At 51.9% G+C, this 252,566-nt stretch overlaps 17 protein-coding genes and 1 non-coding gene across 46 annotated transcripts in view; 7 read left to right on the top strand and 11 right to left on the bottom strand.

Moving 5' to 3' along the window:
- Positions 1-8,100, bottom strand: part of Rab3d (RAB3D, member RAS oncogene family) — a 10,755-nt gene extending 2,655 nt beyond the window's left edge. Inside the window, exons 1-4 of one of the 4 annotated variants that reach the window (XM_028872501.2) lie at positions 7,963-8,100; positions 5,691-5,929; positions 4,795-4,913; positions 4,581-4,705 (exon numbers count right to left, since the gene is read on the bottom strand). In XM_028872501.2, the coding sequence (XP_028728334.1) occupies positions 4,581-4,705; positions 4,795-4,913; positions 5,691-5,918 (472 nt within the window). In that variant the 5' untranslated portion in view covers positions 5,919-5,929; positions 7,963-8,100. Of the gene's footprint in view, positions 1-4,580; positions 4,706-4,794; positions 4,914-5,690; positions 5,976-6,294; positions 6,318-7,962 lie in introns of those variants that run through there. The other 3 variants (XM_028872499.2, XM_028872500.2, XM_037207689.1) reach the window with 3 other exon arrangements.
- A 2,325-nt stretch (positions 8,101-10,425) lies between these two features.
- On the bottom strand, positions 10,426-16,231 carry Tmem205 (transmembrane protein 205). The gene is given in 5 exon segments (XM_028872504.2): positions 10,426-10,768; positions 14,679-14,842; positions 14,938-15,046; positions 16,023-16,112; positions 16,115-16,231. Coding segments are annotated over 5 exon segments (771 nt in total). The 5' UTR covers positions 16,217-16,231; the 3' UTR covers positions 10,426-10,462.
- Positions 16,232-16,271: 40 nt separating this feature from the next.
- Positions 16,272-24,108, top strand: Ccdc159 (coiled-coil domain containing 159). The gene is made up of 12 exons (XM_037207688.1): positions 16,272-16,425; positions 18,123-18,229; positions 18,338-18,564; positions 19,294-19,327; positions 19,730-19,818; positions 19,897-19,978; positions 21,209-21,404; positions 21,944-22,015; positions 22,093-22,165; positions 22,485-22,606; positions 22,824-22,906; positions 23,777-24,108. Exons 1-12 carry the CDS (start codon positions 16,415-16,417, stop codon positions 23,926-23,928), a joined length of 1,248 nt encoding a protein of 415 aa, XP_037063583.1. The 5' UTR covers positions 16,272-16,414; the 3' UTR covers positions 23,929-24,108.
- A 101-nt stretch (positions 24,109-24,209) lies between these two features.
- Positions 24,210-37,488, top strand: Plppr2 (phospholipid phosphatase related 2). Of its 7 annotated transcripts, none has more exons than XM_037207684.1 (10): positions 24,210-25,310; positions 26,597-26,766; positions 27,507-27,586; positions 28,963-29,076; positions 29,207-29,342; positions 32,130-32,401; positions 33,181-33,357; positions 35,586-35,708; positions 36,019-36,070; positions 36,197-37,488. In XM_037207684.1, exons 3-10 carry the CDS (start codon positions 27,521-27,523, stop codon positions 36,538-36,540), a joined length of 1,284 nt encoding a protein of 427 aa, XP_037063579.1. In that variant the 5' UTR covers positions 24,210-25,310; positions 26,597-26,766; positions 27,507-27,520; the 3' UTR covers positions 36,541-37,488. The 7 variants fall into 7 exon arrangements, with proteins under 7 accessions (XP_037063579.1, XP_037063578.1, XP_028728336.1 ...); XM_037207683.1 differs by having other exon boundaries at positions 29,195-29,342; XM_028872503.2 differs by having other exon boundaries at positions 28,888-29,076; positions 35,586-35,692.
- Positions 37,489-43,167: 5,679 nt separating this feature from the next.
- Positions 43,168-44,886, top strand: Swsap1 (SWIM-type zinc finger 7 associated protein 1). Of its 3 annotated transcripts, none has more exons than XM_037207681.1 (2): positions 43,168-43,412; positions 44,025-44,886. In XM_037207681.1, exons 1-2 carry the CDS (start codon positions 43,170-43,172, stop codon positions 44,613-44,615), a joined length of 834 nt encoding a protein of 277 aa, XP_037063576.1. In that variant the 5' UTR covers positions 43,168-43,169; the 3' UTR covers positions 44,616-44,886. The 3 variants fall into 3 exon arrangements, 2 of the variants coding, with proteins under 2 accessions (XP_037063576.1, XP_028728339.1); XM_028872506.2 differs by having other exon boundaries at positions 44,022-44,886; XR_005091990.1 differs by lacking the exon at positions 43,168-43,412 and adding an exon at positions 43,748-43,865 and having other exon boundaries at positions 44,022-44,113.
- Positions 44,887-48,537: 3,651 nt separating this feature from the next.
- On the bottom strand, positions 48,538-53,597 carry Epor (erythropoietin receptor). The gene is given in 9 exon segments (XM_028872507.2): positions 48,538-49,293; positions 49,296-49,413; positions 49,501-49,588; positions 50,293-50,380; positions 50,465-50,618; positions 51,435-51,592; positions 51,678-51,853; positions 52,190-52,322; positions 53,355-53,597. Coding segments are annotated over 9 exon segments (1,524 nt in total). The 5' UTR covers positions 53,470-53,597; the 3' UTR covers positions 48,538-48,799.
- Positions 53,598-57,141: 3,544 nt separating this feature from the next.
- Positions 57,142-76,227, bottom strand: Rgl3 (ral guanine nucleotide dissociation stimulator like 3). 5 transcript variants are annotated; one of them, XM_028872509.2, is made up of 19 exons: positions 76,157-76,227; positions 75,633-75,743; positions 74,457-74,680; positions 74,267-74,320; positions 73,914-74,128; positions 69,610-69,749; positions 69,307-69,522; positions 68,608-68,711; positions 68,198-68,282; positions 65,397-65,453; positions 65,205-65,291; positions 64,978-65,010; positions 64,773-64,894; positions 63,908-64,003; positions 63,748-63,816; positions 63,565-63,661; positions 61,863-62,003; positions 61,489-61,603; positions 57,142-57,803 (listed from the first exon to the last, which is right to left on the bottom strand). In XM_028872509.2, exons 1-19 carry the CDS (start codon positions 76,187-76,189, stop codon positions 57,694-57,696), a joined length of 2,109 nt encoding a protein of 702 aa, XP_028728342.1. In that variant the 5' UTR covers positions 76,190-76,227; the 3' UTR covers positions 57,142-57,693. The 5 variants fall into 5 exon arrangements, with proteins under 5 accessions (XP_028728342.1, XP_028728341.1, XP_028728344.1 ...); XM_028872508.2 differs by lacking the exons at positions 75,633-75,743; positions 76,157-76,227 and having other exon boundaries at positions 74,457-75,255; XM_028872511.2 differs by lacking the exons at positions 61,863-62,003; positions 75,633-75,743; positions 76,157-76,227 and having other exon boundaries at positions 74,457-75,257.
- A 454-nt stretch (positions 76,228-76,681) lies between these two features.
- On the bottom strand, positions 76,682-91,777 carry Odad3 (outer dynein arm docking complex subunit 3). Of its 2 annotated transcripts, none has more exons than XM_037207680.1 (13): positions 91,094-91,777; positions 86,187-86,308; positions 86,033-86,110; positions 81,569-81,739; positions 81,377-81,478; positions 81,162-81,287; positions 80,421-80,543; positions 79,771-79,926; positions 78,640-78,800; positions 78,400-78,556; positions 77,623-77,778; positions 77,185-77,269; positions 76,682-77,039 (listed from the first exon to the last, which is right to left on the bottom strand). In XM_037207680.1, the coding sequence occupies exons 1-13, from the start codon at positions 91,323-91,325 to the stop codon at positions 76,921-76,923; spliced, it is 1,788 nt and encodes a 595-aa protein (XP_037063575.1). In that variant the 5' UTR covers positions 91,326-91,777; the 3' UTR covers positions 76,682-76,920. The 2 variants fall into 2 exon arrangements, with proteins under 2 accessions (XP_037063575.1, XP_028728348.1); XM_028872515.2 differs by having other exon boundaries at positions 79,771-79,923.
- Positions 91,778-91,873: 96 nt separating this feature from the next.
- Positions 91,874-105,138, top strand: Prkcsh (protein kinase C substrate 80K-H). 2 transcript variants are annotated; one of them, XM_028872517.2, is made up of 18 exons: positions 91,874-91,973; positions 92,275-92,426; positions 92,579-92,695; positions 93,378-93,473; positions 93,608-93,665; positions 95,715-95,832; positions 98,255-98,384; positions 100,516-100,600; positions 100,970-101,048; positions 101,572-101,658; positions 101,835-101,975; positions 102,066-102,162; positions 102,569-102,638; positions 102,984-103,073; positions 103,344-103,418; positions 103,502-103,601; positions 103,825-103,975; positions 104,824-105,138. In XM_028872517.2, the coding sequence occupies exons 2-17, from the start codon at positions 92,351-92,353 to the stop codon at positions 103,969-103,971; spliced, it is 1,566 nt and encodes a 521-aa protein (XP_028728350.1). In that variant the 5' UTR covers positions 91,874-91,973; positions 92,275-92,350; the 3' UTR covers positions 103,972-103,975; positions 104,824-105,138. The 2 variants fall into 2 exon arrangements, with proteins under 2 accessions (XP_028728350.1, XP_028728349.1); XM_028872516.2 differs by having other exon boundaries at positions 101,835-101,996.
- Positions 105,139-105,724: 586 nt separating this feature from the next.
- Elavl3 (ELAV like RNA binding protein 3) lies at positions 105,725-142,006 on the bottom strand. 3 transcript variants are annotated; one of them, XM_028872518.2, is made up of 7 exons: positions 141,567-142,006; positions 127,684-127,903; positions 127,385-127,488; positions 116,872-117,025; positions 116,538-116,763; positions 115,009-115,047; positions 105,725-109,518 (listed from the first exon to the last, which is right to left on the bottom strand). In XM_028872518.2, the coding sequence occupies exons 1-7, from the start codon at positions 141,573-141,575 to the stop codon at positions 109,167-109,169; spliced, it is 1,104 nt and encodes a 367-aa protein (XP_028728351.1). In that variant the 5' UTR covers positions 141,576-142,006; the 3' UTR covers positions 105,725-109,166. The 3 variants fall into 3 exon arrangements, with proteins under 3 accessions (XP_028728351.1, XP_028728353.1, XP_028728352.1); XM_028872520.2 differs by having other exon boundaries at positions 108,326-109,497; positions 141,567-141,972; XM_028872519.2 differs by having other exon boundaries at positions 108,326-109,518; positions 127,684-127,900; positions 141,567-141,972.
- A 3,264-nt stretch (positions 142,007-145,270) lies between these two features.
- Positions 145,271-163,059, bottom strand: Znf653 (zinc finger protein 653). The gene is given in 10 exon segments (XM_028872522.2): positions 145,271-145,691; positions 145,791-145,890; positions 146,204-146,318; positions 147,083-147,194; positions 147,298-147,499; positions 147,601-148,041; positions 148,044-148,208; positions 156,971-157,186; positions 159,273-159,316; positions 162,345-163,059. Coding segments are annotated over 10 exon segments (1,866 nt in total). The 5' UTR covers positions 162,638-163,059; the 3' UTR covers positions 145,271-145,513.
- An 82-nt stretch (positions 163,060-163,141) lies between these two features.
- Ecsit (ECSIT signaling integrator) lies at positions 163,142-176,029 on the bottom strand. 5 transcript variants are annotated; one of them, XM_028872528.2, is made up of 8 exons: positions 175,934-176,029; positions 168,897-169,016; positions 167,264-167,681; positions 166,003-166,226; positions 165,146-165,200; positions 164,889-165,037; positions 164,433-164,538; positions 163,142-163,486 (listed from the first exon to the last, which is right to left on the bottom strand). In XM_028872528.2, the coding sequence occupies exons 2-8, from the start codon at positions 168,990-168,992 to the stop codon at positions 163,233-163,235; spliced, it is 1,302 nt and encodes a 433-aa protein (XP_028728361.1). In that variant the 5' UTR covers positions 168,993-169,016; positions 175,934-176,029; the 3' UTR covers positions 163,142-163,232. The 5 variants fall into 5 exon arrangements, with proteins under 5 accessions (XP_028728361.1, XP_028728360.1, XP_037063573.1 ...); XM_028872527.2 differs by having other exon boundaries at positions 175,926-176,028; XM_037207678.1 differs by having other exon boundaries at positions 163,403-163,486; positions 164,433-164,542; positions 175,926-176,028.
- Positions 176,030-187,909: 11,880 nt separating this feature from the next.
- On the top strand, positions 187,910-198,219 carry Cnn1 (calponin 1). 2 transcript variants are annotated; one of them, XM_028872540.2, is made up of 7 exons: positions 187,910-188,110; positions 189,854-189,975; positions 191,093-191,159; positions 192,471-192,608; positions 192,775-192,885; positions 197,233-197,379; positions 197,467-198,219. In XM_028872540.2, exons 1-7 carry the CDS (start codon positions 188,048-188,050, stop codon positions 197,710-197,712), a joined length of 894 nt encoding a protein of 297 aa, XP_028728373.1. In that variant the 5' UTR covers positions 187,910-188,047; the 3' UTR covers positions 197,713-198,219. The 2 variants fall into 2 exon arrangements, with proteins under 2 accessions (XP_028728373.1, XP_037063571.1); XM_037207676.1 differs by lacking the exon at positions 187,910-188,110 and adding an exon at positions 188,880-188,944.
- A 4,697-nt stretch (positions 198,220-202,916) lies between these two features.
- On the bottom strand, positions 202,917-208,058 carry Elof1 (elongation factor 1 homolog). Of its 4 annotated transcripts, none has more exons than XM_037207675.1 (5): positions 207,971-208,058; positions 204,371-204,505; positions 204,077-204,211; positions 203,873-203,943; positions 202,917-203,573 (listed from the first exon to the last, which is right to left on the bottom strand). In XM_037207675.1, the coding sequence occupies exons 3-5, from the start codon at positions 204,190-204,192 to the stop codon at positions 203,509-203,511; spliced, it is 252 nt and encodes an 83-aa protein (XP_037063570.1). In that variant the 5' UTR covers positions 204,193-204,211; positions 204,371-204,505; positions 207,971-208,058; the 3' UTR covers positions 202,917-203,508. The 4 variants fall into 4 exon arrangements, with proteins under 4 accessions (XP_037063570.1, XP_028728374.1, XP_028728375.1 ...); XM_028872541.2 differs by having other exon boundaries at positions 204,444-204,505; XM_028872542.2 differs by having other exon boundaries at positions 204,444-204,555; positions 207,971-208,008.
- On the top strand, positions 205,567-205,672 carry LOC114695313. Its single transcript, XR_003734832.1, has one exon. It is a non-coding gene; the product is annotated as a U6 spliceosomal RNA (small nuclear RNA).
- An 8,592-nt stretch (positions 208,059-216,650) lies between the features above and the next one.
- LOC114695289 (small EDRK-rich factor 1-like) lies at positions 216,651-217,248 on the bottom strand. The gene is made up of 2 exons (XM_037208221.1): positions 217,237-217,248; positions 216,651-217,093 (listed from the first exon to the last, which is right to left on the bottom strand). The coding sequence occupies exons 1-2, from the start codon at positions 217,246-217,248 to the stop codon at positions 216,875-216,877; spliced, it is 231 nt and encodes a 76-aa protein (XP_037064116.1). The 3' UTR covers positions 216,651-216,874.
- Positions 217,249-222,517: 5,269 nt separating this feature from the next.
- On the bottom strand, positions 222,518-227,719 carry Acp5 (acid phosphatase 5, tartrate resistant). Of its 2 annotated transcripts, XM_028872537.2 has the most exons (6): positions 227,424-227,719; positions 226,432-226,518; positions 225,744-226,010; positions 225,404-225,531; positions 223,374-223,719; positions 222,518-222,886 (listed from the first exon to the last, which is right to left on the bottom strand). In XM_028872537.2, exons 3-6 carry the CDS (start codon positions 226,008-226,010, stop codon positions 222,644-222,646), a joined length of 984 nt encoding a protein of 327 aa, XP_028728370.1. In that variant the 5' UTR covers positions 226,432-226,518; positions 227,424-227,719; the 3' UTR covers positions 222,518-222,643. The 2 variants fall into 2 exon arrangements, with proteins under 2 accessions (XP_028728370.1, XP_028728372.1); XM_028872539.2 differs by lacking the exons at positions 226,432-226,518; positions 227,424-227,719 and having other exon boundaries at positions 225,744-226,260.
- Positions 227,720-252,533: 24,814 nt separating this feature from the next.
- Pigy (phosphatidylinositol glycan anchor biosynthesis class Y) overlaps positions 252,534-252,566 on the top strand; it is a 1,651-nt gene continuing 1,618 nt past the window's right edge. Inside the window, exon 1 of the mRNA XM_028872535.2 lies at positions 252,534-252,566. This exon is cut by the window's right edge and continues 75 nt beyond it. The gene's annotated coding sequence lies outside the window, so the exon portion shown is untranslated.

Raw genomic sequence — 252,566 nt, 5'->3', positions numbered from 1 at the left:
GAAATAGTTCATAGAGCCTCTAACTCAGCAATTCTCCTGCCTCAGCAGTCAGACTGCAGTGATCACAGGCTGGACCACTATGCCTAACTAAGAGTCTTCAGGATGGCTTAGTGGTAAAGGTACTGGTTGCCAAGTCTGATGAGTTCAATCCCCAGAACATACAAGGCAAAGGACAGACTTTCACAGGTGTGTGTGAGTGTGTATGTGTGTGCCCACACACAGACACTAAATAATGGGGCTCTAGATGAGTTGGCCATTAAGAGCACTGGTTGTCCCTCCAGAGGACCTGGGTTCAATTCCCAGAACCCTCATAATAGCTCACAACTATCCATAACTCCAGTGCCAATGGATCTGATGCCCTCTTCTGACCTCTGCAGGTACTTCAGCACACGATGCACTAACATGCAGGCAAAGCACCCATGCACATTTAAAGAAGAGAAGCCAGGCAGCGGTGGCGCACACCTTTAATCCCAGTACTCGGAGGCAGAGTCAGGTGGATCTCTGAGTTTGAGGCCAGCCTGGGCTACAGAGCGAGTTCTGGGACAGCCAGAGCTACACAGAGAAACGCTGTCTCTAAACCTGCCACCCTCTAAAAGAAAATAAAAATAAAGCAGAGTAATGGGGACCACGGAGATGGCCCCGACGGAAAAGTGTTTGCCTTGCGAGAATGAGGACCCAGGCTCAGATTCCCAGCACCCCTTTTTTTTAAAGCTGGTAGAACATGCTAGTAATCCCAGTGCCGGGGAGGGGGAGGCACCGGAGTTTGCTGGCCAGCTAGCCTAGCCCACTTGTGGAGTTTCAGACCAGTGAGAGACCCTGTCCCAGAGCAAGGGTGGACGTTCCCTAAGGATGACACCTGATGTCCTCTGGCCTCCATGCACACATACAAATGTCATCAAATTAGGGCATAGCGCACACCCATAACCCTGGCACCAGAGAAGCCAAGCAGGAAGGCCATTGATTTCAGAGCTACACAGTTCGTTAGACCCTCTCTCAAAAGAAATTTTAAAAATGGAATGTGTAACATGCGTAAGGCCCTGGGTTTGAGCCCCAGCACTGTTAAAGAGAAGGAGAGAATCAGTGAGACGGCTCAGCCTCCGCAAGAACTTGCCATGCAAAGCCTGGCTAGCCTGAGTTCGGTCCCTGCAAGACACAGTGGGACGCAAAAACCTACTCCTCAAGTCGTCCTCTGACCTCCACACGTACACTGTGGCACGCACAGAAATAGTTTTTCAAGGGACATAACAAATAAGTTTGTTTCTTGCTCTGTAGACCAGGCAGGCCTTGAACTCACAGAGATCCTCCTGCCTCGGCCTCCTGAGTGCTGGGATTAAACAGCACTTTAAAACAGTGCTGGGGCTCAATTCCCACCACCTGGCAGGTAATTTTTTTTAATATGAGGGTTTTTGGTGTGTGTGTGTGTGTGTGTGTGTGTGTGTGAGAGTGTGAGAGAGAGAGAGAGAGAGAGAGAGAGAGAGAGCTAGGTGTAATGCCACACACTTGTAATCCTAGGACTCAGAAGGCTGGGGCAGGAGAATTGCAGAAAGCTCAAGGCCAGCTTGGGCTGCAAAGTGAAGCCTCTCTCAACCCCCAACTCAGAAAGGACACAATGGGAAGCTGGAGGGGGGGGGGGGGCGGGGCAGGGAGGGGGAGATGCTTAGCATGAGGAGACGGATCTGATTTCTAAAATTAAGTGTAATCCTCACTCCTCACTAGGTAAATGTACGATTTCCACTTCATACTCCTCTCTGCTACTAAATGGACCAGCCCAAGGAGGGCATGATTCTTCCCGTAGCTTTTGGTCCCTGATACAAAGCATATATGAGGAAGACATTGGGCTATTTTTCAGTGTAGGATTGGAAACCAGGGCAAGACAGGTGCTCTACCACTGAGTACCACTCTAAGCCGTCAGCCCCTCACTGGGGGAGTCTAGGCAGGGGCTCCACCACTGAGCCATGACCTCAGCCCCTCACTGGGGATTCTAGGCAGGGCTCTACCACTGACCCACACCCCAGCCCCTCACTGGGGGATTCTAGGCAGGGGCTCTACCACTGACCCACACCCCAGTACTTCACTGGGGGATTCTAGGCAGGGGCTCTCACTGAGCCACACCCCAGCCCCTCACTGGGGGATTCTAGGCAGGGGCTCTACCACTGAGCCACGCCCCAGCCCCTCACTGGGGATTCTAGGCAGGGAAACTACTGCTAAGCTACAGTCCAAGCCCTGAGTACATGCGTAGAAGCCACATGCTGAGTAACTCAATGGTGAATATGGTGGACTGCATGAATTCAGCTCTTTGGAGCCTGGTGAAATCCCTGCTGCTCTACTGTCTTCTTGGGCAAATCTGGTGTTTTATATCAATGTGTCAACCCCACCACCACCACCACCTTAATTCTTTATATTTCTGTTGTTGGTTTGGGCTCTTCTCTTTTTTTATTGTTTTGTGCTTTAGGTTTTTGTTTTGTTTGAGACAGACTCTCACTACGTAGCCTTGCTAGATCTAGAACTTGTTTTGCAGCCCAGGCCAGCCTTGAACCTCTGCCTTCTAAGTGTCTTTTCTTTGGTTCTAACAGGGTCTCATGGAGCCCAGGGTGGCGTGGAACTCACTATATAGCTGAGGCTGACTTTGAACTTCTGATTCTCCTGCCTCTGCCTCCTGAGTGCTGGAATGAGAGGTGTATGCCACAATATGTTGACGTATGTGGTACTGGGGACAGAATCGAAGGGTCTCATGCATACTTGGTGAGCCCTCTACCAACTGAGCGACGACCCTAGAACAGCTGGGGACTTTTTTATTATTTTAATTTTTACATTTTATTTTATGCATATGTACATGTACTTGGTGGTTTGTGTGTGTGTGTATTACACACACATATGCATATATGCAAATATATGTGCCACATAGGTGCTGGGAATCAAACCTGGGTTCTTTGCAAGAACAGAAAGTATTCTTAACTGTGGAGCCATGTCTCTAGCCCTTGTTTATTTATTTAAGATAGTGTCTTGTTATGTATCCCAGGCTGATCTTCACCTCATGACAATTCTCCTGTTGCCAGCTCCTATGTCCTGGGATTTAGGTGTGGCCCACTGCACTTGGATCTTTACAGGCAAATGTGGGTTACAGAATCTTCCCCACAGAATGAAACTCAATCCCTACAACAAATCAGTATTCTGAATGAAAAGGGAAGCCTGCAGTTCCAGCAACTTGGGAGGTTAAGTTCACGAGTTCAAGCTCAGCCTGTGCTACATAGTGAGACTTTCCAAAGAACACTAAAAAATGTAAAACCTAGGTTGGTGGTGTTGCTCAGTGGTAGGTGCCTACTTAATGTGCAGACAAGCCTTGGGTTCAGCTCCCAGCACCAAAAGACAAAAAAGCAAGGAAAAAAAACGGTGAGAGTCACTTCACTCAGGTTTCAGAATACAGGAAAGAAAAAATAGGTAGTAGATGCCGGATGTGTTAGCGCACAGCTCTATCTCAGCTCTTGGGAGGCAGAGACAGATGGATCTGTGTGAGTTTGAGGCTGTCCCGGTCTACTGCGTCCCATAGCTGAGTCCAGTGCCAGCCAGGATTACAGTGAAACCCTGTCTCAAAGCAACAACAAAATCTAGGTGGTGGGCTATGGTGTGTTAATACCTGATATGGAAATTTTTTAAAGAGAGTGAAGAGTGGACACCAGGGTCAGTCAACTGGGTTCCCGGGACAGGGGTGTATCCCCTGAAATGGGAGAACATGGCATATATATATGAGTTATCTCACTGTAAGTGTGTGGTATGTGTGTGCATCTGTGGGCAGCTGTATGAGTGTCTCCTGGAGGCAGAGGAGGACACCAGGGACCTGCTTTCTCAAGCCCACCTTATTCCCTTGAGACAGTGTCTCTCACTGAACCTATAGCTAGCCGGACAGCCAGCCAGCCCCAGGGATCCCGGTCTCAGCCCCACACAGTGCTGGGGTGGGTTACAGGCATGAAGGGGTGTGGGAGCCCGTTCTGGGGTTCCTCGTGGCTTTACCCAGCAGGTCCGAATAGAGGATGATCAGGACCACGGGCCTGAGTGCAGGTGTCTGAGATGGTCTGCACTTGGCTGTGCTGGGGGAGGAGGTCTTTTGCTCCACCCCTTGGCGTCTCTATAAAAACCCTGGGGCAGAGACAGTCGGGGCCGTTGGAATAGGTTCCAGGCCCTCTCGAGGCTATCCTTTATTTTCTGTTTATCTCCACAAGATTCTCCGCTATGAATCCTTCTATCTAATATTTCCTGCTGATCGCACTCAAGAAAACTCTGGGAAGCTGTGGGGGTGGTGGGTAAATGCCCCACAAAGGGGTGTGTGCATGTGCACATGTGTGGCCATGTCTGACCTTGGTGCAGCTGCTGTGACTCGAACTCAGAGCCTCACGTTTGTGCAATAAGCATTCTTACCCACTTACCCACCAAGCCCTCTATCTCCCCAGCCCCAACACACGCGTATTTTCCTTCTCTCCCCACCAGATCCTCAACTAACCACTGTGGAACTGACTGGAACTCAAGTGTGACGGCAAGGGTTTGGAGCGAGGAGACGCGACCTGCGGCTCAGGGTGGGCACTAACCAAGGTCATCAGCGAGCCTCCGGCCATCCTCAGCGGGTACGACGCGTTCGTCCTCCAGGTCACACTTGTTCCCCACAAGGATGACCTGGGCATTGTCCCAGGAGTAGGTCTTGATCTGTGTAGCCCTGTGGAGTCGTGGACATGGAGAGGGAGGTTACAGGTGGGGGAGGGGAGAACGAAGGCCTGTGGCACGCAGTGGTTGGCCAGCACTCACCAGTCCTGCACTGCGGTGAAGGACTCCTGGTTGGAGATGTCATACATGAGCAGGAAGCCCATGGCTCCGCGGTAGTAGGCCGTGGTGATGGTCCGGTAGCGCTCCTGGCCTGCTGTGTCCTAGGCAAACAGCGGTCAGTCAGCTGGGGGCCCCCTGCTCCCTCCCTGACTCTGCAAGGCCCTGCAAAGGGCACAGGTCTGCCCTTGTCCAATCTGGTGGGAGAAGAGGAGTGTTGCCTTCACACGCCCAACCTGATGGGGAGGCACGGGCCTGCCCTCACACGCAATCTAATCGAGGAATACCAGTCTGCCCTCATGGCCCAGTCTGATGAGGGAGGCATGACTCCGCCCTCACTGCCCATCCTAGTGTGAGCCATTACAGGGATGTATCACCAGGCCCACCCTGGTGGCATCTTGAGAGCTCTGTGAATGGACTCAGCTCTGCTCTGGATGGGCTCCAGTGTGCAGGGCCGTCTCCCATTTATGAGCATCCCTAACCTTGTTTCCAAGAGCCAATGTAATAGTCACAAAGAAGAGCCATCTGGACCTCAGGCCACCATCTTGATCTGCCACCTGGTCTCCTTGTTACCATGATGATATCAACAGCTGGACTGGGGACAGGGTTTAGCTCTGAATCTGGCAGCCTCTGTGGGAGTCCCCAAGATGGTCCCCAACTTCTTCCTCACTAGTCACTGGCACTTCCAACAGGCACCTTCTGTCCACCTTGTCCCTCCACAGGCCACCCAGAGCAGGGCACGTTCCCACATCCTGATGGATTTACCTCAGCCAAAAGACACCTCCCTGCCCTAAGCTCCTCTCTGTCTCCTGGGAACTCTCCTCGGGGTCTGATTCTCTGTTGGCTGCCCTCCCAATTCCCCATATGGCTCCTCAACCCACCCAAATCTGCAGCTTGATCCTCTTGTCGTGCCGATAGACTGTCTTGACCTTGAAGTCGATGCCCACTGTGCTCACGAAGGCAGGGGTGAAGGAATCATCGGCGTAGCGGAACAGGAAGGAGGTCTTGCCCACACTGCTATTCCCGATCAAGAGCAGTTTGAACATGTAGTCAAAGTTCTGGTCGGCTGCATCCCTCGGGCTGGCAGGGGACTCACTAGCGGATGCCATCGTGGTGGGATCTGCTTGGAGGGGAGGCCTGAAATCCTGATGAGGAAGAGTAGAATCCTGCAAGGGGGCAGGCACCAACCACTGAGCCTGCGAGTCTATTTGTCTCCCAACGTGTGGATCCGGGATCCAACTCAGTCACCAGGAGGGGCAGCAAGTGCCTCCACCTGCAGAGCCGCCCCCCGGCCCTAGTTTATTCCTGTCTGTCTTCAGGAGACAAGGTCTCACTCGAGCCTAGTCTGGCCTTGAACTCCCAGCCCTCCAGCCTCTGCAGCCAAGTGCATGTGGGGGACAGGCATGTCCCTCCACCTTGGGGCTGGAGTTCCAGGCGCTCCTGAGCTGACTGACCTATGCTTTAGGTCCTCTGAAAGAGCAATACCTGCTTCTCAACAGCTGGGCCACCTCTCCAGTCCTCGATCTTTTCTTCTTTTTAAAAAATTCTTTTAGGAAAAGTCTCATGTAGCTCAGGCTGGCCTCAAGCTCCCCACGTGGTGGATAATGACATCAAACTTCTGACCCCTGCCTCCGGAACTGCGATTACAGGTGTAATGCCCTTCCTGATGACTCTTGTTAGTACTCATCAACAAACCTCTGCCCGGTCCTTCTCTGCACCAGGCACTGGTCTCTGAAGAGACACAGCCGTGCATGAAGCAGAAAAACACTCACCTTTTATGGAAGACACAGTGGCAGGGCTATGGCTGCTGTTTAATCTTTATATAAAGGTGAAACTGAGGGCTGGGGGTGTGACTTAGCTGGGAGAGTGCTCACCTGAGGTTTCAGCTCAGCACCCAGTAAACCAGGTGTGATGTGCACACCTGTAATTCCACCACTAGGGAGGTAGAGACAGGAGGGTCTGCAGTTCAAGGTCATCCTGCGCTACACTGGACGTTTGATACCAAACTGTGCTACATGAGAACTTGTCTCAAAAAAAAAAAAAAAAAAAAAAAAAAAAGGCAAAAAGGAGCCTTTATGGTGGAAGCTCTGATTGCCTGCCCTGAGGTGCCGAAGTCAGGTAACAGTAAAAACTCAGGGCCGGTGGTGGTGGTGGGGAGGAAGTCGCACGGGCTGCAGACTGGACTTTGCCCAGTGTAAGCAGCTGGTATGGCCAGGTGTGAGCTGGAGGGGGGGTGACTGCCAACTAGACAGAGCCCCCTCCATCAGGGCCTGGATGTTGACTTAGCTGGTGCCTGCCACTGGGCTGCCTGTTCTTTCCCCTTTAGGTCCGCTTTGACCCTTCCCTGTCCCCCAAGGTAAGGGGAATTTCTATAAATACAGCATAGTTGAAAGCCCCAGTTAGGCTTCCAAGTGGGTACCTGCCATTTTATTTGTCAAAGGGGCCGGGCTTGGCTCCCTCTTGGCCAAAGCTGACTCACCCCAGCCATGGTCCACAGAGACAGGAATGAAAGTCATCAAATCCAAGGGAATTATCCTAGTCACTCAATGATCACAAAACCCACCACCACCACCACCCCATATCCTGCTCTTTATATCTGCCCACACTCCAGCATGCTGTCAAATCCTTCCAGTCTCTCGGGCTTCAGTTTCCCCAGCTGTCTAGAGTCGCTCTCGGAAGCCCAAGCAAAAGTATTTCTCAACGGCCTTCGGTGTTTTCTGTTTCTCTGCCCGGTGCATTTCCAAAGAGAACGCAGCCAACCCCACCCACCCTGTGTTCCGGGAGAACGGGTTTGAGGAGGGACCGCAAAGCGTCCGCCTGGCAGGGCCTTCAGGCTTGCCCCCGCCCCACCGCGGCTCCTCTTCCGGGCCGCCTAGGGGTCCCCCGGTCCTCAAGGCTGGCACCCGAGCTGTCACTTCACTGCGTGCACCAGCAGGTGCCTCCCCCATCACCATATGGCGCCCTCGCTCGCCCCCGGCTGGGCTCCTCGCCCACCTCGCCGCCGCTCGCGGAGCCAGCGGGGCGCGGGGAACCTCCAAGAGCCAGCAGCCCCGCTGGGGGCGCGGGACCCGGCCTCGTGCGGACCCCAGCCCAACCTGTCACAGCGCACGCGCGAACCCGCGGGCGGACTGGCGCCCTCGCCCCGGGACTCACCTCGGGTCACGCCTCGCGCACCGGGGTCCGCCCACGAAGTCGCTGCAGCCCGCACACGGCCGCGACCCCCGCCCCGCAGCCACCGCCGCCAGCACCGACACCCGGATCCCGCGCCGGCTCCGCCCAGGTGGAGGGGGCGAGGCCGCGGCAGGAGCAGGAGCGAGGCGTGGGTGGGGCTAGAGGGGGCGGGGCTGCCGTGAGAGTCGGCGTCTGGAGTGGGCGTGGCGTTCGCAAGGGGAGGAGCCAGGAGATGGGCGTGGCCCGCCGGGGACAGGGACCCTGCGAGGGTCCTAGCGGAGTGGGCGATGCCTTGCGGGCGGAGGCGGGTGTGGCCGGTGCGGGGCCGCCTCGAGGGGCGCTCACTGTGGGCGGGGAATTGAGGGCGTGGGCCTGGTAGTAGAGGGCCCACGGCGGGAGGCGGGACCGGAGTGGAGTGACGGGCAAGGCAGAGAAGTGGGCGGGGCATAACGTGTAGGGGCTGTCCCCGAAAGTTGAGCCGAGCAAGAGCCAATCAGATGAGAGCACGCGGTGTGCCGGCCCAAGAGGCAGGGGGTGAGAGCTGGATGTCAGGGACCTGACAGCAGTCAGGGAAAGGACATTAAGCCCCACCGTAGCCTCTCCTAGAAGTATACATCTCCTTTTCCCTAACTTCAAGTCGAAAATGTCTTCTATATACTCTGTGGTCAAGAGGAAAACCTCAGGAGCTGGGTTCTAGTCCCACCTCCACTTTCTAGGACGGTGACTCGGGATATATTTAACCTCTCCGAACCTCAATTTTCCCATCTGTCAAGTGTGTAGCCATGTTTTTGTTTTTAATTTTTTTAATTTTGGAGGCTGGAGAGATGAACCAACGGTTAAAAGCACTTGTTCTTGCGTCTGGGTTTGAGTCTCAGCACCCACATGGTGACTCACACATAACTCCAGTTCCAGGGGGCTCTGACCTCCACCCTTCTTATTTTATCAAGCAGCAAGAACCAACGTGGACAGAAATACATATAGGCAAAATACTCATGTAAAATAAAATTTAAAATCTAAAAAAAAAAAAAAATGTTATTTTATTTATTTTTTCAGACAAGGTCTCATTTAGTCCAAGCTTGCCTGGAATTCATTCTGTAGCCAAGAATAAATAAATAAACTGATGCTCCTGCCTCCACCTCTCAGGTCTGCGACTGCAGGTGTGCAAAACCATGCCTAGTTTAGGTGGTGCTGAGAATGAGCCTGAGCCTTCTTGTCTGCTAAGGAAGCACTCTCCACCCCCACCCCATTTCCTTTTCAATGCTGGCGATGAAGACCACATGGCCCTAAAGGTACTGAGTTACTCTGTTCAACGCTCTTAAGGGCTCCTGGAGTTAAAATATATTTTAGAAATAAGGAAATTAGGGCTGGAGAGATGGCTCTGAGGTTAAGAACACTGATTGCTCTTCTAGAGGTCCTGAGTTCAATTCCCAGCAACCACATGGTGGCTCACAAGTATCCATGAGATCTGGTGCCCTCTCCTGGCCTGAAGGCATACATGCAGACAGAACACTGTATAATAAATAAACCTTAAAAAAAAAAGAAAATTAAGGATCAAAGGAAGACAGATATTTGTCTGAGGCCAAATAATATTATATATTCAAAATAATATAGAGAGGCCATCAAAATGGATGAGTGGGCAAAGGCACTTGCCATTAGACCTGATGACCGGAGGATTCCAGGGACCCCAGGGGCCCAGAGAACTTGTCTCAAAACAAAAATATAGACTGATGTAGTGGCTCGCACCTGTAATCTTAGCACATAAGAGGCTGAGGCAGAAGGACTGTCATGAGTTTCAGGTCAATCTGGGCCACAGAGTTCCCTGGACACCCTGCCTCAAAACACACATAGGCACACACACACACACAACAACACACACACACACACACACAGCAACTTGAACTTCTCTGCTCACCCAGACACCTAAAGGGAACAGCTGTCTCCAAAGCTCCAATATATATGGACTGAGCTGGAGTGTGTTATCTAGGAAGAACCGAGTTATTCTCAGAAACAAGCAGCCCCCAGAGTCTCTGGGATACCACTCATCTAGGTTCCCATCTCAGGGTGGATGCTATGGACTAGGAAAGCTGAGCAAGCTCCATACTGTCTTGCAAACGCATGTCACTTCTGCTCACATCTCATCAGCCTGAACAAGTCACAATGTCACTTCCAGTGGCAGCAGGATATGGAATACGATTGTGCCCGAGAGGTGGGAACCTACAGTAACCATGGTCAGCACCATGACAGGCATACAGCAGGCACTCAATAAATGGTCATCATTAGAGGAGATATGCCAGAGCTGCGACAGCTCACACTCCAAAGCATCACGCTACAGGAACGGGGAAACATGAAACTGGGTGCTATCCCAGTGCATGTGCACACACACACACACACACACACACACACACACACAAACACACTCATCACCTGGACAAACAACCACAGCCATCTCCAAAGAAGCATTTATTGGCACACAGGGCCTGTGTTAGAGGCTCTGGAGCCCCAGAGCAAGGCCCGCAAGGCAGAGTCCGTTGCTCAGCAGGCAGCCCAGGTTGCAGAGGGAAGACAAGCCATGGTAGTGGAAGAACTTCTGGCGAAGGGCACTGTACTTGGGGTCCTTCTCCCGCAGCTGGCGGTAGGGGTCGGGGCCCTGGTGGCTGCCTGGCACCTCTGCCCCCAGGCCTCGATCTTTCTCCACGGTCTGCAGGGCCCACATGGCGGCCGTGGTACGGGCCTCCAGCCAGCGTGCGTTGATGGTGGCCAGTGTGAGGCTCAGGAGCAGCAGAGCGAGCTGAGGACAGTGACGGGGAGGCAGGGTGAGGGGGGCTGAGAGGGTGAGGGGGGCTGAGAGGGTGGGGGGGCCCGAGAGAGCGTGCCGGCATCCTCACAGCCCAGAGAGTTCCCCGCACCCAGACTGCGGACCCACCCTGACAGTAGCAGTCCTTAGGAAAGAATCCATGGCTTCTTCTCTTGCCTAGAAACACCTTGAACACCAAAACCTCTTCTTCAAAACAAGACGTGTTTTTGCAGTACTGAGACTCGATCTTTGGGTGTCAGTCACAGGTAAGTCCCACCCCTGAGCTACATCCCTCCTTTAACTTCCTTTGTGCATATGTGGTATATGTACTTGTTCATGCATGCGTGTGTGTGTGTGTGTGTGTGTGTGTGTGTGTGTGTGTGTGTGTGTTTCTCTGGAGGCTAGAGGTTGCCTTTGGGCTTTCCACCATTTTTTAGGTGGGGGTGGGAGTAGGGTTTTGAGACAGTGTTTCTCACCCTAGCTGTCCTGGCTGGACTCAAACTCACAGAGATCCACCTGCCTCTGCCTCCTAAGTGCTGGGGTTAAAGGTGTGCGCCACCACCACCTGGCCCTTTTTCATTAAAAAAAATTTTTTATTGCATTTACTTGGTGTGCGTGTGTGCATGTGTGTGTGTGTGTGTGTGTGTGTGTGTGTTTGTGTGTGTAATAACATGCCTTTGTGTGTGTGTGTGTGTGTGTGTGTGTGTGTGTGATACAACATGAGGGAGTCATTTCTCTTCTGCCTCCATGTAGACCCTCAGGGATCCAACTCAGATTGTCATCAGGCTTGGCAAGCAAGGGCCTTTGCTTGCTAAACCGTCCACCTTGGTTTCTGAGATGGTGTCTCTCCTTGATCCTGGAACTCCCTCATTCAGCTGGACTGACTGGTGGGCCAATGGGCTTCAGGGATCTGCCTGTCTCCACCCTTGACTCCGCCCCCTCCCCATGTTGGGTAACTCCTCTGTGTTTGCGGTTTGAATGGATGCTGAGGATTCGAACTCTGGTCCTCAGGTTTGTGCACAAGCACTTTTCTGCCCAAGTCATCCCCCAGCCTCCACTCTTTTCACTTTGAGGCAAGGTCTCACTATGTAGCCAAGGCTAGCCTTGAACTTGCAATCCTCCTGGCTAAGCCTCCCTAAGAGCTGGGATGATAGGAGGCCCATCTGCTCTCCCCAAAAGGAAGACAGATAACACATCATTCCTTCATTCTTTCTGCTCACAGCCTAAAATAGGGCCCATCTCAGACCCCAGAAACTGACACTGAACGAACAGGAACTCAATTAATCACCTGGGAAACACCAGTTACTCAGAACCCTCTCTGAGCTCTAAGAGACTATTCTTTTGTGGGGAGCGGGTTGAGACAGGATCTCAGTAGCTCAGGCTGGTCTCAGGCTCCCTGTGTGGCTGACACTGGCCTTGATCTCCTGATCCTCCCACCTCTGCCCCCAAGAGCTGGGATTACAAGTGTCACCACATGTCAGCCTTGGTTTTTAATTTAAATTGTTATTTTAGTTATTTTGGTGTGTTGAGACAGGGTTTCACTGTTTAACCCTGGCTGTCCTGGAACTGGATCTGTAGACCAGGCTGGCCTCAAACTCACAGATATCTGCCTGCCTCTGCCTCCTGGATGCTGGTATAAAAGGCGTGCACCACCACGACCTGGCCTAATTTTAATTAATTTTTTTTGAGACAGGGTCTCTCTCTCGGTGTAGTTCCGGCTGTCCTTGAACTCTCTATGTAGCCCAGGCTGGCCTGTGACTCACAGAGATTCTCCTGCCTCTGCCTCCAGATTGCTGAGAGTAAAGGTGCGCACCACCACACCTGGCTTGTTTGTTGTTATTTTTGAAACAGAGTCTTACTATGCAGCCCAGACTGGCCTAGAACTTGTGTAATCTCCCTGGTTCATCTTCCTACATCCTGGGGTGGTGTGTGTGTGTGTGTGTGTGTGTGTGTGTGTGTGTGTGTGTGTGCCGTGTGCACCACCACACCAGGCTGAGAGGTGACACACCCATCAAGTCTCACCTGCCCACATCTGAAACGTCAAGAGCAGAGGGAGGGAAGGGTGAGGAAACCTGAGCTGTAAGAATTGTTCCTTACGTTGTGGCTTAGGGAAAGCGTACATGGGAGTGGGGAAACCTAAATTCCCAGTCTGGCTGGTTTTCACACAATGGACTGAGGTCAGAACCTCAGCTCAGCTGAGTCACTGTAGTCTGGCAGGAGGCCCAGCTATCAGGCACAGAGGAGATGAGAGCCAATGGGGAAGATAAGGCTGGACATGGAGGGCTGCCGGGGTAGCCATGCCGGATGTGTGCACTGTTCAAGGCCCCCCAGTGACCAGCTCCGTCTTTACCAGGAGTAAGAGGCATTTCTTTCCCCCTTTCAAAACAATGTCACTTGAGCTGGTTGTGGTGGCCCACACCAGAAGGATATCCTGAAAAGTGGAAGCAGGAGAATGCACAAGTTTGAGGCCAGCCTGGGCTACGCCTCTGGGGATGTAGAGATGGCTGGCTCAGCAGTTACGAGAGCACACCTGCTTTTGCAGAGAACCGAGTCTGGTTGCCAGCACCCACTCTGAGCAGCTCACAGCTGCCTGTAATTATAGTTCTAGGGCGATTTGTCACCGCTAGCCTCTGAGGGTACCCACACATATATGCACATACCTACACACAGACAATAAACACATAAATGAAAATAATCAAAGCTGGGTGCACACCTCTGATCCCAGCACTGGAGAGGCAGGGGCCAGCCTGGTCTACAGAGTGAGTTCCAGGGCAGCCAGGGCTACAGAGATTAAACCCTGTCTCAAAATACCAAAAAGAAAATAATAAAAATAAATCTTTAGGGCTGGAGAGATGGCTCAGAGGTTAAGAGCACCGACTACTCTTCCAGAGGTCATGAGTTCAATTCCCAGCACCCACATGGTGGCTCACAACCATCTGTAATGAGATCTGGTGCCCTCTTCTGTATACATAATAAATAAATAAATCTTTAAAAAATAAATAAATAAATAAATAAATCTTTAATTTTTTTTTTTTCCACCGGAGGGTTGGTGATGTGGCTGAGTTAGCAGGGTTCCTGTCTGGCATACACAAAGCCTTGGGTTCAATTCCCAACACTTCATAAAATGATGGGTGGGAGAAGATGCCTTCGATTTCAGGAGGCAGGAGGACCAGAAGTTCAAACTCATCTTCCACATACTGCGTTCAAGACCCTGTCTCGGAATAACACCACCACTACCCATGTAGGTCAAGAAGATGTACCTGCAGAGTGCATGCCTAGCTAGTGCGGGGCTCTGGGTTTTATCCCCAGCACTATGAAAATAACATCAAAGGAGGAGCTGGGAGATGTGGTCCGTAGGTGTGTGCAATGCAAGCAGGAGGGCCTGAGTCCAGCCCCCAGCCCCGTTACAAAGCCTGGCACGGCGGCTCATGCCTGTAATCTCAGCTGGGGAGACGGAGGTGCGAGGATCCCTGGAGACTGCCAGTCAGCTTGTCTGACCAAATCAGTGAGCCTCAGGTTCAATGAGAGACCCTGTCTCAAAAAAATAAATAAGCCAAGTGGGGGTGGGGCACACCTTTAATCCCAGCACTCGGGAGGCAGGGAGACAGATCTCTGTGAGCTGGAGGCCAGCCTGGTCTGCAGAGTGAGTTCCAGGACAGCAGGGCTACACAGAGAAACCCTGTCTCAAAAGAACAAAAATAAGGTAGAGAGTTGGAGAGGAAGATACAACATCAAAACCTGGTCTCTACACGTGATTGTGCATATGAATGTGCACACACACACACATACACACACACACACACACACAAACACACACACATTAAAATAAAATGAAGTCTCTATAAGTGCTCACTGGAGTCCTGGGGACAGATCTGCAGAGAATGGTGCCCTCAAACCCTCATACCTGACTGGCCTCCCAGAGTGAGAGGTGGATCCAGGCCCGCTGCGGAGCCAAGATGCAGAGGTTGATGAGGGCACAGCCCAAGGAGATGTGAAAGTAGACGGGGAAGAGCTTGCTCTGCACTAGCCCGAAGGTATGCCGAGGAAGACTCCGGAAAAGCAGGAAGCCTGGGAGGGGGAGGGCCACAAACACCCATTAGGACCCTTCCAGGTTCCCCTCCCATTCAGTCCCCACCCCTAAGTAACAGGTTGGAGGTCCCTACCTGAGGCAAAGGTCACCCACATCTGCATGCCCCAGGCACCAGACAAGACCAGCAAGTGGACCACCTTAATCAGGCTTCCTGGATCCTCACCGTCCTCCATCCTGTGGCCCTGGGAAGGAGGCACCAGTGATTCAGCTTAACTGTCAACCTTTGCCCCCTAGCTTTGAGACCTGGCAGAGAATGCTTAGGGCCAGCCCCACACGGGTGCAGAGATGAGGGAAAAGTCTGGAAACGGCAGTGGGAAGACCCAAAGCAATCCCTGGACAGCCTCATGCCCAAACAGTCCATCTGAGCTCAGGCTTGGGGCTGGAATTGTGGCTTTGAGTTCAGAGACTTGGTTAGTGTTGGCCTCACAGTCCCTTCCCAACACTTGCAAAGTAATAGCAATAAGTAATAATAATAATAATAATAATAATAATAATAATAATAATAAATAAAACAATCTCAGTCCAGTGTGGAAGCTCACACTCGGGAGACTGACACAGGGGGATTGCCACTCCTCCATTCCAAAAAGCATTTAAAAACAGAGACTGGCCGTGTGACTCACACCTGTAATCCCAACATATGGATGATGCAGGAAAATCACTGAAAATCACAGCCTAAGATATAGTGAGACTGTCTTAAAACAAACAATAAATAGCTCAGGCTCCAGCCGGGAAAGTGGCTGAGCTGGCAGTGCTTGCCTCACGTGCAGGAAGCCCTGCGTTCCATCTCCAGCTCAGTGTAAGGCAAGCACTGGCTCTTTTCTGTCATTCCAGCAGTGAGGAGGTACAGACAGGAGGATCAGGAGCTGGAGTCCAATCTGAGATACATGAGGCCTTGTCTCAAAAACAAACAAAATTCTACAACAAAAGATCTCAGGCTTTCTCTAGACCCCAATATCAACTGCACCTTATAGAACCCCAAAAGCCAGAGTCCCAGCAGCTCAAGTTCGCATCCCTAGGTCTTCAGGGATCAACCCTGGCTCTGCAGAAAACCAAGAGCCCTCATCCAGAAACCTGAGACAACACAGAAACATTCCGAAGCACCCCCACGGTCCCCAAATGATCCCACCGTGGAGCACCCGAGGTCAGGCGTGCACGAACCGGGGCAGCTCCTATGCAGCTCCGGCTCGCCTGAGCCCTCCCGGGTTTTCTTCCGCACCGCAGGCCTCGCCCCACCTCCCAGCCAGCCAGAAGCCAATAATATCACATATCTGACAACTCTGGGCCCGCCCACTCAGCGATTGCCCAGTCAGCTCGCGGAAATCATCCTGCCGTCCCGCCTCTCCGGACTTCATCCAGTCACACCGAAGAGACTCAGGCGCCAATGAGCTCCGCGCCTGACCCGGAGTGAGCGGGCGGGGCTCAAGTGCAGACCACGCCCTTCTCTGTGACTCCACCTTCGGCCTTCGGCGTTTTCCAGCGAAGGTGTCCCCAAGGGATCAAAACTTCAGCGTCACAGCTGGGACTGGCTTCCTGGTCCCTGATGGGAGAGCATGAACAGGTGGTATGTGGTAGGTGAGGATGGCAAAGGGGATTGGGGGACTGGCGGGGTGCAAGGGCGGGGCCAGTATCAGTGGTCACGCCCCTTCTGAAGAAGACTCCGGAGAAGGGAACGTCGGATTAATTGAGGTGGGAGAGGCAGGCAGGGCTGGGCATCCACCTGCGGTGGAGCTCTGAAATGCCTCTTTCCTTTCCCCTTCTAACTCTTCTAGGGCATCCGTGGTCCTCAGGTGATATTCTAGAACAAATTCTCGTTTACCAAGCAGTGGACTAAATCTGTGTTACCAGGACAGCCCAGTAAAGTGGATATGATGATTTTTTTTTTTTTTTCCCAGACAGGTTCCCATTGTGTAGCCCTGGCTGGCTTGGAACTAGCTTTGTAGACCAGGCTGGCCTGGAACTCGGGGATCCCCCTGAGAGTTGAGATTAAAGGGGTGGACCACCACATCCGCCCCTTTATGTGGTTTTGTTGTTGTTGCTGTTTCAGATTTTTAAATGTTGTTTTATGTGTGTTAGTGTTTTGCTTGCATGCATGTCTGTGCACTGCTTTGGTGCCTGGTTCCTACGGAGGGTAGCAGAGATCATCAAATCCTCTGGGACTGGAGTTACAGGAGGTTGTGAGTCACCATGTGGGTGCTGGGAATTGAACCTGGGTCCTGGAAGAGCAGCTGTGCTCTTAACCGCTAAACCAGTTCTCAAGCCTTTTTTTTTTTTTTTTTTTTTTTTTTGACAGGGTCTCTCTAGGTAACTCTGACAGGCCTGGAACTCACTCTGTAGATCACACTGGCCTCGAACTCACACAGATCTGCCTCCCTCGGCTTCCTGAGTGCTGGGATTAAAGGCGTGTGGCTACTTTCTTTTAATTAATTTTTTTACGACCAGATCACAGTTTCCCCTCCCTCCCTCCTCTCTTCCAATCCCTCATGCCCCCCCCAACCTCCCCTACTTTTTCTTTCTTCTTTTTTCCTTTTATTTATTTTTTTATCCTGGCATGATAGGACTCCAGACAACCTGGGAATTGAACCCAGTTCCTCAGGAACATCAGTCAGTGCTCCTAACCACTGAGCCATCTCTCCTCTCTTGTTTCTTTCTTAATATAAAACTTTATTTCTTATTCTTAGGTGTGCATGATGTGTGTGTGAGTGTGCACATGTCATGGCATACATGTAGAGGTCAGAGGTCAAGCTTACGGCATTGGTTCTCTCCTTCCACTGTTCAGTTGGTTACTGGGGATCCAGTTTTGCAGGCAAGCACTTTCCTCGTGGGTTCTCTGACCAGCGCTTCAAGGCCTTAATGTCTTCGTGTGGGATGTCTGGGTTCTCATACCCCAACCCCACCTCTGTGATTGACCTTTCATCTGACTTGCACTTCTGTCAACACTGAGACATTTCTGGGCTGAAACATCTCTGAGGGGAGACTCTAGAGGGGTTAGGAGGCCGGGGGTTGAGGCTCAGTTGGTAGAGCACTTGCCTAACATGCTGGGTTCCGTCCCCAGCCTTGTATAAACTGAATGTAGTGACTCCTGTCATCCTAGAGCTAGGGAGGGTCAGCAGTTCAAGGTCATCTTTGGCTACATAATGAGTTGGAGGCCAGCCTGGGCTACACAAGACCCTGTCTCGAAAACAACAGTAAATTACTAAAAATGAAAGGATCACGAGTTAGAGACTGGTCTCAGAGCCCCTCCCATCCCCCTCTCTGCAGCGACCCTCTTTTGGCTGGCCTGCCCCGGGACCCTGACTACTGTGGATCTCATCTCGGCTCACCTCCTTCACTCTCCATCACATCTTGGCCTGCCAACCAGAAGAGGGGCAAGTACTGGAGTTCCTGGGGGGCCTGGTAGACAGCTAGAGGGCCGGACGGGGCTGACAATTGCAAGCTTGCTATCACGTGTTCCTGAAGGAAACCCTTTCCCCCAGGGTCCTCCTCAGACAGGGCTTTGGACTGTATGACCCGCTGGTCCAGGACCTTGGAGCCTGACATCGTCAACGCTACTTCAGAACAAACACCGAGGATTGTGGATTGGGGGCCGGAGTGGGACTCGGCATCTCAGCCTCATGAGGCTGCCTCCTATTCCAACTTAGACCTACACAAGGAACATTGTCATGACCAGGAGCTTGTGAAGAGGAACCACAGCCCAACCAAGGTCACACACTCCCCAAAGCCTCCTTAACCCAGGAATGTACTTGCAGTGTACCACTGTGGGGCCTAGGGAAGGGACTGCTGAGCAGCGACCTGCAGGGGTTTCAGCACCTAGAACAGCACCCTAGAGGGAAGAAGGAAGGACTAGAAGAAAACCTATTTGTGGCCAAGCTGGCCCTGAACTTGCTCTGTAGCCAAAGCTGGATTTGAACTCCTGTTTCTTCTGCATCCATCTCCCGAATGCTAGGATTATAGGAAGGAGACATTATGTCTGACTTTCATATTTTGAAGGGGTGTGTGTGGGCTTGTGTTTGTTTTTGTATCTATATGGTTTCTGATTGTGTGTGTGTGAGACTCACACTTGTGCCTGTAGCTGATTATGTTCAACAACAGCTTGTGGTGGTGTGTCACGTGCCGATGGTGTCCGCTGTGGACCCTGCTGTCAGTGATGTCTTGTACTCCTAAGGGACAGCTTGGCATCTGCTTCCTGCCAGGGTCAACCCAGGGGCTCATAAACACGTGAGATGAGACACACAAGTGCCCTTCTGAGCATGTGCAGATGATGACCTTGCGGGTAAGGGCAGTGGATGAATGCCCCCGGACACAGTTTTGCCTGAATTCCTGGTTAGGGATAACCAGAACTCGAGAGACCACTCTTATCCTTCCCTCCAAACTGCATCAAGGTAAGCAGTCTGGGAACTCATCACCGTTTTCCTCTTCTTCTCTTTCCCAGAAGTCCCCGGAGCCTGGCTCTTCTAAAGTAAAAGGTGAACGCCCTCTCCTGCTGAGACTGGAGGGAGGCAGTCGGGTTTCTAGCCCCACTCAAATTTTCCTTTACTTTGACTTATTTACCTCCTGTATTTGAGGATGCGTGTGCCATGGCACACATTTGAAGGTCAGAGGACAACTTACCAGTTGGTTCTCTCCTACCCTGCGGGTCCCTGGGTTCAAACTCAGGTCGTCTGTCTGAGTGGCAAGTCCCTTCACCCCCAAGCCATCTTGCAGGCCCCCTACGTCCACTTTCTTCTCCAGTACCAAGGCCCACGTTCATTAAATGCTTCAAGCCCCCCCCCCTGCTCTCTACATGCCCCTGTCTCTCCTCTGATCTACCCACCCATCTCTGCCCTGATCTACCTCAGCCATGGCTCCCCCTTGCTCTCTGCCCACAGTTAAGAACGCCATGCTAATCCCTGATGCTCAGAAGCTCTTGCGATGTGAACTAGAGTCTCTCAGGACCCAGTTGCAGGCTCAGACCAAGGTGAGCCCCCCCTCCTCTGTACCCCTGTTCTCGTCATGGTCCTTGCTCTAGAGCCTCACCTGTGCCCCCACCCCCCAGGCTTTTGAGTTCCTGAACCACTCTGTGACCATGCTGGAGAAGGAGAGCTGCCTACAGCAGATCAAAATCCAGCAGCTTGAAGGTAAGGACTAGATGGAGACCCAGGTCTGAGTAAGTTGGAAGTGAGTAGAAGTAAGTTCCACGTGAAGGTCAGAACAGGGTCAGGGAAAGCTGGAGTCAAGGCTGGTCCCAGGCCCACATCTGGTTCCCACTGTTTTGGGCTGGGCTGGGTCTCAGTTGGTAGAGCACTTGCCTAGCACGCATGAAGTCCTGGGTTCCACCTCCAGCATGGAATAAAACTGGACCTGGGGTGCATGCCAGCAATCCCAGCACTTAGGAGATGGAAGCAGGAGGATCAGGAGTTCAAGGTTACCCTCATCTAATTAGAGACTGAAAGTCAGACTGCAACAGAGATTTTTCTGGAAAATAAAAAATAAAAACAGAGCCCTGGGGCTGAGAGATGGCTTGTCAGTTAAGAGCACTGGCTGCGGCCACCTGCAGCGGTGGTGCATGCCTTTAATCCCAGCACTTGGAGGCAGAGCCAGGCAGATCTCTGTGAGTTCGAGGCCAGTCTGGTCTACAGAGCGAGTTCCAGGACAGGCACCAAAACTACACAGAGAAACCCTGTCTTGAAAAACCAAAAATAAATAAATAAATAAAATATAAAAATAAAAAATAATTAGCTCATGTAGACCTTGCAGCAAAATCAAGTAAAAAGAAAAAAATATATAAAAAAGCACTGGCTGCTTTTTCAAAAGACCCAGGTTGTGTTCCCAGCATCCACATGGTCACTCACAATCCTCTGTAGCATCAGTTCCAGGGGATAGGACACACTCTTCTGGCCTCCATGGGAACCAGGTAAAACACCTATGAAGCATAAACCACATAAAATAGAAATAAGTAATCTTAAAAAATACAGGACTGGGGAGGTGGCTGTTACTAAAATGCTTGTCGTCCAGGCATGAGGACCTGAGTTCATGTCCAGAATTCAGGCTAAAAAAAAAAAAGCTGGGCTTTGTGGCGTACACTCGTAATCCCAGTTCTGCAGAGGTGGAGAAAGGAGGAGCCCTGAGACTCCCTGGCCAGCAGGTCTACCCCAATCTTCGAGCTCCAGGTTCAGTGAGAGACCCTGTCTCAAAAGATAAGGTGGAGAAGAACTGAGAACACCCAGTATGACCTTGGACCTCCCTTCGCCCACACACATCCACGTGTCTGCGTACCTGTGCACACACCTGTGCACACACGTGAACATATAGGTACCTGTACACCCCCACACAAAAATAAAAGCAAGAGTGTCCCACCCTCTCTACAGAAGTGTTGAGCCCCACAAGCCGCCAAGGAGAGAAGGAAGGCCAGAAGTGGGGCACGGAGCAGAGTCGGCAGGAGCTGTATGGGGCCCTGGCCCAAGGTCTGCAGGGCTTGCAGAAGACTCTGAGGGACGGTGAGGAGATGCAACGGTCCCGGACGGCTCGCTGCCTACAGCTGCTGGCCCAGGAGATCCGGGACAGGTGGGTGTGCAGGAGGGCAGTGTGGAGGTTGTAAGAAAGCAAAGCGGGCGGCCATTGAGAGAACTTAATACAGCAGGGAGACGACGGAGGGCCAGGACGGGTCGCTGAGAGGACCTAGGTGGTTAGGGAGAGGTGTTGAGGAGCCTAACGGAGCTGGAAGGTGCTGGAGGTGGGTTGGGGAGGGAAGCAGGTCAGAGATGAGGCGGAGAGGCTGGAGAGTGGAAATCAGGAGGAGAGAACAGGACTGGGGAGATCCAGATAGGAAGGAGAAAGTGGATGGGAGGTGAGGGCTCGGACCCTAGGGCGGTGAAAGAAGGCGGGGCTGTGGGCGGGGTCTAGGGCTGGGTGGGTGGAGCCTGACGCTGCGGATCCGATTCTGAGGCCTCGGATGGTGTGGGTGGAGCCTGATACCGGGAAGGAGCTAGGGCGGTGGGAGGAGCCTGTGGCTGGAAGTGGGCTGGGCAGATGGGGACGTGGGAGGCCTAGGAGGCCTGGGGAAGGGGCTGGGAACGTGAGTCTAGGCTCATCTCTCCCCCCAGCAAGAAGTTCCTGTGGGAGGAGCTGGAGCTGGTGCGGGAAGAAGTGACTTTCATCTATCAGAAGCTCCGTGAGTGCCTGGAGGCTGTGGCCTGGAAGCGGTGGGGCTCCTCGGCTTCCTCTGTCCACTGAGCTCTCTCCCCAACAGAAGCCCAGAGGATGAGATCTCAGAGAACCTCTTGAATATCCAGAAGGTGCAGAAAACACAGGTGAAGTGCCGGAAGGTGAGCAGAGAAAATGAGAACGCGGGTCAGGTGGGAGCTCATGCTGAGTCTCAGAGGCAGAAACCAAACCCCAGCTCTGACATTTAATGCTATGTTATTATGGGCAAATCATTTTGTCTTTCTGGGCCTCCGTTTGCCTCTCCATATAATGGGTGTAATAGCCGCGCTCCCTCCCCGATCAGGAAGTGGTGTTCGTTGAGGGTTCCATGCTCTCAATACAGCCGGGAATAAAGCCGCCACCCCACGATTACCTCTCTCTGTGGTCGTCACTACTTGTGTGTCTGATTGCTTGTCCTCACAACCCCCTCCCGAACCTCAGGTTCTGACCAAGATGAAGCAGCAGGCATATGAGCCATCTTCATGGCCAGAGGCTGAGGAGGGCCCTTTGGAAAGCAGTGGCTGCTGGAAGGATGATTTACAGAAGGAGCTGAGTGACATATGGTGAGGCCAGCCTCCAGTCTGACCTCTGACCCCTAGCCCTCCTCTAACTTGCACCCCCCCCACACACACACAGCATCTGGAACACAAATGGTTCTAGTCCTTCCTACTTATCGTAGGAATCACCCTCTCCACAGCTTCCCTTGCCCTAGCTCTGATTCTGGGGTGTCTTGGATACCCCAGTGTCTCTTGGGGCCCCGTCTCTCTGTCCCCCCCACAGGTCTGCTGTCCACAGTCTGCAGAGCTCCATCGACTGTCTTGCCTTGTCCGTGGGCACCAAGCCCAGAGCCTCCAGTCTCAGGGGTGAGGGCCTGAGTTAGTAATGGGGGTGTCGGGGTGAGGTCATTCCCAGCTTCACGTATACGAGGCCACCTTCAGGGGTCTTCTGAGGGTCACATTGGGTGGGGTCCTGTCCTAAGGCTACATTGGGTAGCTGAGAGACTGGTTGAGATTTTGAAGGCCTATAATCCCAGACATTGGGAGGGGTGGTAAGTGAAAGAGAACCTCAAGTTCAAGGCCAGCCTGAGCTACATAGACCCTGGATGTTTCATGCAGGAGATGATTGGGGTCATATTTAGGATCTGTGAGATTTTTAGTCTCTTGGTTTTTTTTTTTGAGATATGGTCTTACATAGCTCAGACTAACTTAATTAAACTCACTATGTAGCCAAGGATGAACTTCTGATCTTCCTGCTTCCAGCTCCCCAGGGGTTACAGATATATGCCACTATTCCTGGCTCTATGGGAATTTTTTTAGATGTATTTTATTGTATTGTATGTATGTGGGCATTTTGCATATATATGTGTACCAACTGTGTACCTGGTGCCCTCAGAGGCCAGAAGAAGGTGTCAGATCCTCTGGAACTGTAGTTACAGAGGGTTATGAGCCACCATGTGGGTGCTGGGAATTGAACCTGTGTCCTCTGAAAGAGCAGCTAATAGTACTTTTTACCACTGAGCTGCCTCTCTGGTGCCCCTTATGGGATCTTTTAAAGGGAACATTTAAAGGGTCATTGATATAATTTAGTATTACTTTAAGTCACACAAGGAATGTGGGTGTCTAGATCATGGATCAGTGTGGTTTCATTTCGAGGGATGCAGAGTCCATATTCTGAAGTTGTTAGAGGGTCATGTTCAGGGTCTAAAGGGCCAGAATGGAATGTCTCTCCCACAGGCTCCAAGGAACACCGGTGCCTGAGTTCTCAGTATCCCTCCTGGGACTCCGATTCTGACTGGGAGAGACCTTTCAGCAAGAGTGGATCCTATCCTCCTGGTACAGACCCTCCTCAGCCTCTTACCATCCCTTACCATCTGGCCCCCTTGTGATTCCCACAGTTTAGGCCTTGAGGCTGGCACTCTGTCTGGGCATCTGGTCCTTGGCTGGGAACCCTGAGTTCTGGAGTTAAAGCTAGACCATGACCTACCTTCTCTCCCTATAGCTTGAGCAGCTGGGACTGCTTGCCCTGAAGACCCCTTCAGAGAGAAAATAAACTAGCTGAGACCCTCCTCCACCCTGGACTTTTTCATCTGCTGGTTCAAGAGTCTGGGTCCCTCCCCATGCCACCCCCAGCCAAGTCCTTGGTGTTTCAGAGGATGCAGAGACCAGGACACTTTTAAGGATGTTTGGGTCTAGTTAGGACAGTGGGAAAATAGTGTGTATCAGTTGAGCATACAGTCCAGCACCTGGGAGGTAGATGGAAGTAGGCACATCAGTTCAAAGTTAACACAGAAAGTATGAGACCAGCCTGGGCTAGAGGAGACCGTGTCTCAAAAACAGAAGTGGGCCAACCAAATGGCTTAATGGGGAAGGTACTTGCCACCAAGTCTGAAGACCTGAGTTTGATCTCAGGGACCCTCCCAATGGTAGGAAAGAACTAATTCTTGCAAGTTGTCGTCCAACCTCTAAATACACACAAAATGTGGCACACACCCCAATAAATATATGTAATTTTAAAAAAATGTAAAAAAACAAAATCAGGACAGTGCTTGCTTAGCATACAGGAAACCTGGGGTTCCAGCCCCAACATCATACAAACCAGATGTAGTGGAAACAGGCCTGAATTCTGGCACTCAAGGAAATGGAGTCAGGAGGATTCAAAGCTCAAGGCCAGCCTTAACTACAAAGAGAATTGGAGACCATCTAGGGCTGCATGAGACCGTCACAAACACAAAAATGGACCTGGTTATCCAGATAGTTTTTCTGGCTTTCGATGCCCAAATGAGGAGAGGCGTGGCATAGCGTGTCCTTTGAAGAGGCTGAACTCTTCTCTTCCCTCAGGCTACCCCACCCATCTCTCTTTCCATTCTTTTCCCTTCCAATCTCTGCCAACACATCCCGCCTGCTTCATTGAGGTATGCAAATGAGCGTTCTATAGCCCCGCCCCAATACGCTAACAACTCCCCGCCCACAGTGCCATGCAAATCAGGTTGCCAATGTCCACGCCCACCTGGCCAACACGACGCCGTGGGCCCGGCCCCATGGGTTATGCAAATGATATCCCGTTTCCCCACCCCACTGGATTATGCAAATAAGGCTCCTTGGCCCCGCCCCTGCCTCGGCCACGGAGTCTGCGCGGAGCTGCAAGCCCGGCGGTCCAGACTTCTCTATCTCCGTGTCCGCCTGCCTGACCAGCGGTCTGTCTGACTGTCCTGCAGCGCCGGGACCGTCTAGACGGAGAGGGGGCTCAGGCGGCGACGGCCTAGACAGGGTGAGGGAGGAGCGTGGGCGCCTCTTCTTTCCAGCCCCGAGGCTGCCCAGCCCGGACACGCAGGTCCAGACCGGGGACGTGGGTCCTTCCGATACGTTCCCTGCGGGTCCATTTTTGGGGGAGGGTAGCTAGGGGGTGGGGAGGCGGCGGTCTCGGGCTTTGGATGGGGTTGGGGGAGGGGAACCTGGAGAGGGAACCCCAGGGGCCTCAGGAGCCAGGTCACAGTGCTGCGAGGGTGGCTGTGGGTCAATGATGGTGTGGCTGCCCCGTGTTGGTGTGTGGTTGTGTAACTGGTTGTGTGGCTCTCTGGCTGTGCTGGGTTCGGGTGTGTCCGCCGGTGTGTGTGAGTGTGTGTGTGTGTGTGTGTGTGTGTGTGTGTGTGTGTGAGAGAGAGAGAGAGAGAGAGAGAGAGAGAGAGAGAGAGAGAGAGAGGAGAGAGAGAGAGAGGGAGAAGAGAGAGAGAACACGATCCATGAAGCGCGCTGGCTTCCTTAGGGTGTCCATGTGACTGCTTGTACTGTGTGTGTGTCTAGATGTCTAGTTGTGTGATCTGGCTGTCATTTTGTGGTTACTGTTGTGTTCTTTCTGATGGTGTGCGTGGCTGTTTTGCAATCTGCAGGTGTCTGATCTTACCTGCGGTGGCTGCAAGTCCATGTCACATATATCGTTGCCTGGCCATGTGGCTGAGGTTGTGGATGGCACACTGTCTCTCCTATGACTGGAGAGGGTGTTCATATGTGTGACTGTCATTGAGTGCCTTGTAACTGGGGGTGTGACACTGTGACCCATTCTGTGACTCTCATTGTGTGCAGTGACTCTGCTGTGACTCTAAATGTGTTGGCAACCTGGAGTCTGGTGATGACTGTATCTGGGTGAGGGTTTGTAGGGGGCTGGGACGTGTCTGACTGTGTGTTTCTCTGACTGTGTTTGAGGGGGTATGTTCCGTCTGTGTGGGTGTCTGTGACAGGCCATATGCAAACTCTGTGTGTGTGTGCGTGTGTGTGTGTGTGTGTGTGTGTGTGTGTGTGTGTGTGTGTGTTTAGGAGGACTGGGGACGTGTGTGAATTAGCAAACCTGGTTTGCTCAGCACGAAGCAGGCACCCCACACAGTGTGCTTGGATCTTGCTGTGGAATAGATGAATGCCGTATGTTGAGGTGCCCCTGTGTATAGAGTTTGGGATGGAAGCTGTGCCTGGTTTGTACCGTGTGAGAGTACCCACCTGAGTGACTCTGTACATCTGGAACCTATGGTGACCCTCACTCCAATGTGTCACTCTGTGGAGCAGGCCTCAATGGAGCCCTGGACACACAGTGCCTCCCCTCTCCTGCCTGGGCCTCAGTTCCCACATCCGTGCAATGGAGATGAGTGTCTTTGCCCTGCTGGCCTCCGGGAGCAGCTGTGAGTCGGTGGTGGTCGAGGTGGAGGCCTGTGGGAAGCCCTAGGGCGCTGGCACAGGTGAGAGCAAGTGTCACTGTGGGCATGAGCTGTATCGGCTACCGAACCCTTGAGGAGTGAAGTTAGATGTAGGGGGTTGGTGAGAGGAGATTGGGGGAGGCAGCTGGGCTGAGAAGATGGGGGGCGGAGGGAGAGGCAGCTGGGAGAGAGGGAGGGTCTGGCTATCAGCCCGCACCAGATACCACAGCCCATGGGGGTGGGGTGGGGGCCGGCATGTGGAGGCCATGATGGAAGGAATTAGGAAAAGGACCTACTGGGAGTAGGAGGGCAGGGAGCATGGGATCCCCTGGGAGAAGAAGATGAAAGTCCCTAAAATGTGATTAAGGCGGTACCAAAGAGAAGGGCACCCTCTCTAAAGCTGGAGGTGTCTCCTCTGAAGACTGATTAGAGGTCTCCCTAAAAGGCATGAGATCTGATTAGAATTTTGTAGAAAGTAGAGAAAAGAGACCACGATAGACTCTTTTGGGTCACATGAAAGGTTGCCCTCTGACCTCCACACAAAGAATGTGGCACACACACACACACACACACACACACACACACACACACAACAATAACTTGAAAAAAAAAGTCTTGGATCTCAGGTAGAAGTCAGGGCCTGGCGTTAGAAGAGGCAGGATGTCCAGTGGGCAGGGGCAGGGCCAGCAGGGTGGGAACCACGTTAAAGAGCAGACTCAGAACTCCACGAAGCCTCATGCACTCATGTGCCCCTGGAGTTTGAACTTCCTCCTCCTCCACAGGCCCAGCCTTCGCCATGGCTGGAGGGAGACCTCACCTGAAGCGAAGTTTCTCCATCATCCCCTGCTTCGTCTTCGTGGAGGTGAGGACCTCAGAGCCACTCTGAGAAAGGAACCTGATTCCTGTTTCATCCCGTTTATCCTTGGCCAGCCTGTTTCCCTGCCCCTGACCACCCCTTTCCCATACTCATTTTCCCACCTTCCTGGCTCCAGTCCAGTCCTTTCTCTCTCTCTCCCTCTCTCTCTCTCTCTCCTCTCTCTCTCCCTTTGACCTCTCACACCCCATTACCCTGGAACTTCAGCTGCTGCCCCCTTTCTCTTGAGATGTGGTGACAGGGTTGGACTCAGAAGCATTCCTCTCTGGATTCCAGCCCCATTCTGCCCTAATCCATTCATACTTTGGGACTTTACATGCCTGAGCCTCAGTTTCTTCATCTCTAAAATGATCATAATTAACAGGGCATGATGGCACATATGTGGCACATGTACCTCAGCATTTGGGAGGCTGAAGGAGAAGGATTTCAAGGAAGTCCAGGCAGCCTGGGCTACATGAGACTGTCTCAAAAAAAAAAAAAAAAAAAAAAAAGATAAAGACAGAAAGAGAAAAGAAATTGCAAGGTGCAGCCATTGTAAATGCATACTTGCAATCCTAACATCCAGGAGGCAGAAGCAGGAGGATGCCTACAACTTGAAGGCCATTTCATATACATGATAAGTTCCAGGCCAGGCAGGACTAAGGAGTGAGATCAAGCCAGGAGGCGATGGTGCACACCTTTAATCACAGCACTCAGGAGGCAGAGGCAGGTGGATCTCTGTGAGTTTGAGGTCAGCCTGGTCTACAGAGTGAGTTCCAGGACAGCCAGGGGTACATAGTAATACTCCGTCTAAAACAACAACAAAAGTGTATGATTTCCATGCCAGCCTGAGATACATAATGAGACCATCCCCCCCCCAAAAAAAACCAGTAAGTAAATAATAGATAAATAAAAAATGGGCTGAGGATATGGCTCAGTTCATAGAGACTTGCCTAACTTGACAAAGCCCTGGGCTCCATCCCTAGCACTGAGTAGACAAGGTGTACTGATCTACAACTATAACCCCAGTACTGGGGAGGTAGAAGCTGGAAGATCAGAAGTTATCCCCATAGTGAGTTTAAAGCCATCCTGGGTTACATGAGGCCTTGCCTCAAAACAAAACAACAAGATAAAACAAAACAAAACAAAAACAGAACCGTAGCTACAGCTGTTGGGAAGGTGAAAATGTATTCCTTCCTCCCCTCCCTCCTCTCCTCTTGCCTCCATTTCCCTGTCTCTCTCTCCATGGCCTCATGGCCTCTGACCTCCTCCTGTCTCTTTTTGCCTCTCTTGGCCCTGCCCGGTTGCAGTCTGTGTTGCTGGGCATTGTGGTCCTGCTGGCATACCGCCTGGAGTTCACGGACACCTTCCCTGTGCACACCCAGGGCTTCTTCTGCTATGACAGCGCTTATGCCAAGCCGTACCCCGGGCCTGAGGCTGCCAGCCGGGCCCCTCCCGCCCTCATCTATGCTCTGGTCACTGCTGGGCCTACCTTCACGGTGAGATGGTGTGGGTCACCCGGGGGGATGCCAGGGAGTACAGACTCGCAGAAGGCAGGAAGGCCAGGTTGGGGCTGGGGGAGCCCAGGCCTCGAAGGTCCCGAAGACCCCATCTTAGTCTCGTCCACAGATCCTGCTGGGGGAGCTGGCCCGCGCCTTCTTTCCTGCTCCGCCCTCCGCCAGTCCTGTCAGTGGGGAGAGCACCATCGTGTCTGGAGCCTGCTGCCGCTTCAGCCCCCCACTCCGGAGGCTGGTCCGTTTCCTGGGTGAGAGATGCAGCCTGGGGTTAGTCCAGTGGTCTTGGGGAGGGAGGTGAGTTCAGGGACAAAGGGACAATTCCACCTTATGGCTCAGTGGGTACAGGCGCTTACTACCAAGCTTGACTTGAGTTTGATTATCCAGACCCACGTGGTCAAAGGAGAGAGGTGATTCCTGAGTTGTCCTCTGACTATACTCAAGATGTGGCACACACACACAGCCACACACACACACACCACATAATGCAGGCACACACACACACACACATGATGCAGGCACACACACACACACACACACACACCACACACACACACACACATAATGCAGGCATACACACACCACACATGAGCAACAATGCAGGCATACACACACACACAACACAGCACACCACACACACACACATAATGCAGGCACACACACACACACACGTGCACGCATGCACGAAAGCACATAAATGCAGTCACATACACACATACACACATGCATGTACCGACACATAGATACAGGCATACATACACAGACATACATTACATATAGACAAAGGCATGCATACAAACACACACACACACACACACACACACACACACACACACACACACACACAATATTGGAGACAGGATTTCTCTGTGTAGTTCTGGCTGTCCTAAAACTCACTTTGTAGATCAGACTAGCCTCCAATTCACAGAGATCCACCTGCCTCTGCCTCCTGAGTGCTGGAACTACAGGCATGTTCCACTGCCCAGCTTATTTTTTTAATAATTTAATTATTTTTATTTTATGTACATTGGTGTTTTGCCTGCATGTATGTCTATATGAGGGTATCGGATCCCCAGGAACTGGAGTTACAGACAGGTATGAGTTGCCATGTGGGTGCTGGGAATTGAACCTGGGTCCTCTGGAAGAGCAGCCAGTGCTCTTAACTGCTGAGCCATCTCTCCAGCCCAAGAAAATCTTTCTAAAAGCCAGGGATGGCACATTTGTTGTCCAGAGACGGTAAGATGGGAGGTGGAGACAGGTGGATCCCTGGAAGCTTTGGGCCCCCCAGTCTGGCCTATTTGGCAAAGTTTTAAGCCTGTGAGAAGCACTGTTTCCAAATGTGACGGTGTTGGAGGAATGGACCTCTGACCTCCACAACAAACGTATGCACTTGCTCTCATGAAGAGTGTAAGTCTGTGTGGTGCTCACATCTGAAATCCTAGGACTTGGGAGGCTGTGTTAGGAAGATCTCAAGTCTGGAAGCTAGCCTGGGCTACAAAATGAGCCAATACCTTTAAAAAAAAAAAAAAAAAAAGCAAGCTGTGTAGGTTGGCATGTTTGTATAATCTGAACTGTCAACAGTTCTGGTCAGGGGCTGAGGACATGGCTTAGTGGTTGAGAGTGTTTGCTGCTCTGGCAGAAGACCAGGGTTCAGGTCCCAGCACCCCCATCAGGCTGCCCACAGCTGCCTGTGACTCTCATTCCAGGGACTCTGACACCCCCTGGCCTCCATGGGCACCTACATCCATGTGGTACACATAAACTCATGAAGGCACACACATACATACACATAAGTAAAAATAGTAAGTAAACCTTTTTTAAAGTTCAGGCTAGGCTGAAAGTTCCAAGCCAGCGTGGTCTATATATCAAGCTTAAGGCCAGTCAGGGTTACAAAGCTAGACTCTGCCTGGGTGGGGGTGGGGCATGCTGGTTGGAGGGTTCATGGGTAAAGGCACTGTGTAGGCTACCACACCTGACAACTTGAGTTCAGACCCTAAGACCTGTATGCTAGAAGGACAGACATAGGTCTGTCCCAAGTTATCCTCTGATGTCCTTGCACATAAGCACACACACACAAATTAATGCAACTTTTGAAAATTTTAAATTATTTATTTATTTTTTTGCCTGTGAGGCAAGAAAATGTCTGTGAGGGTGTTAGATCCCCTGGACCTGGAGTTACAGGCAGTTGTGATGTGGGTGCTGGGAACTGAACCTGGGTCCTCTGGAAGAGCAGCCGGTGCTCTTAAATGCTGGGCCATCTCTCCAGCCCCAAACAAATGTAATTCTTAACAAATATAACAGGAAGAGAAGGGTAAGGAGAGGAGGAGCCCCACAGTTTCAATAGGGTCTTCCTAGGAGGTCCCGAAGTCCTGATGCAGTGGTGTTGAGGGGCCGCGGTGGCTGTGATGGAGTCGGGGGTGGGGTGGGGGGTGGAGGGCTCGCCCCGACACAGTTTGTTTCTTAGAGACAGACTATAGGTAGATACACATTATAGTGAGGGACCCATGGTGGCACCAAAGGTAAGGGGACTTCAGCGCAGTTATCATGGGGTCCCAGCTTGACTACAGTGGCCTTCGCCCAAGAATAGCAAGACAGTTGAGACCAGAGATTGCCAGCAGGCAAAGGAGTTTGCTGCCAAGCCTGACAACCTGAGTTCCTATGTGGTAGAAGAAAAGAACTAAATACCTCAGGCTATCCTCTGACCTCCACATAAGCAGAACAGAGTCTGCACAACTAGATAAAACCCAAATAAATAAGTATAAGGTTTTTTTTTTTCGATTTTTTTTTTTTTTTTCAAAAGAGGATTTCTCTATGTAGCCCTGGCTGTCCTGGAACTCACTTTGTAGACCAGGCTGGCCTCGAACTCTGTAGACCAGGCCTGTCTCCACCTCAAAGAAAGATCCGCCTGCCTCTTCCTCTCCAGCGCTGGGATTAAAGGCGTGTGCCACTGCCTGGCGTAAAAAAATTAATTTTAGACATAGACAAGGGTGTGGGGCGCCCAGTTGAAGGGACATGACCTCTTTTCTCCCCGTCGCCAGGGGTGTACTCTTTCGGCCTCTTCACCACGACCATCTTTGCGAATGCGGGGCAGGTGGTGACCGGAAACCCCACGCCTCACTTCCTGTCTGTGTGTCGCCCCAACTACACGGCCCTGGGCTGCCCACCGCCGTCTCCTGACCGGCCTGGGCCTGACCGCTTCGTCACGGACCAGAGCGCCTGTGCAGGCAGCCCCAGCCTGGTGGCCGCCGCTCGCCGCGCCTTCCCCTGCAAGGACGCGGCCCTGTGCGCCTATGCGGTCACCTACACTGCGGTGAGGCCCTGGGGGAGATGCCAGGGGTCCGGAGGAGGTCGGGGGTGGGGGTGGGGGTGCCTGATGGAGGGGGAGGAGCTCTGGGAGTGCGGCCACGCCCACTGAGCTGGAGCTTCGTGAGGCCACACACCCTCGTGGTGCATCCCAGCCCTAGAGCCTGGACTACCCCCCAGTTGCCCTGGGCTCTCCGCCCCTCGCAGTTACACGAGGCTGCAGGCCCAGGATGATGGCCGGGAAGTAAGGTTGTGGGCTTTGACTCCGCCTCCTGGAGCGCTCGCCCCTCCCCTTTGTTGCTTTGGCCACGCCCCTAATTTTTCTGTAATTCTCTCCGTTGCCTTTCACTGTTCCCACGTTCTGTTGCTTTGATTTCTTCCCTCTTCTGGCCTCTGGAATGACTGATGTGTCCCCTCCTGGTCACTTCTGTGACCCCATGAGGCTCTGAGGCTACTTCCCGGAACAAGCCCCTTAGGCCCTGATTCTGTTCCTTGGTTCTGTGCGCCTGCTTTCATGCAGCGAGCATCTTTCCCCATCACGGGGAAGCCTGTTCCAGAGACCCTCACCTGTCCTTTTTGGCGCTCTGGCCACACCACCTTCATGCAGAACCCCTGGGACCCTTGGAGTTCCTCCCCTGCCACCCCAAATCCAGGCACCCCTTCTCTGTACGTGTGTGGTCACATCTCCACCTGCCCCATTCCTGGGGCCCCCGGCCACTCCCTCAAGCCTCCATTGCTCCGACCCGAAAAGCGTGGTTCATCCTCTGATCAGTTTGGGTCCCACAGATGTACGTGACCCTAGTGTTCCGGGTGAAGGGCTCCCGCCTGGTGAAACCGTCCCTCTGCCTGGCCCTGCTGTGCCCCGCCTTCCTGGTGGGCGTGGTCCGCGTGGCAGAGTATCGCAACCACTGGTCGGACGTGCTGGCTGGCTTTTTGACTGGGGCGGCCATCGCCACGTTTCTGGTGAGTCCCCCTCCCACCCGTCTCTGAATGGAAGACCTCTTATCAGGCCCCTGACCCAAGGGGCAGAATTGCTCGATGATGCCGAAGGGTGTATAAAGTCTGCGGGACCTGGGGAGGGCAGTCGTCCTTTCCTTTTGGACCCTGACTGCTTGCATGTTCTCATCTATGAAGTGGGTTGACAAGGTTATGCCATGGTGGGCAAATTTTAAAGGGATGCCACGACACTCTGCAACTGAAATAAATACTATTTTACGGGAGGGGGTGTGGCTCAGTTGGTGGAGCATGAGGATTTGAATTCAGATCTCTGGCACCCACGTAAAAGCCAGAAGTGGTATGCTTGCCAGCTCAGCACCAGGGAGGCAGACAGGATTGCTGGGGTTCACTGGCCAGCCAGTCTAGCCTGATCTGGGGGCTCCAGCCCATGAGCGGCTGTCTCAAAAAGCAAGGTGGACCACTCCTGAGGAATGACACCAGAGACTAGCCCTGCCTTCCACACACACCAGCCTGTGTCCCCACAGCAGAACACACCTTCATGTGCACACACATACACACCCACACACCCACAAACATGCACCTGCACATACACAAATATGTACACTCACCCATACATTAAAAAATATGCACATATTTTAAAGATTTATGTAGTTTTAATTTTGTGTGAGTGTTTTGCCTGCATTAAATGTGTGTGTGTGTGTGTGCGCGTGCGCGCGCGCGCGCGCGTGTACCAGCCATTTTCCTGAACCCCCAAATATATTTTTAAAGAATATTTTGACCAGGCAGTAATGGCACAAGTCTTTAATCCCAGCACTCAGGAGACAGAGGCAGGTGGATCTCTGTGAGTTCGAGGCCAGCCTGGGCTACAGAGTGAGTTCCAGGACAGCCAGGACTGTTTCACAGAGAAACCCTGTCTCAAAAAAACATATATATATATAATTTTGACCACGCATGGTGGCACATCCCTCTAATCCCAGCATTTGGGTAGCAAAAGCAGACAGATTTCTTGAGTTTGAGGCCAGCTTGGTCTACAAAGTGAGTTCCAGGCCCAGCCAGAGCTGCTGTATAGTGAATCAATGAAACACCCCCCCTTTTTTTCTATTCTTTCTTTTTTTTTTTTTAAAATTTTTTTGACAGGGTCTCATTATGCAACCCTGAATGGATTGAAATGCACTGTGTAGACCAGCTGGCCTTGAATTCACAGAACTCTGACTACTTCTGCCGCCCAAGTGCTGGGACTCAAATTGTGTGCCACCAACTCCTGGCCAAACATAACCTTGTACTTCTGATCCTCCTGCCTCATCTTCCTAGTGCTGGGATTCCATACACTACCCCACCAATGCCCTGTTTTTGTGGTGCTGGGAGTGAAACCCAGGGCTTCATGCATGCTAGGCAAGCATCATATGGAGTGACCCATAGCTCAGCCCTCCTTGAACATTTGGGGAAAGGCTGCTGAGAAAACTCCTTAGGTAAAGGCAGCTGTGTGACTGCCTAAGTGTGAATTCCATCCTGTGTCTCACCTGGCAAAAGGAACTAACTAACTCCCCAAAGTTTTCCCTTGAACTCCACAAAGGCAGTGTGCTGTGGGTGGATCCCCACAGAGTGAGTAGTTATAATAAAAAGTAATAATATTTTTGAAACACTGAAATATCTATATTCAGGGCTGGAGAGACAGCTCAGCATATTAGAGCACTGGCCCTCTTGCAGAGGACCTAGGTTCAGTTCCCAGCACCCACATGGTGGCTCACAACCATCTGTAACTCCAGTTCCACGGGATCCAGTGCCCTCTTCTGGCCTCCATGGGCACCAGGCATGCAAGTGGTACACAGACATACAGGCAAAGCACTCATAGACAGAAAATAAAAATAAATCTAAAAAAAATTAAAAACCAATATTCATGCCAAATAATTGCACAAAATACCAAATATCAAGCATATAAATGCAGCCAGGCATGGTGGTACGCTCCTGGTCCCAGCACTTGGGAGGAGATGCAGGTGGATCTCTGTTGAGTTCAAGGCCAGCCAGGTCTACACAGAGTTCCAGGACAGCCATAGAGAGATCCTTTCTTTAAAAAAAGAAAAGAAAATCAACCAATAAGTAAAAAGTAAATTGTAAAGAAAGGTTACATGTGTTTGGAAATCCTAGCCTCAGTTTCTATTTGAAACTGATGGTCTTTTCATAATTCTTGTGTTGTTGGTCTCAGGCCTCAACATGCTCCTATCTCTCTGGCCTAGGTCACCTGTGTTGTACACAATTTCCAGAGCCGACCCCCCTCTGGCCGAAGGCTCTCCCCCTGGGAGGACCTGAGCCAGGCCCCCACTATGGACAGCCCCCTCGAAAAGTTAAGTGTGGCCCAGGTAAGGGGGCCCGGGAGCTGCTCCGGGCTGGAGAGGGTGGTGGGTGGAGGAGGCCCAGGGAGGTAGGAAATCAGGCGGTGAGGGTCCTTGCCTCGCGGGGGAGGGTGGTGGGGAGCCAACCAGCTCTGGGGATGAAGTCCTAGGAAGAAACAAGCCTTAGTGAATGGAAGGCTACACTTCCCTCTCCCTCCCAAAGTTACGTCGTTAATCTGCGTCTTCCATGGGGGCGTCCGGCTGGTGAGCCCCTTTTGACGGTGAGTTGAGGGGTCCTGGGATCCTCTAGCCTCCTCCCTCTTCTTTTTTGTCTCAGGAACCCGAGACCTGCAGGCCGCATTCGACACCGGCACGGCTCACCCCATCCAGTGAGTGCTGAGGAAGTGGGGGGCTGAGCAGGGAGGGTCTCTTGCAGGTGGGCGGAGGTCCCCCCTGGGCTTCTCTGCCAACCTTCCGGTTCTGCTAACCCCTTCATCTCCGAATGTCATCTCTAGAGCCGCAGAACTGTGCCCGCCGTGGCCACCTGATTCCCAGCTGTGTGTCCTCCAGGGCCCCAGCCATGTGCTCCTCGCCCCGTGTGCCCCGCCCTCGACTGAGGTCTGAGCCGACACCCCTGCCGCTGCCGCTGCCCCTGCCCGCACCGACTCCCAGCCAGGGTCCCTCGCCTTCCTCCCCTGGACCCGGGGGCCCAGGCGGGGGAGGCGGCCGCGGCCGGAAGCTGCTGCTGCCCACGCCCCTGCTACGGGACCTGTACACCCTCAGTGGACTCCATCCCTCCCCCTTCCACCGCGACAACTTCAGCCCTTATCTGTTTGCCAGCCGCGACCACCTGCTGTGAGACCCACCACCTCAAATATGCCCAGTGTCCCCCCCGTTTCTTCCCTGCCACGCGTGCGTGTGCCACGCGAGTGCTAAAGGACCCTGGCCCTCCAAACCAGCCAGGCTCGGCATCAGAAGATGGCTGGAAGGACACTTGGGGTGGGGGCGTCTCTTGACTGCTCTTTGGCCTTCTGGGACATCTGGGTAAGCAAAAGTAACCAGGTGGGCCCATGTCCCTAGGACTGCCCTTTTAACGGCTGATGCTTGACCCAACTGACCATTGCCTATCCAGGGAGAGCTCCTAGTTCTCAGAATTCAGCCGAAAAGTTTACTCCAGCCAATAAGAACCTCTCACTTCTTAGCGCCCTCAAGCAAGGGGGCAACTCTGGCCAATGCTCAGTGTCTCAACAGCCAATAGGAGCCCTTGGTTTTCAGAATTGCCGAGAGTGGGTGGGAATGATTCCAGTCAATGGGGGACCACCCGTGTCAAAGCCAAGTCAAAGTCAAGGAGGGCTGTCCAGACTCTCCCTAGAATCACGGAGTCCAGCTGGAGGGTGGGGGGCAGGCTCCCCCATAGCAGGGTCCTGTGGGCATCCCTACCCTTCTAGCTCCTCCCCCAGGTGCATCATCTCACACCCTCCCACTCCCTACTTAGGTAGGGCTTGCCCCAGTTCACAGGTTTTGGAGTTCCGGGTGCTGTCTCCCCTTGGCTGTGCCCAGGGCACCCCCAAACCTTCTATTATTTATTAGGGCTGTGGAAAAATACTTTATTTTCTTGGGACCCACCCTTCTTCTTCATGCTGCTCCCTATGCCTCAGCCTCATGCAGATGTGCTATCTTGGGGGGCATGGGTGAAGCAGAAGGAGGTCCCCCTACCCCGAATAGCCAAAGGCAGTGGGCAGATGAAACACTGTCCCCCTTCCCTGCCTCCCTCCTCATCTTTAATAAAGACCTGTTTGTAACAGAAGTTTGGCGCGGTGCCTGCCTCCCCCGAGTGCTGGGGAGACTGGATCTAGATGGCTGTGAGCAGGGGTGTGGGTGAGCTGTCGCAGGGTATCTAAGGACAAACGTGGAGAGGCAGTGTGGCCGTGGGGCCAGTGACACCGGCCAGAATCCTGGATCGGGGCTAGGGATGTGGGGTGGTTGGAAGAGCGCTTGCCTGGGACACCCATCCTCAGCTTCTCACAAACTGGTGTAGTGGCATGTGCCTGTGGTCAAACACAGGGGAGGTGGAGGCACAGGGACCTGGAATTCAGGGTCATCTTTGGCTACGTAGCAAGCTGGAGAGCAGATTGGGTTGCCTGAGACCCTGTCACGCACATCCCCAAAGCCTCAAACATGAAACCGTATAGACAAACTCTAGGTTCAAGGATTTAAAAAAGGGCTTGAGATTTCTAGGGTCTCATGTAGCCCATGACCATCCTTCCTCAGCTTCCCGAGTGCTGGGATTACAGGTGTAGCCCAATACCAGGGCTTTAGGTCTCTGATATGTAGGTATTGATATCTGACCAGTAGAAAACTCAAGCCAGGGAAGATGATGTAAGAATTGTGGGGTGAGCCAGGCGGTGGCGGCGGCGGCGGCGGCGGCGGCGGCGGCGGCGGCGGCGGCGCACGCCTTTAATCCCAGCACTCAGGAGGCAGAGGCAGGCGGATCTCTGTGAGTTCGAGGCCAGCCTGGGCTACCAAGTGAGTTCCAGGAAAGGTGCAAAGCTACACAGAGAGACCCTGTCTCGGAAAAAAAAAAAAAAAAAAAAGAATTGTGGGGTGAGAGCCCGTGAGATAGCTGAGCGGGTGAAAGCCCTTCTCTTGGAGCCTGACAACCTGAGTTCCATTCCTAGAACCCAGGGTGTGAGGGAAGCACAAACTGTGGAGAGCTTCACATGTACAGCATGGCACATCCTCTCTGTCTCCCTCCATGACTCCCCAGTAATAATAATAACAATGGTAATGTTAAAAAGAAGGCCTGGAGACATGGCTGAGTGAAGGTCTGTTCCCAGTGCTCATGTAGGGGCGGTTAGTTCAGCTCCAAGGGGTCTGATGCTGTCTTTTGCCTCTGAGTGCACCCACACTCACATGGCGCGCACGCGCGCGCGCGCACGCACACACACACACACACACACACACACACGATTTAAAATGCTTTTTGTTGTTGTTTTTCGAGGCAGGGTTTCTCTGTGTCGTTTCGGTGCCTGTCCTGTATCTCACTCTGTAGCCCAGGCTGGCCTCAGAACTCAGAGATCCACCTGCCTCTGCCTCCCAAGTGCTGGGATCAAAGGTGTGTGCCACCACCAATTGGCTAAAATGCTTTTTTAAGTTAAGAAAATTGAGGGGCTGGAGAGATGGATCACTGGGTAAAGGTGCTTGCTGCCACACCTGAGTCTGTTGCTCAAGAACCACAGGACGGGAAGAGAATGACTCATACAACTGTCCTCTGTCCTCAGCACAATGTCACTTTCCTCGTACTAAATAAAGGTAATGAGACATTTCCAGAGAGGGTGAGTAGCTAATCATAGTGGCCCATGTCTGTGATCTCAGTACTTGGGAGGTGGAGGAGCAGGACGATGAGGAATCCATGGTCATCCTCAGCTACACAACAGGTTGGAATCCAGCCTGGGCTACATCAGCAGGAAGGGAGAAAGTGTGTGTGAGAGAGTTCTGGAATGGAGACAGATTCCATATTTAAAGAGTTTTCTGGGAGTCCGCTGAGAAGAAAACAGCATAGGTGAGCTGTGAGGAAAGAAAGGGAGTCACGTGAGCATCTGGAGAATGTGTGGATGTGTGGCAGTAAGAGAGTCACAGACATCGAGAGAGAGAGAGAAGAGAGGGGGGGGGAACCAGAGTATGTGGGGGGGGGCAGTAAGAATCCCAGGCTAAACAAGACAGCAGGTGCAAAGGTCCTGAGGTGAGCCCCATGCCTGACATATCCAAGAAAAAAAAACAAGGACGCCTGTGTTTGCTGGGACTCAGTGAATGAAGAGCAGAGAGAAGGAGGAGGCAGTCTGTGAGGTGGAGTGGCTGGTCACTGGTCACGGGGAGATCAGCCATGAGAATGCTCACTTGATCATAAAGCCTTTGTCTTGACTGACCAGAGCTGCTTGCAAAACTCACACACGTCATCCGTGGGGCCTGCGGGCCTTGAAACTTCCTGGCCTGTCAGGGAGGGAGCACAGTCTCAGGACCGCGGACAGCGCCTGGCTGACCTTGTCCTTGGTGCTGACTCAGAGGGCCGGCAATGGAGGGCCTTAAAGGTGGGAAGAGGGCCGTCCTGCAGGGACGCACATCACAAATGGACAACCTCAGGTAGAAGCGACAATTAACTTCTTCTGAGCTCTCCAGGGCTGGGAATTAATTGGTAGATCATTTGACTAGTGTGAGAGGCTGTGTTCCATCCCAGTGTATACTAATGTTTGTGGTCAGGCATGATGATGTATGCATGTAACCCAAACACCTGGGGGATGAAAGCAGCAGGATTCAACACTCAAGGCTGTTCTCGGCAACATAGTGAGTTGGAGGCCAGCCTGGGCCGCCTGAGCCAAGAAGACAAGACTGTGCGGGGGAGGGAGATGGCTCAGCGGCTCTCAGAGCTTCTTTGTGGCGAAGTCTGCTGACCTGTTTGCTCTCCAGAACCCAGGTAAAGGTGGAATGAGAGGCGGATAGACAAGTTGTTCTCTGACCTCCACATGCTTGCCATGGGATGACTCTCCAGTCATGCACTCACACGCACACAGATACACACACACAGATACTAATAACTGATGATGGTGAAAATTTAAAGATGTATTTATTTTATGAGTGCTCTGTCTGCATGTGCAACTTTATGCCAGAAGAGCACATCAGATCCCACTAGAGATGGTTGTGAGCCACCATGTGGTTGCTGGGAATTGAACTCAGGTCCTCTGGAAGAGCAGCCAGTGCTCTTAACCACTGAGCCATCTCTCCAGCCCGATGATGAAAATTTAAAAAGCTCTGGAGAGGCTGCTTTTCCGGAAGTCCTGGGTTTGATCCCCAGCACCTACAAAGTGGACTCACAACCATCTGTAAATCCATCCCAGGGGATTTGACGCCCTCTTCTGGCTTCTGGGGGCATCAGGCACATACATTGTGCACATACATGCAGGCAAAACTTACACACACACACTTACACTTTATGTATTTATTTATTTCCAGTCAGGGTCAGGGATGCATGTAGCTCAGTATTAGAATGTTTACTTGGCAAGTTGGGACCCTATGTTCAATCCCCAGTGCTGAGGGAAAGAGAGGAAGAAAAAGACGAAACCAACCAACCAACCAAAGACAGAGCTAGACAGAGTCCTTTGAGCCAACTCTTCTGGGCAAGGAGCAAGAAGAGCCTGTGCCTAGTGTGCTCCTGGGACCTGGGCTTCCGCACTTCGTGCTTTGCGCTGTCAGGCTGTGTGTCTGGGGCGGGGGTGGGAGGCTAAAGCAGCCTACTTCACAGAACAGTGTAACAGTGCTGAGGATGGATGGATGTTTGTGTGCGGAATGCCAATCACACAGCCATCTCAGTGTGTGTGTGTGTGTGTGTGTGTGTGTGTGTGTGTGTGTGTGTGTGTAAGGGACGGCATAGAGTGTGAAAATGGGGATACTGTATGGGATTTTTTGTGTCAGGGTTCAGCTGTGAGTGTGTGTATGGGGGGTAAATGAATGTCTGAAAAGGGAATATATGCAAAATGCCATGGTGGTGGTGGTGTGTGTGTGTGTGTATGTGCAGGGTGTAGGGGTGCCCAGCTGTGTGTGGGGGTGTACCGGGGGATGTTGTGGAGCTGTTTTCTGTCCCCAGAGGGAGAGAGTAAGCCGAGGAAATTGCGGTTCCGCCCTGTCCCTGGGTCTCCAGGCAACCGTACCACTTTGAAGTTACTAGGAGACAAGGTTTCCAGGGAAACAAAGGCTTGAGTGACAGCTCTAGAGCCAAGTCTGGGTGAAGAGACTGGCTGAGCAATCAGGATCTTGGTTCTCATTAATTCTTCCTTCCTTCATTCAGTGATTTAACAAGAATTGCAGTTCTCAGGACTAGGGAGATGGCTCAGTGGTTAAGAGCACTGACTGCTCTTCCAGGACCCAGGTTCAATTCCCAGCACCCACATGACAGCTCACACATGTCGGTGACTCCAAGATCTGACACCCTCACACAGACATGCATACAGGCAAAACACCAACACACATAAAATAAAAATAAATAATTAAAAAAGAATTTCAGTTCTCAGTGTGGTCAGCAGACTGTCATGAAGAAGCATCCAAGGCCCTCATTCTCTTAGCATAGCTTGTTCTCTCCACAGAAGCAATGTTCTCCCTCCCATCAACACAAGAAAGCACTAAGAAAGTCCCAGGCCAAGGAGGAAGTCAGATGGCAGGCCCCTTTAAGAACCCTCATAGAGGCAGCCTGGGAGAGGGCTCAGGATGTAAAGTCCTGGCTGTGCGGGCATTAACACCATGTAGACACAGTATCTGCATCCTGTGATGAGCTGGGGGTGGAGACAGGGTCCCCAGAAGCTCTGTCCTACACAACAGTGAACAACGTGAGTGAGGTGGAAGCTGGGGTTGGCCTGGTCCCACCTGCACACACCCACACACATAAAGATTGTAAAATAAAACAGAATCCGGGCCGGTGAGATGGCTGAGGTTCCTGCCACTAGTCCTGAAGATCTTTCATCCTGGGAAGCCACACGGTGAAAGAGAACTGCATCCCATCCCACAAGTTGTCCTCTGCACACATGCACACTGTGTCACTGGAGTACACACACACACCCCAACTAAATAAACGTAATAAACCCCTCATTGAGGGCTAGGGACGTGGCAGTTTGTAGCATGCTTGCTTAACATGTACAAAACCCTGAGTTTGAGCCACAGCCCTGCATTAACTTGGCATGCTAGCATAAGCCATCCTCAGAGTTCCAGACAAGTGTAAAATGTCCGGGGCCCTATTAAAAAAAAAAAAAAAATCTGAGTTCCGAGTCTGTAGCCCATATATAACACATTTCCATACTCAAGCATGCAGAGACAAACAGATGTCCCTTTCCATCTGTGAACTGTCCTTTGGTGACATCAGCGAATGATCACACCAACACATTGCAATGATCACAAGGACTCATAATACTCGTTTTGCAGGTGGGCAAGCTGAGGTTAGGAGTCTGGTTTTTATTATTATTTATTTTAAGGCAGGTGCTCACGTAGCTCAGGATGGCCGAAAACTTCAATATGTAGCTAAGGATGACCCACACACAGTATTTTTTTTTAAGATTTACTTTTACGTGTGCGCGCGCGCGTGCACGGCGGCGGCGCATGCATATATGCGTGCCTCGTGCCCGCGGAGGCCAGGAGAGGGCGTCGGATTCGCTGAGTCGGGAGTTAGGGACGGCTGTCAGTCACCTTGTGGGTGGTGGGAACTGAACCCGGGTCTTTCGGAATAACGGCTGAGCCACCCTCTCCAGCTCCGACCTGGAGGCCGGGCGCCTCTGGGGAGCGCGTTCGCACCCGCGACCTTCCTTTGACTCTGACCACGCGGCTTCCGGCAGCAGATGCCACGTTCCGTGCGTGGCCGAGAGTGAAGCTGTGAACTACAGCCAATGAGGCGCCGGTGGGGGCGGGCCCGGCGTGAGAACGCACCCCTGATTGGCCAGCGGGGCTCGGCAAATGGCGGAGGTGCTGAGGCGGGTGCTGGATGCAGGCCGCGCGGCCGGGCCCGGGGCGGATGGAGCGGCCGGGCCGCCTTTGCTGCTGCTAGGCGCTCCGCGCTCCGCGCAGACGTCGCTGCTGTTTGCGGCGGCCCTTGAGGCGGCGGGGGAAGGCCGCGGGCCTGTGCTCTTCCTGACGCGGAGGCCGCTTCAGAGCCTGCCGCTCAACACACCCGCGGCGCGGGACCACTGGCGGCTGCAGGTAAGCGGAGCGCTGGGTGTCGCCCAATGGCGGGATGGGTTGCGCATGAGTGACAGGTCGGCCGGCCAATGGCACATCACAGAGCCAATGTGGCCGCGGTGGATGGAGGAGGCGGAGTAGTTAGGTGGGGCGGGGCGGGGCGGGTCTAGTTAAGATTGAATGAAAGACCGTCCTGTGATCGGTCGGCGTTGGCCAGCGTGGGCGCCCAGGAGGCGGGGTCAGGGCAGAAACCCGGGTCTACAGTGCAGTTGGTTTCTTGTGGGAGCACGCACGCAGGCACGCACGCAGGCTCCCCCTTTTCCTCTCCCTCTCTCTCCCTCCCCCTCCCTTCTCTCTCTCCCTCCCTCCCTCTCTCTAATGACTTTTCCTGGGTTACATGAGACCCTGTATCAAAGAAAAAAAGAATCTTTCCTTAAATAACCTTGGGCAGTGATACATGCTGCAGGAGGGCAGGTGAGAAAGACGGGCAGAGAACATGTGAGCCCGCGCTGCACCCTGGAACTTTGTGGGGCATGAGAGCCTGGGCTGGGAAAGTATGCTGGAGTCATGGCCCCCATAGTGGGGAGCATTGGCCCCCTATATCAAATCTTGCCTTCTCCTGTCTTCTAGAAGATTCGATTCCAGTACCCATCCTCAGTTCCAGAGCTTCTCCAGCTGCTGGCCTCTGCCCACGAGGCCCCCGGGCCTGCGCCATCCCTTCTGCTGCTGGACGGCCTGGAAGAATACCTGGCAGAGGATTCGGGGGCCCAGGAGGCCGCCTACGTGGCTGCATTGCTTCTGGATACTGCTGCCTACTTTAGCGGCCGTCTGGGAGCCAGTGGCAGCTGTGGGCTTGTGGTGGCCCTTGAGACCCCAAAAGAAGGAGACGATGATGCCCCACATCTGACGTTGCTTCAGCGGTATTTCCCTGCACGGTGCTGGCTGCAGCCAGATGCCCTAGGCTTGGGACGGCAGCACTGCCTTCGAGCCAGCCTGGAGTCGGGCCAGCTGAGCCCCAGGATGGAGTGGTCAGTGACCTTCTTACCCAATGGAGAGATGACAGTCACCCCCTGGCCTCCACAGGCGTCAAAGCCCAGCCCAGATAAAACAAGTCCAAGTGCTGGAAGCCAGTCATTAACTTTGGTGTGCGACAGCCTCTCTGGTCCTCAGTTTCCCTTAGATAGCATACTTACTTCAGAGACAGGCGCTGATTCAAAGACCTGAAAAGTGTAGGTTTTTTTCTTTGTAAACTAGGTTGTTGGGGGCTGGCAAGGTGACTGGGTAGTTAAGGGGCCTTGCCAACAAGCATGATGGCCTGGCTTTGATTCCTGGGACCCACATGGTAGAAATCTTGACCTGACTCCTGCAGGTTGTCCTCTGACCTCCACATTTGGGTAGAGGCACACACCTGCCCTCCATGCTAATAATAATAAATAATAAAGGGCTGGAGACATGGCTTAGAGGTTAAGAGCACTGACTACTCTTCCAGAGGTCCTGAGTTCAATTCCCAGCACCCACATGGTGGCTCACAACCATCTGTAACGAGATCTGGTGCCCTCTTCTGACCTGCAGTCATACATGCTGTATATATAATAAATAAATAAATAAATTTTTAAAAAAAATAATAAATAATAAAACCTTTAAAATAAGTAAATATCGTTATCGGAGGCTTCCTTTGCCCACTGGCCATGAGATTCTGCCGTGTTTCCTGGCTCATTTCTTTTTACCTGTTTCATTCTTTGCCCAGATAAGGTCTCGTGTAATTCAGGTTAGTCTCAGACTAAATACCTAGCTGAGGCTGTCCTTGAACTCCTAATATCTTTTTTTTTAAACATTTATTTATTTTATGTAGATGACTGCTCTGTCTGCATATACAACTTTATGCTGGAAGAGGGCATCAGATTCTACTAGAGAAGGTTGTGAGCCACCATGTGGGTGCTGGGAATTGAACTCAGGACCTCTGGAAGAGCAGCCAGTGCTCTTAACCGCTGAGCCATCTCTCCAGCCTGAACTCCTGATATCTTGAGGGCAGGGCTTGTGGAGTGTGCTCCCATACTTGGTTCCTCTTGTATATCCATGGGGGGCTGTATCCCAGTTACCTCAGCTTGTATACTGTTAGGGACCTAGTCCTAGGCATGACCTTACACATGCATTTAGGGTATACAGTTGGGAGTGGAATGACTCTGTATAGAGTTTGCATGCATTTAGCTTTCTTTTTTTTTTTTTTTTTTTGGTTTTTCGAGACAGGGTTTCTCTGTGTAGCTTTGCACCTTTTCCTGGGACTCACTTGGTAGCCCAGACTGGCCTCGAACTCACAGAGATCCGCCTGCCTCTGCCTCCCGAGTGCTGGGATTAAAGGCGTGCGCCACCACCGCCCGGCGCATTTAGCTTTCTTAAGACATACATTTTAAAGTCACTAAACTGAATTTGAGCATGGTGGTATGGTAAGCCCAGCTTTGGGGCGTAGAGGTAGGCGGTCACAGTGCAAGGTTGTCCTTGGCTACAGAAGGTGTTGGAAGCCACTCTGGCCTACACTAGACCCTGTATCAAAAAACCAAAGTGGGTCAGGCCTTTAATCCTAGCACAGGAGCAGGCAGATCTGTCTGTATGTGTTTTAAGAACAGCCTGGTCTTTATGGAATGTTCCAGGCCAACCAGGACTACATAGTGATGCTCTCTTTCTTTTTCTTTTTCCTCTCCTTTTTTTTCTTTTCTTTTCTCTTTCTTTTTCCATTTTTTTTCTCCTTTTTTCTTCTTTTTTCTTTTTCTCCTATTCGTCTTTTTCTTTTTTTTCCTTCGTTTCCTTCCTCTTTCTTTTCATCATCACTCTCCTCGTCTCACTCTATTCTTCATCTTCTTTTTTTTCTTCTTTTGATTTATTTCTTTTTTTTTTCTTTCCTTTCCTCCTTATCTCTCTCTTTTCTTTTCCTTTTTTTTTTCTTTCTTCTTTTCTCATTCTCATTACTCATCTCTTTTTTTTCTTTTTCCTTTTCTCTTCTCTGCTCTTCAGTATTTCCTCTTTTCTTTTCCTTTCTTCTTTCTCTTCATTTATTCTCTTTTTTCTTCACTCCTCTTCTTCCTATTTTCTTCTTCATTCTTTCTATTTATCCTTTCATCTATCTCTTTTTTCCTTATCCTATTCCTCTTCTCTTTTTCTTCTTCTTGTTCTTTTTTAACTTCCTTTTAGTTCATGACCTTATCTCATGGATTCTATATACCTAGCTTGGGGCTGTCCTTTTTGACTCCTTATCTTTTTTTTTTTTTTTTTTTCATTTTTTTTTTTTATGTAGTTTGCATCTTTGCTTTTTTTTTTTTTTTTTTTCTTCTGCTTCTTTTCCTGGACAGGCTCATTTCTCTGTGTTATTGCTTTGCCACCATTTTCCTGGGATTAACTCGACCTCTGGTAGACCAGCCATGCCTCTTAACTCCTGAGCCATCTCCCGCCTGACCTCTGATAATCCTTCGCGCAGGCTTTGAGTGATTCCCATAATTTTGGTTCCTCTTTATTTCCTGCTACTATCACCTGTTCACCTCCGCTTGCTATCTTTTCTTTCTTCCTACATGACCTTACCACATCATTTTATACAGTTCTAGCTTAACTGACTCTTTGAGCCTTTTGCTATGCATTTAGCCTTTCTTTTTTTTTTTTTTTTTGCTCTTTTCCAAGTGCACAGGTTTCTCTTGTAAGCTTTACACATATTTTCCTGGACTCCACTTCTTGGTACCTCATGACCCCTTGCTACTCACAGAGATCCACCCCCCTCCTACTGCCTCACCTTTCCTATCTAAGGCGTGCGCACCATCTTGCCCTCCTGTATTTGCTTCTTTAAACATCATTATTAGGGAGCTGGAGAGAAGGCTCCGTGGCTAAGCATTCTCCCTCAGGACCAGGGCTCAGTTCCCAGCATCCATGCCAGACACAACCATTAGCAACTACAGCTCTAGGGGATTCGATGCCCTCCTTTCAGCCTCTTTGGGCACTAGACATGAAGTGAACACGTGTGAGCAGAACACTCTTACACATGAAATAAAAGTCCATAAATTTTTTTTTTTGTTTTTTGTTTTTTTCAAGACAGAGTTTCTCTGTGTAGTTTTGGTGCCTGTCCTGGATCTCACTCTGTAGACCAGGCTGGCCTTGAACTCACAGAGATCTGCCTGGCTCTGCCTCCCCAGTGCTGGGATTAAAGGCATGTGCCACCACTGCCCGGCCTAGGTACATAAATCTTAAAAAAAAAAAAAAAAAAAAAAAAAAAAATCTTGGAGGTAAGCTCAAGCCCCAGGGTGTAGTAAATAATTCACTCTGCAATGGAAGCTCCTTAAGCTCAGAAGTCAACATCTCAGAGGCTTCAGGAAGTCCCTGAAACGCTCAGACAAGCTGAGCTACTTGGAAAGGACGCTCTCCATGTGCAGCTGTCTGCAGGCTGTGCAGCATGCTCAGGTTCCCAGCTTTGGGAGATGTCGCCATGCTGGTGATGCAGCTGAGTCATTTCCACTCCTGCAAGTAACCCCTCACCCATATTCCTGTGCATAGCTCCAGTAAAACCCATCGGTTCGCCAAACTGGACTTTGGTGGCGTGTGTACTTTGATCTGTCATAGGTTTTCTATCTGGGGTGAGTAGACATTGATTCCTGTCCCCAGGAGCAGCGTCACAGAAGTGGACGAGGCACTGAGTTTCAGGCGGCTCGTGTTGGCAGCTAGCAAAACGTACCCTGACTGTCATGGTCCCTCTTCACGTCGCCAGATCCGAAATCTCAATCTTAGCTCAAAGACTTCAGCTGTTTTCCCATGGTCTAGATCCAGGGAAAGGTGGGATTTGAGGGTGTTTACGGAGGCCGTGGCAGAGGGCAGAGGGCATGCCTGCCGTGTATGAAGCTCAAGTTCAGTCCGCAGCACCACATTAACTCCACATGGTGGGACAAGCCTGCAGTCCAAGCACTTGTGAGGTAGAGGCTGGAGCATCACGAGTTCCAGGTCACCTTCAGCTACCATGTCTCAAACGACTAAAATAAGGGCTAGCCAGAGAACTCTGAGAGTAAAAGCACTTCCCATGCAAGCCTGGAACTCGTAAGAAATGAACAAAAAACCAGGTTGTGGTGTGAGGTCTGATCCAGCAATCCAGAGGCAGAGATCAGAGAAGCAACCAGAAGCATAGGCACCCCACCTCAAGGTGCAGGGCAGAGTCATGCACCCACACATACATACGCACACAAATAAGGCAAAGTCGTGGTAGAAAAAACGCTATGTATATATTTCTGTACACGGATAACTGTCCATCTTAACAGTGCAAGGCTGTCGCTTCCTGGGCAGGATTGGGCTGGGCAGAGGGCCAAGGTCAGCTGTGACTTTAAGTATGTCCTCACCAACCTTGTTCAAGAAGTTGCGGGGTTGGGATCTTGTAGGCTGGCATCCTAGGAGCAGGCCACGTAGCTGGGGTGCCGAGGCTCTGGGTCCGGGACAAGGCTATTCTCATAGGGGTGGGAGTAGGGGCCATCAGATGAGTCTCCGTGAACTCCCTGGGAGCTCCCCGAACTGTAATCTGTTGAGATGCCCGAATCGGACACCACAAGGTACAGGTACTTCAGGTGAGGTGGCGTGGGAGGCAGCTCGGGAGGCAGCGCCCGAGGGCACAGGCGCTGAGAGCTGGGGTCCAGGATGGTGTACTCAAAGCTGGAAGGTGAGGTGCCCTCTGGCCTGGGCTTTGAGGCCAAGTCAGAGGGGCAGGAAGATGCTTCTGAGCCTTCATCCATAGTCACCGGGTCCACACTGTCCCCAGGTCCCGAGAGGTCCTCACTGCATGGGCTTCGGGGCAGCAACCATTCATCCAATACCAGGTAGGTGTCCTGGGCATGCTCGCTGCCCACTGGCTCCAGCAAGGGCCCCTTGTCATCTGCCCCTGGTTCCCCGCCTGTGTCACCCCCCAGCAGCGCTCTGAGAGGACTTCCAGGTGGGCAGGCGGGTCCTCTGGGAAGAAGGAGCTGCTTGGGTTCCACCACAGACAGCCATCATGCTGGAGCAGCCACAGCTGGGAAGAGAGCACCCTCCTGCTCAGAGACCTGGGCTTCAGCACGCAGGCAGCCCCAGAAGCAGCGTGGACCAACAGCTCACCTACCTGGAAGTTACCCTTGTGGGTGGTGAAGAGACCCTCGAACTCACTCTCTGGGCTTGGGATGCCAGGCCAGATCTTCTGCTTCAGAGTCCTGTTAACGTTGTTAGAAACAAGTCCATGGATGTGTGACCCTGGACACTCCCCCGTGCCCTCTCAGACCCCCACCACAGTGACGCCAGCATTCCTGCGGGAGTGGGAAACAGCCTGTGGAAGAGGCATCAGTGAGGCCCTACAAAGGGCAGCTGGGGTAGTTCTGAAGGATGCATAGGAGTTCAGTTTATGCGGCATCCCACTCTTCACTCCTTTCCATGGGCTGGGGGTGGGATCCCCAGAACCACCAAAGTGTGTGTGTGTGTGTGTGTGTGTGTGTGTGTGTGTGTGTGTGTGTGTGTGTTTTCCAACGAAGTGAATAAACAGGGCCCCGAAAGGCAAACAGGATGTGTACTTTTGGAAAAGTGGGAAGGGCAAAGCTTTGAGCCCACTGGGAATTATATATACCTCAGCATGGCTGGTCAGATCATTAAAGCCACTGGGCTTAAATCCCTTCCACAACCTATCTGGTTGATTTGACAAAGTTGGCTACACTGGGAAATGGAGCCTGCAAAGGAATGCAGGAAGGAGCCTTTGCGAGGTCAAGGGAACGCCAGCAGGCACAAAGAATTCCAGAGTCTGGGCGTGGTCTGGCTCGCATTCCGTCACCGACAGTTGTTTGACTCCGGGCGAGCGCTCACCCCTCTGCCTGGCTTTCCCTAGAGGGAGATCTGAGGTAGACTTTAGCTCGGGCTGGGGGCTCACCGGCGGTGGGAGAGCAGGACCAGCACGGCCAGCAGCAGCGAGATGAGAACGAGGATGAGAGACAGCGTCAGGATGAGAGGGTCCAGGTCTGGGGGACAGGAAGGAGGAGGTCAGGGAGGTGTGCCGAGTGTGGGACCCACCTCATCCCTCACTCCGAGGAACTGGGGCTCACCGCTAGCCGTCAGCAGCGACGCCGGCTCAGACCAGGCGCTCCAGAAGCCGCTGAAGCTCGGCTCGGCCATGCGCGCTCGAACAGCGAAGGTGTAGCGCGTCCCGCCCCGCAGGTTGCTCAGGACGCACTCGGTGCGTCCTTCCAGGACCTCCACCTAGGGGCGAGTGGAGCCAGGAGAGATCTAACCCACTAGCACCCAACGAGAAGAGGATACGGCAGCTTGCACGGAGGCGTCTGGTCAGCACCCTAATAATGGGAAGGGTACTTGGGGGCGCTCAAGTAACGGTGTCAACTGGACAGGCGGGTGTTTGGCTCAAGGCCAATCAGAGCGAGGACTCCCCCACCCGCACCCCCAAGTCAAGAGCTGGCTCTGGGTCATATAAAGGCAGAGCCAGACACCTCCCAGAGAGCGCCTCCTTGAGAGCTGAGGTGATGAACCAAGTTGTGAGAGGGGGCTGAGGCTCTGATGGGTTGCCAGAGAAACCCGAGCCAAGCAGGGGTGGGGGGAAGTGGGCGTGAGCTAACGTGGGCGCCGATGGTAAGGTGCGGCGAGCCGGCTCAGTGGACCCAAGTGGTGGAAGAAGACTCACGAAAGTTGTTCTCTGACCTCCACAAGTGCACAGTGGCAAATACACAAATAAATAAACGTAACTTTAAAAATATCTAAATATCGGGAAAGAGAGCAATTAAAAAAGCAGCAATGGAGCCGGGCGGTGGTGACGCATGCCTGTAATCCCAGCACTCGGGAGGCAGAGGCAGGCGGATCTCTGTGAGTTCGAGGCCAGCTTGGTCTACAGAACTAGTCCAGGACAGGCTCCAAAGCGACAGTGAAACCCTGTCTCGAAACCCCCCCCCCCCAAAAAAAAAAAACAGCAATGGGATGTTGGGCACTGGGGGAGGGGCCTGAAGGAGTGGGACTTTGGGTCGGGACTCGGGGAGGTTGGGTGGGGCTGTCCTCTGGGACTCTCACCCTTTGGGTCCCCCCTGCCCGGTTGCCTGCCCACACGTCCACCTCGTAGCGGATGTGAGTGGTCATAGGTGCCCCAGGAGGCGGCAGCCAGCGCAGCACCACGTGGCTGCCCTCCTCGGCCCGGCGCGCCAGCAGCCCCGCGGGGGCGTCCAGGAGCACTGCGGAAAGCCAAGTGGATCGGGTCGGCGGGGACCCAGCCGGGTCTCCACCCCGACGACGTCGCTCCCGTCCCCTCCCACCTACCAACTTCATTGATATGGATGACGCGGTGGTAGCGAGGAGATCCGGAGGCCGCCGTCACGCGCAGCTCGAGCGGCACGAAGCTCGACGTGTCCGCGGTCGGCAGTGAACACCAGAAACGCACCGAGCCGCGGACTGTGGGCGCCTGGTGCAGGCGACAGGACTTTCGTGACTCACCCCTGTGAGACCGGGGGAACCGAGAAGAAAAGGCTGAATAAGCGGGGAGGGTAGGAGGTGACTGGAGAGCTTCTGATCTCTTTCGCTCAGATCGTGGAGACCAGAGCATTTTGACCACCACCATCACGGAGGGCCCCAACTCCAACGTGACATCCGAGCCCACTGGTGGAGAATTACTCCAGCCCCACCACCAGGGGGCGACTCCCACCCATCCCCACCCCCGAGCTTGCCACCCTTAACCATGACTCCAGACCCGGGGAGACATTCCAGGCGATGACATCCCGGAAGCTCTGCTGCCCCCACCCCCGCCTTAGGTCACCCAGTCCTGGGGGACTCACTCGAGCTGGTAAGAGAAGCTGTAGTTGAAGCCCATCCCGGAGCTCGCCGCTTCCTCCCAGAAACACACCAGGTCCTCCAACCGCTGGGTGAAGCACAGGAGTTCTTCGGTGCCCCGGGATGCCAGCAGGGCCGCTAGGGAGGGGGTTGCCATGGAGCGGGGAGGTGGGTGGTGGTCAGAGAAGTCGAGGCCTGTCCTCCACGGTCCCCTTACCCCCCCTCCTGTGGCCTGTGCAGACCCGATAATTTTAGTGCCCCGCCCTCTTCTCTAGGAGGGCCTTGGAGGGGTCTTGCAGAAGTGGCACCTCTGGACCTCCCAGGAGTGGCGACCTCGCCTGCCTTGTCCCCCGCCCCCCATGCACACGCCCACTCACCCTGCAAGTTGAGCGGTGCTGGCCCCGCCCTGCCCTGGCGTTTGTGTGTGCAGAGGACTGGCCTCCTATCGGGCCTCGCAGGCACCCGGCTGCCCCCCGATAGCGCCAACCGTGTCCCCCGCCCCCTTCCTCCTCCTAGCAAGAGATCTAGCTAGCACCATCCGCCCGCCAAACCGTGTTTACAGTCGCCCGCAGATGGGTCCGGTTCTCCCACTGCCTGGCCCTCTTCACAGGACCACCGTGAGCTCGATCACCTCCCAACAGGCGCTCGGACCTACCCTGCCCTTGCGATTTCTACCATGTCCCAGACGCCTTCAAAACACGAAACAGAGCCAAATGTGTTGTTGGCTAATACCCGTCACCCCAGCTATTGGGAGGTGGAGGCAGGAGGATCAGGAGTTCAAGCCCACCTCAGTTACCTAGTGAGTTTGAGGGCAGCCTGAGCTACATGATACTGCCTCAAAACAAAACAAAACAAAACAAAACAAAACAAAACAAAACAGTTCAGGCATGGTGACACTTGCCTTTAATCCTAGCAGTTCAAGGCCAGCCTTGAACTACCTAGAGATCCTGTTTCAAACAAACATTCTTCAGCCCTCCTAAGACTTCTCCCAGTGGGCATAACTCCAGGGTCAGATACTGACATGCCTCATCAGGTTCAGACACCACTTTGGCCCCCAGAACTCCCTCTGGAGGTTCAGAGAACGTTAGCCCCTGGGACCCAAGCTGGGAATTCAGGCCTTCGCATTGTCCTCTAGGACTTATTGAGGAGGTACCCATGTACAGCTCTTACCTTTGCTCTCAAACTTGGGGTCCGGGAGGCTGGGTGAGGGAGCCCAGGCTGCCCCAGCAAGAAGCAGACAGAGGGGGCCAACCCGAGGCCAGAGGGGCGCCCTGAGGTGGTCCATGATGCAGCTCCAGCTTCAGGAAGCCCAGGGCGCCAGCCCCTCCGTGTCCCCCCGCCTCCCCTCCCCTTTCCTCTTTCCCCCAGTCCACAGCTGGGTCAGCAGCAGCTGCCGGACACAGCTGACCAGGAGCTTCCAAGTGGCAGCTCCCTCCAGGGGGCGGGGCCAGCCTGCAGTCGGGGACAGATAAGCCTCGGAGGGAACAGAGGCCCTCTTGGGCACGGCTGCCGCCGCCGTAACCAGGCTAGGGGGTGGGGCAGGCAGCAGGGTTTTGTTGGCGGCGGGGGAGGGGGGTGCGGGGGGGGGGTTGCTAATGTGGTCATGGACAGGTGACTTACCTTCTTCCCGTCTAGTCAGGACGTCTGTAAATCTAGCCTGCTACGCTGCGGGCGGGACAGATGGAAGCTTTCTACCGCTCCAGGTAGTATCTCTTGCTGAGCCCGGTTTGAAGTAAGAATCCTAAGGACCACTACCAACGGGGTGTGTGAGAAGGACCAGGCCGTGCGGTTTGACAAGCAACGGGCTATGGTGTTTTCTGTTTGTGGAGTGCACAGATTTGGGAATACATCATTTATGATTTTAAGGATCGTAAACATTTATTTATTGTGTGTGTGCGCATGTGCGTGTGCATGTGTGTGTATGCCCATATGCAGCAGGGCACAGGACAACCTTAGGGGTCAGCCCTCTCCTACCACGTGGTTCCCGGCATTGAGCTCAGGTCTGCAAGCTCAGCAGAAAGGACTTTTACCTACCGAGCATCTCACCGACCCCGGTTTCTCTTTTCTTTTTTTGAGACAGGGTCTCATTGTTTCCCAAGCTGACCTCAGATTCACTGTCTAGCCAAGGATGATCGTGACTTTCTGCCCTCCGGCCCCGCTCCCCGTGTGTTGGGATGGCGGGCGTACACCACCATCTCCGGTCTGTGTGGTGCTGGTAACGGGTCCCAGAGCCTCCAGCATGCTGGGCAACTGAGCTACAGTCCCAGGACTGCTTTGTTTTGTTTGACACAGGGTGTCACTAAATAGCCCAGACTGTCCTGGAATTGTGGCAATCCTCCTGTCTCAGGCTCCTGAACGCTGGGATCACAGACCTGTGCCACCACACCTAGCTTCCTGTACTTTACAAATAAAAAGTTGAAGGGGGTGTAGCTCAGTGATTCGGCACTTGTCTAGCATGTGGAGAGCCTTGGGTTCATCCCCAGCACCACCAAGATGGACAGAGAGATAGGTGGATACATACACACGTACATGGATAGATACATGTGTGGACACATACATACATGGATACGCACATACATGAATACAAACACATACACAAAGATACATGTATGGATGTGTATATACATATATGGATAGATACATATACATGGATAGATAGGTAGACAGATAGATAAACACGTACAAACATACATGACATAATAATGACAGAAACAAACACAAAGCAAGACAGCCAAGAAGGTCCTTTTGTTCTTTTGTTTTGCATTTAGAGACAGAGTCTCTCTGTGTAACAGCCCTGGGTGTTCTAGAACTCTCCCTGTAGACCAGGCTGGTCTCAAACTCAGAAATTCACCTCCTCTGCCTTAGTTCTGAGATTAAAGGTGTGCACCACCCTCTAGCAAAAGAATGTTCTTTTGGCTATTATGACAAAACTAAGGGATAGCAGGAAGAGATAGCAATTTATTTCTGGCAGTACTCTCCAGGTGACAGCAATCTACGCAGCAGCATTCGGCTCAGGGGCCAGGTGACTTCCCACTTGTTGCTCAGTTATTCAGAGGATGTGACCACGGTCACCTCACATCTTCATTCTAAGCAGCAGAAAGCAGGAAATGTGGAAAGGGAAAACTGGCCCCTCCCATCTGGGTGCCCTTGGAATTGGCCAACTTCCCTTCACTGTATCCCTCATTGGCCAAGAATTAATCATGTGACATATTTGCTTCAGGAGACTTAGGCCAAGAAGCTTTTTTCTTTTTGTTGTAGCTCAGTGGTAAAGCACTTGCCAACCATAGATAAGGCCCTGGGTTTGATCCCTAACCCAGGAAAAGTGCTCCTGTTTGGACACAGGCTCTTATGTAACTCGGGGTGGCCTTAAACCCATCTCCCTTCAGCTTTGGCTTTCTGAGTGACGAGTGCATTTGTGGCTTTTACTTGGAGTGGCTGAAGATCAGTGATTCTGTCTCCATAGGAGGTGAGTAAATCTGTGGGAGAACAGACGATCTCATTCTCACCAGTCAAAAAGCAACAAAATCCTGATGATGTCATTCGAGTCTCTGGAGCGGGCTGTACCTAAAGCCAGATTTACTGGACTTTCAGATGTGATCAGGCATATGGCTGTAGACTTTATTGGACTTTTCTCTTTTTTAAATATTTTTTTAAAGATTTGCTTTATTATTTTGTGTGTGTGTGTGTGTGTGTGTGTGTGTGTGTGTGTGTGTGTGCACCATATCTGTGCCCAATGCTGAGGAGTGGTTAGCCTCCATATGGGTGCTGGGAATAGAACCCAGATCCTTTGCAAAAAGAACAAGTACTCTTAACCACTGAGCCAAGTCTCCGCCCCTTATTGGACTTTTCTTTCTCTTTTCTTCCTCTCTCTCTGTTGTTGTTTTTTCTGAGACAGGGTTTCTCTGTGTATCCTGGCTGTCCTGGAATTCGCTCTGTAGACCAGGCTGACCTGGTCTCGAACTCAGAGATCCGCCTGCCTCTGCCTCCCATGTGCCGCCACTGCGCGGCCCTTATTGGACTTTTCAATACAGGAGATGTCAATTGCTTGGCAAGTGCCTATTTCCAGAGGGTTTGTGTGTGTTTATGTGCACATGTGTGCTCACTCTTGCACACTCACAGAGGCCAGAGGTTGACGTCAGGTGTCTGTCACTCTCCACCTTACTTATTTTGTGTGTATATGAGATGTGTGTTGGGAGACATGCCTTGGTGCACACATGTAGGTCGGAAGACACCTTTGTGGAGTCAGTTTTTGCCTTCCACCTTTACGGGTCCTGGGGTTGAACTCAGATCACCAGGCTTGTCTAGCAAGCACCTTTACTCACTGGCCACCTCGATGGCCTCTCAACATTATTGAGACAGGGTCTCACGCTGAACTGACTGGCTAGTGAACCCCTGGGACCTGTCTCTCTCCACCTCCTAGAGTTGGGATTATAGATCTACCCCGGCATGCCCTGCTGTTTATGTGGGTGCTGGGGATCTGAACTGAGGCTTCCCTACTAAGCCATTGTACAAGCCCCTTGAAACTGAAAGAACTCAGTGAGCCTCGAACCCTGTTGAGGTCTAGTTCATAGCAGAAGCCCAGAAGCCAGCATGCTGCTGGTGCCGTGGTTACCATTTTGAAGTTACCTCCAAGCTCACTCATCTGCGCTGTCTCTCTTTGCTTATTCGAGACAGGGAATGATGTCCCAGGCTGGCCTGGAACTCACACTACAGCTGAAAATAACCTTGAACTCAAGCTCCTGCCGCCTCCACCTCCAGGGCTAGGGTGATAGGCATTTATCACCATGCCCAGTTTCCCACTGCCTGTGTGTGCAAGAGACCACTAACCTCTTCCCTCCCCCATTTCTTCACGCATGCGTCAGAAGAGCAGGACGGCACCTTCTGAAGCTGAGGGGAGAAACCCCTGAACTCTGGTTATGATTGTTTCAACCCTTTCTTAGTGTTGTTTTTTTTTTTTTTTTTTTCCTTTTTGAATGAGGTTTCATGATGTCGCCCAGATTTACCTTCAACTCACTACGCATCCCAGAACGACAAACTCCTGATCCTCCGGCCTGAACCTCCCAAGCACTGGGATTATGGGTGTGTGCCAACATGCTGGACATACTCAGTGCTGGGTCTCAAAGCCCTGCTTGCCACATGTTAGGATCCAATTGAACTACATCCTACAGTCCAAAACCCCTGAGGACTTTTATTTTGGGGGGTGGTGAAAACCATCCTGGGTCTAGGGCATGCTGGGCAAGTGCTCTGCCACTAAGCTCAGCTCTCAGCTCTTAAGGCTCTTGATTTTTCTGAGTTTTCTCACACAGTCATGGTTTTGGAATAACAGTGAAGTGCCCAGGGAGTTGGGGGTCCGATGGGCTAACGCTGGCGAGTCCCCAGGATATAGAGAAAAATAGCTTCCACTGAGGACGGAGGCTCTTCAGGAAAGGGCCCCCTACTTCGATGGTGGTAGAAGCCAGGTCCCAAGCTGTCCATGGTGCCTGTGCCCCAGAGCGAGGCGAGCGCTGCCTCAGGTCGGGGAGGCTGAAGGCGTCCCCTGTTTCCGGCGCAGCAGGAAGTCGCCAGGGGCAGCAGGGCTCATAGCATAGAAGACATTGGCACCGTCCGGAATCAGGAGCTCTGCATGGAAATGGGGACCACGATGGGCGGCCTGCAAAGTCTGGGCGCTCCTTGGGCAACCTTCTACCATTCAGATGGCTTCCCCCACACCCCAGCCTCTCCCAAACCACTTCCCAGGCAAGCTTGGTCTACGGTGACAATGAACTCAGATGACTCCAGCCACCCTTCCTCTGCAGACTGTTAAGCTAAGGGCTTTCACACTCAACGCTTGAACGACTCTTTGTGCGTGTGGGGGGTGGTGGGGGTGGTTGGAACTGGGATGTCCCTCATAGTCCTGGGTATTTGCATACTTGGTCCCCAGTTGGTGGCATTGTTTGGAGAGGCTTAGGGGGTGTGGCTTTGTGGGAAGAAGTACATCATGGGGTGTGTGGGGGGGTGGGCTTTGAGAGTTTAAAGGTGAGTCATTTCCAGTTCAGACCCCCTGCTTTGAGCTTGCCTTTCATGACGTGAGCCATCAGCTTTAGCTCTCAGCATCCTGCCATGGACTCTCACCCCCTGGAACCACGAACCCAAAGAAACTCCCTTCTGTAAACTGCCTTTATCACGGAAGTTATCACAGCAACAGAAAAGTATCTGATACATGTATGTATATATGTATGAATAATTAGATGCATAATATCACACACACACACACACACACACACACACACACACACCGGCACTGGGCTTTGAACCCAGCCTCACACATCCTAGGTAAGTACTCTACCACTGAACTACGTCCCCAGCCCTTTCTCCGAGGTACTGGCCTTGACTATGTAAAGTAAGAAGTCTATCACTGAGCTACATCCCCAGCCAGCATTTTTCTTGTGACTTTTGTTATTATAGTTTGTTTGTTTTTTTTTTTTTTTTTTTTTTTCGAACAGGTTTCTCTGTGTAGCTTTGCGCCTTTCCTGGAGCTCATTGGTAGCCAGCTGGCTCGAACTCACAGAGATCGCCTGCTCTGCTCCGAGTGCTGGATTAAAGCATGCGCCACCAACGCCCGGCAGTATTTTTTTTTTTTTTTGTTTTAGATTTATTTATTTATTATATATTCAGTGTTCTGCTTGCATGTATTCCTGCAAGCCAGAAGAGGGCACCAGATCTCATTATGGATTGTTGTGAAACACCATATGGTTGCTGGGAAATGAACCCGGGTCCTCTAGAAGAACAGCCAGTGCCCTTAACTGCTGAGCCGTCTCTCCAGCCCGTTGTTATAGTTTTTGTGACAGGGACTTATATAGCTTAGGCAGGCTTCCTACACTCTATGTAGGTGAGGATGACCTTGAACTCCTGATTCTCATGCCTCTACCTCCTGAGGGCTGGAGTTACAGGTGTCACCAACATGCTTGGTTTATATGCTGTGCTGGGACCAAGTCCAGGACCCCAGGATGTTAGCTGGGCTCTCTAGCAGCTGAGCCACATTCCAGAGCTCTTTATTTTCTTTTGAAGTTCCAGACTGATCTAGAACTTACTTTGCATTGCAGGATGGCCTCTGACTCCTTCTGCCTCATTCTCCAGATGCTGGGATTACAGGTGTGAGCCACCACATCTGGTTCTAGGTAGGCTTTGAACTTGGATCTTCTTGTCAGCTTCTTCAATAGTTAGGATCACAGCCCACGTCTCCACTCCCAACTTCCTCCAGCTCTTTCTTTCTCTTTAAGACAATGTCTCACTAAACTGTTCAGACTAGCCTTGAGTTCACTCTTTAGCCCAGCCTGACCTTGGCCTCCTAAACACTGGGATTACAGGTCTGCACATCCATGCTCAACCTCTCACATGCTCTCCTGTGTGTGCCTGTGAATGTGAGTGCTCATGCATCTTTGGAGACATACAGTTCCAGAGGACAGTCTTAGGTGTTGTCCTCAGGAGCCTGTGACTGTTGTTGTTGTTTTTGAGACAGGGTCCCTTACTGGCCCGAAACTCATCAAGTAGATTAGCTGGCTGGTGAACCCCAGGGAGCCTCCCCTCTCTGTCTTGCCAGCATCAGGATCACTGGTGAACAACACCATGCTCAGCTTTCCGACACAGACTCTAGGGGATCCAGTTTGGGTCCTTGTGCTTCCACGGCAGACACTACCGAGTGGCCGTGGCCCCAGACTTTTACTATTCATTGTTATGTGTATGGGTGTTCTGTCTGCGGGAATGAATGTCTGTGTACCGTGGGCATGCCTGGTGTTCAGAGGCCAGAAAAGGGCCCTGGATCCTCAGGAATTGGAGTTCTGATGGCTGTGAGCTGCCAGGTGGGGGCTGGGAATCAAACCTGGGTCCTTTGAACGAGCAGCCAGTGCTTCTACCAGCGGAACCGTCTCTCCAGCTCCAATTTTAATATTTTAATTGTGTGTGTGTGCATGTGACTGCAGATGCCCACAGAGGTCAGAGGTGTTAGTTTCCCTGGAGCTAGAGTGACAGGTGGTCATCAGTTACCTGATGTGGGTGCCGGGAACCAAACTTGGTCCTCCGCTACAGAGTGTGTGCTCTTACCCACTGAGGCGTCTCTCCAGTCCTCACACATTCTTTGCTGATGACCATCTCACTTTATACCATGATTTATAACACAAACTCTTACCTTTCTGTCCAAGCCTGATCAGCTTCATACTCCTGAATCCAAGGTTACTGGGCCCTGTCCTAACCCAAGTTTCACACAACTCCAGGGTCCTCACGGTGAGCCAAAGAGACTCATTCCCTCTTCCAACCCCTTCAGTCTCCTGCTCCACCAGGCTGAACCTGAACAACCTCAAATCCTACAAGCTTTCTACATCTCCTTTTTCCAGCTGACCCCAACAACACCAATGTCACATGACTCCGATAAAGACTACCCTGAGCTGGGACCACCTCTTGACCTCACAGAAGGAAGGCACAGACATTTTACACACTCATGGTGTCTCAGGTGTCCAACACTCTGCCGAATCGACTTGTGATCCTGCTAGCCTGGGTCAAGCTGAGCTCTGTGATGGTCAGTGCCACTTGTAACGTGACGAGCACTAAAATGGCATCAGAGGCAAGCCTGGGCCGATGACCTGGATCAGGTTAGCTGAGGCGAAGGACCTGCCTGAATGTGGTGTACTACCTGATGGGCTGAGGTCCTGCACTGTTAACAACACAGAACGGATCTATGAGAAGACTCGGTGGGTAAAAGCACCGGCTGCCAAGCCTGGCAACCTGAATTTGGTCTCTGGAGCCCACGCGGTAGGAGAGAATGAACGCCCTCAAGCTGTGGCTGACTTCCTCATATGTACTATGGCATGGACATTCCCTACCCGAAAAATGGGGCGGGGCCTTTGCTTGTTTTTTGAGACAAAGTTTGTGTATCAGCCCTGACTGTCCTGGAACCCACTCTGTAGACCACACTGACTTCGAACTCAGCTATCTGCCTGCCTCTGCCTCCTGAGTTCTGGGATTAAACATATGCACCACCACTGCCCAGCCCCACCCAAAAAATAATAAAAATTTTAAAAAGTTTTTAAAGGAGGAAGCAAGCTGAGCAGCAGCCCCCACCGCCCTGTTTCCTGACTGCAGGTGTGGTGTGACCAGTGGCCTCGAGCTTCTCCGAGGTCCGTGAGCTCTCCCTGCCGTAATGGACTGTAGCTCACAAACTGTGAGCCAAGCTAAACCCCCTCTCTTCGGCTGCTCATTAGGAGTTTGTCACAGTCGTGACTGCTGCCCACCTCACTGGCCCCAGCTTAGACTGCAAGCTGTCCCTGCTTACCTCTGTCCCCAGGCAGGACCTGGAAGAGCTGGTAGTCATGGGCCCAGGGCTGGGGCACATTGTGCTTCTCCAGGGCTCTTTGCACCACACTGGGGACTTTGTCCTGACAAGTGAGCTGGAGAAGGACAGGGAAGGACCAGTGGAATGGTTCAGCAGATAAGGCTTGCTCCAAGCAACAATCCGAGCTCAGTCCCTGGTACCCGCATGGTGGAAGGAAAGAACCAGTTCTTCCAAGTTGTGAACACACACACACACACACACACACACACACACACACACACACAAACGCAATTAAAACTTTTAGAAGAGGGACAGGTGGTAAGGGGACAGGGTCCCAGAGCTAAGGACAAGGCTGTCCCCTCCCAGCCCCTCACCAAGATGCTCCGATACAGGTTCCCATGGTTATTGTCGATGCTGACTCGGATGACACGGGCCTCTGAGGTCTGCTGCCCGAGGAGGGGGATTCGAGAGCTGCTCAGGGTCAAGGTCATATGGGGGTCCATGTTCAGAGACAGCTGTAGGCAGTGTGGGGTGGTGGAGGCTGTGGCCTTGCTCATCTGTGTGACGGAGGCCGCGAGGCTCCTCCCCCACTGTCTTCACTCAGCTGATGAACACAGACACACTCACCCAGACTCCTCACACCCCCTTTCTCACACACGAAAGACTCGGGACCACACAGTTAGGGCACACTCACAAGACCGAGCATATGTCATCCATCACACATGGACTCCACTTCCCTGTTACAGAAACAAATGGACACATGACCCATATTCACACAGAGCCAAGTGCACAGCAGGCTCCCGAGCAGACAGCACATGTGTGTGCTCACAGCTGGAAAGCCACAGTATTCATCAGTGAGCAGCCTCATGCACAGTCCTGCGGATGTTGGGCCCATTTCCCGCCCTGTACGCAGACTTTTAGGGACTTGTACGTCCTGGAAGAGGTGAGTGAGACAGCTGGAGCTGGTGGCACAGAACTGTTATCTCCGCTACTGGAGAGGCTAAGGTAGGAGGATCACAAGTTCAAGGCTAGCCTGGGCAACCTAGTAAGACCTGTCTCAAGACAAAAAGTATCAAAAGTGCTGGGAGCATGGAAATTGGTCACTGATCAGTGAGGGGCTAGGGTGTGGCTCAGTGGTAGAGCCCTGCCTAGAATCCCCAGTGAGGGGCTGGGGTGTGGCTCAGTGGTAGAGCCCCTGCTAGAATCCCCAGTGAGGGCTGGGGTGTGGCTCAGTGGTGGAGCCCCTGACTAGAATCCCCCAGTGAGGGGCTGGGGTGTGGCTCAGTGGTAGAGCCCCTGCCTAGAATCCCCAGTGAGGGGCTGGGGTGGCTCAGGGGAGCCCTGCCTAGAATCCCCAGTGAGGGGCTGGGGTGTGACTCAGTGGTAGAGCCCCTGCCTAGCACCCCCCAGTGAGGGGCTGGGGCGTGCTCAGTGGCAGAGCACTTGTGAGGTTCTAGGTTTGATCCCAGTATTTATTTATTTATTTATTTATTTATTTATTTATTTATTTATTTATGTATTGCCATCGTTATTGTGGACACATGATGTCATGGGGCTCAGGATCATTATGTAGACAAGGATGGCTTTGAACTTCCGGTCCTTTTGCCTCCATCTCCCAAGTGCTGGGGGATGACGGGCCTGCACCACCACACCTGACTGGAGTATTGCTTATTAGGAAAAGAGTAGTGGGGATCACACCTGGTGTGTGCTATAGATCGGTGGAAACCCAGGTTAGACTGAGAAGAAGCCGGAAGGTAGGTGATGGCTTGGATGGCCATGGAGGTGTGCAGTCCTGCAGTGCTGTGCACGCACGCACGCACGCACGCACGCACACACACACACACACACACACACACACTGCAGTGCACGCACGCACGCACGCACGCCCACGTGCACACACACACACACACATACACGCACGCACGCGCACACACACTGCAGTGCACGCACGCACGCACATGCACACACACACACACACTGCAGTGCACGCACGCACGCACGCACGCCCACGTGCACACACAGATACTGAACCCTGGGCTTCCCAGGCCTCAGCACCACCACAGATTATCATGGTACCTTGTTGCTGGAGCCCTGGGGCCCTGGGGAGGCTGGAGGACTGCCAGGAGGAGGGTCTCCACTTCTAGGACTGGATGGGGGAGACCCTGGAGACACACTGGCGAAAACACAGAACTCAGGGTCGGCTGGCTGGCCGGACTTTTGGTCTCGATGTCTCTAGTCCCTTTTGCCCTGGTTATTCACCTGGAGGTTGGTGAGGATGGATCCCCGGGACTCCCACCAGGGGAAGAGTTCTTCTCCCGGGACAGCTTCCTAGGGCGAGGACAAGGGATGGCTTAGCTCTGGGAGTGGATCCCCCCAGTCTCTACCCACATGACTCCCCCACACACATGCCCACACTCACGCACTGAGACGCTTTGTGAGGCTGATTCGACGCCGAATACGGGGGGAGCTGGGGCAGGACGCAGCTGGTGGCTCAATGACCCGGGAGACTCGGTAGCTGGGGGTTCGGCATTGTGAGAAGTGTGGGCGCAGGAAGCATAGCGAGGGATGAGGAGGGGAGAGCTGGCATGAGGTGTGAATCAAGTATGGAGTCATGGAGTCGGGGGGGGGGGGAGAGGGGTTAGGTACCCGGGTCACGATAGGAATGGGAATCACTGGGGTATCAGGGTGCATTACAGATGAGACGATCTGTCTGGTTAGTGGGGTGCACAGCACTTACGGGGATATTAGCTAGGGGTGTGGCTCAAACATAGAGTGCTTGCCTAGAATCCCCCAGGGGGGGCTGGGGCGTGGCTTAGGGGGTAGGGTATAGACTTAGAACGCGTGAGGCACCAGCACAAACCAGAAACTGCAGGGTGAGATCACAGAGTTGAACTGGGCCAATTTCAAAGTTCAGGGCCAGGTAATTCAGGGGATCAACAGTAAAAGTCATGGTTGGATAGAGTGAAAGGAAAAAATAGGGCTACTGGAGTTGGTGGCCAAATGAACATTAAAGCTGGCATCAGCCAGGAACTGATGATCAGGGCCACAGATCTGGATGGTGGGGTCAGAGGTCCACAGGGGGATGGGTGGGACACTCAAGTTGAGTGACGAGCTGGACAAGAAGGGTTGAAATCAAGAGTAGAGGATGGGGTCAACTTTTGGTTTGGAGGCGGGTGGTGGCCTTCAGACAGGAGAAAAGAAAGGTTACAGGATGGGGTCTGGGAAGCTCCTGGAAGGGAGGGGAGGGTGGGCTGTGTGTGATCTGGACTTGGTCGAGTGGTCACCTCTGTTCCTCACTGAGCTGGCGCTGGGCTCGGAGGGCAGCCAGGATTGGTGGGCGCGGGCTCAGGCTGTAGAGCCGGCAACGATGCTGTAGCTGCTGGATTCGGGCCAGGATCTCCCATTCCTGAGGGGGTGTCTACTGAGACCCTGCCCCAGCCCGCCTCCCACCCTTGGGCATCCCACCCACCCAAGCACCCCCCTACTCACCTTCCTCCTCTTCTCAAAGTTGATGAGATTTCCCTGAGGGGGCAAAGCCGGTCTGAGCTACAGCATCCAGGGTCAAGGGTCAAAGGCCAGTTCAAGAGCAAGATGGTGTGAGCCACCATGGTGTGTGTGTGGGGGGGGTGCAAGGCAGGACCACAGGTGGATACCTGGAGGGCCGATGTGTGGGGGTAACAGAGCAGGGGTCAGGAGTCAAGGGTAAGGGGTCAAACCTTCAGCGTATCCGGTAAGGCTGTGTCCAGCATAACCAAGTCTGTGAGGAAGGTGCCAAGGTAGGGCACAGGCCCCGGGGGCAGCTTCTGGAACCCCAAAGCTCCGGTCACTCCCTGGTCTCACTGGCTCCTCGCCCCTCTCCAAGAGTCCCCCCTGCCATCCCCGTCCCCATCCTGAACCCTATCACTTACCGATGGCCGACTTCCGGGGAGGCAGTCATCATCGTGGGGTCCCTCGGAGGCCTCCTCCTGAGAAGAAGGGAGAGGCTAAAGGAACCCGAGGCCCACTTTGAAACTTCTCACAGAGACCACTTTGAGGCCCCCACATGTACCCATGTTGATTTCAAAACCACAAGCTGGGGGCTGGTGAGATGGCTCAGTAGGGAAGGAGACCTGCCGCCAAGTCTGACAAGCTGCGTGGGAACTCCAGGACCTGCCCTCCCACACACATACAGAGAAGTAAGTGTAATTTAATTTGTTGTTGTTGTTAATCACAAGCCGGAGGCTGGGGCTGGTTCTTGGTGCGGTCAGGACAATGCCTAGCACACAGTAGGTTTGCTGGTTCTTGGTGGGTCAGGACAATGCCTAGCACACAGTAGGTTTGCTGGTTCTTGGTGGGTCAGGACAGTGCCTAGCACACAGTAGGTGTGCTTTTTGTCCCCTTAGGCCTCCTCCTTTGAGATACATCTTCACTGGGAAGGTTTTTGGTTTTGTTTGTTTGTGTGTATGAGGATGGGTATGTGTGGGTGTGTGTGCAGTACCTCAGGCGGCCAGAAGAGGGCATAGGATCCCTTGGAGTTGCGTGAGTGGAACACTGGAACCAAACTCAGGTCCTCTCAAGAGCGCAAGTGCTCTGGACCACTGACCATCTCTCTGGCTCCCCATGTCTGTTTGTTTGTTTTGAGATAAGGTCTTTACTGTAGCCCAGGCTGTTTGCAAACTTGTGTGATCCTCCTGTCTCATTCCTGAGTTCTATCCTTCAGGTGTGACTGAAGCCACCTGCCTTGCTACCCATTAACAAGGTATTTTTCTCTTCTCTTCTTTCATTCATTTTTTTTTTTTTTTTTTTTTTTTTTTTTTTTTTTTTTTTTTTTGACAGGGTCTTACGAAGCCCAGGCTGGCCTCAAATTCTCTTTGCAGCATAGAGTGACTTTGAGCTCCTGCTCTTCCTGCCTCCTGAGTGCTGGGATGACAGGTGTGTACAACCTCACCTGTTTTACACAGTGCTGGAGATGGAACTCGGGGTGTCATCATGCGATGTAAGCCGCAACCAACCCAACCCAGCTCCAGCCCCACGGCATCTACTGAACATCTCCTGGCTGTCACATGCTGTGCTGTGTGATGACTAGCCGGGGGTGACCAATGATCAAAATGTCTGGCCATTCGTGAAGGAAAGATGGGACAGCCAAGATAACCCGAGGATCAAGGGCCATTAGGTGGGTAAGGGAGGGGAGTGTGGAGTGTGGAGATGACCGGGAAGGGGCCTCCTGAAGGTGGAGAGATTTGGAAGAGACCTGCAGGAGGTGAGTGGGCATGGCACCCACCTATCTTGAGGGGTATAGAATGTTCCAGACCCAGGAATCAGGCTCCATGCTCATCTACACAGAATTCGCACTGAGGACAAGTACCCGATTCTAACCAGAACCTTACACTCCTGCTGCAATAAGTCAGACGTACTGGCTCACATTTGAAAATCCTGCTTATCAAGGTAAATTCCTAGAACACGGCTCCTTCCCTGCCCCCCTTGGCTATGACTCTGGCCTTAAGTAACCCTTTCCTCTGACCTTCTTGCATTTTGCTGAATGAATAAACAAGGCTGATGTTGATATGAGTGAAAGAGAAAGCAAGCCGGAAAAGGAAGTGTTGGCCAGCTTTGCACAAGATCACTGAAGGAAAGGATGTTTCGAGAATATGATGCTTTCCTGGGATGGACTCCAAGTCCCCTTAACCCTCACTGTCCTGGAACGTGCAATGTAGACCAGACTGGCCTTGAATTCACAGATCCATCTGCCTCTGTCTCCCAAGTGCTGGGATTAAAGTGTGTGCATCCAGGCCCTGGTTTTTTGTTTTTTGTTTTTTTTTTAATTTTGTTTCCTTTTTGTTTTGCTTTGAGACAAGGTCTCTTGGAGTTCAGGATAGCCTTGAACTCACTTTGTAGCCAAAGATGTCCTTGAACAACCTGTCCTCCACCTCTCAAGTGCTGGGATGAAAGGCTACCCCACCATGCCTGACTTACATGGGCTTCATGCATGTGACTAAGCCAGGTTCCTAGCCCCTTTTTGGGGTTTCTGTGTGTGTGTAAATATGTTTATGAGTGTGTGTGTGTGTGTGTGTGTGTTAGGCCAGAGGTCAACACCAATTATCCTGGGACTGGAGAGATGGCTCAGTGGTTATGAGCACTTGTTTTCAAAGACGACTGGGTTTGATTTCCAGCATCTACATTCACGACCATTTATAGCTCCAGTTCTAGGGGATCTAATGCACTCTTTTGATCTCTGTAGCTACCATGCATGTACACAGTACGCACATATACACAGAGGCAAACATACACATATCAAGTATTTCCTATATTGATCTCTGTATTTTTTTTTTTTCCGAGACAGGGTTTCTCTGTGTAGCTTTGCACCTTTCCTGGAACTCACTTGGTAGCCCAGGCTGGCCTCGAACTCACAGAGATCCGCCTGCCTCTGCCTCCTGAGTGCTGAGATTACAGCGCTCTCCATTAGGCATTTATGTGGCTGCTCAGAGACTTCTGAGCGCAGAGGCTCCCGCCTGTGCAGAAAGGCTGAGCCATCTCCACAATTTTTGGATATTTTGAGACAGACTCTCACACAGGTCAGGCTGGTCTTGTTATGTAGCCCTGGCTAGCCTGTAACTTGCTGTGTAGATCAGGCTGGCCTCTAACTCACCAGTGTTTCTCCTGCCTCAGCCTTCCAAGTTTTGGGTTATAAGCATGAACCACCATACTTTCTTGAATTTGGGGTACCCAATACCTGGGAAAGAATTGCTCGGCAGCTGAGATGATTATTCTCATCGGAAAAAATCTGCGACAGCTTCCTGAAAGTGGACAGTGGTTCCCTGTGGGGGTGAGAGAGGCGTGACCAGGGTCAGCAGAGGGCACAATCAGAGTCGGGATGGGCTTTACAGCGGGGGGCATGGAGGGCACGGAGGGCACGGAGAGCGCGGAGGGAGGGCGCGGAGGGTGCGGAGGGCACGGAGGGAGGGGCGCGGGGAGCACGGAGGGGGGGGGGGGGGGGGGGGGGGGGGGGAGGGAGGGCGCGGGGGGGGGGCGGGGGGGCGCGGAGGGCGGGCACGGAGGGCGCGGAGGGCGGGCACGGAGGGCGCGGAGGGCGCGGAGGGCGCGGAGGGCACGGAGGGAGGGCGCGGAGGGCGCGGAACTCACCGGCTCACGGCTCCCCAGCTGCGCTTGAGCCTGTAGATGGGGTTAGACTGCAGGGCAGACAGGATAGCTCGCAAAGAAGAGAAATTGCGAAGTTCCCTGCAGCGCTGGGAGTGAGGGGGTGGCTGGGTCAGGGGGTGGCGTCTGTCTGTCTCGCAGGCACAGCTCCTCTGGTAACCGTGTCTCGGTGTTTTCGTTTTGTTTGTAAAGACAAGGACTCCTTACAGAGCTGAGGCTGATCTTTCTGCCTCCACCTCCCTCGGGCTGGGATTACAGGCATGTGCCAGTACACCGGCTTGAGGGTGGGTTTTCTGATACCAGGTCAGACTCCAGAGAGTGACCAAGCTCCCCTTTCTTAAGGAATCTCTTGTTCCCTCCTTCAGCTCTCAACCCCTCCTGGCGGAGCTGGCTCTTCCATCCTTCTCTCTAGCTTCTGAGTTCTCCTACACGTGCCCACAGCTCCCTTCGCAAGTCCTCCAGGATCACCTTTTCCCCTCCCCCCTCCCCCACGCACCCCAGACTCCTGATCTGCTTTTTCCTCTTTTCCCATCCCCCACTGCAACGCTATTCTTTCATTACATCCACTTCCAGGCTCCAATCCTGAACCTCACCAAGCTGGTTTCCCGCAATTCCAGGCTACTCTCCTGGTCTCACCCTAGGCCGGCTGCTGGACCCCGCCCGAGCCCCGTCCCCAGGGCACACCTGGGCGATGCGGATCCACTTTTCGATGCGCTGTGCCCTCTGCGAGGCCGCCAGGCCGGGCGCTGCGAGCACCGAGCCCAGCACGCAGCCCGTAACCGCGTTGAACTGGGCCACGGTGGCGCGCACTGTCGGGGAAATGCCTGCAGCTCCCGGCCGGTCGCGCTGGGACCACATGGAACCCAGGCACTCGCAGGTCCGCACGCGCAGGAAGAGCTCCTGCGTGGAGGAGAGGAGGGTGAGATGCGAGCTCATCCTGCAGCCCTCCCCCTGCCCCACCACCCTGCCGCTGGCTGGGGTCCCCACCACGTCCATCAGGGTCAGCTGCTCCGCCACCTCATCCACGCTGAAGTCCAGAAGCTCGGGGCCTTCTGAACAGGGGCCCTCCTCTTCCTCGAAGTCCTCTGCAAACTCTGATCTGGGGGACTGGGCAGCCCTGGGCGGGCCTGGGGAATAGATACAGTGTTTAAAACTCACTTTTGGGCTGAAAGGATGGCTCCGCAGTTCAGAGCACTTTCTGCTCTTCCAAAAGACAGGGGTTGGATTCCCAGCGCCCACATGGTAGCTAAAACTGTCTGTACCTCCAGTCTCAGGGGACCTACTGAATCTACAGGGTGCCTCTGCGGCCATCATACACACATGGGATGCACTAACGTAAGTGCACGCAAAACACCCAGATACATACACACATAAAATAAAAGAAGAGACAGAGACAGAGAGAGACAAAGAGAGAGAGAGAGACAGACACACAGAGAGAGGGAGAGAGAAGGTGTAAGAATGTGGAGGGAAAGAAGTCTCAAATTTGACCAGGCCTGCTGCAGCCAGCCTTTGATCCTAGCACTTGGGAACAAAGGCAAGTGGAGCTCTTGTGAGTTCAAGGACACCCAGGGCTATATGGTAAGACATTGTCTCAAAACAAAACAAAGAAACCACCCCAACACACACACACACACACACACACACACACACACACACACACAGACATGATGTGCTTCATACATGAAAATAAATGAATAAATGTTAAAATAAAATAAAAAAAAATAGAGGGCTGGAGAGACGGCTCAGATGTTAAGAACATAGCTGGCGTTTAGTTCCAAACACCCATGACAAACAGCTCACAACTGCTTACAACTTCAGCTCCAAGGGATCCAAAGTTTCTGGCCTCCACAGGCACCTACACTTGTGTGTGTCATCCCCCATATACAGATAATTTAAAATAAACCTTAAAAAATAAAATAAAAACGCAGCCTCTAATTCTATCTAAATGTGGTGGTGAAGACCTGTTACCCCAGGGGAGCAAGACTGGGAATCTGAGGTCAGCGGAAAGTCTGTAGTGGCTTCAGACATGCACAGCTATACCCTACCTCAATAAAACAAAAGACAAACCCCAGAAAGCCAAGCCCCAACCCCAAATTCTTGCTTGGCTGAATGGCAGAAGGCAGGTGTGAGGCCCTAGGTCAATCCCGAGCCACACACAAACAAAGAAAAGTTCTTATCAGGGACTGGAGAGGTCACTCACCTGGTGAAAGACCCACAAGGCAGAGGGTGAGAACCTCTCTCACCCCACACCACTCCATCACAGAACAAAAAAGAGAAATGCCATAAAAGATATAAAACTTGAAAGTGGAAAGGAAACTTCTCGGTAGTCAGTTAAGTGGAGAGAACATGTTGTCAGTAGGCATCGCCAAGTAGCTGCTACTCTGTAGAGCAGCTGGGATTCCCGTAGAGAGTGGCCTGTCAGCTCAGGGTTTGAGGGATTAAAGCATGAGGATTAGGGACACAGAATCAGATCGCAGGAGATCAACAGGAGATGATTCCATGTAAGCAGAGCGCAATTATTCATTAGCTAATCCGAATTGTCCCTGTTTGTGGGGACAAAGCCATCAGGAGCTTTGCTCCTGCACTCACAGGATGCAGGAAGCCCAGGCATCAGTCACAAGTGTCATGCAGAAAAATAAGGCAGCCTCAGCGGCGTAGGGCAGGAGAGTCACTCTGAAGAGAAGTGATATTTCTTCCTGTCAGATTTGGCGCCTTTCATCCCAGCATTCAGGAGGAGAGGCAGGACGCTCTCTATGAATTCAAGACCAGCTTGGGCTACATATCAAGTTTCAGGCAGCCTGGGCTACACAGGAGACACTCTCTCAAAAAACCCAAACAACAAAACTCAAAATTTCATTTAGATTCATTGAGAAGGCTGATTGCACATGTGGGCCATGGTGTGCCCCACCACCAATAAATAAATAAGCTGCAAATAAATAAATGAACACGTAAGTAAATAAAACGCGCTCATCTACTGTGTGTGTGCAGTTCTCGGGAGCCTGTTCTCTCCTTTCTTAAGTGAGTCTCAGAGAGCAAACTCAGGCTGCCAGGACTGTCTGCTGGCCCCTTTGTCTGCTGAGGCCTCTCACAGCCCCAGAAGTGACATTTCAACAAGTGACATTTAACCTGAGTGAGATTTGTAATTTTCCTCTCTATCCTCAACTTTGTTTTCAGACAGGGTCTCACCACGTACCCCTGGGTGGCCTGGAGCTCACTGTGTAGCACAGGCTAGCTTCCAGGCTAGCTCACAAATTTGTCTGTAGTGTTTGCTGGTACCTAGGTACTCATAATAAGGTGTCTATATGGTGTTTGGGCATACACTCCACTGTACTGGCAGATATCGGAAAAGTCAGATGCAGTGGGAAAATTGCTTCAGTTGCATAGGACTTAGGTTCCATTCCCCAGCACCACAAATAAGTGAATAAATAAATAAAGATTAAAAATAAGCAAAACAAACAAAGAAACATCTGGGCAGCGGTGGTGCATGCCTTTAATCCCAGCACAGAGGCAGGTGGATCTCTGTGAGTTTGAGGCCAGCCTGGTCTACAGAGTGAGTTCCAGGACAGCCAGGGCTACACAGAGAAACTCTGTTTCAAAAAAACAAACAAACACCAAAACCAGGAAACAAACAATATCACTAGGTAGGCTGGTGGCACACCTGCAATTCCAGCACGACCAGAGAAGGACTGGCAGTGAAGCTCAGTGGGTGGAGTAGAGCCCAGCATCGAGGAGGCCCTGAGCTCAGTGCCCTGCTGTATAAACCACACATCTGTTCAAGGTCATTCTCTGCTACTTAGAGATGTGCTCAGCACGGGGGATATAGCAAGAGCCTGTCTCAAAAAGTAAAACAAGATTATGGCCATAGCTGTAACTCCAGTTCTGGGGATCAGATGTCCTCTTCTGACTCACACTGGCTGGCACCGCATGCACATGGTGCACTTAATGCAGAAAAAGCACTCAAACACATAAAGCTGTAACAAACAAATTAGTTAAAAAATAAAACAAAAAGACTACAATAGTAACAAAAATAATACCAGGTATAGTGGCACATACTTGTAATCCCAGCACTGGGGAGTTGGGGCAGGAAGATCAGGAGTTAAAGGTTATCCTTGGCTACATATTGAGGCTAGCCTGGGCTACCCGAGATCCTGTCGAAAATTAAAAACAACACACAGTAATAATATGTCTGGTCAAATGGCCCAGCCATTAAAAACAACAGAACCCATATAATGGTAGAAAGAGAGAACAACTCCAAAGGAGTGATGTACTCTGTGGCATGCAGGAATCCAGATACATGTGTCACACACACACAATAACAATAAACACAAATCAGACAAAACACAAAGACACATGGCCAACCATTACTGCTTACTGATTTTCTGTGTGTTGGATGTCCTTCCCAGGAGGGTGAGAACCCTAGTCCACCATTATGTGACCAGAGCTAGTGTCTCAACACGTGCTAAATAGAAAATTCCATGGAGCAATCATAGTTATCATTCCCATTTTGCATGTAAGGAAATCGAGTCTCAGAGAGGAGAAGAGACCTAACCAAGGTCACACAATCAGCAAATGGCAGGCCTGGGATTTGAACCCAGGTTGCTGCTCTTGGCTGGGCAAGCACTTAGCCACTAAGTGACATCCCAAGCCAGAGAACAGAGGATCTTGGGGTGCAGGGGGACACTAGGCAAGTGCTAATAGTGTTGATAAGGACTTGTGATCAGGTGGAGAAAATAAGACTCGTTAGTCAAAGTCTTGCCTATGGGACTGGCGAGGAATGGTTCTGAGGTAACATGTTTGCCATGCAAGTGTGAGGAGCTGAGGTCAGACCTCCAGCACCCACAAACTGCCAGGCACAGTAGTGCAAGCCCAGCCCTGGGGAAGCAGAGACAGGAGGAACCTTGGGCAAGGGCCAGCCAGCAGCCAAATGGGTGAGCTCCAGGTTCAGTAAGTAAGAGACCCTGTTTCAAAACGAGGTCGACAGCAACACAGGGAAGCCAGCTAGTGCTGTCCTCTGACACATGAATACACACACACACACACACACACACACACGCACGCACGCACACGCACACGCACGAACGCACGCACCCACGCACACGCGCGCGCTAAGGAAGGAAAAAGGAAAGGCAGCTTTTCCGAGGACTGGGGGTGTGGCTCAGTGGTGGTGTTCGCCTAGTATGCAAAAACGTCTGAGTTCATTTCCAAGCACTAAAATAAAATGTGTTCAGGGTCTGTCCTTTTGAGAGGGGTGGCACAGTCTCGGGATTTCACCAGCACTGAATGTCCCTTACCTGCCCAAGCCAGTCGCTGATCCTCCCCTGCCTGCTCTCCCTTAGCCTCCTCCAAGAAATCTTGCAGAAGTTTCTCTGCTTCTCTAGCTTCTGCCCCTCCTGGGGAGGCCCAGTCCAGAAAGATTCGGACATTGCCCAGGTTCTGATGGGCAGGGGGATCCCGGAAGTCCTGAGGATGGTCTCGCAGCCAAGAACCGAGTACCGAAATCACAGCCCTGCACAGAGAAGGGTGTGTGACTCAAAACTAAGTCCAAGATCTAGTCCTTCCCAACCTTGCAGCGGTCAGGCCTGACCTTGAGCTCCCCTCCCCCACTCTCCCTTGGGTCCGGGATGGATGGGGGGTGGAAACCAACCTCAGGTTCTTGCTGAAGCTCGGATCCTGCCCCTCTGCCATCTTGCTGTCTACCCTGGGAAGAAAGCCTCTATCAGATGGGAACGGAGCTACAGAGCTTTAAGACCTGTGCTCTGGGGTTCTAAATCTGAGGGATGGGGGCAGAGGGGTTCTGGGGATAGGGACCCGAGAGTCTCCTGAGAATGACTGACCCAGGAGGTGGTGGTGGCGGGGGCGGGGGCAGCAGAAAGCCCAGAACGCGGGCTGTGGGCACAAAGGCCCGGTGGGTGGCCAGGAAGGCGGGCACGAAGCCAGGATCCTGCTCACGGTCTCCGGACACCAACTCATGCACCAGCCGCTCCAGTCGGGCGGCCCTCAGCGCCCGCACCTTGCTGGTGCGGTACTGGAGGAAGGAGTCGGCAGCCGGGTTGGGAGCCTGCGGAGGGGATGGGGAGAGGTGGGACGGTGGATGAAATAACCCGAGGGGCCTCCCAAGCCCCTTGTTTCCCACCACACCCGTCTCTGGCACCTCTTTTTTTTGCTTCTGATCGTGTTCATTTTTGAAAAATCGAGACTCCCTAAACAGATGTCCAATCATCAAATGCCCACATCAACCCTGTAGACCACCCCATTGCTCTAAGCTCTGCCCTCCTGTTCCCTCCTCACCGGCCACCCCAGGCTTCAGTCAGCCTTGCAGTCTCGCTCCACTGGCCAAGCCTCGGTCCCACCTACCCCCACCTGGCCGCTCCTCCTTTCAGATTTCCTGCACCCTGCCGGTCAGTTTCACCTCTTGGGGACGCGCGATCGCTTGGCCCCACCCCATTTCCTGGATGTACACCCAGTCACCTGGCAGCCCCCGGGCCCTTTCCACTCACCTGGTCGCCTCTGAGCTCCGCCCTTCCTCCTGGCCCCGCTGCTCTTGGGAGGCTCACCCTCGGCTCTCCAGCTTTTCCCTCTCCTCCGCACGCCCAGGCCGCTGAGCCGAGGCCGCCCTCACCTGCTCACCTCCAGCCCCTTCCTCACCTGCTCGCCTCCAGCCCCTTCCTCACCTGCTCGTCTCCAGCCCTTCCTCACCTTCTCAGCCCCTTCCTCACCTCCAGCCCCTTCCTCACCTCCAGCCCCTTCCTCACCTCCTCGTCTCCAGCCCCTTCCTCACCTGCTCGCCTCCAGCCCCTTCCTCACCTGCTCGCCTCCAGCCCCTTCCTCACCTCCAGCCCCTTCCTCACCTCCAGCCCCTTCCTCACCTCCTCGTCTCCAGCCCCTTCCTCACCTCCTCGCCTCCAGCCCTTCCTCACCCCTCCAGCCCCTTCCTCACCTCCAGCCCCTTCCTCACTCTCCAGCCCCTTCCTCACCTCCAGCCCCTTCCTCACCTCCAGCCCCTTCCTCACCTGCTCGCCTCCAGCCCCCTCTGGGGTCGAGCGCCGGCTGCGCTGCCGCCGCAGGGAGACGCTGTACACGGCGCCGTCCTCGGTCTCCTCGCCCCAGTCCTGCAGCGGCGCCTGGATGGGAGGCGGGCTCAGGGCAGGGCCCCCGCCTCTGCCCCCCGCCTTTCTGCTTGGCCCACTTTCCCGAGCAGAGTCCGCGAGACGCTGGGTGGGAGCCCAGGTGGGTCCCGCTGCGCCACGGATACCCCCCTCCCAGGTCTTGAGGGGATGAAGTAGCGTTTGGGGACACTCCATAGTCCAATGCCGCAAAGGATCTGTTGCTTCCTCCCGAGATGCGCTCAGACCCCGGTCCCCACCCCACAGACCAGCCGCTTCGCGGGTCAGGAACTCTGAACCCCCAAGTGGACTCCGGGGCACATCCATTTTGCGGGAAGAAGATTAGAAAACGAGGGCTGGATACCTGGAGTTTCTGAATCTGGGGGTAGACCCGGGGCGTGGGGTCCGAGGGTTCCCCAGCTCCCTCTTACCAGGGCGAGCTCTTTGCCCGCTGTCCTCTCCATGGCCCCGATGCCCGATGCCCGTCCTGCTCCCTGGCGCCGCGGCGAGAGGCGGAAGGGCCAGCGGGAGCGGGCAGCGGGGCGGGGCGGAGTCGCGGGGCGGGGCTGGGCAAGGCGGGCGGGCGCACGGCTCCAGAGGTCCCCAGCCGGACCCCGGCACCCGGGCCAACCCACAAGTCCGGGTCCTCCCCAGAGGTGTGTCAATCTGTCACCCGGACCATAAGTCTCCCTGACTCCAGATACGGGTGTAGGGGGGGCGACCACGGGTCTGTGTCCCCGGGCGGGAAGGTCTCTGTGCTCAGTTGGGGTGGATCGGTCCCAGGTGTGGGGGTGCCCCCTACGTCTGGAGGGGAGGAGGGCGCGCTGAATTTGTATCAGAGGTGATGAGAGCCGTATCATGTCAGGCTGGAAGCTGCCGAGTGTCTGCGGCCCTGCGTTGTGTGGGGTCAGCCATTTGGGGGCGGTGCGGGGTCAAGAAGAGGTGAATGCCCAGGGGGTTGGTCGGTGACCTTTATTGCGCGATTCTGAGGCGGGCTCTAACCCGACTTGAGAGATTTACTGTGGGAACTTAGGGCTCAGCCTTTCCTCTCCTCCGGGCGCCGCTGGCCAGCGGTGCTCCCTGCTCCAGCCTCCTTCAGCCCCTGAAGGAGCCTCACGGGCTCCCCCACACCGGTAAGTGGGCCCAGAGGATCGGAGGGCTCCCTGGAGGCGTCCGATGGGACGTGACTGCGAGTCTAGGACCTGCGCGACCTACTGCGCTTCTTGCTGCGGGCTTCGATTAACTTCTGGGAACGGAGCTTGAAGGCAGTGCGGGTCACCACGTCACGGTCGTCGTCCTCACTCTCCTCTTCGTCTGCACAGAGGCAGGACGGGCGGGGAGCGTAAGAGAGCGCTTCGGGTCCCCTTCCCAGACTTGACCACACCATGCACCTCCTCCTTGGCCTTGACCTAGGGCCACCTCGTGCCTTCCCGTCCATCCCCCTTTGGCGTGCACTGACCGAAGAACTTGTCCTTGGGGGTGGAGACGGGCAGGACGATGCGGGTGTTGTAGAGGGGCAGTCTTCCTTCCAACGTGCTCAGGAACTACAAGAGGCCGCAGAGGAGAGAGGTGTGCGGACTGCAGTGAAGCGCTCTTCCTCCTTCTCCCGCTCACCGCAAGATAGTTCTAGGAGACCACTGTCCACTCTGCTGCATACGCTTTCCCAGCAGGCCTACACTGTCACGCAAGCCTGCTGCCCACAGGCCTCTCCAGAGTCACCCCAGGCTCTCCAGGCCTGCCATCTGGGTCCACCTGGTCCCCACCCCTCTCTCTCTCTCTCTCTCTCTCTCTCTCTCTCTCTCTCTCTTGATATGAAGCTCACCCCTCAGTCCCCACTTGTCGTTCAGCCTGCCCTCTGGTGTCCCCCCCCTCCCCCAGCCTGGATCCCTGCCGGCACCTCGCGTTCTGCGATGTGGCGCAGCATCTCCGGCACGTCGTGGGTCTCTAGCTGCCCCTGCAGTTTCAGCATCTTTTCCTCGAAAACGACCAGCAGATTGGACACGTAGTCCTCTGCATCCGGGTCTAACTTCTTTCCTGCCAAAAGGCTATCATCCTGCAGTGGGGACCGGCCAAGTGAGCTGAGATGCGGGGTTCCTGGGAAGGGACAGGCTTCACCCACGACTGGGGCTTTTCCCAGGGAGGGGAGAGCTTTGAGACAGAGTCCACCCACAGGCGGGTCCTCTAAAATTAAAGCCTTGCCTTGAAGGCGGAGCCTTTGGACTTGAGCTATACAAAGGACACGAACTAGGCCATCGTGAGGATGGCTTTCTAAAGAAATGGCGCTCTTGCAGACAGGGTGGGACTTTCTTCGCCAGGGGCTGCACCACCCCTGGAGGGCTGCTCAAGTTTTGGGTTGTTGGAGACGGTTGCTTTTGCTCATGGAGTCAGTTTGAGGCTGATCGAAAGAGGACTTCCCAAGGAATGAGGGACTCGGACAGTGCTGCGTGGCGTGGAACTTTCTTCCTTAAACGGGGCCTCGCGTTCTGGGAAGGAGACAGGGCTGGGATCCTATGACTCGTGTGGCACCTTTACTCCAACGCTCCGAAGCTCCGGGAGGGCGAGGGCAGGGCTCACCAGGACGGGGTGGGGCTTTCTGCGGTGGAACCTCCTAGGGATGGTGGCCATTAGGGGCGGGGCATCACTAGGGGGAGACCTGTACCAGGGCGGGGCCTACCATTGTCACGTGGCTCAGTTTGTTGGTCAGATGCTCCAAGCTGTCCTTGGCCAACTCGAGGGTTCGCAAGGTGCGATCCAGCTGCTCCTGGGTGTTGTTGCGCCGCTGCTCCTCCTTCTTGAGAGTCTCCTGCATCTGGTCGCGATGCTTCTGCTGGCTGCCGGGAGCCGGGAGGTTCAGTAGCTACAGGCGGCTGACTCCAGCGTCCCCCGGGGCCTCCCTCAGCCACTGAGGCCTCACCTAACCAGTGTGGCGTCCCCTGAGTACTTGAGGTTCTCCAGCTCGCTCTGGAGCCGCTCCTTCTCCTCCTTCAACTTCACCAACGTCTGCTCGTTGTCCCTCTTGAGATTCTCCAACTGCGTAAAGGTCTCGTCCTGTGCCAGGAACCTGCGCACCACCGCCTGCGGGCCACCCATCCCTGGTCAGAGCCTGGGTCAAGGGAGACTCAGGGCAGTCTGACTCTGCCTGTGTCACACGGCCGTGTGTGAGGATCGTGCGGGTCAGTCTCCTGGCCGTTTCAAGGCTGTCCTTTTCCCCACGTCCTTTCCTGCCTACATTTGACTCAGCTAAAATCGGCATGCGGGAGGCAGCAGAGTGGTGAAGACAACTGCTTTCAAAACCACTGTGCCAGCAAGTTCTGGGTATCTGGCTCCAAAGCACAAAGACCCTGTGCTTCTGGGGTGCGATCAGCCTTCCTGGCTGCTGGTGTGTGCATGTGCTGCAGCACTCACGTGGATGTCAGACTGGGAAGAGTCTGCTGTCACTGTCCACTACACGGGGCCCAAGTTGTCAGGCTTGGGAGCGATCATCTTTACACAGGGAGCCACCTCACCAGCCTGGGACCCACTTCTGCGGGGGGCCTCGACCTGGTGAATGGGTCTGCAGCGGACCTCACAGGTCAGAGCCAGGATAGCCTGGGGATTAACCCCTTCTGAGGAGTGGCGGGGTGCAGAGAACCCAAACTGGAGAAACTGACGTGTGTGTGTGTGTGTGTGTGTGTGTGTGTGTGTGTGTGTGTGTCTCGCAGCTGCGGTCAGTGTTCTAAAGCAGGATCAGGCACCGGGAGGGAGACACACAGGGTCTTGGAAGACAGCATGGCTCCTAACAAAGGACGCACAGAGCAGGGCCCGGATTCCACGGTTGGGCGATACTGGGCGGTCTACCGTATCCTAGATCATTCCACACAGTGATGATCTGAGAAGCAGAACCTGACAGATAAAACCCCAGAACTGACACACCAAAGAAGTCAGCAGAAGGGAAGGAAGTGAGGGCTGGTGTGGACAGCTCTGCCGGAGGTGGAGCGGGCAGGAGAGGACGCCTTTAAGGGAAGAGGAACCTTCTCTGGCTCATGTGCTGGCCCGAGGCACTCACGTGTGATTCAGCCACTCCGGTGGCATCCTTGATCTTGCCAAACATCACTTCCATCTGGTACATGCCCCAGCGCTGCTTCAGCTCCTCCTCCTTGTGGCGCTGGTAGTCCTGGATGGTGTCTTCCGACTGCAGCAGTATGTGCTCTCGCTGCGTCTGCTTGAGGGTGGGGGACAGTCAAGGCCACCATCAAAGTCAGCTCCGGATAAGGGCTTAGGGCAGAGGTCAGGAGAGGATCCGGTTTAGCATGAATTGTGGGGGGCAGGACAAAGTCTTGGGACTAGGTACGGTTTTCCCTGTAGAAGTCAAAGAGGTGGTCTCTGTACCAGGGCAAGGAGGCGGGGTCATAGAAGGAGGGGCCTCCAAAAAGGGGAGGGCTGGAGCCCCAGTCAGATTTCGAACACAGGGGTCTAAATTGAATGGGGAAGGATGAATCAGACAACCAGGGTAAGACTGCAGGCCATGACCTCTCCCAGGAAAGGAGGCTGAGAGGTGAGATGGTGCGAGGAACCGACTGCATCAGGAGGGGGCGGGGCTTGGACGAATGTGAGGCGCAGGGAAGGCTCTAGGTCAGGATGTGGGTGCCGAGCCGAGGAGGCTTGAGACCCGTCGGGTTTGAGCTGGCGAAGCCCTGCACCTTCAGGTGTGCCCACCTTGCGCTCCATGCGCTCCGTCTGAAGCTTCTTCTCTTCCACCCGCTTCTTGCAGTCGGTTATGTAGTATTCGCGCTTCTTGCGGTCTCGGATCGCAGTCTCCTCCAGATACTGCAGCTGGTTCTAGAGGGAGGGCAGGGGGCATCAGGCATCGATCCAGGATAGAAGTGGAGCAGCGGACCCCGGGCGACACAGCAGCAGTACCGACGCTGGGAAAGACTTAAAGACCACTCAGTTCTGTCTAGAATTCCCTGAGCCTTTGGTGTTGCGGGGCTGCTTTCTTTGAATTGAAACACGCCCTCCTAGAGGAAGAGGGAGGCTCAAGACTCAGGAAGTGCATGAAACTTACAAGGCTCAAGAAACGAGATTCACAAGGTTACACTGGCTGGGTGAGGAGACTTATGAGTGGAACTCTGGAGACAGACACAGCTTTCACATCAGTAACCCCTCACCCATGCTCTGTAAGGAAGCCCAATAAACTCATTTTTCTCCAAGTTGGACTTGGGTGGATGTTCTGTCATTGTTTAACTGTGTAGCCCTGACTGTCCTGGAACTCTCTATGTAGCCCAGGCTGGCCTTGAACTCACAGAGATCTGCCTGCCTCTGCCTCCGAGCACTGGTATTTAAGGCGTGCATCAATGCACCTGGCTGGTTAGTACCACCTCCCCAGGAAGAGTCCCATCGCAGTGGCGGCCCTGCAGGACCCCGCCCCTACTCCATCCTGGGCAGGTAGACTGGCACCTTGGCGAGGTCCCGAGCGTTCAGGGCCTCCTGATTCACCACCTTCAGCTCTACCACCTCATTCTTGGTCTTCACCACCTCGGCCTCCATGGAGTCCAGCCGGTTCTCCAGGTTGAGACTCTCCTCCTGGCACATGGAGAGAGGGAAAGCGCGTGACTGCTGCCCCTGGCCAGGTCCGCCCTCCTCACCTACCTCTGTCTCCCAAGCATCCCTACCTGGAGGTAAGACTTGAGCTGCAGGTACACGTTGGTAATGTGCTCTGCTTCCTCTGCCTTCATCCGGGCCTTCTCCAGCCGGTTCTCCAGATTGCGCATGGTCTAGGGGGAGAGCAGGCTGGGCCGGGGTCCCTCCCGCAGCGCGCGCGCACACGCGCCCCCAGGACCCCCGCAGCCCCCAGCAGGCCCCACCTTGGCCGCCTCTGTGTTGCTGTCCTGTGCCTCCGCCATCTCCAGCTGGCGCAGACTGTGCTGAAGCCTCAGCTCCTCCAGCTGCTTCTGCCGCAGTGTCACCTGGTGTCGCAAGGCGTTCAGCTGGTTCATCTTCTCCCTCAGCTGGTGCTCCAGGTGCTCCAGGGCCTGCTGCGGGGAGGCCAGAGAGCAGAACTCAGCTTGCCCACACCAAACCCTTGAGTCCTGGTTCTCTCTGGTCTCCTAGCTGGCTTCCAAGACCCTTGACAGCCATTTTTTTCTGTCCGTGTGTGTGTGTGTGTGTGTGTGTGTGTGTGTGTGTGCGCGCGCGCGCACACATAGGCAGAGTTGGGCCTTGCACAGATGGACAGTGGCTATACCTGTGAGCTACAGTCCCAGGTCTCTTTTACATTTATTTTATTTTTGTTTTTTCGAGACAGGGTTTCTCTGTGTAGCTTTGGAGCCTGTCCTGGAACTTGCTCTGTAGACCAGGCTGGCCTCGAACTCACAGAGACCCACCTGCCTCTGTCTCCTGAGTGCTGGGGTTAAAGGTGTGTGCCACCACCGGCTTCCTTTTTTTTTTTTTCTCCAGATTTTTTTTTTAAGATTTATTTATTTATTTATTATGTACACAAAAGAGGGTGCCAGATCTCATTGCAGATGGTTGTGAGCCACCATGTGGGTGCTGGGAATTGAACTCAGGACCTCTGGAAGAGCAGTCGGTGCTCTTAACCTCTGAGCCATCTCTCCAGCCCCCCCCTTTTTTTTAAAGACATGGTTTTATGTAGTCTGAGATGGCTTCAAATTCTGTATCCAGCCAGAGATGAACCTGGACTTCTGATCTTTCTGCCTCCACCTCCCGAATGTTGGGATCATATTGGTGTACCATTGCACCCCATTTAATGAGGCCCTGGGGATTAACTGGGGGCTTTGGCTTCATGTATGCTAGGGAAGCAGTCTGCCTACACCTCCAGCTCCTCCGTGTGTGTGTGTGTGTGTGTGTGTGTATGTGTGTATATGTATGTGTGTGTGTGTATATGTGTGTATGTATGTATGTATGTGTGTGTGTGCGCCTGTGCACAGAGGCCAGAGATCCATGTCCGGTATCCTTTTCTACTGTTTTCCAACTTTCTGACTGAGACTGGTCTCTCACTGAACTTAAAGCTAGCTGCTCATAGACTTCGAAGCTCTGAGGGGCGTCTTCTCTTCAGTTCCCTAGTCACTGCTGGGATAACAAGGTGCATGCAACCACACATGGCCCCCATCGTTTTTTATTTCCTTTTCCGTGTGTGTGGGTGCACATGTCCACATTAGAGGACCACTTGTTGGCGGTAACTGACTCTTCCCTGTACCATTTGGGCTCAGCGATCAAACTCAGTCACCAGGCTCGGCAATAAGCATTTTCGCATGGTGGCCGTCTTGCCAGTCCACGCTCCGATTTTTAGATGGGTTCTGGGAATAGGACTTACGCCAACACAGCAAGCTTACCACACCGACCGAGCCACCTTCCCAGGTTCCTAGTTCATCTCCCATCAATTTCACATTGTAAAATTTATTCCATTTTTAAGTGTAATGGTGTGTTGTCTGCATGTATTTCTGTGCATCATTTGTGTCTGATGCCCTAGGATGCCAGAAGAGGGCACTGGATCCCTTGCAGCTGGAGTTACAGACAGTTGTGAGCAGCCATGTGGTGCTGGGAACTGCACCCGGGTGTTCTGTGCTCTAAACACTGAGCCATTGCTTCAGCTCCAGTGCCTAGAGTTTTAAAGATTTAAGGATCTCTTTTCTTCCCCCACCCAACTGTAAAGCTGAGCACACACAGCACTGGGACTGGCATGCAGTCAGGTGGGTGACCCCACAGAGCCTCACATGGGAAGAGGATGAGGAAGGGGATCACTAAAGACAAGAGCCCTGTGGCCTCAGACAGGGGCAAGACCCAAAATGGCACAGGAGAAGAGCTGCTCCATGAAAGACAGGTTCCTGGCATCACCAATCATCAAGCTGCCAAACACCATTCCAGTGCCAGACTCTGCTCTGGCCACACCAGCTGTGGTGGCCTCAAAACCAATAAACTTAGCTGCAGTGTCAGCGTCCAGGGAGACAACACTAGAACGTCTGTCTGGGCACGTGGAAAGGGGGGCAGCTGCAGGGAGGCTGTGCAGTGGGAAGGGAGGCTGTGCCAGTGGGAAGGGAGGCTGTGCAGTGGGAAGGGAGGCTGTCCAGTGGGAAGGGAGGCTGTCCAGTGGGAAGAGAGGCTGACCAGTGGGAAGGGAGGCTGACCAGTGGGAAGAGGAGGCTGTCCAGTGGGAAGGGAGGCTGTCCAGTGGGGAGGCTGTCCAGTGGGAAGGGAGGCTGTCCAGTGGGAAGGGAGGCTGTCCAGTGGGAAGGGAGGCTGTCCAGTGGGAAGGGAGGCTGTCCAGTGGGAAGGGAGGCTGTCCAGTGGGAAGGGAGGCTGTGCAGTGGGAAGGGAGGCTGTCCAGTGGGAAGGGAGGCTGTCCAGTGGGAAGGGAGGCTGTCCAGTGGGAAGGGAGGCTGTCCAGTGGGAAGGGAGGCTGTGCAGTGGGAAGGGAGGCTGTCCAGTGGGGAGGCTGTCCAGTGGGAAGGGAGGCTGTCCAGTGGGAAGGGAGGCTGTCCAGTGGGAAGGGAGGCTGTGCAGTGGGAAGGGAGGTTGTGCAGTGGGAAGGGAGGTGTGCAGTGGGAAGGGAGGCTGTCCAGTGGGAAGGAGAGGCTGTCCAGTGGGAAGGGAGGGCTGTCCAGTGGGAAGGAAGGCTGTCCAGTGGGAAGGGAGGCTGTCCAGTGGGAAGGAGGTGATGGAAGAGGCTGTCCAGTGGGAAGGGAGGCTGTGCAGTGGGAAGGGAGGCTGTGCAGTGGGAAGGGAGGCTGTCCAGTGGGAAGGGAGGCTGTGCAGTGGGAAGGGAGGTTGTGCAGTGGGAAGGGAGGCTGTGCAGTGGGAAGGGAGGCTGTCCAGTGGGAAGGGAGGCTGTCCAGTGGGAAGGGAGGGGGGGCTGTCCAGTGGGAAGGGAGGGGCTGTCCAGTGGGAAGGGAGGCTGTCCAGTGGGAAGAGGAGGCTGTCCAGTGGGAAGGGAGGCTGTCCAGTGGGAAGGGAGGCTGTCCAGTGGGAAGGCTGTGCAGTGGGAAGGGAGGCTGTCCAGTGGGAAGAGGGACTGTCCAGTGGGAAGGGAGGCTGACCAGTGGGAAGAGGGGCTGTCCAGTGGGAAGGGAGGCTGTGCAGTGGGAAGGGAGGCTGTCCAGTGGGAAGGGAGGCTGTCCAGTGGGAAGGGAGGCTGTCCAGTGGGAAGGGAGGCTGTCCAGTGGGAAGGGAGGCTGTCCAGTGGGAAGGGAGGCTGTCCAGTGGGAAGGGAGGCTGTGCAGTGGGAAGGGAGGCTGTCCAGTGGGAGGGAGGCTGTCCAGGTGGGGCCTCTGGTCTTCTCAGGAGGGAGGCAGACAGAAGCCCAATCAGACCCCTGATATAAGGGCTGATCAGAACGGGAGAAACAAGCAGTGCCTTGGTAGTTCACATCTTTTTCAGTCTCCCAGTTTTAGCCCTTGGTCTCAGCACTCAGCTTCTCTACCCCTTTTTCTTTCTGTCTTTTTTCCCCACCCTGAGACAGGGTTTCTCTGTGTAACAGTCCTGATTGTCCTGGAACTCCCTATGTAGACCAGGCTGGCCTGGAACTCAGAGATCCACCTGCCTCTGCCTCCAGAGTGCTGGGATTAAAGATGTGTGCCTACAGTGCCCAACTTCCTCTTTCTTTTTTAAAGATATATTTCATATTTAATTATGTGTATGAATGTGGATATATGCAAATGTGTGCAGTGCCCTCAGAGGCCAAAGACATGAGATTAGGTGCCAGAGTCACAGCCAGTTGTGAGCAGCCTCAAGTGGGTCCTTGAAACCCAGCTCGGCTCCTCGGCAAGAGCAGTATGTTCTATTAACTGCTGAGTCCTCTCCAGAAACCTACTGCCGTAACCCAGGATTTCAGGTCTCACTCTGCAGCCCAGGCTGGTCTTGAACTCTTGCTCCTCTTTCCTCAGCCTCTCTGAGCTCAGAATGGAGGCACGCTCAACACCTGTCAGTCCTCCACCAGGACACACCTTCTTGGAAGGACTCGCTTTGCCTAATCACCGAATGCCACCAACAGTAACCCTGGGTCAAAACAATAGGTGTCATAAGATCAAAGACCAGCAAGATGGCTCAGTGGTAAAAGCGCAGAGTGCTGCCTGGTGGTCTGAGTTCCCTCACTGAAACCCACATGGTAGGAGAGAATTGACTCCCAAAAGTTGCTTCTGGCCTCCATACCCGTGTTGAGGCCCCTGAGACTGCACAAACACAAAAAGAGGTGTTAATTTTTCCCATTGAGTGAATAAATGATCGGCAGCTGGTCTGGAGAAAGCCTGGAGAGGAAGCACCTGGGACAGGAAGCTGGTGTGGAGGAAGTGAAGGGGATAGGGTTGGGGGCTGACCTCACAAGTCCTGTTCTTCAGGTACGGCTTCTCTGACTTCCACTCCTGAATGATTGCCTGGACCACTTTAGAATCTCCCTGGCAAGGAGAGGAGCCTAGTCATTTCCTCAGGTCCCTTGTTTTCCCCCCAAGCCCTCCACTCACCCACCCTCACCTGAAGCATGTCTTTTAGCTGCATGCGGAGAGCCTTGGTCTCCTCTTGGAGCTGGTTGATGGTGTCTTGGTTCTTCTTCATGTTCCATTGGGAGCTCTCGTAAAAGGCCTTCCGGTCACCCTCTGGGGCAGACAGGGGTCACTGTCACTGGGTAGGTGAATGGCACTTCCCAGAGAAAAGACCTATTTGGTGGTGGTGGTGGTGGTGGTGTTTGTTTTGTTTTTGTTTTTAGATAGGGTTCCTTGTAACCCAAGCTGGCTACAAACTCATCATAAAGCCAAGGCTGGCCTTGAGTTCTTGCTTCTCTTCCCTCCGGCTCCCAAGCTGGGATTGCAGATGTGCGGTCCTGTCCCACTCAGCCTGTGCAGACGCTGTGGCGCTAGAAACATTGCCTAGGCAAGATTACCTTCCCCAGCTGTGGCTGCTGCCAGCGCCTCCAGAACTCCTTACTTAAGAAGAGGAAGAAGTGCACATGCTTGTGTGAGTATATCCACACATGTGTGTGGGGAGGTGCATGCGCCTATGCACTTGGAGGCCAGAAAGGCATCGGGTGTCTCCACATCACCCTCGGCGCATTCCTTTCTCTTTTTAAATGATTTTATTTTGGAGGCTGGGGAGAGATGGCTCAGCAGGTTAAGGTCCAGTACTCTTCTTGCAGAGGACCCAGGTTCAGTTCCAGCACCCACATGGTAGCTCATAACTGCCTGTACTCTAGTTCCAGAGGGTTCAAAATTCCTCTTCTGGCCTCCTTGGGCACCTGCACTTGTGTGTACAGACCCCCTCACACACAGACAAATACATATTCATTATTAAAAAAATTCTTAAAAACATTTTAAGTGTGTGTGTGTGTGCGTGTGTGCGTGTGTGTGTGTGTGTGTGTGTGTGTGTGTGTGCATGTGCGCATTGTCTGCAGAGGCCAGAAGGTGGCATTGGGTCCCCTGGAGCTGGTGCAGTTAGAAGTGGTAGGGAGCTGCAGGAGTGGGTGCTGGGAACTGAACTTGGGTCCTCTGTGAGAACATTATGTAGACTTAACTGCTGAGGCAGCTCGCTAGTCCTCTACCCATTCCTTTCGGAGGCAGAGTCTCTGTGAACGTTGGGGCTGGAGTCTGGGAGGCTCCATTTTTCACCCAACTGGGAGCTGAAGTTATGGCCATTTACAGGATCACCAGCTTTTTATGTGGCCCTAGAACTGAAACTCTGCTCTTGAGGATTCTGAAGCAAGCACGTTCAACTTCTCAGGCATCTCTCACCACCATCACCCGCTTTGGTCTTGTTTTTCTCAGAGAAAGTCTCTTATAGCCCAGGCTGCTTTGGAACTCACTATTTAGCCAAGGGTAGCCTTGAACTCCTGATCTTCCTGTCTCCAAGCCCCAAGTTTTGAGATGATAGGTGTGTCCCATCATTCCTGGCACTCAAGACTTTTGCAAACCATTTTTTGTTTGATCTCTTTAAATAGGGTCTTAGTATGTAGCTCAGGCTAGACCGGATCCTCCTGCCTCAGCCTCCTGGTATGCACCATCAAGCCCAGTCAACAGTATTATGGTGGCTGGTGGTGGAGAGAGGACATTTAACTGAGTGCAGCGGATCAATTCTAATGCCCTAAGGTACAGTAGAGTAGTAACAGTATAAAACATCTCATGTGTTGCCAAATAGCTACACAAAGGATTACATGCCCTTTACAATAACATCAGCAATTTCTGATGATGGAAATGCCAAATAACATAATCTAGTTATGATACAATGTACTAAGATAACACTCTGTATCCCATAAACATGTAGAAGTATTCCTTACCAGTCAAAATCATATGAACTAAATAGGTATGGTGGTGCACTTAGGAGGCAAAGGCAGGCAGAGCTCTGTGAGTTAGAGGCTAGCCAGGGTAAGATCCTGTTTCAAAAAAACAAAACAAAGCTGGAAGGCGGTGGCGCACGCCTTTAATCCCAGCACTCGGGAGTCAGAGGCAGGCGGATCTTTATGAGTTCGAGGCCAGCCTGGGCTACAGAACGAGTTCCAGGACAGCCAGAGCTGTTACACAGAGAAACCCTGTCTTGAAACAAACAACTCAACCAAACAAAAAGCAAAACCGGAGGCTGGAGAGACGGCCCTGTGGTTAAAAGGGCAGCTCCACGAGAGGTGTGATCCCAGCTCCCACACGGCAGCCCCCATAGCCTGTAACTTCAGTTCCCGGGGATCTGATGCCCTCTTCAGACCTCCAAAGGCACCAGGCACACACACGGTGCACAGACACAGTTAGGTAAAACACTCATATGCACAAAATTTTAAAAGTTAATTAAAAAAAAAAACAAAACCCATATGCCTGTGGCTGTGGCTGGTGCCTAGCCTGGCCTTCATGAGGCACTGGGTCTGATCTCAAGAAGCACAAAAAAAAAAGAATAAACAAACTGGTGTGCTGGCACACTGCTTTAATCTCAACTGCAGGAGACCTCGGCAGGCAGATTCTGACTTCAAGGCCAGCCAAGTCTACAGTGCAAGTTCCAAGGCAGCTAAGGCTACACTGAGAGACCTTGTCTTGAACCAAACCAAACCAACCAAACAAAAAACCCCAAAACTTTCTCTCTCTTTTATTACAGATGACAGTATCAATCCCTAGCACCCTATAAAACAGGTGGTGTGCTGGTGCGTTCCTTTATTCTCTTAGTGGTACATGGCTTTAATCCCAAGACAGAGGCAGGTAGATCTGTGAATTTGAGTTCAGTCTGGTCTACATATGGAGTTCCAGGCCAGCATATGTGATGTGTGTGTGTATTCAAAGCCAGACAAGGTAGTATACACCTACAATTTGGGAGGCAGGAGGATTAGGAGTGCAAGGTCATCCTTGGGTATGCAGCAAGTCCAAACCCAGCAGAGGCAGGAGGATCAGAAAGTCAAGGTCCCAGAGAACAAACTCAGGTTGTCAGGCTTCGAAGCAAGCATCCTTATCTGTTGAGACATCTTGCTGACCTACATTTCCTTGGTCTTTCTCTTTCTCTCTTTCTTTAGACAGGGTCTTACTCTGTAGCCCAGGTTAGCTTTTAACTCACTAGATACCCCATAATATCCTCAAAATTGTGACAATCATCTAGCCTCAGCCTTCCAAGTGCTGCAGCTAGAGGTTCGTGCTACCACACCTGGCTACCACACCTGTCGTCCGTTACAATATTCTTAAACTAATAGCATATTAAGCTCAGTGAGGCTCAGATACGTGCTACAGTGCTTGTCTAGCCCATGTAGGGCCTAAGACAGAGTCTCAGCCCAGGCTGGGTTTGGACTTGCTGCATACCCAAGGACGACCTTGCACTCCTAATCCCCCTGCCTCCCAAATTATAGGTGTATGCTACCTTGTCTGGCTTTGAATACACACACACATCACATATGCTGGCCTGGAACTCCATATGTAGACCAGACTGAACTCAAATTCACAGATCTACCTGCCTCTGTCTTGGGATTAAAGCCATGTACCACTACACCCAGCCTATAAAATTAACTCCTTTGGGGGGGTGCTGGGGGGGGGTTGAGACAGGTTTCTCTGTGTAGCCCTAGCTATCCTGGATTTCACTTTGTAGACCAGGCTGGCCTTGAACTCATAGAGATCTGTCTGCCTCTGCCTCCAGAACGCTGGGATTAAAGGCATGGGACACCACAGCACAGTTTTAAGATTACATCTTAACAATAAGAGTAACAGTATACAAGGGTTTTCCAAATGCTGGCATAATCAATATTTGGTCTTGATAGTTATTTGCTGTGGGGCTGTATTAGGCCTTATAACATGTAAAGCTTCCTCCTGGCCTCTGCTTAAAAAACCAAGTAGTAGTCTCCCATACTCAGCAATATGACAGCCAAAAAAGTCTGCAGACTTTGGTCAGTGGTCTCTGGAAAGGGCAGGATTATCTCCCTCAATGGAAGCCACTGGTTTTCACTTTCTACTTTGTAACAATGTGCACTATTTTGAGCATTTTATGGATTTCAAGTACTACATTGTGGGGTTACTATGCCCATTTTATAGATGGGAAAAATGAACACAATTAGATTACTCCTAGTTCTCCAAGAGCTAACAACTACTATGCAGAGCTAAGATTCAAACTCAAGAGAAACAAACTCCCCTGGAGCTGGAGATACAACTCAGTAAAGTGCTTGAGTAGCGTGCATGAAGCCCTGGGTCCCAGCCTCAGTACCTCATAATCCAGGCATGGTGGCACAAGTCTATAACTCAAGAGGTGGAGTTGGGTCCCCTTAGAGTTCAAGTCAGTCTGGGCCACATGAGACCAAGTCTCAAAAATAATAATTTAATAAATAAATAAAAATTGGGCTGCAGAAGCTGGGCATAGTGGCCCATACCTTAAATCCCAACCATCGAAGTCGGAGGCAGGCAGATCTCTGAGTTCAAGGCCAGCCTGGTCTACAGAGCAAGTTTCAGGACAGCCAGGGATACACAGAGAAACCCGGTTTCAAAATAACCAAAAACCAATAAAATAAAATAAAATTTCACTGGAGAGATGGCTCAGTGGTTAAGGGCATTTGCTGGCCCTCCAGAGGGCCTAAGGTCAGTCTCCAGCTCCCACACTGGGAGCTGTAACACCTGGAAGTACAGCTCCAAGAGATCCACTGCTGTCTCCTGGTTTCTGAGAGTACTTCACTCGGTCCTCAGACACTCAAAACAAAATAATAAATAAATAAGAAAAACGAACTCTAGAACCTGTGCTTTTCACCCACACATACGCACATCAGAAGAGGTAAAGTTACCATGAAATGACCATGTGAGAGACAGGTAAGAAGCACAAACAAATTTGAGGGTTTGCACCTACAGGTTAGTCCCCTAGGTTGGCGCTGGTAAAACGCCTGTCACTTGGTGACTACTCAGAAGGCTGCGTGGACACTCTGGACGCGTGATTCCTCTGTGGCATCTTACCTAACAGTTGGATTTTCCTTTGTAACTCAAGCACCTGAGCGTGCACAGAAGACTTCCCCGAATAGTAGGAGGTTCCCGCCTTGTTTCGTTGTGCAGGCCAGGCCTGTACCCGGCCCAAAGCCTTGCCTCTGTGGCCCTGAACCTTACTGCCCTTGCCTTTGGAAGAGGGCGCTGAAACTTGCTCCTGGCTAGTCACCACAGTCGCGGCTGCCCAGCACAGGGGAGATGTCATGGTGATCGGGTTGAGGTCAGGAAGCCTCTAAAGCGTAGGGGAGTAACTACAAGTTGGCCTCTTCGGTTCGGGTTCCTCAACACTGGTTCCCTGAGCTCTGGCAATGCACTTTTGCTAACTGCTTGGCTGGGGGCCTCTTAGCATCTCCCGGTTGCTGAGCAACGCCCTCCCCCCGCCCGCGTTCCCAAGGAAACCACTGGCGTTGCACTCCACGGCTCTCACTGGCCAGCGCGGTTCCGAGGGGCGGTCCCGCAGGGAGGCTCAGCAGAAGAGGGGCTGCGCACGTCAGCGGTCACGGGCGCACGTCTCCCCTCCCACACCCCCTTCTCCCTGCGCGTTCGCCGGCTCTGGCCAGAAACCCGCCACTCCCAAGATGGAGGCACATTGCGCCGCCATTAAGCGCTAGACCTCCGATCCGTTCTCTCTAAGGCCGGCTTCATGTTCCTACTCAAGATGGCCGCCCCAGCGGCCGCACCCGCGCTCTTGCCACTCCCAACATGGCGTCCCCGAGTTGCCGTTCTCCAAGCGTGGCGAGCAAAACGGAAGTGACGCATCCTAGAGCGTTCCGTTTTCTTTCTGCTGCAGGAACCGCGGCTGCTGAGCCAAGCTGGTGCTGGGGCTATTGACCTTTGTCTCGGCCTCGTGGAGGTGATGAAGTAGCGATGGGAGGAAGGCACCCTAGTTTCTTAGAGGTTGCATTAGGGAGGGTGGTGTGGAGGGATTGTAATTCCTTTGGGCCCGTTGGCGGGAGTTGCCCGCTTCACCCGAATACAGAGACCTAAGGTTTTGAGTTCCCTTTGAGGCTTTCACTGGCTCGGGTTGGGGAGACCCCCTGGCCCTGCTGCACCTCCAACTCCGCAGCCAATTGAGCCCTCATTTTCCGGCAGTAGTGGTGAGTCCAGTTTGGGCAAAGCTCTCTCAATGACCGGTGCTTCATTCTTTCCTGCAGAGAGAGAACACATAGCACATCTTCCTACGGCCTGCTTCCTGTTGCAGAACACACTTCCGGTCTCGACCCGGACGGAATGCTGCTGCTGCTGCTGCTGCTACCCCTCTGCTGGGCCGTAGAGGTTAAGAGACCCCGGGGCGTTTCCCTCAGCAGTGAGTCCTTTTTGTGCATAGCCTGGTGGTCGGGAGGGGCATTTCCCGCCTTTTGCCTCAGTTTCCCCGTAGCATTCTGGTGAATGGGTAGGACAGAGGTATGTTTATTTACTTGAGAAGATCTGGGCCGAACCTCTTGTTTTCTTCCCCAGACCATCACTTCTATGACGAATCTAAGCCTTTCACATGTTTGGATGGCACAGCCACCATCCCGTTCGATCAGGTGAACGATGATTACTGTGACTGCAAGGATGGCTCCGATGAGCCTGGTGAGCTGCTTCTGCGTCTCCTTACTGCCCGTTAGATGAGCTTGCCCGGAGCAGATGCCCCATGAAGACCAGGGCCCCATCTTTCCATTGCTCGCTGCTCAGTGAGCAGGACGAGCACAGAAATGAGATCCCTGTTACAGGCTTGGGTTGGCTCAGTGGTAGAATTTGTAGGTTTCAGCCCCTGGTTTCCATTCCCAAGTAAAAGAATTATGACCAAGTCGGCAACCAGAGAGGAACCAGGAATGGCTTCCAGGAGGAGGTGAGGTTTCTGGCCAGGAAGAGCCAGCATGAGCACCTCTCAGAGGTGGGAGGGGGAGTGAGGCGAAATGGCATTCTAGGGCCTGGTGAAGGCAGAGGAGGCAGGGGGCGGGTTGCCAGCCTAGGCCAAGCTGGAGAAGACTGGAGGGCTCCGTTGCAGGCCCCTGAAAATGCCCTTTCTCCTCTTGGTTGTTCCTTGGTTTATTTGTGTTTTTCAGACACTTCCTGTAGCCCAGGCTGGCCTTGAACACACAGTGTAGCTGAGAGTGATCCTGCCCTATTGATCCTGCTTTTACCTCCCAGGTGCTGGGATTACAGACATTGACCACCACACCGAATTTACGCCTCTTTTTCTGGTGCTTTCCGTGACTAGATGAGACAGGTCTGGCTTGGCGCCCATTCAACAGGCTTTCTTTTTCTGCAGGCACAGCTGCTTGTCCCAACGGCAGCTTCCACTGCACCAACACTGGGTACAAGCCCCTGTACATCCTCTCTAGCCGGGTTAACGATGGGATATGTGGTAAGTGGCAATACTCTGGGGATTTGGGGGAGGAGGCGGGGCCAGCGGGGGTGGGGTGGGGTGGGGTGGGGGGGTGGGGGGTGGGGGTGGGTAGGAGCTGCCCTCTTTGATCTTGGCCCTCACCTCTGCCTCAGATTGCTGTGACGGGACAGATGAGTACAACAGCGGCAGCGTCTGTGAGAACACCTGCAGGTGGGTGGGCAGCAGTGGGGTACCCTGGGTACCCTGCTACCTTGCCAAGCTCTACTTGGAGGTCAGGCCGCTTCCTTGTCTGTTTTTTTTTTCCCTTTGCTTTTTAAGGTTAATTTTCATTTGCTGAGTATGATGGTTCACACCTCCAATCCTAGCACTTGGGAGGCAGGTTTATTTTTATGTTTTGTGTGTGTGAGTGTGTGTGTATGTGTGTGTGTGTGTGTGTGTGTGTGTGTGTGTGTGTGAGAGAGAGAGAGAGAGAGAGAGAGAGAGAGAGAATATGCCACCCACATGCATGTCTACTGCCCAGGCCAGAAGAGAGTGTCTGGTCCCCTGGAGTTGGAGTTACAGGTTGAATTCAGGTCCTCCAGAAGAACAGCAAGTGAAGTCTCTCCAGCCCCTCTTGTTTTTTAGAACTAGGCTCTCCCTGGCCTCACGAGTCTCCTCCCTTAACCTCCTGAGTGCTAGGATTACAAGTCTACACCGCTGTGGCGCCTTTTGTCCTTTCGTGAATCCAGTGGCCGTGCCCCTTGGGAACTCCACATTACCAGCATGCCCTCCAGCCCTGTAGCAGTTGAGACTGTTTACCTGTTCAAAAAAAACAAAACAGGAGCTGGTGGGACAGGCCTGGAGTCACAGCACTTGGGAGGTGGCAGTAGGAGGTTCTAGATCATCTTTGGCTCCACTGAGTCTGAAGCATGGGCTGCCAGAGACCCTGTTTCAAAAAACAAAAAGCTGGAGAAACTCAGTGCAGGAGAGAAATGACGTGGCTTGTGCTTGGTGGCCTGACACAACTGAACTTGACTCTAACTGGGTTAACGCTCTCGATACTTGGTTTTATTTTTTCCCACCCCGCCCCCACATGCTTTTCTTTTTTTTTTTTTTTTTTTTTAATCTCTCTTTTGAAGCAGAGTTTCTCTGTGTAGCTCTGGCTGTCTTAGAACTCACTCTGTAGACCAGGCTGTCTTCAAAGTCACAGAGATCCACCTGCCTCCGAACCCCAAGCTCTGGGACTAAAGGCGTGCGCCATCATGCCTGGCTTTTCGATCTGTTTTTGTGTGTTTGTGTGGTATGTGTGTAAGGTATGAGAACACATGTGTGCAGATATGTGCATGAGGAAGCTAAGAGGGCACGTGGGCTTCTTGCTCTTACACTCTGTTGTAAGCCTTGAGACAGTGTCTCTCACTGGTGGCCAGCAAGTCCTGGCAATCCCCCTGTCTCCACCCAGGTGTGCGTGGCCACAATTGGCTTTTTTGGTAGGTGCTAGGGACTTAAACTCAGGCCCTCATGCTTACATAACACATGCGCGCGCGCCATCTCCCAAGCCCCTGTTTAACTTTTTGAGACAGGGTCTTAAGCTTATCTTGGGTGACCTGGACTTTGGGAGATAATTCTTCTCCCTCTGTCTTCTAGTTGTTGGGATTACAACTGTGTCTGCCACTTTGGGGTTTGTTTTAGTTTTTGAGACTCCGTAGTCCAGGCTAGCCTCAGGCTTGGCTGGCTGGGCAGTCATGACCTTGAGCTGCTGTGCCTCCTGCCTGTACAGCCTGGTGCTGAGTTTCGGGTGTCGTCACCACACCTGACAAACCTACAGCTCTTGGTTTGGGTTTTGGTGTTTTGTGAGGAGCCAGGGTCTTATCGTGGGGCCTTGGCTGGGTTGGTGCTCACTATGTAGACCAGGCTGCCTCAGCCTCCCCGAGTGCTGGGATTCAAGGTGTTACCACAACTGGCCTGAGCCTGGGTTCTTACTCTTCCTCCTCTGTCAGTTTGGGGGCTCCCTTCCGACCCCATTCCTCACACTTCCTAGTCTGTTCTGTAATCCCAAGGAGAGGCAGGCTGTGCACACTGTCCGTCTTCTCAAGGACAGAACGGAGGCCTCTGGTCAGAAGAACCTGGAGGGGCAGTTTGAAGAGGGTTCTGGGTCTTGCCTTTCTCAGCATTTTCGTGGAGGGTGTGGCTGGAGCTTGCAGGTCACTCAGACCCTTCTGGAACAGCCAAACCTGCTGGGTCCTGAGTGTCTTTAGTGGTACTTGTGTGTGTCTGCTCCAGAGAGAAGGGTCGTAAGGAAAAAGAGTCCCTGCAGCAGCTGGCTGAGGTCACCCGGGAGGGCTTCCGCCTCAAGAAGATGCTCATTGAGGAGTGGAAGACAGCCCGGGAAGAGAAGCAGGTGAGGGACCCAGAGAGATGCACTGTAGGACCTGGGGTCCTTGAGTGATGGTTGGGTAAATGCGTGTGGGGTGGTGTGCACTTGACTCTGGGCTGTGATGAGCCTGTGTCTGTCCCCGTCCCCCCTCCCCCCCTCCCCGGGTTTCTCTGTGTAGTTTTGGTGCCTGTCCTGGATCTCGCACTGTAGCCCAGGCTGGCTTTGAACTCACAGAGATCCGCCTGGCTCTGCCTCCCCAGTGCTGGGATTAAAGGCGTGCGCCACCACTGCCCGGCACCTGTGTCTGTCTTTATGAGTGGTTGACCAAGCACTTCCCAAGTAAGAGGCTATCAGCTTACAAGGCAGGGTGTTAACTCCTGCAGACAGGAAGAACATCTCTTGGTCCCCACCCCACTGTCTGTAACCGAGGCTGGTGGTTGGCGACACTAGTTCTGTGGAAATCTCTCAGCTTAACGGCAGTAGAAACCGCTACACTGAATGAGCGCGGTGGGTGCCTGAGGACTCAGTCTCAGGCTGTGTGTCTCCCTTCCTTGCCCCCTTGGCTCATCCATGCTTCAGCAGCAGCACTGCGTGGGAGGTCCTCCCCAGGGCACTGAGGTGGGGCTGTCCAAGGGAGAGTCCAGGCCCCTCTCTCCCACCCCCGAGGCTGGAGAATCTCTCCGAATTGAGGAGCCGGAAGGCCCTGCTTCATTCAGTGGGCAGTGATTGCCCTTTCAAATTCAGGGGATCTGGGGAAGCCAAGTGGTGAGGTCAGTTCGTGTAACCTCTGCCTTCCAGGGGAGGTGAGAAGGTCCTGGTGCGGGGCCTGAGGCTGGCAGATAGGCAGGCGTCCTACCTTACACTTCATGGGAGCCCTGTCTGCCTCCAGACCAGAGCTTGCCTGGGGTGCTTTTTGTTGTCGCCGCCCCACCCCACCCCCACCCCTTTGAAATTCATTGATTCATTGATTCATTTATTTATTTTGAGACAGGGTCTGTGTAGCCCTGGCCTGCCTGGAGTTTCCTATGTAGCCCAGGCTGACCTCAGACTCACAGAGCTTCACCTGTCTCTGCCGACTGAGTTCTGGGATTAAAAGCGTGCCCCACCATGCCCACACCTTCCTTACTTTTACTACTGTGCTGGAGCTGGAACCCAAGGCTTTGTGTGAGCCAGGCAGGCACTCTGTACTGAGCCACACTGCCAAGGCTGTCAGACAGTTCCACCCCTGCTGAGCCACGCCCCAGCCCTCACTGGGGGATTCTAGGCAGGCTCTACCACTGAGCCACACCCCAGCCCCTCACTGGGGGGTTCTAGGCAGGTGCTCTACCACTGAGCCACACCCAGCCCTCACTGGGGGATTCTAGGCAGGCTCTACCACTGAGCCACACCCCAGCCCCTCACTGGGGGGTTCTAGGCAGGGGTTCACCCCATCTGTACTCCCAGCCCTGCTGCTTCTCAGAACATGTATGGATGCCCAGGGTATACCTGGTGCTGTGCAGGCACCTGCCTTGGGAATGCTAGATAGTTAGAAAGTTATATCCTTGCTGTTGGGTAGAGATGTTCAAGGACCTCAGGACATCAAGAGCTTTCTTGCATGGTTACCCTCACCCATCCTGGGGACAGGAAATGAAGATGATTTCCTGGAGGAGGGGCTATCTTAATGGAAATCTGTAGGGTAATTCAAGTCAGCCATGGAAAGTGTTGTGGGCTGAAAGCCGCAGGAAGAACTGGAAGCAGAGAGCCGGGAGGTCTGAATGTTACCCTGGAGTTTCAGGATAGGGGTGGCAGTGGGTGCCGGTGAGGTGCTCAGTGGGGAAAATACTGGACACCAAGCCTTGTGAGCGGAGTTTGAGCCCCAGGGGAGAACTGAGTCCTGAGCTGTCATCTCCCTGCCACATGTGTCCCTCCTCAGTTTAAATGGTGGACATGTGACAGGTGGGACTGGGGAAGGGCCTGACGTCACACACAGCGTCATGGGCTGTGTGAAGCTTCTGGGCTCCAAAGAGCCTCAGGGAACCAGAATAAAGTGGGGGTACCCTGTGGTGCGGGGGTGTCCTGTGGTGCGGGGTGTCCTGTGGTGCGGGGGTGTCCTGTGGTGCGGGGGTAGCCTGTGGTGCGGGGGTGCCCTGTGGTGCGGGGTGTGTCCTGTGGTGCGGGTGTGTGTCCTGTGGTGCGGGGGTGTGTCCTGTGGTGCGGGGTGTGTCCTGTGGTGCGGGTGTGTGTCCTGTGGTGCGGGGGTGTCCTGTGGTGCGGGGTGTGTCCTGTGGTGCGGGGTGTCCTGTGGTGCGGGTGTGTGTCCTGTGGTGCGGGGGTGTCCTGTGGTGCGGGGTGTGTCCTGTGGTGCGGGGTGTGTCCTGTGGTGCGGGTGTTTTGGAGAGGTCTTGGGGAACAGAGGCACACGACAAAGAGGACCAGGCTGAAACAGAGCTGGTGTCTCTCCCTCCAGAGTAAGCTGCTTGAGCTTCAGGCCGGAAAGAAGTCTCTGGAAGACCAGGTAGAGATGCTGCGGACAGTGAAGGAAGAAGCGGAGAAGCCGGAGAAGGAGGCCAAAGACCAGCACCGGAAGCTGTGGGAAGGTATGCTGTGGGTGGCGCTTCAGCTCTGACCAGGGAGGAACCCAGGCTGGGAGCTCCAATTCCTGAGGAGTTCTGTTGTGGGGTTCTCTGCCCCCGGTGCAGGGCCTTACACATGCTGGCCAAGTGCTCTACCGCTCAGCTACACCCCATCCCATCTTTGTTTTTGAGGTAGGGTCTCATGTGACCCAGGCTGCCTTAATTTCCTGTGTAGACGAGGAAGACCTAGAACTCTTAATTCTCCTGTCTCTGTATGCTGGATGTTCGGATAACAGCATGTACTACTATGCCTGGGTTATTTATGTTTTGTTTTTGTTTGTTGGTATGTTTTGAGACGTGGTCTGGAACTCAGAGGTCTACCTGCCTCTGCCCCTCAAGTGCTAGAATTTTATTTAGAGGTGTGCCCCACCACGTTCTGGACTCTTTTTTTTTTTTTTTTTTTTTTTTTTTAATTATCACGATTGCTCATTTCTTTGTGTGCCTAGTTAACTTTGCATTGGCCATCAAGTGTGGAAACTATAGGAATGATTTGTAGCCTTGGATGCATGATCCTTTTCTACAGACGTGTGTTTTCATTTTGTCTGGTGCCTAGAACCGTCTCTCCAGGAATCTCAAGCCCAAGTCAAAGACCTTTGACCTCTCAGCGTGTGCAGCTCACTTCCCCGGGCCTTCCACATGCTTGGCCAGTCCTTGCTCCCCGGGTGTCACTCCAGCCCCTCGCTGGGGGTTCTAGGCCGGGCTCTGCCCCTGTGCTGAGCCTTCAGCCTACACAGGGTGTGAGTTTAGATGCGTGCGTCTCCTGACCTCACCTGTCTCTGAGGAGACGCCATCCTGTCGGTCAGTTGCCCCCACCTTGACCTTTGACCGGTTCTGCTTGTCCCATTGGTCACAATACCTGTCATCCCAGCTCTTGGGAGGTTAAGGCAGGAGGATTACAAATACCAGACAAACTTGGCCTACAGAGTGAGACTCTGTCTCTAATAAATGAAATAAAACATAAAGAAGGGGGCTGGAGAGATGGCTCAGAGGTTAAGAGCATCGGCTGCTCTTCCAGAGGTCCTGGGTTCAATTCCCAGCACCACATGGTGGCTCACAACCATCTGTAGTGAGATCTGGTGCCCTCTTCTCTCTGATGCTCTCTTCAGTCATGCAGGTATACATGCAAATTACATAAAGTACATGAATAAATTTAAAAAAAAGAAGGAGCCAGGCCTTGGGGGACTTGTTCCAGACCTTAGGAGATGGATTAAGAATTCAAGGCCAGCCAAGTGGTATATGCCTTGAATCCCAGCACTCCGGTGGGATTAATCCCAGCACAGAGGCAGCTGGATCTCTGAGTTCGAGGCCAACCTGGTCTACAGCCAGAGCTACCTAGTGAGACCCTGTCTCAAAAAAACCAAAAAATAAATAAACAAAAACAAGGCCAGCCCTGGTTTCATACTGAGTTGGCAGCCTGGGGTACAGTAGACTCCTAGTCAGCAAAGAAAGGGCCAGGTAACTGGTGAAGAGTGATGGAGAGGGAGGGTGAGGACAGGCTCCTGCTGCCACAGATCGCCGGGGCCTTGCAGGGCCTGGAGGGCTCTGAGCAGAGAGCGGTGGTGCTGGTCACTGTGAGGGGAGACACTGCTGGTCACTGTGAGGGGAGACACTGCTGGTCACTGTGAGGGGAGACACTGCTGGTCTGCCGCTGCATAGAGCTCTTGGCAGGCGTCTGTCCCCGCAGGGCTCTGGTCACACCTGCAGGTTCTGTTGTCCCATCTTTCACAGCCCAGGCCCCCTACTCACCTTTTTCCCAGCTCCCCGACTCTGAGGCTTCCCCTGCTCCTCGGCGATGGGAATGTGTGTGCCTGCAGGGTTGGTCCTCCTCTTCCATCATGTGGGGCTCAGGGACCGAACTCGGCTTGTCAGGCTTGGCGGCAAGCCTGCCAAACCATCTCGGTGGTCCCTGCCCTTACTTATCTTGTTCCCGAATCCGTCCTCCCTCCCAGAGGACACGGACCTTCGTTAAATCCGGCGCTCAGTGTGAGACTGCTCTCACGGTGGGACGCCATGTGCGGTGAGGGCAGGTTTGGGGGTGTTTGGATCTGACCACTTGTGGCACAGCATGACAGGATGCCCGCCCCCTCCTCCACAGAGCAGCAAGCTGCTGCCAAGGCCCGGCGGGAACAGGAGCTGGCGGCCAGTGCCTTCCAGGAACTCGATGACGACAAGGATGGGATGTAAGTGTGGCTGCTCTGCCCACTGAGCCCCTCGTCCCCGGCTAGCTAACCTGGCCTTGAACTCGTCAAGGAGCCAGGCTGGTCTCAGACGTACAGTCTTCCTGTGTGAGCCTTGAGCCATGGGGGGGGGCAGGTGAGAGCTTCACTGCCATGGGCATTGGGTGGTTTTGAGGTGCTGGCCTGTGGGGCAGAAGCGGATGGAGGCTGGTGGGTCAGGAAGAGGGTTTGGGGATGTAGGGTGCGGGTGTGACTCCCCAGCTCTGCCTTGAGTCGAGTGGGAAGTGAGGGGGCCTGCCCCTCGCACCCCAGCCCTCACACTCACGTGTCGCGGTCCCAAGGCCTCACCCTTCCTTGTCTCTCTCCCCTCAGGGTTTCGGTGGCTGAGCTACAGACTCACCCGGAGCTAGACACAGATGGAGATGCAGTGCTCTCCGAGGAGGAGGCCCAGGTACCCACCCCGGCCTAGCCTTGGCCTAGAGTGAGTTCAGGGTGAGGGGGTCCCCGCCGGCCTGAGGTGAGGCCGTTCCCTGTCCGTGTGAGACCGTAAGTTGCTGGCCGCCTGGTAGGACCCTGGACGAGTACCAGGGCGCATGGGCCTGTTCCCCGTGCTTGTCCGCCCCTCACCTCTGCTCGCTGCCTCAGGAGTCCTGTCCCTGCTGTCCCTAGGCCGCCAGCTCTCTTCCTACCTGCCACCCTGGCTCTGCCCCTCTACCCTCTACTGCAAACTGGGTCCTTCTCTGCCCCTTCTGGACCATTGCTTAGGGCATGGCAGCCTCTGGAAACATTGCATCTGTGCCTAGTCCTGATGTCCCCTTACTTCCCAGCCCCCGGGCCTCCTTTAGGCCTCTGCTGTCCTTCCTGGTCATAGTACCTGGCCCATCTGCTATGGCCTGGTCCCTAGTTGTGAGTGCCTGGGGCAGGGTGGGTGAGCTTCTGAAGGCCTAACCCTGACCCCACCCCAACGCACACAGGCCCTTCTCAGTGGGGACACACAGACTGACACTGCCTCCTTCTATGACCGCGTCTGGGCCGGCATCAGGGACAAGTACCGCTCTGAGGTCTGTGGGGAAAGGAGGGGAAGTGGTCCTGCCCCCCAGCCCCTCACAAAAATACCTCCTGGGCTGGCACCTGGTTCGCCATGGAGGCCAAGATGCGTGAACCAGTGTTCCCCAGCCTTGAGATGAGGTCATCCCCAAGTCCTCAGCATTGGCCTCCACAATCCCGGGTCTGCCAGGTGCTGCCCACTGAGATGCCTGCCCCTTCTGCTCCGGATGTCACTGAGCCCAAAGAGGAGCAGCCACCAGTGTTGCCACCCACAGAGGAGGAGGAGGAGGAGGAAGAAGAGGAGGAGGAGGAGGAAGAGGAAGAAGAGGAGGTGCAGGGGGAGAAACCCAAGGTGTGTGTTGGGAGAATGGTGGGCAGATGGGTGGGAGGGACTGCCTGCTGACGCCTGCCCTCTCCCCAGGAGGCGCCAGCCCCTCTCCAGCCGCCACAGCCTGCCAGCCCCACTGAGGATGAAAAGATGCCACCCTACGATGAGGAGACGCAGGCTGTCATCGATGGTGAGTGGGGACCTGCTGGGAAGGGGTCCAGCTTCCCTCTCCAGCAGCCAGGCCCTACCTACCATGAGCAGGTGTGCCCTTACATGGAGGTGCTCCCTGGTCCTGCAATGCCCAGGTTGCTTGGGAATTGCTGTACCTATCCCCAAGAGTCTCCCCTCCTCATGGGCTGTGCTTGTTTGTAACACACATAACAGGCCAGGAACCAGCCGGGCCCCAGGAGCCCTGGCCCTGCACTCTAGAGAGATGCGGCAGAGGAGACTCACTCTGCAGCTGGTCAGGCCTAGAGGGCCATCGTTGTCGGGGACAAACCCCAGAGCATAAGCGGCAGCTGTCACATCCTCCGTGGGGCCCCGTTCTGTGTCTTCTCTCGTGGAACTGGGGCCCCCTCTGATCTCCCGTCCCTCAGCTGCACAGGAGGCCCGGAATAAGTTTGAGGAAGCAGAGCGGTCCTTGAAAGAGATGGAGGAGTCCATCAGGTATGGGGACCAAGGCTGCCTCCTGCCCAGTTACAGTGGTACCCCCAGCTCCCCTCGGAGGGGTGCCAGCCTGGCTCTTGCAAGGCCCCAGGCACAGCCTGTGTCTGCCCACCGTGCAGCTGGGCCCTTCTGTGTGGGGCTCTCGGGTCCGTGCTCCCCTTCCCCTGGGCCCTGCTGTGTGGGGCTCCCGGGTCCATGCTCCCCTCCCGGCCCTCTGTGTGGGCTCCGGGTCCTGCTCCCTTCCCCTGGGCCCTGCTGTGTGGGGCTCTCGGGTCCACACTCCTTTCCCCTGGGCCCTGCTGTGTGGGGCTCTCGCGCCCTTCACCATTGGACCTGCTTTTCCAGGAGTTTGGAACAAGAGATCTCCTTTGACTTCGGTCCCCATGGGGAGTTCGCGTACCTCTACAGCCAGTGCTACGAGCTCACCACCAACGAGTACATCCTGGGGGGGGGTGCAAGGGAGGGTACTGGGCGTACAAGAAGTTAGGGTTCGTATCTCTGATCTCATCACTGGGGGGGCTGAGGCAGGAGGACCTCAAGTTGAGTCTGGGTTCTGTCACCTCATGAAACTGAGCATAGTGGTACATATGTATTTGAGGGGTGCAAGGAGGGTCCTAAGTTCAGGGCCAACCTCAGTTACTTCAGCATGATTGAGGTCGGCCTAGGGTCCCCGTCTTCTCACTCGACTCTTCTCCCGGCCCTTAGGTACATCTACCGGCTTTGCCCCTTCAAACTGGTCTCCCAGAAACCCAAACATGGGGGCTCCCCGACCAACCTTGGGTGAGTGGGCTGAGGTTTGTTGCCTTGACCCTGCCCCAGCCACCCACTGGCCCAGTGCTCAGCACCCCTGCTCTCTCCCATAGCACGTGGGGCTCGTGGGCTGGCCCCGATCACGACAAGTTCAGCGCCATGAAGTACGAGCAGGGTACCGGCTGCTGGCAGGGCCCCAACCGTTCCACCACAGTGAGTGCTGTGGGGACCCAGGCCGGGGCTGTGGGGACCCAGGCCGGGGCTGTGGGGACCCAGGCCCGGGGCTGTGGGGACCCAGGCCGGGGGCTGTGGGGAATCAGGCCGGGGGCTGTGGGGACCCAGGCCCGGGGCTGTGGGGACCCAGGCCCGGGGCTGTGGGGACCCAGGCCCGGGCCAGCCCCGCCCAGCCCCGTTCCTGCTCTGTTCCCATCCCCAGGTGCGCCTGCTGTGTGGCAAAGAGACTGTGGTGACCAGTACCACGGAGCCTAGTCGCTGTGAGTACCTCATGGAGCTGACGACACCCGCGGCCTGCCCAGAGCCGCCACCAGAAGCGCCCGCTGACGGAGACCATGATGAGCTGTAGCCTGGTAAGGAGGCAGGTCTCCGTTACAGTGTGCGGACTGGGCTACTCTCCTAACCTGTGGCCCTGACTTTATATCTTACTATTTATTTGTCTGTGAGACAGGGCCTCACTGTGTAGTCTTGGCTGTCCTGGAACTTATTAGGTAGACCAGACTGGCCTTGAACTCGGTGATCCACCTGCCTCTGCCTTCCAAGTGCTGGGATGAAAGGCGTAAACCATGTGCCTGTGTGTGCGCGCGCGCGTGCGCGCGCATGAGGTCAGAGGTCAGCTTGGAGGTTGGTTCTCTTCTGTACCACGTGGGCCCCAGGCCCAGAACTTAGGCCAGCACCTTACCCTTACCTTGGCAGGCCCATGTTTTCTTAGACAGGCTGGCCTCAAACTCACAGAGATCTGCCTACCTCTGCTTTCCAAGTGTTTCAAGACAGTTTTATTGCCAGGTAGTGGTGGCGCACGCCTTTAATCCCAACACTCAAGAGGCAGAGGCAGGGAGATCTCTGAGTTTGAGGCCAGCCTGGGCTGCACAGAGAAACCCTGTATCAAAAACAAAGACAGTTTTGTCAGATAGTCCAGACTGGCCTTGAAAGTTTGTCAGTCCTGCCTCCACTGGGCCACCCGCCTCCACTGGGCCACCCGCCTCCACTGGGCCACCCGCCACGCCCCCTGTACGAGGTACTGGTGGCTGAACCCAGGGCTTCCTGTGCTAGGCAAACAGTCTGCCAGCTCAGCCACATCTTTCAAAACAATTGGTTAGTTCTCCAGTGCTGGCTGGGATCCAGGGCTTCCTCCATGCTGCTTCTGCTACCAACCCATGTCCCAACCCTCTGTCTTTTCTAATTCTGTCTTCCATCCTAGGACCTCAAGGCCTGAAACCAGTCTACTGATCCTGCAGTCTGTGGACCAAGGCCTGCCCACCCCGGGGTTCCTGGCCATCCTCCTGGTAGCAGGAACCCCATGTGGCTCGAAGCCCTACTTCTGGCCCAGGCTAGCCAAGCCATCTGCATTCCCGAGGCCCCAGCGGCCTCCAGAGATGGATAGAGGAGCTCACTCTCCTTGGATTTCTGGGTGGGAGTTTTTCCCTGCCCACCTCACCCCTTCCTCCCCAGCTGGTGGGAGATGAGTGGATGACTTGACATGTGACCTCAGAACAATAAATGTGACTCGCCCACATTGGCTGTGTGTGTGCTGTTACTTCCCTGTTGGTCTATGTAGCTCAGGCTAGCCTCAGAGTATCTCCTGCCTCAGGCTCCCAAAGCATGGGCCAGTAGGCCTGGCTAGGTCTGCCTTCATTTCGGGGTGTAGAACAGGGCAAGTGTGAGCAGACAGCAAATGTGGAGTGTGCTGGTTACTGCTGTCCAACGTGACAGGATCTAGAGCTGCCTAGGAGACAGGCCTCTGGCTGCAGTCCCAGGGAGGGAGCTGAGGGCAGGCCTGGTGGCCTCTACCCTAACCCCTGCGGTCATCTGCTTCCTGACGGCAGTGCCCACAGCCCCAAGCTCCTGCTGCAGGCCTGCCACGGGGACTGGAGTGTCCCAGCTACAGACCTGGCACTCGGGGAGCAGCTGTGTGCAGAGCCTTGCGGCCCTACAGATCGACCGACGGGAGACAGCCAGCGCCTGGTGATGGTAGACTGTAGGCTATTGAGCTATTGAGATGCGCCTGCCATCTTTAGAGACCCCAGCCCAGGGGGGTGGTGTCCTTCCTGGGCTTCCGTCCCACCACCCCTGCCCAGAGCCGTGCACAAATCACCTGAGACTTAAGATTCTGAACTTTTTATTTTCTGGCATGAAAAGTACAAATAATTAAACAATTCCATGTAAAAGTCAGTTACCGCGGCCAGGCCTGGAATCTCAGTAATAAATAGTCTAAACGCAACTTGAAGTGTTCGTGGGTTTGGGTTGAGGTTTGGTTTTTTTGTTTTTTTCTACAGTTCTTTTTATCACCTCCAACATGGACTCTGTCATGGTTTGAAACTTTCCCAATAAACAGGATGAAGGGAGGGTTGGAGGGGCTGAGCCCCCTCCCTACTGGCCCTGCCCCTGGCCCCCAGGGACTTTGGAAGACCCAAGGGCCCCTCTCCCTGGGAGCCCTTGGCCTGGCCCTCTTGGGGGACTGGCCTCCAGGGAGGGGGCCTGGCTGGGCTAAGCTTGTGTCTTAGAAAAAAGTCCCCTCCTCCCAGTCTTGGGGGCAGCAGGGACCTAGGCCTTGGTGGGAGGGGGTGGGGGGAGGAGCCCCCTCTTCAGAGCCCGCCCTCCCCCCAGGGTGGGGGACAAACCCAGCCCTTATTGCTCGGATGCCTCCAGCATGTGCGGAGGGCAGGGGGAGACCCCAGAAACAGCAGGGAAAGAAGGGGTCGGACCCTCCTGAAGGCGGGGAGTCCCTGTCCTGCTGGGAGGGGGGTTAGGGCAGACTTAGAAACCACCAGAATAAATAGGTTTGGTGTATCGTGAGCAAGCTAGAGTTCACCAGCTAAATAGACAAAAAACTTCTCAAGACAATAGCAAAACAATCCCGTTGAGAGACCCTGGGCACCGACAGCTGTGGGGACCCCAGCCCTCGGAGCCCACGGCACCCCCGGGGGGCACTCCGCTACCATTACTGTTATTAATAATTATTACTTTAATGACTCCACTTCCCCTTTTTATAAATAAATTAGGCATAACCACATCTCAGCAAAACTGAAAGAAAAGGGACCCCTTCCTTCACCTTGCAAAGCAATGAGAACAGAAATATACACAAAGGTCCTTAACAGGCCAACAAGGATAATAAATAGTTAACATAGCAATAAGTTAAAACTACATGAAGCTAAATTCAGCAAAAAAGTACAAGAAAGTTAACTGGTGACAGTTTATCTTTTTTTTTTCCTTTTTTTGTTTTTAAATCGTCTTTGTGTGTGTTTTTGTCTTTTTTTTTCTTTCTTTCCTGTTGCTATATTTCATCTTCTGAGTTTTCTTTCTTTTCTTTTTTTTTTTTTTCGTTTTTTATTTTTTGGTCTTTTTTTAATTTTTTTTTTCTTTTTGTTCCTTGCAGCAGAAACTCCACAGACGGTTAAGAACAACACCAGGAGGGGTGGGGAGAGAGAGTTGGACGCTCAAATGGGACCGTGGCCAGACACCAAACGCAGAGGACACCGGAAGAAAGCAACCAGAACCAGTGGGCGGGGCTTCACGACTCTCGGGTGTGACTGGGCCCACTGAGGGGTGGGTTGAAGGGTTTGGGGCTCCCAGGGGCTCCAGCCTGTGGCTTCTGTTGGAACTTGCATAAAAGAATAAAAAGTCAAAGTGTGGAGTTATGGATGCAAAATCCAGTCAGAAGCCAGGGCTGGGGCTCATGAAGGCTACATCCATGGTTCCCCACAGTCCGGAAAGACGAAAAACCCAACAATCAAAAGAGGGCGACACGTGGGTGGGAAGGAATGTGGGGGACACCTTGGGCCCATCCACCCCTGCATCTGGGGGGGGGGTGCTGGGTGCTTGCTGCGGTGGGGAGCACGCTGGCCCTAGATGAGGGAGGAGACTGCAGACCTCCCCCTGGACCCAGGGAGGCTGAGCCCCAGGGGCACGGGGTCCTTTGGCCTCAGTGTTGTGGGGAGCCCCCTCCAGCCCACGGTGATGCCAAAGTGGAACGAGGTATTGTGTGTTTGGATGCATGGACGCCATGTGTGTACGCCTGTGTGGTGGGCAGCAGGAGGCCCCTGGTGGGCTAAGGAGTCTGTGCAGAGAACCTGGGGCTGGGGCTTACTGGGGCCCAGGGAGAAGCGGCTGGTCAGCCTGGCTAGAGGAAGTACCTGGATCAGGGTCTCCAGTGGGAACGTCTTGTCTGGGCCTGTAGGATGCTGTGAACATGGGTGTATGTCCCTAGGTGTTGTATGTTTCTAGGTGACCTATTGGTTTTTGTTTTTGTGTTTTGAGACAGGGTCTTATGTAGCCCAGGCTGACCTCATACTCACTATGTAGCCAAGGCTAGTCTTGACCTGTTCTTCTGCCTCTGCCTCTCAAGTGCTAGGATGAGTGAGGACTGTACACCCCACACCAGGTTTATGCATTGCTGGGGATGAACCCAGGCTTCGTGGACACTGTACAAGCACTCCGCCAACCCAGTGACATCCCAGGCTCTCTTTGGAAACTTGTGTCCGATTCCTACATCCCAATGGATCTGTCACAGTGGCTTGCACACATCACGTGGTTTTGTAGACAAGCAGCCAATGCTGTGTCGATGCAGCCCCAAGGTCTGTGTGTCTCCGTCCTCTGGTGTGGGTTTGGTCAGCCTTCCTCAATGTATCCTGAAATGTTTCTGTATGTGTTGTGTATGTGTTTCCAAGGTCCAAGTGTATGTCCCTCCTGGCTTCTTGTGGCTCTGTGTGTGTGTGTGTGTGTGTGTGTGTGTGTGTGTGTGTGTGTGTATACTGGCGGCCCTGTGGACTTCCAACCCCTCAGCCCTGCTCCCTGTGCCCTCTGCCCCAGTTAGTTGGTAAACATAACTTGCCAAAATAGTTTCTTTTTTTTTTTTTTGTCTTTTTTTTTGTGATTTTTTTTTTCAAGTTCAAGAATCCCCAGTAAAAATTCTCCACGAGGTCTTTTTCCCTTTTTACAAAAATAGAGATTTTCTTCCCCTCCCACCCCACCCCACCCCCTTTTTTTTTTCATTTTGTTTCTGCTTCCTGCCCTGCCCCAACCCTGCTCCCTGTTTTCTGCCCAGGGGACTGGGGCGGGGGATGGGGATGCCCACACCCCTCTTTCATGTTTTTTTTTTGCTGTTTTGGGGATTTTTAAACCTGCTCCCTCCCCTTTCTTGCGGTATAGGACAGGCCTGGGCTAGGGAGGCCTGGATGGGGCACTGCTGTGTCCCCTGAGCCAACCCATGCAGGGTGGTGAGGGGGAGGTGGGATGGGGGGTCTCCTCTCTGCTTTCTTCTTTTTATTTTTAGCCAAAAAAAGAAACAAAAGCCATCACCATGAACCAAACCAAGACGAGAGAGTGAACAGGCCCCTGGGTGGGGAAAGCAGGGAGGACAGGGTGGGGGTCCCTCCCCCTCATCCCTGCAGACCCTCCCCATCCCGATGCTCACCCTGTGGTGTATTTGCAGGTGTGTGGGTCTGCCTGCTCTTCAATCACGTGCTCTCTCTCTCTCTCCCTCTCTCTCTCTCTTTCCCTCTCTCTCTCTCTCTCTGCTGCCCGGGGAGGGAGGGCGGCGACCTCTCAGGCCTTATGTTGCTTGCTGGTCTTGAAGGACACCTGCAGCACGCGCTCACCCAGGCGGTAGCCGTTCAGGCTGGCGATGGCCATGGCTGCCTCATCGTAGTTGGTCATAGTGACAAAGCCGAAGCCCTTGCACTTGTTGGTGGTGAAATCTCGGATGACCTTGACATTGGTGACTGCCCCAAAGGGTCCGAAAAGCTGCCACAGCACACTCTCATCGGCTTCCGGGGACAGGTTGTACACGAAGATGCACCAGCCGGCACCCGCAGCGCCTCCAGACAAGCCCACACCGGCCAGGCCGCTCATGCCGTCGATGGCGATTGGGGAAAACCTGGCGATGAGCGACAGGGGACTACTTTGGGGGTCACGCGGGCTCTGCCCTGATCCCCAGCATGCCTCCGAGCCCCCCATGGGGAGGACCCTATACGGTCCTAACCTAGCTGTGACCCCATTACCTGTTTCTGACCTCACTGAGACACCAGCCCCTCACCTGCAAACTGTCCTCCAGAGCTCTCCAAATATCACCTATGACCCTGTCCTAAAGTACCATCTTTATCCTGATCTCATGACCTTTGACCCTACCCAGTCCTGAGACCTGTTGCTCTTCACCCTTCTCTAGTGACCTCTAAGTCAACTTCTCTTCTGGTGGCCCAGGTGGCTTTGAACTCACTATGTAGCCAAGGGGGCTTCTTGGTTTTGCTTTTGTTCCTCTTTGCCTACTGATCTTGAACTCCCGCTTCCCGTCTCTACCTCCCAAAGGCTGGCACTGCACACCTGGCCTCCGCGTGCTGGGGTAGAACCCAAGGCTTTGTGCACACCAGAAGTGCTCTTCCAATTCAGCTGCATCCCCAGTCTCCACCCCTTCAAAACTAACTCGTGTGTGTGTGTGTGTGTGTGTGTGTGTGTGTGTGTGTGTGTGTGTGAGAGAGAGAGAGAGAGAGAGAGAGAGAGAGAGAGAGAGAGAGAGAGAGAGAGAGAGAGAGAACAGAGGGAGCCAGGCAGACTGACTGCACCCCACCCATGCTGACCTCGAACCGAATTGCAGTTCTTGCCTCAGCCTCCATGGAGGCGCTGGGTAAGGAGCCCAGCGCTTTGTACATACAGCACAGGCACCGACTGAGCCCCAGCTCCTAGCTCTGTCCTGGTCCTAATCTGCCCTGACATCTCTGACTCCATTTTGAATCCCCGTGTGAACACTGGCCCGGCAGGAGCAGCACAGGTGTTTTACGTGGCCCAGGGCTCTAGCACCTTCCTCTGACGCCATGAAGTGGCCCCGTCTATCTGCCTTTCTGGTCTTTTTCCTACCCAAATCATAAGCAGCAACCCCCTGACTCAAAGTTTTTCTTTCTCTGGTTTCAATTACCTGTAGTTGCCTTTGGTTTGAACATTTTAAGCAGAAATTTCCAAAAATTCAGACTGGCTTTTGGGGGTTTTTGTTTGTTTTGTTTTGGCTTTTTAAAAAATATTTTTAGTTTTTGCCTGGACTACCAAGCGAGTTCCAGGAAAGGTACAAAGCTACACAGAGAAACCCTGTCTCAAAAAACCAAAAAAAAAAAAAAAATATATATATATATATATATATATATGTATATATATATATATATATTTAGTTTTTCCAGGCAGGGCTCCTCTGCGTAGCTCTAGCTGTCCTGGAACTTACTATGTAGACCAGTCTGGCCTTCAGAGATCTTCCCTAGTGCTGGGATTAGAGGCCTGTGTTGTTATGTTCAGTGTGGACTTACATCATTTTTATGTGTGCCTGCCTGCATGTATGTATATGAAGCACATGGATATCTGATACCCACAGAAGCTAGTGGAGGGCATCAGAACCCCTGGAACTGGAGTTACAGGTGTGTGAGCCACCATGTGGGTGCTGGGAACTGACCCTGGGTCCTCTGCAAGAGCAACAAGTGCTTTAGCTCCTGGGTCATTGCTCCAGCCCATGTTTTGGCTTTTTGAGACTGGGTCTCACTGCATAGCCCAGGCTAGCCTCTAACTTGTGATCTTCCTGAATTTGCCTTCTGAACCATGAAGATTAGAAGGTATACAACCATACATTTTTTTATTTTTGTTTTTTTCAAGACAGGGTTTCTCTGTGAACAGTCCTGGCTGTCCTGGAACTCCCTCTGTAGACCAGGCTGGCCTCAAACTCACAGAGATCCACCTGCCTCTGCCTCCCGAGTGCTGGGATTATAGGCGTGTGCTACCACCACCCGGCAAGAATTTTTGATATAATTTTATTGAATTTCTTATTATTATTTTGTGTGTGTGAGTGTGTGAGTAGTGTGTGTGTATGTGTGAGTGTGTGTGTGTGTGAGTCTGTGTATGTGTGTGTGTGAGTCTGTGTGTATGTGTGTGTGAGTGTGTGTGTGTATGTGTGAGTGTGTGTGTGAGTCTGTGTGTATGTGTGTGTGAGTGTGTGTGTGTATGTGTGAGTGTGTGTGTGAGTCTGTGTATGTGTGAGTGTGTGTATGTGTGTATGTGTGAGTGTGTGTATGTGTGTGAGTGTGAGTGTGTGTGTATGTGAGTGTATGTGAGTGTGTGTGTGTGTGGAGGGAGTACACATGTGTGACACATGGAGGTCAGAGGACAAGTCTGTGGAGTTGCTCTTCTCCTCCCACCTTTATGTGGGTCCTGGGGACTGAACTCAGGCTGTCAGGCTTGTGCGGCAAGCCCCTTTACCCTCTGAACCATCTTGTCAGTCCACAGTCACAAGTTTTAAATTGCACACTGAATATGGTAAAGCGGTTCAGGACTATAATCCTAGCTTTCGGAAGGCTGAGGTCACATAGCAAAATCTTGTTTCAAAAGAAACATTTTGACTCTTGGGTCCGTCCCAGCTTTAACACATTTCCATTCTCAAGAGTGCCTTTCTTGTTAAATCGGTCTCTCTGTCTCTCTCCCTCTCGGATCCTCCTGTCTCGGCTCTCCAGCACTGGGTTAGAAATGTCCACTGCCACTCCAGGGTTTTTACGGACGCTGAGATCTGAAGTCAGGTCCTATGCCTGTGTCACACGGAGCCGTCTCGCCAGCCCCAAACCACCCTGTCCCGGCCTACTTCACAAACAGCCAAGTACGATGGATGGCTGTGTGTGTCCTCCTGCACCAGGCAGTGGAGACGGGAGGATGGGGGTTCAGGACCCTCTTCATCTATGTCTCAAGCTTGAAGTCAGCCTGGGATACATGGGGTGCCATCTTAAAATAAACCCCCAAACCAAACAAGAAAGAAGCAAAAATCCTTGTGTGTGGCACATGCCTTTCATCCAACACTCCAGAGGCAGAGACAGGGAGATTTCTGTGAGTTCAAGGCCAGCCAGCTACACAGTAAGGCTGTCTAGAAGAGAATGAAGGGGAGAAAAGGAGAGGGGAGGAAGAGGAAGAAGAGGAAGAAATAAGAAGAGGTTAAGTAAGGAGAAAAGACTGTACGCTGTTCTGAGTAGCATGATGAGATGTCACGATGTTTGGCCAGTGTGTCCATGCAGTAAATGCCACCCTCCTATTAGCCACTTAGCGGTCTTATTGTCAGACTGACTGTCTAAAATCATAGTTTCTTTTCTTTTTTTTTTGAACATAAAAACAGGTTATAATTTGAAAGTCCAGGGTTATTTTAAACAGTAAAATATTTTCTCTGTAGAAAATAGTAAAAATGATAACATTTCCCATGAGCCCTTTTAAGCCAAATGATAGCTGAATTATACATATAAATATTGATTGGATTCTGGGATACAGAAGAACCCTATCTTCATCTGTTCAGAGAGCTGTGTTTTACTTAAGTTGTGTAAGTGAAATTCCTATTCATCTTCCCCTTCACTGTTTGATTTACAGCAGACATTTTTCTATAGGCTAATCCATAATCTAAAAGGATTTTAGCCTCCCCTCCTGAAAGTACGGCCAGCATATTCTTTCATCAGCTTAATATGGTACAAATTCTTATCCTAATAGTGAAATGTTTTGCTAAAACTTGCCAAGTGATTAGGTAAAACTAAAACTTTTTATAAGCCACAGTCCTAGGGTCCCCCCTGCTAGGTAGCTTCCCTGGATCTGTGGATTGCTATCTGTAAAATCATAGTTTCTGTGCTAAGGAACCCTTATTTTAATTGGTTAATGGTTAAAGCTGTTTATTAGAAATACCTGAAAGAAACTGATAAAAATGTTTCCTTTAAGGGAAAAGGTGAAAGTTCTTCACATATGGAAAAGAGAGGTCACTAATAAGGTCACTAATATCTAAGGAAAGGACAAATCTATCTGGGAAATTATGAAGAAGGAGCTGGCCTGGTGATGAGGCTTGCCATTCTAGGATGCTGAGGCAGGAGAGTCACAAGCTCAAAATACAAAGTAAGAAGACAAACTGAACCTACCTGCAACCCCATGTTCAGGAGGGAGGGGCAGAAGGAGCAGGGTTCAGGGACAAGCTCGGGCAGCGTGGCCGACCTGCCTGTGCTACATGAAACCCTGTGTCGAGAAACACAGAGGGCTGGGTGTGGCACTCAGTGTCCAGTGCTTGTTCACAAGGCCTGGAGTTTCCTCTCCAGGACAAAATTATAGTAATAAACTGGGGCCAGTGGCACATATCCTTAATCCCAGCACTCAGGAGGCAGAAGCCGGCAAATCTCTGTGAGTTTGAGGACAGCCTGGTCTACAGAGTGAGTTCCAGGATACCAGACTACACAGAGAAACCCTGCCTCATAAACAAACAAACAATCACATAAACAAAGAAGTAGAAATGTAAGTAAATAAGACATATAGAGGTGTTCATGTCAATCTCTGAGTCAGGCATCCACCAGGAGTCTTGGGATGTGTCCCTGATGGGTAAGGAGGACAACTGTCTCATGTCACCACCATGTTCCTGATGTTTCCTGGATGGCTCACCTCTCAGGTAACACTTAGTAGGTTGCTTGTTGACTAAATTAATTAAAGGATAGAAAGCCACATTCCCGCTGGCTTCCTCAGCCTCAGGATTAAATCACTCAACTTGGGGAGAAGACTCTGAAAGTCTGAACCCCTTAACCTTGATCACTTCCTCCTCTGAGCCTCTGTACCAGCTGTCCCTGATGCCCAGTTCCTTTTCTGGTCACCATCACATGACCCAGTGCTGCCCCTGCACTGCCCTGCCCACCCCTCACTCACACATCTCCTCCCCGGGGGCCTGAGAACATGAACATCAGCGACAGTGTTCAGACATGGCCACCTTTTATTATGTACCAGGCACTGTATTCTGTCTCGAATTCATGTCCAAGAGAGAGCAAGTCCTGCCTGGGCCATGCTCCATCCTTGGCCTCAAGCCCGGCTTTCAATAGTCAACATGTTCCCAACAGCTTGTGACACAGAGAACATGGAGACGCTCACAAGAGCAGGGATGTGGATGAAGCTAGGATGCCTTCAAGGTTTAGAGCAACTGCGGGAGGGAAGGGAGCCAACGGTGGCCGCTGAAGGATGGGGCTCAGGAATGGCTTGGCTATAGAGCCCCTGCCTTGAATCCCCGTGAGGGCCTGGGGGCATGGCTCAGTGCGAGCCTGGCATGCAGAAGTCCCAGAGTCCCACTCCTAACACACAAAACAACAGTCGTTAGTGGCTCTCAGAGGGTTAATGTGGGAGCTGGGGGCACAAGTGCATCCTGCTTTTGCTGAGACGATAACAAGAAATGTCTGAAAGCCACAGGCCGCTCTCCATGCGCCACCCGCTGCCCTGCGAGACATCTGCCCTGCTCATAGGCCATCATCTCCTAGACACAGGCAGAGAGAGTTCCCCAGTGGTCCCCGGGACAAGGGGCATGCAGGGGTTAGAGGCGGCCATCAAGGTAAGGGGCTGGGCGGGGGGGGGAGTGGGGCAGGAGCACTGTTACCTTTTGACTCCATAGGCCATGTTGAGCAAATTGTCCAGCCTGTGGAGGCAGAAGCAGCTGTCAGCGTGGCCTGTGACCCACCCCTGTGATGTGACAGCCAGCCCTCCCCACCCCCACAGCCTTCGGCAGCCCCCCTCCCCCCTCCCCCGCGCCGCTCCCAGCCCGGCTGGACACCGCCTGGCACGGAACCTCACTCACTCGGGACTGCTTCTCAGCAGCCCGGCTGCTGCCCAGCCTGAATGGTCCTGTCCTGCTCCCCCGAGGCCTCTGTGGGCCCTGCCAGGAGGACCCAGGGGCTGAGATCTCTGGCTTAAGAGGAGGTGCTCATAAAGGTGGCAGTGCAGCCTCGGGGTTTTCTCCTGAGCCCACGGGAGGACGTGCAGCTCACACAGCCACCCCCAGAGCTACAAGGAGCTCCCTTTGACCTCCCGCTTGGGAGCAGCCAGGATCCCGGGTTCGAGTCTTCTTTTGGGCTTGTCCACTCTCTGTCTCAGGTGAAGAAATCTCGGTAAATGCCATGGTACAAGCTCTGTTCTACCCAGTTATCATGCAGGAAATGTGATCATGGCCAGCACACAGAAATGAGAGGAAATGTCTGGTGGTGGTGTTATCCACAAGGAGACTGAGGCACAGCGGGACCTATGTGTGTGTGTGGGAGAGAGAGACAGAGGAGAGAGAGAGAGACAAAGAGAGACAAGAAGAGAAAGACACAGTACACAGAGAGAGAGACAGATACGGAGATAAAGACAGACCGAGAGACGGAAGAGGACATACGGACAGACTAACTGGCACAGAGAAAGGTAAGGGAGAAAGGACAGACAGACACACACAGAAAAAAACAAACAGGGAGAAAATGGGAGACAGGATGTCCAGGTTGTTTTCTCATTTTTTGGGGGGGTTGGGGGCTGTTTTTTTTTTTTTTTTTGGTCAGTTTGACACAAACTAGGGTCAGCTAGGAAGAGGAACTTCAATTGAGAAAACGCTTCCATCACATTGGCCAGTGGGCAATTCTGTGGGGCATTTTCTTGACTGATGCCCACTGTGGGCGGTGCCACCTCTACGCAGGTGGGCCTGGGCTGTGAGGGAGAGCAGACTGAGCCATACGGGCAGTGAGCCAGTAAACGGTGCTCCTCCATGGTCTCGGCTTCAGTTCCTGCCTACGGGTTCCTGATTTCCCCTCACGGTGGACTGTTAGCTGTAAGATGAAATTAACCCCTTTCTCCTCACACTGTTGTAATCATGGCGCTTTTTACCACAGCAATAGAAACCATGACCAAGACACATGGGGGGTGGGGTGGGGAGGAAGAGACAGAGAGACAGAGACAGAGACAGAGAGCCACAGCTGGACTTCACTTGGCTGCCAACAGTAGTGGCCAGCATACCCTGAGCCCCTGTTCTCTGGACTGGGCACATGCCCTGACTTGTTCTGCTGGCAGGGTGTCCCTGGGTCCCCAGTCTGAGAAATAGGCTCAGGGAAATCGGCTGCAGGCTTGGGGCGCCTGGCCTGGGGTCCGGGGACTCTGGCTCACCGGAAGCGCTGTGTCTGATGATGCAGGGGCCCCGCGTAGCGCCGGGCAGAGGACTGGTACAGGTGGGTGAGCAGGGCCTGTCCCGTCTTCTGACTCGGGTTGTTGGCGAACTTGACGGTGATTGGCTCGGCTGCGCCCAGTGGTTTCTGTCCATTCAGTCCCTTGATGGCTTCCTCCGCCTCGATCCTCTTGTCAAAGCGGATGAATCCCACACCCCGAGAGACACCTGGCAGGGTGTGAGGGCATCGGACTCAGGTACTCTGTACCTTCTCGGGTGACTCTCCCTCCCCGGGACACCCTGGCCCAGGGCACCCTCTCTTCCTGGCGTTCTGACCTGTGGCCTGGTCCAGCAGGATTCTGGAAGTGATGATCCGACCATACTGGGAGAAGAGTTGTTCCATCTCCTTCTGGCTCATGGTCTTGGGGAGGCCGCTGACGTACAGGTTAGCATCCCGGATAGAGGCGGAACTGGGGCGCGCATAGGACACCTGGGCCGGGGATCAGAGGACAGTGAGGTTCAGAAAGGCCCCCCACCCCCACGAGTTCACTTAACAAGCCGCCCGGGGCTGGGGCTGGGTGGGTGGAGCGTGTCTTACAAGCAAGAAGCCTGGGTTCCATCCCCAGCACCACGCAGACAAGGTAATTCACACCTGTCATCCCAAGACCTGGCGGATGGAGGCGGAGGAGCCCAAGTTAAAAGCCATCTCTACTACACATTAAGTTCAAGTCTGGCCTGGGCCACGTGCTACCCCGTCTCAAAGAGCAAAGCAGGAGATGGAGGGGTGGTTCCAAAGGACTTGCTGCACAAGACTGAGTCCCCGAGCTAGACCTCCAGCACCCGCCTAAGAAAACACAACAAAGCCAAAACCAGCCAGGCAGGCCATGGCGATGTGCCTGCGTGGAAGCAGGAGAGAGTTTTCGACCTCGAACCAACGGTGGAAGAAGAAAACCGACTCCCAAAGCATCTTCTGACCCCACTCCCACATGGCAGCATGCGTGTGCCCCCCCATACAACTAGTAATAATTCTTTCTTTCTTTCTTTCTTTCTTTCTTTCTTTCTTTCTTTCTTTCTTTCTTTCTTTCTTTATTTATTTATTTTTGGTTTTTCGAGACAGGGTTTCTCTGTGTAGTTTTGGTGCCCGTCCTGGATCTTGCTCTGTAGCCCAGGCTGGCCTTGAACTCACAGAGATCTGCCTGGCTCTGCCTCCCAAATGCTGGGATTAAAGGTGTGTGCCACCACCGCCGGCAATAATTCATTTTTTATCTAAAACAAATGAGCTCCATGTTCTAGTGCACACCTGTCACCCCAGCTCCGGGAGGGGCTGCAGGGTAGTCCCTGGCTTCATGGCCAGCAAGTCTGAACTTATGGACCATGCCCAGTTCTGGGTCTCAAGAAAAGAAAAGGTTTGGGAGAGCCAGGAGTGATGTCACAGGCCTTTAATCCCAGAACTGGGGAGGCAGAGGTAAGTAGACCTCTGTGAGTCTGAGGCCAGCCTGGTCTACAGAGTGAGTCTGAGGATAGCCAGGGTTGTGTAGTTGAGACCTGGTGTCAGACAAAAACATATAAAACAAATAAACCAACACAGGCGGGGGCTGGGAAACGTCCTTTCTGCAAAGGACCCGCGTCGGCTCCCCAGACCCCGGTGCACAATTATCACCCCCTGAGCCCAAAGTGTTGTAGATACAAGGTTGTGCATGCCTTTTAGGGGTGGGGTGGGATGAGGTGGGTAGGAATTATCACCCCCTGGAAACTGTAACAAACTTACTTTTTTTAATCTTCGCAAACTGAAACCAAAGGGATCTGACTAGCACTAATGTTTTACAACTCTACATTTGTATTAAAAATAATAAAAACAAAAAATGCAGGGCCCACAAGAGGGCTCAGCAGGCAAAGGGGCTTGCGGCCAAACCTGTCCACCTGAGTTCAATCCTTGGGTCACACATGGCAGGAGGAGAGGACCAACTCCTGCAAGTTGTCCTCTGACCTCCGCATTCTCGTGCCTTAAGAGCTCACTCCCTGACCTGTGTGTCATACACACATATACATGTCAAATAAAATTTTAAATGTAATTAAAACAAAAGAAAAGCAGGGTGGGTGACAATTGAATATTTCAGACAAAAAAAATCAAAATGAAGAGACTGGCGCTCCCTGACCGGGCCTGCAGTTCAACACTTCCTCCTCCTTCCGAGCCTCGGCTACTGACCACACAGCTCCCGCGCTCACACTCCGTTCCACACGGCACCCAAAGGCGCCCTGAACACTAAAGCCAGTTTCTTGCCCCACAGAATTCTCCGTGGCTCCCTCCTTCCTTCCTCTGCCTTAAAGCTAAAGTCCTTTTAAGAAAAAAATGTCACCGTGTGGTGACCCAGTGTCAGCTCCAGCACTCGAGAAGCAGAACAGGTGAGTTTGAAGCCAGGACAGCCAGGGCTACATAGAGACCCTGTCCAATTTTTTTTTTTCTTTTTTTGGAGACAGGGTTTCTCTGTGTATCCCTGGCTGTCCTGGATCTCGCTCTGTAGCCCAGGCTGGCCTTGAATTCACACAGAGATCCACCTGCCTCTGCCTTCCCAGTGCTGGGATTAAAGGTGTGCGCCACCACCACCACCACCGCCTGGTGTTTACTTTTATTTTATGTGTATGAATGTTCTGCCTGCAGGTATGGGTGTGCATTGGGTGCATGTAGTACCCGCAGGGCCCAGAAAAGAGCACCAGCTTCCCTGGAACCGGAGTCACAGACAGTTATGACAGGCTCGGTGGGTGCTGGGAATTGAACCTTGGCTTCCTGGCAGATCAGCCAGTGCTCTTAACTGCTAAGCCATCTCTCGAGTTCCAAAAAATGAAAACAGCTCCAAATTACATTTGAGTGTGCACGTGTGTGTGCATGTGCCACGCTTAATTGCAGAGGACAGACAGCAGCTTAGGAAGGTAATTCTTGGCACCTTTCCCCATAAGCCACCTACCCAGCTACCCAGCCCAAGTGTGTGTGTGTGTGTGTGTGTGTGTGTGTGTGTGTGTGTGCGTGTGTGTGTGTGTGGTTTGAGGACTGACCCCAGGGACTTGCTCTACCACTAAACTACAGCTCCATCCTCCAGACTCCGTGCCCACAAGGCCTTGCATTCGGTCAGGTCTCCTCTCTGCTCTCACCCCCTCACTTCCCCATCATCACATCCTTTCTTTTACCCAAATGCACCAGGCCTGTCCAGCCTCAGGACTTGTGCACCTGCTGTTTTTGGTGCTGGAAAGTCTGTTCGTGCTGGCCTGGGCGGCTCGTGTCTGTAATAGCAACACTCTGGAGGATTCCATGGGATGACCGTCTGGGGCTCAAGGCCAGCTGAGTCACAGAACGAGATGGAGGCCCTGTCTCAACCCGCCCCACAGAAACGCTCTCTCCTTTTTCTGACAGTTCGAAGTTTGAAATGTCCTCTCCACCCTCCCCGATTCTCAGCTTTTTGTTTTTTTACATTAATTTATTTTTAGGGTTTGTGTGTGTGTGTGTGTGTGTGTGTGTGTGTGTGTGTGTGTGTGTGTTCTGCCTGTACCATGTGATCACATTTCAGTGATCCAACTCAGGGAATCAGGTTTGGCAGCAACCCACCGGACCCTCACTGGCCCTGCTGTGACCCCATCTCAAGGTGCTTGTCTGTGGCTTGTGGGCTGTGGCCATTTGGTGAGGCCATTCCATTTGTGTCATTGTAAGAACACATCTCAGCAACTCTGCAGCTGCTCACAAGTCCGCCGACTCAGCCATTCACAGCACGAGACACTGGCCGGTATTGTCAAGTGGGGGAAGAAAGTCTGTTTACAGAGTAGTATGGAACCCCGGCTCATTGTGTCTTCATCAATGTCCTGGAGACGCGGTGCAGAGGCCCCGCCCACAAGTGTCAATGGGGTGACCAGTCTCTGTGGTGGGAGGGTCGCGAGCACCCCTCCCCCTCCCTTCTGCTGTTTCTATTCAAACCTCTAAATCTGATGTAGACAGGGGCCATTGTAACGGGTCTGGCATTTGTTTGGGGAGATGCCTTGTGGAGCTGTATTGCTTCCTTACAAATAACTAATTAGGGGCCGCTGAGATGGGTGAGCAGGTAAAGGCGCTTGCCACCAAGCCTGATGACCTGAATTGGATCTCTCAGACTCACAGGGTGAAGGAGAGAACAGACTCCCAAAGCTGTCCTCTGGCTTACACACACACACACACACACACACACACACACTGAGTAAATGTAGTGAAATTCTTAAAAAGAAGTAACAATTAGGGCCGGGGCTGTCACTCAGGGAGCAAGTGAAGGCTACCTCCATCTTTCCCTGTGTGAGCGGGTGTGGTGGCGCACTGGAGGCGGAGGCAGGCACACCTCCCTGTGAGTTCCAGACCTGCTTGGTCTACACAGCATGCTTCCGGCCACCTGGAGCTATATAGTGAGAGCCTGTCTCAAAAATATTTCTTTACACACACACACACACACACACACAAATTTAAAAATTGCAACCGAGTGTTTGAGGTTTCCTAACTCTATCATGGCACCGTGAGAGTTTAGATGGTTTGTTTGTCGTCGTGGTTACTGTTTTTGAGACAGGGTCTCACTATACAGCCCTGGGGTGTCTGGAGCATCTGTGTACACTGGGCTGGCCTCCTGCTCACAGAGACCCAGAGTTCGGGGATTACAGGTGTGCAATACCACACCCAGCTCGGAACAGTGCGCTTTGGTCTCTCTATGGAGTTCTAGACAGCCTGGGAGTCACAGCAACCCTGCTGCCTCAGCCTTGAGTGATGAAATTACAGGCATGGGCCACTACACCCAGCCAGGGTAGCATCTTAGGTCTCAGGTCACGGAAGGTGCAGGGTAGATCTCCCCATCTTTCTTCTGTGTGTGTGGAGGTCGGAACCCACAATGCTACAGTGAGTAAGAGGAAGGGCAGCCAGTGTTGGTCTTCACTTTCTTCACCATGGACACTAGCACACCCGGCCTGGAAGCTTCCAGAGAGTCTCCTGTGTCCACTTCCCGCCTACAGTGCCCACAGCCGAGTCTGTGGTCACATGAGTTCCGGGATTTGAATTTAGGTCCTCACACTTTAACAGCAAGCACCTGACACACCTGTGCAACAGTTTCCTCCAAGACGGAAACATTCCAAAGCTCCTTAAGCAGGAAGGTTAGAAACTCAAACCAACTTCAGGAAGTCCCTGAAACCGACCAGATTCAGCAGGCCCCTCCCTGCTCGAGTAAGCAGTAAGAGCTGCGAGTCCCTCTGAGGCTTGCAGAAGGGATCGGCAAAGACGACTCTGAGGTTGAGGCCACCTGAGGCACCTGGGAAGGACGCTCTCCAACCTGTGCAGCTGCCTGCAGGCTGTGCAGTGTGCTCAGGTCCCCAGCTTTGTGAGATGTCACCCACGCTGGGGTGGGCCTTGGTGATGCCGCTGTCTTAGAGTCGTTTCTGCTCCTGTGAGTAACCCCTCACCCACACGCCTGTAAGTAACCCCAATAACACTCACTGGTTCACCAACTTGGACTTTGGTGGTGTCTGTACTTGGTCTGTCGTGGGCTCCCTATCTGGGGGGAGCAGACATGTGTGCTGTGTCTCCTCAGGACAAGTTTTGTCCCTCACCCTCACGGCCTCCAGAACAGGGACACAACCGAAGCAAAGATGAGCTGGGCCTGAGTGAGAGCGCAGTCCTGGCTATGGGCCGCAAGGCGGGCTGCAAGCTGAGAGGCCTGAGGGGAAGCTTCCAGGGAGGGAATCCCGGCAGAGCTGCCTTCTCCTGTGTGCTGTTGTGAGTGTGTGTCTGTGCTAAGACAGCAGTTACATGGTTCTCGCTCTGGTAGTGAGACATGCAAACAAGGCTGAGCCATCAGGATTAGCGTGTGTGTGGGAGGAATCCCAGGAGGGCAGGCTTCATCTGGAGGGATGCCTGCTTGATAAGGCGGAGGGCACTACAGGAATGTGTGGAGATCCCCTGAAAACAGTTAAAAGTTAGAGGAAAATCTGCAGTCTTTAAGATGAGTGCAGAGGAGCTAAGAGTGTCCGGCAGCCCAGCAGAGTTAGCCACTGTTGTGTGTAGTTCAAAATACACCTGAGCCTGAGATGGGGGCCTAGCAGGCGCTCGTCTGTGTAGAAAAGCCATCGCAACAAGGAAGGGAGGAGATGGCAGCATCCTCCGTGTTAGCCTTGGATCTGGCAAGTAAATTAGATAAAGGGGGATGAGAGAGAGGAGGTAAAAGTGATAGACGACACCCTGCAAGTCCAACCTTTAGTAGGAATGGGAAATCTGTGATCTGATGTCCAGATGGGGCCTTCAGTGATCCACTGTGAGAAATTAGTGTGACTGGACCACTCGGCGTTGGAACGTCTGACGTCAGGGAGAACAGAAGTGGTGGAGAACCTGGCTTTGTGAGGCTGTGGGACGCGGGAGTGGATGGGATCAGTCGGACTGCTGTGGAGGCAGAAGACTGAGTAATGCAGCTCCCCACCGCTCCTTTAGGCAGAGGCTGCACACCCTGACACAGTGTAAACAATCTCTGTCCAGGTCATCATAAACATCCGGGAATGGCGGGTAAGAGAGGAGGAAAGCCACTCCCGAGGAAGGAGTAAGAGAGCTGTGTGGGAACCCCAGTTCACTGGGTCAGATCGAAGTGTGATCACAGAAGAGGAAGGGAAACGTTGATCCTCGAGGCCGGCGTGGAGCTTTAGTGGCCTTGCTGAGCCCTTTGGCGGGGTAAGAGCTGGATAAAGTAGGAAAGGCTTTGGCAGATCTCAGTGACTTAGACCAGCATGTAAAGGAAGTTCATAAAGTAAAAACAACCACGAGGAGACAGTCAAAACGTAGAGCCGAGGAAGAGGTCTGTCTGGGTTACTCAGAGACACGTGGCAAGATTGTGGCCAGCTGAAGCTCCTGAGCAAAAGACTGACAGAAAGCCAAATCGTGTGCTGAGGAGCTTCCGGAAGTCTGTAAAGCCTGAGGAGCAGTTCACACAAGACAACCATGATGGAACACCACAGGTGAAGACGGCCAAGCCTGTCCTGGGGTGGGTAATTATCCCCCCCAGTGAACAGCCAGGTGTGGTGAATGGGGAGGCAACAGCCGCCCGGCCAACCCAGGGCCTGTCTGACCCAGGGAGCCTGTGGGTGCCTCGGGAAAGCTGGGCCACATTCACCTTTGGCCCTGAGTAGGTGTGAGCAGACTGAGGCAGGCCCGCTGACTTGGTCAGGGTGGAGAGATGTAGGGAGGCTCGTGAAGAGCTCTGGGATATGGAAACGTAATGGCTCAGAGAGAATGACTGGGGGTGACAGAGAGCTAATTAAGTTAGCGTCTCCTATCCATGCTGTGTGCCCAACCTTGATCTGTGGAGGAAGCAGCTGACAAATGGATGGAACCTTCTGGTGCTGCATGAGACCTTGATTGTGTTGACTTCACTATCTTCCTAGGTGTGAACTTCTGAGATCACCTGACACTTGGTGAGAACACACTCATGTTTCACCAAGGTTGTCTTTGTCACCCCACTGTTATGGGATGGGGGTTCGGGATGTTGCCTTGTCCTGCGTGGTTTCTGGAAAAGGCTTTGTTATACAGGTGGCATGGTGCCAACCTCTGAGGGCTTTGCAGATTTGGAAAGGTATCAGACAGACAGACAGACAGGTGCAATGGCCACTTACCTCACAACCCTATGGGGCTGGGTGAATTGAAAGGAAAAAAGAATCCTGAAGGACGCTCCCAGAGGCCATAGGTCACTGATGAAGCCTCAGTGCCAGGGGTGGGCTCTACCCCCCTGTAGTTGTTGGCCAGTGAGGTCCCACAAATGGTGAAGCCTTTGCTCCGTGTCGGTTGTAGGCCAGGACTAAAGGGTGACGCCCTGTTGCTGAAGACACCGCATGCGCATGCTCTGACTGTAGGACATGGAGACGCTAACTGGGACTGAACTGGAAACTCCCATCCTGCTCTCTGGCTTTTATAGGGTCAGGGGGGTCATGCAGGCTGCTGTCCCCAACATTCCTGCGTGGATGTGGACCCTGTGGGCTGAAATACTGACATGCCAGGCAGGATGTGCCTGATTGTGCAATAGTTGCTCAGCCATTATGGGTAAGACCAATTCAACTGGATTTAAGGTCCACTCCACAAGACAGAGTTCACATCTGGTACTGTAAACCGGACAAAACCCGGTGGCTGCTACGGAGGTCCTAGGTCCCAGTGGGGAATGACTTGTATGGTTTTTCTAGGTGGATGTCACGTGCCTGTCACACGCCTTCTAAACACGTGTCCTTACACCCACAGATCACTGCTGTCACCCTCAACTCATAACGACAAGCGACGGTTACAGTGGCAGGCGTGGTGGCCTGTTTCTTGACCACAGATGGACACCTACAGTCACCCCCACCAAGACTCAGAGATCACTGGGGAAGAGGGAACAGAAAGGCTGGAAGAGCTGGAGGAAGAGGTAGAGTACTTTGTAACAGTTTCTTCGGAGATTGAAATAGTCCATCCTACGATCCTACGGAAGCTCTTTAAGCAGGAAGGTAAATAACTCAAACTAGCATCAGGAAGTTCCTGAAACTGACCAGATTCAGCAGGCCCTTCCTGCTAGAGTAAGCAATAAGAGCTGAGAGATCCTCTGAGATTTTCAGAACAGAGCTGCAAAGAAGACCCTGGGGCCAGACCAGCTGCCTGGGAGAAGCAGAAACCAGGCGAGCTGCCTGGAAGAGGCTTAGACCAACTGAGGCACCTGGAAAGGACACTCTCCAAACAGGCCATGCTCATAATATCGGGCCCTCCAGAACAACAGTAAGAAAAGCGTCAGGTGCTAACCATGCACCAACCCCACAGCACAGCCCACAAACCTGGCACAGGCCGGACACACACACACACACACACACACACACACACACACACACACACACACCACACAAACATCTTGTTGCAACAGACTCATCCCGAGTGCACCCTGGAAGCCACAACAGGAATCGCAGTGTCACAAAGTGTCACAAAGCACATGTCACACTGACACCAGGTTCTACACACTCAAGAGTCATTTTGTCTGTTGCTGTTTGTCTTTGGAGACGGTCTCGTGGAGCCCAGGCCGTGAAACCAGCAATTCTCCTGAACTCCTGATCTTCTTGCTGCCAAGTCCAGAATGCCGGGATCCCAGGCTTCCTCCACCAGGCCCAGTGTGTGTGGTGCTGGAGAACCAACCAAGCAGGGCCTCCATGCATGCAGGGTGGGTGACACTTGCAGAAACTGAGCCCTCAATCTTATGCATGAGTATGTGTGCCTGTGTGGGCCAGGGGTCAACCTTAAGAGTCATTAGGAGGGAGCTGGAGAGATGGCTCAGCGGTTAAGAGCACTGGCTACTCTTCCAGAGGTCCTGAGTTCAATTCCCATCACCCACATGGTGACTCACAACCATCTGAAATGAGATCTGGTGTTCACTTCTGGTGGGCAGGCAGAACACTGTATACATAATAAATACATACATCTTTAAAAAAAGAGTCATTAGGAGCTGTCCACTTTTGAGATAGAGTGCCAGGGGCCTCACTGCCTCGCTCCAGCACTGGGGTTACCGGCAAAGGTCACCAAACCTGCCTTTATTTTTCTTTTCTTTTTTGACAGGGTCTTACTGTATAGCTCTGGTTGAGCTGGAACTTGCTATATAGTCCAGGCTGGCCCCAACTCACAAAGATCTGCCTGCTTCTACCTCCTGAGTCCTGGGATTAAAGTTATGAGCCACTATGCCTGGCTTGCTTATTAGGGTTCTGGGGATCAAACTTAGGTCTTCAAAGCAGTAAGAACAACTGAGCTATCTCTCCAGGCTCCGCCCCCAATCGTTTCTTCATGTCTGTGCTGCAGCTGGAACTCTACAGGCTGGGCAAGCAAGCACTCTACCACTGAGCCACACTGCCAGCCCCACACCTCAAACCTCAATTATCCAGACCCATCTCACAACAGTCACCTGCACAGGCACTGTGTCCCACACTAGGGTCACTTATTCACTGCCTGGCACACCCCTGCAGATCTACTGACAGTCACTGGGGCCACCCCCATGCCCCTGGGGCCTCTGGATCAAGCTGACCACAGAAAGACTCATCCAGTGGCACCATTTCCCTCCCCCACTCTGGGGAGAGGAAAAGATTCCTATACTTCTTTTCCCATGATACATTGGGGGCCAGATGGGCACCCTCAGCCTGGCCTCCCCAGGGGTCCTGGAGCAGATTTGAAGGGAGGAGTCCAAACACCCCCAGGCCAACTCAGAGAGGGGGGTTTCCATGGTGATTCTTCCCAAGGGAACTTGGGCTCACATGGTCCCAGCTGCAGCTGCTGAGAAGGGAGGCCATGGGGGAGGGGCAATGCAGGAAGGTGGGGGAGGGGCCGCTGCACCCCCCCCTCCCCAGTCCCTAATTAGATTCCAGATGGCAGATGGGCCCCACCCCCTCTTCCAGGACAAAGACAGGGAGGGGGTCTGCCCGTGGGGTCCTGGTCACTCTGTCCTATCTCCTGGGCCTGGCAGATTCCCTAAGTCTTCCAAAGAACATGGTAAGGACTTAATGTTGGCAGTACGTCCCCATCCAGGAGGAATGGTTCAGCTGGTAGAGGCAGTTGGTGCCAAGGCTGACCATCTGATCTGGATCCCTGGGACCCACATGGTGATTCCCACACTTTTCTCTAGTCTTCACACACACAGTGGCACACGTGTGCCCATGCACACATATGCACAGAATAGTAAAATAAAAATACAGGAATCTCTCACATTGATGGGTGAGGGAAGAGGCTCAGAGAAATAAAGCCACGTGACCAGTAAGGAAAAGAGGAGATGCGGGCAGGGCTCACGACACACACACACACACACACACACACACACACACTCACCTTGATGGTCTTTGTCTGCAGTTTGAGGCCGTTGAGGGTGTTGATGGCTTTGTCCGCATCATTGGGGTCAGAATAGTTCACAAACCCGTACCCCAGGCTCTGCCCTGTGGGAGGACCAGAAGAGTGACTTCCCTAGTCTGCCCGGGGTCCCCAACACACTTGCCACGCTCCAGCTTTGTCCCCATGCCAGTGTGTTCCCCAGAGAGCCACTTGGCGCCATCCATCCCGAGGTACCCCACCCAGGTCACACTTGTTTTTCCACGGCACTTCCTCCCTGCTTGCCACCCGAGGCCACGCACCTGTGATCTTGTCCCGGACCAACTTGCAGGATTCGATGTCCCCGATGCTGCCGAAGAGACTCTTGAACTCATCCTGGGTCATGTTCTGGGGTAGGTAGTTGACGATGAGGTTGGTCTTGCTGTCGTCAGTGGCTCCGTTTGTCCCAAGGAGTGGCCCGTTGGGCAGGGCCGGGCCAGCCGGCCCCCCCCCAACCTGAGACTCCATGGCCCCCAGTATCTGCTGGAGAAAACAGGTCGCACCCGCTCACCGCCCAGTTCCCATCACTGGAAAGAGGGGTTTGGGGATGAATTAGTCATGTCTAACATGGACTGAGTCAAGGGAGAGGGTAGTAATGGTTTTCATCGGGTTTTGTTTGTCTGTTGGTCTTTTTTTTCCCTTTCCTTTCTTTCTTGAGACAGGGTTTGTCTGTGTAGCCCTGGCTGTCCTAGAACTCACTCTGTAGCCCAGGCTGGCCTCGAACTCACAGAGATCCACCTGCCTCTGCCTCCCGAGTGCCAGCTGTATCCATCGTTGTCTTCTTTTAATGATCGACGGGAAGACAGCAGGTGAAGCTGTCACAGCAGGTCTGAAGACTGAGCTGTCTCCAGAACCGACGACGACTACATAAAGTTGTCCTGTGACCTGTGCACTACACGTGCACATAAAGCAAAATTTTAAAATGTAATCCGTTTTAAATTAAAAAAAAAAAAAAAAAGGGCTGGGCGGTGGTGGCGCACGCCTTTAATCCCAACACTGGGAGGCAGAGGCAGGCGGATCTCTGAGTTCCAGGTCAGCCTGGTCTACAGAACTAGCTCTAGGACTTCCATGGCTACACAGAGAAATCCTGTCTCAAAAACCCAAAATAAATAAAATAAAATAAAGTAAATGCTTTATGTGGCTAAGTACAAATGCTTTATAAGGCTAAGTACCTTACCTGTGTATAATGCCAGCACTGAAGAGGCCTGGGCTAAACAGTGGGACCTTGGCCCCCCCCCCTTTTTTTTTTTGACAGGGTTTCATGTAACCCAGGCTGGTCTCAAAACTTGCTATGTAGCCAAGGTCAACTTTGAACTCCTGAGTTTCCTGCCTCTACCTCCCAGGTGCTGGGATTACAGGCGTATGCCATCACACCCCAAAGCCTGTCTTAAAACCAAATCAAAAAAGGGTAGAAGGGCAGGGGATGTGCCTCGGTGGTGGGGCACTTGCCTAAGATGGGTGAGGATCTAAGTCACTCTCTAGCCCGGCCAACAAGCACGGTAAATTATGGTTTGGATAGGCTAGGGTGTACCCACAGAGATGTGTGTGCTGGGGCCTGGAGTGGCCGGGGTGGGAAGCGGTAGAACCTTGAAGAAGATCGGCCTAGGGGAGGTAATTAGGTCCCTGGCAGGGAGGTTTCCCTTGGAAGGGATTGACTGATGCTCTCCAGGGGCCCTGGCCGCTTCTCTCAAGACTGGGCTGTTTGGGACTGGGAAGTGATGCTCAGCAGGTAAGGGTTTGATTTCTTGCAGAGGACCAGTCTGTCAGGCGGCTCACAGCCACCTGTGACTCCAGTTTCAGGGAACCTGATGCCCTCTCTGGCTTCCAGAGGCACCAACGCTCACCTATGCATACACATGGACTACATAAAATAAAATCTTCAATAAATAGAGACACAGAGAGAGAGACAGAGAGATAGAGAGACTAGGTTCTTTTAGGGGACAGTGCTGGGTGGAGCCCAGGCCTAGGTGGGGCAGGGTGTCTTACAGAGCCACCCCAGCCCCTTTAGGTCTGTGCGGAAAGACCATCATCCCTGGGCCTGGCCTTTTGAGCACTGCAGTGCCCGCCCTTTCTTTCCTCCCCTTCAGAAGAAGGGGGTCAGCACATGCCACCAGGTCCTCCATTCCCACTTCTCTGCCACCCTGGGACCCAACCCAAGGGCCTCCCAGAGGGTGAACAGATGGGACCACCTGCTCTGGGGCTTCCAACCTCCAAAGCAAAGCTAAGACAACCTCTTTTGTAGCCCAACATGGTCGCTAGCCCATGTCTGTAGCACTGGGGAGGCTGACACAGGACAGTTGAGGTAGCTTTGTGGTCAGCTCAGGCTGCAGTGAGGCCTAACAAAAACAAGAGCGTCCTCCAGACACTTCCTTTCTGTCTAAACTTCAAGTCTTTACATTTAGTTGTTTAGTGCGTGCGTGTGTGTGTGTGTGTGTGTGTGTGTGTGTGTGTGTGTGTGCGCGCGCACACGCACGTATGCGTAGTGCACGTGCCACGGCACACACCTGGAGGTCGGAAGACAACTTGGGAGAGTCTGTTCTCTTTTTCAACAGGTGGGAGCCAGGGGTCAAACTCAGGTAGTTCGGGATTGGCAGCAAGCTCCTCCACCTGCAGAACCAGCTCGCGGGTCCCGCCTCTCTCTCTCTTTTACATTTAATTTTTTATTTGTTTTAATTTTATGTGCATTGGTGTTTGCCTGTGTGTACATCTGTGTGAGGGTGTCAGGATCCTCTGAAACTGGAGTCACAGACAGTTGTGGGCTACCATGTGGTGCTGGGAATTGAACCCGGGTCCTCTGGAAGAGCAGCCAGTGCCCTTAACCACCGAGTCATCTCTCCAGCCCCTCTCTTCTCTTTATAAACATTCAGCTTCAGGTATTTTGTTACAGCAAGAGAAAATAAGCAGTTACTTCAGATAAATAAGCGAATACCTAAAATCAGTCTGGGAATTTTCAGGATAAAAAAGGAACACTTTTCTTCATAAAAAAAGAAGTAGTCACAGCCTTCCTGGTGGTGTACATTTTTAATCCCAGAACTTAGGAGGCTAGCCTGGTCTACATATCAACTTCTAGGTTAGCCAGAGCTACACTGTGAGACCCTGTTTCAAAGACAGAGGGAAGAAAAGAAATCAAAATCAAACAAAAACAAAAAGTGGAAATTAACGATTTTAGTAGCTTTAAAGCCACAATCAGGCCCTTCTCTGATGTGATTTATTTTTCTTCTCCCACCAGAGATAACTCCCATCTCAAGGGTGTCGATATTTTTTCCTTCCTACATAATTTTCCTATTAGCCATTTAACCCTATAATCGCCCTGTGAGCTATTTTGGTTTGACTTTCTTTCTTCTCTTTCTTTTTTTTTTTTAAAATAAAACATAAAACATCTGCAAAGAATATGACATTTTAATTTCTTAATTTATAGACTGTATCTGTCACTTCTTTTGGTGGAGACTGGGAGCTCACTGCAAGGGTCCTTATTCCTGGTGTTAAAGAAATGCTCCAGCCTGGGCTACCAAGTGAGTTCCAGGAAAGGTGCAAAGCTACACAGAGAAACCCTGTCTCGGAAAACCAAAAAAAAAAAAAAAAAAAAAAAAAAGAGAAATGCTCAAAACCAAAAAGCTATGCAGGCTGTGGCGCTGGCGCCCACCTCTAATCCCAGCACTGGGAAGGCAGAGGCAGGAGGATCTCTGTGAGTTCAGTGTCGTTCTGGATGCCAGGGCTACGTAGTGAGACTCTGACTCCCAGAGTAAAGAGGAGGAAGCTGGTGAGAATGGCACACACAGACGTGTTGAATCCCGGCACCCAGGAGACTGAGGCAGGACGACCCATTAACTCAAGGCCAATTTGAGCTCCCCGGACCCTGTATCAAAAAGCCAAAACCAGGGAGCTGGAGAGACGGCTCAGGGGCTAAGAGCACTGGCTGCTCTGCAAAGACCCAGGTTCAATTCCCAGCACCCACAAGGCAGCTCACAACTATCTGCCACTCCAGCTCCAAGGAATCCGACACCCTCTTTGGGCTTCTAGGGACTCCTGCACATTTGGGTGCACCTAAACTCACACAGACGCACACACATACACATGAGTACAGAATACATACATGTTTTTAAAAGCTCCAAACAAACAGACAAATAATTAATGCTCCATAATAAATAACAGCTCCATAATCATCGTAGCGACAGATATTCTTCCCCTAGGGCTGGCAAGACATCTCAGCAGACAGAGGTGCTTGGCACCAAGCCTAAGAGCCTGACTTCAGTCCCCCAGGACTCACATGGTAGAAAGAAAAACCATTCCTGCAATTTGCCTTTTACCTCCTCCACATGTACACCGTGACACACACGTGCTCACACATACAATAAATAAATACTAGACAACTTAAAAATGCAATTGAGAGATTTTTTTTTTCTACATGAGCTTTACCCAGCTAAGGTTATTTTGTATGTGGTGGTGGCGGCAGTGGTGGCGCACGCCTTTAATCTCAGCACTCAGGGGGCAGAGGCAGGCGGATCTCTGTGAGTTCGAGGCCAGCCTGGTCTACAGAGGGCGTTCCAGGACAGCCAGGGCTACACAGAAAAACCCTGTCTCAGAACAAAACAATTATTTTGTATGGAATTTGGAGGTGGGTGTGATGTAGACACTAGTAGACACTCTAGCCCAAAAGTTCTCAGCCTGAGTTTGACCCTCAGATCCCACACTGGAAGCAGAGAATCAAGTCCTAAAAGACGCCCTATGACCCACCCCACCCCCCAACACACACACACACACACACACACACACACACACACACACACACACACTAGTAAATTTTAAACAAAGAAAAGAGAAACCCAGAACATTTTCTTCGGGAGCTGGAGCTGTGACTGTGACTCTGGAGCAGAGTGCTTGTCTGGCGTGAGCCACCTCTCAGTCTGGTCTCTAGCAGTTAAAAAAACAAAAGCAAAAAAAAAAAAAGCCGTGTTTGATTTTGATCTAGATTTGTCCTTTCAGCAGGGAGTGGACCTGAGTTCTCATACATCCTGGATGAGTACACCACACTGTTATTTCTCTAGCTGTTGTATTTTCTTTTGAGCCACGGTTTCCTATAGCCCAAAGCAGCCCAGGATGACCTTGAACTTGTGAAGCTCTGAGTGCCGGGACTTGGGGCTGACATCACACACCCACCGGGTTTACATGTATAATGCAATAATGGTGTTTTGTGCACACTAGGCAAGCACTCTGAAGCTGTGTCCAAACCTTCCCCCAGCTCGAGATGGTCTTGTTAAGATGCTCAGGTTATCCTTCAGCTTGCAAACCCAGAACTCTCAAGCAGCTGGGATCATAACTATGCTCTACAGTGCCTGTTCTATAAGGTTTGTAAATGTTGGATTTTATGGAAATATTTTCTCTATCTATTAAAGTAACTTTTGGGGGGAAGGTGGCTTTTTGAGATAGTGCTTTTCTGTGTAGCCCTTAATGGTCTGGAACTGTTTAGATTTATTTTTACTGTTTTTAGTTATGTGTCTGTGTGTGGGTATGTGAGTGCAGATGCCAGCAGGGTCAGAGGCATCAGATCTCCTGGAGTGAGAAGCAGGTGTGAGACATGGGTGCTGGGAATGCAGGTCCCCTGCAAACAGTAAGTGCTTTTAACCTACAGGCACTGCACCATCCCCTTCCCGGTCTGTCTCTCTGTGTCCATCTGTCTGTCTCTGTCTCTCTCTTTTCCAGACAGGGTCTCACTGTGTATCTCTGATCAGTAATCAGCCTGGAACTCTACTTAGAGTAGACCAGGCTGGCCTCAAACTCACAGAGATCTATCTGCTTCTGCCTCCACAAGCGGTGAGATTAAAGGTGTGCAGCAAGCTGGGCGTGGTGTGCCTTTAAACCCAACATTTGAGAAGCAGAGGCAGACAGATCCCTGGGTTCTCGACCAGCCTGTTAAAGAGTTCCAGGACAGCCAGGGCTACACAGAGAAACCCTGTCTCAAAAAACAAAAACAAACCAAAAACCAAACCAACCAACCAAACAAACAAACCAAAAAAGGTATGCGCTCCCATGTGGACCTAGATCTTCTTCTGTGCTGGTGACAGGATTTTAGGGAGCCTAGACTGGCCCGGAGCTCAGTATAAAGCCAAGGATGACCTTGAACTCCTGATGTTGATGCCTCCATCTCCTGAGTGCAGGGGTAACAATGAACTTGTGATCTTCCTGCTTTGGTTCCCTTGTGTTGTGATTCTAAGCCTGGGCCACCATGCCCAACATAAGGAATGACTTTTATATTTAATACATTATTGCTACGGATTATGTTAATTGATTTTTCCAGTATTAAACCAAGCATCCTAGGCAAACAAACCTGGCTATGCAGACTTTTAAACATGTATTTTATGAAATTTTGGACTGAGTATGGTGGTGCAAACGTTTAACTCCAGAATTCAGGAGGCAGAGGCAGATGGAACTCTGTGAGTTCTGGGTCAGCCTGGTCTACAAAGGGAGTTCCAAGGTAGCCAGGGTTAAATAGTAAGACCCTATCTCAAAATTCTCTTAACTATGTTATATTTATTGATTTTTAATTTTATTTACTGACTTGTATATATGTGTGAGTGCCTGTACGCCATAACTTACGTGGCAGTCAGAGGACCACTTGTGGGAGCTGGTTCTTCCCTTCACCATGTGGGTCTTGGGGACTGAACTCAGGTTGTCAGGCTTGGCTGCAGGGACCTGCTGAGCCACCTCACCGGCCTGGTCATGCATATTTTAATTGCATTTGTTTGCATTGCTTAATTTAGTTGGCTGATTTTTTTCTGTTCCCTGGGATCTGGGAATTGAACCCAGAGCCTTACTCTGCCAGGCAAGTGTTGCCTCCTCAGCTCCCCATCTGCTCAGCAATTCTTACATTTATGTTCAAGAGTATAATTCAGCTTGATGTTAACTGGTGTGTCCAAGCTTTTGACACTGGGACACGATGTTGTTGTCTACAAAGTTCACACTGGAGAACCACACAATTTTTAACAAAATATGTCCCCCCAAATTCCATGCTTATTTGGAGGCAGGATCTCAAAAACGATGACCAGGACACTCTTGAACTCAGAGATCCACCTGTCTCTGCCTCCTGAGTTCTGGGATTAATGGTGTGTGCTACATGTTAGGCAAAACTTCCTGTTTTAAATAGGGTTATGATTTTGTGTTGGGCCAACTTCCCAGCTCCTGTGGCCACCCCACCGGCTGCAAATGGATAAATGTGGAAGGCAGGAGCTAATTCTGCTAGGCTAGGTGAGCCACTAAGGCGCAGAGACCATAAGGAATGTGCTGAGTCACACCCACCACACGTCAGTGTGCGCAGTAGACGTCAGATGCACGCCTCTCCTCACTGAAGAACACATTAGCATTCTCTAGGAGAGATGTCAGGCACTCAGGCTGCATGGGCTTTGGCATGCTGGTGTCTTTGAATATACCCCTTGTATCCTCGAGACTCTGTTTTGCCTGGTAGTTGAGGCTGGGGAGATGGCTCAACAGTTACGATGGCTGCTCTTCCACAGGACCTGGGTTCGATTCCCAGCACCCACATGGTGTCTCACAACCATCTGTAACTCTAGTCCTGGGGATCTGACACCTTCTTCAGGCTTCTAGGCACTGAACTCACATGATGCAAAACACCCATACGGTAAAAAAGAAAAGAAAAAAACCAAAGCAGGTGGCGATGGCTCTGGAGGGAGGGCTGCGTCAAGGACCTTGGAAAGCCAGGGCTCAGTTCAGCTGGCAGAGCGCTGGGATCTATTGGTCATGTCTGCCACGCTCCCCGAAGGCGAAGAACCAGCACTGCCTCCAGCCCTTTGGTGCAGCGGTGGCAAGATGCTTCAGGAGGTAAAGGTGCTTGCTGCCAAGCCTGGCAACCTGAGTTCAATCCCCAGAGCCCACAAGATACGAGAGAACTAACTCCTGGAAGCTGACCTCTGACCTTTTCACACTCACACTAATGCACACCTATACCAAGTAAATGTTAAAAAAAAAAAAAGAAAAGAAAAGAAAAGAAAAGAAGGAAGGAAGAAAGGGAGAGCCATGTGTGTGTTTAAAAATTACCAAAGCTTGACTGGGGATATAGTTCAGGGTACAGTGCTTGCCTACCATGTGAGGCAGTGGGTTCAGTACCTAGGACTGAAAAAAAGGAGGGGGATTTTTGAAATAATGTTCTGGTGTGTTGGCTTATGCCTGTAATTCCTGTAGCCTTGTACTGAGGAAGCTAGGCAAAGATCACCACTACAGCTCAGGCCAGCCTGGGTTAGAGTGAGTTGTGTATCAAAAACCACAGAGATTGGAGGATGGTGGCACATGCCTGTTATCGAAGCACTGGAGACAGAGGATCAGAAGTTCAAGGTCATCCTCAGCAGCGTAAACCAATTCAAGACCAGCCTGGATTAAGAGAGCCTGTCTCAAAAAAATAAAATAAATTGGGCGGTGGTGGCGCACACCTTTAATCCCAGCACTTGGGAGGCAGAGGCAGGTGGATCTCTGTGAGTTTGAGGCCAGCCTGGTCTATAGAGCAAGTTCCAGGATAGCCAAGGCTGTTTAATGAAACCTTGTTGTAAAAAACAAACAAACAAACAAACAAAATACCTAAAACTGAGGACCAGCAAGACACCTTGGAGCAGCGATCCCTGAGGGCTCTGTGACTTCAAGTCAGCACAGTGATCCAGGCCCCAGTGGATATATGCTTGCTAGCCAGAGGCTCACACTCAGTGTGGGCAGTTATAAAGGAAACTGGGGCTTCCTTTTTATTTTGAGGTAAGGACACCTTCCACGAGCCTGAAAACCTGAGTTCCTTCCCTGGGACCTTCACAGAGGAAGAACCAACTGTTTCAAGCTGTCCTCTGACATGCTCCACATGTGTACTGTGGCAGCCATTTGGGGGGTGCATGCAAACACCCCCCAACTCCCCTCACATTAGATAAATAGAAATGAAATAGAAATGCATACCTGAGCTATGCATAGTGGCTCACACTTGTAAACCTCGCACAAGAGAGACTGAGGCAGGAGAGTGAAAGTCTGAGGTCAGCTTGGGCTACATCATGACTTAGAGCCAGTGCGGCAGACACAGCAAAGCCCTACCACCCCACCCCACCCCCAAAAACATGCTGGGCATGGTGGCGGCATACACCTTTAACTCCAGAAGTAGGCAAGCAGAAGCAGGTGAATCTCTGTGAGCTTGAGGCCAGCCTGATCTACATGCCAAATTCCAGGCCAGCCAATACTGTGAAGTGAAACCTTGTCTACAAAAATAAAGCCCATATCGGGCCGCATAAAGATGGAGGCTGAAGGGCTGGAGAGGCTGCTCAGCTGTTCGTTTGGTTCCACAAGACAGCTCACAACTGGAGCTCTCCTTTCTGTTATCCGCTGCCTTCTTCTGGCCTCTGGACCCCCACCAAGCTCCAGGTATGAACACAAACATGCGTACAGTCAAGCATGCGCGCGCGCGCGCACACACACGCGCGTACACACACACACACACACACACACAGACACAGACACTATAAATAAATCTGTAAAACTGTTTGATGGAGGTGTCGAGGTCTCAGGACCAGAGTTTAACCCAGGCATTCATGTAAAGGTGAAAGAACAGATCCACAAAGTTGTTCTCTTATCTTCACACACATTTGCTGCAGCACGTGCATGCCCATCTCACACACACACACACACACACACACACACGAAGTTAATTTTTTAAGAGTGGTGGGTGAGGGAGTTGCTGATCTCTGCCAACCACGCATGACTGGTTCCAGCTCACACTGCCCAACTGTGCATTCTCAGATGCGCTACCTGAAGTCCACACTGCCGAACCTCAGATTAGGGTCCAGCAGCCTGAGGGAGAATGGAAAGCCCCGTGTTGGGCAGCTGGAAAGCGTTCTGAGGGCAGTAAAGTCTGCGGTGGGCTTAGTTGTAAGAAGTGGAAGGAGGTCTGTAAGGTCCATGCCCCTGCCTCAGCAGTGTTATTTACAAGCATCCTGCCTCAGTGAGTACTGACTCCACACAACTTTTAAGGACTGGTTCTCTCCTTTCGCCGTGAGGGTCCCAGGTCTTGAACTTAGGTTGTCGGGCTTGATGGTAAGTGCCTCCCTCTACCTGCCGAGCTTTCTCCTGGTCCCTGACCTTGAACCCCTGAGTCTCCACCCTTCACAAGCTGGGTTTACAGGCCTGTGTTAGCGTGCCGGTTTGAGTGGAGCTGGGAGTCCAGTCCAGGCTTTGTCGCATGCCAAGAAGCATTCTCCCAGCTGAGCCACATACCCTGCCCTTGGGGTGGCTCCCGAGTTCTTGGCTTACAAGGTCTTTGGTCACCTCCCCTGTAGCTGGGGAGGCAGCTGAGCACCGTCTAAAAGGTTGACACCGCTGGGTGTAGCTTGCCTCAAGCCGGCAAGGCCCCGGGCATCTTGAGTACAGTAGGGTGAGGGAAGGGTGCCTCAGAGGGTCTCCTCTGACCGCCAGTCAGCTGAGAGTAGCTGCCTAGTCATGTGCTCCATAGACACATCCGGTCTCTAAAGGAACACGCCCTGCACTGACTAAATCCTGGGCTTATTAGCAATGTCTGTCATGGGCACAGCTGAATGAACACTGCAAGGTCTACATTTAGGTTCCCTAATATTCTCTTTCCCTCCTCCCTCCCTTCCTTCCTTTTCTTTCTTTCTGGCCTTGGGCTCAGAGATGAGCCTGCCTCTGCCTCCCGAGTTCCAGGATTAAAGGCGTCGTGCGCCGCCGCGCCCGATTCAGGTTCCCTAATATTAACACTATGTTGATATCACAGCCTGTGTTTTGAGAGCTTGCCATCCTATTCTTTTGTTTTGCCTTTTTAGTCCTGGAACTGAACTCAGGCCTCTTTCACACTAGACAGGCACCCTGCCGCCAAGCCTATCCCCAGCTTCCTCATGAGAAACAAACCCAGAGCTCAGCGGGTAAAGACGCATGCAACCGCGCCTGAGTGTGAGCCCTGGCATCCACGTGGTGGAAGGACAGAGCCAAATCCTGCAAGTGGTCCTCTGACCGCCACACACATAAACAAACCAATTTACAAGTGTAATGAAAAACTCACATCTAGGAGCAAAGAATGAATGGCCAATGGTAATAACAACAGCCACAGCGGCATAACTGTATGGCAAGCCCTCGCTTAGCATGTACAAGGCCCTGGGTTCCAGCCCCGGCACTACAAAAACAAACACCACAAAACAAAACTAAACTAGCAAACCAGGACTGGCCTGCCAGCCCAAGCTGTAATTCCTGGACCTCGGAGCTTGATGCGGAATCAAACCTGTCTTAGAAACAACACTGAATGAAAAGACAACCAAACATCCAAAGAGCAAAGTAATGCCTTGTGCCGACTGTTCACTACACTCCAGATATTACTTTGGAACGTAAGACATTGCACGTGCTAGGCACTCACATCCTAGTTTTTGGAGCCCCCTGTGTATCAGGCACTGAGCACGTGGAGTCTGGATTTTTGTTTCGTTTGTTTTGAGACAGGGTCTCATCATGTAGCCCCATTGTCCTGGATACACTACATACCTCAGGCTGGCCTTGAACTCACAGAGATCCACATGCCTTGGCCTCCATGCCACCATGCCCAGCTACATGTTTGTAGACTTCCAGCACTATTCAGAAAACTGGAAACCATTTGCTCCATTTCTCAGATGGAGAGACCAAGGCCAGAGGTAATGGTTTAGCGTTTGCTATGGAGCCTATCTTAGATAGGCCTGTGTGTGTGTGTGTGTGTGTGTGTGTGTGTGTGTGTGTGTGTGTGTTCCTGTGTGTGCGCGCTCCTGTGGGCCACTGCACCTGTGTGGGGGTCAGAAGACAACTTTGAGGCGTTGGTTCTTGCCTTCCTCCACGTGTGTCCTGGGGACAGACTCAGGTTGGCACAAACGATGGCAATCCCCGGCTCAGCCAGTGCCAGCTCCATGCCCAGCTTCAGTCAGCAACTGCCCCCTGATTTACTGGCCCCGGAGTCTGCGGAGTTACCTACCAGCTGCCCTGCCATCAGTCAGGGGGTACCAGGGCGAGCTGGTTCTGGGGAGTTTGCTGCCAGCCTCTCATCTCCCAGTCTCCCCCCTGCTTCGGCTTAGCTGGGCAGGGCCTGGAGTCCCTTTCACAGCTGAACCTGCTGAGCCGCCTAAGCCGATAATGGGGATCGGATTGGCAGAAGCCACACCCGGCCTGTCCGGTGGTCACTGCGTAGCCTGGGTTGGCGGCACCGCAGCGATCGGAAGGACCGTGAGGACGGGCCCAGAACTGACTGAGCGGGACCTCTCTCCCTCCCTGGCTCCTCCTGTGGGTCTGTTTCTCACTCTTGGCTTCTTCCCACTCTCGATCTCTACCACTGCACGCCTCACCCCATCACACACAGCCGAGGAAGGATTTGTCAAGAACACACCTAAAGCCACTTGCTCCAAAGACCCCCGTGGCCTCCAGCTGGGCCTCTGGGCCCCAGTCACGGTGACAGATGCCTGGTGACAATAGCCACTGAGTGGCTGGCTATCTACTATGCAGGCAAGTCGGGGCCACCACGTGGTGCAGACTGAGCTCCAATTCCTGAACCCTTTTCCTCTACTTCTGCTAGGGGCCCTCACTGTCTCCATCCCCCTCACTTCCTCCTTCTAGAGTGTCCCCCACCACCACCCATGGCAATTCCAGGTCGCCCCCGGGGCTCCGGGCCCTGCTGTAACCTCTGACCACACCCTCTTCTCTTTTGCGCATTCTTTTCAAGCAGAACAACAGAGGAGGGGAAGTCTAGGGGGTGCTATATTGTTATGGGGTTTCTGAGAGTCCCCAGGAGGCCACACTCCTGTTCTCAGACCTGAATGAGCACCTTGAGGCCCAGAGATGGTAAGGAACCAGCCTGAGGTCACACAGCACGAAGAGCCGGTCTTGGGAAGGCGTCGGGGAGGAGATGGTCCTTTCTTAGAGCCAGGTGGGCTGGTCCGGGCCCAAGAGAGAGAAGGCCCAGAATAGACTACTGAGCTTCCCGTCCCCCACTGTACTAGCTACGACTCGAAAAAGAGGCCGGGAACAACACTTGGTGTGCAGAGACACACACGGAGAGATCTCCGAAGAGCAGAAAAGGTAGGCTGGGCGCGGGGACCAGACAAAGGACGCGCGGCGGCGCGGGGAGCTAGTCGCTCAGGGAGGCGGGGGTGGAGCCAGGGTGCGGTGAGCACTGGCCAGCCCCGCCCCGGGACACGCCCGGGTTGCCGGGTGGAGGTCCGAGGGCTCGCTCCAGGCCAGGTCCTGGGGGCCTCGGGGCGGGGCCTGGATGGGCGTGGCACGGCAGGGCGTGGCACACCGGGCGGGGCCGTGAGTTCGGGAGCTGACCAGCTCCGAGGCTGCTGAAAGCGAACGCGCGCCGGCCGAGCGGCGAGAGTTGCAGGCGCGTTCAAGGTCACCCCGAGGCCCGGAGCCCTGGCCCGGGGAGGGCGCGTGCAGAAGGCCCGATGGGATGCTGCTGCAGCCCCTCACCCCCTCACCTGGAGGCAACGGCTGGGGAAACGAGAAACCCCCCTCTCGTCCCCCCCCCCCCTCCGGCAGCCCAAGGCCCCGCGCGAGGCCACGGCCCGCGAAGAAGGGCGGAGAGACAAAGGGACCACGGCGGTGGCAGCGAGGCCTCGGGGCGCCCCCTCCTCTCCCCTCCCCGCTTGCCGCAAGGTCGACGGGGCTCGAGGACGAAGATGTTCGCCTCTCGGGCGCGGCCGGGGCCCGGGGTAGCGCGATCCGATGCCACCCCGCCTCTCCATCCCCCACAAAAAGCTCTCAGAGAATGCCCTGTGGCCTCTGCCCGGACCAACAGAAGGCCATCGCGGCCCGCGTCCTCCCGGGCGGCCTGCGGGTCTGGGCCTGGGATGCTGGAAACATCCTCCGCCGCCGCGGCCCCTCCCCCACAGCCTTCCAGAGAGGGGCCATCCAGACCCCGGGGTGGCCGAGGGCACCCCGCACACAGCCCGGCTGGCCAGTCCTCTCAGACCAGGCTCTGCTCCCCAGAACTCCGGATGCGGCTGTACCCACTCTCAGGCCCGAGGCGCGGTCCTACCCCCCCACCCAGGCCTAGCTAGGCCTGGTCCTACCCCCCCCCACCGCGTCTCCGTGGAGCCAGACTCAGCCCCTCCCTCCCGCGTTCGTCTCGCAGCGACAAGGGAGTACCTACAGTGACCATTCTTGTGTGCCCGGTGGGCGCGGTCCGTATCGAGGGCGGCTCCGGGGGTCGTGCACTCCTGGGGGGGCGCCCGGTGCTCACGCCGGGGTCCCGCCCGGGCGTCTGCGGCTGCGGACGCTGCAGAGGCGGAGATGGAGGCGGCGGCGCCCTCGAGGGCCGGGAACGGACCCGAGCCTGGGGATGCGCGCGCCGACGGCCGGGTCCCCGGCGGCAGGTGGATGGAGGGAGCGGGCGCGCGGTGGAGGACGCCCAGTGCGCGGCCCCGCGGGGCCCGGAGAGGTCGCCCTTCCCTACTAAGATCTCGGCAGCTCTGCCTTCTGCGGTGGGCCCTCGGTCCGGCCTGTCCGCTGCCGGGTGCCGGGTGCCGAGTGTCGGGTCCTTGCCTCTCGCCCGCCCTCCCTCCCTCCCTCCGGCCCGCGCTGCGCGCTCCGCGCTCTGGGTCGCACCGCCGCCGCCCCCAGCCCTTTATAGCGGCAGCTGCCAGCGCCGGCGTCGCTCATTGGCTGGGTCGGCGGGTCCCCGCCTCCTCCCGGCTCCCGACGGCGCGGCAGGTGGAAGCGAGTGCGTGCCGGCAGACTCGGAATGCCGAGAATGAATATGCTGAGGCCTCGGATTCTGGCTCCCTGGTGCCTGTGGACCCTGAGTCCTGTCTTGACACCGCTCTGGTTCCCTCTTCGGTCCAGGACCTAACTCGGAAGGGGTGAAGACAGCTTTCTATGGCCCAAACACAATCAGAAGGTTGTTAAGGGACAAAGACCCAGACCCGTGCTGCTAGGTCCGAGGTGAATAGGTTTCATCCACATGACCTCTGCTGATATTAGAAATAATACTGGGTGGTGAGCCAGGAGGATCCTTGGTAGTTTGAGGGTAGCATGGGCTACGCAAGACTCTAAGCTGATCTGGGTTACGTAGCAAGCTCCAGGCTGTTGTGTACCTCTTAGGAAGATCTTGTCTTTTTCAAAAGTGAAGGAAAAAGACAAGAAAACAGAAAGAAAAAAAATAAAGTGGGCACAATGGCACATGGTTGTAAGACCAGCTTTGGGCGATGGAGAGTCAGGGGGATCAGGAGCTCAAGGCCAGCCTGGGGTACATGAGACTCTTTCTCAACAAAACAAAACAAAATAAACCAAAACAAAAGGACAGATAGCTCAGCAGGAAGAGACTTGCTCGAACTCAGGGTGGCCTTGAACTCAGAGGTCCATCTGCTTCTCCCAAGTGCCGGGATTAAAACCATTGCCACTATGCTGGACGGCAACCTGAGTTTGATCCCTAGAACTTATATAAAGGTGGAAGGGGAGAGCCAACTCCACAAAGTTGTCCTCTGACCTCCACACACACACACACACACACACACACACACACACACCCGTGGTATGCACACACATACATATACACACACACACTAATAGTAATAATTATTAAATAACATTAATTTATTTAATAATATTATTAAAAATGGGCTGGGGATATGGTTCAGTTATTAGAATGCATGAAGCCTGGGGTCCATCCCTCGCACCACATAAACTTGGCATGATGCTGAAAGCCTGTAATCCCAACACTTGAGATGCTGAGGTCATAAATTCAAGGTCATCATCAGCTACATACTGAATTCCAGGCCAGCCTGAGATTTTCCTTAAAAATGAACAACAACAACTGAATAAGAACAGCAACAGGAAAAAGAAAGGAAGGAAGGAAAGAAGGAAAAGTGGAAGTGATCTAGCAGTTAGGGTGGTCTTAACTATATCGACTGTGGAGGAAACTAGACCGTGTGGGTTTTGAGTGCACCAAGCACTCTAGGGTCCAGAACGTGGGCACTGGTACCCTCCTTGGCAGGGCTACGCCTCGCTGCTCCGAAGCAGGTGAAGAGGTTTGTGCTAAGGGTTCTACACGGTCCCTATTAGAGTCACGCAGCCTGAGAGACCATAGATAAGGTCTCCAAACTTGGACCAGCAAGGCTTGGCAGGCCTGCGGCTAACTCTGGCTTTCTGGAAGTGTGGCTGGTCTTGTGGAAGCACGCCCCCTTTTTAGGATACTGGAGGGCTACGCCTCCTTACTGCATTTCCTGGGGCAGGATTGGGGCTTGAGCAAGGCTTCAGCACTACAGACAGCGGTCCGACAAGGTGAAAAACACCGCTGGCGGCAGCCCAGATCCTCCAACCCAGATCCTCCAACCCAGATCCTCCAGCCCAGATCCTCCAGCCCGGATCCTCCAGCCCAGATCCTCCAACCCAGATCCTCCAGCCCAGATCCTCCAGCCCAGATCCTCCAACCCAGATCCTCCAGCCCGGATCCTCCAGCCCAGATCCTCCAACCCAGATCCTCCAACCCAGATCCTCCAACCCGAGTCTCTGTCCCCAGCCTAGCCTCATCCTTTTGTTTTTTAAACAAATTTAGCAGTGTGTGTGTGTGTGTGTGTGTGTGTGTGTGTGTAGTGAGTGTGTGTGTGTGTGTAGGTCAGAGGACAACTTTCAGGATTCAGGGCTCATCTTCCACCATGTGGATCCCAGGAATCGAACTCAGGTCGCCAGTCTTGAGAGGCAGACGCCTTTACCCATGAGCCATCTCCACCACAGCCCTGGTCTTATTCTTGTGCACCCCTTCACGACCCGGCTTGTGAAGAGTGCGAATCAGCCTGATTTAACCAATCAGGAATGGCTCTCGAGAGACCCAATTGCAAGATGCCCTGGAGATTGAGCCAATGAGAGAGCACACGCCGAAGGTGCTGCCGTGCTGGAGAGGGCAGGCCAATCAGAGTGGCCCACACAGAAGGGGCGGTGGCAGAGCAGGTTCCCAAGTGGCTCCTCTGGGGTTTGTGGAGCAACTCGGCTGCCGACGCAGGACCCCCAACCCAGACGATGGCCCACAACCGCCCGCCCTGCCCCCCGCGTTCCCTTCGGCTGGGAGTCAGTGTCTGCCGCCAAGCTACTTCCTGGGGCAAAGGCCCCACCGCGGTTCCCATGGAAACTGCTGGCTCCTATTGGGCGAGTAAAGAGAAGGGCTCTTGGAGCGCTTAGGCCAGCCCCGCAATTCTACCCCACGCTGATGTAGCCCCGAGTCCCAGGCGGAAATTGAGTCTTGTTGCCACCCCATCGGGACCAATCTGCTCGTGGTGCTGCAGGGCTCCCAGGGGCACGTGCCAGAGCTCGCGCCGTGCTCCCTTGGGTCACGTGGTGGCAACCACCCCGGGTCCGTCCACAGGGCTGGCGCACCACCTGGTGGTGGCGCCTTCTTCCCCAGGATCTCCCTGCACTCAGTGGGCCAGGTCCTGTTCCAGGCAGGACACACCTAGCCATCCTCCCACACAGGAATCGATTCTCTTTGTCACTTTGGCACAAGAGCAAAAGCCACTTCTTCAGGGAAGCCCCCTACCCCCTTAACCCAACCCTCACTCCATCCTCTGCCCAGCGCTTGTCCCAGTGTAGATGTCTCATTTGGGTGTCCCCAAGTGTGTGATAACTGTTTAGTTCCTCCCACGGTCCTCTGGGCCAGCAATCAATATTCTGAGATATGGGAGGTGTGGGCATCGGGATTCTGGTTCCCCACCCACCCTGTGGGAGCAGAGGCTAACAGGAAAGGTCCCTGTGTGCTACCCAAGGGCAGCCACCTCCAATCTAGCCTTGGTCAGGATGGGAACAGGTTAACTGGTCATAAAGGGGTGCCCAGCCCCCACAATTACTCAGGCCTGGGGAAGGACATCTCCTTCTTCACTTTAATCTCACTCTGTGCTCTTGACACAGTTCAGCAGTGCAGTCCCAGGTGCCAGCTCCGGGTGGGATGTGAGGGGGCAGGGTGGGGCACCTGCCCAGGGCGAGCGGGGAACGCCTCCTTCCGGCCTGCGGTTGGGGCAGCCCCAGTGGCTGTCTTGGGCTCTGACAGGCCTGGGCATGATGTCCAAGAGTACAAATAAATAGAGGCTGAGGTCCGTGGGCGCGGGCAGGTCAGGTGGGCTTGTGGTCCGGGTGGCTTTTGAGTGTGTGGAACTTGACGCTGTCCAGCTTCTCGAAGCGCTTGCCGCAGCGCTCACACGTGAAGTTGTACTGCACCTCTGCTGTGTGCTTCTTCATGTGCCAGTTGAGCGATGCCCGCTGCCGGCACTGGTACCCGCAAATTTCGCACCTGTGTGGCGGGAGGACGGCCCAGGGGCAGGTCACCACCGGCTGAGACTCCCCTGCAAGCCGCTCAGGTCCCCTCCCTCCCGAGCACCCCGACACTCACTGCAGGGGCGTCTCTCCAGTGTGGGTGCGCCGGTGTACCTCCAGATGGTTCTTCCTCTTGAAAGACTTGCCGCAGGTCTCACAAGTGAACTCTCGGACGCCTGGGGGTGGCAGCAGCCTCAGGACACTGCCCAGTAGAGGTGGCTGCAAGGAGCACGCTCCCCCCACCCCCCCACCCCTGAACTGTTGTCCGCTGGAATCATAGCAGGTAAGAGGGTTGTGGTTCCTGACCCAAGGTGCCGACTGCTAAGCTAAGCTGACCTGGAATGTGACCCATGTTGGGACTTGGGGCAAATGCACATGAAAACCAGTACGGGGTATAGGGATGTGGGGTTTCATGGTGCAGCCCAGGCCTCCTGAGCGTGGGATTTACACATGTGCATCACAGCTGGCCTGCGGGGGCCAGGGCCTGACCTGAGTGGATGATCATGTGGCGCCGCAGGTGGTTGGACAAATAGAACTTCTTGCCACAGCCAGGGTGAGGGCACACTTTGGTCTTTCCTTTTCGGTGCACCAGGTTGACGTGGTTCTAGGGGTGAGAGGGGCAGCAGTGGGTACCACGGGCCCACCTGGGGGCTCTTAAGATGGGAAGGCATGCAGGTAGCCGGGACAGTAGCCAGTCTGTCTAGACTGGAAAGTGGAAGGGGCACTCCAGTGTCCAGCTTGGACGGGAGCACTGGGCTCAAAGAGCAGCTTTACCAGTCCCAGCTCTGGGATCCAGTTAACCTTGGTAGGCTCCTGCTGCTAGCCCACGACACAGAGGAGGAAACTGAGGCTCAGAGGCAGAGTGGTTGGCTGCTGCCTCACAGATGCTGCACTGCCTGGGGGACTGGATTCATTTTGTTTCTTGTAATTTCATTCTTTAACCCATGACAACAGCCTGGGTGCTTACATGCTCAGCAGTTCAACGGTCTGCTGGTGCTGCCTTCTGTGTGGAGGATGAGGAAACCCTTGTCTGCCCCGGGGTATATCATCCACACCACAGAAGGCCAACTACAGGAAGATTTCTAGTTGTGTACGGATTTTGGGCTTCCATGCATGGCTGGCCCCTGGGACTTGGGTGGTCTTCCTGTGAAGACCGAGAGGGTGGTCTGGGGAGGCTGGTCAGGCCAGGTGGTTGTGTCTGCATGGGGAGGTGTGTGTGGGGGGGGGCTGAGGAAGCCAGATGTCCAGCAAGGCCAGCTAGGATGAAATGGGTTCATGGACGCAGGCCCTGCACCACTGACTTCCAGTAGGGCCCCCATGCAGCCACGTGGTCCAGGCCAGCTGGACCTAGCAACAGGGTGGCCTCACCTGGAAGCTGCTGAGAGCCACATACACTTGGCTGCAGCCCTCGTAGGGACAGTGGAACATCTCCAGCAGGCCATCAGCATCCATCACCCGTGACCGCTTACTCCGCCGTCTCCTGGAGAGGAAGGAGCCTGTGGCATCAGGGTGCCAGTCCCCGGTGGGCTATAAGCCTGCAGCTGCTCCTTACCCTGGTCCCACCCACCCATCCCAGCACCCACTTCTCTGGCTCCTTGGGGATCTCATAGATGATAGCTGACATGTCACTGCCATCCAGTTCTTCTCCATCCACATCTGCTTCTGCCTCTGCATTCTCGGGCATGGTGGCTGCCAGCTCTACCAGCTCTGGGGCTACTGAATCCTCTTTCTCCTCCTTGAGCGTATACAGGTCCTCCTTCTCTACGGGGGGACACGGGGCGGTGTCTGTGGGGATAAGGCTGTCAAGGAGCTCACTTTGAGGGCCACTCCTTCCCCTCTGCCATCCCTCCCAACCCCTTCCAGAGGCCACAGTGGCACCCCCAGACCTTTTTTGGTCTCAATGCTGGCTATGGAGGTCGTGTCCATGGTGCTGTGCTGGGTACCCTCGGGTTCCGTCTGTGTATAGGCTGCCACACCTTCCATCATGGCACAGGGTACCTCCTCACCCAGGCCACTGCTGGGAGTGCCACTGCCAGCAGTCACGTTGAGATGGATGCCCTCGGCTGTGAGGGTGTCATAGCCAGGACCAGCAATGATGATCACCTGGGAGCCAGGTACCATGCCTGACACTGGGCAGCTGGCCACCACCTCACCCAGTGCCTCCTGGGGCATGTTCTCAAAGAGGGTGCCAGGGCCGGTGCCCATTTGCATGGGCACAGGCACACACACCACCGTCTCCAGGGCCTCAGGCCCACTGCTCGCGGGGTTCTGGCCCAGAGGGGTGCCCTGCTCAGCCAGGCTCTCCACGTGGTGGACATCAAAGGGATGTGGACTCCTTCCTGAGTGATCAGCCCACTGCTGCCGGGGGGGCTGGCAGGGGTGACTGCAGCAGCAGCTGAGGCTTTGGCCGGTTGGGCCTCAGGCGGCTCATCCGAGTCAGAGCTGGAGCTAGAGCTGGAGGAGTCAGAGCTGCCAGCCACCAGGCCATTGCCCACTGCAGAGAGAGGGAAAGGGACAGTTATTAGTTGGGGAGATGGCTCGGACTCAAGTGCTTGTTTTACAAAAACAAGGACCCCAGTTCTATCCCCAGAATCCATGTATGGGAGCTAGAAAGATGGCTCAGTGCTTAAGAGTCCTTACTTGGAGAGGACCAGGGTTCAGTTTCCAGCACCCATGTGGTGGCTAATTCAGTCTCTAATACCAGTTGAAGGAGATTTGACACCCTCGCCTGGCCTCCATGAGTACTGCACACATGTGGTGTATTTACATACATGCAGGCTAAACACTCATACACATAAAATAAAAACAAATCTTTACATTTCTGTGTGTGGACTGTTGGGGTGCTTTGGTGGTTAAAGGCACGTGCCTGCAAGCCTGCCTACCCGAGTCTGGTTCCTGGAACCCCGTGCGGTGGTATGAATGAGAAATGCTCCCACAGGCTCGGGCATTTGAACACTTGGTTCCCAGTTGGTGGCGCTGTTTGGGGGGCGGTTAAGTTGTGTAGCTTTGCTGAAGGAAGTGCATCACTAGGGGCAGGATTTGAGGTTACGCAGCCTCCCTTGTTTTCAATTTGCCCTCTCTGCTTGTGTTTGTAGTTGGGTATATGAGCCCAGCCCCCTGCTCGGCTGCCATGCCTCCTTCCCACCAGATGGACTCTTACACCTCTGGAACTATAAGCCACAATAAATTCTTTCCTTTGGTCATGGCGTTTTATCACAGCAACAGAACAGTAACTAATACACTACAAAGGTGGAGAGAGAAAATCAACCCCACAAAGTTGTCCTCTGACCTCCACACATGCTCTGTGGCTGCATGTCTCCCCATGAGCCACAGACACCACACACACATGCTACATACACATGTGACTAATAACAAGTGAAACAATTTTAAAATGTCAGGTCAAGCTTGGTGGGACACAGGTGTAGGCTCCCCACCCCTGGCACTGGCGAGGCAGAGATACAAGGACCCCTGGGGTTCACTGATCAGACAGTCTAGCCTAATTGGTGAGCTCCAGGCCAGTGAGAAAGCCTGTCTCAAAGAGGAAGATGACACTTTTGAGGATGACACCCAAGGTTATCCACCGGCCTCCACCCACACATACAGGTGAACACACACACACACACACACACACACACACACACACACACACACACACCTGGGGGCGTGCAGTTAGTGGTGGTGGCAGTAGCAGCAGCTGGAATCTATGTCACCAGGAACTAGGAACTGTGACTTTCAGGTCCCTGTGCCACCTGACCTGGCGGGCTGGGTCAATCACTGGTCTCTTTTCCAGCTCTCACACTGCTCTCCCTTGGTCTCTCTGGCTTGTTTTATGTTGTTTTGAGATAGGGTCTTACTATGTATCCCTTGCTGGAAATACAGATGGAGACCAGGCTGGCCTCAAACTCACTGAGATCCGCCTGCAGCCTCTGCCTCCTGAGTGCTGGGATCAAAGGCGTCATCACCACCCAGCATCAGCACTCTGATTCTTACACTAGTTAGAGTCATGTCAAATGCTCAGGTCCTCTGCAAGAGCATTTCAACTAATTCCATAGGATTCCGAGACAATCCACCTGGGGCAAGCTTCTAATCCATTAAGTCAAGGCTCTGTCACCAGACTGTCTACTCTGATGCCCATGGAAAGTCCTGGACCACCCTGGGTGTCTTTCTGTCCAGATATCAGTTGGGTGTTCCATGATGCCACTCTCAGGTGCCATGGCTTGCTGGGATGATTCATGGAACTCTAGAAGTTCTCCCTTTTGTCTGCTTATGATCACAACTTTATTATGAGGTTATAATTATCAATGATCAGGAGAAAGCAACTCTGGAGTCACAGCACCCAGTTCCTGGTGACAGATTTCAGCTTCTGTACATCTCCGAGAGAGCTTCCATCTCAGCACCATGCCACCAGGGGCCTTCTGCTCAAGAGCCATGTGTGCCTGTGTGTGTGTGTGTGTGCGCGTGTGTGGAGGCCAGAGGTGGACGTCTGGTGTCTTCTTCAATCTCTCCTCCTTATTATTTTGTATTTCTCACATTTATTTATTTGCATATGGTGTCTGTGTGGAGGCCAGGGGATTACTTGCAGGAGTTGGCTCTTTCCCCCCACCATGTGGCTCCTGAGGATAGAACTCTGATCATCTGGTTTGGCAACAAGCACCTTTACCTGCCGAGCCATCTCACTGGCTGGCACTCAGCTTTTCTGGGGGTGCTGGGGACCCACACTCATGTTCATGCTCCTGTATAGCAAGCATTTGATTGACTGAGCTATCTCCCCAGCCTCAGAAGAGCTCTGACCAAATGTTCAGCCCCTCCCCGATGGGTGGGTGTTTGGCTTACATCTTACCTCCAGTCCTGTGTTTGGGCTTTTAGATGTCTAGTCCCCATCCAGCAACTATGTAGGTGTGGGACCCAGAACCACCTAACTGGCAGAGATTGAGCGGTATTCCAAAGAGCTCCTTGTTAAAGTGGCTCCATATGAATTACAAAAACCACTGCTATCAGGGCTGCAGAGATGGCCCGGCTTAAGGTTAAAGAGCACTTGCTGTTCTTCCAGAGGACCCCAGTTTCATCCCCAGGAAGCTCTCAACAGCCCTAGGAGATCTGATGCCCTCTTCTGGCACATGCACACACACGTAGGTGTGCATATATACATACATACCGATGAAGTAAAAATAATCAAGAAACTACTCATTGTGTTAGTTTACAAACACTGCAAAACCTTCCTCCATTGAGGAAATTCTAAAGATTTTAGAAGTTTGTTCAAAGGGGATTGCTTCTAGAACTCCAAGCTGACATTGAAATTTTCAGAAGCTCAAATCCCGTATATGAAATGCAGTATTTGGGGGCTGGAGAGATGGCCCAGTGGCTAAGAACACTGGCTGCTCTTGCAGAGGACCTGAGTGCAGTACTCAGTACCCGTGTGGTGTGCACAATTGCCTATATAGATCTGAGACCTTCTGGCCTTTCCAGGTACTGGACACCCATGTGGTGCACATATGTATGCCGGCAAACACTCACACTCATACTGTTCGTTTTTAGACAGAGTTTTTCCTAAGTAGCCCTGGCTGTTCTGAAAGTCACTCTAGAGACCAGGCTGCCCTCGGTCCTGCAGAGATCTACCTCTGTCTCCCAAGTGTAGGGATGTGCATCACCATGCCTAACTTACATAACCTTTTAAATGTAGTATTTGCTGTAGATGTTGCTCGGGTGGTACAGTGCTTGCCTAGCACACACACACACACAAAGTTCTGGGTTCCATCTCAAGCACTGCATAAACAGGGTATGGTGCTGTAATTCCAGCGGTTGGGTGGTGAGGCTAGACTATCAGAAGTTCAAGATCATCCCTGGCTATATAGTGAATTCAAGGCCAGTCTGGCATACATAAGAACCTGTCTCAAAAAATAAGCAGGGCCAACAAGATTGCCCAGTGAGTAAAACCACTTGCCGCCACGCCAGGACTGAGGATCTGAGTTTGATCCCCAGGACCCCATGGTGGAAGGGTGAGCACCAACCCCCATGAAGTTGTCCTCTGATATTCACATAAGTGCCACGCCACACGGTCCTTCCAACAAATAAATGTAATAAAAATTAAACAAATAAAACAAACCTTCACAGAGCCTATACACACTCTTCATTTGCCTTAAATAATTGATAACACCTGACACAATACAAATTACTCTTTCTATACTGTATTGTCTCAGAAGCAAACAAACAAAAGGAAACGGAAGGAAGCAAGGATTTAGCATCTCAAGAAACCAGAAAGGAAAAGGCACCCAAAATAAAAGAGGCCTGTACTGTAGTGTGTGGGGAGTGAGCTCACGTATGTGGACCTTGCCCCATGTGCATTGAGTATGGAACCACAGGTTTGTGTATATGTGTGTTTGTGTGTCTGCATATGTGTGCACATGTGTACAGATACATGTGGAGGTCAGAAGCTAAGTTTGGGTACCTTCCTCAGTCACTCTCTACCTACCTTATTCATAGATTTTAACTTTACTTTGAATCAAGAGTCTCAGTATGTAGTCCTCGCTGGCCTAGAACTTACTATGTAGACCAGGTTGGCCTTGAACTCACAGCGATCCCGAGTGCTGGAATTAAAGATGTGTGCTATCATATCTGGTTCCACTTTTTTTTTTTTTTTTTTTTTTTTTTTTGTTTTTTGAGACAGGGTTTCTCTGTGTAGCTTTGCGCCTTTCCTGGAACTCACTTGGTAGCCCAGGCTGGCCTCGAACTCACAGAGATCCGCCTGCCTCTGCCTCCCGAGTGCTGGGATTAAAGGTGTGCGCTACCACCGCCTGGCTTCCACCTTATTTTTGGAGACAGAGTCTCTCCTTCAATTTGGAGTTCCATTTTGGCTAGGCTGGCTGGTCCGTGAGCCGTGGGGAGTCTCCTGTCTGATCTCCCCCCACTAGGATTACAGAGCACGCCATGACACCTGTTTGGTTTGATGTGGTGCTGGGAACTGAACTCATGTCCCCTGCCTGCACAGCCAGTACTTCCCCAGCTCAGCCACCACCCTAGCCCCTGAACTGTATCGGCTTCTATGACACCATAGGCTATACCAGTGGCCTGGTGACCCTATGCATTCATGGGGAGCTGGGCCTCCCTACTGAGCCCCAAGATCTTGGTACTGCACCCTCTGCCCCCCCATCTCCGAATCCACCCAGGGACACTGGGTCCTGCCCACTAGCCTTCCTCCCAGCAGAACTATGCTGCTCACAGGTGGTCCTGCCTCACAGGGTGGCAGTTCTGTCCTTCCTGTGGCTCAAGCCAACGTCCTGGGGCTATCCTTGACTTTCTCTCACACCCACTTCCAATCTGTCAGCAAAACCTGCTGGGACTGCATCCAAAATCCATCCACCCACAGCCCCAACTGCCCCTCCTCAATCCCTACAGATGCTGGTCATGGCATCAGCATCCCTGCAACAGGAGCAGCTTCGTCCCCCAGTTCCTAATCTGCTCATCACTTCCTGCCAAGACAGGCCAGCTCTTCCTCCTGTACACACATACCCTGCTGGTCGCATCTCCTATGATATGGCCCAGCTCCGGTTCCAGCCAATGGAGCAGCAGATATGGTTTCCCTTGGGCCTACCTACCCCACCCCCACCCCCACGCCCTACCATCCATCCAGGCAGGCCCAGGAGGAGGCTAGAGCCACAGGACCAAAGAACCTGACTCCTGAGGTACAAGATGGCAAGTGGGTTAGGAGTGTGTCAGCTCATCGACTTTCCCAGGGAGGCACCCTGATCACCTGTCTCAAGCCCCCTTCCAGAACATTTGATGATGTACTTGCTTATTTTGTTTATTGTCTGCTTCTGCTCTAGAAGAGAAATGCCACAGAGGGGCCAGAGAGATGGCCCAGCAGTTAAAAGCATATACTGCTGTTGCAGACGTTCAGTCCCAACACCCATGTCTGAAAGTTTACCACCTGTAACTCTAGCTCCAGGGGATCAAAGATCTGTAGCCTCCTTGAGCGCCTGCACTCATATGCACACACACATGTTCACACACCAAGGAGGCCCATGGGCAGAGCACCCCTCCCACTCCCAGGCCACTAAGCCAAGGCCCGGCATCTCAGTCGGGTATTTGCTACTAAATTCCACACACAAAGACTGAAGGGATGGGAGCCAGGAGTGACTGGGACTTTGACTATGCTCGTAACACAACTGAGGCATGCCACGGCTCCAGAGCTTGGACTGGTACCTGCCTGCAGTTGTGTGCATGGCCTGCCTTCACAGCACCACTCTGGGCCCCAGAATCACTCTGGTGCCAGCCCAACTGGCACTGGAGCTGTTTACTAAGAACACAGACCCAAAGGGTAGAGGAAGCTTTGTTTTGTTTTTAGCTTCTTAGTGGCCCTTGAGGTATGGTTATGGTTGGCTAAGTGTTCCCCAAAGGCTCCTGTTCTAAAGACATGCTTCCCAAAATGGCACCATTAGAAAGTGGTGGAGCCTTTAACAGGCAGCTGAGCCTGAGGACTCAGGTCACAGGGGGCCCTAAAGGAAACGGTGGGACCTCCGCCCCTCTGGCTTTCTCTGGCAGAGGCTGTGGTGCGTGGCTCTTTCCTGCAGGCATGGCCGCTGCTGCTATCCCTGAGCATCAGGTCCCAACAGTGCCAGAACTCTGGAACCTAGGTAAGCCTTCTCTTTTTCTACGTGGGTTGTTCTGGGCATTCAGTATAGTGACAGAAAGCTGACTCACACAGGCATGCAGACACCATCCTGGTTCGAGGGCCACAGGGTAGCTGGGAAGAGGAACAGGCCTTCCTGCCACCTACGACATCTTAGCTCCCAGCAAGTCCCTGAAGGATTTGTAATCACACCAGGCCTGGGGCACCAGTCCCTGACCCCAGCTTCTAAGGAGACGAGGCAGAAAGATCGCTACTGCAAGGCCTACTGGCATTAGAGAGTGAATTCAAATTGTGTGGGTAACTTGGTGCTCCATCCCTGGCTCCCAAAAGGCTCAAGGGCAGAATGCTTGCCTATCACCTGTGAGGCTCTGGGTTCCACCCCAAGCACCAAACATGAAAACCAACATCTGTGTGCAGCTGGACTTCACAGCTCCAGCAGAAGGTTCTCAGGCTGACTCTTGAGAGGTGGCAAGACCACCCCAGGCATGGCCAAGGTAGGGAGAGGTGCTTGGTGGGGAGGCCAGGGCAGGAGCAAAGACGCTTCCTTACCCCTGCCTGGGCAGACATGGCTAATGAACCACAGGACCCGTTCCCAACAGTCCAATTGTGGAGGTCAGTGTTGGCCCTGGGATGACACCATCATAGCCTAAGAAGGTACCAGATAGACCAGCCCCGTCCTCCTGGGCTTCCTCAAGGGCTCCAGAGCAGGACAAATGACAGGGTTATGGGGAGGAGTCAGATGGCCCAGGTAGGGCCTCCAGTGGCCCACACTGAGGGGACAGGTGCTAATCACAAAGCACAGGGCGCCTGCTCTAGTAGACTGAATGTAACTGGCCTCATCAGCTCATAGGGAGGGGCACTATTAGGAGGTGTGGCTTCGTTGGAGTGGGTGTGGCCTTGTGTCACTGTGGGGATGGGCTTTGAGGTCTCATATATGCTCAAGCCACGCCCAGTGTCTCGGTCTACTTCCTGTTGCCTTGGATCAAGATGTAGAACTCTCAGCTCCTTCTCCAGTACCACGTCTGCCTGCACACCACCATGTCCCACCATGGCAATAGTGGACTAAACCTCTGAATTGTAAGCAACCCCAATTAAATGCTTTCCTTTATAAGAGTTACCGTGGCCATGTTGTCTCTTCACAGCAAGAGAACCCTAACTAAGACACCTGCCCTCTGGAGACTAGCCGAGGCCCAGCAGGGTGGCTGTGGGTGTGGGGCCCACCAGGAGTACTTCTCATCTCAGCTTCCCCTCAGCCAGCTGGGATGCCACCTGCTTGGTGATGCCTGCCAGCACAGACTTAGCGCGATGACTGACCCCACCCTCAGGCCTGCCGCAGCACTTGGCAACTGGCCCTAGAGCCCTGGTCAGTCATGCCAAGTCCTGAGGCAGCTAGCATGCAGCGTCCTCACTGCCCACACCAGGATGTTCCTGGGCATTCCTGAGGGTCCCTTTCAGCCTCCATGGGCAGCTAGCCCAGTGTGACTTGTGTGGGACAGGAGAGGGAGGGAGGGGATAGAAGATGCGACAGATCCAGGGACGACAGTGGGAAGGAAACAGAAGATCACAGACAGGAAAGAAGCTTGAGTGTGGCCCAGGTCTGTAATCCTAGCTACACGGGATGCTGGGAAGGATTTCAAGTTCAAATTCAAGGTTTACTTGAGCTACAGAGAGTTCAAAGTCAGCTTGGGTAACTTGGTGAGACCTTATCTCAAAACTAAAAAGAGGGCTGGAAGGGGCCAGAGGGATGGCTCAGAGGTTAAGAGTACTGATTGCTCTTCTAGGGGACCAGGGTTCAATTTCCAGCACCCATATAGTAGCTCCCAACCTCCTGTAACTCCAGTCCCAGGGAATATAAAACCACTTCTGGCCTCTAAAGGCACTGTGATACACAGACACACACAAGCAAAAACAATACACATAAAAGAAAAAGTGGGAAAACATTTGAAGGGCTGGAAAAAGGGAGTGGGGCTGAGGATGTGTGGCTCAGTGGAAGAGCATGGGCCTAGGGTCTTTCAGGGCATACCCAAGTGGCAGAACACCTGCCTAGAATATACCAGTGAGGGGTTAGGTTTGTGTGCACATCTGTAATCCTAGTACTTGGTACGCTGAGGTAGAAGGAATGTCTGAAACTCCAGACCAGCCTGGGCTACAGAGAGACACCCTGACTTAAGAAAAGCCAACAGGACTGAGTGTGGGGGGCATACCTTAATTCCAGCACTCAAGACGCAGAGGCAGGCAGATTCGTGAGCTCAAAGCCAGCATGGTCTAAAATAGCAAGTTCCAGGCCAGCCAAGAACAAATGAAAAAAATGCATAAAATATTTAAAACAAAACCAAAACTAGTAACCCAGCTAATGAGAACAAAGGGGGGTGAGAAGAAGGGCGAGGTGGGAAGAGAGCTGAGAGAGACGAGGAAATGAAAAGGTTGTTAGTACACAGGAGGACAGCAACAGCATTCTGCTCAGCTTGGCAGGGACTCACAGACTGCAAGTCTGCAAAGGGCCAGGCCAGGCCAGGCTGACTGGACTCTGCCGGCTCCGAGGCTGAGGGCAGTCAGGGCTGCTCCACCCGGGAGAGTGCAGAGGCGCATGCCCGCCTGCTACTTCCCGTGTCCCTGCCCTGAAGACTCACCTTTGTCACTGTCGGGCTCTGAGTCGCTGAGGGGCTTGAGCGGAGAGTGCAGGTCCTGGAAGTAGCGGTGGCCAGCTTCACACTGCCACACGGCCGTCGTGTAGAGGCCGAAGGTAGGGTCGAGCTCAGCCAGGTGGGGCTCATACGGGCACCGGTGTCTGTGGTCCTCATACCAGATCACCACGTTCTTCAGGCAGTTCACGTTGCGCCTCCGCCCTGTGGACACAGGGTCCAGGTGGACGTGAGGACAGGTGCTCCATCCCCCGGGGCCAACAGTCCCCACAGTCCGAGACAGCCTCTTGACTCCCACTCCCACTTAGCAGAAGAGGAAACTGAGGCTTGGAGAGGTGACACAACCTAGAGACAACTGGGACCCAGAGAGCCAGCTCCTGTCCTGGCCGAGTGACGTCACACAGAAAGTGGAGACTGGCACATGCTAGAGGCAAAATAGTTGTTAGCTGGTTCTTTTCCCTTTAAAAAAACAGAGCTTCATTATGTAGCCCAAGATAGCTTTGAACTCCGAGATCCGCCTGCTCCTGTCTCCCCAGTGCTGGGATTAAAGGTGTGCGCCACTGCTCAGCTTTTATCTGTTTCTTTTGGGATTCAAGATGTGTGCCCTCACACTGCCATCTACAGCCACAAGGGGGAGCCAGGAGAGCAGGGCATGGCCCCTCTCAGCTCAGAATCCACTGGCTACCACCTCAAAAGGGGAAGGAGAGAAGGCCAAGGCGGCTAGCAAGGCTATACAGTGTGTCAGGTCCCATGCCCTCCCTCTCTCTCTCTCTCCCTCCCTCCCTCCCTCCCTCCCTCCCTCCCTCCCTCCCTCCCATCCTCCTCTTCTCTTTACTCCCTCCAGCACATGGCCCCCTAGCTGTCCTTCAAATGAGCTGGGTTCGGTCCTGTCTCAGCCTTTGCACAGGCTGTACCCTAATCCTGCAGTAACAGCCTTGCTCAGGGCCTTCATTCAGAGATCGCTCCACATGTACCCTCCACTCAGAAACCATGCTCTCCAGAGTCTCTCAGCTAACTTTGGTTTGTTTCTAACAGCACAAAGAGGCTGCCTGTGGCTGTCTCCTCAGATGCCTCTTGTCTGTCTCCCCCACTAGACTGACAGCCCCACGAAGGCAGAGACGTCACAGTTTTGCTTCCCTGGGGCTAGTTAGGGTAAGAACTCACCAGACATGGTGAGGGTGCTGGAGGGTGGCAAGAGAGGAGCCAAACAGCCTGCATCAGATCTTGGCTTGGTCACAGTCTGGCTGGGCAGCTCTAAGTGAGTGGCCAGGGCAGAACCAGGATTCCACCTGTGGCAACTGCCACAGGGGCAGGAGGGGCAAAGAGGTCACGAGGGCACACAGCAAGGTTAGGGCCTGTGAGAGGATGATGGGGCAAGGCTGGAAGGGAGAGGCGTTCGGGCCGAGGGAGTGTGCCCATGAGAACCACGTCAGTGACATGGACTTCAACAGCGGCTCCACTGCCAGCCTGCACTCCCTAGCCCTGGGTGGTTGCACAGTTAAGACCGTTCACTTGCCTCTGCCTCCAAGAGCTCATGTGCCAGAGCTGCGAACGGGAATGGCTACGCATGCCTGTAATCCCATGAGACAGGGTGACTTTGACTTTTGAGGCTAGCTGGGTTACACAGTAAAACTGGCCAGAAAAAAAGATAGTTCGGTGGTAAGTGACTTGCTACCAAGCCTGACCCACCTGAGTTAGATACTCAGGACCTATGTGGTAGAAAGCAAGAACCAACTCCCATAAGGTGTTCCGACTTCACCCCTGCGATGTGCACACATGTGCATGCGCACACCCAAAAGAATAAACAAATGGAAAGGAATGTTTTCATTAGGAGCTGGGGATGTGGCTTAGTTGTACGGCACAAAACTGGGGGTTCATCACTGGCACCACGTGAACTGTACTTGTGGCACACCCAATCAGCCTAGCATTTGTGGGATAAAGGCCAGCCTCTGCTGTAGAATGAGTTTGAGGTTAACCTGAGCTACACTGAAACCCATGTATCAAAAAGGAAGCAGAGCAGGACTCATTGCGACCAGGTGGTTCCCTCTTGGACCACCTGGCTGGGCATGCTAGAGATCGGCAGCCTAAAGATTTGGCAAGGCACTGAGGTCACGCTGGCTGGGGCCTGTTCAGGGTCAACCCATCTGGCACCTAACACACTCTGCCTCGAGCAGGCAGGGCAGGGGCTGGCTCTTCACCCGTGCAGCAAAGGGACAAGGATGGCGACTTGTAGGCTATGGTCTGTGTATGCTCCCCCCTGCCCCCTGCCCCCCACTGCAGCTCCACTTACTTTTCTTCCGCTTTGGCTTTTTGGGGACTTGCTCCCAAGGCTTCCTGCAACACAGAGAGGTGGTGAGGGTGAATTTGGGGCTCAAGTCCTGGCCTGGTAGAAACGACAGCAGTTCATCTGCTCTGGGATGGAGTCTGAACTTCTGCTGTCCTGTTCCCGTTCCAGCAGTTCTTGGTTGGGTACCTGCCCCTGCCAGGAGCCCTGAATGGAGGCTTCTTACCATTACTTAACTCAGAGAACACTAGCACTCAGAAGGTCCCTGGCAGATGGGATGTAGAAGAGTTGGGGGAAGGCTAGGAGGGCCCCCTGGTTCCTACCCCGTGGGAGCACATGCCCTGTATTCAGAGTCAGCCTCTGTACCCACAAACTTCACCAACCATCAGTTGACAATATCAGTCAGAAGCGGTAGTGCACACCTGTCTCCCCAGCACTTAGAGAGCAGGCGTGGGAGGATCATGAACTTGAGGCCAGTCTGGACTATATCAAGAAGTCAAGGCCAGCTTAGGTTGTAGGTAGAGGGAAACCCTGTTTCAAAAAGCAAGATAAAGAAAAAATAATAGGAAGAAAATATTGGAGCACATGCCTAGCATGCACAAAGCCCAGGGTTCCTTTCCCTGAACTAAATAAACCCTGTGGTAGCTCATGCCTATAATTCTAGCACTCAAGAGGTAGAGGCAGGAGGATTATTACAAGTTCCTCCTTCCTGGCCTCCCTGTGCCTGCTCTCACTCTTCATGCTTCAGTGTAAGATCTTGATCTTCAAAATAATGTGTTACACTCACTTATTTACAGAGGTAGGGAATGCATAGTGCTTGTGCATGGAGGAGAGGAGGACTCGCAGGAGTCAGTTTTCTTCTGCCACATGTGTCCTGGGATCAACTAAGGTCATGCGGCTTGGGAGCAAATGCCTTCCTCTGAAGGGCTGTGATTACAAACACGCAATGAATCTGGAGCGTCATGCATGGAAGGCGAGATGCTGACGTGTGCGTGTATGTACGTGTGTAAGCGCCCTCGTGTGTGTGTGTGTGTGTGTGTGTGTGTGTGTGTATATGTGTGTGTGTGTGTGTGTGTGTGTGTGTGTGTGCTTGAAAGGCTGGGGTGGGACCCCGAGCTTTTCACATATTAGGTACTCCACCCCTTGCTCCTGGTTGATCACTGCCCACAGAATCAAAGTGGGTTTTTTTGTCTGTTTTGTTTTTTCTTTTTGAGACAAGGTCTCTCTGTGTGACCCTGGCTATATCCTGGAACTCAATATGTAGACCAGGCTGGCCTCAAACTTAGAGAGCTCTATCTGCATCTGCCTCCAAAGTGCTGGGATTAAAGGCGTGTGGCACTATGGCTGGCTAACTTTTTAAATGATTTTATCATTTCATGTGCATAATTTTTTGCCTGCATTTATCTCTGTACCATGCATATGCCTGGTGCCCATGGAGGTAAGAAGAGGCACTGCATCCCTTGGACTGGAGTTCTAGATGGCTGCAAACCACAATGTGGGTACTTGGAACCAAACCCAGTTCCGACAAGTGCTCTTAGCCACTGAGGCACCCTCTGCAGCACCCAGAGTCAGACAGATGAGTGCAAACAAGAGTAGAACAAGACACACTGTGAATCGAACCCTTTCTAAGCTCTGCATTTTTATTTTGTATTTTATTTGAGACAGGGTTATCATGACAAAGCCCTGACTGGCTAGAGCTGTCTGTGCAGACCAGTAGAGTTAATATCAAAGAATCAGGTATTCACAGCGCGTCAGCTGACTGGGGAGGTTGAGGCATCAGCTGGAGTTCCAGGCTGAGCTTTCTCCCCATGGCTATGGACAAGCAGTAGGAAGCTCTGTGGGAAGCACTCCCCCTTCCCGCTATTCTTAAGGGCTTTTTCACTCTTGGGCAGCTCTGCCATTTTCTTCTCTTCCTGTGTCTGATTAGAGGGCCCACCCTACCCCAGACAAAGGGTGTTGGAGGGCACTGAGACAAGCAGGCCTGGGTCTCAAATATGAGGGGGGCATCCATACTTCCAGAGCCAGCTTCTCAGTATGGGCAAGCAGCACATGTCCATTTACCAACATATGAACAACTACGGTGTGGTGAAACATTTATGCTCCGAGTTGGATCCCTAGAACACACATGGTAGGAGAGGACCAGCTCCACACGGCTGTTCTCTCATCTCCACCTGTGGGGCTACATACATCACACACACACACACACACACACACACACACACACACACACACACAATATTACAATCTTAAAAGAACCCTCATGCCAAGCCTGGTGCATGCCTTTAGTCCCCGCATGAAGGATGCTGAGACGGGCAGATCTTTGAACTCGAGGCCAGCCTGGTCTACAGAGCGAGTGCCAGGACACCCAGGGCTACACAGAGAAACCCTGTCTCGAAAAACCAACCAATAAACAATTAATTAAGCCCGTAAGCCCCTTGGCTCCTGGGGAGCAACTCTGCCCAGGGAAAGTCGGACAAAAAAGAAGTTCCGAGTTAACTGTCCTTTTCAAAGTCTTCAGGGTGAGAAGGAGCAGGATAGGTGGAGTTTTCCCTACTGACACTGTAGGTAGCTCCTGACAAGACAGTTGAAACAAAAGGCTGGCTGGAGAGAGAGCTCAGTGGTTAGGACCGCTTTCTGCACCGGTTTGGTTCCCAGCACCCACAGGGTGGTTCCCAACCACCCGTAACTACAGTTCCAGGGCATCTGACACCCGCTTCTGACCTCCGCAGGCAGCACGTGGTACACATGCACACATGCAGGCAAGGTGTCCACACACACACACCAGGGTGCCCAGCGCCTTTGCAGACACACACCTCTGAGAGGCCCCCGCCGAGGCCAGCGAGGGCGGGGCCGACCCCAGGATGGACCAGTCAGCGCTCCGGGGGCGGGCAGAGGGGCGGGGCAAGGCTTGCATTGGCTAGTCAGCAGGCGGGGGCGGTGCGCGAGGGGTCCGGGCCGCCGGAGCGGGAGACCCGGGCCTGCTTGGCGGCCGGGGGCGGGGCCTCGAGCTCGGGGGCGGGGCCGCGCTCTCCCCGCCTCCCCTCCTACCCTCCCTCTCCCGGCCCCGCGCCCCCTCACCCGTGGCGGCCGCTACGCTGGCCGCGCTCCAGCGAAATGAGGTAGGCAGCGAGTTTGGCGTCGCTCCAGCCGCTGCGCCGTCTCAGGTCCACCCAGGGGCCGTGCGCCTCGCCCAGGTACACGCGCCGCACGTCGTACTTCTTCCGGGACTCGAGCCGCCTCCGGGCCCGGTCCGACTCTGTGAGCCGCGGCCGGCCCCGCGCCTTTCGGCCCGCCGCGCCCTCTTCTGCCGCCGCCTCCCCGCCTGCGCCCGCCTCCGCCTCCGCCCCGGGCTCTGGAGCCCGCTCCGCCATCCCCCCCACCCTGGTTACCGGCCTCCCCCGTTGTTAGGAGCCCCGACCGGAAGTGGCGCGCCTAGTCCGCGCCGCCGGGAGATTTCTCACAGGTTCTTCACTGCCCGCGGCGCCAAACGGGGACAGCTAGCCGGAGCTGCGCATGCGCGGGCCAGAGGTACACTCCAGTTACCCTGCTCCTTGGGAAGTGGAGGCTGCAGGATCCGGGAGCTCAAGGTTATCCTCCGCTGTCTCCTGAATTCTAGAGCATTACCCTATCTTAAAGGTTTTTTATAAAAGGCCAGTAAGATGATCGCGGGTAAGAGCGATTGCCGCCAAACCCGACAATCCCAGTTCCATTTGCGGGACTCAAAAGGGTGGAAAGCCAGAACCAACTCCAGCAAGTAGTCTTATGACCGCCACACACCCCTCCCACACATAAATACATAAACGGAATTTTTAAAGAGAGAAATAAAAAAGGAGGGTCCCAGGACGGTCAAGCCAGACGAGCTCATGCATAACATCTTAAGGGAAGCCACATGGCCAGGGAAGAGGTTTTTATTTTGTCCATATTATTTTGTACCAGTTCAGTCTCTTGCTTTATGCCAGCTCAGACTCAACCCTGACCCTGCTGCTGCTGTGCCTGAGGGGCCTCATCTTCCTCCTGGCCCTTGGGAGGACCGTGGGGAGGGGATTGTTCCTCCAGCCTTGAGGTTGTCATCAGCTCCCCCGTGGACCTGGCCAGGCGAAATACCACAGGGACCTGTGCCAGCGCTGGGTTGGTCTCCTGCAGGCCCTGGATCCACTTGGCCAGTGTTGCCTGGTCATGGGCGCCAGCCATGCACATGGCGAAGACGGGGCCTTCTGTAACTGTCAGGAGAGAGGGTTGGTGCCTCACCACCTTGAGGTTCCCTGACCTCCCGTTGATGAGCATCTCCACGCATTCACAGAGCAGCAGCTCTATACAGGTTCTACATTTTACCTGGGCCATGCCACCTGCTTCTTCAGATAGTATCAGGAAGCTGACCTTGACCCCAAACCTGGAGACTGCCATGTACCTCCCCTCAACTCCCCCTGTTGCTCGAAACTTAAATAGTCTTTCAATAAAAAGCTCAGAACCAGATATTGGGGTAAATGCTGAAAGATCAGAGAGACCAAGGAACAAGCCACTGCCATGTCTCACCTCGCCAGCTCCATGAATCCTCTGCTGAAATCCTGAGTCCTCACCTGAAAGGCTCCAGCTGAACAAGCCTCTAGCTGAAAGGGACACTTCTGCCGAAAAGCCTTTAGTTTTTGTCTCCTCACACTTTACCAGCCATCAACTCCTGGGATGAAAGGCATGTGTGCTTCCCAGTACTGGCATTAAAGGTGTGTGCCACCACTGCCTGGCTCTGTTTCTCTCCTAGACTGAGTCAATCTCATGTAATCCAGGGTGGCTTTGAACTTGCAGAGATCCAGACGGATCTCTGCCTCCTGAGTGCTAGGATTAAAGGTGTGTGCTACCACTGCCTGGCTTCTCTGTTTAATCTAGTGGTTTGTTCTGTTCTCTGATCTTCAGGTAAATTTTATTGGGGTGCACAGTATGCCACCACACCCCCAAATGTAACTTGGCTGTTCCCTACTGACCCGAGGCTTACATCTGTCCCGACTATGTCACTAGTCAGTACAGAATGCTCCATAAAAGATATCGGGCGGGGCCAAGGAGGACAGGTCCCCCGGGGCACCTGACTGACTGGAGACAGGGAAATGGCAGAGTGTCCCAGCCCAAGGTCCTGTGGCCACTGAACAGGCTGTGCTGTGTTGAGTCCTGCTTTACCTTCATCCACGTCAAACTCGTAGTTGTCCCAACCGCTCCTTGAATACTCCAGGTCCAGCTGCATTGGGTAGTAGAGATTCCACTCTTCTGGGATTTCTTCTTCTTTCTGCCTCAGGCAAGAGAGAGCAAGCAGGATCAGAGGCCAGAACACAGAACCCCAGTTCCTCATCTGAGCCTTCAGGACAGTGCTAGCCTGCCTCTCCCCCTCCCCCCTTTCTGAGACAGAATCTCTAATCCTGGCTAATCTGAAACTCACTCTGTAGACCAGGCTGGCCTTGAACTCACAGAGACCTGCCTGCCTCTGCCTCCAGAGTGCTGGAATTAAAGATATGTGCCACTATGTCTTTCTTATTTTTTTAAATTAACATTTATTTATGCACACCCTTGTGTAACTCAGGACAACTTGCAGGAGTCAGTTCTTTCCTTCCGCCATGTGGGTTCTGGGATGGGACTCACCTCTTCCTCAGCGGGTGGCAGATCAGCTCTCAGGATGTGATAATAGACACACTTATGGTGCAGCCAGAGAGGGAAGGGGCCCTCCACAAAAACAGGCTTGGATGGGTTGTGGCGGGCCAGGGCAGCTTGCTGATCAGGACTCTGGATTCCTGGTGTGGAGATGAGAACCTATTGATGTCTTAGCAGCAAAAGGCCCAGGGAGTCATTCAACTGGCCCAGAGGAATCTGGCAGAGACTGGGACAGGCTGGGGCCTTACCTACAATGTGGGGCTGGATGGGATCTGTGCCTGTCGAGTCACTGGGCAAAGACATCTGCAAAGAACAGCAGGGGTGCAAGATTGTGACTCCCCAGCATCTACAGGGGAGCCAGAGAAAGCAAAGGGAAAGAAGATGCCAGCAAATTCTGAACAGTTGTGCCAGATCCCCTACATGTTCCTCTTTTTTTGTAGCCAGTTTGGTCAGAGCTGCCAACACTGAGCCCATCCTGAAGGGGCCTTGGAGCCATCCAGCTATGTTCAGCCTGCAGTGACCTCACCCAAGTCACTGTACCTTTGTAGCTCAGTTTACTCATGTGCAAAAGTGACAGTAACCATTCTTCAGATGGCACCAAGACCTTGGAACCTGGCTGGGACTTAGCTCAGTTGGTGAGTGCTTGCCTAGCATAATGCATCAAGACAAGTTTCTCTTTTTTGTCACAGTACTAGGAAAGGAACTCAAGCCTTGAACAAGGAAGGCAGGTGCCCTACCCACAAGCCCTGCCCTCACTAGGGGATGAGGCAGAGGCTCTTTTGTGTAGCCCTGGCTGACATAGAACTCACTATGTAGCCCAGGCTGGCCTTGAATTCAGAACGATCCACTTGCCTCTACTTCCCAAGTGCTGGGATTACACCTGGCATCTCTTTTCTTTATAAAGTACCCAGCCTCCAGTATTTTGTTAGAGAAACAAGAGGGGACTAATATGCCCCACACAGGATATTTTGTGATGGCTAAACAGACTAAGACAGGTCCAACCAAGTGTGATAATGCAGAAGGCTTGAGCATTGTCAGAACACCAGGTGAGTGAAGGAGAGCCCAGCCAGGGTTGGCAGCTGCAGGACCCAACAAGAATGCATACCTGGTAGACAGTGACCTTGGCACTGAGGTCAGGCTCCATATGTCGCAGGCCTAGCTTGGCCAGGTCCAAAGGGTCCTGGGGCAGATCTCGGGGCACAGGGTAGGGGTTGATATTCTTGAATCGGGTGAGCCACAGCTTCATCCGCAGGAACTTGAGCATGGGGTAACTTTTGCGTCCAAATATCTGAGTCAGCAGGAACTCTGTCTCTGCATTGGGCATGACTCCTGTGCTGGGCAGAGCCAGATAGAGCCTCAGAGTGAAGTCAGGAGAGACAGCAGGAAAGAGAAGAGAATTAAAGGGAATTCATTTTTCATATTTTTTTTCTTATTTTGAGACAGGATCTGACTATCTGTGCGGCCCTGGCTGGCCTGGAACTCTGTATGTAGAACAGAGATCGCCTATCTCTGCCTTCCAGAGCCGGGATTAAAGGTGTGCGCCACCACACCCAGCCCATCAGGGTTGGTTTTATTTGAGCAGGGGCTGGGGTTAGGGTGCAGCCAAGTAGAGTGGTGGTCTGGCATACACAGCTCCAGGCTTGATCTTACCATATAAAAGAGCACAGTGGCACATGCCTATAATTGTACTCAGAACGTGAGGCAAAAGTCAGGAGTACAGCAAATTCAAGGTCAGCCTGGGCTACATGAGACCATGTTTTACATGTTACATGTGTTGGGGAAAGAGGGCTGGAGAAAAAATAGCAGTTAGGACCATAAACTGCATCACCTTTAACTCCAGGTCCAGGGTACCCAACACTGTCTTCAGACTTCTGTGGGCATGTGCACTCACACACTCACTGATACGCAGCATACATATGACTAAAAATAAATCTCAGAAAAAACCCACAAAATAAAAAGCAAAGCAGCTGGGCACGGCAGCACATGCCCCTAGTCCTAACGCTTCGTTTGAGGCCAGCCTGGTCTACAGAGAGTTCCAAGACAGCCACAAACAAACAAACAAAAAACCCAGACAAACAAAACCAAAACCAAAAGAAAAATCAAAGCGAAACTTATGTAGTGGAGGACAAGCGTGAATGCCTATGTTCACCGCCTCCCCCCACGACCCCCAAGAGCTGGGATGACAGGCGTGCCCCTGAGGTTGTCGGAAACTGGGGACCAGCCTTGGAGCACCCCAGTAAGTCCCCCTCCAACTCCGCTACAGCCCTAGGCCCAGTAATTCTAAGAAGAGCCTGGGAGAGGTAGAGAGGAGGGGGAGAGACCGAGAAAGAAGGGGAGTGGGGGGCGGGCTGGGCCCATGCTCTCACCGTGCCGCTCCATCTGCTCTAGGACGGCAATCCCACACTCCTGCTGCCGTGGATAGTGGACGAAGATGCGCTGGATGACGTTGCGGGGCCGGAAGACCTCCTTGGGGAAGACATCCAGCAGCAAGTTGTACACTGACAGGTCCCGCTCCACTCCAAACTCGGGCATCTTGCGCAACGCTAGGTAGATGAAGTCCACGTGGCCACGCTTGCGCACGCTGTGCTCTCCAAAGCTGCGTACTGCACGTACGAAGCTTGCCTTGTTCTGCTCGCCATATGACGATGGCTTGAACAGTTCTTCATGGCCAGCTGGGACCTTGACAGGCTTCCTCTGGGGCTCGGGAGGTTGAGGAACCAACCACGTCTCATCCTTGTGCGTTACTGCGCTGCAGTGGAGGCCTCGGGGGGCCTGGAGGGACACCTGGGAGGGTATGGAGGGACACTTCAGCTTTTCTGGCAGAGGTGCCCGGGATATCATGGAGGGCCTCTGACGAGCTTTGATACCATGGCTGCTAACCCTAGCTTAGGTACCATGACAAAGTACAGTGCCACATGGTGGCACACACCTGAAATTCCAACCCCCAGGAGGCTATGGCAGGAGAATTGAGATCTCAAGGCTTGCTTTGAAAGACCCTAACCCTTCAGGCTTACACCCCTCAAGCCCCGGGAAATAAGGAACTAAAAAGAAAACTAGTTCCAAGGGCAACCTGACTCAGCCATTACTCAACAATGTTACTGTAACAATGTAACAATGTAAAGAGATCTCTGTTAAGAGATGTGCTCAACTGTCACTGGGATAGTTGCAGGTGTTCCAGGAAGGACCACTGTGACCTTTGTGTAAACTCCACTCCCGCCCTGATACCCACCTTGAGGTTTCAGGAAGAATGTGCATGTGGACATGACTGTACCCACTCTGTATCAGACCATGATCTTGTGAAACAAAATTGTATGGGAATTGTAATCTTATGGCTTTTGTGGGTTTTTCCTTTAAAAGCCCCCATGGGGCTGCAGTAAGATGCGACTCTTGCTCTCTGGAGCTGAGTTTGCCTGACTGTACAGCCGCATTAATAAACACCTCGTGCTGTTGCATCAACTGGACTGGAGTCTGGGTTCTTGGGGCGCCCACTTGAGACCCTAGACTTTGGGGTCTAACAGCTTGAACCACACATCATATTCTAAGGCCATTTGGTATTCCATATGGCTCTCTCTCTCTCTCTAAAAAAATACACCCTCTGTTGTGGTTTGAATGACTTTTGATTATGAATCCTTTGGGATTTGGAGTCTTGCTGGAGGAAGTGTGTCCCTGGAGGTGGCTTTGAAGATTTATAGCTTCAACCAATTTTCAGTTCACTCTCTGCTTCCTATGTGTGCTTGAGATGTAACCTCAGCAACCTGCTCTGGCCACCGGCTGCCAGGCCTCCCGTCATGGACTCACCCTCTGTGACTTAAGCCCAAATACCTTTAAGTTGCTTTTGGTCACTGCACTGTAGGACAGCAATGCAGAATAACTAATGGGGGTCGTCACCAGGACAGGCAGGCCAAGGACCACCAGAACTCCCGTGGCCTGATCCTGAGAGGGTGAGTGTAAAGCCCAGGCCTTCCCCCCTCTACTCATGAATGCCTAGCCTCTGGTTACCTGAGCAAAGGGAGCTCCTGAGAGGGCAGTCCTGCAGATGCCTCCCCAGCCCCTAGAGAGGCCTCGAGCCAGCAGGCTGGCCTGGACCCAGCTCATGCCTCTGCAAATTCAGCCACCAACCTAGTTAAGAGAAGTTGAGACAGCATTAGCCCGGCCACACACCTATAAGACAGGGCATCAGTGTGATAAAGAGCACAATTCAGTCTGAAGAGCCTAGTCTATCAAGCCCCACGTGTTTATTTTTGTTTGATTTTGTTGTTTTTGAGATAAGAGTATCATATAGCCCAGGCTTGCTTCCGATTTACTATGTAGCCAAGGATGGCCTTAAACTCCTCCTCCACTTTCCAAGTGCTGAGACTTCAGGTGTGAGCCCCCAAGCCTGATAGTTTTTTAAATTATATTTATTGAGTGTGTGTGTGTGTGTGTGTGCCTGCCTGCCTCATGCAGACACTGTACGTGCTCTTGTGTGGAGGTTAGGGGATAGCATGGAGAGTTGGTTCTCTCTCACACCATGTGGTCTTAGGGTTGAACTCAGGTTTCCAGGCTTGGCAAGCACCTTTATACAATTGAGTCATCTCACTGGCTCATACCTGGCAGTTTTTCTTTTTCCTTTATTTATTTAGATTTATTTATTTATTTTTATTTATCTTATTTATTTATTTATTTATTTATTTATTTATTTATTTATTTATTCCGAGACAGGGTTTCTCTGTATAGACCAGGCTGGCCTCGAACTCATGGGGACCACCTGCTTCTGCCTCCCAAGTGCTGGGACTAAAGGTGTATGCCACCCCCACCCTACACTCTCCTTCATTATTTTTCTAAAGATTTGTCTATTTATTTTGTGTGTATCTGTACAAAGGTGTAGAGGCCACATTACTTTTGTGGAGGCCAGAGGACAACTTTTCAGTAGTCTCCTACTGTATGAATGCCAAGAATCTCACGTTTTAAAAAATTTTAATTACTTTTATTTTTAATTTATGTGTATGGGTGTTTTGCCTGCATGTATGTCTAGTGCCTGTGGAGGCCAGAAGAGGGTGCTGGATCCCTGGAATTAGAGTTTGAAATGGTTGTGAGCTACCACGTGAGTGCTGGGAATCAAACCCTGGAAAAGCTCTTAATGGCTGAGCTATTTCTCCACTCTCCAGGCCCCCCACCCCCTTTTTGAGACAGGGTCTTACTAGGTGGCCCTGGCTAGCCACGATGCTCTCCAGACTAGGCTGGTCTCAAACCTCACAGAGCTCCCTCATCTCTGCCTCTCAAGGATTGGAATTAACAGCATGCAGCACCAGTTTTTCAGACAGTCTTTCACTAAACTGGGAGCTCACCAGCTCAGCTAGAGCTCACCAGGGCTGACCAGTGAGCCCAAGGACCCCTCTTTCTCTGCCTCCTCCACCTTTAAAAGGAAAAGAAAAAAGGCTTGCACACAACAGTTAAGAGAGGGGCTCAGAAGAAAGTAGGGTCCATCTGACCTTTTAAAAAAACCTTATTTGTGCATTCCTGAGCGTGTGTGTATACAGATGTGCCTGACACCAGCACAGAGGACAACTTGCAGAATTCAGGTTTCTCCTTATACCATGTGGGTCCTGGGGACTGAACTCAGGTCCTTAGGCTTAGTAGTAAGCATCTTTACCTACTGAGCCATCTCAGTGCGCCCCCGCCCTGGTTTTCTGGCACAGGGTTTCACTGTGTAGCCCTGGCTGTCCTTGAACTCCCTCTGTAGACCATGCTGGCCTTGAGCTCATGGGCCTGCCTTTGCCTTCTGAGTGCTGGGCTTAAAAGGCTAGCTGCCTGGCATCTTTTTTTTGTTTTGTTTTTAGCTTAAAAACAAAACAAAACAATTTTTTTTGGATATGTATGAATATTTTGCCTGTATGTATGTATGTATGTATGTATGTATGTATGTATATGCATCACATTAGTGCCTGGTGCCTGCAGAAGTCAGAGAGGGCTTTGGAGCCTCTGGAACTGGAGTTACAGATGGTTGTGAGCCACCATGTGCCGGGGATTGAGCTCCGGTTTGGAGCTTAGACTTGGCAGCAAGCACTTTTACCCAGTGAGCCGGCCCACCAGCCCCATCTCTTCTCACCCTGTGTCCTTGAGACAGAACTCAGGTGGTCAGGCAAGTACTTTATCGACTGAGCTGTCTCCATGGCTACTGCTGGAAGCTCTGGTACAACACTGAGAAGTGGCCAGACTGCACACCCTTGTCTGGATCCTGAACTCTGGCAAAAGAATCTAGTCTCTCACTGGGCGTGGGGGCGCATGTCTTTAATCCCAGCACTCAGGAGGCAGAGGCAGGCAGATCTCTGAGTTCGAGGCCAGCTGTGGAGGGCACAGAGTGGATGTGTTAACACCTGGTAATATTTGCTAGTCTGTAAAGCCAGCCCTCGTGGAATCCCCCAATCCTGAGCATTGTCTCTCAGTCAACAGAGCCCATCCATCCTCCTGAAGGAGGTGCTGTGTACTCTGCAAAAGAGTTTGCAATTATGCTTATTCTTCCCTGGCCCCGGACTCCTTCCTAAGTTCTGTTTCTTAGTCAATAGAACCCACCCTTCTGCTTATTACGAACCCTTCCTCCCTAGGCCCTTGTCCTGAGCCCTGCTCTCAGTCAATAGAACCCATTTTTGTGGGAAAGGTCACAGGGGCTTTGCTATAGAGATGCACTTTGCAAGGGAGCTTCTTTTTGTGTAGTTATGCCTAAAGATTTGTTGTGGTAATTGTCACATGACATGCTAACTTTTCCCCAAAGTTTTACTATGTTTAAATGTACAAGCAATGAACCACTTGGCATTAGACTCCAGAAGTTCGGACCCAGCACCAGCTAGGTTGTGCTGACCTAAGTTTCATTCTCAACCTCATCCAAATCATCCTGCTCTTGGTTGTGACACTTGCAGGGCCCCCCACTGCCAGCCTGTTCTACACAGTGAGACCCTGTCTCAAACAAATAAAAAAAGTAAGTGTTGGGTTTTATAATATAATAAATTTATAAATAACCATGTAATTTTGGGGTTTTGTTCTATTAGTGTATTACATTATTTTTCAGATACTAAACTACCCTTGCATTTTGGAGATAAATTCTCTTAGCCACGATATAGACTCCTCTTTGTATGTTTGCAAACCCATTGCAAGAGAACTTTACAGCTGTATTCAGGAGGCACTGGTCTGCAGTTTTCTTAGGACACTGTGGGGTTTTGGTGTCAGGGTATCCAGGCCTCAGGGAACATGTTAGGAAGAGTTTAGGTCATCCTTGCCACACTCAAACTGGATACATAGCAAGTATGAAGCCAGCCTGGGCTACATGAGAACCTGCCTCAAAAAAACAGGGAAAGAAAACCAAAAACCCAGGAAACTGTAACAAAACAAAAACCACCTTGGGAGCTAACAGTGTGGCCCAGCAGGTAAAGGTTGTTGCTGCCAGGTCTGAGAGCTGGAGTTCCACCCCTGGAATCCGGGGGGGGGGGGGGGGGGGGGACACGACTGACTCCCTCCAGTTGTCCTCTGACCTCCACTGGCACACGTGCACACACACACACACACACACACACACACACACACACACACACACACACACACACTTGGTCTAGTTGAGCCAGGCATGGTAATGCTCTTTTAATCCCTAACATTCAGGAGGCAGATCTCAGTGAGTTCCAGGCCAACTAGGGCTACATAGTGAGAACTTAAGAAAATAACAACCCTTTCTCAGGTATCTCCCATCAGTACCCAAGATCTCCTTCCAGCTTCCTGCTCTTTTATCACTAAAGCTACACCTAAGCCATGTCTACACACTGACTCCTTCCTCACCGACTTGATGACTGCCCTAGTCATGTAAGTAACACCAGTCCAAACTGGTGTGTTCAACACCTTGAAGAAGCCACACCATGACTTCAATGTCAATTTCTGCTAAGTAGGGTGTTGACTTGCTTGATTTTTCCTAAGTAGCGGATAGTGAAGTCCCCTCCCCCACAGCCCTTTGTTAACATCCTTGTTTTCTTCCTGGCATCCAGGCCTGTTGCTCAGCCAATCAACGAGACCTCTCAATGTCTGCAGTGTGCAAAGCTGAAGGTGCACACAGATGCTCTGGGAGCACAAGACATGCAGATTCAGACTTAGCGGTGGAAACGTGTTTGCACATCTGACAAACTTCGGGGTGAGAGCTCAGCTAGCGGTCTGAGGAAATGTAACTGGACTAGACTTGGGCAGTGATTCCAGTACAGATCACTGGACTACAGATCCAGTACAGATCACTAGACTATAGATCCAGTACAGATCACTGGACTATAGATCCAGTACAGATCACTGGACTATAGATCCAGTACAGATCACTGGACTATAGATCCAGTACAGATCACTGGACTATAGATCCAGTACAGATCACTGGGCTATAGATCCAGTACAGATCACTGGACTAGATCCAGTACAGATCACTGGACTATAGATCCAGTACAGATCACTGGACTATAGATCCAGTACAGATCACTGGACTATAGATCCAGTACAGATCACTGGGCTATAGATCCAGTACAGATCACTGGACTAGATCCAGTACAGATCACTGGACTATAGATCCAGTACAGATCACTGGACTATAGATCTAGTACAGATCTGGACTAGACTAGTACAGATCTGGCCTACTCCAGTGAGCTGCTGAGGGCATGGTTCAGAGGTAAGTACCTGTCTAGACTCCCCCAGTGAGGGGCTGGGTGTGGCTCAGTGGTAGAGACCCTGCCTAGAATCCCCCAGTGAGGGGCTGGAGTGTGGTTCAGTGGTAGAGCCCCTGCCTAGAATCCCCACTGAGGGGCTGGGGTGTGGCTCAGCGAGAGGACACTTGCTTGGCATACAGTTAGATAAGAAGAATCGAAACCTTGGCTTTGCAAATTGTGTTCCAGGACCTGTAAAGCGCGGATTCTAACTCAACCTGCTTTGTGAGAATCTGCATCGTAAAGGCCACAGGTGGCTCCTACATGGAAGAGTAGTGACTACTTACACTCATGGTTCCCTAAAGCTTTCACCTCCATATCTAATATAACATTTGGTACAAACCAGCCGTCTCAAACTCCATTCATGGGACGCCAACTGACAATACCTTTGCGTAGTGTGCTTCTCTGGAGGTCAGCCAGGGGCACCACACTTCCTAGTTATTCAAGCCACACAGTAGGAGTCGTTTAGAGTCTGCCATGGCTCCATCAGTCTGTCAGATAGTCCTGGAGACGGTTTCCCAAGTCTCCCCCTTCGGCACACCAGTCCACACTAGGCTTTCCTGCACACCAGTCCACACTAGGCTTTCCCGCACACCAGTCCACACTAGGCTATCCCGCACACCAGTCCACACTAGGCTATCCCACACACCAGTCCACACTAGGCTATCCTGCACACCAGTCCATGCTAGGCTTTCCTGCACACCAGTCCGCTCTCTCCTGGCCCGCAGGCTTCTTCCCTCCTCCACTGCAGAAGAGAGCTCTAACTCTGTAAACCAGGTGGGCAGAAAGATGGCCGTTGATAACATGCGCTCCCTGAAAATATGGGGACCTGAGTTTGACCCCCAGCGCCCACATAAAAAGCCAGGTGAGGTGACACACACTTGCAGTCCCAACACTGGAGAAGCAGAAACAGGCAGCTCCCTAGCTGGCTGGCCAGCCTCGTCAGCGAGCTACAGTGAAGACCTTGTCTCAAAGCACAAGGTGGACAGCTACTGAGGAGCAACATCTACGGTTGACATTTGCCTGCACACGTGTGCATACGTGTACATGCACTAACATACATCCATGCACCCACACATGAACACACAAACATGCTGGATGTGGTGGCACATGCCTGTAATCCCAGCGCTTGGGAGACACAGGCAGGCAGATCTCTGAGTTTGAGGCCAGCCTGATCTACACACACAGGGCAAGTTCCAGACCAGCCAGGGCTGCGTAGTCAGACTCTGCCTAATAAATAAATAAACTAATTAATAAAATCAGACTCAAGACAAGCATTCTGGCTGTAAAGTCAGCACTGTGGAGTCTGAGGCAGGAGGGTTGCGTCCAGTATCAGACCAGCTGGTCGTAATTAGTGAGGTCCATGGCAGTCTTGAGCTACAGTAAGGTCCTGTCTAAAATATACATAAATAAGAGCCGGGAGAGATGATTCAGCTGAGAAGGCACTTGCCACTGGAACAATGCAAGCCGAAAGACCTGAGTTCAATCCCCGGAACCGGCATAAAATGTATAGATAAAACTCCATAGCTGTTCTCTGACCTCCACCATGCACCATGGCAAACCGCCCCCATAACGAGAATAAAAACTTCACAGTAAATAAAGATCAGAATGGAGTCTACCCTGAACTCACCCTATCGCTTCCAGCTCCAGCCACATTGTTTCTGGAACAAGACAAGTTTATTGGTTCCACAGGGTTTGAACTTGTTTTACCCTCTGCCTACTGCTTACTATCTCGGTGCATGCCTGTAACCAGAAAGCTGAAGCAGGAAGATCACGAGTTCGAGGCCAGCTTGGGATACATAAAGTCTTGTTTCAGGGAAAAATACACTGCTTGCAACAATCACTATTTGAAATCTCGAGATGCCCTGTTCCGTTTGTGATTTGTTCAATAACTGGCTGTTTTAGATAATAATTTTTTAAAAAATCTGTTTTTCTCATTGCTATGTCTCCATCAGTGGGACAGTGGCTGGTACATGGTAAGTGTCCAACACCGACCAACTGAGTGCGGATAAGCAGATAAATCTGAACAGCGAGGAGCGTGAATGTGCGTGTGTATGCGGGCTGCCACGGCTGCAGGTCTCGGAGAGACGGGAAGCAGCAGCTTCCGATGCCTGTCTCCCCGCCGACGTGCTGAGTGGCCCAAGCCGGCTGCGGTCGGTCGCACCTGCGAAACCGGGGCGCCGGGCAGCCCCTCCTCGCACGTCGCCAAGCCTGCACCCCAAAGGTCACCCTGAGGCCGAGGAGAAGGCCGTCCTCCCAGCTCTACCAGGCCTGGACGTGGACGCCCCGAACCCCAGACTGTCCCATCGTCCTCCCACGCGCTACCCACCTACTCACGCGGCCTGCCGCGGAACCCAGCCGGCTCGGAGGCACCGCTGGGGGCCGTCAGGGTGAGCCAAGGAGCTTCCGGTTTCGGGCCGAAGGCGACAGCCAATCAGAAAAGCCTGTGGCGATAGGTCCCGCCCTCAGGAAGAGACTCGCCAATGGGAAGGAGGGAGGACACCGATCCCGCCGCTGGGGAGCAGGCCCTGTCCCCCACCGACTGCCCGAGCCTGGAGGCCTGGGGTCCCTGCGGCGGCGGAGGCGCTGGACCTGGGGGCCTCGGAGTCATGCCATCCAGTTTTCTCACCTGAGGTGTGATGGTAAATTGTTGTTACGGACAAAATATTGTTAGGGACTGAAGCACCACGTGTTCCGACAGACCTTGAGCTCACTTCCGCTTCCCAAGTGCTGGGATTAACGGCACGTGCCAATGAACCTGGCCACTAGATTATTTTTAGGACAAGGTCTTATGTAGCCCAGGTTAGCCTCAAACTGGATATGTAGCTAAGAAATGGAAGGAGGAAGGAAGGGAAAGGAATGAGCAAGCCCAGCATATGCCTGCCATCCCAGAGGTGGAGGCAGGAGAATCAGCAGTTCACAGTCATCCTTAACACTCTGTCTCCATAAAAAAGGGCAGAAACTTAGTCCGAGTACGGAGTTTTGAGGTGATACCTTCGAGAGGTGATTAGAACTACAGCTTGGTCCACCTATCCGTGTCCAGTCCAGCTAGGGCTACAGAATGAGAAAGCCTGTGTCAAACTGTGTGTGTCGGGAGGGCCCAGAGGACAGGTCCGCGGTGCCTGTCTCTTGTCATGTGATGCTGCGTACTTACCGTGCACTCTGCCAGCATCACGGCATCAGCCAGTGTGGAGCCTCTGAACCTCCAGAACTGTCCACTAAGCTGAATGAACCCTTCTTTATAACGCCACCCACCCTCAGGCATTTCATCACAGTAGCATAAAACAGCAATACACCCAGCCAAGGCAGAGGTAGACCTGGGGCCTTGAGTTCTCGGTGCCCACCCCTTAATGCCTAGTTTTGTTTCTGTGACCCTTGGGACTATGGTTTCTGCCTTACTTACTGCATAAGTAGGTGGGCTCTGGCTGGATGACACCAGGGGTCAGCTTCAGTCACTCCTACTTTGTCTTTGCCTTCGATGGTTAAGTTCTTAAAAGATTTATTATGCTTGACTATGAATTCCTGACTGGCCTGGAACTCACTATGTAGACCAAGCTGGCCTTGAACTCACTGAGATTCACCTACCTCCAGAGTGCTCTAACTAAAGGCCTGTGCCACCATGCCCAGCTAGTTTTATTATTTTTGTTTATGTGCTTGTGTGTGTGTGTGTGTGTCTGAGTGTGGGTATGTGCACTGTGTGCAGTGCCTGCAATGGCCAGAAGAGGGCATCAGATCTGAAACTGGAGTTACAGGTGGGTGTGAGCTGCCTGCCACATGGGTTCTGGGAACTAAACTTGCTTTTGCTGCCACTGAAGACACATGCTACATGTAAATGCAGACAAAACATTCATACACATAAAATTTTAAGGCGGGCCGTGGTGGCACACGCCTTTAATCCCAGCACTTGGGAGGCAGAGCCAGGTAGATCTCCGTGAGTTGGAGGCCAGCCTGGTCTACAGAGCGAGATCCAGGACAGGCACCAAACTACACAGAGAAACCCTGTCTTGAAAACAAACAAACAAACAAAAAAATTTTAAAATGAGTAAAGGCTTTAAAAAGAAAAAGTACCACAGGCTTAAGATGTAGTTCAGTGGTAGAGTGCTTACTTAGCAAACACAAGTCCCTCAGTTCTCATTACCACCATTAAAAAAAAAGTCCTGGGGCCGGGCGTTGGTGGCGCACGCCTTTAATCCCAGCACTCGGGAGGCAGAGCCAGGCGGATCTCTGTGAGTTCGAGGCCAGCCTGGGCTACCAAGTGAGCTCCAGGAAAGGCGCAAAGCTACACAGAGAAACCCTGTCTCGAAAAACCAAAAAAAAAAAGTCCTGGGGCTGGAGAGTTGGCTCAGAAGTTAAGAGCACTGACTGCTCTTCCAGAGGTCCTGAGTTCAATTCCCAGCAACCACATGGTGGCTCACAGCCATCTGTAATGAGATCTGGCGCCCTCTTCTGTGTATATAATAAATAAATAAATCTTAAAAAAAAACAAGTCCCAGATCACTGATGTGGTGATTTGCATTTTTTGTCATCTGCAACGGAGCCACCCCCTCCACACCCCAGACCTGAGTCTCCTTCCTGGAGCCCAAACACTGGAAGGGGATATCAGCCTCCCACATGTGTGTCCTGGCTTGTGCTTGGGTGCACACGCAGTAAATAAATGTAATAAAAAATTTAAGAACAAACAAAAAGGGCCAGGGAATGAGCCCTGAGCAGTTGATTTAAACAAGTGCCTTCACTAGGCACCTGTCTCCTCTGTGTCAATCGGGTGTGGTGCAGTATGTGTGAGTGTCCCTCTTTGTAATTGCAGTCCTTGGATTAACGCTAGAAAAACAGTGGAGAGTGTTGGCAGACCTCCTGGCAGCCAGAGGACCACGGTTCACATCACGAGCCATGAGTCATAGTGACATCACATGCCCTGGGTATGACGCACACAGAAGGCACACTGTCACCTCTCTGGTATCCTTCCCAAAAAGCTTCAGTTGGATCAGGGCCAAATTATGAGACCATCTAAATTCAAAGTCACTGCTGAGGAGTTGGCACAGGGGTCAGGCTCACAAATGACTGAAGGCAGCAGCTACTGGAGACTCTAAAGAGGTGTGGAACTAATGCAAGGATCTCGGCTCCTGAACTAGACAAAGGACATGAGCAAACAACCCCGAACTCTGAAGCAGTCCTCATGAAGCCTCTAGCTCAGCAGATAGATAAGCTTTTCTGAGCTGGGCATGGTGGTGCACACCTGTAATCCCCAGAGTTAGGACGCTGAGGCAGGAGGTTTGTGAGTTTGAGGCCAGCCTGGACTACATAATGAGATCCTCAACCAACTAAGTAAACAAATAAACCAAAAAGTTTATTTATTTATTTATTTATTTATTTTGGTTTTTTGAGACAGGGTTTCTCTGTGTAGCTTTGCACCTTTCCTGGATCTCGCTCAGTAGACCAGGCTGGCCTTGAACTCACAGAGATCCACCTGTCTCTGCCTCCCGAGTGCTAGGATTAAAGGCATGTGCCATATGCCCAGCTGCCATACTTAGTTTTGACATGGGTTCTGGGGAGTCAGTTCAGCTCCTCATCCTTGTATAAGTGCCTTTACTCACTAAGCCAGCTGAGAAGATAAAGGCACTTGCCACCAAGCCTGATGACCCAAGTTCCATTCCTAGGACCCCATGATGGAAGGAGAGAAGCAGACTTCTGAGAGCAGTCTTCTGCTTTCACGTATTGGCAGTCATGTGTGCACACACATAAACAAACAAACGTTTTTTTTTTTTTTTTTAAATTAAAACAAGCAGACCCGGGAAGAACGATGTCTGCGCCCACCCCAGCAGGCAGGCAAGGTGCAGAAAGTATCTGGAGTCAGGCGTGACATTGATGTGCAGTGCCGTCACTCGGAAGCCTAAAGCAGAAGGACCAAAAGTTCATCCTTAGCTACACACTGAGTTCTTCTTAAAAAATGTCTGGGCTTGTTTATTTATTTGGGTGAGGTCCCTCGTGCCTTGGTGTGCATGTGAAGGTCAGAGGACCCTGCGCACGTCTGTCCTCTCCTGTTGGTTCTCAGGCTTTTACCACTGAGTTCTCAAGAACCTTTTACCACTGAGCCATGTGAATGCCCCCCGCCCCCATATTGAGTTCTTGATCAGCTTGGGCTACCTGAAACCTGTATTTAAAAAAAAATCATGCCGGCGGTGGTGGCGCACGTCTTTAACCCCAGCACTCGGGAGGCAGAGCCAGGTGGATCTCTGTGAGTTCGAGGCCAGCCTGGTCTACAGAGTGAGATCCAGGACAGGTACCAAAACTACACAGAGAAACCCTGTCTTGAAAAACCAAACAAACAAACAACCCCCCCCCAAAAAAAAGGGAAAAAAATCAAACCATGGGAGCTGGAGAGATGGCTCAGCAGTTAAGAGCACTGACTGCTCTTCCAGAGGTCCTGAGTTCAATTCCCAGCACCACATGGTGGCTCACAGCCATCTGTAATGAGATCTGGTGCCCTCTTAGGGTGTGCAGACATACATGCAAATAGAGCACTCATATACATAAAATACATTTTAAAAAATCAAACCAGAATAAAACCAACCTGTGTAAGGCTCTGCAGTCCGGAAGCACTGGTGTATACCTGTCTTAGTGTTCTGTTGCTGGGAAAATACACCACGCCCAAGGCAACTTATAATGGAAAGTGGGGGCTCACAGTTTCAGAGGGTGAGTCCATGACCATCATTGCTGCCAGCCGCAGGAAAATGTAATGGAATCCAGCTACTATCACAAAAGGTACTACTTGGAAAAGTCAAGGAATACTCCAAAGGTCAAGCTGTGGCTTAAGAAGTCTTGGTGATATTTTAGCATTATATATGTTAGCTGGTTCCTAAAATGATTTTCTTGCATGCTTCCAAGAACTCCTAACAGTGTATTTATCTAAATGCCTATCAAGCATCCAAGGCCATATGAAACACCTGTCTCCTAGGTCAGGAGGATAGCTTTATTTCTTGTGCAATTTGGGTGAGACCCTCCTTTCTTATACAACCTTACTAACTTTATAGACCCCTACCTTCTTACCTAACCACTTCCCAGAATGTAGACTGAGCACATGGATCCCCCTTTTCATACACTAACCGGGCATTAGCACTCAGGTGACCTCCTCCTTACCACTCCCATTTTCAGGTCATAAAAGAAAGCCTGGTGGTCACTGCCTGAGGAAAATTCCTACCTGCCTTTATGACCCCATAGAATGCAAGCCTGGTGACCTCGCTTGACCAGGGGATTGCTATTGCTTGGGTTTATCACTGGGACTCCTGAGAGACTTGGGTAGAACTTAAGAGACAAGAACGGAGAGGGATAAAGAGGATTTTGACCAGAGAGAACGTGTGAACGAGATGGAAGATGAGGAAGAGTCAGATGGGGAAGTACTAGATGGGTAAGAACAAGATGAAAAGGACCTAGATTAGGCAGAATTAAGACGAGAGAATTAAGATAGAACTTAGAGGGAGCAGTAGATAAATAGAGAAATCGGGCATGAAAGGAGCCAGACATGAGATCAGAACTGAAGCTGTGTAGATAGGATGTTATCCCAGAAGAATTAAAGTGAATGGACTAAAGAGCTGGGTGTGCTGAGATTCTATTTCCTGAAAATAGTCCTCGCCATTAGTAGTTCTCTCTCCTGAGCCCCTGGGATGTATAATATTAAGGCTGGTCCCTCCAATATCATACAAGACATCGCGGCAGGGAGCGTGACTGCAGGCAGGCTGGCATGGTGCTGGAGCAGTAGCTGAGAGCAGACATCTGAACGTTGGAGTTGGAGGACCATAGTCTTGGTCTAACAACGGACTTTGGAAACCTCAAAGCCCACCTGTAGTGACACTCCTCCTCTAACAAGGCCACATCTCCAATCATTCCTAAACAGTCCACCAACTGGGGACAAGCTCTCAAACACGTGAGCCTTTGGGGCCGTTCTCATTCACACCACCACAGCTCCCCAGAGGGCAGAAAGAGTTTCGCGTTTGCCACTGCACTGAGGCACCTCCGTCTGGCTGCAGCTGAGTGCCTGCTGGGCCCACGTTTGTCTCCGTGTTCCCAGCCGATGGGTCCTAGGGTGGCATGACCACAGCAGTAAAGGTCCCTGCATCAGCTGTCACTCTTCACACCTTCCCTGGGCACGACTGAGAAGGAAGACAGCCTGGGTCTGAAGCTGAGGAGTTTTATCATGAAATCTCTGAAAATTGCTCACTCCGGTCAACAGCGGCATCGTCTCTCTCCTCCGTGTTGTTCGTTGTCAGAATCTCACTTTTTTTTTTGTTTGTTTTTCGAGACAGGGTTTCTCTGTGTAGCTTTGCGCCTTTCCTGAAACTCACTTGGTAGCCCAGGCTGGCCTCGAACTCACAGAGATCCGCCTGGCTCTGCCTCCCAAGTGCTGGGATTAAAGGCATGCGCCACCACCACCCGGCCAGAATCTCACTTTGTCAGTCTGATAGTCACGGGTGTGATAGCTTGGCTACACAGAGTTCAAAACCAGCCCAAGCTACGTGAGATCCCATCTTTAAAAAAAATAAAATAATAAATGCCAGCAAGCAGTTCTGATGATCTGTGTTTGATCCCTCCCTAGACATCACAACAGGAGAGAACTGACTCCCACAAGTTGTTCCCTGACTCATTGTGTGTTATATAAAATAATTGTAACTAAAAATTAAAATACAGGCAGGTGTGCAATCCCAGCCCTCAAGAGATAAATGCAGGAGGATCAGAAGTTCAAGGTTATCCTCAGCTTCATAGAAAGTTGAAGGCCAGTCTGGGCTATAGGAGACTATCTCAGAAATTAAAATGAAACTAAATACAATTAACTTTCTCTGCTCTTTTAGACAGGGTCTCACAGTAGCCCTACCTGGCCTGTAACTCACTATGGAGACCAAATTGGTCTTGAACTCACAGAGATCCACCTGCCTCTGCCTCTTAAACAGGTACTTGCTTTCTCCCAATAATTTCCCGGAAAACCTCACTGCTGCCCATGAGACTAACAGATACAGGATGCTCTAGAAAAAGGGCAGCCAGAGGTCGTGACCCAGTCCCTTTGGGTGTTCCCCCAGGAGCTCTTCCAGGGAGGGCGGAATGGGGACACACAAGGGACTCTCACTGTGCGATCCTGAAGGCACTGGGGAGATGCACCCTCACTTGGTGTGTGGTTAAGCACCCCCATGTCAAAAGGGGGTGAGTGTGAGACCCAGATCTTCCACTTTTCCTGCATTTAGGCATTCAACCTACGACGTTACACACGCTCTACAAGTACCCACCACTGATCTGCAGCCCCAGTCAGCCTTCCTTATTTATGTATTTTTGTTTGTTTGTTTGTTTGAGACAGAGTTTGACGTAGTGCGTACTGGCTTAGAGCACTGAACTACTGATCCTCCTGCCTCCACCTCCCAAGAGCTGGATGGGGTTCCAGGCCTTGGAGAGGGCACCTCGCTTGTTCAGAGCTGGGGATGGAACCCAAAACCCCACGCCGACTTAGCAAGCCCCTGTGAACAGCACAGAACCTGACATAAATCTGTCGAAGGGATGGAATGGGACCTCCCGCATGCTAGCACACCTCTGAGCTGCTTCCTGGAGAGAAAGCCAGGACAACCGGGGTCTGCAAGAGAGGGACCACCAAGAGCAACTGGTGTAGCGAAGGTGGTCAGTCACTCTCCGCAACACACGGGGACCCAAATGTGTTGGAATGTGTGGGCAAGTGCTTTGTTTTAGGGAGTCCCCTAAAGCTTAGGGAAGACACTTTTCTTTCCCGTCTTTCCCTTTTATTTACTATTTATTTATTTTTGTTTTGTTTTTTGTTTTTGTTTTTGTTTTTCGGAGACAGGGTCTCTCGGTGTAGCCCTGGCTGTCCTGGAACTCGCTCTGTAGACCAGGCTGGCCTTGAACTCAAAGATCCACCTGCCTCTGCCTCCAGAGTGCTGGGATTAAAGGCGTGCGCTACCACTGCCCTGCATATTTAAGTTAAAAAAACATTTTTTTTTTTTTTGAAACAGGTTCTCATGTTGCCCAGGCTAGCCTGGAACTCACTGTGTAGCCCACGCTGACCTTGAACTCCTGATGCTCCTGCCTCCACCTCCTGAGTGCTGGCATCACAGCTGTATATCAGCAAAGTCTGCTCCTTGAAAGATCTCGTGCTTTTCCTAGGAATGGGGAACTGAGGCGCAGCGCGGGCCAGTGCTTGGATGGTCAGGGACAGGGATGGGACCAGCTCCAGGATCAGGACGACAAGGCAGGCCCCCGGAGCACCGCCCCCGGGGTACCCGGGCTCCCCACCCGCCGCCGCCTCCCTCCGCTCCCTCCGCCGCCGTGCCAGCGCTCTGACTTCAGAGCCCGCGGGGATTCTATAAATGGCCAAGCCGCGGCGGACCCGGGAGCCCCGGCGGTGAGTCAGCGCTGACGTCAGCCCCCACCCCCGCCCGGTGCCCGGGCCGCCAGGGGGCACCAGACCTTGCGTGCTGTGGAGATCGCTGCCCTGGAGATCGCTGCCCTCTCGTGGAAGTGGCTTCTGGCTGTGAATTAAGTCAAATTCCACTGTGCTGCCTTCAGGGTATGTGACCCGGATAACTGACTGCGCTTCTCTGTTCATCCTGCAGGACCCTCCTTAGAGGGCTGCTGTGAGGCATGGGTTGCGATCTTATTTGATGTATTTCTTAGCCCACTGGTTCTCTGTTTCTGTCTCTCTCCTTCTCCCCTTCCTCTGTCCCTCTCTCCCACCTGATCAGGGTTTCACTATGTAGCCCTGGCTGGCCTTAAACTCAGAGACCCACCCGAGTCTGCCTCCTGCGTGCTGAGACTTAAATTGTGCGCCCCCATGACCAATCATTTCCCTTTTACTTATTTTTTCTCGTTCTCTCTCTTTTTAATCATATTTATTATTATTTTTTTTTTGAGACAGGATCTCTCTCATGTAGCCTCTCAAACTCTGTATGTAAATTCAACATGGCTTTGAACTTCTGATCCTCGAGCTACCGCCCTCCAATCACTGATTAGAGACACACCACTGAGCCCCGCTTACCGGCTGGGGAGAGAACCCAAGCATTTCAGTTTGAGACAGGTCCCCATGCATGGCAGGCAAGTGCTCTACCAACTGAACCACACCCCCAGCACCTCATTTTATTTTGTCTGTTTTCTGAGACAAGCTGGGTCAGATTCACTATGTAGCTGAGGAGGACCTTGAACTCTTGATCTTCCCACTTGCATCTCCCAAATGATGGCAGGCATGCCTCACTAGGTTGTCAAATGGGAACAATCTGGAACAGCCCCCTCCATTCTCAAGGTCCATTTGACAACGTCTGCACAATTTCTGTTTGTCAAGGGGAAACTAGGCCTGCTGGTGCATGCCTGTGACTCGGGCATCAGGATGCCAGCCTGGGCTACATCACAAAAGCCTGTCTAAAAGACAGGGGGGCAGGTGCTGGCAACTGGCCCCTCGTAAAGGCTTGGGATGCTGTTAAAGCCACCGTGCCCAGGGCAGGACCCCACCGCAAAGAATTATCCAGCTCCAGCCATCATGTGAAGGCTGAGACACGGTCTGAACCTCACAGGAAAGGGACAGAGGCTGAGTTTGAATTCTGCTGTGACACTGACAAAACTGTGACCCATTCCTAGGGAGGGGACCCCACACTCCTGCCTGCCGCTGTTTCTCCATCTGTAAAGCACCCGTAATAAGAACCCTACTGCAGGGGGCTGTGAGTATTGAGTGGGTTAGACGGCCACAGTTTGGACAGGGCTTGACAGAAAAGCTGTTGGCAGTCAGGTGGGGCGATGCATGCCTGTAATTCCAGCTGCATAGGAGGTGGAGGGAGCAAATTCCAAGTTCAGTTCCCGCCTGGGAATGTAGTGAGACCTTCTCTCAAACAAGCTTTTCTTTTTTCTACATCTGTGTCTGTGTATGCAGGGCCCTTGAAGGCCAGGCCAGGGCGTCAGATACCCTGGAACTGGAGTTACAGGAGGCTGTGGACCACCAGATTTGGGCACTAGAGCCTGAATTCAGGTCCTCTGCGAGAACTGTGTGTGCCCTTAGCACTGAGCCATCTCTCCAGGCCGAGAAGGTTTGGCGGATGGTTTGTTTCACAATATACATGACATGAAAGCAAAAAAAGGGACCATTTGGGAAGAGGGGGGAGACCAGATGTAAAGAGCAGGGACAGGAAGGGGAGTGTGGGAGAACTATGATACTGTGCCTGGGCATGGTTGTGAATGAATAACTTCAGTGCTGTGGATAGAGGAAGGAGAATCAGGAGTTCAAGGTCATCCTCGGCTACACTTGATACTAGCCTGGGCCACATGAGACTCTGTCTCCCTCCCTCCCAAAAACGTTATAATAAACATTTAGTGTGTGTGTGTGTGTGTGTGTGTGTGTGTGTGTGTGTGTGTGTGTGGTTGGTCACATGGAGCCCCCCCTTGCATGTGGAGGTCAGAGAACAACTTTCAGATTTCTCCTTCCACCATGGAAGTCCCAGAAATTAAGCCCGGGTTCTCAGGCTTGGTGGCAAGTGCCTTTCCTTGCTGGTCCATCTTGTCTGCTCTCCATTGCTCTTCTCTACAGCAGCTGGAATCGTTTCCAGTCTCCTTTCCTCTCACTGTGCTGGCAATTATACTCAAAGTCTTCCCCATGCTGGGTAAGGGATTTGCCACTGGTGTGCCCCCAGCCCCGTCTCAAAGTCAAGTTTTATTATTATTATTTGTTGCGGTTATTGTTATTTTAAGTCGGGTCTCTATGCAGCTTTGGCTGGTCTGGAACTTCCTCTGATCCTCCTGCCTCTGTCTCCTGAGTGGTGAGATCAAAGGTGTGGACCTCCATGCCCGCCAGATGTGTCCTTTACACATGAGCAGCAAATTGCGGGTCCTTAAAGTATCCTTGATGCACAGAGATTGCTGTCATGGAAATGTCACTATCTTGCCCTTGACCTGATGTAGGTGGAGCATCCAACCCCACGGGCCAGATTACAGCTCTCCTAGATAGGGATGCTTACAAGTGTCCATCCAGAGCAGCCCGAGTTGGACAGAAGACAGACGAGTGCTCATGACCCAAGACCAGCTAACACAGGCCCTGGTCGCCCAGGTGGTCAAGGGATGGATAGTGGGAGTAGGTCCAGGGTCTTTATTTTTCATCTCAAGGAGCCCAGGCTGGCCTTGAATTCAGTAGGTAGCCAAGGATGACCTTGTACTTCTGAACATCCTGTGTCTACCTCCTGGGTGCTGGGATTACACACATGCATTACCAGGCTTGGTCTACGTGCTCTTGGGGATCGAACCCAGGGTTCTGTGCATGCTAGGCAAACATCTACTAACAGATCTATGTCCTAGCCTCCCCACTTTAACATTTTCCCATTACATTCATGTGTGTGTGTGTGTGTGTGTGTGTGTGTGTGTGTGTGTGTGTGTTTGCACACGATAGAGGTCAGAGGATAACTTGTAGGAGTTTGTTCTCTCGTTCCACCATGTGAATCCTGGGGTTCAAACTCTGGTCACCAAGTTTGTTGGTAAACATCTTAATTCATGGAACCATCTTGCCAGCATCTCCCCACCCCACCCCTTTTAAACTAACGTGTGTGTGTGTGTGTGTATGAGAGAGAGACAGGGTCTCACTCTATAGCCCAGGCTGTGCTGGAATTCTCTATGTAGCCCAGGCTGGCCTCAAACTCTCGGGAGTTCTTCGGCCTCAAGTCCTCAAGTGCTGACATCGCAGGCGTGGGGACATCGTACAGCTCTGCTCTCCGTCCTTTGCTGCCCCGAGTCCTCATGAGGGACCAGAGAGGACAGAACAGGGCACCGGATTCTTAGTGGAAACAAAGCTTCGCTGAGGTTCTCCCGTGTGCCAGGTACGGCACTGGGCACCCTGGAGGTGACATTTTTTCCTGATCTTTATAACACTCATGAGGCAAGCTCTGTCATTAGCTCTTCTACAGATATGCGATAGAGACCTAGAGAGAAGGTTATGTGTAGAGGCCCGATGTGTGGAGATCGGTCAGACTGTCTTGTTAACTACGGGGTGGGATGGGGGTTGGGGGCGACAGGGCAGTGGACACAGTCCTGGGACTGAAGAGGGACAGAGACCAGTGGCCTTTGAGATAAGGAGATTCAGAGATGGACAGAGACAGCTGGCGTGGGGAGCCCGGTAGAAGAGGGGTGGCCTGGGTGAGCGAACCCCCTTCCCAGAATCAGGCAAGCAGCCCCCTAGGTGGAAACAATGACACAATCAGCTCCCAATACCAAGGCCCTGACATCACGAGGTGGGCGTGGCCAGAGTGAGTGTGTGTGGTGCCACGCCCCTTGGCAAGGCCGTGGCCAATGGGACCGGCTTGGAAGAGCCCGGGGCTGGCCTCTGGAGCTTCAAAAACGTGTGAGGAGGGAAGAGGGTGTGCAGACCCAGGCTCAGCCGTCTTGTCGCACTTGTCTGTGTCCCGGCCACCTCCGCTTTACCAGAGCCCCCCGGCCAGCATGTCCTCCGCGCATTTTAACCGAGGTCCCGCCTATGGCCTGTCCGCTGAAGTCAAGAACAAGGTAAGGCTGGAGGGGACTGCCTAGCCTGGCCCCTGACCCCCTGCCAGGGCAGAACCCGCTCCCAGAACTCCCTCCTACCTGTGTCACGTGACCCGAGACCTGAGGCGAGGAGGAGGAAGATAACAGGTACGGGCTGCTTTCTGTCCTTGGGACATCCCAGAGCCCTCAGTGACTTGAGGGGTGAAGTGAGGGAACCCCGATATCGTAAATAGAGGTAATCAGAGTGCTGCAAAGATTCCCCACCTGCTCAGAGTCCTTGTCAACCTTCTTGTTCCCGGGAGGGATGTAGGGGAAGGGACAGAACCCTACCTTTAAAAAAAAATCAACTCTGCACTTTGCAGAGCTAGAAGACATTGAGAGACAGCATTTTCCTGCCATGGATGGGTAAACTGAGGCTTAGAAAGGATCAGCAAGGAGCTAGGGCGCCAGATAAGGCAAGTGCAGAGCCAAACCCCTCTCCACACCGGGATAGGTCGGTTTCCCGGACAGGGGACTGCACAGAGGAGAGGCAGTCCCATTTGACAGAAGGGAACACTGAGGCTCTTTCTCTCCAGGGTCCCACAGCAGGAGTTGAGGGGAGCGAGGAGCAGGGACTAGGACCTGCATCAGGTTGGGGTGTCCTAGGGGCTTGAGTTGGGGGAGCGTAGGGGGCGGGTGCTCCGCGGGAGCCTGGTGGCAGCGCCGCCCCCTCCCCCCAGCGCCGGCCCCAGAGTCGCAGAAGAGCCGCCGCGCCTTATAAGGCGGCCTTGGGCAGCCTGGGCCCGCGCTATATAAGGGCCGGTTTGCTTTATAAAGCCGGGCTGATGAGGAGGGGGGCGGCAGGGCTGGGGCCAGGTAAGGGGCTGCATCCCTCCTCCCCTCCTCTCTCCATTCAGTAGGAGCGAGGCATCCCCCCATCTCACCACCACCAGGGGCTGGGAGGCCAGCATGCAGGAGGATTGCTTAAATTACGCGGAGCGGCCTCGCAGACAGACTGCAGGGCCAGCCGGGAGGGAGATGAGAGCTAAGAGGTGGTAAAGGGAGCCGGCCGACTCTCACCCCTACCCGGGATCAGAGGGGGAGCTGCAAGAGCCATGAGCCCTACAGCTGGCTGGACAGCATTGTCTTCAGAGATGGGGACCCCGAGACTGCGTCAAGGATGATGTACAGAGTTGGGGGACAATGAGAGAGACGGGCTGAGGACAGACTTCAGAAACACACTCAAGGAGGAGAGGGGAACAAGATAACCCTCCCTTCTGACCAGGGACTCTCTGTGTGTGATGGCGGGGTCTACACTGAGATAGCTCTAAGCAGCGTCCCAGCACCCAGGGGCTCCTTCTTAGGGTTCATCCCCACCCCCACTTTAAGGCATCTTCTCTTCCAACTGGAGAGTGGAGGGGGGGGGTGGGTCAGGAGAAGCTAAGCCCCAAGTTTGGCTTGAAGGGGAAACCAAGGAGCCAAGCGCCGCCCCCCAGCTTCAAGGATCTGGCTCTCCAGCCCCCTCTTGTCTATTCATTGGTGCCAAACCTCAGAATGCCCGGAATGGCCCCCTGGGCAGGTGCCACCTCAATCCTGGCCCTCGGCCTCCTCCAAGTCCTGCCCCCACACCACCACCGTGGACACTAACACAGGATTGCCTTAGTTGGGATGGGATGAAGTAGGAGATCGGGCCTGTCTGGGCTGAGATGGGACCCAGAAAGCCAAAGCTACTCTCTATTGCCTGCATCCTCATCACCTGCCCCTCATCCCCCATCTCCACCTCAGCTGGCCCAGAAATATGACCATCAGCGCGAGCAGGAGCTGAGAGAGTGGATTGAGGGGGTGACAGGTCGCCGCATCGGGAACAACTTCATGGATGGCCTCAAAGATGGGATCATTCTTTGCGAGTGAGTAAGGTTCTTAGGGTACAGACCTTGCCCCGAACCAGGCACCCCACTCCATATCGGCCCTCAACCTCACCCAATGATCCCAAACCTGGAGCTGGAGTTAGACACTGATATTTGAAGCCACCTACGCTTGAAAGGCCACAAAGACTCACTTGTGTCTGATTCACAGGCAGAGGCGACTGAGTCCTTCAGGTTTAAAAGCCCTGAGGTGTCCCAGGCCATTACTTAGCTAGCACATGCTACAGGGTGAGGCCTATCTATAGATCCCAGTAGGCAACAATGGCTGTTTCGAGACAGTTTTAGTGCATTATGGTGGTGTCACAGTAATTTATGTAGAGCCTGGCTTCCCACGGCTCCTCGTCACAGGAGCAGCTAGCTCACCATGGCTCGTCACACACCTGGGATCCCCAGCACAGGGCCGAGGTACAGTTCAGGGCAGAACGTATAAGCAAGGCCGACTGAGTTCCAGCCTCAGCATTTACACCGCCACCCGGCCAAACAGTCATTTACTTATCGTCCATGCAATGAGCATTTATAGAGTTCCTGATACACACAGGCCTTTGCTCGAGGCATATGGACAGAGAACCCGACTCCATGCGGAGCCTCGAGGGAGAAATTGCGCTGGTTCCATATCCAGCAATATTATCACCAAGAAAAGAAAAGATAGCCAAATAACCAACCAGATAGTCACACTCTGGCCAGTAGGAGGAAAATACCGTGAAGAAAGTCCAACGGGCTGATGATTGGGTCAGTGGGTACTTGTCACCAAGACTGATGACCTGAGCTCAGTTCCCAGGACCCACATGTTGGAAGGAGGGAACAGACTCCTGAAAGCTGTTCACTGACTTCTACACACAAAGCATTCCACATGCATGTGCACGTGCCATGCACACTCATGGGCATGTATACACACACAGATGAAAACCACAACAGCCAACAGTGCCATGTGAACACAGGAAAGCCAGGACATTCAGCCCGACTCAAGGACTTGCTGGCTGTCCCACACCCACCATAAGCGTGGCCTAGGTAGCATCCTCTTCCAACTGTCACCTCCTCGCCCTGCCTGGATTCTGAAGCGGCTGGGACTCACTTTCCCACTCCCCCTTCTCTTCCTTAGATTCATCAACAAGCTCCAGCCCGGTTCTGTGAAGAAGGTGAACGAGTCGACCCAGAACTGGCACCAGGTAAGTCCAGACACAGTCACCAGTTCGTTTCCTATCTTAGTAATGAGGGCTGAACCCATTGGGGGTGCTAGGCTGTGCCTGGTCACGCCCAGCCCCTCCCTGGGGGGTTCTAGGCAGGGGCTCTACCACTGAGCCACACCCCAGCCCTCACTGGGGGATTCTAGGCAGGTGCTCTACCCCTGAGCCACACCCCAGCCCCTCACTGGGGGTTCTAAGCAGGGGCTCTACCACTGAGCCACACCCCAGCCTCTCACTGGGGGATTCTAGGCAGGGCTCTACCACTGGAGCCCTCACGGGATCCTGGGGCTCTCACTGAGCCACACCCCAGCCCCTCACTGGGGGATTCTAGGCAGGGCTCTACCACTGAGTCACATCCCAGCCCCTCACTGGGGGATTCTAGGCAGGGCTCTACCACTGAGCCACCCCCCAGCCCCTCACTGGGGATTCTAGGCAGGGGCTCTACCGCTGAGCCACCCCCAGCCCCTCACTGGGGGATTCTAGGCAGGGGCTCTACCGCTGAGCCACACCCCAGCCCCTCACTGGGGGATTCTAGGCAGGGGCTCTACCACTGAGTCACGGCCCAGCCCCTCACTGGGGGATTCTAGGCAGGGCTCTACCACTGAGCCACACCCCCAGCCCCTCACTGGGGGGTTCTAGGCAGGGGCTCTAGGTTAGAACCATGCCCAACCATGGGCTCTGTTGTTGGCTTTGCCAAAGGCTCCTCTCACAGTCAGAGGACAACTCCGGTCTTGGTCCTCTCCTACCTTCTGTGAGACAGATTTCCATCTCTGTTGTTTTCTACTGGGTGCACCAGGCTTGCTGTTTCCTGAACTTGTGAGGATTGCATCTCTACTTCCTGTCTCTCCTTACAGGAGTCCTAGGTTACAGACATTTATGCCGCATGTCTGACTTTTACTCAGTTTCTAGAGATTCAAACTCAGGTCCTGATGCTTGGGCAGGAAGGTGTGGCTTTTTTTTTTTTTTTTTTTTTTTTTTTTGTCTTACCAAAAACATCTCCCTGGCTCCTACTTTTTATTTTGAGACAATGTCTCATTAAGTTGCCCAGACAGGCCTGGATTTGCAATCTTGCCTCAGCCTCCTGAGAGGATGGAATGGCAGGTTACTAACTTGTTTAAGTTTGTTTATTTGTGTGTGTGTGTGTGTACACTTGTGTGGGCAAGTGTGCACAGAGGCCAGAAGGAGGCAATGAAACCCTTGGAGCTGGAGTTATAGGAGTTTCATCCAGTCCCTTATCCACCAGCCCCTCAGCCCTCCGACCTCCCATCCCTGACCTAGCCTCTTCCCTTACAGCTGGAGAACATAGGTAATTTCATTAAAGCCATTACCAAATATGGGGTGAAACCCCACGACATCTTTGAGGCCAACGACCTATTTGAGAACACCAACCATACACAGGTTCAGTCTACTCTCCTGGCTCTGGCCAGCATGGTGAGTGTACGAGCAGAGTGGGCACGGGACGGGGCTGGGGTCAGATGCCCATAGGGACACTTGGGCCACTGAGCCTCGCTGAGAGCGCGGGCAGGTGTTGGTGAGTGAGGGGCATGAGGCCTCCTGGAGGCTCATCTGTGGTTCGCGTCCTCCTTTGCCCTTGCAGGCCAAGACGAAAGGAAACAAGGTCAATGTGGGGGTCAAATATGCAGAGAAACAAGAGCGGAGATTCGAGCCTGAGAAGCTGAGAGAAGGTCGGAACATCATTGGGCTGCAGGTACGGCCGCTGCATCACACCGCTGCTCTGGGCTGAGGGGATGGAGGCCAGACCCTGGAGGCTCCGGGGCTCAGAATATCTGTACGCACTGGCTGCGAACACTGTCAGTGTTTTCTCCTTACTAACTTGCTCCCTCTGCCCGTACACAAGTAGTTCCTGTTTTTAACAGACCTTAAAATTATTTTATTTATTTATCTTTATGTGTATGAATGTTTTGCCTGCATGTGTGCCTATGATGTGCATAGTGCACATGGAGGCCAGAAGAGGGCAATGGACCCCCTGGAACTGGAGTCACAGACGGTTGTAAGCATCCATGCAGTTGCTGGGAATTGAACCCAGGACCTCTGAAAGAGCAGCCAGTGCTCTTAACCACTGAGCCACCTCTCCAGCCTCTAGATCCCTTTAAAAATTATTCTTATATTTGCTGCATGTGTATCATGTGCGTGTGGTACCCATACAGATAACAAGAGGGCATCGGATCCCCTGGAACTGGAGTTAAGGATGGTTGTGGGTGCTGGGAATTGAACCCAGGTCCTCTGGAAGGGCAGCCAGTGCTCTTAACCCCTGAGCCATCTCCCCAGCCCCTTTATACAGAGAAACTAAGGTTTGCAGAAGGAGCACACTATTTTTTTTCTTCGGTGTTGGGGATGCAGTCCAGGGCCTCATGGATGCTAGGCAAGCACTGGACCTTATATATCTATGGATGTGGTGTGCACATCCAGGTCAGAGGTCAGCCACTATTGTCACCCCTCAGGAGCCATCCACCTTGGTTTGTTTTGCTGTTTGTTTCTTTGTTTTGAGACAGGCTTTCTCTGTGTGGCCCTGGCTGTCCTGGAGCTCACTCTGTAGACCAGGCTGGCCTCAAATTCAGAGAGCTGCACTTACCTCTGCTTCCAAGTGCTGGAATTAAGGGTGTGCCCTACCACACCAAGACACCTTGCTTTTTTGTTTTGTTTTGTTTTGGTTTGGTTTTTTGAGACAGGGTTTCTCCATGTAGCTTTGGGCCTGTCTTGGATCTTGCTCTGTAGACTATGCTGGCCTCGAACTCACAGAGATCCACCTGTCTCTGCCTCCCGAGTGCTGGGATTAAAGGCATGCGCCACCACCGCCCAGCCGCACCTTGCTTTTTGAGACAGGGTCTCTCACTGGGTTTCTTAGTTTGCACTCTGATACTATGATAAAACACTAACCTAAGCTTTAGAAGGAAGGAGTTTATTTGGCCTCCATTTTCACATCCCAGTATATCATGGAGAGAAGTCAGGGCAGGAATTCAAGCAGGAACCTGTAGTCAGGGACTGAAACAGAGACTATGAAGAAACGTTGCTTATTGCCTTGCTTTCCATGGCTTGCTCAATTTTCTTATACAACCCAGGACCACCTGCCTAGGGATGGTGCCACCCACAGTGGGCTGCATCTTCTCATATCAATCAATAATCAAGAAAATGGCCCACAGTCTTGCCCACAAACTAATCTGATGGAGACAGTTCCTCAACTGATGTTCCCTTCCCAGGTGACTCTAGTTTGCGTCAAGTTGACCAAAACTACCCAGCACAGCTGACCTCTTATTAACTTGACACACACATCACTATTAAAGCACACCCTTTCCTTCCCTGTTATTTCCAAAGCCCTCCTCTACTGCAGACCACCCTGAATGCACCCGATCTTGTTAATATCACAATATAAAACTGTAACTTTAAAAAAAAAAAAAAAAAAAAAAAAAAAAAAAAAAAAAAAAAAAAAAAAAAAACAAAAAAAAAAACTATAACTTTAAATGTCTTATAGTCTTTAGAAAATTCAAACACTTTAAAAGTTCAAAGTCTCTTTAAAATATCCAAAGTCTTTTAATGCGGGCTTCTATAAAGATATTTTTAGAAAGTAAACATTTTCCTACTCCAAAAGGAAAGAACAAAGGCATAAAATACTTATACAAAATTAAAGTCCATCCATGTAGCTCCAAATCTTGTAGCTCAGTGTTTAACATTTGGGACTCAAGATCCTCTCTCTGGGCTCCAAGGGCTTGGGCAGCTGGACTCTGGCTCTGCCAACTGTAAGACAGGCTTGTCTCGAGGCTCAGGGAGGTTCTACACCACACCTGCTGTCCTTAGAGGTCATCTCACAGTCTATCTTCAATATGCTAGAGATCACCATTGCAACCAAGTGCATCTTCACCAGTGGCCTCCTGACCTCTTATCTGGGACTCTGACCCTAACTCATGGTACACATCCTCAGTGTCTGTCATAACCCCCTTCAGTCCTGGGGTTTCCACTGCAGCTGAGGCTGCATTTCCTGGCCTCTCACTGCTAAGTCTCAGTTGATCTCCGTGAGCCTTTTAATCTTGCAGCTTTAATGATATAAAAAGCAAAACAAAACACAAAAACAAAACTGTACCACTGGGGAGACTCTCACACATTACCAAGTTCAGCTGCCAGCTTAAGATGGAGTCTTGGCCCTTCTGGACGATGGTGTCTTTGTGCCAACCCTGAGAAATACTCCCAGATTTCACCTCCATGACGCTGGTTTCTTCTTAATCTCTGCTCATTTCTCAGCCTCCACAAACCAGCATCAATTGATCAAGTGTCCCAGTAAAGCAAAAGTTTCACATCAGTGATGCTGGTAACTCCTCCTCCTCTCCTCCTCCTCCTCCCCCTTCTTTTGAATTACTTCACGAGCACAAGTGTCTGATTAGCACGTATGTATGTGCACCGTGTGAGCGCAGTGTCTGAGGAGGTTCGAAGAGGACAGTGGGTGTCTGTGAGCCACTGGATAGGTGCTGGGTCCTCAATGAGAGCAGCAAGTGCAGTAACCACTGAGCCGTCTCTCCAGCGCCCTGGTTTCTTGTCAATCAGAGCTGATTCTTAAGCCCCAGCTGACAGACATCATAGACTCATATTTGCTATTTATGTGTGTGGGTGTTTTGCCTGCATGGATGTATGTGCACCATGTGTCTGCTACCAGTGAAGTCCAGAAGAGGGCATCAGATCCCTTGAAAATGTAATTACAGGTGGTTTTGAATCCTGTGCCTGCTGGGAATAGAACCTGTGTCCTCTGGAAGGGCAGCCAGTGTTCTTAACTGCTGAGTCATCTCTCCAGCACCAGATTCTAAATTCAAAAGCTGTGTAAATGGCAACTTTCACACTTCCCTCTGAAACATCACAAGCCAGGCCTCTGGCATCTGTGTTTTCTTTCAGCATTCTTTTTTTTTTTTTTTTTTTTTTTGGTTTTTTTCGAGACAGGGTTTCTCTGTGTAGCTTTGCGCCTTTCCTGGAACTCACTTGGTAGCCCAGGCTGGCCTCGAACTCACAGAGATCCGCCTGCCTCTGCCTCCCGAGTGCTGGGATTAAAGGCGTGCGCCACCACCGCCTGGCTTCTTCCAGCATTCTTATCTTCCAAGTTTCCACAGAATTTCTCAGTAAGCTCTAGCATTTGATGGCTTTTCTAGCCCCAGGCTCCACAATCTCCATATTAGGGCTCTCCCATTTGGCTAGACTAGCTGGCCAGAAAGCCCAGGGAATCTGTCTCTGCCTCCTCAGTCCTGGGATTATGAACACATGCCACCATGTCCAGTTCCCTTAGGTGATGCTGGGCACTGATAGGTCCTGGTGCTTGGAAGGCAAGCACTACTTGAGACAGGTCTCCTATAGCCCAGGTTAGCCCTGGATTCACTACTCAACCAAAGCTAGCCTTGAGCTTCTCTTCTGATCCTCCTGCCTCCACCTCCCTCATAGTTTTTATCCTGACACAGTCTTACTAAGTTGCTCGGGCTGGCGGCCGGTTTGTGCTGTAGGCAAGGCAGCCTTTAACTCGCCGTCCTCTTTCCTTAGCCTCCCATCGTCGTCGGGTAGCTAGGACTACAGACCTGTGCTAGCAGTCCCAGCTTGAATCGACCTCCTTTTCTCCTTTTGTTTATCTTGTTGTTTGAGACAAGATCTCCCTGTGTGTCTGTGGCTGACCTGGAACCCACTCTGTAGACCAGGCTGGCTTCAAACTCAGAGCTCCACCTGCCTCTGCCTCCTTAGGTTATTTCCTTTCACTATGTGGGTCCCACGGCTCAACCCAGGCCATTGGGCTTGGAGGCAAGAACCTCTACCCACCAAGGCATCTGTCTCTCAGGCCCTGGACTTAAACTTCTGATCCTCTCGGGACTACAGTTGTGGCCACTACACACGGCCGTAGTTCCCCTGAGCCAGCATTCCAATTGACAAGAGGGGGACCACGCCTTGACCCTGAGTCTGGTCACGCAATATCCCCACTCTGAGTGTTTCTGGCCTCCTGCTTTGCCATCGAATTTCTCTTGTGGGTCACAGGGACACTCTGCAATCCTTATTGATTAATTAATCTCTTTCCCAGATGGGCACCAACAAGTTTGCCAGTCAGCAGGGCATGACAGCCTATGGTACTCGGCGTCACCTCTACGACCCCAAACTGGGTACAGATCAGCCCCTGGACCAGGCCACCATCAGCCTGCAGATGGGCACCAACAAGGGCGCTAGCCAGGTTTGTGTGGTCAGTGGGACCCCTGGTGAGATGGGGCCGCGGAGGGGGGCTGCTCCCCCTGTGCCCTGACCTCTGTTCCCTCCTTAGGCCGGCATGACGGCGCCAGGCACCAAGCGGCAGATCTTCGAGCCAGGTCTGGGAATGGAACACTGTGACACGCTCAACGTCAGCCTGCAGATGGGCAGCAACAAGGGGGCCTCGCAGAGGGGCATGACCGTGTACGGGCTGCCCCGGCAGGTGTACGATCCCAAGTACTGCCTGACTCCGGAATACCCAGAGCTGGGCGAGCCCACCCACAATCACCACCCACACAACTACTATAACTCCGCCTAGGGGCCCCCAGGGGGCTGGCTGCTGCTCTTGGCTGGACCCAGCGGGCCCAGCCAACCCCATCTCCTGCATGGCGTCCCCCAGCCCCCTGGCATCTGTCTATAGGGTTACAGTTTGGGGAGATCAGGCCGAAGGGGGCGGTGGGAAGAAGGGGGCCCCTCATCCCTGTAGCTCTCGAAGGGCCCAACACAGAATCGGGTGTCCCCAACAGCATCCAAAGGACGCATTGAGTAAAGGTATTTCAGCTGCCCCCTTGTACTCCCTCGCAAGTGAGTACCTCCCGGAACCAGAAACCCTCCAAGCGAAGCCCCCAGAACCCAGGCTTGGCCTGACCCCTGCCCCGTTCCTGCAGCGGGAGCAGAATGCATGCCCGAAACGCAGCGGACACACACAGTTTGGTTTTGCAGTGACTGGCGTTTGTGGATGTGACAGCAGCGTTTGTAACTCGAGCACTTTCTTTTTCTATTTCACTGGAGCACAATAAATGGCTGTGACATCACCGGAGCCTCAGAGCTGGCTGTTCAGGAGTGTTGCCCGGAGTCTCCATCATTCTCCCATACACATACCCTGGGGCCAGGGAGATGGCTCCGAGCTAGGCCAGGCACTCGACCCCGAGCTCCACGAGCTGAGTTCAGTCTTTGAGACCCACATGGGAGAGGAGAATCAGTTCCTGCAACATCCTCTGACCTCTGTACACAAGCCATGTGATACACACACCCTTCCCTAAATAAGTATGTAATTAAAAAAATTAAATGGATACACCTACAGACCTTACATCACTATAGAGGGTGGGCACATTGCCAATGCCACATACACTTAGACCAGATGATGAGAGGGTCCCGGAGGGGCTCCCAGGCTGTGTGTAAGTGGCATGGTCTGGTACTCCTGGGCTGGGGTAATGGGTCCTAATGTTGGCAGAGCAGCTGAGTTAACCTCGGGGCATGGCTTCCTCTGTACGCCTGTCTTGTGCTCAGCGGTCTATCTTCTTAAAACTGAATCCCATGGGCTGGTGAGATGTCTCAGCTGGTAAAGGGGTTTGCTCCCAAGCCTGACAACCTGAGTTCATCCCCCAGGTCCTACACGATGGAAGGAGAGAACCAACTCTTGGTAAACTGTCCTCTGCCTCTTGCCACAGCACACACATACCCACCTACACAAATAAATGTCTTTAAAAACAACAACAACAAGAAACAAAAAACAAAACCTGAGCCCCAGAAGTGCCTACACTCCTGAAAGTCGAGACGGGACTCTGACCTCCCCTTGCCTCAGCAAGGACCCTGTTTTCTTGAAGAAGGCCCTAGATATTCTGCCCGAGAGCCTCTGTCAGCTGATCAGGGCTCTGAGGAGAGAATGCAGGAAAATAGGAGTCCGGAGTGCCCCTTCCCCACTCCATCACTCCCAGGACAGAGGTTGAAGCCGTAACCCCTGGAGACACCAGAGATCAGCATGCACAGACACACAGACACCCCGGCCTCCCAAACCGGATTCCAGGTGTCTTGGCCCCCCCATGTTCTGGGGAGGCTGTGCTGAGGCTCTGCCTGTCAGATGAGGTGGTGACGACAGAGGGCGCTGTTGTCAACACCGGGTACCCCTTCTGCTGAACCCCACGGACAGCACTCCAGAAGCCTATCCGCTGCTGTTGCCTGGGGACTCCAGCTCCTGCCTAGCCTAACGGACCTTGGTGTACCAAGGGGCATATCACTGGAGGGTGGGGCTCGGCGATAAGATCTGGCAGTCCAGCCGAGTAGCCACCACTTCTGGGCCAGCTCACTACCTTTCTTGGCTGTTCACCTGTTCTGCGGTGGCCGCAGAACCACTTGATGCCAGGTTCTGCTACCCGCTCATTCAGCACGGCTCCAGCTCTCTTCTCTACAGAGACAGGATCTGTGTAGCCCTGGCTGCCCTCTGTAGTAATATTGTGCTCCCCAATATATTGTGCACCCTAATAAACTGATCTGGGGTCAGAGAACAGAACAGCCACTAGATATAGAGGCCAAAAAATGGTGGCACACATGCCTTTAATCCTAGCATTCCAAAGGCAGAGGTCTGTCTGAATCTGTGAGTTCAAAGCCATACTGGAAACAGCCAGGCATGGTGACTCACGCCTTTAATCCCAGGAAGTGATGGCAGGAAGCAGAAAGGTATATAAGGCACAAGGACCAGGAACTAGAGCTGGTTAAGCTTTTAGGCTTTTGAGCAGCAGTTCAGCTGAGATTCAATCTGGATGAGGACTCAGGCTTCCAGTCTGAGGAAACAAGATCAGCTGAGGAATTGGCAAGGTGAGGCTGTGGCTTGTTCTGCTTCTCTGATCTTCTAGCATTCACCCCATACCTGGCTTCAGGTTTATTTTTAATAAGACCTTCTAACAATTCATGCTACAGTCCTCGAACTCACAGAGATCTGCGTGCCTCTGCCTCCTGCGTGCTGGGATTAAAGGCGTGCGCCACCATGCCCAGCACCAGCAGTTTCTTGTGTGTGGTATGCACAACTGTTTGTGTGGGCTTGTGCACGGTGAACATGAGGGCAGAGGCTGGCGTCCCATCATCCTTGGTGAGATCTCCCTGAATCCAGAGCTCACTCATGTGGTTAGGCTGGCTGGCCAGAGCTCCAGAGATCTGCCTGTCTCTACCACCCTAGTGCTGGGGCTGGACACGCTTTCACAAGGAGCTAGGGACCTGAACTCGGGTCAACACTGACAGCCATCTCCTGAGCTCTCTACAAGTCTCTTGTACCATTGAGGAGCTCTACACCACAGGTTGCTGCCCAGGCTCATGAGGCCAAGTTCAAGAGTTGAGTCCAGGTCCTTGGTTCAGGTGTCCTGTTGCCTTTGAGAATCTAAGGGCACATGGCGATCTCAGGATGCCCATCCTGTCACCCCCTCCAGCCTTCCAAGAGTCCTCACAACCCTTAGATAAGGTCCCTTCCCTGACCCTTGCACTTTCCCAGTGGTCCAAAGCACCCAGGACAGCTGAGACCTCAGCCCAGAACTTGGACTTGCAGGAATTAAACTGGTGGGTTGTGAAGCAAGCTTCCTGGGCCCAAGTCTTCCTGTGCATTTAAGGCTGCAGGAATTGGGCATCAGCTTCCCCTCTCCGGTCTGTTGGTCTTTGAATCGGAAGTTGGGCAGCCACCTTCTTTACAGGGTACCCACCTTCCAGGTCACCTCCTTTTGGTCACCTGTTTAGAAGCCTTGTGCTTATGTGAGTCTACACATGTGGCAGAGGTCAGCCAGAGGTCAACCTCAGATGGTGTTCCTCAGTTGCTATCCACCTTTTCTACTTTCATTTGGGGTGGAATATAAAAATGGCTGGGGGGGGGGGGGGGGGGGGTGGCGGCGGCGCAGCAGGCGCACGCCTTTAATCCCAGCACTCCGGGAGGCAGAGGCAGGAGGATATCTGTGAGTTCGAGGCCAGCCTGGGCTACAGAGCAAGATCCAGGAAAGACGCAAAGCTACACAGAGAAATCTTGTCTCAGGGAAAAAAACAAAAACAAACTTAAAACATGTATTTAGCATGTGGGTGCTACAGAGCTGGTATGGTCGTCAGAGGACACTAGGGAGCTGATGTCTTCTTCCTACCACAGGGTAGAACTTAAATTGTCATGCTTACCCAGCAAACACTTTGCCCCCTGAACAGCTTGTCAGTTTCTGTACTGTATAACAATTTTATACTACTGTGTGTGTGATGTGTGGGGTTGTGCTAAGGGTACATGTGGAGGTCAGAACCACCAGGAGTCAGTTCTCTCCCCCTGCCATGTGGGTCCTGGGGATTGACTCAGGGCATCAGGCCTGTGAGCTGAGACATCTGACTTTTTTGTTGTTGTTGGTTGAGACTGGTTCTTACTATGTAGCCTTGGCTGGCCCAGAACTCAGAGACCTTCCTACCTCTCCCTCCTGAGTGCCAAGACATGGCTCAGAGGTTAAGAGCACTTGCTGTTCTTGCAGAGGACCTGAGTTCAGTTCTTAGTCCTCACACCAGGTCACTCAGACTCCTCTAATTCCCAGCTCCAGGAGAACCAATGCCTCTCTTCTCCAGGCCCTCGCTCACACACAAGCCCACAAGCAGACACACCCACCCATATGTAATTAAAAAACCAATCTTTAAAAGCTTGTGCTACCATGCCCAGCCCAATCATGCTTTTGAGACAGGGTCTCTCACTGGCCTGGAACTAGCCAAAGGCTAGGCTGTCTGGTGGCAAGCCCAGGATCTGCTTGTATCTGACTGAACTATCTCCCCAGCCATCTCTATGGTTTTCACTGACTGCTGCAAACACAAAGCCAGGTGTCTGTCTGGTCCACTGATGTGCCGTGCACCCAGAACCGTCCAATTATGCAATATTATTATTGTTATTATTTGTTTTCTGAGGGAGGGTTTCTTTGTATATCTTTGGCTGTCTTGGAACTCGCTCTGTAGAACAGGCTGGACTTGAACTCAGAGATTAGCCTGCCTCTGCCTCCCAAGTGCTGGATTAAAGGTGTGCACAGGCATGCACCACCGCCGCCCGGCCAATTATGTTTTAGCCTCTGTAATTCTGCCACTTAGAAGGCTGGGGCAGAAGGATGGATTTGAGAGGTTCCTGAGCTGTACGGTTTGTCTCAAACACCACCACTGGTTGGGTGGGATGGTGTGCGCGCGTGCGCGCAGCGCGCGCACACACACACACACACACACACATCCTAGCACTTGGGGCAGAGACAAGCAGTCTCCAAGCATGAGGCCAGCCTGGTTCACACAGTAAAATCCTGCGTTAACATCCATGCTCCGGAAACACACACACACACACACACACAAAACAAATAAAAACAACAACACAAACAAAAACAAAGGCAAAAAACAAAACAAAAAACCAACCACCTACGACCAAGAACTGAGAATGTACCTCAGTTGGTAGAGTATTTTGTCTAATACGCACAAAGCCCTGGGTCTGATCCCCAGAACCAAATGAACGAGGTGTGGTAGTTCTTAGTCCTGGGACACAAAGGCAGGGGATCAGGAATTCAAGGCCACTCTCAGATTCATAGCAAGTTCAAGGTCAGCCTGGTATATGAGACCCACCACTCCCAATCACTACTAACCCTGCCCTCACAAAGAAAACAGAAGAACAGTTTGAAAAACTGACTAGGATCTTTTCTGAGTGCCTTAGCCCCAAATCCCACTTCTCTTTCTGGCACTGGGACCTCATAACCCAAGAAAGCACAGAGCCAGGGATCCACACGGGCTGCTTTATTGACAGGCTTGTGAGTGACAGCTGTCCCAGAACCAGCCCCTACCTTTTCTACAAGAGCAAATGAGCAGGCAAACGGGCTCCCCGGCAAAGCCCAGCCGAAGGACCTGGTTGGTCTGTAGCCTTGACTCCCAGGCCACAGGCTGGGAAGGATGGGAAGAAGTCCAGTTCCCCTGGGCAAGGCGCTGGTGAGGTGGCTGAGGAGACTGGAGGTCCCACAGCTATTCCTTGCCTGAGATGTCAGGAAACTGTCACCAGAGGAGCCAGGAACCTAAAGCTTGGGGCCGGGGTGTGGGCTGAAGGGCTGAGTCATTTGAGGCACAGGTTCTCAAGTTTGAGGCCACCCTGGGCAGCATGGTGAGACAGACCAGCAACCCCTCACCTCCACCCAACCTACAAGCAGTCACAGCCACCATTACAGCCACGTCTGCAGCCACACGCACGTCTCCTCATTCACATCCACTCCACACACAGAGGGAGGGCTGTCACAGTCCTGGACCTACACCCTGGAGCCCTGGAATGTCTCTGGATTGGTACCCAAGTCGGGGACTGCTGAGGGGCAGGTCCTTGATATTGCTACTGATTGGCTGCCTCGCAGGCGTCTATCCAATCGCTGTACACATCCACTGGCTCTGACAGATCTGAAATGCGGGTCAAGGATGATTTGTGGCCATGAAGCCCGCCCCTCCTGAGCACATTTCTGCTCTGACAGGTCCAATCAGACCCCTGCCTGCCCTGGGCCTTGTACTTAGTGTTGAGTCAGTAGACAAGGTCCATCCCCCCAGGGGGCAGTGGCTCTAGAACTGGCCACGGGGCCAGAGCAGCAGGAGTGACCGACAGTTCCGTGTCTTTGGTTACCAGCTCTTGAGCAGGTCAGGACAGCCCCGACTCACACCCACGTCCCCCATTCTCCGGGGAGCAGATGACTTTCCAAGGATACATGTGATGGGTGTCTGGAATTCCTCTAGGCACACGGTACAGGAGATCACTCCAGTGTTGCGAGCTCGGTCCCTGCAATGGCAAGGTGGAAGGATGCATGAGAAACACACCCTGAGCCTGTCCTGTGGGGCAACCCTGCCAGCAGGAAGGCCGGGGTGAACAAGGCGGGACAGAGGCCTGGAGGCCACCCTAACCACCCACTTACATTTTCACGTCACAGGACTTCTCATGGTTGCAGAAGGGGCAAGTGAACTGGGTCTCCAGGGTCCCTGTCATCTTCTTCTTGGGGGGTGGCTTCCGTTTAGACTTCCTTCGTCCCATGGCTACAGGGGGATGAAACCTGTGGGGCAGAGGAGGACGGGTCAGAAGCTGGTGGAAGCCGGCCACTCTCTACCTCCATTCTCTGGAGGCAGGCTGGAGGACCAGCAGTGGCCCATGGAGAAAGGAAGATGTACACTAGGACATGCAGGCTTCTACCCGAGGAACCCAGGCTCCTGACCTTAGGCACAGCCGTCCGTCCCTGTGTACACTCTGGGCTGAGAACAGCCTTTAACCTTGGTTTCTCAACTTACTGTGTGACTCTAGGTAGGTCACTTAAGATCTCTGTGCTCAGAAGGTAGGGGTGGACGGCCGACTGCAGAAAAAACAGGACAGAAGGAAGGTACTCAGCACAGTGAGCGCAGCCTGTTGAGGGAGGCAGGAGTTGAGTCCAGAGAGCGACTAACGATGAAGTCAAGCTGAGGATGCTAGTCCAAGCCCAGAACCTACACAAAAGCCAGGCACAGCGCTTCCTATCTGTGACCCGGCACTCTGCGTGGGGACGGCAGGCAGAAACAGGAGAATCGTTCGGGAGCTTGCTGGCTAGGGACAAAACATGATGGAAGGTGTGGACAGACTCCCCAAACACTAGCCCTCTGACCTCCACATGCACGACCTAGGACGTGTGCCTCCCCTGATCCCGAGTACAAAGTCTCAAGCAGGACTGGGTTTTTTTTGGGGGTGGGGGGTGGGATGGGAGTAGGGTGGCAGTGAGTGAGACAGGAAACAAACCAACTGAACAAGTGACAGTCGTGTTTGGGTGGTGCCCAGAGCTGTGATGGGGACGTAGAGGTTGGGAGGAAAGGCCCAGATAACTGATAAATTTGTGGGTCTTTCGCTCTCTTAAAAAAAAAAAAAAAAAGAAAGAAAGAAAGAAAGAAAGAAAGAAAGCAAGCAAGCAAGCAGGGCAGTGTCGGCAGCACCTTTAATCCTAACACCCAGGAGGCAGAGGCAGGCGAGTCATGGTCTATGGAGTGAGTTCTAGGAAAGCCAGGGCTACATTGAGAGCTCTTGTCTCAACCCCCACCTCACAAAGAAACAGAAACAAACTCAAAACCAAACATGGTCTCCATTCTCAAATATCAGAGAATGACTTTAACCCCTGATCCTCCCAAGAGCTCGGACAGTAGGCATGAGCTGCCTGCCACGCCCAGGTTTCCCCGACACTGTCATGTTAATACTGATTATGGACTTGACAGACTCTAGATCACTTGTGGGAGTCTGGGCACGCCAACCATCTTGATTAGGTTAATGACATGGGAAGACCCACCCTAAAGGAAGGCAGTGCCATTTTTTGGGCTTTGTGATTACTGAAAGCTGGAGACCATCTTGGGCAACAAAATAAGTTCAAAGTTACCATCTTAAAAAAAAGGCAAACTCCCTTTGGCAGCACATACACTAAAACTGGAACGATACAGAGAAGATTAGCATGGCCCCTGAGAATTTTTAAGACAGGCAAATTCAAAAGGCAAAACATCTATATATACACAAACTACAATAAAATTTTAAAGATCTGTGTTAATACATTTTTTTGGGTTTTTTTTGTTGTTGTTGTTTGTTTGTTTTTGGAGACAGAGTTCCTCTGTGTATCCCAGGCTGTCCTGGAACTCAGAGAGCCGCAATCAGCCTGGCTCTGCCCCCTGAGTTATGGGATTAAAGATATGCACCACTACTGCCAGGCAACGTGAAAACTGGGTGAATTCGGCTGGCAGTAGTCTAGCGAATAGAAGGCTCTAGGGTAGTGGTCCTCAACCTGTGGATCTCAGGGTTGCATATCAGATATTTACATTATGATTCACAGCAGTAGCAAAATTATAGTCATGAGTCAGCAACGAAACAATCCCATGGCTGGGGTCCCCACAGCATGAGGAGCTGTACTAAAAGGTCGCAGCACTGGGAAGGGCGGGGACCACTGCTCTAGGGGCCGTCCTGCCCAAGCCACTGCTTTCAAGATTCAGTTCCTGGGGGCTTCATTGAGCCGCACTGGCTCACTCCGGAATCCTAGCTCCAAAGTGGCAGAAGAAGGAGGATTGCCACATGTTCAGCCAGCCTGAGCTACTCAGTACAGCAGACCAAAACGGAACAACAAAACCAAACCATGCATGTTGGCTTGAAATGCAACCCCAGCACTTGGTAGGCTGAGGCAGGATGTTGTCATGAGTTGGAGACCACAGACTGTCTCACAAATCCAAAACAATGGGGCTGACCCAGGTTCAATTCCCAGCACCCACATGGTGGCTCACAACTGCCTGTAACTCCAGTTCCAGGATCTGATGCCTTCTCTGGCTTCCTAGGACACTGCACGCATGTGGTGCATCCATACACATAAGATAAAAACAAATGAATATTCAAAAGATCTGTATTAATAGTTACAGACGACAAGCGCTCTCTCTTTCTCTCTCTCTCTCTCTCTCTGTTTTTTGAGACAGGATTTCTCTGTGTAGCTTTGCGCCTTTCCTGGATCTCACTCTGTAGACCAGGCTGGCCTCGAACTCACAGAGATCCACCTGCCTGTGCCTCCTGAGTGCTGGGATTAAAGGCGTGCTGGGATTAAAGGCGAGCGGTGCTGCCACTACCGCCACTGGCAGAAGACAAGCTCTTAACAAGAAATCTCACAACTGGATGAATCTTAAAGATCACTATGAGGTTATCAGAATTAAATCAAAGTTTCTGAGACGGGGCTACTTTGGGTGAAGGCGGAGTGAGTCATTTAGGATGAAGCCTGGATGACGACAAAAGGCAGCTTTGATACAAGAAATCCAGGAAGAGAGAGAACTGCAAAGGGTCTGAGGCAGATAAAGCGTTTTCTCACTGTTTTACCCCAGAGAGAATGGCGGAAGCTCTAGGAGCAACAGGAATAGAGTATGAGATGCCCAAGAGGAAAGTATGGGCCGGACCCCGGACCTGGAAGGATGGCTGGCGTGTAGTCTGGACCCGCAGCTGTCCAGTTTCCCCTCCAGTCTGGCCCTGGCAACCACCTACAACGGAATCACAGAGCTTCCCCAGGCCATCTCGGGCCACCTTGGTCGATCCTGTCTCGGCTGGGACAGGCACTGCTGCCACGCCTGACAAACTGAATTTGGTCCCCGGAACCCACGTAAAGGTGGAAAGAGAGGATGTACCCCGCAAGTTGTCCGCTAACCTCTGTACACAGACACATAGTACACATGAAGATTTCTAAAACTTTCAGAACAGGGTAAGCAGGATGGCTCGGCAGGTAAAGATGCTGGTTGCCAAGTCTGACAGCCTGAGCTCAATGCCCTGGACCCTCACGGTGAAAGGAGAGCACCGACTCCTGCAAGCTGTCCTCTGGACACTCACATACACCATGCAAAACAAACAAACTCCCTAGCCCTTAAACTCCTTATAGGTCGCCCAGCGTCTGCAACCCTGCCCGTCCATCTCCGAGGGGGGATTTCACTTGGCCACGGCTCGGTCCCCAGCACGCACCGTGTACACCTCAAGCACTTAAGAACCACTTGTTGAAGGCATCCGAGTTTCCGAATCTGTGTGTGGCCCCAGGATCCCATCCCACCGGCGAACAAGCCGTGACGTCTCGAGACAACCGGGGTGGCGGGAAGGGGGCGCGGCGGCGCCATCAGCCTCCCCCGGCTTCGGTGGCGCGGCCGCTCGCCGGGCTGCGGGGGGCCGGTGCTCAGGCCCCTCACACACGGCCGTCCGTCCGCAGAGCCATGCCCCGGCCTCGGCTCCACACCCGGCGGGTGATCTAGACAAGCGCACCCGGCACCGCCCGGCCCAGCGCCCGGGACCCCGCACCTACCTGGACCAGCCCTGCCTCGCAGCCCAAGCCGCTTCACCCGGGAGACGCTAACTTCCGGCCCCTGACGGAAGCGGAAATATGTCGCTTTGGTTTCCCGCCTACTCCGCAGCCGAGTGAATGATCGTGCAGACCCCGCCTCCTTCAACTGCCGGCCTCTGCGCGCGCGCGACGTCTGTGCAGCGCATGCGCTCCAGCGGGTTCCCAGCGAGCGCCCTGGAGCGGCGGATGTTCGGTCCGCTCGCGGTGACGCGCTGTCTGTCGGTCTGTACGATTCCCCGGTTAAGGTCCTCGTCCGGGACCGCCATCTCCTGGACTCCTCTCGCCGTCTTCTCCCCGCGGCAGCGCGCCTGCGTTTTCCCAACCTCCACGCTCAAATATCCTAGCCCTAGGGAGACCAGTCGGAAAGAGGAAGGCCGTCAGCGGGGGCGAGGGAACGGGTGCGGGTTCAACATGGTCAAAGTACATTAGATACACACGGGAAGACGGCACAGGGAAACCCACTGTGTGGGATTAATATATGCTAGTGCAAAGCAAAAAGTACCCCAGCCCTGACCCTGATCGTCTGTAATCCCGGCACCGAGGAGGTGGAGATAGGAGGATTAGAAATTCAAAGTCGAGACGGGCGGTGGTGGCGCACGCCTTTAATCCCAGCACTCCGGAGGCAGAGGCAGGCGGATCTCTGTGAGTTCGAGGCCAGCCTGGGCTACAGAGTGTGTTCCAGGAAAGGCACAAAGCTCAAAAAACAAACAAACAAAAAAAAAAAAAAGAAAGAAAGAAAAAGAAAAATTCAGAGTCGAGCCCGGAGGTGGTGGTTCACTTCTTTAAGCACTCAGGAGGCAGAGGCAGGTAGATCTCCCGAGTTCTAGGCCTGCTTAGTCTACCGAGCGAGTTACAGGACAGCCAGGACCACACAGAGAAACCCTGTTTCAAAAACAAATAAATAAATTCAAGGTCATTCTTGGCTATTGTGAAGGCTATTCTGGTTGTCAACTTGGCTATATCTGGAATGAACTACAGTCCAGAAATGGAGGGCACGCCTGTGAGAAGTTTTTTTGTGTGGTTTGAAGTGGATGAGTCCATTTCCAGTCCAGACCTTTGAGGCTGGAAAACACAGCTTTGATTTGGATCTTGAGGTGGGAAGACAAACAAACACCTTTAATCCAAATCTTGAGGTGGGAAGACACACCTTTTATCTGGGCCATACCTTCTGCTGGAAATCTATATAAGGATGTGGAAGAAGGAAGATTTTGATCTTTGCCTGCCTCCCCTCACCTTGTTAGGGAATCTATTCCTTCTCTGACATGGAGCCTAATTCAAGACCAGCTGAGACACCCAATCTTGTGAGACTGAGCAACTACTAGGTTCTTTTCTTTCTTAATGTATTTTACAAGACAATTTTTTTTTTTGTTTTGTGTTTTTGTTTTTCGAGACAGGATTTCTCTGTGTAGCTTTGTGCCTTTCCTGGATCTCGCTCTGTAGATCAGCATGGCTCTGCCTCCCGAGTGCTGGGATTAAAGGCGTGCGCCGCCGCCGCCGCCGCCGCCGCCGCCGCCGCCGCCGCCGCCACCACCACCACCTGGCCACAAGACAATTTTTTAAAAGATTTATTCATTATATATACAGTGTTCTGCCTATATGAATACCTGAACGCCAGAAGAGGACACCAGATCTCATTATAGATAGCTGTGAGCCTGGGCGGTGGTGGCGCACGCCTTTAATCCCAGCACTCGGGAGGCAGAGGCAGGCGGATCTCTGTGAGTTTAAGGCTGGCCTGGTCTACAAAGCAAGTTCCAGAACAGGCTCCAAAGCTACACAGAGAGACCCTGTCTTGAATAAACAAAATAGCTGTGAACCACCATGTGGTTGTTGGGAATTGAACTCAGATCCTCTGGAAGAGCAGCCAGCGCTTTTAGCCTCTTGAGCCATCTCTCCATGCCCCTACAACTACTAGATTCTTGAACTTACCATTCACAGCTAGCCATTGTCGGATTAACTAGACTGCAGCCTGTAAGTCATTCCAATAAATCTCCATATATATGGAGAAAGAGAGACGGGGAAAGGGGGTTGGGGAGAGGCATTCCATAAGGTCTGTGATTCTAGAGAACCCTGACTAATACAGCTACAAATTGAGTTTGAGAACTGCCTGGGCTACAAAGACCGCCCCCCCTTTAAGGCCACTCTAGCTGCTGGAGGGAGCTAGACGGGGTTGAGAGCTGGAAGAACAGTTTGAAAGTCGTTGCAGTAGCTGAATGGATTGTGGCCTCAGGTGGGCCAGTGTTAATGGGAACAGAAGAACTTTATACATCTAGAAATTGAGGTATAAAGCCAAACCGTTTCTGGAATTAGAGGCACAAATTCATATTTCCTGCAGTGTATCAAAGACTATGACATGAGGGGTAGATTATAAAACTTCTGTGCAGCAGAGAGGGGCATCTGGAGCTCAGAACATTTGATGGTGGCAGAAGTTGCCAGATAATCTGAAAAGATAGAGGAGGCTTGGGGTCAGGTAGGCCGACGCTCCGGTTGGAAGAGGAGCCCCAGGAAGAACGGAACAGGCAGAGGTGATGACTGGAGGGCTGTCCTTGGCAGAGCTCCAGGTGCTGCCCTCAGGGGAAGGAGGCCAGGAGCTCACAGGGAAGAAACCAAGGATAAGCATGGGGTAGAGGCTGACGAGAGGACTCAGCAGGTAAAATACTTTTGGGGCGAGCTTGAGGATTGGAGTTTGACTGCCCAGCACTTGCATAAATGCCAGATGGGTGTGGTTCCCCACTTGTAATCCCAGCCTGCAGGAGGTGGAGACAGGATGCCCGGAGCAAGCTCGCTGGCTACGAGAGGTGAGCTCTGGGTTCAAGAGAGACCCTGCCTTGATTTATAAGGCGGAGAGCAATTAAGGAGGGCTGGCTGGCCTCCACATGCAGACCCTCACAGACATGCGTGGGACACATACTTCTTTTTCTCTTATTAAAGGCTACTGGCCATCAGGATGGCTCAGACACACACACACACACACACACACACACACACACACACACACACACGGTAGGGGGAAGTGCTTAGCTGTGCCACGTTACTCATGCTTTGAAGAGAATAAAGGAAACATGCTAACTCTTGAGTCTGGTACGTGTTTGCTCCTGGGGACCTTAACAAGAGTTATTTCTTTAGTGTGTTTCCAGAAACAACTTGAGGTATTTATTCAGAGCGGATGGTCTCCAAGATGTCCTACAGGGGGCGGTGTCATCCTTGAAACTGCCTTTCCTGAAGACATTTCCCAGTGTTGGCGGCTCCAACTCACACAAGTGTAGTGTAGTGGTTCAGGCCTAAAATCCCAGCACTCGCCTGACTGTGGTGGCTCAAACCTTTAATTCCAGCACTCAGGAGGCAGAGCCAAGCGGATCTCTGTGGGTTCGAGGCCAGCCTGGTCTACAGAGCGAGATCAAGGACAAGCAACAAAACTACACAGAGAAAGCCTGTCTCAAAATACAAATAAAAATAAAAATCCCAGCACTCAGAAGGCAGAGACAAGATCTTTGCTAGTTCTAGAATGCATGTTACCCTGTGCTTGCTGTCTTATTTCTTCTAATGGTCAAGGCACAGATGCAAAACGCCTGTTTCAGTAGCTGTCCTTGTCAGCTTTTGTCAGCTCTAGATAGGATCTAGATTGGCAGGGACAAGCCTCTGGTCACCTCTGGAAGGATGGTCTAGATTAGGTTAATGGAAGTGGGCAGACTGTGGGCGGCACCATTCCCTGGCTGCGGTCCTGGACTAAATAAAAAGGAAAAAACGTCCGAGCACCAGCCTTCATCACCCTCTGACTGCAAAAGAATGTGACCAGCTGCCTTGAGTTGCCGCCGCCGCCGCCGCCGCCGCCGCCGCCGCCTCCTCCTCCTCCTCCTCCTCCTCCTCCTCCTCCTCTGTGCCTTCCCCATCACCGTGGATCAACCCTGGGATCGGGAGCCAGAAGAAACCCTTCCTTCTGAAGTTGCTTTAAGTAAGATAGTTTATCACATCGGCAGGAAAAGAAATGAATATAACGTGGGCCATGGTGGCTGGCCAAGGGTCCAGCCTCACATTCCTTGTGGTGAGAAGGTATCAAAAGCCTAGCATGGTTGAAAATACCTGTAATCCCAGCTCAGGAGGCTGAGACAGGAGGATTACCTTGAGTCAGAGGCCAGGATGGGCTACATAGAGAGACCCTGTCAAAATAAATAAAGTCATATAATTAAAACAGGACAATGTCCTAGCCTGGCTTAGTGCTGTAGCCCTGCTATCCCACCCAGCTGCTGTGGAGGCTGAAGCAAGAGGCTCAAAGTTCAAGGTCAACCTGGGCCACTTGGACCCTGTCTCCAAATTAAAAAAAAAAAAATCTAAGATAGGCGTGGTGACTCACTCCTTTAATCTCATCGCTCAGGATGTGGAAGCAGGAACATCTTCACAAACAGAGGCCAGCCTAGCTACACAGTGGACTTTAGTAAAGCCTAAGCTATCCAGTGAGATCTTGCCTCAAAAAGCCAACCATGGGTGGTGAGGTGGCCCCACAGGTAAACAGGGTTGCCCTGCAAGCCTGGTGCCTGGAGTTCAATCCCGAGCCTGTGGTGGAAGAAGAGAACCAATTCCTGCAGGTTGTTCTCTGACTTCCATGTGTGTGCCATGGTATATGTGCACACACACATCACACACACACCCACACACAACAGCCGTAATAATAAGCTGGGCGTGGTGGCACCCGGGAGGCAGAGGCTGGTGAGCTCTCGGAGTTTGAGGCCTGCTGGTCTGCATAGTGAGACCCTGTCTAAGGAAACAAACGCGAGTGTGTATTGTCCGGTTCAGTGCTCGCCTGGCATGCGCAAGGCCCTGGGCTTCATTCCTAGTGCAGGAGCAAGCAACAGCGTTTTTCTCACTATCCACAAGTGGTCGCTGGACACTGCACAGCCCCCCCAACCCCCCCACCCCTGTCCCTCTCCATGCCTGAGAAATCTTTGTGGCATTTGGTGCTTCGTGGAGGGGGGAACATGGTTTGCAGTCCCTTGTCACTCATTTTCATGTGACATTTAATGTGTTGCTTCCCTTTTCTGGACCCTGGGAACAGGGACACTGGGTGAAGGTGACTGCTGATTCAGGGCTCTGACCGCCAGAAGCCCCTGAGTCAGTGGGAAGAAGCCGGTGGCCGTGAGCTTCAGGATGGTTGAGGTTAACACTGAGCTGGGCTGTAATCATGCTAGTTGGCAACCTGACTGTGCTGGGTAGATTTGGTCAACACAAACTAGGCTCATCTGGACAGAGGGAACCCCAGCTGAGAACATGCCTCCACCAGACTGGCCTGTAGGCAAGCCTGCGGGGCAATTTTTTTTTTATTTATTTATTTATTTTTTTTGATTAATGACTGACTGATGTGATAGGGCCCAGCCTGCTGGGGGTGGAGCCACCTCTGGGCAGATGGTCCTGGGTGTATGAGAAAGCCACTGCAGCAAGCCAGCGTGCGGCACTGCCTCGAGGCTCCTGCTGCTGCTCCGATCCTGACCTTCTTCAGTGGTGGACTGGGATCCAGATGTTTAAGCCAAATAAACCCTGCCCTCCTCATGTTGCTTTTCAGAGCGGTTTATCACCACAGTAGAGAGCAAGTCAAGACAGACATGGTGCCGAGACCTGTCTGGGCCTCTGTAATGGCCTCTGAGGATCGGGATGAGTCTGGCCTTTGCCTCATGGGTAGAGTCAGAAGTGATTTTTTTTTTTTTTTTTAAAGACAAAGGTCTCATGTAGCCCAGGCTGGCTATAGACATGTCACTCTACCTAGTTGACTTTTTTGCTTTACATCAACTTATTTGTGTGTGTGTATACCAGATGTGTGTGTATCTGTGTGTGTTTGTACATGCATATGTATATAGATGTTTGCATGCGTGTGTGTGTGTGTGTGTGTGTGTGTGTGTGTACCAGATGTGTGTGTATCTGTGTGTGTTTGTGCATGCATATGTGTATAGATTGTGTGTGTGTGTGTGTGCGTGTGGTCTCACTTGCTATGAGATTTTTTATTTATACAGTTTTCAGGAGTCCGTTCTTTCCTTTCAATTTGGGCGGTCAGGCTTGGCAGCACGTGCCCTTACTGACTAAGTCATCTCACCACCCAACCCCCCAAAACAAGGTCATGGAGGCCTGGCACGGGGTGCCACACCTTTAATCCCCAAACTCAGGAGGCAGAGGCAGACAGAGCTCTGAGTGTGAGGCCAGCCCGGTCTACATACTGAGTTCTGGGACAGTCAAGAATTTGAAGAGAGACTCTCTCAAAACAACAAAAATCCAAAAACAAATAACAATTCAAAAACCAAGACCAGGGACCAGGGATGAGACTCAGTCAGAAAAGTGCTTTCCCTGAAAACGTGAAGACACATGTTTGATCTCCCAGGCATGGCCATGCCCATCTGTAACCTCATCAAAAGGAGGCAAAGACGGAAAGGTCACGGGACTTGCTGGCCAGCCAGACTGGTGGCGGCAGCAGCAGCAGCAAGCTTCAGCTCCAATGAAAGACCCCGCCTCAGGAAATAAGCTGAAGTCAGAGATGGCTCAGTGCTGGCTGCATTTGCAGAGGGCCTGGGTTCCCAGCACCGCTGCAGGAACTCCAGTTCAAGGGAGCTGTTCTCCTTGGGCACCTGCATGCATGTGGGCATATAAATTCCTGCAAGCACACAAACAAAAAATAAAATATGAAAGCCTATTTTAAATAGAGAAATTGAGGAAGACACCCAACACCGAACCGTGGCCGCCGCATGTACACATCCAAACATGCACACATCTACACATGCGTGCGTACATAGAGACACACAAACTGAAGAAACAAGAGAGACAGAGCAGTCAGTCACCGAGGCAAGAGGATCCCTTTGGCTTCAAGGTCAGCTTGGCTGCAGTGTGAGCTCCAGACCAGGTTGGACTACAAAGTGAGAGTATGTCTCATAAAACAGCAAGATCAGATGACTCAGCCTAGGAGTGCTTACGGCTCTTGAGCTTGGTTTCGGCATGTGCACACATCCGGTGCTTCTCAGCTACCTGTAGCTCCGGCACCAGGGGATCCAACACCCTCCTTTGGCCTCCGTGGTCACTCCCACACAGGTTTGCATACATACACACATAAATAAAAAATCTACAGCCTGGTCTACAGAGTGAGTTCCAGGGCTGCCAGGGCCACACAGAAAAACAAAACAAAACAAAAAAACCACCCCAACGCTGCCCCCTCAAAAAAACCCTAAGACCACAAAACAACAGCAAAAACAAGCAAAGCCTGCCCAGAGTGTTGTAGAACTCCTGACTCCAGGAATCCTCCTGCCTCAGCTTCCTGGGGAGTTTGGACTCTCAACATACCTGGCACATGGTGGGGGTGTTTTGGCTCTGATAGACAAGCCAGGTAACCATCTGCGGGGGTCAAACACTTGTTTGGTTTTGAAGTGGGGTTTGTGGTGATACGTCTTCTGAAAATACCTCTTCCCTTCAAAGGGACTGAAATTTTTGCAAGCCTTGCAGCTAAGTTAATTGTATGCCTTGAGATCATTCAAGACAGGTAGTCAAAATACCTTCCACTGTGTACTCAGCCTGTTTTCATCTAACCTGTTTCAAGACGATGTAAACAGCCTTCCCAGGTAGGGGTTTTTACAGCCTAAATTGAGTGCATAGCTTTTAGTCTAGTCTTAAACCATGTTCTCTTCCATGCCTCTGACGAGAATAGTGGTGTGTGTGTGGTGTGGTGTGTGTGTGTGGTGTGTGTGTGTGTATGGTGTGTGTGTGGTGTGTGTGTGTGGTGTGTGTGTATGTGCAGTGTGGTGTGTGTGTGTGTGTAGTGGGTGTGGTAATCATTTTCTTTTTCTTTTCTTTTCTTTTCTTTCTTTCTTTCTTTCTTTCTTTTTTTTTTTTTTTGAGACAGGTTCTCTGTGCAACAGTCTGAGCTGTCCTAGATCTCTGTAGACCAGGCTGGCCTTGAACTCACAGAGATCTGCCTGCCTCTGCCTCCCAAGTGCTGAGATCAAAGGCGTGCATTACCACGCCCAGCGGTAATCATTTTCTGAAAGCAGCCAATAGACTGAAAGAAACCTTAAACAATGCGAATGTCCTGTAAGTGCTGGAAGCAACATGAGGACAGGACTGATAACATCAGTGCGGGTTTGAGTGCTGTTCTGGGTCATTTGGAGTTGAGTAACTTCTTCCCTTGTGAACTCTGGAAGCCATCTCTGTGAAGAATCCCTTCTTCCATTCCTACGCCATGTTTTCTGAGAGAAAATAACAGGGCAAGAAAACTAACTCTCAACAGCTGGCTGAGGGGAGGGAGATGGATGAAAGGGAGAAAGACAGCCATGCTTTTTATCTGGGAGTTCAAGAAGGCAGGCAGGTTCAGCAGAGGAGGTCTGCAAGCAGCTGTGTAGGGTCCGATATCTTCAGGGAAACAGAAAAAGTTGAGTCAGGCTGAGCTGTGGAGATGAACAATCGCAAAAACTGTTTGCAAGCAAGCAAGCAAACAAACAGAGAAACCCCAGAATATTTTATTGGCAGGGATAGGAGTTTTGTGTGCAAGTGAAGGTCAGAACACTGTGAGTTACTTCCCTCTTTCCACCATGTGTGTTCCAGGGATGGAAATTGGGTCGTCACGCTTGGCTGCAAGCACCTTTGCCCTGTGAGCCATATCCCCAGCCCCAAGATCCCTTTCTTTTTTTTTTTTTTTTTTTCACATGCATGGTCAGTACTTTATTCTTTGAAGAATGGTCTTAAAACATCATATTAAGTAAGGCTGAAAAGTAAAGTTTAAAATAGTCAGTTTTATAAGGATAAGTTATGACACATGTAATGATTAGTCACTCTGAGAAATTCTGATCTTAGAGCTTATGATGCACCCACTGGCTATAGCACCCGCGTTTTCCACAAAGCCAGTCATCATTTTTCTCTTGTCTGCATAGATTTCTTCTCATTGGCTATCTTCTGCTTTTGCTGCATGATCTCAGAGTCCCTCTGCTTTCTCTGAGAGGTAGTCAAGCTATCCTCTTTTCTTTTTCCTTTGCTAATTTCCTGGGGTTTTTTCATATTTTTCTGGCGGGCAAGTTCTCTTTGATTTCCACCTGCGAGGCGGGGACCATCCTGCCTGGAGCCAGCGTCCTGCCCTCAAGATCCCTTTCTTAACTGTAACAGTAACTCTGGCTGGTCTCAAGTTCAACAGTGTCAACATGAAGTAGCACACGGAGGTAGCTCTTCTGCCACGCTCCTCTCTGGAGGGAACATCAATGAAATGCTTGCTGTACCTTGTTGCTCATTCAGCCAGGCAGCCCACAGCCCGGCATCCTTGCTGTCTCTCCTGGTGTGACAGTTGAAACTGCCAGGAGAGTGCTTTGTGTGACTTGTCTCAGGCCAGTGGCTTAGGCAAATATGTCTTCGGGCCAGTGTTACTCAATTCCCCACAGAAAGGAACTGGGCTTCTCGCAGCTGGCAGACTGGCTTTCTGTCTGTTCTCTTTCCTCACATCGTTGTCTCTGCCTCCTTTTTTCTTTCTTTCTTTATTCTTGAGACATGGTCTCACTATAGCCCTGAAACTCACTCTGTAGACCAGGCTGGCCTTGAACTCACAGACTTTCCTCTGCCTCCGGAGTGCTGGGGTTAAAGGTGTGCGCCACCAGACCAGGCTCTGTATTCGTTGTGGGTGGAGTTGTGAGACCAGTTCTCGGGCAGAGCTTTTGCCTGTACAGGTGAGGCTCTGGAGTCCATTCCCAATGCCATCCACAAGAAGTTAAAAGGACAGCAGTGCTCCCGGGAGCCGATCCAGTTTCTCCAGAAACAAGTCTGAACACAGAGGATGTGAACACACAAGGGCAGCCGCCGTCTGCAGATTGCACAACGGACTGCAAGCCACCCAGCAGATCCTTGATAGGCGGACGGTTAGAAGCTCAGGATCAGGGGCCGGTCTCCGTCGGTACTCAAAGAAAGATCTCCAGAGCTCTCCCACCAGCTGCTGGGGCAGCTCTCCAGATAGAAAAAGTGCACACATTAAGTTGCAAAAGGACCCTTTTTGGCTGATGAAAATGCTGGGCTTTCTTGTGTGTGTTTGGTATTGGGGATGGAACTCAGGAACTCACAAGTGTTAGGCAGGGGCTCTACCCCTGAGCCACGGCCCCAGCCCCTCACTGGGGGATTCTAGGCAGGGGCTCTACCACTGAGCCACGGCCCCAGCCCCTCACTGGAGGATTCTAGGCAGGGCTCTACCCCTGAGCCACGGCCCCAGCCCCTCACTGGGGATTCTAGGCAGGGCTCTACCCCTGAGCCACGGCCCCAGCCCCTCACTGGGGGATTCTAGGCAGGGCTCTACCACTGAGCCCAGCCCCTCACTGGGGGATTCTAGGCAGGGGCTCTACCACTGAGCCACACCCCAGCCCCTCACTGGGGGATTCTAGGTAGGGGCTCTACCACTGAGCCACACCCCAGCCCCTCACTGGGGGATTCTAGGCAGGGGCTCTACTACTGATCCATACCTCCCTGCATTGTAACATGTGATGGGTTTACGACTTGTCCAAAACTTATCAGAGGGGTTGGTGTAGATCATTTGGTAAAGTACTTGCACCAAGTCCTGGGTTTGATCTGATCCCCCATATCTCATAAACTAGGCGTGGTTGTCACAGGCCTATGATCTGAGCTCTTGGAAGGCAGCAAAACCTTTTAGGGTGACGGGCTACAAATGCACCAAGAACCACAATGCAAATAAGACGCCTTAAGTGAAAAAAACAACAGAGCAGCTGGCTAGGGGTGTGGCTCAGGATAGGGTTGGCTCTGAGTGTTCTCAAGGCCCAGCTTTTCCCCAACATGCATACACACACACACACACACACACACACACACACACACACACCCCACACACACACACCACACATACACATACACACACCACACACACTCCTTGTAAAACTATACATTTAATGAGTTTGAATTAAGTGTGTAAATTACGCTTCAAAAATCGGTTTTGAAGAAAAGGAAGGTTAAAAAAATAAGGTGTGGTTCAGTGGGTAAGAAAAAAACATATTCCGGTTTGCTTTGATTTTCATAAGAAAATCTATGAGAGAAACTGGGTACAGTGACACACACTTCTCGTCAAACTTGAGGGCTGGGCAGGACTGTGGGGTTGGAGGCCAGGCTGGTCTGCACAGCAGATAGTGAGACCCCTTTTTTATGGAGGGTAGGGAGGAGGAGGAAGAAAAGAGAGGGAGGGAGGGAGGGAGGGAGAGAATGAATATGGTAGGGACAGGAAGGGAAGCAGTTTCCTGTCAGGCCAGAAGGAAGGAAAGGGTGGACCTGGAAAAGAAGGGAACACAGTATACTTTTTAATTTTCTATTTTAGTTTAATGTTTACTTTGCTTTAAAATGTATTTATTATACTTACTTATTTTTGTAGAGGGGCATGCCAGCCACTGTGAGTGTGGAGGGTGGAGGACAGTTTACAGGGGTCAGTTTTCTCCTTCCACATTGTGGGCCTTGGGGATTGAACTCAGGTTACTAGTTTGTGTGACAAGCAGTTTTACAAGCTTTTGTTTATTTTATGCATATGGATTTTTTGTTTGTTTTGAGACAGGGTTTCTCTGTGTCGCTTTGGAGACTGTCCTGGAACTTGCTCTATAGACCAGTCTGGCCTCGAACTCACAGAGATCCACCTGCCTCTGCCTCCTGAGTGCTGGGATTAAAGGTGTGACCCGCGCCCCGCTTCCATATGGATGTTTTATCTGTATGTGTTTGGGTGTACCACATACATGCCTGGTGTCTGTGGAGGCCAGAAGAGAGTGTTGATCCCCTGGGACTAGAGTTATAAGCAGTCGTGAGCTGCCATGTGGTGCTGGAAAATGAACCCAGGTCCTCTGGAAGAGCAGCCAGTGTTCTTAACCACTGAGCCATCTCCTCAGCCCAGTAGTAGGCACTTTTCACCTGGCTGGACCCTGTTTATTTGTTTTGTTTTGTTTTGTTTTGTTTTGTTTTCCTAGGATGACAGACATGCATACATCCACTCACCCACCTGGTTTTATGTAGTTCTGAGGATGGGATCCAGGGCTTTGTGCACACTAAACAAATGCTCTATATCCCCATCCACATATTTTTCCTGTCTTTATTTTTTGCTGCATTTGAGGCAGGAGCTTTCTGTGTAGTCCTGGCTGCCCTAGAGCTTGCTGTATAGACCAAGCTGGCCTCAAACTCACAGAGATCCACCTGCTTGTACCTCCCAAGTGCTGGGATTAAAGGCATGTGCCACCACTCCTGGTTCATATATCTATTCTAAGACAGGGTCTCACGTGGCCCAGGCTGATCTTGAATGTATTGAGTATCAGAGGATGGCCTTGAACTCCTGATCCTTGAGTCTCGGCCTCCTGGATGCTGGGATTGTAAGTGTACATCACCAAACCCTGCTGCACTTTTCTATGAACTTCAGAGTTTTGAATGTGTGATTATTCTCAGCTCCAAACTGAAATGGTCAAACGTTAATACCGTGAGACAAACTGATGAATTGTGGGTAAGTAAAGGGACTTGGAGTAGGCAGAAAGCTTGTCAGTGTGTTTGAAAGCCTGGACTCCATCTTCAGCACTGAGGGGAAAAGGAACCCAGGCCTCTGGGGTACATCACATGCTTGGTGTACTCAAAGCCTTCAGTTCTCAAAAGCCCCTGAAACGTGGAGCTTTAGGTGGTAGCACATCCTGCTGTGAGGTGGAGGTAGGGCCGTCAGGAGTTCAAGCTCATCCTTGGCTACTTATTGAGCTCAAGGTCAGCCTGGACTTTAATTGGATCCTTTCTCAAAAAAGGGGCCAGGACTGGAAAGCTGGCTCGGGGTTTAGGAGCACCTGCTACTCTTGCCAAGGACCTGGGTTCCATTTCTAACTGTTTGTAATCCCAGTCCCAGGGAACCCCATACCCTCTTCTGGCCTTTGTAGACACCTGCAAGGATGTGGCACACATACAGACAAGCAGGTACACACACATACACATAAATAAAAATAAATAAAATTTAACAATAATAAAAACAAAATAAAAAGCCAGGCGGTGGTGGAACACTGCCTTTAATCCCAGCCCTTGGGAGGCAGAGGCAGGTAGATTTCTGAGTTCCAGGCCAGCCAAGAGTTCCAGGACAGCCAGGATTACACAGAGAAACCCTGCCTCGAAAACAAACAAACAAACAAACAAAGTTGGGCTGGAGATGTAACTCAGTTGGTGGAGTCCTTGCCTGGCATTCATGAAGCCTTGGCCTCCATCCCCAGGATAGGAGGATCCAGAGGTCGAGGTCATTTCTGTCACACAGCAAGCCAGAGCCCAGCCTGAGCTATAAGAGGCCTTGTCTCAAACAAATAAACAGGAAGGTGAGGATGGTGTTTGGCTCAAGGTGGTGAGGGGGGTCGGTTTGAAGGAGGGTGACTAGAAACAGGAACTTGGGGACTTACTCTGTCCTTCTTTCTGATGAAGTAGCTGATTGGTTGATTTATTGATACATTTATATATATATATATATATATATATATATATATATATATATATATATATATTTTTTTTTTTTTTTTTTTGAGACAGGGTTTCTCTACCATTCATTTATTTTTTTTTGAGACAGGGTCTCACCATGTAGCACAGGCTGGCCTGGAACTTGCTTTGTAGAGCAGGGTGACCCAGAGCTCACAGAGCTAAGCCTGACTCTGACTCTGGACTGCTAGAGTTAGCAAGCTGGCTGTTAATTTTCAGCGGGGCCTTGGTATGCTGGCAGGCTGGCCCGGAAGTTGTAGACCCCAGTGGTTTCCTCTTTCATTCTCCTGTGTACCTGGGACCACAAGCTCAACCTTTGCATTGTGATATTTACTTAACATCACATCCACAACCAGGCATGATAGCAGATGCCGTAATCCCAGCACGGGGTAGGGGAGGGGAGGCAGAGACAGAAGCACCTGGAGTTCAGGGCCAGCCTGTGCTACATGAGACCAGGCTTAAAACAAAAACAAAAACAAAAACAAAACCCCAAGGGTTAAGAATGTAGCTCGGTGGTAGAGCCCTTGTATAGCATGCAGGAGGCCTTGGATTTCATAGTAGCATAGGACCTGGATTTCTCAGTCCCACAGCTGGGGTAGGAGGGTTAATGTCCACATATGCAGTTAGTTGGTTATGCATGGGACTAAGAGACAGAAGGGAGGGCCAGAGAGAGGGCTTAACAAGTAAGGCACTTGCCATCAAGCCTGGGAGCTTGTGTTTGATCCCGGGGACCCACACAGTGGAAGGAGAGAACAGACTTCCACAAGTTGTCTTTTAACCTCCACATGCGCCCTGAAGATTCGTTCACCAACAAGCGTACACACACATGCACTGGAACCCTGATGACGCACCCATTTGGAGACAAGTGCAGCCTGGACAACTATTCTTTTATTGAATAGTGGCGGCAATAAAAATGCTTGATTTAGAAGAAAGCCTCACTCCAAGAAAGCTCTACCCCAAAACCTCAGGGGTGAGCCCGGCAGTGGGTTGGGGCGAGTCCGTGTGCCCATACTTCTTTCGTGTGTGTAAGCCTCTGTGGTTTCCTTTCCCACTCTTCCAGAGCACCGAGGACAGAGGAAAGCTGCCTGTGGGCGAGGTCCTCACAGCACCTACCCACCACTCGTGCAGAGGCTTCCTGCCTCGGAGCCACTAGGGGCCAAGCAGAATCCTAGGTGTTCAGAGTCTGGGTCGCCTGGGGAGGCTGGTCTTGAAGAGTGACTTTCCAGAAGCTTCCACATAGGTGATGCTCATTTCTTTGGAGCTTATCTCCACATACGTGAAGCCACCCAGGGAGTCCTCGGACCCGTAGTGAAAGCGCAGGTAACCGTTGGGGACCTTGCGTTGGTGTCGCACAGAGGGGTCCATAAAGTTGCCGGCCCCGCTCAGCACATAGCCCACTCCGTTCTCATCCTGCAGATACTGAGGGCAGAGGATGCAAGGTTGGTCACTGTAGCCAGGGGATGACCTACCTTAAGTGTGGGAATAGGTCCATCCCTGACCACAGCGCTACCTTGAGCAAGAGGTGGATAACCTCTTTGTTCCATCTGCAGGAGTACATCAATCCTACTTCACAGAACAACTGGGAGTTACTCTGGCATTTGGGGAGGTGTGTGTGTGTGTGTGTGTGTGTGTGTGTGTGTGTGTGTGTTTCAGTGTTGAGGATAGAACCCATGGCTTCCTGCTTGGTAGGCAAGCACCACTGAGCCACACCCCAGTCCCTCACTGAGGATTCTAGTCCAACACTCTGCTTCTGAGCCATGCCCTCTTGACATCGTAATCTGAGTGAGGGTATTGATGTTCACAAAGACAGCAGAGGCCCTCTGAACAGCTGGAGTCTGGCCATGCGGCACCTGGCCAGATTCCTGGAAGGATCCCAGATTCCCCATCCTATCCACAGAGCTCTCACCTGCAAGTTGTGGTCATGTCCACACAGGTAGGCCGTGACCCCGTACGTGGCCAACAGTGGCCGCAAGTGCTTGACCAGGCAGCGGGTGGGTCCGTGTTCAGCAATGGACCAGATGGGGTAGTGGCCAGCCACCAAAACATAGTCCTCCCTGGCTGCTGCCAACTGCTTTTTGAGCCAGGACATCTGGCTGCGGGCCACCCCCAGGTCTCGGGGCATTTTGGGCTGCTGGTTGCTGAAGTCATCAGAGTTGCCACACAGCATCACTGTGTCCAGCATGAAGATGACCACAGTGACGTTTGTCCGTGGAATTTTGAAGTGTAAACGGTAGTAAGGGCTTGGGAAGTTCCTGTGGAGGGAACAGAATTGTGGTTAAATATTTTCGGCAGAGCCACGCCAAGATTAGTTCTGGCCAAAGGACTTCCTGTTTTTATTTAAAGGAAAAAAAGTCTTAAAAACATTTCTTTTTAGATTGTATTTATTTATTTTTAATTTTCTATGCTCAAATGCTTGCCTGAATTGTATATGCTTGAATGTGTGACTGTGTACTGAGTGCATGCAGTGCCCATGGAGGCCAGAAAAGGGTCCCTTGGGATTGGAGTTACAGATGGTTGTGAGCGGCCATATGGGTGCTGGGAAATGAACCCCGAGGCAAAGGAGCTCTTTTTGAAAATTTTAATTGTGTGTGTGTGTGCTCATGTATTTCCATGTTTGCACATGTGCACAGAAGTCAGGGTCAACTTTAGATGCTGTTCCTCAAGAGCCATGCACCTTTTTGTGGTGAATTTCTGTGTGCGTGGTGGGCGTGCACACACCTATGCACTCATGGAGGCCACAGGAGCGAGCTGAGTCTCCTCCTGAATCACTCTCCACCTTGTTCCTCTGAGGCGAGGTCTCTCGTTGACCCTGGAGCTCACATTTTTTTTTCTTGCTAGCCTGGAAGGTAGCGAGCCCCACTGACCCTCCTCTCCTCCCTCCCACCCCACTTACTGCTGGAGCTGCATGCATGAAAGAGAGTGTGCCTGGCTGTTCATGTGGGGGCTGGGATTCGAACCCCGGTCCTTGTGCTGGAGCAGCAAGTGCTCTTAACTGTTGCGCTATCTCTCCAGCTACACTGCATTTGTTTCCATTTTTAGTTTTTCATTGTTGCGCGTGCGTGCGTGCATGTGTGCGTGCGGAGGTCACAGGACGACCTTTGGTAATGGGCTCTCTTTTCACTGTGGGCTCCCAGGATTGAACTCAGGTCCTCAGGTTTACAAGGCAGGTGCTTTTTACCCACGGAGATGTTGCACCAACCTTCCTTTTTGAGACAGGGTATCTCACTGACCTTGGGGCTCGCTGATTCAGCCAGGCTGGCTACCCACCGAGCCCCAGGGGCCTTCTGTCTCTGCACCCCCAGACTAGGATTACAGGTGCGTGCCTCCACACTCAGCTTTTATCACAAGTTCTGTGGACTGAACTCAGGTCCTTGTGATTGCTTAGCAGGCGCTGCCCTGACTGAGCATGCGTCTCGGGCCTGAAAGGCTTATTTGGCGAGGCACAGTGGCCCATCTGTCATGTCAACACTTTGGAGGCTGAGACATGAGAATCTTAATTTCTGAGACCAGTCTAGACTCCACAGCAAGATCCCACCTCAAAAAACAAACAGCCGAGTGTGGTGGTGCATGTCTGAAATCTTATCCCTTGGGAGAGGGAGAGAGCAGGATCAAGAGTTCAGGATTATCCTTGGCTACATAGGATAGCCAAGGCCAGCACGGGCTACAAGAGACCCTGTTTCAACAAAACCACGGAATTTCTGAGGGCAGGGCCACTGTTCAGTGAGGAAGGCACCTGCCACCTGATGACCTGAGCTTCAGCCCGGGAAGCCGCACAGTGGGACACGAGAACCGATTGCCACACGTTGTCCTCTGGTCTCTACACATGTCCTGTGACCCCCAATAAATACGGTACAATGAAAAATAAACATTCCCCCCAAAGCCAAGGGTCTCCTTGTCCCTGAGCGAGAGGCTCTTTGGGAAGGAGGGAAGGCTCACCAGCGCTTGGAGACCTTGGAGTAGGCAATTTGTGCTGAGACATTGCCAAGGTGGTCATGGTTTCCAGCCAGCACGTACCAGGGGACATTGCGCAGGGCAGGGTCGGAGAACACATCCTCAAAGGTTTCCTGTGACAGACAGAAAGGGGCGCCCCACCTCCGGGGTCAGCAGCCACCCTGCTGCTCCCACCAAATCAGCGACCAAGGACTAAGGAACCACTTGGTGTCCCAGGTACCTACCTGGGGGAGCGTTTCTGCTTCCCTCTGCCCTCCCCAGAGGAAGGTCCCAGGGTGAAGTGACCTCCCCCCTGTCACCTCTAACCCTGCTGCTGAGCTCGTACCTGGAACCTCTTGTCATTGGCATCGTGCACTCCAGTGAAGTAGAAGTTGTCCCCCAGGGACATGATGAAGTCCGCACCCATAATCTTCACGGTTCTGGCGATTTCTTTAGCGTTGGCCATCTCCCGCGCTGTGTGGAATGGGGCATTGGGGACCCCGCCCCAGTCACCCACAGCCACAAATCTCAGGGTGGGAGTAGGGGCTGTACAGTGAGCCAGGAGCGGGAGTGACATGATCTGCAGGCCCAGCAGCACCGTCTGTGCGTCCATCTGCGAGGGAAGAGAGTGTCTGGAGTCCCTGACTGAGGACAGAAAGCAAGGCCCTCAGAACTCCACTTTCCCTGTTCCGAGCAAAGGCGGGCCAGCTGAGCCTGGTGTGATGGCGCATGCCTGTAAACTCAGGCAGCGGGGAGGCGGAGCAACAGCATCAGAAGTTCAAGGCCAGTCTTGGCTACATAGGAAGTTTGAGAAGTGAAAACAGAAGGTCTGAGGCCAGCTGTACACGAGACCTTGTCTCAACATACACACACACACACACACACACACACACACACACGAGAGCTAGCTATCCACAGCTGTCTGTTCCAAAGACGCAGCAGCAGCAACTGGCCCTGGCCAGGGAGCTGAGGAGCTAGGGCAGGGTGGCCCCCCAGGCCTCCTCCATCACCTTCCGCTGGCACTTGGCACTCACCCTGGAGGAAGCACAGGCTGCTCGCTGAGGCGGCAAGAGGTGATCAGGCTCCTGGAGCAGAACTGGCGATCACCGAGTCTTTATTCCCTGGGGGAGGAAGTGCATCGTTGGGAAAGATGATGCATTTTCTCCAAGGACGGTCCAGAAGCCCTCCCCTTGGTCATGTGAGCACTGGACTTCCCCAGAACTGGACCTGGGGCTGGGGGTGGGGTGGCGTCCAGGCTGGGCTGGGCTGGGAGAAGCTTCGGGCGCTGCAGGCCAGAGTCTGATTGTATGTGTGCCGGGCATCCGTAGGTCCCCGTGTCTGAGTGTCTGTGCACTCTCGTGAGGCTGAACCTGTTTCACTGTGTCACACGCTTGGCCGCCTGTCACTAGCTGTCACTTTTTCTGTGTGCATCTGAGCCAGACCGAGTGGGTGCCTCTGCTCTGGCGTGGGAGTTCTGGTTCCGAGCAACCTGAGCGGCTTGCCTGTGACACATACTTCAATTCTTTGTTCTTTTTCGTTTGGAGACAGAGTCTCAGGTCTCTCAGGCTGACCCCAAACTTCCTAGGTAGCCAAGGATGACCTTGAGCTCCCCAGCCACTGCCCCTGCCTTCCAAGTGCTGGAATGACAGGCCTGAAGTCTTCCGTGGCACCCATGCGACAGACCCCTGGGCATGTCTGTCGTGTGCGGGAGTCCTGCCGCGTCTCTAACGTGAGCTCCGTGTTCGGAGTCACCTAAGGGTGGGGCTGTCTCTGTGTCCACCTCGCCCCCATAAACAGCGCCGCTGACTGCCTTTTCCAGGAAGTTCCGTCCAGGATCTTCCCTGGCCTCCCCACCCCCTTCCAGCCCGAGAAGGGACACACCACGTGGCTGCAGCACCCCCAGCAGCTGTGGGCACACCCACCGTTTGACCGCGGAGCCCAGTCCTGTGGTAGGTGGGGCCCTCTTCTCACCTCCCCACCTTCCTCCTCCCCTATACTCCTCAGACTTAGTTCCCTCAACACTCACCACCAATCCCTCCAGTCCCTGCGAGTGCGGATCCTGGAATCCCTCGTTCCGAGCTTTGCAAATAGGCTCAGAGAGGGTCAGGGACTCGCCCCAGGTCACCCAGCGCGGGGGGTCTGCTGTGGACTCCCCAGTCGCACCTCTCGGCTGAGCCGAACAGGAAGGAAGTGGGTGACCTGAACGGGCAGAGACCCCTCCCCCGTGAGAGGCAGCGCGGAGGGCTTGGCCCGACCGGTCTCACCTCCCCGATCGGTCCAGGGTCCAAGCCAAACTGTGCTGACCCAGCCGAGCTGGGGATCCGCGGGCGGGCGGGCGGGCGGGCTGCACCAGTGAAGAGGCGGCGCCGGCCAGCCGGTGCCCACAGCTCTCTGCCAACCTTACTGAGTGGAGGCTTGCGGAGGGCGGGTGCCTCGATTTCCCCGCCCCAGCCCTGCCTCACCCTCTACCTGGCGCCTTCCCTCCGGGGCTCAGAGTCCCGGGAGAGGAGGGGGCCGGGGACCTGGTTTCCTTAGCACCTGCCTCCACCTTTGGGGTGCCCGCAGCCCCGGGTGGCCGCGCCGGGGAGGTCCAGCCCCGGACCGACCGGGCTCCCTCGTCGGGTGTGATGTCTCTAACCGGTCTCTCGGTCTTTAAAGTGGGTGAGAAGGAACCAGGGTGGCAGGTCAGCTTGCCTAGCACCAGAGCGGCTCTGGTTCCATCCCCAGCAGCAGGATGGGGGCGGGTTGGACTCCTACGTGTGCCAGCCACCTGTAAAACAGGCCTGCACAATCCGGGGAGGAGGAATTTAGGCGGAGAGGGACGCAGAGGGGGCTCAGAGCCACCCTCTTCTGCAGGTCTTCCCCGTTCCTTCAAACAAGAAAGTGTGCGGCTTTGCGGGGAGGCTGGGGTTGTGGCTCAGTTGGTAGTAGAGTGCTTGCCAACGAGTACCAAGCCCTGGATCCCAAACTCGAGTCGGTCGGTATAAAACAGGGGCACACCTCTAATCTTAGGCCGTGGAGGACGGAGCATCAGGTCAAGATAAGCCTCATCCCAGAATCAGACATGAGACTGTCTCATTCATAAATAAATACGTTTCAGGGGAGGGGAGTCAAACTGTCCTTAAAATTCCAAAGAATAAGGCTGGGCCTGCCTGGTGGCTCACTTCTTTAACCACAGCGCTTGAGAGGCAGAAGCAGGTGGATCTCTGTGAGTTCAAGGTTGGCCTGATCTATATAGCAAGCTCCAGGATAGCCAAGGCTACGGAGAGAAACCCTGTCTCTAAAAAAAAAAAAAAAAAACCAAATCCAAACAACAAAAGAATTCCAAAGAATAAAGTCTGGCAATGGGTCTTCAAGATGGTAATGGCGCTTTTGGGAAAGCCTTGAGAACCCCGAGTTCCATCCCGGAAGCCACATGGCGGAAGGAGAGAACCAACTCCATAAAGTTTGCCGCGGACCTCCACATATGAGTGTTAACACCCCCACCCCCCATAACAAGTAAGTAAATGAGCGTAATAAAGATTTTAAAAGTCCTGGGGTGGTAGATCGTGTCTGTAAACCCAGCAATCGTAAGGCTGAGCAGGAGGACTGCAGTGAGTTTGAGACAGCTAAACAGGGAGTCCTAGGTCAGCCTGGGCTAAAGCATGAGGTCCTGTCCAACAACAACAACAAATGCCCCTCCTTAAAAAAATGAATCCCAGAGACAAAGAACATAATTCCAGGGGCCAGAAAGACAGCCTAGTGATTATGACTGTACACGGCTCTTGCAGAGGACCAAGTCTGATTCCCAGGACTCTTATGAGGCAGCTCACAACCGTCTGAACTCCAGCTCCTGGCCCTCTGACGCCCTCTTCTGGCTTCCGAGGGCACCTGCACTTTGGTTCGTATAAACTCACACGCGCGCGCACACACACACACACGTGGAAAAAAATCTACACAATCCTAGAGGACCTGCATGTGGTGAACAGTTGCTGAAGGATGGAGAGACAGTTTCTTCAGTGAGGTAGCCACCAGTAAGGTGTCCACGCTCCCGCAAGTAACCCTTAGGAAGTTCACTGGGATCCACCTCCCCCCCCCACATACACACACTCACACACACACACACTCACAACATGAAGGGAGAAGAGAGGTTGGGAAAGGGCCCTGCAATGAAGCCTGGCGACCTGAATTTGGTCCCTGGAACCCAGTCACAGCGGAAGGAGAGAATGAACTGCACAAAGTTGAGCTCTGACCGCCACAGTTTCATTTTTGTTTTGTTTTTTTTGAGACAGCGGCTCACTTTGTAGCTCTAGCTGTCCTGGAACTGGATATGTAGACCAGGCTGGCCTTGAACGTACTGAGATCCTCCTGCCTCGGCTTCCAGAGTGCTGGGATTAAAGGTGAGCAGCAGTATGCCCGCTGATCTCCACAGTCTTTCCATAGTATACATGTGAGCCCAAACACATATCATGCACACACAATGATATTAAAATCAAAAACATTTTGAAGTAGAAGGAGGTAAACACACACACATGAAAGGAGAAGGGAGACATGAGGGGATGAGGGAGGGGTCAGGGAGAAGGGACAAGAGATGGTAAGAGGGGGGCTGAACGAGATCAAAATATATTATGTATGTATAAGAAATGTCATAATAGAACCCATTATTGTGTATAATGAATACATATGTGAACAATACTTAATATATGCTATTTTAAAAACAAAAAAAAAAACAAAAGCCAACATGAGCAAAAGCAAGCTCCTCCCACAGTGTGTTGCTCCTCTCCAGCCTCCCTCCAGTTTTGAGTGTGGTCTGGTCACAGCCACCTGAAGAATAAAGTGTAGAATGCCTGGAAAACAGTCATTTTCCAGCGGGGAGTCATCTGGCAGGCAACTTGTAAAGGAGCAGGTTGAGGGAATCGTCATTCATCTGAGCACCACACACACACACACACACACACACACACACACACACACACACCCTGCATGCTTCTCCCCGAACCCCAGAGCTTCCACAGATGAGAAGAATGCCGGATAGGTCCGGTGAGAGGGTTCAGTGTGTCGGAGTGCTCGTTGCCTGAAGACCTGAGTTCGATCCCTGGGATGATGGAGGAAGGATGGAACTGGCCTCCTAGCTGTGCGCACACACACACACACACACACACACACACACACACACACACACACACACTATACATGCAATGGTGACATTAAATTAAGCAAATGGGCATAGATCAAGCCGAATGAGGTGGCCACATCTGTGATCCCAAGGCAGAAGCCAGAGGACATGAGCTCTGGGCCAGCCTCAGCCACAGATCCAGAGCCTGCAGCAGAGCTTGAGGAGACCAAAGAGCCATGAAGACTGAGTGCAGTGGCACTCCAGACCGCCAGAAGGACAGTGTGGGAAGCTGGTAAAATCTACAGGTTTGCCGGGCAGTGGTGACACACGCCTTTAATCCCAGCACTTGGGAGGCAGAGCCAGGCGGATCTCTGTGAGTTCGAGGCCAGCCTGGGCTACCAAGTGAGCTCCAGGAAAGGCGCAAAGCTACGCAGAGAAACCCTGTCTCGAAAAACCAAAAAACCAAAAAAACAAACAAACAAACAAACAAAAAAAATCTACAGGTTCTCTGGAGTTTTGTGAATAGTGCCATTAAAGCCAAGGTTTTACTTACTTATTCTGAGACAGGGTCCATAGAGACCAGGCTGGCCTCAAACTTCCTGTGTAGCTGAGGATGACCTTGAGCTCCTGGTGCTCCAGACTGGACCCCCAGAGCACCTTGGTTTTTTTGTATGTTTTTGTTTTTGTTTTTTTAAAGGCAGGGTCACCTTATATAGCTTTGGCTGTCCTGGAACTCTCTATGTAGACCAGGCTGGCCTCAAATTTTCAGAGATCTGCTTGTCAAGTGCATGCACTACCACACTCTGTTCCTATTATTTGGTTTTATATACTTTTTATTTGTATTTTTTGGAACACCCAGCAGGCTCAAGCCACCCTCCTGCTTCAGCAGAGACAACGGGTGTATACCACCTTGCTCTGGCTCAGTGTCTATTCACTTTTTTTTTCTATGTCTTTTTTTTAAAAATTTCTTCCACTTTTTAAAATTTGTCTTCAGAGAAAAATGGGGTACCATTTCATAATTGTCTTTTGTTTTTAACTTTAATGACCTGAATTGGATTTAAATTCACTACGTAGCTGAGGCTGGCCTTGAACTCCTGATCCTCCACTCCTGATCCTCCTGCCTCCACCTCCCGAGTACTGGCTCTCATCTAATTTTCCCCCTGCAACCCCAGACCCAGAGGTCAGCCCCACACTGGAGTTCCTCTCTAGCTGGTCCTGTACCTGCTCCTCCCCTCCCCCACCCTTTCTTTTCCCACCGTCCTCCCAAATTTCCCAGCTTCTCTGACTCCTCCTCTTTCCTAGGAAGCCTCTGACCTCAGGGCCTTTGCCCTCCATGTTCCATGCTCCAAGGCTCTTCCTTCCTCCATTGTGGCTTCTGGCTTCCTGTATTCACAGGGTTCCTGTATTCACACTCCCTTGACTCTTTTTTTTTTTTTTTTTTTTTTTCCAGTGCTGGCTGTGGAACCCAGGGTCTTATGATCTACCACTGAGCCACATGGGAGACCTAGACTTACTATCTTCTGTAGCTTCTCTACAGCATGTTATCTCGGCCTGCAGCAATGGAGGCGTTCGAAAGCAAGGAGAGGCAGGCAGGCAGGCAACTGTTGTTTTCCAGATCTGGGCCACCTGCAGAAAGGCACCACCCATGACAGGTGAGAGGAAGGCTTCTCTCCTCTGGTAACCCTTCCTGAAGACACAGGTGCGTCCAGAGTGGTCACATCTTGATTCCGGGCCTCACCAAGTTGACTGTCAAGGATAGCCATCACACTGATTGGAGTCTATTGTCTCCTGTTAGCTTGACTGTATTCCAAGAAATGTTTATTTATTTATTTTTTTCTAGGCAGGATCTCACGTACCTCAGGCTGACCTCAAATTTACTGTGTTACCAAGGCTAGCCTTGAACTCCTGCTTACACCTTGCAAATGCTGGGATTACAGGCATTTGCCACTTCCTGTCCCCATTCACAAAAGTGAATAGGCTCATATGTTAATCCAATGGCCTTTCGGAAAGCAAGGGCCTGCCCAACTTGGCATAGAAGCAACAGGGTAGTTTTCATTCTAAAGGCTTGGAGAAATCTGTCTCCAAAGGTGACTTTTATTTATTCAGTTATAACTTATTTTATGGAGACAAAGTCTGGCTCATAGGCCAGGCTGTCCTGAAACTCAGAATCCTGCGGCCCCAGCCACTGCCCCAGTGCTGACCTCTTCCCTCCCTCCCTCCCTCCCTCAGCAAAGGGAAGCTGAGGATGCCGAGCATGGACCAGCCCGGAATTCCTGCAACTGACACTTTGGTCTGTCCACTGCTGCCTCACGTGGCCAACGTCGGAATTGCAATCACCTCAGATAATCCAGATTTGTTCTAAAGAATGAACCAGCGCTGGGCGCTAGGCAGGAGCTGGGTGAGGCGAACCCTATGGTAGAAGCCCTAAGTGGTGGTGTAAGCTGTCATCCTGCCACTGAGGAGGCAGAGGCAGGGGAGGCAGGAGATCAAGTCATCCTTGCTGTCCGAGGCCAGCCTTGACACACTGTTTGCAAAAACCTAAGAGGCCAGGCATGGTGGTGCATGCCTTTGATCTTTGGTTCCAGTGCTTGGGAGGCAGATTCAGCAGGATCGATCTCTGTGGCCAGCTTGGTCCACATAGTGAGCTGCCGGCCAGCCAGGGATACCTAGTGAGATTCTTTTGAAAGAAAGAGAGCGAGAGCGAGGGAACCAGCAAAATGTCTCAGTGGATAAAGGTGCTTGCTGTCAAATTTGAGGCCTTAGCTCCAGATCAGGGCTCGTGGTAGAAGGAGGAGAGACTCTTGAGTTGTCCTCTGACCTCCATATGGGCATGTGGCACACACACACCTAAAATATAAATAAATAAATAAATAAGTAAATAAATAAATAAATAAATAAATAAATATAAATGAATGAATGAGTGAATGAATAAATGAATAAATGAATAAATAAATGCAAATAAAAAAGTACAGACGTCGCGGCGGTGGTGGCGCACGCCTTTAATCCCAGCATTCGGGAGGCAGAGGCAGGCGGATCCCTGTGAGTTCGAGGCCAGCCTGGGCTACCAAGTGAGTTCCAGGAAAGGCGCAAAGCTACACAGAGAAACCCTGTCTCGAAAAAAAAAAAACCAAAAAAAAAAAAAAAAAAAAAAAAAAAAAAAAAAAAAAAAAAAGTACAGACGTCATTGAACATCTGTTACCTTCACACACACTCACTCACACACACACACACACACACACACACACACAGAGGAGCTCCCACCTTGAGTCAAGCCTATGTCTAGTCCTCATCTTGAATCCCCTTTGTCACCCCCCACGTTCCTGTCCTTCGGTTCCTGGACACTCAGCTCAGTCCCACATCTTCCCTGTCTCTCGCCTGCTAACACCCTTTCCTTGGCTCCCTGGTGCTCTGGCCCTCAGCCTGAACCCTGAGGCTGTGAAACACTTGTCTACATCTGACTCACTGCTACAAACAACTTCAATCTCTGGGCTGGACCTACCCTTCCCACCGAGGGCCACGTGGGGCTAAGACAAATGCCAGGCAGAGGGAGACAGCTTTAAAAGTAACTATTTTTTTCGGGGGGGGGTCTTCTGTAGTCCGGGCTGGCCTTGAGCTCTCTGTGTAGGCACGATGACCCTGTCCCTTCTGCTTCCCCCACAGGTGCTGGGACGACAGGTGTGAGCCACCACAATCTGGTTTATATGGTGCTGGGGACAGAATCCAGGCTTCATGCGTGCTGGGTGTCTTAGTTAGGGTTTCAGTTGGTGTGGTAAAACACCATGACCACAAGCATTTGGGGAGGGGAGAGGGTTTATTTCAAGTTACTCTAGACAAGAGTCCGTGATGGAGATTAAAGGCATGTACCGCCGTGCCCACATCCAGTTGCATCCTGTTTTCTGACTTTCTCTCACTTGCTGGCCAGTGAGTCCCGGGGTTTTTGCTGTCTCTACCTCCCCAGTGAGGCACTGTAGGAGGGCACCTCCACCATGTCCAGTTTCTATCACTATTATTCTAATATTTATTTTAGATGAGGTGTATGTGCATGTGTGTGTCTACGCACGTGAGTCCATCAGAAAGTCACTGGTCCTCTGAAGCTGGAGTTACAGGCAGCTGTGAGCCACCGTGTGCTGGGAACCAAACTTGGGTCCTCTGTAAGAGCACTTAACAGCTGAGCTTTTTCTTCAGCTCCTTTAAATGTTTAAATAAGTGAGTGATTAAGAGCAGTTACTGCTCTTCAGAGGACCTGAGTTTGGTCCTTCAGCACGCACAGGGCAGCTCACAACTGCCGTAACTCCAGCTCCGGGGATCCCACACCTGCTTCTGATTCTTGTGGGTACTGCATGCGTATGGTGCCCATTAAACTCACAGCAGCACACATATATACACATGCATTTAAAAAAATCTTTAAAAATTATTTGTAAATGTTTACTAAATTTATTTATTCATTCATTGGTCATAGACATTCTACATTGAAAGTGATTTAAATGTTAAACCATATATGAATAAAAAGCATTGAAAATTAACAAAATTACATAATGAAAATGTACTTCCAGAGAAAATGTGTATTTATCAAATTACACAAGGATGGTCTAGTTTATTGGCAGTTATTCAAGCATAAAAAATATAAAAACTGCCAGGTGTGGCGGCGCACACCTTTAATCCCAGCACTCGGGAGGCAGAGGCAGGTAGATCTCTGTGAGTTTGAGGCCAGCCTGGTCTGCAGAGTGAGTTCCAGGCCAGCCAGGGATGTCTGTGTACAGAGAAATCCCATCAAAAAAACAAAATCAAACAAACAAAAACCTGAGTGTGGTGGTGTATGACTTTACTCCCAGCACTCAAGCGACAGAGGCAGGCAGGTCTCCATGAGTTCAAAGCCAGCCTGGGCTACATGGTGAGATCCTGTCTCAAAACAAGCACAGAAAATAATAACTGCTGAGTTCCCACCAGTCAGCATTATCTCATTCCCACAGTTTGTTACCTCTCTTCAGCTGTTATCACTGAAATAAGCCATGCTGTGTATCTGAAACCATGTCATGGCATAAACTTTTTGTTTTTCTTGGTTACTTCGGTGACCACTCAGCCAGTACAAAGGAACCCTGATGTGAGGGTTCTTCTGGTGTACCACCCGTGGGAATCCCTCCACTCACAAATGAAGGTCACAGATTGTGACTTGACTTCATGTACAGCATTGGATAAAGCTCAGATCCAATTATTTTTCTTTTCTAGGTTTTTTAATTGAATTTTTCATACAATATATTCTGATCACCTTTTCCCCCCAATTTTTCCCATCTCTCCACTCACCCAATCTATGCCCCTTTTCTCTCTTAAAAAAACAAACAAAACAAAACACAAAATACAAAACCACAAACCAAAATATACAAGCAAAAGACCAATAAAACAAAAATGCTCAAACAAAGCAATATGAGTCAGAAAGTCTCCAAAAATACCATTGTGTTGTAGAATATTCCTTTACACTGTGTGAAGACATGTTACTGTGATGGGTTTAATGAAAAGCGAAATGGCCAATGGGTAGGCAGGGGGTATAGGCAGGCCTTCTGGACAGAGAGAGCTCTGGGAAGAAGAGAGGCGGAGTCAAGAGCCAGACTCCGAATATTGGAGGTAGGCTGTAGCTGGAGAATTTCTCTTTAGCTCCCGCCAAGTCCCGCCAGTCCCGGAGCCTGCTTATAAAATAAACACTGACTCTTATATCATTTAAACTGCTCGGCCATTAGCTCAGGCCTACCATTGTCTAGCTCTTACTTTTATACTCAGCCCATTTCTGTTAAGCTATATGTTGCCACGTGTTTCGTGGCTTTACCTGTTGTCCCTACATGATGCTCCCTGAAGGGCAGCTGGTGTCTCCTTTTCTCTGCCTTCCTCTCCTTTTCCTCTCTCCTCTCTGTTTGTCCTGCCTATACTTCCTGCCTGGCTACTGGCCAATCAGTGTGTTATTTATACAGAGCAATATCCACAGCAGTGGGATTAATGGAGGTGAGGTAATGAGCGTGTGGCAGGACACAGATTAAAATATGGGTTCATTTAAGTTATAAGAGCGAGTTAGAAACAAGCCTAAGCTAAGGCTGAGCTTTCCTAATTATTAAGTTTCCGAGTCATTTTTTTTGTGAGCTGGCACCCCCCTCCCCCCAACTGAGTTCATTTTGTATTGGCCATCTGCTGCTGGGCAGGTGGCCTACCATAAAGTGTGGTTCATATACCCAGTGGAATTTCTTTGGGTATCAGCCTGCCTTCTCTTTCACATAGCTCCCTGAGCACTGAGGGAAGGGGTTGATGGAGACATCCCATTCAGGACTGAGTATTCCAAAGTCTCTCACTCTGCACACTGTCCATGTATGGGTCTCCGTTAGTTCCCATCTATTGCAAGAAGCTTCTTGTCGGTAGCTGAGCAAGGCACTGATCTATGGGGACAGCAGAGTGTGGTTAGGAGTCATTTTACTGCTGTGTCCCTTTAGTATTTGGTTTCCCCCTAGGTCCCTGGCCTATCCAGTCTCAGGTTCTTGGCTACCCAAGCAGTGTCAGGCATGGGTTCCACCTTGTGGAGTGGGCCGTAGACATAAGCAGAGAGGTTGGTATGTTAGGAAGCTTCCACAGGAGCAGGTTTCCATGTGGCCCCTCTAATGGCCCTTAGTGTTAGTTGTCTCTCCCCATGGTCCTTCCCTCACCCTCTCTTTCATTCCCCCATTTAATCCTCCTGTTCCATAACTGTATATTCTATTTCCCCTTCTCTTGAGATCCTGTCCTCCCTCCTAGTCCCTTGCTCTGTACCTAACCTCTGTGTTATATATACAGTTGTGGCATGCCTAAGGAAGGCTTAAAAGCTCATCTGTGTATAAGAGGAACACACAACATCTGTCCTTTTGGGTCTGAGTTATCTCACTCAGGATGATTTGTTTATGGCTCCATCCATTTACCCGTGAATTTCATAATTTCATTTTTCTTGACAGCTGATAATATTTCATTAGTTGATGGGCATCTAGGTTGTTTCCAAATCCTGGCTCTCATTAATAAATCCGCAATGAACATGGATGAGCAAGTGTCCCTGCAGTAGGATATAGAGTCCTTTGAGTCTGTGTCCAACAATGGTATAGCTGGGTCTTGAGAGAGATTAATTCCTAGTATTCTGAGGAGCCACCGCACGGGTTTCCATAGTGGTTGTACAAGTTTGCAGTCCCACCAGCACTGGATGAATGTTCTCCTTATCCCACATTCTTGACAGCATGAGCTGTCGTTTGTTTTATTGGTCTTGGACCAGGTTAAGATGAAATTTCAAATTAGTTTTAATTTGTATTGCCTTGAGGTCTAAGGATGTTGAATATTTCTTTAAGTGTTTCTCAGCCATTTGTATTTCATCTTTTGAGAACTCTCTGCTTAGTTCCGTACCCCATTTTTTGTGTAGTTTTTTTGAGATAGGGTTTCTTTGTGTGACAGTCCTGGCTGTCCTGGTATCTGCTTTATAGACCATGCTGGTCTTGAACTCACAGAGATCTGCCTGCCTCTGCCTTCCGAGTGCTGGGATTTAAGGTGTGCACCACCACTGCCTGGCCTCTGTACCCCATTTTAAAGTTGGATTATTTATTTTCTTGATGCTCAGTTATTTTTAGTTCTTAATTTTATTTTAAAATCTTATTTTAGATACTGATCCTCTGTCAGATGCATAGTTAGTAGAGATCTTTTTCCCGTTCTGTATCCTGACTCTTTACCTGAACGATGCTGTACTTTTCCATGCAGAAGCTTTTCAGCTTCATGAGGTCTTATTTATTAATTATTGGTCAAAGTGCCTGCTCTGTTGGTGCCCTGATCAGAGTAATTTCCTGTGCCAACAAGGTCAAGCCTATTCTAGTTTCTTTTCCATCAGATTCGGTGTGTCTGGCCATACACTAAGGTCTTCGATCCATTTGTAGTTGAGTTTTGTGCAGGGTGATAAGTCTGGATCTATTTGCATTCTTCTACACACAGCCATCTAGTTTGGCTGACACCATTTGTTGAAGACGCTGTCTTTTCTTCCAGTGTGTAGTTTAGGCTTCTTTGTCAAAAAACTGGGTGTTGATAGGTGTGGACTTATGTTTGGGTCTTCCCCTTGACTCCTCCCAGCTACCTCTCACCTCCCCTTTCCCCAGATCCACTGCCCTCCGTTTCTTCTTCTTCAGAAAGATGCAAGTTTCCAAGAGATGGCAGCCAAACAGAACAAAACAAGATACAATAAGACAAGGCAAAATCCCTTATATTGAGGCTGGACAAGGCAACCCAACAGGAGGAAAAGAGTCCCAAGAGTGGGCAAAAGACTCAGAGACAAACCCACTCCCACTGTTAGGAGTCACAGAAAAACACCAAGCTAACAGCCATAACATATATGCAGGGGACCTGGTGTAGATCCATGCAGGCCCTGTGCTTTCTGTTTCTGTCTCTGTGAACCCACGTGAGCCCTGCCTAGTTGATTTGGTGGGTTGTGTTCTCCTGGTGTCCTCCATCTCCTCCGACTCCTACAGTATTTCCTCTCCCTCTTCCTCAGGGTTCCCAAATCTCTGAGGGGAGGGACCCAATGCAGATTCCAATAAGACTCCCTCTCAGCATAGTGTCTGTCTGTGGGTCTCTGTGCCAGCTCCTATCTGCTGCTGGAGGAAGTCTCTCTGATGAACTAGACTAGGCACCAATCTATGAGCATAGCAGAATTTCATTAGCAATCATTTCATTGATTTTTTTTAAAAGACCGGTCATGTTTGGTTCTACCCTAGGTCTCTGGGCTATCATTCAGTCTCTGGTTCCTAGCCATCCAAGTAGTTCCAGGTATGGGCTCCTTCTCCTGGCATGGACCTCAAGTCAAACCAAACATTGGCTGACCACTTCCCCAAGTTCTTCACCATTACCAAGCATATCTTGCAGACAGGACAGATTGTAGGCCCAGGGTTTTGTGGCTGGATTGGTGTCCAGGCTTCTCTTTCCATAGCCTACAGAGTATTTTCTTGCTCCCAAGATACTAGGTTGTAGGGGTGAAGGCTCCATGCAGGCACCAGCTTGACCTCTCTACATTCAATGAGCTGTATGGATGTCGTCCTTGGCAATTCACCACCCCCTGTCAATTTTCAGAGAGCAACTTCTGTCTTACCGTCAGCCTGGGTGGTTTAGGGATCTCCATGGGACCCCCTAAGCCAATAACTCAGCTGAATGCAACCCAGTCCCACCACTGGAAGCCTTGCCTGGCTATAAAAGATGGCCAGTTCAGACTCAATATTCTCCATTACTAGGAGTCCTCACTAGGGTCAGGGTCACCCTTATAGATCCCAGGAAGTTTCCACTGCACTAGGTTTACACACTCCTCCCGAAATGCCCCCCCCAATTCTAGCTGTCTGTGATGCATTCCCTCCATCCCTTCCCAGAAACATACACCTGATCCCTTCCACTCTCATCCCCCACCAGTCCCCAGCCCACCTGCAGAATCTATTGTATTTCCCCCTCCCAGGGAGATCCATATGTCCCCTCTAGAGCCCTCCTCTTTACCTAGCCTCTCTGAGTCCATGGATTGTAGCTTGATTATTATTTACTTAAGAGCTAATATCCATTTATAAATGAATACATGCCATATTTGTCTTTCTGTGTCTGCATTACCTCACTCAGGATGATTTTTTTCTAGTTCCATCCATTTGCCTGCTAATTTAATGATGTCATTTTTTTTAACAGCTGAGTAATACTCCATTGTGTAAATGTACCACATTTTCTTTATACATTCTTCAGTTGAAGGACAACTATGTCATTTCCAGTTTCTGGCTATTATGAATAAAGCTGCAATGAACATAGTTGAGCAAGTGTCCTTATGGTAGGATGGATCATTTTTTGGGTAGATGCCCAAGAATGGTATAGCTGGGTCTTGATTGATTCCCAATTTTCTGAGGAACTACCATATTAATTTCCATAGTGGCTGTACAAGTTTGCACTCCCACCGCAATAGAGGAGTGTTCCCCTTGCTCCACATCCTCTCCAGCATAAGCTGTCACTCATGTTATTGATCTTAGTTATTCTGACAGGTGTAAGATGGAATCTCAGAGTTGTTTTGATTTGCATTTCCCTTATGGCTAAGAATGTTGAACATTTATTTAAATGTTTCTCAGCCATTTGAGATTCCTCTATTGAGAATCCTCTGTTTAGATCTGTACCCCATTTTAAAATGGGGTTATTTGGTTCATTCTGTCTAGTTTCTTGAGTTCTTTATATATTTTGTATATTAGCCCTCTATCTGATGTGGAGTTAGTGAAAATCTTATCCTGTTCTGTAGGCTGCCATTTCTGTCCTATTGACAGTGTCCTTTGCTTTACAGAGCTCTTCGGTTTCATGAGGTTCCGTTTATTAACTGTCAGTCTTAGTGGCTGTCCTATCAGGGTTCAGAAAGTCTCCCGTGCCAATGCCTTCAAGGCTGTTCTTCACCTTCTCTTCTATCAGGTTCAGTGTATTTGACCTTATGTTGAGGTCTTTGATCCACTTGGACTTCAGTTTTGTGCAGGGAAATAAATATGGATCTATCTGCATTCTTCTACATGCAGACATCCAGTTTGACCAACACCATTTGTTGAAGATGCGTTCTTTTTTTCTGTGTATATTTCTTCTTCTTCTTCTTCTTCTTCTTCTTCTTCTTCTTCTTCTTCTTCTTCTTCTTCTTCTTCTTCTTCTTCTTCATAAAAAATCAGGTGTCCAAAGGTGTGTGAATTTCTATGTGATCTTCAATTCGATTCCATTGATCAACTTGTCTGTTTTTATGCCAATACCATGCTGGTTTTATTACAAGAGTACAGCTTGAAATCAGGGATGGCGATAACTATAGAAGTTCTTTTATTGTGCAGGATTGTTTTAGATATCTTGGGTTTTTCTTTTTTTTTCCATATGAAGTTGAGATTGTTCTTTCAAGGTCTGTAAAGAATTGCTTTGGAATTTTGATGGGGATTCCTTTTGGTAAGATGGCCATTTTTACTATGTTAATCCTTTTGATCCATGAGCATTGGAGATCTTTTCATTTTCTGATGTCTTCTTCAATTTATTTCTTCAAAGACTTGAAATTTTTATCATACAAGTCTTTACCTTGCTTGGCTAGGGTTACCCCCAAGATATTTTACATTATTTGTGGCTATCGTAAAGGGTGTTTTCCCCTGATTCTTTCTCAGCCTGTTTGTCATTTGTATATAGGAGGGATATTGATATTTTTTAAAATTAATCTTGTATCCAGCCGCTTCACTGAAGGTATTTATTAGCTGTATTAGTTCCCAGGTAGAATTTTTGGGCCTTCTTATGTATACTATCATATCATCTGCAAATAATACTTTGACTTCTTCCCTTCTAATTTTTATCTCCTTGATCTCCTTTTGTTGTCTTATTGCTCTAGCAGAAACTTCAAGTACTATATTGAATAGATATGGAGAGAGTGGACAGCCTTGTCTTGTACTGATTTTAGTGGAATTGCTTTGAGTTTCTCTCCATTTAGTTTGATGTTGGCTATAGGCTTGCTGTAAACTGCCTTTATTATATTTAGGTATGTTTCTTGTATCCCTAATATCTCCAAGACTTTCATCATGAAGGAGTTTTGGATTCTGTCAAAGGCTTTTTCAGCATCTAGTGAGATGAACATGTGTTTTTTTCCTCTCAGTTGTTTATATGGTGTATTACATTGACGGATTTTTTGTATGTTGGACCATCCCTGCATCTCTGGAAAGAAGCCTACTTGGTCATGGTGAATGATCCTTTTGATGTATTCTTGGACTTGCTTTGCCAGTATTTTGTTGAGTATTTTTGTATCTATGTTCATGAGGAAAACTGGGCCATAATTCTCCTTCTTTGTTGAATCTTTGTATGGTTTGGGATGACTGTGGCCTCATAAAATGAACTGGACAATCTTCCTTCTGTTTCTATTTTGTGGAATAATCTGAGGAGCATTTGCCTTAGCTCTTCCTTTAAAGATTGCTAGAATTCTGTACCAAAGCTGTCTGGTCCTAAGTTTTTTTGTTTTTTTTTTTTTAAATTGAGAGATTTTTTTTTAAAAATAAGGGATCTCTGTGGTCATGTGATTATTTATTTATTTATTCATTCATTCATTCATTCATTTATTATGTATACAGTGTTCTGCCTGCATGTACGCCTGCAAGCCAAAAGAGGGCATCAGATCTCATTACAGATGGTTGTGAGCCACCATGTGGTTGCTGGGAATTGAACTCAGGACCTCTGGAAGAACAGCCAGTGCTCTTATCCTTTGAGCCATCTCTCCAGCCCCTCAGTTGAGAGATTTTTAATGCTGCTTCTATTTCCTTAGGGTTTATAGGTCTATTTAAGTTGTTTATCTGATCTTGACTTAACTTTGGTAAGTAGTTAAATGGTAAAAATTATTTATTTCTTTTAGGTTTTCTAATTTGGTGGAGCACACGTTTTTAAAGTATGTCCTTTGATTCTTTGGATTGTCTATGTGTCTGCTACATCCTCCTTTCTGTTTCTGATTTTATTAATTTGGATATTATCTGTCTGCCTTTTAGTTAGTTTGGATAAGGGTTTGTCCGTCTTGTTGATTTTCTTGAAGTATCAACTCTGTGTTTCAATGATTCTTTGTATTGTTCTCCTTATTTCTATTTTATTGATTTTAGCCCTTAGTCTGATTATTTCTTGCCTTCTACCTCTCTTGAGTGTGTCTGCTTCTTTTTGTTCTAGAGCTTTTAGGTGCTGTTAAGTTGCTAGTATAGGAGCTCTCCAATTTTTTAATGTAGGCACTTAGCGCTATGAACTTTCCTCTTAGTGCAACTTTCATTGTGTCCCATAAATTTGGGTGTGTTTTTGCAATTCATTTTCATTGAATTCTAAAAAGTCTTTAATTTCTTTCTTATTTCTGTCTTGACCCAGTTTTCACTGAGCAGAGAGTTGTTCAGTTTCATGAGTTTGTAAGTTTTCTGGTTATTGTTTCTATTGCTATCGAAATCCAGCTTTAATCCATGGTGGGCTGATAGGATGCAGGGGTTATTTCAGCCTTCTTGTAGCTGTTGAGACTTGCTTTGTCACTGAGTATGTGGTCAATTTTGGAGAAAGTTCTGTGAGGAGTTGTGAAGAAGGTGTATTCTTTTGTGTTTGGGTGAAATGTTCTGTAGATATCTGTTAGGTCCATTTGGTTTATAACATCTGCTAGCTCTAGTATTTCTCTGTTTAGTTTTTGGCTGGATGATCTGTCTGTTGGCTGAGTGGGGCACTGAAGTCTCCCATTATCAATGTGTGAGGGTCAATGTGTGATTTAAGCTTTTGTAATGTTTCTTGTACAAACATGGGCACCCTTGCATTTGGGCCATAAATGTTAAGAATTAAAACATCACCTTGGTAGATTTGTCCTTTGATGAGTATGAATTATCCTTCCCCATCTCTTTTGATAATTTTGGTTTGAAGTCTATTTTGTTACATATTAGAATTGTTACACCAGCCTGCTTATTAGGTCCATTTCTTTGGAAAAATATTTTTCCAACCCTTTACTCTGAGGTAATGTCTGTCTTTGATGTTGAGGTGTGTTTCTTGTATGCAGCAGAAGGAAGGATACTGTTTTCATATCCATTTTGTTAGCCTGTGTCCTTTTGATATTAAGAGATATCAATGATCAATGATTGTTAATTCTTATTGTTTTGGTGGTGTGGTGGTGGTGTGGTGTGAGTGTGTGTGTGTTTCTCTTCTTTTGATTTTGCTTGTTTGAGATTATTTTCTGTGTTTTTATGGATGTAGTTAACCTCCTTGGGTTGGAGTTTTTTTTTTTTCTAGTACCTTTTGTGGTGCTGAATTTGTAGATAGAAATTATTTTAACTTGACTTTACAATGGAATATCTTGTTTTATCCATCTATGGTGATTGAAAGTTTTATTGGGTATAGTAGCCTGGACTGGCATCTGTGGTCTCTTAGAGTCTGCAGGACATCTATCCAAGTCCTTCTGGTTTTTAGAGTTTCTATTGAGAAGTCAGGTATAATTTTAATAGGTCTGCCTTTATACGTTACCTACTCTTTTTACCCTTGCAGCTTTTAATATTCTTTCTTTGTTCTGTATGTTTAGTTTAGTGTTTTGATTATGATGTGGCAAGAGTACTTTCTCTTCTGGTCCAACGTATTTGGTGTTCTGTATGCTTCTTGTACTTTTATAGGCACCTCCTTCTTTAGTTTAGGCAAGTTTTCTTCTATGATTTTGTTGAAAATATTTCTGGGCCTTTGAACTAAGATTCATCTCTTTCTTCTATTCCTATTATTCTTAAGTTTGGCTTTTTCATAGTGTCCCAGATTTCCTGAATATTTTGTGTCAGGATTTTTGTTTGTTTGTTTTTTTGAGACAGGGTTTCTCTGTGTAGCCTTGGCTGTTCTGAAACTCACTCTTGCTGTGGAGACCTGGCTGGTCATGAACTCACAGAGATCCACCTGCCTCTGCCTCCCAAGTGCTGGGATTAAAGGTGTATGCCACTATCACCCAGCAAGAACTTTTTTTTAACATAATATTTTTATTGATTATTTGGAAATTTCACATAATGCACCATGATCATATTCACTTCCCAGTCCTCCCAGGGCCTAACCCTCACCCTTGTGACCCCTCAAAAAACAAAAGAAGAAGGGGAAGAAGAAGATGAAGATACCATGTCCAATTTGTGTTGTCCATATACTCACTAGAGCATGGTCAATCTCCCAGTGGGCAGCGCCTTGCAGAGAATGGAATTCTTCCCCACGCATACCCACACCAGAAGCCATCTGCTGTGGGATGTTCTGTGTGTGCTGTGGGAGCCCGTTCTTGGGTTCCTCATGGCTTTACCCAGCAGGTCCACATAGAGGATGACTAGGACCACGGGCCTGAGTGCAGGTGTCTGAGATGATCTGCACTTGGCTGTGCTGGGGGATGGTCTGTATGTCAAGTTGCTCTGATTGGTCAATAAATAAAATACTGATTGGCCCGTGGCTAGGCAGGAAGTATAGGCGGGACTTACAGAGAGGAGAAATAAAAGAACAGGAAGGCAGAAGGAGTCACTGCCAGCCGCCACCCTGACAAGCAGCATGAAAAGATGCCGGTAAGCCATGAGCCGCGTGGCAGGGCATAGATTTGTGGAAATGGATTAAACTATAAGAACAGTTAGCAAGAAGTCTGCCACGGCCATACAGTTTCTAAACAATATAAGTCTCTGTGTTTACTTGGTTAGATCTGAGCGGCTGTGGGACTGGCGGGTGACAAAGATTTGTCCTGACTGTGGGCAAGGCAGGGAAACTCTAGCTACAGCCATCAACTGTGGAGAGCGACACTTTAGCATCCCTGTCAAAAATTTTAAGAGTTCTCTTCAATGGCTTCCTGAATAGACTGTTTCTATGTCTCTCATTCTCTACTGTGAGTCTGAAGTCATCAATATTTCTGCAAAAGAAGCTTCTTTGCCCTTTTTAGTCATTGGTAGCATGGATCACAGATTTCCATTGCCCCCAACCGCAGCTGGGCCACAGACATCAACATAGCCTTAGGTGACAGGTCATGTCACACACGTCAAGATGGCCTCTGGCTACAGGATGGGACATGGACATCAACATGGCTCTCAGTGGCAGCATGGACCATGGATGTCAACATGGATTCATGTGGCAGCACACACTAAGGACATTCTTGTGGCCTTCAGTGGTAACAGAGACCATTGACATTAACATGGCCCTTGGCTGCTGCATGGGTCGCTGACATCAATATGGCCTCTGGTCACAACAGGGCTGTGAACCCCAACATGGCCCTCAGTGGCATCAAGGGCCACGGATATCCACTTTTTCTTTGATGGTAACTCTGACCGTGGACATCCACATGGCCCCAAGCTGAAGCCAGACCATAGAGACCAACATTGCCCTCTGTGGCACATGACCACAGATACCAACATGGCTTCAGAAGCAGCATAGGCTATGCATATCAACATCGTTTCTGGTGGCAACATGGCCATGGACGTCAATATGGCCCCTGGCCGCAGCTGGGTCACAGTGTCAGGAATTTTTTAGATTTAACATTTTCTCTGACTTGTGTATCTATTTCTTCTATTATATCTTCAATGCCTGAGATTCTGTCCTGTATTCTATTAGTGAAGCTTGCCTCTGTAGTTCCTGTTCACTTACCTAGATTTTTCATTTCCAGAATTCCCTCAATTTATGTTTTCTTTTATTTTTCGATATACACAGGGTTTCTCTGTGTAGCTTTGGAGACTGTCCTGGAACTCACTCTGTAGCCCAGGCTGGCCTCGAACTCACAGAGATCCACCTGGCTCTGCCTCCCAAGTGCTGGGATTAAAGGTGTGCACCACCACTGCCTGGTCAATTTGTGTTTTCTTATTGCTTCTATTTCCATTTTCAGGTCTTGAACAGTTTTATTCATTTCCTTCAACTGTTTGTTTTTTTTTTCTTGGCTTTCCTGAGGGGATTTCTTCATTTCCTCCAATTTTTTGTTTGTCCTCTCAATTTCCTTAAGAGATTAATTTCATTTTTAAGAAGCTCTATCATCTTCACAAATTTGGTTTTACGATCTTTTTCTTGTGCTTCAGCTGTACCTGAATATTCAGGATTCAGCTGTGGCAGGACAGCTGGTCTCTAGTGGTGACATATTGTCCTGGCTGTTGTGTTCTTACACTGGCATCTAGGCATCTGGGCTTGGGGTGATTATAGACCTAGGTGCTGATTTCTGAGTTTGTCTTGGTTGGGTGGGTGTTTTGTTTCTTGGTTTCTGTTTCTTCTCTGGTCTTCTGGCTGGCGTGGCCTCTAGGTGAACAGGGGTCTCTGCCTGAGTTTGGGAGCTGGGACATGAGGAGGAGGGGTGGAGGGATTTGGGATATTATCAGGGGGCACCAAGAGATTAGAGGGTCCATAGTGGGTGGCCTACCTGGACTTCTAGCAGCCAGAGTGAAGGGATTTATTCACTTCCTCTTTAAGGGCCTCTATCATCTTCCTATGTTGGCTTTAAGGTGTTTTCTTATGCTTCAGCTATATCTGAATATTCAGAACCTGCTGTGGTAGAATAGTTGGGCTCTGTTGGTGACATATTGTCCTGGCTGCATTTATGGTGGCATCCAGGCATCTGGGTTTGGGGTGCTTTAGGTCTAGGTGCTGATTTCTGGGTTTGTCTTGGTTGGGTGGGGGTTTTGTTCCTTGCTTTCTGTTTCCTCTCTGGACTTTCAGAGTGTGTGGCTGAGTGTTGTTTCCCTTGTCTGCTTGGCTGCCGTGGTGGCTTGAATGAAAATGGCCCCTGTAGGTTCATAGGGAGTGGCACTATTAGGAGGTGCGGCCTTGCTATAGAAGTGGCCTTGTTGGAGGAAGTGTGTCACTGGGCATGGGCTTTGAGGTTTCAGGTGCTCAAGCCAGGCCCAATGCGGTTCTCTGTTCCTGCTGCCTGCTGATCCAGATGTAGAACTCTGGGCCTCTTCTCCAGCACCATGTCTGCCTGCATGCCACCATGCTACCTGTGTGATGGCAATGGACTAAACCTCTGAACTGTAAGCCAGCCCCAATGAAATGTTTTCCTTTATAAGAGTTGCTGTGGTCAAGGTGTCTCTTCACAGCTGGTGTGCTCGTTTGAGCATCACAGTAGAGCTAACCCTGTTGGTGGAGGAGTGGGTGAGCCAGCCCTGATGTTGTGAGCATGGTAGAGCTGTACCCATTACTCATCTGTTATGTGGTGGCATGGGCGGGGGAAAGATGCCCATCAATGCCTGAGGCAAGTGGAAGAGCTGGCCCTGAGGTCATAAGTGTGGGAGAACTGTCCCTGTCTCTCATTAGCTGCAGCACTCAGAAGAGTGGCCTCTACACCTTGCCTGGGTAACACAGTAGAACTGGCCCTGAAGGTGTAGGTGTGGGAGAACTGGTCCTGAGGATGCAAAAGCAGAACTGGCCCCGCCCCTTGCTCATCACTGCAAGGGATCAACTACCCAGGGCAATGCTGGAGAGCTCCCCCTGGTGGCGAAGACAGGGGAGAGCTGACTAGCCCTGCAACTACCCAGGCCCAGAACCAGGGTTATTTGTTGGCCCATCCCAACATCCACCTCATCTGTGATCTGCTGGGACATGGGGGTGGGTGGGTCAGTCCTGCGGACCCAGAGCTGCAGGATCTCCATGACACAGGGCAGCGATGGGATGTCCAGGAAGAGTTCCAGTGAGGGCCCAGCATCGATGATGTAGCAGAGACCAGAGGCCTCGAACCAGACCAATGATATTTTGTGATGAATGTGTGCATGTAAAAATATATGGACAAAGGGGTTTACTACGTGACTCACTGTGTTACAGTGCAGCTTCTATGATGAGATTTCCCCCTTCTTCCTCCCCTCTTTTTTCTCTTAAATTTTATTTTATTTTGGGGTGGGAGAGGGAGATGGGTAGAATCAGGAGGCATGATGTGAAAGACGCAAAGAATAAATAGAAAAGTTAAAAAAAAAAGTCAGCTGGTATGTTCACAGGGAACACTCGCTGGTGTTGGGAGGCTGAGGGGAGACCATGGGGAGATGGTCTGAGGGATCGACAGGAGGCGTGGACGGGGCAGGGGAAGCTGCCCGGGGGTTCTATTGCAATGCTAGAAGCAACTCTGAGAATTGTGTCTGGCATAAAAGACAGGGTGGGGGAAGATCTGGGGCAGCCTACCGGGTCTTCAGGCAGGCATCTGCCTTCACGTCTGAAATTGTTTCATTCAATTGTTTGTTGGTGTTTTCACAGACTTCATTACTTCATTAAGAGGTTTATGAATCTCTTCTTTGAAGTCCTTTACCATATTCCTAATTGCTTTTTTGAAGTCCTTGTCTGTCCTTGTCTGTACTTGAGCCATGCTGTGTTTCTCAGGGTCTAGTGTAGGAAAGTCACTGGGTTCTGATGGAGTCATAATTGCTTTGGCTTTTCGTGTTTTGTGCAGGGGTCTAGGCATCTTACCATGCTCGAGGTGTTCCTTGATGTTGGTATCTGATCTTTTCTTTTCTGGATGGGTGTTCTAGTCTTTGGCTGCTGTCGCCTTCCCTGGATTTTAGGCACCTGTGGTGGTGGCTCTGGGGTCCCTGGTGGAGAGTGCTTCTGCACATCAGTGGGTGGCAGAAAGGAGCGGAGATGCCTAGGAGGAAATGCGGAGGGACCCTGGGAAAGAGCTGGGGTGTTCACACCCAAAGGTGGAGTCCCCGGAACGGTAGTGTGGAAAGAGGAACTCCTGCAAGCGGGCTGCTCCAGGATCAAGAGTGGGCCAGGAGACAGCATAAGGGAAGACAAGAAGGATGGTGGCCACATCCCCCCAAGTCCCAGCCCAGTATGGTCCCTTGTAGAAAGCGTTTCTGGGAATTTGGAGCTGACACAAAGGACTGGACATGGACTGGAAGGCTGAGCTGGTAGGAGGGCAAGAGCTAATCTGGGTCTGCACCAGGAGGCGGAGTCGCAAGGTAAGACCCCCGAACTGGAGCTGGGGGGCTGGGAAAAGTGCTCACCTCCAGGTTCAACAACCTGAGTTTGATTCCTGGGACCCACATGAAGAAAGGAGAGAAATGATGCCCACAACTTGTCCTCTGACCTCTATATGCTCACAAGCATGTGTGTCCACACACAGATACATAAATAAATGTAAATACCTTTTATAGATTTGTTTATGTGTATGGTTGTTTTGCCTGCACATGTCTGTATACCACATGTGCAGTGCCTGCAGAAGCCAGAAGAGGGCAATATGTAGCTTTGGAATTGGAGTTACAGATGGTTGTGAGCCACTCTGTAGGTGCTGGGATTTGAACTCTGGTCTTTTGGAAGAACAACAGCCAGTGCTCTTAATGGCTGAGCCACATCTCCAACCCCACAAAAATATTTCTGGAAAGGCATGGCAAGAGGTCTTGCACATCTCTGGGAGCTTCTGGACTCTGAGCTGTTTTTTTTTTTTGGACTTAGCACCTGCCTCTAAGCTGTACTCTCAGCTCTCGCCTCAAAGAAATCTAGACCAGCTGCTTCTCCAAAGCTATGAGTTGGCCTCCCTCCACTTTCAGACCAGAGAAGAAGGTCAGGGAAAGAAGCATCTAAGTATACTGATGAAGCACACGAGGAAACAGACCTAATGAACAAGCCAGTGGGGAAAATTCGAAAGCAGAACGGAAAGATAACAAGTGCCACGAACCATGTTCTCAGAAGATGTCAGGATTCATTGCTGGTGTTTAGCAGTTTCTTCCTAGAATGAAACATTCAACCCTGCAGAAAAGCTCATAATACAGGAAGTAAACAACTCAAAATATCTTCAGGATGTCCCTGAAACTGACCAGATTCACTAGACTCTCCCCCTGCAAGTGTATGTGAATGTGTGTGTGTGTGAGTGAATAAATGAATGAATGGATGGATAGATGAATGAATGAATGAACCACTGATAAGTGCACCTCTCAGGCAAGCCAGGCTACAAGGAAGACTCTCAGACAAGTCCAGCTGCCTGGAAGAAGCAGAGAGCCACTGAGCCACCTGGAAAGGACGCTCTCCAACCTGCTGAGCTGCCCGCAGGCTGTGCGACGCACTCCGGTCTCCTAGCCTTTGTGACGCCCATGCTGTGGTGGGCTTTGGTGATGCAGCTGTCTTTGAGTCATTTCCACACCTGTAAGGAACCCCTCATTCATATTCCTTTAAGTAACCCTCCAAAAACTCTTTGATTCACCAAATTAGTTCACTCCATTGGTTCACAACACTTTGGTGGTGTCCATACTTTGCTTGGTCTGAGGTGGAGCCCTTTTCTGGGGTGAGTAGATGTGTGTGCGGTGCATTGGCACAGGAAAAGCCTGTCCCAGATTTTAAGGTAGCAACATCTGCCAGCTACCCAGGTATATTTGTTTGTTTATTTATTTTATGTGTATGTGTTCCTCTCCATGCAGTGGTCAGAGGAGTCAAGCTTGTGTAGTGAGTGCCTTTACCACTTGAACTATCTTGCTGGCTCCTAAGTTTTTGTTCCGTTTTTAACATACTTAATTTAAAAAGTTTATTATCTGATTGTGTGTGTGTGTGTGTGTGTGTGTGTGTGTGTGTGTGTGTGTGCAAAGGCGTGTGCCTGTGTATAGTCCATAAGGCAGCTTTGTTCTTGGCTCTCTCCTGCCACCTCGTGGTCTAACAAAAACTGCATGGACCCTACACCACTACGGACCTCTAGGAAAAAAAAACTTTCTGATCTTTTAGTTTGCAGGAAGGCGAAAGGGTGGAGGCTCCTGTGTAGTAGTGCATAGAATCCAAGCTCAGACTCCTTCCTCGGTTCGCTGGGCTCAGACATTACACTCTGTCTCCGTATGGAAGCCGTGGCTGGCGACAAGGACAGCATTTGCGAACACGAATCCCCCTAACCTCCACCCCACGCCCAGATAGGGTCTTACTATGTAGTCCGGATGACCTGGATCTTGCTGTGTAAACCAGGCTGGCTTTGAACTCACAGAAATCCTCCTGCCTCTGCCCCCTGAGTGCTGAGATTAGGAGTGTGTGTCCCCACGTCGGGATACGTTCTCTCTTTAAACTGCATTTTACACTTTTTTCGTGAATACATGCCGGAGTGCCACGGTGCGTGTGTGGAGGTCAGAGGACAATGTGAGAAAATAGGTTCTCCATCATGTGGGTTCCCTGGGACCGAATTCAGGTAATCAGGCTTGGCAGCAAGCGTCTACACTCGCTAAGCCATCACAGCGGTCCACACTATTATTTTGACATTTCAAATTCATATGTAAAACAACCAATTAGACTCTTTTCCCTCCGCTTTAGAGGCTCAAGTCAGTTGGCAGCTGAGGCCAAGAGCGGTTCAGGCTCCAGGTTTATCCATTAGAAGTAGGGAAGGCTTCTGATGCGGAAAGACGCCACTGTCCGCTCTGTGGCAAACATGCTCCTATCCTACCTCCAGCAGGACGGACGTACAGGACACCCAGCCAGAGCCGGCGGGGCGCCCCAGGACCCCATCTATCATGCTCCTCTCACCGCCGTGCTGCCTTTACCCGTCACTCAAGACCGCGGGGCGGAGCCTGGGGGCGGAGCGGAGGCGTGGCGCGCTGTCCAATGAGCAGGCGCGGGTGGTTCGCTCGCGGGATCTGGGCTTCTCGCCCCGCCCCCTGCAGGGATTTG

This window comes from Peromyscus leucopus, chromosome 7, assembly GCF_004664715.2.
Source record: "Peromyscus leucopus breed LL Stock chromosome 7, UCI_PerLeu_2.1, whole genome shotgun sequence".
In the NCBI taxonomy this organism is placed as follows: domain Eukaryota; kingdom Metazoa; phylum Chordata; class Mammalia; order Rodentia; family Cricetidae; genus Peromyscus; species Peromyscus leucopus.
This window is presented reverse-complemented; position numbering and strand designations above follow the sequence as displayed.

Coding starts and splice junctions, on each gene's coding strand:
- Ccdc159 (XM_037207688.1), top strand. Junction 22,166..22,484: donor CACAGGTGAAGTGCCGGAAG/GTGAGCAGAGAA, acceptor CCCGAACCTCAG/GTTCTGACCAAGATGAAGCA. Junction 22,907..23,776: donor CAGAGCCTCCAGTCTCAGGG/GTGAGGGCCTGA, acceptor TCTCTCCCACAG/GCTCCAAGGAACACCGGTGC.
- Plppr2 (XM_037207682.1), top strand. CDS start 27,521: ATGGCTGGAGGGAGACCTCACCTGAAGCGAAGTTTCTCCATCATCCCC. Junction 27,587..28,887: donor CCTGCTTCGTCTTCGTGGAG/GTGAGGACCTCA, acceptor GCCCGGTTGCAG/TCTGTGTTGCTGGGCATTGT. Junction 32,402..33,180: donor ATGCGGTCACCTACACTGCG/GTGAGGCCCTGG, acceptor TGGGTCCCACAG/ATGTACGTGACCCTAGTGTT.
- Swsap1 (XM_028872506.2), top strand. CDS start 43,170: ATGGCGGAGGTGCTGAGGCGGGTGCTGGATGCAGGCCGCGCGGCCGGG. Junction 43,413..44,021: donor GGGACCACTGGCGGCTGCAG/GTAAGCGGAGCG, acceptor CCTGTCTTCTAG/AAGATTCGATTCCAGTACCC.
- Rgl3 (XM_028872508.2), bottom strand. CDS start 74,842: ATGATTGGACATCTGTTTAGGGAGTCTCGATTTTTCAAAAATGAACAC. Junction 68,712..69,306: donor AGTGGATCCGCATCGCCCAG/GTGTGCCCTGGG, acceptor CCTCACTCCCAG/CGCTGCAGGGAACTTCGCAA. Junction 65,011..65,204: donor CCTTACCGGATACGCTGAAG/GTTTGACCCCTT, acceptor TTGCCCCCTCAG/GGAAATCTCATCAACTTTGA.
- Odad3 (XM_037207680.1), bottom strand. CDS start 91,325: ATGACATCTCCCCTGTGCTGGGCAGCCGCGACTGTGGTGACTAGCCAG. Junction 79,927..80,420: donor CGGAGCGCATGGAGCGCAAG/GTGGGCACACCT, acceptor CCCACCCTCAAG/CAGACGCAGCGAGAGCACAT. Junction 77,040..77,184: donor CCCCAAGGACAAGTTCTTCG/GTCAGTGCACGC, acceptor GCCTCTGTGCAG/ACGAAGAGGAGAGTGAGGAC.
- Prkcsh (XM_028872516.2), top strand. CDS start 92,351: ATGCTGCTGCTGCTGCTGCTGCTACCCCTCTGCTGGGCCGTAGAGGTT. Junction 93,666..95,714: donor GTCTGTGAGAACACCTGCAG/GTGGGTGGGCAG, acceptor TGTCTGCTCCAG/AGAGAAGGGTCGTAAGGAAA. Junction 98,385..100,515: donor GCACCGGAAGCTGTGGGAAG/GTATGCTGTGGG, acceptor CCTCCTCCACAG/AGCAGCAAGCTGCTGCCAAG.
- Elavl3 (XM_028872518.2), bottom strand. Junction 117,026..127,384: donor TGCAGACAAAGACCATCAAG/GTGAGTGTGTGT, acceptor TCCCCGGCCCAG/GTGTCCTATGCGCGCCCCAG. Junction 116,764..116,871: donor CCTGCTGGACCAGGCCACAG/GTCAGAACGCCA, acceptor ACACCCTGCCAG/GTGTCTCTCGGGGTGTGGGA.
- Ecsit (XM_028872528.2), bottom strand. CDS start 168,992: ATGAGCTGGGTCCAGGCCAGCCTGCTGGCTCGAGGCCTCTCTAGGGGC. Junction 167,682..168,896: donor CAGGAGCTCCCTTTGCTCAG/GTAACCAGAGGC, acceptor ATACCCTCCCAG/GTGTCCCTCCAGGCCCCCCG. Junction 163,487..164,432: donor CGAGTTTGACGTGGATGAAG/GTAAAGCAGGAC, acceptor CTCTCCTGACAG/TTACAGAAGGCCCCGTCTTC.
- Cnn1 (XM_028872540.2), top strand. CDS start 188,048: ATGTCCTCCGCGCATTTTAACCGAGGTCCCGCCTATGGCCTGTCCGCT. Junction 189,976..191,092: donor GATGGGATCATTCTTTGCGA/GTGAGTAAGGTT, acceptor TCTCTTCCTTAG/ATTCATCAACAAGCTCCAGC. Junction 192,609..192,774: donor TCCTGGCTCTGGCCAGCATG/GTGAGTGTACGA, acceptor TTGCCCTTGCAG/GCCAAGACGAAAGGAAACAA.
- Elof1 (XM_037207675.1), bottom strand. CDS start 204,192: ATGGGACGAAGGAAGTCTAAACGGAAGCCACCCCCCAAGAAGAAGATG. Junction 203,944..204,076: donor AAGTCCTGTGACGTGAAAAT/GTAAGTGGGTGG, acceptor TTGCCATTGCAG/GGACCGAGCTCGCAACACTG. Junction 203,574..203,872: donor ATTCCAGACACCCATCACAT/GTATCCTTGGAA, acceptor CCCGCATTTCAG/ATCTGTCAGAGCCAGTGGAT.
- Acp5 (XM_028872537.2), bottom strand. CDS start 226,010: ATGGACGCACAGACGGTGCTGCTGGGCCTGCAGATCATGTCACTCCCG. Junction 225,532..225,743: donor CCAATGACAAGAGGTTCCAG/GTACGAGCTCAG, acceptor TGTCTGTCACAG/GAAACCTTTGAGGATGTGTT. Junction 222,887..223,373: donor GACATGACCACAACTTGCAG/GTGAGAGCTCTG, acceptor CTCTGCCCTCAG/TATCTGCAGGATGAGAACGG.